We start from the raw sequence: 255,145 nt of genomic DNA on the forward strand, positions 1-255,145 counted from the left end.
CTTAATGTATACTAAAACCTCTGCCGGGCGCGGTGGCTCAAGCCTGTAATCCCAGCACTTTGGGAGGCCGAGGCGGGTGGATCACGAGGTCGAGAGATCGAGACCATCCTAGTCAACATGGTGAAACCCCGTCTCTACTAAAAACACAAAAAAGTAGCTGGGCATGGTGGCGCTTGCCTGTAATCCCAGCTACTCAGGAGGCTGAGGCAGGAGAATTGCTTGAACCCAGGAGGCGGAGGTTGCGGTGAGCCAAGAACGCGCCATTGCACTCCAGCCTGGGTAACAAGAGCGAAACTCCGTCTCAAAAAAAAAAAAAAAAAAAAAAAAACAACCTCCAAGGCTGGGTGTGGTGGCTCATGCCTGTAATCTCAACACTTTGGGAGGCCGAGGTGGGCGGATCACAAGGTCAGGAGTTCGAGAACAGCCTGGCCAACATAGTGAAACCCCGTCTCTACTAAAATTACAAAAATTAGCAGGGTGTGGTGGCATACACCTGTAGTCTCAGCTACTCGGGAGGCTGAGGCAGGAGAATTGCTTGAACCTGTGAGGTGGAGCTTGCAGTGAGCTAAGACCATGCCATTGCACACCAGCCTGGGTGACAGAGTGAGACTTCATCCCCAAAAAAACCAAAAACCTCCCAAATTTCTTTTCTGTTTATATATTAAATGGTGGTAGGTTCTAGGTTCAGATCATTATACAGATTTTTCACATAGAGCCATATCTGGGAGGACATTGAATGGTATGCAGGTTGCAGGACAATTCTTTGTTGAGTCTAATTGGTATATGGAGTCTGATTTAAGACACTCCAATAGTCATGACCCCTCACCATAATACTGTTTCCCATCTAGAGCTCCTAGCTTTTTCTCAAAGACCCTGTGTCACTTACTGAGACAACTGTGCACTGGGGAAGGAGAAATAACTTTCAGGGATTAGTGGACACTGGCAGCTCTGGGCTGCCATGAATCCCTGAGATCCCAGAACATTACTATTAGTAGTTGAATTTAACTTACAGAGGTCAGATAATAAATAGAGTTGATCTTAAGTTCATCTCACAAGAGGTCTTGACACTTACAAACCCCACCTATGGTTACCCTCCTTATTCCAGAGTGCAGAATTGAGACAGTATACTCAGCAGCTGGCAGAATTCTAGCATTGACACCCTAATTTAAGTAGTAATTGTTTTTTTTTTTTTTTTTTTTTTTTTTGAGACAGAGTTTCGCTCTTGCTACCCAGGCTGGAGTGCAATGGTGCGATCTCGGCTCACCGCAACCTCCGCCTCCTGGGTTCAGGCAATTCTCCTGCCTCAGCCTCCTGAGTAGCTGGGATTACAGGCATGCACCACCATGCCCAGCTAATTTTTTTGTATTTTTAGTAGAGACGGGGTTTCACCGTGTTGACCAGGATGGTCTCGATCTCCTGACCTCGTGATCCACCCGCCTCAGCCTCCCAAAGTGCTGGGATTACAGGCTTGAGCCACCGCGCCCGGCTGTAGTAATTGTTACTATGGTAGGAAGGGCCAAGTAGAAGGTCCCTCCCAATCAAAACAGCAAATCAAAAGCAATACTGCACTCCTGAAACAATCATAGAAATTGGTGCTTGAAAGAGTTTAAAAGACTTGAAATAAATGAAAGTAATAATCCCCATCTTATTTCCACTGAACTTGACGTTGATTTTTGCTAAAGACAATTAGGTTTTGGCATTACAAGCTTAATCAGGAAGAGTTGACAGTTGTAGCTATAATCACTTCACTGGATCAAATCAATAAAATATCACATATCGTATGTAGCTATTGATCTTATAAATGCACTTTTTCTCTATTTATAAGCTGTGAACACTAGAAATTGCCTATCTTCACTAATGAGGACAGCAGTACACTTTCATTATGTTGGTGGCCAGATGTCATGTGTGCCAAAGAGTGGTAGATAAGTCTCATAAAAGTGCACAGTCCTGTCACCTCAGTAAAGTTTCTGAGATTCTAATTATTTGAGTCATGTCAGGATATTCCCTCCAAAATGAAAGATACCTTGATGTACCCTGCAACTGTACTTTGAAACAGACACAACACTCGATGGAATCATTTTCATTTGGAGCTAGTATGTGCCATAATTGGGTGTACTGCTCTGGCCTCTTACCAAGTAACTGATAATGTCATTCATGTTGAATAAGGCCTAGCAGTAAGAAAAGCTGTCAACTGGTCCCAGCTGCAGTGAAAGTACCTGGTCCTTGAGACCCAGAGGATACAATGGTGATTGAGGTATTCCTGGTGAACTTGGAATGCTATGTAGAAATCTGGGTCAGCCCTAAACAAGACAACCACATCAAAGCCCCTTTGGATTTTATCACAAAGACATTCTCTTCTCAATCTTCACCTGATAAAGACTATTCACATGGCCATAGGACACTAAATGATTAATCAGCCTGGTTACTCATCACAAACAGGGTGCTTCTCATCTAATCCACCATAGTGTAAAGTTGGGCATGACCTGTGCTTCATCATCCAGAGAAAGCAAAAATTGAGAGTTTTGTCCCAAGTAGACCCTTAAAGCACAGTGGCTCACAGCATGCATCAGTTCATGCTGTATACTGGCTCCTCTCTCTTAATCCATGTATATGATTTCATGATCCAGTACCATCGGTTAATTGAGGAGGAAAAATTCAAGCCTGACTTACAGATGATTTTGTAATATATACTGGTGCTGGCAAGAAGTAGGCTGCTATGGAATTAGACCTCCACCCAGAAGTGGCCATGAAAGATAGTTCCCTTCCTGGTAAGAGGAACTTCAAGCAGCAGTGTAGTTGCTTGCTTTGCCTGGAATGATGGAAGACCAAAGGCAAAAATAAACAATTATTTATGGGGCAGGCACAGTAGCTCATGCCTGTAATCCCAGCACTCTGGAAGGCTGAAGTCAGGTGGATAGCTTGAGCCCAGGTATTTAAGACCAGCCTGGACAACATGGTAAAACTGCTTCTCTACAAATAATACAAAAATGTGAGGCTTGGTGGTGCACACCTGTAGTCCAGCTACTCGGGAGGCTGAGGTGGAAGGATCGCTTAGAGCTTGGGAAGTGGAGGCTGCAGGGAGCTGAGATCATGCCACTACACTCTGGCCTGGGTGACAAAGCAAGACTGTGTAAAAAACAAACAAACAAAAAACAAACAGGCCAGGAGAGGTGACTCGCATCTGTAATCCCAGCACTTTGGGAGGCTGAGGTGGGTGGATCACTTGAAGTCAGGAATTCAAGACCAGCCTGACCAACATAGTGAAACCCTGTTTGTACTAAAAATACACAATTAGCCAGGCATGGTGGCACATGCCTGTAATCTCAGCTACTTGGGAGTATGAGGCAGGAGAATCACTTGAGCCCGGGAGGTGGAGGTTGCAGTGAGCCGAGATCGTGCCATTGCACTCCAGCTTGGGCAACAAGAGCGAAACTCCATCTCAAAAAAAACAAACAAAAAATCCCTCCCAAAAAGCAACAACAGAACAACAACAACAATTTATGGGCACTAGCCAATGGTCAGGGACTTGGGAATAATGCTCATTGGAAGAAAAGTAACAAGGAGATTTGAGTAAACTATATATATATGAGCTTCTTAGACTAGCTTCAAAATGTGAGGTCTTTATGTCCCATTTAAATGATCTCCCAATTCTCTACCCTACCGTACAGAGAAATAATTGGGTGAACAAGTGGACCTGCATGATGAATGTCATTCAACTTTTTTCTCCAGCCTTCTAATGTTTAATGGACATAAGTACAAATGAGCTATTATGGTAGTAATGGAGATTACGTATGAGCTCAGCAAATGGACTTCTCCTTGTCAAAGTTGATTTCATGATTGCTACTGCTAAGTACTTGTACAGGATAGGTTACAGATTAGTTTGAAAATACAGTGGCTTAAACAAAGCAAAAGTAATAGGAATGAAGTGTGATTCTCTCTCATATAAAAATGCCATCAGGATAAAGAACTTAACCAGTCAAAGCAAATAACCCAATTAAAAAGTGGACAAAAGACATTAACAGACACTTCTCAAAAAAGCACCCAAAAAACATATAAAAAAATGCTGTATATCACGAATCATCAGAGAAATACACGTCAAAACCACAATGAGATACCATCTCATACCAGTCAGAACAACTATTATGAAAAAGTCAAACAATAACAGATGCTGATGAGGCTGCAGAGAAAAGGGAAGGCTCATACACTGTTGGTGGGAATGTAAAGTAATTCAGCCACTATGGAAAGCAGTTTGAAGATTTCTCAAAGAACTAAGAATTACCATTTGACCCAACAATCCTTTTACTGGGTGTATACCCAAAGGAAAGTAAATCATTCTACCAAAAAAGACACATGCACTCATATGTTCATTGTATCACTAGTCACAGTAGCAAAGACATAGAATCAACCTAGGTGCCCATCAACAGGTGGATTGGATAAAGAAAATGTGGTACATACACACTGTGGAATACCATGCAGCCATAAAGAAGAACAAAATCATGGATGCAGCTGGAGGCCATTATCCCAAGTGAATTAATACAGAAACAAAAAAACAAATACTGCATGTATTTACAAGTGGGAGCTAAACATTGGCTATATGTGGACATAAGGATGGGAAGAATAGACACTGGGGTCTGCTAGAGGTCGGGCAGGGGCTGAAAACTACCTATGGAACTATGTTCATTACCTGGATAATGGGATCATTCATACCCCAAATCTCACCACATGCAATCAAACCACGTAACAAACCTGCACATGTATCCCCTAAATCTAAAATAAAAGTTGAAATTATTCTAAAAATTAAAAATAAATAAAATAAAATTAAAATCCCAGTAGGTAACCTAGGCTTTAGAGTTTGGGGGATCCTGATTCTTTCTGGCTTGCTTTTCTGTCATTTTTAAAATGCGATTTTCATTTTGTGGTTGATGGCAGCTACTATAGCTCCCACAATCAGGTCCATAGTTCAGCTGGCTAAAATCAAGAAAATAGGACAGGGAGCCCACTACTTCCTCTTAAAGGCATGAACTAGAGATTACGCATCCCATTTCCCGGAATTTAATTTGTGAGGTCAAGCTGCAAAGGAGGCTGGGAAATGTAGTTTTTATTTTGGGCAACCAAGTGGGCAGCTAAAAAACTCTATTGTATAACAAAGAAAGAACACAGTGAGAACAACTGCATGCATCAATGCTCAGTGCCACAGAACTCAGCACTGAGACCTTGAAATGCTGCACACTCAGGGACCTAACAACATTTCCCACTATGGTGAAGGGAAAGGTAAACATTTATTCTGAATATGGATTTCTCTTTACTACTTACCATGTTCCTGCCAGCACTACTACCTATTGGGTTACTGAGCATCTTAATCACCAACATAGTATTCCACACAACATTGCTTCTATCCAAATAATTCATTTTACCACAAAAGAAGCAAGAGTGACCTGCTACTACTGAGATATACTTATCTCACCATGTTCTCATTTCCCTAAAGCGCTGAACTTACAGAATCTAGAATGAACTGCTTAAGATTTGATTATCTCCGGCTGGATGCAGTGGTTCACACCTGTAATCCCAGTACTTTGGGAGGCCAAGGCAGGCAAATCACCTAAGCTCAGGAATTTGAGACCAGCCTGGCCAAGATGGTGAAACCCCATCTCTACTAAAAATAAAAAAATTAGCTAGGCATGGTGGGATGCGCCTGTAATCCCACCTACTCGGGAGGCTGACATAGGAGAATTGCTTGAACCCAGAAGGTGGAGGTTACAGTGAGCTGAGATTGCACCATTGCACTCCAGCCTGGGTAACAGAGCAAGACTCTGTTTAAAATAAATAAATAAATAAAAGGAATCCACAGCAATACACATGGGAGCCAGAAAACAAGGAAACAAGGATCTGCCACAGGAGAATCATGCAGGAATGCCCCATTTTAACAGCTATATGCCAGGCCTACAGGGCAGTCAGTTGGGATGGGAGTAAGATTGTGGGTGCTATAATCTGAATGTTTGTATCCTTCAAAATTAATATGTTCAACCTGGGCAATATGGTGAAACCCTGTCTCTACCAAAAATGGAAAAATATTAGCTGGGTATGGTGGTGTGTGCCTGTGGTCCCAGCTACTTGAGGATGCTGAGGTGGGAGGTCACTTGAGCCCCAGAAGCTGAGGTTGCAGTGAGCCAAGATCACGCCACTGCACTCCAGCCTGGGGGACAGAGCCAGACTCTCTCTCTAAACAACAACAATCAAAATTCATATGTTGAAACCTAATCCCCAATGCAATTGTATTAAGAGGTGGGGTCTCTAGGAGGTGATTAAGTCATGGTAGAGCACTCAGGAAGGGGATTAATACTCATAAAAGAGGCTTAAGGGAGCCAGTTTTCCCCTTCTACCATGTAAGGGGGGCAGCAAGTTTATCTATGAAGAATGCACACCCTCACTAAACAATGAATCACTGACACCTTGATCTTAGAATTTCCAGCCTCCAGAACTGTGAGCAATAAATTTATGTTTAAAAATTGCCCAGTCTAGGCCGGGCGCGGTGGCTCAAGCCTGTAATCCCAGCACTTTGGGAGGCTGAGGTGGGTGGATCACGAGGTCGAGAGATCGAGACCATCCTGGTCAACATGGTGAAACCCCGTCTCTACTAAAAATACAAAAAAGTCAGCTGGGCATGGTGGCGTGTGCCTGTAATCCCAGCTACTCAGGAGGCTGAGGCAGGAGAATTGCCTGAACCCAGGAGGCAGAGGTTGCGGTGAGCCGAGATCACGCCATTGCACTCCAGCCTGGGTAACAGGAGCGAAACTCCATCTCAAAAAAAAAAAAAAAAAAAAAAAAAAAATTGCCCAGTCTAAGGTATTTTGTTATAGCAGCCCAAAGACAATGTGCTTTGGAACAATGATGTCTAGGACAGTAAATAATGGAACTCATTATCTGATGTGATTGCACATTTGGAAAAATTATTGCTAGGTAGTTAGCAGATGCATTGGGGCATTTGAGGAAAAAACAAAACAAAACAAAACAAAACAAAACAAAAAAACCCTTAGAGGCCAGGTGAAATGGCTCATACCTGTAGTCCTAGCACTTTGGGAGGCTGGGGAGGGAGAATGGATCACCTGAGGCCAGGAGTTCAAGACCAGCCTGGCCAACATGGCAAAACCTGTCTCTACTAAAAATACAAAAATTAGCCAGGCATAGTGGCACATATCTGTAATCCCAGCTACTCAGGAGGCTGAGACAGGAGAATCTCTCAAACCCAGGAGGTGGAGGTTGCAGTGAGCTGAGATTGCACCACTGCACTTCAGCCTGGGCGACAGAGGGAAACTTTGTCTCAAAACAAATACAAAACCAAAAACAAAACCTTAGAACTAGGTGGAGAGAAAACTTAAACAAATAAAAAACTTTAGCAAATTAATAAAAAAAGAGGCTGGCTGGGCACGGTGGCTCATGCCTGTAATCCTAGCACTTTGGGAGGCCGAGTCAGGCAGATTGCCTGAGCTTAGGAGTTCAAGACCAGCCTGGGCAACACTATGAAATCCTATCTCTACTAAAATACAAAAAAATTAGCCGGGCATGGCAGCATGCACCTGTAGTCCCAGCTACTCAAGAGGCTGAGGCAGAATTGCTTGAACCGGGAGATGGAGGTTGCAGTGAGCCGAGATCGTGCCACTACACTCCAGCCTAGGCGACAGAGCAAGACTCCATCTCCAAAAAAAAAAAAAAAAAAAAAAGGCAATTATTACTTGCAGGAAAACCAGAAAGCTTTAAAAAAAGGATGGATAATTAATATTTGCATCCTCAATACTGAATAATATTTATACCATCAAAACAATATATACATTAGATATTACTTTAACAAAATTTTTTGAGGATGGAAAAAAGGAAGTACATAGGAAATTCTCAACTACTGTAATAGGTAATCTATAGATTCTACCTAAACTGAAAATTAAGATATAGTAATATAAATAAATTTTAGAAAGGAAGAAATGAATAGCAGAAAACACACTAAAAGAATTGGAAATGGCTGCCCCTAGACAGTTACATTTGACGGTAGAAAGAGAAGAGACTGGGTTTCTTGATGTAAACTTCCAATACAATTTGATAATTTATCTATTTGTATACATCACTAATGAAATAGTTTTAAAATTTTTGTGAGAGAAAATACAGGAATTAAACCTTCCACTGAAGAAGTTAGAGGAAAATATGATAAAATATATCCAAATAAGTAAAAAGAAAGAATAAGTACAGTGAAATTAGTTGATAAAAATAAGAGCCAAACAAAAAATTAAAATGTAACCTTTACCAAATAAACCAAAAGCTGCTTTACTGAAAACACCATTAAAATAAAAAACAGGCCAGGTGCGGAGGTTCATGCTGATAAGTAGTCACTTGAGCCCCAGAGGCGGAGGTTGCAGTGAGCCAAGATCGCGCCACTGCACTCCAGCCTGGGAGACAGAGCCAGACCCTCTCTCAAAATAACAACCACCACCAAAATTCATATGTTGAAACCTAATCCCCAATGCAACTGTATTAAGAGGTGGAGTCTTTAGGAGGTGATTAAGTCTTGAGGGTAGAGCACTCAGGAAGGGGATTAGTACCCTTATAAAAAAGGGATCCTAGCATTTTGGGAGTCTAAAGTTTATTTTTGTTTATTTTTACTTCTTTTCCTTTATTTTTTTTTTGTTTGCCTTCTGTAACTCATTTCTTTAAAAATTACTTTCATCTATATCTCAGGTTTTAAAACCGGAAATAACATTTAAAAACCTTTTTTCTTTCTTTCTTTTTTCTTTTTTTTTTTTTTGAGAGAGCCTCACTCTGTTGCCCCGGCTGGAGTGCAGTGGAGTGATCTTGGCTCACTACAACCTCTGTCTCCCTGGTTCAAGTGCTTCTCCTGCCCCACCCTCCCGAGTAGCTGAGATTACAGGCATGTCACCACACCCAGCTACTTTTTTTTTTTTTTTCTTTCTTTCTTTTTTTTTTTTTTTTTAGTAGAGATGGGTTTTCGCCACTTTAGCCAGGCTGGTTTCAAATTCCTGACCTCAGGTGATCCGCCTGTCTTGGCCTCCCAAAGTACTAGGATTACAGGCATAAGCCACCACGTCCAGCCTAACTTTTTTTCTAATAATTTTAATCAGCCTTCTTGTTCTCTATTATGGGAAAACTGACCAAGATCTAATTTATATGTTTAATTTTTCATAATTTGGTAGTCATTCAGTTGCAGTCTATTTTAACTGGTTTTGTTTGAAATGTTATTTCTCAGGCCGGGCGTGGTAGCTCATGCCTGTAATCCCAGCACTTTGGGAGGCTGAGGCAGGTGGATCACCTGAGGTCAGGAGTTCGAGAGTAGCCTGACCTACATGGTGAAACCCCGTCTCTACTAAATACAAAAAATTAGCCGGGAGTGGTAGTGGTCTGTAATTCCAGCTACTTGGGAGGCTGAGGTAGGAGAATTGCTTGAACCCGGGAGGCAGAGGTTGCAGTGAGCAGAGATTGCACCATTGTACTCCAGCCTGGGCAACAAGAGTAAAAGTCCATCTCAAAAAATAAATAAATAAATAAAAATAAAAAAGAAAAGTATTTTTCTCTCGAATTCTCAGATTGTTTCCTCTGAGCAGCAATGGAGCCCATGGCAGATTTCTGTTTCCCTGGAGCAAGCCTTCGAGCAGTCTTCCTCTTTGTTGAGTGGTTTTGAGAGCAAGGCCAGGCATGCCTTTACCTGGGGGCAGACCTGTGAAGAAGCTTCTTCCAAGGTGGGAGACTAACATTGTGGACCAGCCAGTTCTCTTAGCAAGTAAAGTGATATGAGTCAAAGCCATCCTTCCTACCCCTTCCTATGAAAAATGGGGAAAGGCATATTGGTGACAGGTTAGCCTTTCTTTCTTATGTTAGTTCAGTGAAAAGTCCTTGAGTCTTGAGATATCGAGGTGAGATAGATCTTTATTTTCTAGAGTAATTCAAAACTTAACCATTTTATATTTGCCTAGGCTATGTCTGTAGGGGGCTGGAAAGGGTGGTCATCAAATACCCATGCTTATGTTACCATCTTGGCTTCATCCCAGGAAGAATCTGCCTGTCCTAGGAAGATCACCTGGTGTTAAGTAGAAAAGTGAAAAGAGAGGACGTGCAATTAGAAAAACAGTAACTATACTTTATTTGTACTTTTTTGGTGAATTATTTCATATATACAATAAAGTACACAAAATCTTAAATATATGGTCTGATTAATTTTTTATATAGTGAACACACCTGTGTAACCACCAACCAGGTGAAGAGACCTTTAAGAGTCCTGGCTGTTTCCTCTGTGGCTCTGGGAATCCAGCCATCAGAGTGAAAGAATCTTGGCCTAGACTCCAATGATGACATTCCATGTAGAGAAAGAGGGTGGTACACACAGAGGAGCAGAGAGGAGCCAGACAGTGAGTGAAGCCTTTTTGGAACTTCTAGCTTAGCTTCGAGCTAAATGCAGCTGAGTGAGGGACCCAACCTTTGCTACCTGGAGCACAAAAACTGCTCAGCTGAGTCCTATTTGAATATCTGACCTACAGAATTATAAGAGATGTATTCTTTTTCTTTGTATACATCATTTTATTCTGATATCATATGAAACTCAGAGAAAAGTTGCAAATGCAGTACAAAGATTTTTTTTTTTTTTTTTTTTTTTTTTTGAGACTGAGTCTACCTCTGTCACCCAGGCTAGAATGCAGTGGCACAATCTCGGCTAGCTACAACCTCCGCCTCACAGGTTCAAGCGATTCTTCTGCCTCAGCCTCCCAAGTCGCTGGAACTACAGGCAAGCACCACAATACCCAGCTAATTTTTGTATTTTTAGGAGAGACAGGGTTTCACCATATTGGCAAGGCTGGTCTCAAACTCCTGACCTTGTGTAATCTCCAAAGTGTTGGGATTACAGGCATGAGCCACTGTGCCCAGCCCAAGAAATTTTCTTTATATCATTTGAGAGTCAAGTTGCTAATTTGCTCCATAACTTGGAATATTTTATGAATTCATAACCACAGTACAACCATCAAAATCAGAAAATTAATACTTAAAATCACTTTTACGGACAATGGATTCAGTAAGGAATCACCTGTTAAATTTACTCGTGACATTTCCTTAGACTTCTTCAGTACAGAACAATTCCTCAGTCTTTCCTGACCTCCAAGACCTGGATATTTTTGAGAATTACTGGCTAGTTAATTTGTAGAATTCTCTTCAATTTGGATTTGTCTGAGTTCCAGTGTTGAATCCTTGTCAGGAAGTAATGCTCTGTTCTTCCTGTTTTATCCCATCAGAGGGCAGAGGACTTAGATTTGTTCCATTTAATTCTGATTACTTGATTAAGGTGATGTCTAACAGATTTCTCCATTTTACAGTTACTCTTTTTCCCTGTATAATTAATAAGTATTTTGTAAAGTGGTACTTTGAAACTACATAAAGTTCCACCAAAATTCAGTTTATTAGTTTATATTCCAAGCAATGTTTATTTTCTTGTTAAAATAGTCTGCAGTGGCCAGGCCCAGTGGCTCACACCTGTAATCCCAGCACTTTGGGAGGCTGAAATGGGCAGATCACGAGGTTAGGAGTTTGAGACCAGCCTAACCAACATGGTGAAATGCTATCTCTACTAAAAAATTACAAAAATTAGCTGGACGTGGTGGCAGGTGCCTGTAATCCCAGCTACGCAGGAGGCTGAGGCAGGAGAATCGCTTGAACTGGGAGGTGGAAGTTACAGGGAGTCGAGATCATGCCACTGCCCTCCAGTCTGGGCAACAGAGCGAGACTCCATCTCAAACCTCCTACAAATTGGCTTCTGTGTCCCTTTGACATGTCTCCATCAATTTTTAAGTATTTTCTTTCTCAGTGGCACAATAAAATGTTTCAGGGTCATCTTGTACATTCCCTGTACCACCCTGGAATCAACCATTTTTATAAGGAGTCCTGATGACTTTTAGTGGAGAATGGTATTTAGGAGCCAACTTCTGGACACTTGGTGTACTCATTAGTACTGGGGAATTGCCATTCCAGGCCAGAATTAGGAAATGCATATATGTCATGTCTACGTTTATTTTTATACACACTGAAATTCAGGGATTCACACTTGTATCTCTGACTGCAACACGAAACAAAATGTTGATTCCAATTTCTTCCTTTCTATATCTGTAACTCTTTTCTCTGACAGTGGGGGAACCTGGCACCCATCCATCATCATTAATATATTTTGTTGTTCAATTGATCTTCTGTTATGTAACCTTTCACTGCCTCTGCCACATGTTTAGCTTGTTCAAGAAATAACAATAAGGCCTGTATAGCAGGAGTGAAGGGAACAAGAAGGACGATGGTATAAGATAAAATCAGCATTATATTTTTCAACCTGAGGAAGCTGATTGAAAAAAAAAAAAGATAAAAGATTATATCACTAGTCTCCTAACAGTAAATCTTTGTTCTGATTCCAGAACAAAACAAAATAGGTATCATATAAATGTCAGTTCAATTTAACTTAAATGAAGGATGATTTTATACAAGGACTTTGTCTTCATATATATGAATTTTTTTCCAGTATTTTGCTTTTGAACTACTTTTGTCTTATTCATTTTTGTATGTTTCATAATACACAGCAGGTAATCCATATATTTTTAATTATTAATTCAAATTTAAAACTTTAATTTAAAAACATAATAAATTTAAATTTGTAAAATCAGTTGAATATTTTTATTTTCTAAATAGATATTGTCTGAATTTTTCATAAAGGAAATAACTATTTGCAATATTTAAGAGGAAATGGGATTATTTTTATATATCTTAAGATTTTTAAGCAGTCTATTGTTTTAAATATGTAGCTTAGACTCTTAAAAATAACATTTCCTTCCCCTAAGTACAATGTATTTACTTTTTCCTATTTGGCAAACATTGATCTGAAGCTTCCAAAGTTTACAACAGAACTAAAATCAACCCACACCATTCCCAAGAATTAATATTAACACGGACTTTACTGCATTCATAGTTTTGGGTCTCTTTTCAGAACAATGTAATACCTTTTTCTAGAGTACAACAATAGGGTCTAGTCAGGAAATGGAAACCCTCTAAGGCTTATAAACCAAGAGCCTTAAATATGAGAAACTGGCTCTGTAGGTGAGGGGGGAACTGAGAAGTTTCACTATTCCAGAAGACAGTGAGGCCACCCAGGTATTAGCAGGGGCAATGCAGTGGGGAGCTCTTCCCAGAGTCTAGAGGCCAGGATGCAGGAGGGAACTAGCACCACAGTAGGGACTGCCCAGTGGGTGCCAGGATCTGGGAGGGAAGGAATGTCCTGTAGGAGCTGCAGCCACAAAGGAGGCACAGTGACTGCTCAAGATATCACCTGAAGCACCCTTTCTTCTACCTTCCAGTTTTTTGCCATTGCCTCCCATTTGGATGCACCTAAGCAGTTAGTAAGGAATCCTGGAAAATATTATTCTCTGTGATGCAGAACAGAGCAGGGCAATAGAGAGAAAGGGAGATGAGAACAAACGGCAAATGTGGCACACCAAGTTATTGCGTTCCTTAGCTTTCCATGCCCCCTTAGTATCCCCCCTGGATACTAAGGACAAAAAAGAGAAAAAGCCAAAGGAGGCAACTAAAGAGAGAGGAACGTAAGAAAAAAAAGAGAAAGGAGAAAAAGAAATTTTAAAAGAAATCGAAATAGAATTTCGTCTGTAGGTTCACCATACCGGTTAAAAACAAAGTGAAAAACATACAATGTATACAAATAACCCTGGGGTACTGTAGGAGATAGCAGATGCCATAAAAACCAACCACTCATAGCATTTTTGCCATCCAAGTAACTTTTGCCTATCCAAATTTTCATGTCTGACATGGGGCATCCTCATTGTTTTTGAATCCTCCCATGTACATCAAAATTATGAGGGTGTGGGATGAGGAAGAAAATGCTAACATCTGTTATCTATTTCAAACACCAGTCATGTGACATAGATTAAATGGCCTTGTATCTATAGACAAATTATAAAGTAGGGAGCCCTGGAACAGATGGATAAACCTCGATATTTTTATGTTGGAATGAGGTAGAAGGTAAAGGCCCCTTTTGCAGCCTGCCACTTGAACCAGATTTTTCAAAATGGAGATAATTCATTTTTCACCAGAGAAATACTACACGTGGTAGCAGTCCTTGGATTTAAAACTCACAGTTAGTTCACAGATAAATAAAGCATCAATGTCTTAGGTCATTCTAAGAATTTTATTTAGTTTCATTCAGTCTTTTCTCTGTTCCTAATCCTTAACAGCATTCTCAATATTAAAATTAAAAGTTGTTCTTTCTCTCAAAGTATGGGCAATTCATGAACTATGACTTTCTTTGCAAATAATATTTTATAAAATATGCTATTTTTAGAAAATTTGGAAATAACAAAAAAGCCCAAAGAAAATAAGTAGTAATTCCACCACAGTCAGCCACTATTAACATATTGAAGTGCAACCTTCTAAGTTCTTTTTTTTTTTGACATGGTCCCTCATTTTAATAACAATCCATATACCATAATATCACCATGGAAAGTAAATTCAGGTCAGACAAGAGAATTTCACAAGTGTAATGGCATTCTGTAGTATATAAAAGTTTGTGTATAATGCCTGGTCAAACTAATTTGCTCATAGATCATTAATCAATTCAGTTATAAGTAATTTTTTTAGTTTAATGTTTACAATTTTTATGGAGAAAGCAAATAATAAACACAGTTAAAAAAATATGTGCTTCTATTTTTTTGTTTTATTTTGTTTTTGCTCTTGTTGCCCAGGCTGGAGTGCAATGGTGAGATCTCAGCTCACCACAACCTCTGCCTCCCGTGTTCAAGTAAATCTCCTGCCTCAGCCTCCCAGGTAGCTGAACTATTTTTAAATGAAAAATTCAGTAACATCAAGTACATTTAGATTATTGTGCAACCATCACCACCACCTGTCTCTGGAGTTCTTCATCTTCTCAATTTGAAACTCTTTACCAGTTAAACCATAACTCTCCATCCCCACTCCCTGCTATCCTCTGACAACCACCATTCTTTGTTCTGTCTCCATGAATTTGAATTGGGAATACAAAATGGTGCAGTCACTATGAAAAATAGTATGTAGGCTCCTAAGAAAATTAAACATAGATTTACCATATGATTCAACAATTCCACTTCTGGGTCTATAACCCAAAAGAATTAAACACAGAAGACTCAAAAAGTTATTTATATACCTATTTTCAGAGCGGCATTATTCACATGAACCAAAAGGTGGAAGCCACCTAAATTTTCATTAACAGAAAAAGGGATAAGCAAAATGTCTATACATACAATGGAATATTATTCAGCCACAAGAAAGGAAATTCTGACACATGCTACAACATGGATAAACCTTGAGGACATTATGTTAAATGAAGTAAGCCAGACACGAAAGAGTATATGCTGTGTGCTTCTACTTATATGATGCACCTAGAGTAGTCAAATTCATGCAGTCAGAACAAAAAATGGTGGTTGTAAGGGGATGGGGGACTGGGATAGAGAATTATGGTTTAACTGGTACAGAGTTTCAGATTGAGAAGATGAAAAATTCCAGAGCTAGATGGTGATGATGGTTGCACAATAATGTGAATGTATTATTTTAATGAACATTTTTGTTCTGATACTGATGTCACTGAACTATTAATTTAAAAATCATCCAAATGGCAAATTTTGTTATGTGTATTTTACCGGGTTTTTTTTAGGAAAGTCAACAATGCGTGTTGGAATCTGCAGTGCAACTGCCGGAAGAATAGTAAAAGAATGTATAACCAGCAAGCTATTTGAGGTGAAAGATCAAATAAAAATTCATTTTCACATGTCTATGTACAATGCAATAAAAAGTTTTCAATAGGCCAGGCGCGGTGGCTCAAGCCTGTAATCCCAGCACTTTGGGAGGCCGAGGCGGGTGGATCACGAGATCAAGAGATCGAGACCATACTGGTCAACATAGTGAAACCCCGTCTCTACCAAAAATACAAAAAAATTAGCTGGGCATGGTGGCGTGTGCCTGTAATCCCAGCTACTCAGGAGGCTGAGGCAGGAGAATTGCCTGAACCCAGGAGGCGGAGGTTGCGGTGAGCCGAGATCGCGCCATTGCACTCCAGCCTGGGTAACAAGAGTGAAACTCCGTTTAAAAAAAAAAAAAAAAAGTTTTTAATAAAAATGTGTTCAGGTGAAAAACATACCAAAAATGTTCTCTAAGGGCCGGGCACGGTGGCTCAAGCCTGTAATCCCAGCACTTTGAGAGGCCGAGGCGGGTGGATCACAAGGTCAAGAGATCGAGACCATCCTGGTCAATATGGTGAAACCCCGTCTCTACTAAAAATACAAAAAATCAGCTGGGCATGGTGGCGCGTGCCTGTAATCCCAGCTACTCAGGAGGCTGAGGCAGGAGAATTGCCTGAACCCAGGAGGCGGAGGCTGCAGTGAGCCGAGATCGCGCCATTGCACTCCAGCCTGGGTAACGAGCGAAACTCCATCTCAAAAAAAAAAACAACAACAACAAAAAAATAAAAACAAACAAAAAAAACTTTAGGCCGGGCGCGGTGGCTCAAGCCTGTAATCCCAGCACTTTGGGAGGCCGAGGCGGGTGGATCACGAGGTCGAGAGATCGAGACCATCCTGGTCAACATGGTGAAACCCCGTCTCTACTAAAAATACAAAAAATTAGCTGGGCATGGTGGCTCGTGCCTGTAATCCCAGCTACTCAGGAGGCTGAGGCAGGAGAATTGCCTGAACCCAGGAGGCGGAGGTTGCGGTGAGCCGAGATCGCGCCATTGCACTCCAGCCTGGGTAACAAGAGCGAAACTCCGTCTCAAAAAAACAAACAAACAAACAAACAAAAAAAAAATGTTCTCTAAAATAATAGTAAAAATTGTATTAGGGCATTATGAGTGTATGAGATGCGGGGAAGGAGGGGAAAAAGAGTGTATGAGATTTGTTGGCTTCAGTTTTCTAAATTCTCTATACTATGGCTATTGGCTCATAATATACTGTTTTGTCATAAAATCACCTCTATAATGTAAAAAATTATGCTTAAAAAAGTGATTTGCTATTTCAAGTAGAGATCAGATCTGAGCTGTTTGTAAGACAATTATTTTATTTTGTTTTATTTTGAGAAGGAGTTTCGCTCTTGTTACCCAGGCTGAAGTGCAATGGCACGAACTCGGCTCACCGCAGCCTCCACCTCCTGGGTTCAGGCAATTCTCCTCCTCAGACTCCTGAGTAGCTGGGATTACAGGCACGCGCCACCATGCCCAGCTAATTTTTTGTATTTTTAGTAGAGACGGGGTTTCACCATGTTGACCAGGATGGTCTCCATCTCTTGACCTCGTGATCCACCCCCCTCGGCCTCCCAAAGTGCTGGGATAACAGGCTTGAGCCACTGCGCCTGGCCTGTAAGACACTTATTAAAAGAACCACTAATAGAAGTCATAGGCACTATCAATTTAGAAATCTTTCAAAACAGAGTATCTCTGGTTTTCCTAATCATGGTTTGGCAAATGCTTCACTATAGCAAGTTGTAATTAGGCATTTTAGATAAAAAGTAGGTAACTTTTCTGGATAATTTACTCATAGTATGTTCACTTTCTGCAAAAGCTTAACCAATATCTGATCAGTACTTGGATGAAAATTAAGTCCATGCATAAACACATTAGCCACAAAAGGACAGGTTCTTGTTTGGTCTAATATAAATTCTCCGTTAGTTTTCAGTTGCAGCACAAATAAATGTTCAGTTTGTTCTAGAACAAATTCTTCTCTGTAAAAAAGTAACTGAAAATGGTTGAGGCACAATGGCGCACACCTGTAATGCCAGCACTTTGGGAGGCCGAGGCAGGAGGATCGCTTGAGGTCAGGAGTTTGAGACTAGCCTGGTGAACATGATGAAATCCCATCACTACTAAAAATACAAAAATTAGCTGTATATGATGATGTGTGCCTGTAATTCCAGCTACTTGGGAGGCTGAGGCAGAAGAATCACTTGAACCCAGGGGGTAAAGGTTGCAGTGAAACAAGATCGCATTACTGCACTCCAGCCTGGGTGACCCAGTGAGACTCTGTCTAAAAAAAAAAAGACTGAATGTGATAATGAGCTATTATAGATTATTTAAAGTGTAGCATTTTATGGCCTTTTATTCCTCCCTCAATTTTCTTTTTTTATTTTTAACTTGTGGGCACATAGTACGTGTATATATTTGTGGGACACATGAGATGTTTTGATATAGGCATGCAATGTGAAATAATCACATCGTGGATAATGGGGATTCCACCCCCTCAAGCATTTATCCTTTGTGTTACAAACAATCCAATTACACTCTTTCGTTATTTTCAAATATACAGTTAAATTATCATTGACTATAGTCGCCCTATTGTACAATCAAATAGCATGTCTTTTTCATTCTTTTTACATTTTTGTGTTCATTTCTCTCCTTGATCTAATCCCTTTCTCTTCTAATAATATGTTTTGACAAAGACAAAGTCTTCTTTTACTTGCCCAATCCAACAAAAGGATTGCTTGTAACACAAAGCTGTGTAAATTATTGGGGAAAATAATAACTACTCAATAAGTGATCTTGAGACAATTGGGTAAGTCATATATTTTTTAAAACTACTAGATCTCGGCCGGGCGCGGTGGCTCAAGCCTGTAATCCCAGCACTTTGGGACGCTGAGGCGGGTGGATCATGAGGTCAAGAGATTGAGACCATCCTGGTCAACATGGTGAAACCCCGTCTCTACTAAAAATACTAAAAATTAGCTGGGCATGGTGGTGTGTGCCTGTAATCCCAGCTACTCAGGAGGCTGAGGCAGGAGAATTGCCTGAACCCAGGAGGCGGAGGTTGCGGTGAGCCGAGATCGCGCCATTGCACTCCAGCCTGGGCAACAAGAGCGAAACTCCGTCTCAAAAAAAAAAAAAAAAAAAAACTACTAGATCTCTACTACAAATCTTACACAAAAATCAGTTTCAGATGGATTAAACATTTCAATATGAAAGGTAAAATCTTAAAACATTTAGAAAAAATATGGAAGAAAATTTTTATGACTTTGAAAGGGGCAGGTTTTCTTAAACAAGACATAAACACCATAAATCACAAAAGAAAATACTGATAAATTTGACTGTATAAAAATTAAAGGCAGAGTGCAGTGACTCATGTCTGTAATCTCAGCACTTTAGGAGACTGAGGTGGGCAGATTGCTTGAGCTCAGGAATTGGAGACCAGCTTGGGCAACACGGCAAACCACCCCCTCAACTTTACAAAAAATATAAAAATTAGCAGGGGGTGGTGGCATGTGCTTAACAGTCCCAGCTACTTGGGAAGCTAAGGTGGGAGAATGACTTAAGCCCACGAAGCAGAGGTTACAGTGAGGTGAGATGCTGCCATTGCACTCCAGGCCTAGGCACCAGAGCCAGACCCTGTCTCAAAAAAATAAAAATAAATTTAAAACATCTATATGACAAAAGACATCATAAACAAAGTTAAACTACAAATGACAACCTCGGAGAAGATATATGCAACATACGTGACTAATAAAAAATTAGTCAGAATATTTCTTTTTTTTTTTTTTTTTTTTTTTTTTTTTTTTTTTTTTTTTAGACAGAGTTTCGCTCTTGTTACCCAGGCTGGAGTGCAATGGCCCGATCTTGGCTCACCGCAACCTCCGCCTCCTGGGCTCAGGCAATTCTCCTGCCTCAGCCTCCTGAGTAGCTGGGATTACAGGCACACGCCACCATGCCCAGCTAATTTTTTTGTATTTTTAGTAGAGACGGGGTTTCACCATGTTGACCAGGATGGTCTCGATCTCTCGACCTCGTGATCCACCCACCTCGGCCTCCCAAAGTGCTGGGATTACAGGCTTGAGCCACCGCGCCCGGCCTAGTCAGAATATTTCAAAACAAACCCCCCAATAGAAAATTAGGCAAAATACATGAGCCGCCAACTCATAAAAAAGGAAATTAAATGGTCAATAAAAAAGATGATCAACCTCACTAGTATAGTCATGTGCTCCATAAAAATGTTTTGGCCAGTGATGGACCACATATATGACGGTGGTCTCATAAGATTATAATGGAGCTGAAAAATCCTCACTGCCTATTGACATTGTGGTTATCCTGACATAACCATGGAAATGTTGCAGCACAATGCATCAACATGTGGTGATGCTGGTGGAAACAAACCTACTGTGCTGCCAGTCCTATAAAAGTACAGCAAATGCAATGATGTACAGTACATAATACTTGATAATGATAATAAATGACTATATTACTGGTATATGTATTTATGATGCTTTGGATCATTATTTTACAGTGCATGTCTTCTACCTATTAAAGTAAAAAGTAAACTGTAAAACAGCCTCAGCCTGGTCCTTCAGGAGGTTTTCCAGAAGAAGGCATTAGAAATAACACTTCCATGCATGTTGTTACTTCTTAAGACCTTCCAGGGGACACAATATGAAGGTGGAGGGCAGAGATACTGAGGATCCTGAATCTGTGTAGGCCTGGGCTAACGTGCAAGTTTGCATCTTAGTTTTTCACCAAAAAAGCTCAAAAAATTAAAATTAGAGAGAAGTTTTTAGAATAAGGACATAGGAAAAGAAAATATTTCTGGACAGGCATACAACATGTTTTAAGCTAAGTGTCATTGTAAAGAGTCAAAAGTTTTAAAAATTCATAAAGTAACAAAGTTATAGGAAGCTAAGGTTAGTTTCTTATTAAAGAAAAAAAATTTTAAATAAACTTAATGTAGCCTAAATGTCCAGTGTTGATAAGGTCTACGGTGGTGCACAGTATTGTTGTGGCGTTCACGTTCACTCCCCACTTGCTCCCTGACTCACGCAGAACAACTTCCAGTCCTGCAAGCTCCATTCATAGTAAGTGCCCTATACAGGTGTGCCATTTTTTATATTTTATACTGTACTTTTACTATACCATTTCTGTGTTTAGATATATTTAGATACATAAATATTTATCACTGTGTCACAGTTGCTCACAGTATTCAGTACACTAGCATGCTATACAGGTTTGCAGTCTAGGAGCAGTAGGCTATACCACATAGCCTAGGTGTGCAGTACACTATAACATCTATATTTTTGTAAGTACATTCCATGATGTTCACAGAACTACAAAATTGCCTAAAAATGAGTCTCTCAAAATGTATCCCCATTGTTAATTGATACATGTAATTAAGGAAATGGAAATTAAAGCAATAACAAATCAACACTCTCCAAATTGGATGGTCCAAGGAAACTTTCACTTAATACTCTGTTTTTGATCTACCCTGAAGTCCAAAATTCTCTTGTTTCTTTCCCTTTATCTTTTTTTTTTTTTTTTTTTTTTTTTTTGAGACAGACTCTTGCTCTGTCATCTAGGCCGGAGGGCAATGGCGAGATCTCAGCTCACTGCAACCTCCGCTTCCCAGGTTCAAGCAGTTCTCCTGCCTTGATCTCCCAAGTAGCTGGGATTACAGGCGCTTGCCACCATGCCTGGCTAATTTTTGTATTTTTAGTAGAGACACGGTTTTACCATGTTGGCCAGGCTGGTTTCTAACTCCTGACCTCAAGTGATCTACCTGCTTTAAACGCCCAAAGTGCTGGGATTACAGGCATAAGCCACTGCACTTGACCCTCTTTATATTTTGTATTATACTTGTGGATTTATGACTTTAAAGTTTATATACATATGTACATATTTTCTCTCACTTTAGTTTATTTGGGAAGAAGCAGCTGTAAAAGAACATTTAATCAGCTATTTTAACTAACTATTTAATTAAACTAATTTAGCAAATTATTTATGAATAATTTTTGCCCCCAAATGAAACTCATTTTAAATGTAAAATTTATCTTTAATATGACCACAATATGCCTATCACCTATTAAAACATTCAATAAGTTCTCAATATCATCAGTATCGTAATATCACAATTTAGTATTCAAATTTCCAATCATCTCATACATTTCTTAGAAAATTTTACTAGTTGGTCCAAATCAGAATCTAAATAAGGTTTACATATTGGAAGTGGTTGAGGTATCTTTTAAATCTCTTTGAAACTATTGTTTTCCCCTTCATATCTCATTTTTCTTTTGCTAGTTTGTAGTATTCTTATTGTTGTTTTTGAGAAAATAGAGCTATTTGTCTTTTAGAATTTTCCACAGCCTGGATTTCATAGAATGAATGCATCCTTATGGCATAGGTGGGATTTCCTCCATCCTCTGTATTTTCTATAAACTAGTAGTTGGATCTAGAAGATTGATAGAATTCAGGTTCAGTTTCTTTTGGCTAGACATTACAGTTGTTTTGTGCTCTTCCATCAGGAGGCACACAATGTCTGTTTTTCTCTCTTTTGTGATGTTAGCAGCAATAGATGAGAATTAAACCCATTAATTTAACAAATTGAAAATGATTGTATTTTCTCAGTTCTTCATTTATTATCTGGAATACTATAAAGAGAAACTTCTTTCATGTACTATTTGAATAACCAACAGTAATAGTTTATATTTAAAAAGCAGGATAGCCGGGCGCGGTGGCTCAAGCCTGTAATCCCAGCACTTTGGGAGGCCGAGGCGGGTGGATCACGAGGTCAAGATATCGAGACCATCCTGGTCAACATGGTGAAACCCCGTCTCTACTAAAAATACAAAAAATTAGCTGGGCATGGTGGCACGCGCCTGTAATCCCAGCTACTCAGGAGGCTGAGGCAGGAGAATTGCCTGAACCCAGGAGGTGGAGGTTGCGGTGAGCCGAGATCGCGCCATTGCACTCCAGCCTGGGTAACAAGAGTGAAACTCCGTCTCAAAAAAAAATAAAAATTAAAAAAATAAAAATAAAAAGCAGGATAAGTATATTTGATGCATTTTTCAATCCACTGCAGTAAATATCCCTAATGATAATCAAGCATTTCCATCTTTGCCAGTGGGAATCCCTTCAAGTTAGCTTCTGTGTTCTTTTGACACAGCTCTAGCCGTTCCCCAAAGACAAAATTTTCTAGCTTTGTCTTGTATATTCCCAATCCCAATCTTGAAATCAGCCCTTTTTCAGAGAGCTCTTGCTCCTTTCAGTAAAAAAATGCTATTTGGAGACCACAGGTAGGATGCTAGCAATGCTTATTGTTAACCGAGTTGGTCAATATATTTAGACCTATTCAAGACACAACTCTAGCTATTTTTAGTGAAATATTTTATATACACCAAAATGAATGTGTAATACAGATTGAATTTAATCTTTGAGTTTTCCCATACCCAGGTAACAGCCCTTTTCAGTTTCGCTTATCATTCCCTTATTATATATGTTTAAACAATATGTTTTTAAAATTTTTTTGAATTTTGTATAAATGGAATCATACATACTACAGATATGCTCTGTGACTTTTTTGATTGTTGTGTATTTTTTGTCAATGTACTTGCCCATGTTAAAGCACTCATCCCACACTATAAATATATCATAATTTATTTATCTATTCTATCAAAGTTACAAATTTGGGTCATTTCCAGTTTCTTGCTCCAGTGAACAAAACAATTATGAATGTTTTGTGTATGGTTTTCTTGGTGCACATGTACACAAGTTTCTTATTTGCTATAACTTAGAGGTGGAATTTCTGGGGTAAAGGGTTAACCTAGCTTTTGTCCCTTCAACGCCATGGAAACACCTTTGTCAAGGTTACAAAAGGCCTCTATAGTGCCAGATGAGCAATGTTCTGTTCTCATTATGCTTGGTTCCTCAACAGTACTCAATGAAGCTTTTCCCTCCTTGGTTCACATTCCACTACAGGAGTTCTCAGGCACCATACTTCTGACAGAGCTCCCATTCTAAAGGCAGCCCCTTCTCAATCCATTTTGCCAGCTATCTTAATCCTCTCTATCCTACCTCTTAAAATCAGAGCTCCTTGGAAGTCCTTCCTGAGGGCTTTCTTTTCTCAACTTTGTCCACACTTTCTCTAGGATAACACATAATTTCTATGGCTTTAAATACCATTTGTTTCTTTTAGACCCTAATTCTATTGACCCTCAGCTTTCTTCTCTGACCTCTATTTGTGTAAACAACTGCTCAGATGACTCAGAGTCAATCAAACTTAATATGTTTAAAATGGAATTTTAACATACATCCAGTGCTAACTCTAGTCTCCTATTAAATAGCACTATTATGCTCTCAGCTACTAAAGCCAGTAGCCTTTGACTAACTCTTGATGCCTTCCTTTCCTTCACCACTACCCAGTTACTTCTTCACTGTGTCCTTTTGGCTTTACCTCTAAAATGTATCCTGAATCTGAATGTCTCTCCACTTTGATTGCCACCAACATAGATGTAGCTCAAGCTATTATCTTTAACCTGAGCTTTGACAGTAATACCATAACAGATCCTTCCACTTTTATTTTTGTTAGGCTTCAATCCAAACTTTCTCTAGTGACTAAAATGAAGTTTCCATTTATCAATCAAGCTCTCCCTTCCTTAAAGATTTCTGGCTGGGCACAGTGGTTCACACCTGTAATCCTAGCACTTTGGGAGGCCAAGGTGGGTGGATCACCTGAGGTCAGGAGTTCGAGACCAGCCTGGCCAACATGGCGAAATCCAGTCTCTACTAAAAATGCAAAAATTATCCAGGTGTGGTGGTGGGCGCTTGTAATCCCAACTACTGGGAAGGCTGAGGCAGGAGAATTGCCTGAGCCTGGAGGGGCAGAGGTTGCAGTGAGCCAAGATTATGCCACTTCACTTCAGCCTCAGCAAAAGAGTGAGACTCCTTCTCAAAAAAAAAAAAAAAGCCGGGCGCGGTGGCTCAAGCCTGTAATCCCAGCACTTTGGGAGGCCGAGGCGGGTGGATCACGAGGTCAAGAGATCGAGACCATCCTGGTCAACATGGTGAAACCCCGTCTCTACTAAAAACACAAAAAAGTAGCTGGGCATGGTGGCACTTGCCTGTAATCCCAGCTAGTCAGGAGGCTGAGGCAGGAGAATTGCTTGAACCCAGGAGGCGGAGGTTGCGGTGAGCCGAGATCGCGCCATTGCACTCCAGCCTGGGTAACAAGAGCGAAACTCAGTCTCAAAAAAAAAAAAAAAAAAAAAAAATTCCAATAGTTTCCCAGACTCTTATCCATGCTTTTGCAAAAGTCCATAAGTTGGTGAAAAAATTAATGTAGTGGATATTGATTAGTATTTTTAAATGAATAGAAAATATCATAGGCATTACACATCGTAAAGGTAAGATTTCTATGTAAATATTCTGTTTTACTTGAGTACTGGGTAGACATAAAATATATTTCCAACTATTAGCCATGGTCAAACCTGTTTGAGAAAAGCTACTCTACATTATCTGTCCCCATCTGCCTCTCTAATGTCACCTCGTGCCACCCTTCCCAGGGTCTGACGCCATGGCCGTGTAGGGTTACTGTCAGTCCTTCTATAACATTGCAAGCCCTTTGCCTTGCAAGGCATTTGTGCTTGCACTGACTCTGCCTGGATTGCTCCTCCTGCCAGGTTCCCATGGATGGCTTCTTTTCATTTTCAAGGTCTTAATTAAAAGTTCCCAACCTGGCCGGGCGCGGTGGCTCAAGCCTGTAATCCCAGCACTTTGGGAGGCCGAGGTGGGTGGATCACAAGGTCGAGAGATCGAGACCAACCTGGTCAACATGGTGAAACCCCATCTCTACTAAAAATACAAAAAATTAGCTGGGCATGGTGGCGCGTGCCTGTAATCCCAGCTACTCAGGAGGCTGAGGCAGGAGAATTGCCTGAACCCAGGAGGCGGAGGTTGCGGTGAGCCAAGATCACGCCATTGCACTCCAGCCTGGGTAACAAGAGCGAAACTCCGTCTCAAAAAAAAATAAAATAAAATAAAATAAAAAAAGTTCCCAACCCAGAGAGAACTTCTCTAACCATCCTATTTATTTAGTTCCCCTCTGTTATTTTCTGTCTCAGTAACTTTTCTATTTCCTTCAAAACACTAATCACATTTGTAAAAGTATATTTGAAAAAGATGTTTTAGTCTGCCTCCTTCATTAGAACATAAACACCATGGGAGCAGAAGCCTTGTCAGTCTTTTTGCTGCATTTACCCCAACATCTTGAAAACTAAAACTCAATTCCATTTTGGTTATTTAAAAACTTGACACTTATAAGTAAGACCCACTATCACATTCTGAGAGGTGCCAGAGTCAACAACTGATTATTGTTTGTGAAATATTCATCAGCCTTGGCAGGAGATGTGTTTTGTGGTAATAGAGGTGAATTTCCTTAATAAATTCCCGTCTGGTTCAATTTATCTTGTTACGTTGCTTCCTTAATTGGAGGATGTTTGATGGTAGCTTCCGAAATGACATTAATGCCTTGTTTAAAATTCCATCTAAGTTTTTAGCCTGGCCGCACAGCATTGATCAAAAGTTCAGTCTTGAGGAAATGAAGCAATCCCTTTTTCTTGGCTTGGAGTCCACCTGAACAGCCACTAAGGGTCTCTTTGTTCGGTTGGGTACGTCCAGCTTTATGAATGAATAGCCCCTTCACTAAGAAACAATAGCAGAGATCCGGGCCACTAACTAGTTGAGAAATGTTAATCTCCTTGCAGGTAATTATTTCCAGAAGTGTAGCAATTACTAGAACGTTTAGATGCCTACTGTTCGATAGAAATTTAACAAACAAATTTAAAACGTTTTATAAAACATTTAAAGGTTTTATTTTCTGCTGCAAACTCCTTACTGTCAAAAAATCATGGTTTCATATTGAAATTCTGAGGTTATAAACAGTTTTATGAAATTATTATGAACTTAGTTTAGAATCTAAGAGCCTGATTTTATTCATGAGATTAATTCACTTTCAACCCTTAAATTATGCATGGGGGACTGATTCATTGATCAAATGTGTAGTTTATTGTTAATGCCTTTACCTCACCAACTGAAGTAATGCATAAAATTTACAAGGAGAGACTGCTGTGACCTTCAGATGTTTACTGCAAGAAGTTAAACATTAGACTTTGAGCAGAGGTTGATCAACAGTCTATTTATAACAGCGTACTAAAAAAATGCAACCTTATTCCATGTCTTCCTAAAAACCACCAGCTAGTTACTGTAATTGTAAGCTACCCTGTAACTTTATGGCAAAAAATAAAAAATAAAAAAAATAAGCACGCCTTGCCCCAATGTCCTTAGAAACCACGGAGTCCTTAAAAACCAAAAATAAACTTTAGAATGAGAAAAATAACTTTTAAACTTTTATCTTTTTTCCAAAACTACAGTTTCAAGTTAAGTAAAGTGAGAGTCTTCCTAACACCTTCTTGTGAACTGAAACATTTCACACCGAGTAACAGTGCGCTCGAATGAACCATGACAAATTTTGCCCATATCTGAAAAATACCACAGCCATTCTCCATTGTTTGATCTTATTTACCTTCTTGTTAGAAGGAACTTCCAAGGAGCATTGAGCCGCCCTATCTGTCTTAGGCTCTGCACCTCTGTTTATAGCAGGCGTCCCCAAACTTTTTACACAGGGGGCCAGTTCACTGTCCCTCAGACCGTTGGAGGGCCGCCACATACTGTGCTCCTCCCACTGACCACCAGTGAAAGAGGTGCCCTTTCCTGAAGTGCAGCGGGGGGGCTAGATAAATGGCCTCAGGGGGCCGCATGCGGCCCACAGGCTGTAGTTTGGGGATGCCTGGTTTATAGGCTACTGCTGTGTATGGGAGGACTTAGGTTGAGTTCTGAATGCTAAAAAGGTAAGTGATAGGTTTATCTAAAATAAGCCATTTGAAAATACTTAATTCATATTTTATAATGTCTTAAATTCATCCCAGCCCATTTTAAGGCAAAATTTCTAAGAAGATGGATTTAATGTTTAAAACCCCTAAGACCTCAGATTAAAAAAAAGAACAAAACCCCCCAGCAGCTTCTCATTTTAAATTTAATCTTGCTATCATTTAGCCGAACTCTTATATGGGATGGGCTTCATTCCTCTGCTGTAACTGTCAATTTTCAATTAAAGATCTGAACTGCTTTGGGTTCCTCAGTTTGTCTTCAGTTTCTCTGGTGATAAGCAAAATACATTTGTTGAGCTAACCTGGCTTCCAACATTGTCACAGGACAGCCTTCACTCTCTCATGAGCTATGCAGTGTCTCATATTATATCACAGTGACATTAGGCAGAAGTAGCCTCCAAGAATAGATTTCTGACAGGTAATATTTCAGTTTGACATTTCCACTTGCATTATCTAATTAGAAAATTTAATTTTTAAAATTACATAAGCAAATAAAATATAAGGGAAAGAAAGAAAAATGTTTCTATAAGAACTAACTTGAATGCCTTGGAACCACTTGATTGATTAAAACACTTAAACTTGTTTAGTTTTCAAATTAGATGTGGGTGACACAATATTAAAAATAAATGATATAAAAAAGTCTGAAAACAAATGCCTCAAGCATAATGGAGTAACCACCTCCTGGCTACAACAGTTAATGCTATTGGCATCAGGTAGCTCAGATAGGTAGAGGTTGTTAAGAAAGTATACTTGGCCGGGCGCGGTGGCTCAAGCCTGTAATCCCAGCACTTTGGGAGGCCGAGGCGGGTGGATCACGAGGTCGAGAGATCGAGACCATCCTGGTCAACATGGTGAAACCCCATCTCTACTAAAAAAAATACAAAAAACTAGCTGGGTGTGGTGGCGCGTGCCTGTAATCCCAGCTACTCAGGAGGCTGAGGCAGGAGAATTGCCTGAGCCCAGGAGGCGGAGGTTGCGGTGAGCCGAGATCGCGCCATTGCACTCCAGCCTGGGTAACAAGAGCGAAACTCCGTCTCAAAAAAAAAAAAAAAAAAAAAAGAAAGTATACTTTAGTGTTGACTTTAGCCATTTTTATGATATTCTTATGTAAAAGTATATCATGGGCCTGATGCAGTGGCTCATGCCTGTAATCCCAGCACTTTGGGAGGCCCAGACGGGTGAATCACCTGAGCTCAGGAGTTCAAGACCAGCCTGGCCAACATAGTAAAACCCCGTCTCTACTACAAATACAAAAATTAGCCACGTGTGGTGGTGTGCTACTGTAATTCCAGCTACTCAGGAGGCTGAGGCACAAGAATCGCCTGAGCCTGGGAGGCGGAGGTTGGAGTGAGTCAAGATTGTACCATTGCACTCCAGCCTGGGCGACAGAGCAAGACTCCATCACACACACAAAAAAAAGTATAAAGTATATCATGGGTGTGATAAAGTGTGCCAAAGAAATGCAGTTGAACAAAGTAAGAAAGGTTGATAAATAACTTAACAATAATAATAAAAGCGGCAACAGAACTTCCCAAAGAAAATGCCCTTTCATTTATGATTGTAAACAACTCGATCTGCATTTTTAGTTACAAGCAACAGAAACTGACTCTGGATATTTAAGCAGTTTTTAAAGATAAGTTTATTTAAAAGATATTGAGTTAAAGCAGATGAATTTTAGGATATGTAAATCACTTCTCTTTAATAAAGCTGTTGAAGAAAAGGATACTGGGTAGCTAACAGAAGAGTGGAGGACTGGCTTGAAGCTACATTCCCTGGAATAACACTGAAGGCCATGATACAGAACCAGCTGATGAGGAACTTGCTGCTGCTGGCTCTATCCTCCCCACTACTGGGGGGCACACCATTGGCCTTGCTGCCTAGGACTGGCTTTACAGTGCTTTGTACTGCTGTCCAGAACCAAAGTTATTTCCTGGGTGAGAACCTTTCTGAAATAAAATCTCACTTGCTTATGCTGTAGCTACAAAGGACCCCAGGGAACTGAGTTTTCTGGGCTTGTATCTTGGGAAAGCAGAATTCCTAAGACCAGAGATTTCCTAAAAAAAGCAAGAGTGATCAAAAGATGCTAGGCAGCCTAAAAACATACGAAATAGCTATATCAACGCTTACAATTTGCAGTGGACGTTATCTATGATCAGTCAAATTATCCTAATCCAGGACTTATTATCATAAGCTCTAGAATTTCACAACCAGTGTGTGTCACATCAAATCTCTGATTTCTCCAAAACAATACAGTAAGATCTGTGGTGACTGTATATACAGTCAGCCCTCTGTGTCCACAAAAGATTCATTAGAGTATGGAGTACGTCAGGAATATACTACACAATTTTATATAAGGGGCTTGGGCATCCAGTTTTCGGTATCTGCAGGGGTCCTAGAACAAATCCCTCCACAAATATGGAAGGCCTGCTGTGTTTCTTCTAGTGGTTAAGGGAATGATCTCTGGAAGCAGATCTTCTGGATTCAAATCCCAGTTTTGGTCCTTAATTGCTGTGTTACTTTGGGCATATTTACGTAATCTGTTTCTTCAACTGTAAACTGGGAATAATAATGGTAACCGGCATTGCGTGTTTTAAATGAGTCAATGTATGCACAGCTTTTGAAACAGTAATTGACTGAATCAGAGTGAGCTATTATCATGGGTAATGAGTAAGTACTACAAGCAAACCAGAACGCAGGAAACCTCTGAGCTATATAATACGTGCAAAACACATAGATGGAGGCTCAGAGGTGAACGAGATGTGACCCTTGCACTCCATACATTGGAAAGAAAATGTGGAAGATAAACACATAAGTTGTGATACAAGATGGATGGCAATAAGTGTACAATATTGGTATACACAAAATGTTATGTAACTATTAAAAATGAATCTAAGTTACATTAAATATTATGCAACTGTATTAAATATTAAATATTATGTAACTATTAAGGTGAGATTCTTTTCTGCAACACCTTGTGAAACACTTTGGAGTCTGTCAGGTTTTAACTATGTCTTAAATAAAGAGTGAAAATTTGATGGGCAGATATTGCAGGGAGGAAGGGAAAGAGGGCAATCCAAACAGGAATAGAGCACTTTGATAAAAAAGCTCAGAGGCAAGAAATTATATCAAAGGAGTCACAGATGTTCACATGGGATAAAGAAAGGTTAGTACGGCACAAGGCTAGAAAAGGAACATGGACCAAATTGTGGAGTGCTTTAAATGCTAGTTGGGGGAGAGGCACCTGATAATGAATGTAATGAAATCTTTTTTTTTTTTTTTTGAGATGGAGTCTCGCTCTGTCACCAGGCCAGAGTGCAGTGGCACAGTCTCAGCTCACTGAAATTTCCACCTCCCGAGTTCAAGCGATTCTCCTTCCTTAGCCTCCCACGTAACTGGCTTATATATGCACACCACCACACCCAGCTAATTATGTTTGTTTTTTTTTTTAGTAGAGACGGGGTTTCACCATGTTGGCCAGGATGGTCTCGATCTCCTAACCTTGTGATCCGACTGCCTCGGCCTCCCAAAGTGCTGGGATTACAGGCGTGAGCCACTGCACCCGGCCATGTAATAAAGTCTTTTTTTTTTGTTTGTTTGTTTTGTGAGATGGAGTTTTGCTCGTTACCCAGGCTGGAGTGTAATGGAGTGATCTTGGCTCACAGCAACCTCCGCCTCCTGGGTTCAGGCAATTCTCCTGCCTCAGCCTCCTGAGTAGCTGGGATTACAGGCATGCGCCACCATGCCCAGCTGGTTTTTTGTATTTTTAGTGGAGATGGGGTTTCACCATGTTGACCAAGATGGTCTCCATCTCGACCTCGTGATCCACCTGCCTCGGCCTCCCAAAGTGCTGCGATTACAGGCTTGAGCAAAAAAGTCTTAATCGTTTTGTGGCTGGCGAGTGTCAACCCATCCCAAATTATTCTGTCCCAAACCATTCCATTTTTTTCTAGTCCATAGTTACCCTCCATTTCTAAGCTTTTTGGAAAGATTAATTTTTCAAGCTGGCAAGATGAAATGAATTACATTTATAAGACAAATTGGAACCTACTTTGAACTGGCCTTGAGTGGAGGCCAATTCAACTATATTCTTCCCTGAGCTGCCTAAAGGTGATTTCTATTATCTCAACAGGCAAAAGCTAGCCGAAACTATTCAGTGATTCAAGTTTTTCAGCATTTATGAGGCAAAGATATGACCACTTTTCTCATTCACCTCTCTACAAGCACATTTTTTCCCTCTTACTCATCCTCTTTAAGATCAAAGAGAATGGTATGGAGAAATCATGTTTAAGTCATGCAGTTCCTTATCTAAAATAAAGCTAGTTTCCCCTTTTCTTAGTATTAGGTATGTTCCCCGCAGGAACAAATCCACAGAAAAAAGCTGGGTGAGTGACTCCCTTGAACAGCACTTGTCACTTATGTTCCCCTGGGCCTTAAGTCCCTGGTACAGCCCAGGGCTGGCCAGAGTCCCTGGTCAGTCAGGGCTCCAGCATCTCTCATCCAGCAGTAATTCCTTCATTTGACAGGCCTTCCAAACCTGCAACCCATGAGTTGACCTATGAAACATGTTCACCAACAATACATATTTATGGCTTAGACTTTTAAAACATATAAAATGAAAGTAAGCTAAAGAGTACTCCAAAAGAAATAGGATTTGAAATTCTTAGTGATAGGGAACATACTCTTGTTAAAGCCTCAGCATGATTATGCATAAAAGTCCATGCTTTGTAAATTTGGGTCTATGACTCAAAACCAAATAGGGGCCGGCACAGCAGCTCACACCTGAAATCCCAGCACAAAAAAACAAAAAACAAACAAAAACCAAAATAGGATACTCAGTTGTTCTACCAAATACCTGATTGCTTTACTAGTACATACAACATAAACTATTCGTTTTTTTTGTTTGTTTTTGAGACAGAATCTCACTCTGTCACCCAGGCTGGAGTGCAGTGGCACGATCTCAGCTCACTGCAACATTTGCCTCCTGGGTTCAAGCGATTCTCCTGCCTCAGCCTCCTGAGTAGCTGAGATTACAGATGTGCGCCACCAGGCCCGGCTAATTTTTGTATTTTTAGTAGAGTTTGGGTTTCTCTATGTTGGTCAGGCTGGTCTCCAACTCTCAACCTCAGGTGATCTGCCCACCTCAGCCTCCCAGAGTGCTGGGATGATTAAGCGTGAGCCACCGAACCTGGCCTAATGTCTGCTTTTATTTATTTATTTTTTTTAGACGATTCACATTTAAAGTTATTTTGACATAATTAACATCTATCATATTGTAAATGATTTCTATTAATACAGAGGTTGCACTTATTCTTTGTTTCCTTTTTCCCTCTATTTTCTTTCTCTTCTAGTGTTTTATTTTTTTCTCTCTTTTTCAGACAGTCTTATTCGGTCACCCAGGCTGGAGTGCACTGGCATGATCTCAGCTCACTGAAACCTCTGCCTCGTGGGTTCAAGTGATGCTCATGCCTCAGCCTCCTGAATAGCTGGGATTACAGGCATGCACTGCCACACCTGGCTAATTTTTGTATTTTTACAAATTTTTGCAAATTGTGGGAGGCCAAGGTGGGTGGATCACTTGAGGTCAGGAATTTAAGACCAGCCTGGCCAACATAGTCAAACTCCATCTCTATTAAAAATACAAAAATTAGCCAGGTGTGGTGGCTGGCACCTGCAATCCCAGCTACTCGGGAGGCTGAGGCAGGAGAATCACTTGAACCCAGGAGGCAAATGTTGCAGTGAGCCGAGGTAATGCCACTGTACTCCAGCCTGGGTGAAAAAGCAAAAAAAAAAAAAAAAAAAAAAAAAAAAGCCTGGGTATTTATTGTCCCATATAACTGAGGAGTCCAGAGGTTGTTCCAAGCTTCAGGGATAGTTGGATCAGAAGTATGGCTTTTCTTCTTTCTGCTCTTATTTATGCTGTCTGCTCTTTTTGTACCCAGGTTGGCTTCCATCATGGTTACAAGAGGGCTCTCAGCAATAGGACTACTTGTTGGAAAATAATCTTATGATTTCATTGTAGGTTTAATAAATTATTTTACTTTCCTCCAAAATCTAGCATACACTACATTACACAAAGGCAAGGTCTTTGGCAATGGTTCTTCAAAGTATCAAAGTGCTGAAGTGTCAATTTTCTGTTAATGGGCAAGAGGTAAGGGTTAAGACGTCATGGGTGCTGTGGATGTCCACATTGTCCAAGCCTATATGGTCTCTTCAAGCTGGATAGCTCTGCTCATCATTTGTCAGGGCAGTGCCCAGACCTTAGCTCAACTGGGAGCCCTGCACAAAGGGCTAAGCCTTCTTTTGTTGCCAGAGTTCCTCCATTATTGGTTTTTTTTGTTTGTTTTTTTTTTTGAGACGGAGTTTCGCTCTTCTTACCCAAGCTGGAGTGCAATGGCGCGATCTTGGCTCACCGCAACCTCCGCCTCCTGGATTCAGGCAATTCTCCTGCCTCAGCCTCCCGAGTAGCTGGGATTACAGGCACGCCCCACCATGCCCAGCTAATTTTTTGTATTTTTAGTAGAGACGGGGTTTCACCATGTTGACCAGGATGGTCTCTATCTCTTGACCTTGTGATCCGCCCACCTCGGCCTCCCAAAGTGCTGGGATTACAGGCTTGAGCCACTGCGCCCAGCCCCATTATTGGTTATTTTTAAGGAATTTGGAAAATGAAGCCAAGGATACAGTAAAATATTGAGACTGATTTCTGTGGACATTGAGGAAGCCTAAAACACATGGTGAAAAGAAAAACATTTTAGTGTATCATTTTCTATTTACTATATTTTAATATGCAGGATTGTTCTATTTTTAGTCCAATTGCTAGGTAGATGAGTTAATTTGTGTAATTGCTGAAACAGCACTGAAGACATTTTCTCTAAGGTATAGCCTGTATTTCTTTGGTGTCAGGGTGCATATCCATGTGCAGACTGTATGTGTGGTGGGTAAATGGGTATCAAGGAAGTGAGATTTTGATTCTGCTTCTGAGCTAAGTGGCAGGTAACATAAACTAAGCACAATTATGTGCCAACCACAGTTTTAAGATCTTTACATACATTATCTTGCTTAATTCTATTATTCCCATTTACAGAGGGAGAAACTGAAGTTCAAAAAGGCAAACAAATTTCTTGAGGTTGCAGAGCTAGAGAGGGATTGAGCTGGGCTCTGCATCCATACGGTCTGTCACCAAAGCCTGAGGACTAAACTCTTTGCCGGGAGTGCCTTCCATAGTTCTTTCCTGTGAAGTGTACTGTCTGATGTCCCTTAGTAATATGACAAAAGATGTCTCACAGCTCCAGAAGTGCCCTCTGAAAAGCCTTTTCTCTGGGAATTCCATAGACTTATGGTTCAGCATCAAGAATAGAAGCGCTTGTCTAAGCCTATTCTTTGCAGGAAAACGTTTCCTTTCCTCTGGTATAATGATTCTCTTTGCTTTTCATATAGTTCAACACGTTTTAAAACTTACACAAAGAGCACTAGTTGATTCTTTAAAATATACTTTTCTCATTATGAAGGAAATACATGCCAATTGAAAACTTCTTAAAGAAAGGAAATATAGAAATATATAAAGAACCACATAAAAATCGCCTAAAACTCCAGAAATAACGGTTAACATTTTTGTGCATTTTCATTTAGGACATATAGCTTCATAATGTGTTTTTTCATATGTGGTTATGTGATGAACATCTTCCCATAATTTTTGAGGGCAACATCTCTGTATATCTTGAGCAACATTATATTTCCAAGGCCTAACACAGTACCTGGCATATAACAATTAGCAACTAATTGGTAATATCTAATTATTTTATTTAATAAATCTTTGTTGAATGAATGAGTGACATATGTTCTTCCAAAACATTTTAGAAGGCCACATAACAATGAATTTATGAAAAAAAGTAACTGTCAAAACACATCAAGATAGTGCATAACTCTTTTCAGAAGTTTCTCCAGAGTGAAAGGCAAAGTAGTAACACAGAAAGAGCTCTGGGGCAGGAGTCAGGCGGGCAGCCTCTAGCTTGGAGCTGCCATTGTTGGTGTAACAATGCAGGCTTCATTTTACTTCCTAACGCTGTGGTTTCTTCATTAGTACTATCAAGGAGTTGCCTGAACTTTGCTAAGATTCCCTTTGATTTTTATACCATGTTTTTTTTTGTTTGGAGATGGGGTCTCACTCTGTCACCTAGGCTAGAGTGCAGTAGTGCAGTCATAGCTTACTGCTGCCTCGACCTCCAGGGCTCAAGCTATCCTCCCACATCCGCCTCCCTAGCAGCCATGCCCAGCTAATTTTTTTGTATCAGTAGAGATGGAGTTTCGCCATGTTGCCTACACTGGTCTCAAACTCTCGAGCTCAAGCGATCTGTCCACTTTGGCCTCCCAAAGTGCTGGGACTACCTTGCCCAGTCCAAGTATGTCCTTTTTCAGTCTCTGAAAGAGTAGCCCCATTTTTTTAAAAGATGTAGAAGTAGTATATAAATATATTTTATTTTAAAACTTTTAAGTAACACAGAATTACATAGGGTAAAACAAGAAATTCCTCTTTTACAACCACCCCCTTCTCAATACCACTCTCCTCAAAGACTACAACTGGTACAGTCTGGTATCTGTATGTTCTTCCCACCTTTTTCTATGCTTGAATGTACATCCAAATACAAAGGTATAATTGAAAAGCAACACAGCCGGGCGCGGTGGCTCAAGCCTGTAATCCCAGCACTTTGGGAGGCCGAGGCAGGTGGATCACGAGGTCAAGATATCGAGACCATCCTGGTCAACATGGTGAAACCCCGTCTCTACTAAAAATACAAAAAATTACCTGGGCATGGTGGCACGTGCCTGTAATCCCAGCTACTCAGGAGGCTGAGGCAGGAGAATTGCCTGAACCCAGGAGGCGGAGGTTGTGGTGAGCCGAGATCGCGCCATTGCACTCCAGCCTGGGCAACAAGAGCAAAACTCCGTCTAAAAAAAAAAAAAAAAAAAAAAGAAAAGCAACACAAATGGAATTATATAAATGGAATTATATGTATTATTCTGAGAATTGCTTCTCTCCATCCCCTTTTCTACAATATGCTTTTGGGGTCCTTTCTGTGTCAGGGCACCTAGATTGACTTCATTTTGACAATATGAATTTATCATTGGTTATTTAATGATTCCACTAGTGCTAGGCATGAGTGTTTCCAGTTTTACACCATTATAAGCAATTCTACAACAAATACCCTTGTATTGCATAGCATAGTGGTTAAGAGCCAGGGCGTTGGTATCAGACTCCCTGCATTCAAATCCTGGCTCCACCTCTTCACAGCTGTTACTTAACCTGTCCCTGCCTCAGCTTCCTCATCAATAAAATGGGGATTGCCAGGCTGTTTTTAGAGATAAACTAGCCAGAGTATGTGAAGTTCTTGAACTGCGCCGAGCCCATAGTAAGTGCTAAATGCTATTATCATTATTATTATATCTATTATACATAAAATTTTTTGTGTGCATGTGCAGCATTTCTGGGGAACTTATATCTAGAGATGAAATTGCTGGGTTGAAGTTATGCACATTTAAAATTTTGAAAGGTTTTCTTTTTAAAATCACGTTTCCTTCCTATAAGACTTTATTTCTATCAACAGTGGTTGAGAGTGTCTGTTGTCTTCTACTCTTGATACCCGAGTTATTATAAATTTTAAGCGCCTGCTCCATTATTAGATATCTATGCACTTTTCAAATTGTAGGCTAATTAGCTGATGTTATCCTTAGTGTCTTTTCCTATCAAAATTGAAACCGAAGACTTCTGATAGTTAAGACAAGTTTGGGCCATTGGCTTTTCAATGGGGTAGTTTTAGTCAGAAGTTTTAGGTTGTGTCTTGTCCATATCCACTACTGCCTCTCCTCAGTGGAGCTTATGTGCCCTTAAACATGTATGGTGATTCTTTCTTTTCTGTGTGGTTTATGTAAAATTAAATTAAAATCATTACTTAACTCCCAAAGAGCTGAAAACACAAGTAGAACACAAAACAAGTATCAGGGGTTAGTACACATTATGAAATGTTCAAGATTGAGCAGAACATCACATCTGAGGCCAAAGAAGCGTTAGATGTTGTGGAAATGTGTCTGAGCTTGCCCTTTAGCAAAGTGCTGTGCTGTTGGCTTCTGAGTCAGGACTTGAGCTAAGCCTGGCTAAAGGAATGCTTCAGGCTCCACCCAGCCCTTTGGGATTGGGAGCCCTTCAACAGCCCAAAAGCTATCTAGTGCTCTCCTCTGGCCAAAATAAGGAGGTACAGCCTTCAAAGAGCTGTTCTATTTCTTACTGTCATTCATATTATTTGTTTATAAAGTTTTTTGTTTATTTTAGTTTAGTTTTGTTTTTTTTTTGGTTTACAAAGTTAATGTCAAAGAGTTGAGGAGGGAAAAAATTCATGTTCTAAAAGGAAAAAGTTATTTGTGAATAAATTGCTGACTGGAATGTTCGTTAATACTTATTTTTTCAATTGAGGAGAACAAAAGGAAAAAGAAATACAACTACATTACACAGCATCCTGGTGCACACCTCCAAAATAATGTAAACCAAATCTCCACCATACAAAACTTCCAAAATTCCTAATTCCCCAGTGTACTCATTTATTGTTTTCTGACCAATGTGGGCCTTAAATTCTTACATAGAGAAATACGAAAATAATGTTAGTATTAAAGACTTCCTAAAATTGTGTTATTAACAATCTATGTTCTTTATATCTGAACTGTACTCTGGGAATGACTTGGTGATGGAAAAAACTTTCCTTATTTTGCAGCTGTGAAAGTCCAAGATTTTCCTTTTGACCTCCTTCAGGGCTGTACTCAAATGTTATCTTATGAGTGAGACCCTCCCTCCATGCTCAATACAGAAATTGTATCCCAGCCCTACTCTCCAAAATTTCCTCATCCCTGCTCTGCCCTACCTATCTCTATATTTTTTAATCATTCTCCATAGCACCTATTATATAATGTACCATACATTTTACTTTTAAAAAGTGAGATATAGGCCAGGCGCGGTAGCTCACATGTGTAATCCCAGCACTTTGGGAAGCCGAGGTGGGTGGATCACGAGGTCAGGAGATCGAGACCATCCTGGCTAATATGGTGAAACCCCATCTGTACTAAAAATACAAAAAATTAGCTGGGCTTGGTGGCATGCACCTGTAGTCCCAGCTACTCGGGAGGCTGAGGCAGGAGAAACATTTAAACCTGGGAGGCGGAGGTTGCAGTGAGCAAAGATTGTGCCACTGCAAGCCAGCCTGGGTGACAGAGCAAGACTCCATCTAAAAAAAAACTGAGATATAATTCACATACCATACAATTTACCCATTTAAGCATACAATTCAATGGTTTCAGTTCTCAGAGTTGAGTAGTCACCATCACAATCAATTATAATACATTGTCATTGCCCCAGGAAGAAATCCTGGGCCCATTAGCAGTCAGCTCCCATTTCTTTTCAAACTCTCCCCTCTTCCCCGGCACCTCCACACCCCTAGCCCTAGGCAGCTACTCATGTACTTTCTGTCTCTATTGATTTGCCTATTCTGGACATTTTATATAAATGGAAACATGCTATGTGGGTTTTTGTGACCATCTTCTGTCATTTAGCATGTTTGCAAGGTCCATCCATGTTGTATCATGTATAAGCAGTACTTTATTCCTTTTTAAATAGCCAAATAGTATTCTATTTTATGGCCATACCACATTTTATTGCTCTGTTTATCAGTTTATTGACATTTAAGTTCTTTCCACTTTTTGGCTATTATAAATAATTCTACTATGGACACAAATGTACAAGTTTTGGGGTAGATATGTGTTTTTATTTTCTTGACAATTTCACTTTAAAAATCACGTTCACTGTCTGTCTCCAGCCCCAGCACCAAATACCATGCCAGCACAAAATAGGTGCTCAATACATATCTGTAAAATAAATGAGCTATTCTCTCTCCTCCACAGAAGCTTGAGCCTGTTGCCAATGGGATCCTTCAATTCCTCTTAATTTTGGTCCCAATTTTTTACCTAAAATGACTTTAAAAGTCTTTACTAGAATAAAGGGAAGGTGAGTCCTCCAGGTGACTACTCTCTCTTCAATACACCCCTCCACCCATTCCAGAGCTGTTTACATTACACATAACCCCTATTATGCCTCTGCTCTTATTTCAAGTAGATCTGCTTTGCTCTCAACCCCAAGTCCCTACTCTAGATAATAATGAAATATAAAGGAAATTCTGAGTCTGGGCGGATCTCTGAAATGTCAGTGACTCTTATCTACTTTGTTTTATTGAGAGCCAGCTGTTATTACTTATTAGTGCTTAGCTCTTTTCTTTCTAAAAGAAAAAAAGATCTCAAAGAGTTATATGTCCAGGGACTGCAGGGTTGCAGAATTTACAAGCCTACTTTCTGCTTCATGGTGAACCAGGAAGAGAATAAGTTTTGGTAAGAATTGTTTGGGGGTAGAAAATAGTGACTTCTAATTTTAAAATATGCATTTGTAACTCAGATCATTCCTATGTGGAAACAGCCTGTGGATTTAACCCAGAGCTCTCCCAGACAGCCCAACCCATAGATAATAACAGCATACAAATATTCACATTGATTTATAGAATTTTATACACATATGTGGAGAACCTGTGGTGTGACTGCCCTGTGCTAAGTAAACTCTCCGGCGGACATAAAGATAAACAGAACCTGATCCAGGCTTCGAGAAGATTACAACCTTGGGGTTAGAGAATAAGGATGGATATACATTTCAGCCCAAATGTTGGGGAAAAAAAATTTGTACCCCTATAGTTATACAGTTCTTAAAACTTTCACTAGTTAGATGTCAAGCATTGTGTTAAGTACTGGGGAAGAAAAAATATGAATGTCATTGGCCCAGCACATGAAGTGTTTCCAGTGTATAATATGGGGCAGAAGTACTCTGAGAACATGAAGGAGGGAAGGGTTGGTTTTGACTAGGGCCACATACCAGAATCTGACCTAGAAACATTTTGGTAGGTGGAGAGGAGTAGAAACGGCATTCCAGGTGAAGAAAACAGCATGAGCAAGCCAGGACAATGGCTACTGGTCAGATCCTTGGGAAGAAGAGATAAAGAAAGATGCCCAGAACCTTAGAATTCTGAAATTCAATTCTGTCATAGCCACGTATCCCATTCAAGACCTTTGGGAGAACAAGACAAGACCAGGAGTTTTTGGTCTCAAAAACCTAATGCGGAAACTAGCCCTTGTACGCAGCAACCAAAGACCCTCCTGCTGCTCTATAGTAGGGCTGATTCCCTAGTGCCCACCCAAGCCCTGTAGCACTCTCTCCTTTCTACCCAGGCCCCCACTCGACCATCAGGCTCACGTACTACACTGCTTCAAAGGCATGGAAGAGCCAACTCAAGGAAAAGCCTTCAAGAAAAGAAGGGAAAATGAGTTTTTTCCCCAAGATTATAGAGCACAGCTGGCATCATTTAGCACACAAAGCATTGCTAGAGTCACCAATCAAATATGAGAATTGCTTTTAACTGCTATGAGAAAGCACAGACTGATTTGACATTGATAGGGTGCTTAGCATGTGTCAGGCACTGTCCTATATATTGAGTATACATAATCTGATTACCACAACACTGCTATTATGTAACTCCTATTTTACAGGCAAGGAAATCAAGGCCTTAGAAAGGAGAAACTTTCAGTTATATCAAGCCAAGCCATTGAATTCAGGCAGGTTGGCCAGAGTTCATGCTCTTGATTATTTATTTTACAATCTAACTTCAACAAAGGTGGCCCTGCTCCTAGGCCAATAGCTCAGATAAGCCATCACCAAGTCCACTTTTGTAGAGTTCTGTGCTGCCTTATATCCCAAGTGTGATAACTGAATGTAGTGGATGCTGTGGGATGCTGCCCCCATCTACGTTTTAAGATCACAACATTCACTCTCCCAGCTGCTGGGAGTGTTGGCTGCCGAAAACTCACAGCTCAGCCCCTCTCTGGGTGTTAACTTCAGCCAAAGGGAGCTCCCACAACAATCTAACCTCAACAAAGTTAGATTGTGTATAGAGAGAGCACAGGAGGGAAAGGGAGTTCAGTCACGAGTCCAATGAGACCCATTAAGTTCTTTGCATATCTTCATTCTCAAGTCATTTGAGTCCCAATCTAAGGAACAGGTTGACTACACTGTGCCGTCTAGCACAGTTGCCTCATTATCCAACAATACCCAGAGCTAAGATGGACTAACTTTCAGACAATGGTCTCAAAAGCTTCGACTAGCCCTGCTCCTAGGCCAATAGCTCAGATAAGCCATCACCAAGTCCACTTTTGTAGAGTTCTGTGCTGCCTTATATCCCAGGTGTGATAACTGAATGTAGTGGATGCTGTGGGATGCTGCCCCCATCTACGTTTTAAGATCACAACATTCACTCTCCCAGCTGCTGGGAGTGTTGGCTGCCGAAAACTCACAGCTGAGTCCATCTCTGGGTGTTAACTTCAGCCAAAGAGAGCACCCACCACCAAAATTATGCCTCCTCTCTACAGGCAGACCATATCTAACAACTGGCAGATGTAAAGATACAAAGCCCACTCCCTTGCCTTAATGTAGGACAGTTTTGAAGGGCCATCCCAGTTCAGAGCTTCCAGTAGGAATCACTGAGGGCTCTGTTACAAATGCTTTGCAGTTCAGTAACTCTGGCCATTCCTGCTTCCCTCATTCCCTTACAGGTGCCATTCTCAAAAGCATTTCCCTATACGTATGCCCTTTCTGCAAATCATTGCTTCAGAGTCTGCTTTCCAGGAAACCCAATTTAAGAGTTAGTGTAATAGGCTGGGCATGGGGCTCACGCCTGTAATCCCAGCACTTTGGGAGGCCATGGCAGGCAGATAACAAAGTCAAGAGATCAAGACCATCCTGGCCAATATGGTGAAATCCCGTCTCTATTAAAAAATACGAAAATCAACTAGGGTACTCTATTAGTCCAAAGTAGCAGCCATAATAAGTTGCCAGCAAAAGCATCTTATTTTTAAATGTTTTAAAAAATAATTTCCTATCTGTATACATTATTTGAAATTTCATGAATTCAAAAATATTATTAAATGCCAACTATGTTTTCAAAAAAAAGTAACTGAACATGCTGGCATATGCCTGTAGTCCCAGCTACTCGGAAGGCTGAGGCAGGAGAATCGCTTGAACCCAGGAGCTCGAGGTTGCAGTGACTGCACCATTGCACTCCAGCCTGGCGACAGAGCAAGACACCATCTCAAAAAAAGAGTTAGTGGAAGACAGACTATAAGAAGATATTTTGGTGCTGGCCCACCTGCTAGTCAGCTGCCAATAAGGACGCTGTCTTTGATAGGTTGAATATTGATAGCTCCGAATGTGCTATGCAGGTGCAATTGTCAAATTCTTTATTGTCAGCAAAAGGGAAGGGAGTGTACTGCTGTGTGCTGTTTTTACAAGGGAAATAGAATTCTAGAGAAGGTTGAATTCTTAGCCTGAACAGGAAAGCTACACCAAAATCAGGTTCTGATTGAGAAGGAGTGAGATGCTGAGATGTTACAGGAAAATCTTGGTTGATGCACTTGAAAATATTGAATCCCCAGATTCCCCGTAACCTCTGAGCTCTCATTTTCTCATAAAAGGGTAGAGTCCCCTGTGCTTGAAGATGATGTAGAGGCTTCTGCTTCTGAAGATAACAGGCACCACTTTGAGGATCTACTCATGGGCACTAACCCAATAAATAGGGTTAAGAGGCAACATAAGCAGCTGGGAAATTGCTGAAGTGGATAAGGAAATAACCATACTCTGAAGGAGCTAATCAATGTGTACTGGCAGGAGCTGGGATGGTTTATATGGCAATGAATGCTGAGGATGCTGGAGCAGGGGTGGGACACAAAGTTGAGTAAGTATGAGTTTATCAGTATGGCTAGAATTCAACTTCTTAACATAATATACGTGACTCTTTGTGATATGGCTTATGCATATCTCTCCAACCAAAGTTCTTTTACCTCTAGATAAAACCACTAAACTACTTTCTCTGCTTGGAATATTTACCTTACACCATCCCTGCATTCTGCCCTGCTTTAGGTGCCCATAGTTTCCTTCTTTTTCATAACTCGGCCAACCTGGGAATTTTATCTGCTAACAGAAGTAGAAATTAATTACATTCTTTTTGGGAAACAGCTTGGCAATACTGAGAGACTTAAAATGTTTATACATTTTGACCCAGTAATCCCACTTTCCCCTAGAGGAAATGTCTAAAATATAAGCAAAAGCTTATGCACAAAGATATTCAAAATGGCATATTTGATGCTATAGAAATTAATGTAGCCCAAATGCTTGAAAATACAAGGTTATGCAAATTTAAATTCATACCAAGAAATTGCATGCAGTTCTTGAAAATTATGTTTAAGTAATTTTTAATGATATGAAAATGCTTATGCTAAATAAAAAACAAAATATACAATTTAATATGATCTAAACTTTGTAATAATGTGATAGAAAAAAAATACTGAAAGAAAATACAGCAAAATCTAGTAGCAAGTTATTGCTGAGCATTGGAATCACAGCTCATTTAAGTTTTCTTCTTTCTTATGCTTTTCTGTATTGTCCAAATTGGCTCAGGGCAGAGGCATTGCTTTCATAATAAGTAAAAAGCAATAAAAGTTATTTTAGCTCTCTTGCTCCTGCTTCAGCCATGTAAGAAGTGCCTGATTTCTCTTTTCCTTCTGTCATGATTGAAAGTTTCCTGAGGCCTCCCCAGAAGCTGAGCAGATGCTAGCATTGTGCCTCCTATACAGCCTGTAGAACTAGCGGTTCTAGACAAGATGTTATAGGCAAATGAGAATGATGCCATCCCTCAAAATGTTGTAAGAACATTTGGATAGGGACTACCTAGACAAGCAGAATGGATGGATACTGGCTGGATGGAAGAAGGACATTCTGAATTTGGAGCTAAGAGTTGAAGGCATACAAAAAAGAGACTTGGTACTTGAAGCCTCATCCTCCCTGGCATCTTATCCTGCCACCTTCAGGAAGTTGACTACACTATGACAGTCAAGCCAAATTTGGGAAGTGAGAAAGTGATAAGGCTTTTTCTGTCAAGAGGGGGGACAGTGGCTATGCATGCTTCACTTTTCAGGACTACTTGGCAGAGTGCGAAAACCTCTTCCACCCCTTTCGTCTCAGCACAGAGTAGTTTGACAGTGAAGAAAGAGAGGGATCAGGCTGGGCACTGTGGCTCATGCCTGTAATCCCAGCACTTTGAGAGGCTGAGGTGGGCATATTACTTGAGCTCAGGAGTTTGAGACCAGCCTGTGCAACATGGTGAAACCCCGTATCTACTAAAAATACAGTAATTACCCAGACATGGTGGTGCATGCCTATGGTCCCAGTTACTTGGGAGGCTGAGGCACGAGAATCGCTTGAACCCAGTAGGTGAGGGTTGCAGTGGGCCCAGATCGCACCACTGTACTCCAGACTGGGTGACAAAGTGAGATTCCGTCTCAGAAAAAAAAGAAAAAAGAGAGAGATCCCTCTTTACAATTGCGCTTTTATCACTCGCATTATTGCTATTGTTATTCATCTTCCAAGGGTATACACGAAATCTACTTCTCACTCAGTCCACCCTTTTGTACCTGCAAGGAGAATCTCTAGTGTTGCTCACTGTTTTGAATTGGCACATTTGTTTGCCATCCCCTGTATCCATCAGGATACATTCCAAGGCCCCAATGGATGCCGGAAACCATACATAGTACCATACCCTATATATATAATTTACCAATTTCTCTTTTCTTCTTAACAATTTCACAGATAGAACACTTGTTCTTACCGTAGATCTTAACAACCTTAGTATAGATATTTTTTCTTTTTTTTTTATTCAGTGGAGAGTTAGTTACTTACTTAGAAATGTTTCTTTTCTTACTAAGTTCTTTAAGTGGAAAACTCTTCTTTTCACTTTTACTTTATTGAAACATTATAACAAATCTTTGAAGAAGATAATGTTATCATTCCATTATGATGAAACCAACTAACTTATCCAAGCAAGTGCATGCTGCTCACAGAAGAGCCAAGGTTAAAAAATCCCTATTTTCACTTTTTCTTAAGATTCAGCAGATACATGTACAAGTTTCTTATATGAGTATATTGCATAATGCCAAGAAGGTTCAAGCAGTTAAAGATGTGAATTTAAATGCCTTACACTTTTGCTCAGCAAGTAAGTTATGGATCACAACAAAATGGGTAGATATAACAGGTTTCAGTACAAAGGAGTCCACTAATGAAGCCAGGAAAATGGAAATAACCATCTGGTAGTAACAGGAGAGAAGATTCTGCTGCATACAGCACAGATATAGGAAGGTCCAGGCAGAGATCCCCACGGACCCTGTGATCACAGACCGCAGAGGGACATATCAATGTTTCGGCTCCTAAAACAACCATGCATGGTCTTTCCCCAGTGAACCAGTGAAGCTCCTGGTCACAGGCAACATTGAGAACACCGGCTTTTCACCTGCAGACCCCACCTCTTCTGACTCTTGAGACATTTACCTTTTGACCACAGAGACAGGACTCCAGAAAGACTGTGCCCTCTGGAACCACACTTACCAGAATCTCCTTCGGATGGGCCTACCTTTCCTGGTTTTGGTGACTCCTGGTTGAAGACTGGCTCATCAGGAAGAGGACTCAGAGACAGCCAACAGAGCTTCCACTTCGTAATGCAGGAGAAGGCTGAGAATACAAAGACCCCTTGAAGAATGACCAAGAGACGCAGTGGCCATGGGTGGAATTGAAAGCCGATCTTGAGCCTGGATGGTGGGAGCTCTGTGTTGGACCCAGGGAGGAGGGAGTCATTGCAGGAAAAAGGGACAGTGACATTCCATTTGTCAAAGCATCCTGGAGGAGGCAAGAGGTGGGAGAAACAAGCTAAATTTCTTTTGGATGCAAAAAAAAAAAGTTATTTAAAAAACTCAGCTTAAGTAGCACTTCAGAGAAGTAAGGTCCCTTTCTCCTACAATGTGGAATATATGTATACACACATAATTTGTATTTATTTATGCATATATAAATTAATGAAAAGCATGGTCTGCTGGGCATGGTGTGTCACACCTGTAATCCGATCACTTTGGGAGGCGGATCACAAGGTCAGGAGATAGAGACCATCTTGGCCAACATGGTGAAACCCCATCCCTACTAAAAGAAAAAAAAAAGCTGGGTGTGGTGGCACACACCTGTAGTCCCAGCTACTCAGTAGGCTGAGGCAGGGGAATAGCTTGATCCGGGAGGCCGACGTTGCAGAGATCACAGCCACTGCACTCCAGCCTGGCAAAAGGGCAAGACTCCATCTAAAAACAAACAAACAAACAAAACCATGATCTTACCAAAGACAATCATCTACTGACCTATCTGTATCTTTCTCTTGGAAAAGTGAGAGCCCCTAGGATTATGAGGGCAGGGATTTGGCCTTTTACCTCTATAACTTTGGCATCTATGCATTGCAAGGTATGTAGCAGATTTCTTTTTTTTTTTTGAGACGGAGTTTCGCTCTTGTTACCCAGGCTGGAGTGCAATGGCACGATCTCGGCTCACCAAAACCTCCGCCTCCTGGGTTCAGGCAATTCTCCTGCCTCAGCCTCCTGAGTAGCTGGGATTACAGGCACGCACCACCATGCCCAGCTAATTTTTTGTATTTTTAGTAGAGACGGGGTTTCACCATGTTGACCAGGATGGTCTCCATCTCTTGACCTCGTGATCCACCCGCCTCGGCCTCCCAAAGTGCTGGGATTACAGGCTTGAGCCATCGCGCCCGGCAGATTTCTAACAAATATTTGCTTTTTGGAGGAAAAGGAAGCTGTGCTGTTTTTAAACTTTGGACCAGGACAGGTGGTCTTCATTATTCAAGCTAAGAATTAAAAAACCCATACTTTATCAAAAACAAACTTTTTTGAAAAAAACACTAGAGTAAAACTTTTTTTTGTGTGTGTGTGAGTCAAATATTCAGAGTTAGGTATTGTTTTCAATAAAGTCCAGGACGATGAACAGAATAAAGATGCATGCTGTAATTATTCCCTGAACTACAATAACATGATATTAACACTAATGTTTTTCTCAAAACATTAAACTCAAAATTTAACACAGTGTTCTTCCAGATGAGCGTGAAGGAAGGCAGGTGTTTTCCCAATGCTGTTCTTCTCCTTGGGAACTGTCAGCTTCAGTGCAATATTTCACAGCTAGGCTGTAAACAAACGTTCATTCCAGTTGGCTCAACATACATTAAACAAAATACCAGAAGTGAGTGGTCTCTTGCTCTCCAAAATGTATGATCTCGAGCAGACTTCTACTGTGAAGATGTTCCTAGTTTGCCTGCATCACTCTCAGCTGGAAGTTGTTGTCCCGTTTTAACAGTTAGGTAACATCATGTTTTATGTGAGAATTCTGAATAGCACCAGAGACAAGAAAACAGACTAACTGGTCTGATACTACCACATCTTGGCGAAAAGCGAGACCCCTGTTTAGAACGTTAAAGAAATCTTATTTGGCCGGGCGCGGTGGCTCAAGCCTGTAATCCCAGCACTTTGGGAGGCCGAGGCGGGTGGATCACGAGGTCAAGAGATCGAGACCATCCTGGTCAACATGGTGAAACCCTGTCTCTACTAAAAATACAAAAAATTAGCTGGGCATGGTGGCACGTGCCTGTAATCCCAGCTACTCGGGAGGCTGAGGCAGGAGAATTGCCTGAACCCAGGAGGCGGAGGTTGCGGTGAGCCGAGATCGCGCCATTGCACTCCAGCCTGGGTAACAAGAGCGAAACTCCGTCTCAAAAAAAAAAAAAAAAAAAAAAAAAAAGAAATCTTATTTGGGGAACCCCGTAATAGGCGGGGGCTGGGCGGGAAACCCACGTTGCTGGATTTGTCAGCAGAGTTTCCTCTAGTAGGAACCAGAGGGTTCCAGTGAGTGTCACCTCCCAGTATGACAATAAATTTTCTTTCAGGCTTTGTTTGTGCCATTATACGTGTGTGGAGTGGTCGGTGGAGCAGTTTTAGGTCCTGATGATCTGGAGGGTGACTCGTCATCACCCCGAAACGTATGAGGACCCTAAGGAAACCTCCCCTGGGGCAGTGGGAGGGCTGGGCTTAGAGCCTGTGCGTCGGGGCAGCCCCCGGCGGGGGTTCCCCCGGCCCCCCACCCCTGTCCTGGGCCCAGGCGCCCCGCCCCGTCCCACGTCGCTCTGAGCCGCGCCCCTCTGCACCCCGACCGCCTCCACAGCACCCCGCGCCCCGCCGTCAGGCCCCACCCCCCAGCCCTGGGCCGCGCCCCACATTCCTACCCGAGCCGCAGCACCCCGCCAGGAGGAACCCCCTCGAGCCGCCGCTCGTTGGGCTTGAAGCGCAGCGCGCCTATTGGCCAGTGCGGCCGGGAGCGGGAAAAGCGGCCAACGGCCGCGCCGGCGCTCCGGCTGCTGAGGAGATGGCGTCCGGCTCCGGTGCCTCGGCGCCGGCGGACTCAGTCGACACCATCAGCCCCGGAAGGCGAGGCGGCGGGGCTGCTTCCGCCGTCCCCGCGGACACGGCGGCCGAGACCACACTGAAGAGCACCGCGGTCACGGTGCGGTCGGTGGTGGCCTCGCCTCGCCCGGTGAAGGGGAAAGCGGGCCGGGAGGCGGCCAGGTGGCGGCTCCAGCGCCTGCCGGCGGCGCAGGCCGCGGACCCGGGAGAGGCGGCCGAGGAGGAGGAGGAGGCCCTGCTGTCGGTGCCCGAGGACGAGGAGGAGGCGCAGCCCCTGCCCCCCATCTGCGTGTCCCGCGTGAGGAGGATGTGGCGGAAAGAGAAGGTGGCGCTGTACTGCGACCAAGTGCTGCAGGACTGTAAGGTGAGGAGGTCCGGGACGCGGCGCACGGACGGTCCGGGGCCACCCTCCCGGGGGGGCGGGCCCGCGGGCGCGACGGGAGCCTGCGTTTCAGAAACTCTAATGGCGTCACCGTGCGTAGAGACTCACCTTGTTCGAGGTGCCGTAGAGGGTTTAAGGTTGGAGTTTCCGACAGAATTCGTCCGTTAACGGGACGGCCCGAGAGGGTTTTCTAAGAGCTCCTAAAAAACGAACAGACGCGGACCTTATGATGGTGCAGGCGTGAGTCTTTGCAGCTTTCTTTAACACTTGGTGTCCAAACGTGAGTCAGATCACCCAGCCTTGCCTTTTACGCTAGAATACTAGAAATTACTTTTAAGGACGGGCGCGGTGGCTCAAGCCTGTAATGCCAGCACTTTGGGAGGCCGAGGCGGGCGGATCACAAGGTGAAGAGTTCGAGACCATCCTGGCCAACATGGTGAAACCCCCTCTCTACTAAAAATAGAAAAATTAGCTGGGCATGGTGGTGCGTGCCTGTAATCGCAGCTACTCGGGAGGCTGAGGCAGGAGAATCTCTTGAACCTGGGAGCAGAGATTGCAGTGAGCCGAGATCGCGCCACTGCATCCAGCCTGGGCCACAGAACCAGACTCCATCTCCAAAAAAAAAAAAAAAAAAGAAAAAGAAAAAGGAAAAGAGTAGTTCCCACGCAGCAGTCCACGATGCGGCATGTTATTTTGAATAGAAAATACATACCTGTTAAAACGGAATAGAGCAAATATTTAGTGTTTCTAAGCTGGTTTTTTAAGTTGCAGCAGAATTTGTGTACATGCATCTTGATTATGGGGATATTTATAAAAAGTTAAAAATTACTTTAAGACACGGTAACTAGCTGTCTTATCTATGAATTACTCGAGTGAATAGATCTTTTAAGTTTAATTTTTTGTTGATGATGTTTTCCACTAGATGTGTTTCCGTTAAAATTTGTAATTTTCTAGGTCATTCATTATTTAAGGCTACATTGTTTCCATTTTAAAATAGGAATTAGTTTTAAAAAAGTTGAAAATCTATAACTGTATATATTTATACATAGATATGTATTTTTTTCTCTTGTTAGGCAGAAGATGCTGATGAGGTGATGGGCAAATACCTATCAGAAAAATTAAAGCTGAAAGACAAATGGCTTGGAGTGTGGAAGACTAATCCCGATGTATTTTTTGTGAAATATGAAGAAGCTTCTATCCCTTTTGTTGGAATACTGGTTGAGGTAAATAAATTTTATTTGATCTTTGTTCTTTTTGAATCAGTTCTTTTAAAGGCTAAAATGTGACTTTGTAGACTTATCCACAAAAGTTGACACATTTCAGGTGCTGCTCCTGAAAAAAAAAAGTTGACACATATTACTTCCGTTTTAAGTTTCTGAGAAAATAGTGTAAAAAGGTAAAGAGAACATTAGTGCTTGTAAACCATTATCATTAAATGGGATCCAGTAGTATCAGACAATACTCATTAGCCTAGTTTTTGCTCAAATAATGTAAAAATAACAAAAATGCATTTCTTATAAAATTAGCAATTTAGTCTTTAACAAATTTGAGCCTTCTTTTTCTCTTTTTTTTTTAAATCTTCATTTATCTGAATTATGAAGCTTAGTTCAGATGAGGAAAGAAAAAGAAATGGATCAGAAAACTATTGGCAAAACATGAATTTTTTTTGTTTTGAAAAGTACCTTTCTAGTATAATATCTTCCAAGCCTTTTGTCTGATAAGATTTTTCTTTGTTAGACTGTAGGCTAAACACTGTGGCATGTTTGGTTCCATTACACGTCAATTATCCTTGTATAGAAATTAACATTTATAATCACAAGTGATACCCTTGCCCCAGATAGGTAATTTAAATCTGTATTTTTGGTCACAAGAAAATCTTATGTTTGTAACTCATTATGTTATATACTACTTGAAAACAATTAAAAAATATGTCTTCTACAGAAAAGTTAGTGCCAGTTTTACAGATAAAGCGTGGTGCCCAGGTGCAGTGGCTCATGACCAGCCTGAGCACCATGGCAAAACCCTGTCTCTAAAAAAAAAAAAAACAGGCACACAACCTGTGGTCCCAGGTACTCAGGAGGCTGAGGTGGGAGGATCGCTTGAGCCTGGGAGGTAGAGGTTGCAGTGAGCCTGGGCAACACTGTGAGACCCCATCTTAAAAAAAAAAAAAAAAAAAAAAAAAGAATATCATATTTGCAGTCATAGAGATTACAAAAGGAATGTAAAAGATTCTTGGGATTAGCTAATTTTTCAATAATCTATTTTTCAATAAGACTTTATTCGTCTTTGTGCATTTCTTATAAAACTAGCAATTTAGTCTTTAACAAACTTGGGCCTTCTTTTTCCCTTTTTCCTTTAATCTTCGTTTATCTGAATTATGAAGCTCAGTTTAGATGAGGAAAGAAAAGAAATGTAATTTTTTTTTTCAGTAATATTCTGTTTTCCTTTCTTTTTTCTTTTTTTCTTTTCTTTTTTTTTTTTTTTTGACAAGGTCTCACTCTGTTGCCCAGGCTGGAGTGCAGTGGTACAATCTCAGCTCACTGCAACCTCTGCCTCCTGGTTTCAAGCAATCTTCCAACCTCAGCCTCCTAAGTAGCTGGGTCCTCAGGTGCACACCACCACACCTGGCTAATTTTTCTATTCTTAGTAAAAATGGGATTTTACTATGTTGGCCAGGCTGGTCTCGAACTCCTGATCTCAAGTGTTCCACCCACCTCAGCCTCCCAAAGTCCTGGGACTACATACAGGTGGAGCCACCATACCTGACCAGTAGTACTCTGTTTCTTAGAGGTTTGCTCATCTTCAGACTTTGAGTAGCTTTGCCTAGATCTTTCACAACTTCTCTGGATTTTTTTTTCATCTGGTTAAAAGTGATTTTCATCTGGCTGTATTTTTTTTTTTTTTTTTAGCAATATAAGTTTGTGGGGTTTTCTTCAATCAAGTTTTATGTGGAAGCTTAACATTAAAGCAAAACATTTCTGATTGAAATGAATGATGGTGTCTTAGCATCTCTCTCAATACCCCATAGCCCCGATACTCCATAAAACTTTTCAAGAGCTCTAAACTTTCATGGAAACTCAGTGGATTAGATTACCTAAAAGTTCTATCAATTTTTAAGGTTTTACTTGCAGTACATAGATTATTTAATCTCTCCCCGCTACTTTAGAATTCTATAGGGGCTAGTAATCTCCTTTAAATGTTAGAAAGACAGGATGAAACATGAGAACAGAGGAAAAAGCAGAGTAGTATATTGGCAGATTATAATTATTTTGTGACAGATAAACAAGTGAGAGTAGCTCTTGGGACCTCTAAAGATAGTGTTCCACAATCATATTGTTGTTTTCTCTGACTCTGCTTCTTTTTTTTTTTTTCCTCTTTGAGACGGAGTTTCGCTCTTGTTACCCAGGCTGGAGTGCAATGGCACGATCTCGGCTCACCGCAACCTCCGCCTCCTGGGTTCAGGCAATTCTCCTGCCTCAGCCTCCTGAGTAGCTGGGATTACAGGCACGCACCACCATGCCCAGCTAATTTTTTGTATTTTTAGTAGAGACGGGGTTTCACCATGTTGACCAGGATGGTCTCGATCTCTTGACCTCGTGATCTACCCGCCTTGGCCTCCCAAAGTGCTGGGATTACAGGGACTCTGCTTCTTTAGTCTCACTTCAACTGAAGTATTAAAAATGCTATATAATGCTCTTTGTTCTGTAGTCACAATTTATTCCAATGAACCCCCAATCTCTTTTTCTTTAGATGCTGTATTAGTTTTCTATTAATACCACAGCAAATTACCACATTTGGTGGCTCAAACAATACACATTTATTATCTTACAACTCTGTAGATCAGAAGTCTGCTATGGGCCTAACTGAGCTAAAATTAAAGTGTATGCAAGACTGCATACCTTTGTGGAGGCTGTAGGTGAGAATCTGATTCCTTGCCTTTTTTAGCCTCTAGAAGCAGCCTGAATTCTGTATCTTGTGGCCCTCTTCCTCTGTCTTCAGTGTACTTCTCACATTGCATCTTTCTGGTTCATAACAGGCTAAAAAGGTGACCCCCTTTTAATTGAATCACGATTAGAATGGGCCCAACTGGGTAATCCAAGATAACCTCCACATTTCAGTCTTTAATTGTAATCACGTCTATGAGGTCCATTTTGCCACGTAAGGTAACATTCACAGATTCCAAGGATTAGGGCATGGACATCTTTGGAGGCCATTATTCTTCCTAGCATGAATTCATACAATAACCAACCAACAAACAAAAAACTTAGAAACACAATGCAGTTGACTCTTGAAAAATGCAGGGCCCTGCACAGTCAAAAATCCATGTCTAACTTTTGACTTCCCAGATACTTAACTAATAGCCAACTGTTAACTGGAAGTCTTACTGATAACATGTACGGTTGATTAACACATATTTTGTATGTCATAAATATTATAAACATTGTATTCTTACTATAAAATAAACTAGAGAAAAGGAAATGTTATTAAGAAAATTGTAAAGGCAGGGCACAGGGGTTCATACCTGTAGTCCCATCACTTTGGGAACCCTAGGCAGGAGAATTGCTTGAAGTCAGGACTTTGAGACCAGCCTGGGCAAATAGCAAGGCCTTATCTCTACTAAAAATTTTTAAATGAGCTGGGTGGTGGTGCACACCTATAATCCTATCTACATGGAGGGGAGAGGATCATTTGAGCCCAGAAATTTGAGAGCAAGACCCTGTCTCATAAAAGAAAAATCGTAAGAAAGAGAAAAATATATTTACTATTCATTATATAGAAGTAGATCATCATAAAGATCTTCATTTTTGTTGTCTTCATGCCGAATGGGCTGAGGAGGAAGAGTTTGTCCTATTGTCTCTAGGGTGGCAAAGGCAGAAGAAAATACGCATATGAATGGACCCATCCAGTTGGAATCTGTGTTGTTCAAGGGTCAACTATACTTGATTGGAAGGAAATCTAGCATACCTTTAATTCTGGTTACAAAACAGTCCAAAAATTAAGAAAACTTTGTTATAACTTCTGTACAAAGCGGTTTGGCAACGTATAGCAAGAACTTTAACCTAGAACTTTATTTCTGGAAATTTCTTCTATGAAAATCAGAAATGTAGAAGAACATTGCTTCTTGGCCTTTTGCCTAAGATCCAAGTGTAGAAATGCAGAACAAGATGGAGGTTGCAGTGAGCCGAGATTGTGCCATTGCACTCCAGCCTAGGTGACAGGGTGAGACGCTGTTTCAAAAAAAAATTGAGAATATCATAAAAGTTTAGTAATTGGTTGCTGGTCATATAAAAGATTATCCACAAGATAGAATATTATGTAGATATAAAACCAATATTTAAGAAATCTGGTAATGACTCAGAAAATGCTTATTATATAATATAAAATGAAATGTAAGATACAAACTAGATATGCAGTATGATCTAACTACTATGTGAATTATGTAAATAGGACTGAAACTGGAAGATAAAAAGCAAAAGGTTAACAGTGGTGATATTAATTTTTTTTACAAACAGTGTGTAATAGTCACCATCAGCAGGCTTTTTTGTAAGTACCTATTACCCTTCCCCCAATTTTTTGTCTACATGCTTTGGAATTTTGTTTATATTTCTTGATGAGGCTTAGAGAGTCTTTGATTTGGAGAGGTTTAAGAAACTCTTAGTGGATTCCAGAATCTGGCTATTTTCCTCATTCTACTGTATCATATTTCTGAAGAGGCAAATAGTCACTTTGAGCTGCTCTCAACACATCTTGCATCATGGTTATTTCCACGATGGTTCTTTCCATTTTCGCAGTTTCATTAGTAGACTCCTTTGTACTGAAGCCTGTTCTACCTACTCATTTTGTTATGATCCATAACTTACTTGCTGAGCAAAAGTGTAAGGCATTTAAATTCACATCTTTAACTGCTTGAACCCTTACCTTATCTTAAGCTACAACCTGTTTCTCTTCTTTATTTCCTTATAAGGCCCCCCAAAATATATTAAATGTCTCAACTTTCTAACCTTCTGTCTACCCATTTGTGGTTAAATATTTTCTAAGTTTTATAAAAAACGCACATAGTTTATAGAATCAAATAGAGTTATTTTTGTTATGAAAAGCTGCAGTGACCCAAACCTTATCCACCTTCTGCTGACATTTCTATTTTCCAGGTGCAGCCAATTTCAGCAAGTTAAATTAATTATAGTAGTATTAATTCCTTATGTCCAAGTAATATGCTTATATTAGTACTTTTTGATTTCTCCATTTTAAGTTTTACATATAGGTTCCCACTGTGGAAAATGGGAATTTACCTCTTTCATATACACCGTCACTATTACCATTTCCTGTTCTACCTTGTAACTGTATTTTCCACATACTTCCATCTTCCCAAAATACTTATATAGGAATTTTCATTTGACTGAATACTCACAGTTTACCTTATTATGAATATGTAGACACTTCATGGATGGATAACCATGTAGTATATTATGATTAATTTTCATTTTCTGGATATTAAAAAAAATCCCAGAGTTATTAATAACCTTATTTTTCATTGTGTTGAGTTATCTATGTATTTATCAATAGATTATCTCAAAAATCTCCCCCAGTTATGCAAATCTTCTTAATATGTTCAAATATATCAGTTTGTCTTCTTAAAGAGGTAGTTATCTCTTGCATCCTTATGATCTACAATCTGGATTGGTGATCGCTAGACCTGCTAGATGGCCGTTGCTATGGTTTGAATGTTTTTCCCTTTCAAAACTCATGTTGAAACTTAATCCCCAGTGTAACAGTAGTAAGAGGTAGGTCCTTTAAGAGGTGATTGGAACATGAGGGCTCTGCTCTTATGAATGGTGTATTATTCCATTTTCACACTGCTGATAAAGGTATACCTGAGACTGGGCAATTTACAAAAGAAAGACGTTTAATGGACTCACAGTTCCATATGTCTGGGGAAGCCTCACAATCATGGCAGAAGGTGAAAGGCACATCTCACATGGCAGCAGACAAGTGAAGACAGAAAACTTGGATAGGGAAACTCCCCTTTATAAAACCATCAGATCTCATGAGACTTATTCAGTATCACAAGAATAGCACTGGAAAGACCTGTCCCCACGTTTCTATTATCTTCCACCAGATCCCTCCCAGAACATGTGGTAATTATGGGAGCTACAATTCAAGATGAAATTTGACAGGGGACACAGCCAAACCATATAAAATGGATTAATCCATTTATGGATTAATAGGTTAATGGTTTAAAGGGTTATCATGTGAGTGGGTTTGTTGTCACAAGAGTAGAGTGAGTCTGTTATAAAAGCCAATTTGGCATGGAGTTCCTGCCTCAGGACTCAGCACAGACTCCCCACCAGCAGAAAGGCCCTGAAAGAAGTAAATTTCTTTTTTTATGAATTACCAAATCTTAAGTCTTCAGTCATAGCAACAGAAAACAGACTAAGACAGCTGTTCTCCTAGGATCTCTCATCATCATCATCCTAAGAATTCTTTTCTTCATTCTCCTGTGCAAATAATGAATTTTCCAAATTCCCTGCCTTCCTTTTTCCTTGTTGGTTTATTCTCTCGTTTTGGCCAAGGAACTTATTCTAACAGCTTTATAAGAATAGCCACAAAGAAGATAAAATTATTGGGATCTTATATGTCTTAAAATGCCTGTACACAGGAGGCTGAGGCAGGAGAATTGCCTGAGCCCAGGAGGCGGAGGTTGCGGTGAGCGGAGATCGCGCCATTGCACTCCAGCCTGGGTAACAAGAGCAAAACTCCGTCTCAAAAAAAAAAAAAAAAGCGCCGGGCGCGGTGGCTCAAGCCTGTAATCCCAGCACTTTGGGAGGCCGAGGCGGGTGGATCACGAGGTCGAGAGATCGAGACCATCCTAGTCAACATGGTGAAACCCCGTCTCTACTAAAAATACAAAAAATTAGCTGGGCATGGTGGCTCCTGCCTGTAATTCCAGCTACTCAGGAGGCTGAGGCAGGAGAATTGCCTGAACCCAGGAGGCGGAGGTTGCGGTGAGCCAAGATCGCCCCATTGCACTCCAGCCTGGGTAACAAAAGTGAAACTCCGTCTCAAAAAAAAAAAAAAAAAAAAATGCCTGTACAGTACATGAATATTTATTTGATAGGTTGGTTATATGAATTCTAGATTTCGTTTCATGCTCAGAATTTGGAAACTATTATTTCATTGTCTTCATGCTTCCAGAATTGCTGGTTGAGAAGACAATATCATCAATCCTTTGATAATACCTATATATTTTTTTCCTCTTTGAAAACTTGTAGGATCTTCTTTTTGTTCCCAGAGTTCTCCACCAAAATGAAAGCAAAGGAATTTTTAAAAAGGTAACCAGGCCGGGCGCGGTGGCTCACGCCTGTAATCCCAGCACTTTGGGAGGCTGAGGCGGGTGGATCACGAGGTCAAGGGATTGAGACCATCCTGGTCAACATAGTGAAACCCCGTCTCTACTAAAAATACAAAAAAATAGCTGGGCATGGTGGCTCCTGCCTGTAATCCCAGCTACTCAGGAGGCTGAGGCAGGAGAATTGCCTGAACCCAGGAGGCGGAGGTTGTGGTGAGCCGAGATCGTGCCATTGCACTCCAGCCTGGGTAACAAGAGCGAAACTCTGTCTCTTAAAAAAAAAAAAAAAAAAAAGTAACCAGGGACAAAGAAAAATAGGAAAGGAGAAAATAGCAACAAAATTTAGAAGATGTAAATCAGATAAATAAGTGGCAACTGATTCTGTAGCACTAAGAAAGTTGAATCCTAAGGTGGCAGGCAGTAGGGAAATCCCAAAACAAACAAATAAAAACAACTCTGATTTATACTGTATAACCTTAAGTACTCAGGAATTGACTGTACTCAGAACTCTGGAAATGAGGTTGAAAGTGGAGCTAAGAAAGAAGAACTGCTCAAAAGGACAGGCACTTCTAGGAAGATGGGGTAGGCATACTTTCCCCCCGACTCCTCCCATTAAGTACAACTAAAATCCCTGGATTGCATCTATAAAACAAGTATACAGCTCTGAAAAGTGGAGAGAAGGCAGATTGGCTAGGGAGGCAGATTGGCTAGGGACCTCATGACCCAAGGAACAATAAGGTAGTAAGTTTTCTGGGCTTTTCTTTTCTTTCTTTCTTTCTTTTTTTTTTTTTTTTTTTTGAGACAGAATTTTGCTCTTGTCACCCACGCTGGAGTGCAATCGTGCGATCTTGGCTCGCTACAACCTCTGCCTCCTGGGTTCAAGTGATTTTTCTGCTTCAGTCTTTCAGTTAGGTGGGATTACAGGTACCCACCACCAAGCCTAGCTAATTTTTGTATTTTTTTTAGAGATGGGGTTTCACCATGTTGGCCAGGCTGGTCTCGAACTCCTGACCTCAGGTGATCCACCCACCTCAGCCTCCCAAAGTGCTGGGATTACAGATATAAGCCACTGTGCTCAGCCACCTGGCCTTTTCTTTGCACCATATATTCTAGGTGGGGTACTAGAAGAGCTAACAACCTGGAAACAGCAACATGTGTAGAAGAGTAACAACAAAACAATAGAATGAAGACATGAAAATTATTTTACTTGAAGATAGAAAAATAGAAATTATCAAATCATAACACCATAAAGAAAATAGACTTAAAAAGACAGACCCTCATGAACATGCTGGACTATAACAAAAGACCTCATATTCATGTCTTCAGAGTTCCAGAAAGAGAGAAGAAAGAAGGAGGGCTGAAAAATATTCAAATAATTGCAAAAAATTTACCAAATTTTTCAAAAGATATAAGTCTACAGATTTAAGAAGCCAACTTAAGAAGGGTGGCTAAGGGTGGGAGTACTCCAATTGGGAAGATGGGAATTACATGGAAATTTACTGATACTGAATGTTGGGATCCTGTATCTTACCCCCCATCTGTGCTTCTAGAACACAGGCAGCTAAGGCATATCCCTCCAGGAATGAGATTTGAAAGATTTTTGTATGATCATATGTAAAAAAAAAAAAAGACCTAATGATACTGACTTACAACAGAAAGAGCCTGGGCAGATCAACCAGTGAAGAGGAGATGAGGAGGAGAGAAAAGGAAGGGAGAAGAGAGAGTGGGGTAGAGGTTGGTGCCAAGAACGGAAGAAAGCAAGTTGTCAAATTGTGAAAGTTTCTCAGGCCCAAAGGACATAAATTTCTAGAGTGAAAGGGGCCACTTCGTGTCCAGCACATAGTGAAATTTGGGAACACTGGGGCCAAAGAGAAGGTTCAATAATATTCCAGAGAGGAAAAAAAAGATAGTTTATATAAAGAATCAAGAGGCAGAATGGCATTATACATCAGACTTTTCTTTTTTTAGACATAGTCTTGCTATGTTACCCAGGCTGGAGTGCAGTGGTGCAATCTTGGCTTACTGCAGCCTTTGCTTCCCAGCCTTAAGCAATTCTTGTGCCTCATCATCCCGAGTAGCTGGGACCACAGGCATGCGCTGCCACATCCAGCTAATTTATTTTTTTGAGATGGAGTTTCGCTCTTGTTACCCAGGCTGGAGTGCAATGGCGCAATCTTGGCTCACCGCAACCTCCGCCTCCTGGGTTCAGGCAATTCTCCTGCCTCAGCCTCCCAAGTAGCTGGGATTACAGGCACGTGCCACCATGCCCAGCTAATTTTTTGTATTTTTAGTGGAGATAGGGTTTCACCATGTTTACCAGGATGGTCTCGATCTCTCGACCTCGTGATCCACCCGCCTCGGCCTCCCAAAGTGCTGGGATTACAGGCTTGAGCCACCGCGCCCGGCCTAATTTTTGCATTTTTAGTAGAGATGGGTTTCACTATGTTTGCCAGGCTGGTCTGGAACTCCTGGCCTCAAGAGATTCTCCCACCTCAGCCTCCTAAAGTGCTGGGATTACAGGTATAAGCCACCATACCCAGCCCAGACTTTTCAGTAGTAATTCCTAGTTTTAAAAGCTATGAAAATATATTTTTAAAAATTTTAGGGAAAGTGATATTCTATTGTACAATTTTATACCTAGTAACCCTATACGTTAAGAGTAGAAAAAGACATTTTCAAGTGTGTGAGGTCTCAAAAGTTATGTGCAATGTACCCTTTCTTAGGAAGTTAATGGATGTCATCTACAGTCAAAGGAATAAATCAAGAAGTATGAAGACATTAGATTCAAAATGCAGAGAAACCACAACATACAAGAAAAACAAAGGGAATTCCTGAGATAATGGCAAAGTGATAACAGCATGTTGGCCAGGATGGTCTCGATTTCCTGACCTCATGATCCACCTGCCTCGGCCTCCCAAAGTGCTGGGATTACAGGCGTGAGCCACTGTGCCCGGCATGGGCCAACATTTTAAAATTTGCATTAATATGTAATATAATTTATTAAAAAATGTAAAAACTATTATCAACTTTGGTTCTCATACACTGATTTTCAGACAAGTGCAGGGAAGTATCACCATACTATGGTGAAATAAGAAGAGTAAACACAATATAGCATGTTGTTCATGAAGCTCAATCAACTTGAGAAATTTACTCTTTATGTCCTTTCTGCTTTTTTGTTTTTGTAATGTTTGAATAGTCATTCTTTTACCAGTGATGCCAATGATGTAATACAGATAGCAGGGCTTTTTTTTTTTTTAAACATGCTTTTATGGCAAAATTTGTCCAAGAATTTTTTTTATAATATTAGCTGGGCACAGTGGCATGTGCCTGTAGTCCCAGGTCCTCAGGAGGCTGAGGTAAGAGGACACTTGAGCCCAGGAATTCGAGGATGAGTGTGCAGTGATTACTAAACCTGTGAATAACCACTGCACACTAGCTTGACCAACACAATAAGACCCTGGCTTAAATACGTATATATAAACATATATACACACACTGTTTTATGAAATCTCAAAGTCTGGCAACTCAATCTTAGAAACAAATAATGTAGGAGATACAGAATTCCTTCCATGAAACTAAAAAAATGTGTTTAAAAAGTAGGGTTTGAAAAACTATTCATAGTATATTTAATATTGATCTATAATTGTTGTGACTGAGCGAGTTATGGAAGAAGCGTCACACTCTGGGTTCAAATTGCAAGTCCTTTATTAGCCAGTGACTGAGAGTCAGCTCATGCTCAAAATCTCTCTCTTATCAGTAAACTTCTGTGGTTTACTGATATTTATAACTGCATCTCTTATGATATTTATCTTAGGTAACTTGTGAACCGTACCAAGACTCATCAGCTCGTTTCAAAGTTACTGTTTCTGTCGCTGAGCCCCTTTCTTCTAACATTGCAAATATTCCAAGGTATTTGGTTGATGAGATTTTGGAGGAACTGGAACACAGTGTGCCTCTTTTGGAAGTGTATCCTGTTGAGGGACAAGATACTGACATACATGATATTGCTTTGGCCTTGGAAGTTGTCAGGTATTAGGGCCTTTACTTTTGGAAGTTAAATTATCGTATTCAAAAGTCGATGTGAAAGTTTTGTTCATATAATCACTTTATAAGTATTTACTGATTTAATTTTTACTCACTACTGGATTAAATTTGTCAATTTTAAATTAATATATCGTATTTGTAACTTTTAGTAAAAACATTTCCTTACAGAAACATATATGGGTAATGAAAAGTTTGCAATTTTTTGATCTTGCATTTTACAAAAATCAAATTTGAAAGAATTCTTCAAATAAGTAACATTAACTTGTATTCATATTTAACCATATTAATGAATACATTAGCATTTCTCACATCTAACAGCATTATAAATACTACATATCATCATTCACATTATGATTACTTTTTATAAGTTGATACAATTTGAGGGAAGCTTTCCACAAACAAAATACAGAATGTTTTCTGGCATGTTTTTGTTTTTCTAATGTTTTCCTCCCATACAAATTTGATAGTATTGTACATATTATTTATTTGTTGAGCAAGTAGTAGCCAAAATCTATGAAATTTAGAAACTGAATTTTACAATCTCACTTCCAGAAACATTATCTCATTTATAGTAACCTGAAACAGAATGCAAATCATCTAATTTTTAAAGTTTTACCTTTTATTTTAGTTCACTCAAAGGTCATTTTAAAATATTTTTCTTAAGATTAAAGATTGACGTAGAGAATTCTGACATCAGAATATCTTTTTAACTCTAAATCAGTAGTGTCTGTTTTTGATTACTGTCATCTTACTTTGGTTTATCATAGGTTTTTTTATGACTTTCTTTGGAGAGACTGGGATGATGAAGAAAGTTGTGAGAATTATACTGCACTTATTGAAGAAAGAATTAATTTGTAAGTATAGTTTAGAAATTTACACCACACATTAGAAAAAATAAACGTTATAATTACATTGATACTTTTCAGGTGGTGTGATATGCAGGATGGAACAATACCTGGTCCTGTTGCACAACGTTTTAAAAAAACTTTGGAGAAGTATAAAAACAAACGTGTCGAGCTCATTGAGTATCAAAGCAATATTAAAGAAGATCCATCTGCAGCAGAGGCTGTTGAATGCTGGAAAAAATACTATGAGATAGCCATGCTCTGTGGATTATTGAAAATGTGGGAAGATTTACGCCTCCGGTAATAATTTGCTCTATTTTAAATAGAAGCAAAAGTTTACATGGCTATTACTTTATCATAGCACTTAATTTGTGATATATGTTCTGATTAAAGTGAAGTATAAAATTAGATGTCTAATTTATGAGGTAAGCACAGGGTAAAACTATCAGTATTGGGAAATTATGTTTATATTAACTGAATTCACTGATGATTTTTTTTCACCAAAAGAATTCAGTAATCCAATTCTTTCCTTATCTTTCATTTTAACTCTTAATGATTTTGGCTACAGCATAAGAAAGGAACAGGTAGACCTCCACTATATAGAATATGTGAAGTAAATAAGCTGACTGGATTATAGCTAAAAAGTAGCAAGACACAGACAGAGTCTGTCTACAGAACAGGTTTTAAAAGAAGCACAAAGACAGGCCATATAAGTATATATATGGTTATATAGTTAGGCCATGTAAGTATATTTATAGTTATAACTATATAACTATATATATACTTGCATGGCCTAACTATATATGTATATATATATATATAATATATATATAGTATATATATAAAAAAATATATATATAATATATATATAAAAAATATATATAGTATATATATATATATAAAATATATATAGTATATATATAGTATAACCTATATACTATATATATATAGTATAACCTGGTGTATATATATTTCTACTGTATATATATAGTATATATGCTATATATATATACTAAATATATATAAATATATTTATTATATATATATACACTAAATATATATAAATATATATATTATATATATAGTGTGTGTGTATATATACACACACACTAAAGCCACATCCTCTTTGCATAAAGCAATAAAAGTGCTTCAGAGAATGCAAAAGATTATACCTAGGTTAATTGGCAAAATATTATACTAAAGAGATTACTGGTAAATCCATATCTACTGGAAAAAGAGTATCCCTTTTGACTGACAGTAATGATAAAAGATGACAATTATACTGACATTTTTATTCTGACTTTCTGTTGGAAACATTTAAATGATAGAGACAGGAAACAGGAAACACAAAAGCAGGAAGAAGAGAAAGAACTAATTAGAAGAGCTGAATAGCAAACAATATAAAAACAACTAGGAGAGAAGCTGAAATTGTTCTGCTGGGAGGCCAGTAGCCAACTATTTTATGGAGATCACATCCTTTGAAACAAAATAATGTTGCTTATAACAGAATATCATTAAATGGGGTAAAAAAGCAAAAAGAAAACAAAAATGAAACAAAATAATGTGTTAATTGAGCATAGTATCTAAAATTAGGCATATTCGAAAACGTTCTTTTGCCATACTATCACAGACATAACCCATCTTTGTGTGAGTCTACAACTCAATGGATTATGAAAGTACCACCAGGTAGTTTTTTTTACTGTATTGGAAGGTTAAAATGGCTGAGGTAATGGTTATAGTGGGTTGCTTGCAGATTTCCAGGTACTGTTCATTAAAATGAAAATATTTTAGAGTTTTAAGGGTTTAAACACGCAGTTGTCGAAAAGAGCTGAATCATTACATTGCTTTCAAGTTGCTTATTGCTCTCAAGACACTTATAATTAATGAAAACTATTTCTCAAAGATGCTTAGTACCAAGTTTTTATTTACTGAGTAAGGACAGGGTCAGGCTTTTTCATGTTAATTTAATTACAACTAAATCTTTTCAACTATAGAGTTCATGGACCTTTCTTTCCAAGAATTCTGAGGCGTAGGAAAGGAAAAAGAGAATTTGGAAAGACTATAACACATATCGTAGTGAAAGTGATGACTACTGAAATGGTAAGAAATAAACTGTATTCTTATTTGTTATTTAAGTATTAGCTGTGTGTAATCAGAAAAGAAGCTCCCTGAGGGTAGAGTCCTTGTCTAATCATTAATGCCTTATTTTCTCAACTACTTCCAGCTCAGTTATTGCCATATAATAGATACTAAATAAATAAATGATGACAGCTATTTACTGAGTACTAACCTTGTTGCCAGGTACTATGTTAGTTGGTATGATGATGATACGACATAAATGTGAGAAAGGCTACATTTAGGGGACATAAAATGTTGATGCAGATCCACAGTCTTCCTTCTTCACACACTTGAAAATTTCAGTGTTTTTCTTTATCCTTTTTTACCAGTCTTTTAAAATTGGTAATCTTTTTTTTTTTTTTTTTTTTTTTTTTTTGAGATGGAGTTTCGCTCTTGTTACCCAGGCTGGAGTGCAATGGCGCGATCTCGGCTCACCGCAACCTCCACCTCCTGGGTTCAGGCAATTCTCCTGCCTCAGCCTCCTGAGTAGCTGGGATTACAGGCACACGCCACGATGCCCAGCTAATTTTTTGTATTTTTAGTAGAGACGGGGTTTCACCATGTTGACCAGGATGGTCTCGATCTCTCGACCTCGTGATCCACCCGCCTCGGCCTCCCAAAGTGCTGGGATTACAGGCTTGAGCCACCGCGCCCAGCCTAAAATTGGTAATCTTAATCCATTTACATTTAAGGTGGTTACTGATAAGGAAGGACTTCTGCCATTGGCTACTTTTTTTCCTACAGGTGATATTTGTTTTATGTTATGCAGTGTTTTCAGTACCCTCCTTTTGTGTTTGATGATTGTTTTTCAGTGTATCATTTTAATTTACTCTACATTTCCTTTTGTGCATATTTTTTAGTTATATTCTTGGTGATTATCAAGGGAACTATAGTTCATATTCTATTTTCTTTTTTTTTGAGATGGAGCCTTGCTCTGTCACCCAGTCTAGAGTGCAGTAATGCAAGCTCTGCTCACTGCAAACTCTGCCTCCCGGGTTCAAGCGATTCTCCTGCCTCAGCCTTCCAAGTAGCTGGGATTACAGGTGCCTGCTACCATGCCCAGCAATTTTTGTATTTTTAGAAGAGACGGTGTTTCACCATCTTGGCCAGGCTGGTCTCTAACTCCTGACCTTGTGATCCACCTGCCTTGGCCTTCCAAAGTGCTGGGATTACAGGCATGAGCAACCTTGCCCAGCCTCACATCCTACATTTATAATAATTGAGTTTGAATTGATACCAACTTTTCTTTAATAACATACAGCTCCATCCCTCCTTTATGTTGTTTTTGTTACAAATTACATCTTTATACATTGTTTCCCTATTAGCATGGATTTATAATTATTGTTTTAGGCATTGGTATCTTAAATTAGGTAGGAAAGAAAAAAAGGAGTCACAATCCAAAAATACAGTAATACTTCCTTTATATTTACCCTTGTTTTTAACTATAAGGTCCTATATTCTAGACCCTATATCCCTAGTCTACTGGATACCTCTACCTAGTGACTCGATGGGCACTTCAAATTTATTGGCACCTAAACTAAACTCATTGTCTTTCTCTATCACACTATTTCTCTCTCTCCTGTGTTTCTTGTTTCAGTGAATAAGAAAACTGTAAGTGTGGAGAGTTTCAGAGTTCTTAAAAATTATTTATTTACAGCGGTAATCCTTGTAATATCCTTCTGCCACCAATGTATGTAATACCTGCACAAATGAATTTGTAGGTGCTGATCTAGTAAGGTTTATAGGAATTTTCCATATATCTAGAAAAAGTGTTCACTCTCGTTTACCAAATAAATGGAAATGTAAGTGAGGTGGAAAGGAGTTTTGTCTATTAAAGTGGCAAACATTGTACAAATTTTTTTTGATCCCATATTGGTTTGTTTATAACAAAACCAGCATTCCTAACCCAAGTTTTAATTGATTAAGCTTTACTGGAGAGGAATTTTGCAAAGAGACTTAAAATGTCTGTACCTTTGATTTCCTGTCTATTAATGTTTCCTAAATACATAACTAGAGATGTACATAAAGATTTGTTATAGTATTTTCATGATGTTGAAAACTCATAAAGCATCTAAATAAAACTGAGGAATTCGTAATACAAGTTGTAATATATCTGATACATGAGTTTTTAGTCTTTGTTCAACCTGAGGAAGCAAAAAAATAGAAAAAAAGAAAAAGTAGTCTTTGACGTGCTATTTACAATAGCAAAGACAGGGATATAATGACAAAATCAGAATTCAAAAGTATATACAATGTATGGTATGCTCAGTTGACATTTGAATAAATGAATATACGCATGGGAAATACACTAAAGGGAAATATCTATATAAATGAAGGTTTTCTTTTTTTTTTTTTTTTTTTTGAGACGGAGTTTCGCTCTTGTTACCCAGGCTGGAGTGCAGTGGCGCTCAGGCAACTCTCCTGTCTCAGCCTCCTAAGTAGCTGGGATTACAGGCATGCGCCACCACGCCCAGCTAGTTTTTTTGTATTTTTAGTAGAGATGGGGTTTCACCATGTTGACCAGGATGGTCTCGATCTTTCGACCTCGTGATCCACCCGCCTTGGGCTCCCAAAGTGCTGGGATTACAGGCTTCAGCCACTGCGCCCGGCGAAGGTTTTCTTTAGTTAAGAATTTACAAGTTAATTTTTCCATTTTTGTTACGCTTTCTTTTTTCATGTTTTTAATAACAAGTGCCATTTTTTTTTTGTTTTTTTGTTTTTTAATATAGGGTTTTGCTCTTGTTGCCCAGGCTGAAGTGCAGTGGTGCAATCTCAGCTCACCGAAACCTCCGCTTCCTGGGTTCAAGCAATTCTCCTGTCTCGGCCTCCTGAGCAGCTAGGATTACAGGCATGGGCCACCACACCTAGCTAATTTTGTATTTTTAATAGGGATGGGGTTTCTCCATGTTGGTGAGCCTGGTCTTGAATTCCTGACCTCAAGTGATTGGCCTGCCTCAGCCTCCCAAAATGCTGGGATTACAGGGATTAGCCACCACACCCAGCCTTATTTTCTTATTAAAAAGTGGTACAGCCAAGCACAGTGGCTCACGCCTGTAATCCCAACACTTTGGGAGGCCGAGGCGGGTGGATCACCTGAGGTCAGGAGTTTGAGACCAGCTTCCTGGCCAACATGGTAAAACCCCGTCTCTGCTAAAAATACAAAAGTTAGCTGTGTGTGGTGGCCTACGCCTGTGGTCCCAGCTACTTGGGAGGCTGAGGCAGAAGAATCATTTGAACCTAGGAGGTTGCAGTGAGCCATGATTGTGCCATTGTACTCCAGCCTAGGTGACAGAGCAAGACTCCATCTCAAAATAATAATAATATAATAAGAAGAAAGATAAGTGCATGATAATGCCATTCTCATTGGAATGAAAGAATAATAGGCATTTTTCAGAATATATTTCCGAATTTTATATGTGGATTTATATTTTAAAAGTCCTTCACACTGCTGGGCATGGTGGCTACCACCTGAAATTCCAGCACTTCGGAAGGCCAAGGTGGGCAATCGCTTGAGCTCACGAGTTTGAGATCAGCCTGTACAATATAGCAAAACCCTACCCTACAAAAAATACAAAAATTATCCAGGCAGGGCAATGTGTGCCTATAGTCCCAGCTACTCAGGAGGCTGAGGTGGGAGGATCGCTTGATCCTGGGAGGTGGAGGCTGCAGTGAGCCATAATCATGCCACTGCACTCCTGCCTGGGTGACAGAATTAGACTCTGTCTCAAAATAAATAAATAAAAGCCCTTTAGCCTTTATGACACTAATAATGAAGTTATCTCCTCCTTTCTACTCCCAATGCATATTCTAGAATCTTTGATATATAGAATTTTGTTGATTTGGGGGCCATGTGCGGTGGCTCATACCTGTAATCCCAGCACTTTGGGAGGCCGCGGCAGGTGGATCACCTGAGGTCAGGAGTTTGAGACCAGCCTGGCTAACATGGCGGAACCCCGTTTCTACTAAAAATACAAAAATTAGCCAGGCATGGTTGCGGGTGCCTGTAATCCCAACTACTCAGGAGGCTGAGGCAAGAGAATCGCTTGAACCTGGGAGGGAGAGGTGCAGTGAACTGAGATCGAGCACCAGCCTGGGCGCCAAGACAAGAGTGAAACTCTGCCTTAAAAAAGAACAGAATTTTGTTGGTTAACTAAAATTGGAGAGTCATTTTGAGTTAAAGAAAACAAAGGGATACATAGGGCAGAGCATCAGGTCTGGTATTATATTGACCTGGATCTAAAGCTTGGCTTCACTACTAATTTTGACAATTCCTTTAATCTTGTCAAGCTTCAATTTCCTTAACCTTACAGCAGGGATAATACTACTTATGTCAAGGAACTATTGCAAGGCTTAAGGAGGTAATATGTAAAGTTCAAAATATGACACATAGCTAATACCCCATATTTAATAGTTATAAAATTATGAACAACTGTAAAGAAAAATTGTATTCCAACATTAATCGAGGAACTGATACTTTGAGCATTTAATAAGTGCTAGTCTTTAATAAATGATAAGTCTTTTGTGAGGAGCACTTGTCCGGTAAGTAACTGACTAAATGGCATGTTTCAGTTTAACCTGTTATTGAAAGTGCAAGTGTTTTATTTCTTTTCAGGTAAAGGATTTATCTTCGGACACACTTCTCCAACAGCATGATGATTTGGATTTGGCTTTGGATAATTGTTATAGTGGAGATACAGTAATAATTTTTCCAGGAGTCTATCAAGCTGCAAATCTTGCTTTGTTGACAGATGACATCATTATAAAGGGTTAGCCAGGACATCCTTTGTAGTTTTTTTATAACAATGTATACTGCACAAATTGGGTATTCTAAACATCCTTCATGGAATTATTAGAAATTACAATAGAATTTATGTTTTACAAAAATACTTTATGTTCCTTTTATAATTAAGACATGTTCATCATATTTCCTATTAGCTCCATTTATATTTTTACCAAAACCACTTTTTTCTTATCTATCTTTACTGCTTTTCATATCACTTTACTAAGAAAACCCAGATGTAAAGCTGTATTAAAATATGCTCATCATTTTCTCAAAAAGGCTAACAGAAGTAGAAACTCAGAATTTACTAAATTTCTTTTAGGTCTTGAACATATTTAGAAACTTTCCGGCTTTTTTACTTTGAAGTAAGAGTATTCTCATGGTCTAACCAACAACAACAAAGGCTAGACATGGTGCCTATAGCCTATAATCCCAGCACTTTGGGACGCTGAGGCAGGTGGATTGCTTAGAGCCCACGAGTTTGAGACCAGCCTGGACAACATAGTGAAACCCTATCTCTGCAAAAAATTCAAAAATTAGCTGGATGTGGTGGCACACACTTTTAGCCCCAGTTAATTGTAAGGCTGAGGTAGGACAATCACTTGAGGTCAGGTTTCAATGGGCCGTGATCGAGTCACAGCACTCCAGCCTGGGTGACAGTGCAAGATCATCTTGAAAAAAGAAAAAAAAAAAGAAAAAGATTACACTATAGTTATGTATCTACTTTATATTATTTGTTAAAAATATGTGAAACTGGGCACTGCGCTATGTACCTGTAGTCCCAACTTACTCAGGAGGCTGGGGCAGGAGGATCACTTGAGCCCAAGAGTTTGAGACTAGCCTGAGCAATATAGCAAGACCCATCTCTAAAAATGCACACACACTGGCCGGGCGTGGTGGCTCACTCCTGTAATCCCAGCACTTTGGGAGGCTGAGGTGGGCAGATCACCTGAGGTTGGGAGTTACAGACCAGCCTCTCCAACATGGAGAAACCCCATCTCTACTAAAAATACAAAATTAGCTGAGTGTGGTGGCACATGCGTGGAATCCCAGCTCCTCGGGAGGCTGAGGCAGAATTGCTTGAACCCGGGAGGCAGAGGTTGCAGTAAGCCAAGATGGCACCATTGTACTTCAGTCTGGGCAACAAGAGTGAATCTGCATTTCAAAAAAAAAAAAAAATGCACACACACACACACACACACACAAAAGAAAAAGCTTTAGTAATAGCAAGTATTGTTGAATGACTAAAAGGGCTTTAAAATGGGAGATTACTGATATAATGTATTTTTATCCCTATGAATCAGGAGTTGGAAAGAGAGAGGAAATTATGATTACTTCTGAACCTTCTCATGACAGTTTTGTGGTGTCCAAAGCTGACAATGTGAAACTAATGCATCTATCTTTGATACAACAAGGGACGGTTGATGGTATCGTGGTGGTGGAGTCTGGTCACATGACTCTAGAAAACTGCATATTAAAATGTGAAGGAACAGGAGTGTGTGTTCTTACAGGGGCTGCTTTGACAATTACAGACAGTGAAATAACTGGTGCCCAGGTATTTCATTCTTTAAAAAGTATTCTTTATATGACTGTAGATAACAACTTCGAGTGATCTTAATATACAAATAAAGGGTAGCAATTTGTTCATCTTTTAGTGGAATTCTAATTAAACTTAGTACCTGATAGACATCAACAAAATGAGTACAAGAGTGTCATAGTACCTTAGGAAAAATGAAATGCTAGGTCCAAAGTAAGGAATATTTAGCTTTGTTTTATAAGCATGATTTTTTTTAAATCTGGAAAACAGTGGCTATACCACAAATCATGAGTGAGTTATTTGATACTTTATTTTTAAAGAAATAAGACATATAAGTTATGAGACATTGATGTTAGGTATTATGATTAGTTCTGACAGCTTCTGAATAATCAGGACATAAAAAACTTGAAGCCAAGCACAGTGGCTCATTTCTGTAATCCCAGCAGTTTGGGAGCTGAGGTGGGAGGATCGCCTGAGCCTAGGAGTTTGAGAGCAGCCTGGGCAACCCAGCAAGACCTTGTCTTTTACAATAAATAAATAAAAATTAAAAGCTTGAGTCTTTAGATAACAATCACACAGATTATTAAAGGACTGGAGAATTGGATGAGAAAAAAGATTAAAGGAAATAGAAAAACAGGAGCACCTTTTAAAAGAATTTTTAAAATTTCCACTAAAATGAGGAAATATACTCTAGTGGCATTACATGGGATTTATAGGAGATGTAAATTTTTACATTTGCTTAAAGAGGTTTTGGACTCCCTTGTAGAAAATCATTTGGGTGGCAGATTAAGGTAATGGATTATATGACCTCAACCTTCTAAGTTTAATGATGCTCTAACAGATATTTACGTTTTCAATATTTTTAAGTATCATGTTTACAATTAACAGTTGCCTGCATTATCATGTGTTTTCATGTAATGTTTACATTGCTAATACATAATTACAATTTTCAAGTCTAAAGAAGATTTTGGAGAGGGGTTTTTGTATCTGTTTTGTAGATAGTTTAATTTGCTTTTAATTTACAGGGTGCTGGTGTTGAACTGTATCCTGGAAGCATAGCCGTTTTGGAAAGAAATGAAATTCATCACTGTAATAACCTCAGAACCAGTGACAGTTCAAAAAGCACCTTAGGTGGAGTTAATATGAAGGTATTCTCTTATTTCTTGATGTAGAATTGTTATATGAATTGTAACTAATTATAAGTACTAAAATACTAGTTTTAGTCTTGAAAGCTATTCTAAATATCATCATTGATTTTGAAAAGAATAGTACAAGTAATAAAATATGGTCAAATGATGGCTGATGGGAAATAAGTTTAGCCTTATAATTTAATAATTGGTACTTAAATTCTTTGCAAATAACCTTGAATGTGATAAATTGCATAGATTTTTCTCTTAAAGACATTTTAGAGTTTTCATTGATCAGATCTGTAATACATTTTGGTATTACAAATTACTTTAACAAGTAAAACAAATTAAGAATAATATATTAAGGAGCATTTGAAGTCTTACTTTCAAAGTTGTGTTAAATGATTTAAGCTAACCAATTAAAACATTAATAGCAATAATATCTAGGTGAAATGTCTTTTAATTCCTTTCTGCTTTTATAAATCCTATCTTTCTAAGTCCCTTTCTAGACTTGTGTAGTTAATGAACTTTCATGTTAATGAAGTTTTTTTCTAGAACATTCTAATTCTCTGTTTTGTGAATGTACGTTTTGTCTCCTCAAATAGATTATAAATTACCTAAGGGCAGGAATTGTATTATATATTATTAGTAGCCTCCCACTCCCTGTATTATTCTAGACACTAAGTCAGATAATTGAAAATAAGGTACAAATGGTGAATGGGAGCAGTTTTAAAATCTTTGATTTATCTTAAAACATTTTTTCCTGTTCTTAAATATTTTTCAATTTTTCAGTGGTCCTCGAATGTTAGCATGCGTCAGAATCATTGTTACAGAGGCCCACTGTGCTTTCTGATTCAGTGGGTCGGAGGGTAAAGCCTGAGAATTTGTTTTGTAAGTTCCTAGGTGATGCTGATACTGCCGGTTGAACTCACACTTTAAGAATCATATTCCTGCTGGGTGCGGTGGCTCACGCCTGTCATCCCAGCACTTTGGGAGGCTGAGGCGGGTGGATCATGAGGTCAGGAGCGTGAGACTAGCCTGGCCAATATGATGAAACCCCCTCTCTACTAAAAATACAAAAAATAGCCAAGCATGGTGGCACACACCTGTAGTCCCAGCTACTTGGGCAGCTGAGGCAGAAGAATCACTTGAACCCGGGAGGTGGAGGTTGCAGTGAGTCAAGATTGTGTCACTGTACTCCAGCCTGGGTGACAGAGTGAGATGCCATCTCAAAAAAAAAAAAAAAAAAAAAAGTCATATTCCTGCTACTCAAAGTGTGAGCCATGGACCAGCAGCATTGGCATCACCTGGTAGTTTGCTAGAACTGCCTGACACCAGACCTCTTGAACAAACTGTGGTCTTTAATAAGCTCCCCAGATGATTGATACTTAAATTAAAATTTGATAAACATGGTTTATAAAATCTAACAAGATCTGGGCCCTGCTTTCTCCAATTTCATTTCCTTCCAGTTTTCTTCTTCTACAATGTCAAGCCACAGTGGCTTTCTTTGTGTTCCCAGAAATTATTAACCTTGTTTTGGCTGTTACCTTCACCTGAAGCACTCTTTCTATAGATATTCTTATTACTATCTGAATGTGATTGTCCCTCTTCAAAGAAGCCTTTAAAAAGCACACTCTAGTTCAACATCTCCCCACCCAGTCATGCTATCACATTACCTTATTTTCTCCACATCACATATTATCTGAAATTATTTATTTTCATGTTTATTATGTTATATGAGGTCAGCCTCATGGGCTGTGTCCCCATACAGAATTAGTTGCTTTTATCAATAACTGATAAAAGTTAATTGAAAACTTCATTTAATATTTTCTTATTAACTACTTTTGTAGTTATTAATACATTAGATGGTGTCCTGAAAATAGCACTTAACACTTGTTCAAAATTGAGAGTCTCGGCTGTTTGAAGAAATCTGTTAATCTAAGAATAAAGTCAAAGCTATTTTTTGTATGTTCATTACTTCATTTTTTAAATAAAATTATTGAAAAACTAATTTCCTCAAATAATTTAACAGGTTCTTCCAGCACCCAAATTGAAGATGACTAGTAATCATATTTATAGCAACAAAGGCTATGGAGTAAGCATTCTTCAGCCAACAGAACAGTTTTTTATTATAGCAGAAGAAGCTCTCAACAAAAGGGCTGCTTCAGGAGATAAAAAAGATGATAAAATGCTCTTCAAAGTAATGCAAAACCTGAATCTGGAAATGAATAATAATAAGATAGAAGCAAATGTAAAGGGGGATATCAGAATAGGCACAAGTTAAAGCATCTGGATTGACACTAAAAGTTTTATATTTCAGAAATATGTTTAATAAATGATTCTCATATCCCATTGAAATGGTAGTTTCAATTCAATTTAAAGCTTAATTAAAAATATTTAAATATCTCAGTTTATTTGAATTATTCATTTTAACATATTTTTAAAATAACAGCTTCATTGAAATATGACTCACATACCATAAAATTAACACATTACAAAGTATACAATTAGTATATTTTTAGTATACGGTACATTCATCACTAATCCAGAAACAAATATGGTTTTAAATATTGTTTTCTAATACTCCTCCAATAAAAAGCATTAGGTGGGCCGGGCACAGTGGCTAATGCCTGTAATCTCAGCATTTTGGGAAGCCAAGGCAGATGGATCACCTGAGGTCAGGAGTTCAAGACCAGCCTGACCAGCATGGAGAAACCCCGTCTCTATTAAAAATACAAAATTGGCCAGGCGCGGTGGCTCACGCCTGTAATCCCAGCACTTTGGGAGGCCGAGGCGGGTGGATCACGAGGTCAAGAGATCAAGACCATCCTGGTCAACATGGTGAAACCCCGTCTCTACTAAAAATACAAAAATTAGCTGGGCATAATGGCGCGTGCCTGTAGTCCCAGCTACTAGGGAGGCGGAGGCAATTGCTTGAACCCAGGCGGCGGAGGTTGCGGTGAGCTGAGATCGCGCCATTGCACTCCAGCCTGGGTAACAAGAGTGAAACTCCGTCTCAAAAACAAACAAACAAACGAAAAATCCAAAGTTAACCAGATGTGGTTACGTATGCCTGTAATCTTAGCTACTCAAGAGGCTGAGGCAGGAGAATCGCTTGAACCTGGGACGCTAAGGTTGCGGTGAGCTGAGGTGACGCTTCTAGCTAGAATCTAATCACACAGCTATATTTAGCCGCAAATGAGAAATACAATACAAATAGTGTTTTTCCGCAAAGCAGAGCTTATGTTGACTTAAGAATATAAAAAGACTTAAGAATATAAAAAGAAATAAGCACCCTGGCTTAAATACTTAAACCTTTGACTTGTACTTCATTGTATCTATAACCTAACAAAGGTTATGCTGAATTGCTGTAAACAATCTCTTGAAGCTGAGAGTTGACCATTTTTATTTATTTATTTATTTTTGAGCCCAAGTCTAACTATGTTGCCAGGCTGTAGTGCAGTGGTGTGATCTCTGCTCACTGCAACCTCTGCTTCCCAGGTTCAAGCGTTCAAGCAATTCTGCCTCAGCCCCCCCCCCCCCCCCGCCCCGAGTAGCTGGGACTACAGGCACACGCCACCACGCCCAACTAATTTTTGTATTTTTAGTAGAGATGGAGTTTCACCATGTTGAGCAGGATGGTATCAATCTCCTGACCTAGTGATCTGCCCACCTCGGTCCCCCAAAGTGCTGGGGTTACAGGTGTGAGCCACCGCACCCAACTGATCATTTATTTTTAAAGGCATGATTGTCCTTCAGTGTTTCATTAAACAGCCCTTTTTTAAAATAAGAAAATCTATTGGCAGTTCCATAGGTTTTGTTTATACAAAATGTTGTGTACACAGAGACTTGTTAAAATAATTCCAGGATTGTCCTTGGGGGCCTTAACAAGAACAATCTTTCTATAATGAATGTAATGAGTGTTAAGAGGGGGGATTTTCCTTTTTCCATCCTCTTCCCTCAGCTTTCTCAGTTTTTGGCTTCAGAAAGAGCAGGTGATGGGCAAAGTAGTATCTTTGAAGGTGTACAAAAAAAATAATAGCCTGTGTGAGCAAACTTCTTACTCATTGACCATCTACCTCCTTTCTGTTGCTGCCACTGGTTTCTAACCAATTTGTCTTTTCCCAGGCTAACTACAGAATATGGTGATACTGTTTTTTCCTTTCATGATTCTAAAACATATACAAAACATTTAAAAGATTTTCTGAGAATTCTGTTATTTCATAATTTTTTTCCTCTTCTACCTTCCCACCCTTACTTTTCCCCCTATAGCTTATAAATGAAAGACTGAATTAATATATTGTATTAGTTTTCCATTGCAGTCATGGTAAGTTACCACAACCTTAGTTGCTTAGCATGGATTTATAATCTTACAGTTCTGTAGGTCAAAAAATCTGACGTGCGTTTCACTGGGCCAAAATCAAGATGTTAACAGGAGGTCTGCATTTCTTTCTGCATGCTCTAGGGAAGGATCTGTTTCCTTGTTCATTTGGGTTATTGACAGAATTCAGTTCCTTGTAGTTATAGGATTCAGAGCCCTGTTACCTTAATGGTTGACAGCTGAGTTTCTGGTGGCTGATTGCATTCCTTGGCTCATGGCCTCTGTCTGTTTTCAAAACCAGCAGCAGTGGATCACATGTCTCTCCTCTGAGTCTCCTGTCTCTTCTTTCATCTCATCTCCCTGACTCCTACTTTAAGCCTCCCTCTTCCACTTTTAAGGACTTATGTGATTAGGTTGACCCTGCCTGGATGATCCAAGATAATTTCATATCTCAAGATTCTTAACTTTTAATAAATATAAATATATATTTAAATATATAAAATATATTTAAAAATATATATATAAAGTTAAGAATCAAATAAAAGATTATTAAATATATTTATATATTAAGAATCATAAGACATATATACAATGATAGATAATATAATCCCTAAAGTATATAGTTAAATATATAATATATATTATTATTATTATTATTTTTTTTTTTTTGAGACGGAGTTCCGCTCTTGTTACCCAGGCTGGAGTGCAATGGCGCGATCTCGGCTCACTGCAACCTCCGCCTCCTGGGCTCAGGCAATTCTCCTGCCTCAGCCTCCTGAGTAGCTGGGATTACAGGCACGCGCCACCATGCCCAGCTAATTTTTTGTATTTTTAGTAGAGACGGGGTTTCACCGTGTTGACCAGGATGGTCTCGATCTCTCGACCTCGTGATCCACCCGCCTCGGCCTCCTAAAGTGCTGAGATTACAGGCTTGAGCCACCGCGCCCGGCCTATATTATTAAACAATAATAAATATATATTTTATGTTATCTATATTGTATATTTTATATATTATATATTTAACTATTTTTATTATAGTTATTAATAGATAATTTAATATATTTAATATTTTAAATAATTTAATATATTTAAATATATTCTTATTCTTAAATATTCAAATATGTATATATTTAATATATATTTATATATTATATAATTTATATACTTAACTATTTTATAGATTATATTATCTATTATAATCTTTACATTTACATTACTATATATTATATATTTTATAGATATTAACTATATACTTTATAGATTATATTATATAATGTTATATATTTATAGATTACATTATCTATTATAATCTTTACATTTATATTACTATATATTTTATATTATATTAACTTAATATATATATTTAATTCTTTTTAAATATATATTTAAAAATTTTTAATATTAATGCGTTTAATTTTTACGTATTTATATATTTAAAAAGAATCAAAATATTAATCATAGAAAAGTTAAGAATCATATATTAAATATATTTATATATTAAAAGTTAATCTTGTATAAGAATTATGTATGATTAAGAATAGATAATATCTATAAAATACATTGTTATATATTATTTAAATATGTACATATCTTCTTAAATATTTAAATACGTTTTCATTCTTATATATTCTTATATATATTTAAATATATATATTTAAAAAGTTAATCTTGAGATGTGAGATTATATCACAGAGATATATTATAATGTATATATAACATATTAATACAAAAATGTAAAAGTGTAAAATAATGTGTTTAGTGGTTTTTACTTTTAGCATGAAAAACGTTTTGTTTATGCCTGTTAAGATGAGAAATATTAAACATTGGATTAAGTAGTTACCTTAATCTTAAATTTATTTCTAGATATGAAAGAAATATGGAATTTCAAAGTCTGAAAATTCCTAAAATTGCTTCCATTTAAGATAAATCCTAGGTGACCAATTCATCCCAGTTTGCTCAGGACTTTCCCTGTTTTAGGACTTGTTCTGTCTTAGGAAATCACATAGCCCGGGCCAACTGAGACATTTGGCATCTCTAGTCAGTTTCCAGGAAGTAAAAATTCTTTGCATATATTTTTTTTTATGTCTTAAAATTTATTTGTTTAATCTTTAATTTTGTGGATACATAGTAGGTGTATGTATTTATGAGGTACATGAGATATTTTGATATAGGCATGCAATGAGTAATAACCACATCAAAATAAATGGGGCACCCATCACCTCAAGCATTTATCCTTTCTTTTTGTTACAAACAATCCAATTATACACTTCTAGCTATCTTTTTAAAAAATTTTATTTCAGTCGTTTTTGGGGAACAGGTGGTGTGTTTGGTTGCATAAGTTCTTTAGTTGTGATTTCTGAGATTTTAGTGCACCCATCAGCTGAGCAGTGTACAGTGTACTCAATGTCAGTTCCAAATTAGAAATTCCGTTTTTGATTTTCTTCACTATACTCTTGTCCCAATTCTGCTTCCAGATTCAGAGGGAGGGAAGTTGGTATTCAAATACATGCTTGGCTACAGTTGATGTCTTCTTTCCTGTTGTCTGGGCTGAACCCTAAATTGGCACAATGATTCATATTCTGATCTGTTTCTATGGCATAGGTGATGTTCAGAGGGTCTAGAGTGTAGCTTCACAGTCTGAAAGATCCCATCAAGTTGTAGCTGCTTGCTTGAGGACACCATACCTACACATTCTGTTACAGAAAGCTCTGCAGCATGGCTTCTTGAAACTGGCAATCAGCTTTTTCTTCCACTTAAACTTTCAAGCTGCCAAGCACAGACCTACCAGCTGCAAATCAGGCCACTCTCTGCCCTGTCTGAACTAGAATTGTTGGACTAGATCTAGACTCAATTGTCACTGCCAACTCTATCACCCCAAACCCCAGTTGGTGTGTTGAGAAGAGATGGTAAGCAAAAACCTTTCCACATATTTTTTCCTCAAATTCTCTACCTACTTCCAGCTCCTTCATTTCCTGAATGGGAACGGTGTGGTGTGTATTCAGGCTCATTTTGGAAGAACTTTCAGTCATTGCACACCTGCTATGACACCCTTTAAACTAATTGTCTTTGCTCTAAGGCCCAGGCGTCCCCAAACTACGGCCTGTGGGCCGCATGCGGTCCCCTGAGGCCACTTATCCAGCCCCCCACCGCACTTCAGGAAGGGGCACCTCCTTCATTGGTGGTCAGTGAGAGGAGCACAGTATGTGGCAGCCCTCCAACGGTCTGAGGGACAGTGAACTGGCCCCGTGTAAAAAGTTTGGGGACACCTGCTCTAAGCAGAATGTAGGGATGGCTAAGGAAATGCAGGCTGGGTGTGGTGGCTCATGCCTATAATCCCAGCAGTTTGGGAAGCCAAAGTGGGTGGACTGCCTGAGCTCAGGAGTTTGAGACCAGCCTGGGCAACATGGTGAAACCCCATTTCTACAAAAAATAAAAAAATCAGTTGGGTGTGGTGGTGGCGGCAGGTGCCTGTGGTCCCAGCTACCCACCCACGGCTCAGGAGGCTGAGGTGGGAAGATTGCTTGAGCCTGGGGGTAGAGGTTGCAAGTGACCTGAGATTGTGCCACTGCACTCCAGCCTACGTGACCCTGTCCCAAAAAGGAAATGCAACAGTAGTTTTTATCTCAAGGTTTATGCCACAAAACACTCTATGTAACCTGCTCTGTTAAGTCTCATCATCTAAGAAAAGGAGTGACTTCTGGACCTTATAATGGACAACTGAAGTGGATTCCCACTTATAGCTAAGACAAGTGTAAATGGCACTTCACTTTTCCTCCCACGTAAGCAAATAGTGAAACAACTGCTTTCAGATATTGGGCAATGCAGAACGGTGATCCCCCAGTAAGTAAAAAAAGTGAGACAAATCTGTAACTGTGGAAGCACGAGAGAGGGAGAAAATACCAAGCAGAGCACTTCAGTTAAGAGTCAAACTGGAGTTTGGGGAGGACAGCTAGAATGTGTGGGGCATAATACAGGAGAGAGCTACTTATGGAGCTCCTTGGGCCTTTAGCAGAGTATGAAAAGATTCTAAGTATGCCTTAATGCTTCTTTCGACCTTTATAGAGAACGCACCTTGACAACTTTTCGCCACTTTTCAACTTCTCTTTTTTTTTTTTTTTTGAGACGGAGTTTCGCTCTTGTTACCCAGGCTGGAGTGCAATGGCGCGATCTCGGCTCACCGCAACCTCCGCCTCCTGGGTTCAGGCAATTCTCCTGCCTCAGCCTCCCGAGTAGCTGGGATTACAGGCACGTGCCACCATGCCCAGCTAATTTTTTGTGTTTTTAGTAGAGACGGCGTTTCACCATGTTGACCAGGATGGTCTCGATCTCTTGACCTCGTGATCCACCCGCCTTGGCCTCCCAAAGTGCTGGGATTACAGGCTTGAGCCACTGCGCCCGGCCAACTTCTCATTTCTAATTAAATTTGTTGGAGGGATGAGTACCATCCAAGTGAACTATTGGTGATTTTATATGTTTTATGGGAGTTTTCACAACATGCAAAGGTAAAGAGAAAGCATAATCCATTGATGGGTTCAATATGGCTGGCTATAGCCTGTACAGCAGAAATGAGGGTGGGAGCGAGGGTAAGATACTAGATTTGTTCGGGAATGTTTACTCTAGCTGTAGTATGGAGATCACACTGAGGCAGGATCAGTTAAGAGGTTGCTATGGCACTGTATGTACAAACTAAGCTTGATTAAAACAGAGACGAGTCTATAAAAGTATATTTAAAGATGTTTTGCCTGGCTGTGGTGGCTGACACCTATGATCCCAGCACTTTGGAAGGCTGAGGCAGGCACATCACAAGGTCAAGAGTTCAGGAACAGCCTAGCTCATATGGTGAAACCCCATCTCTACTAAAAATACAACTTGATGGCGGGCCCCTGTAATCTCAGCTACTTGGGAGACTGAGGCAGGAGAATCACTTGAACCCAGGAGATGCAGGCAGCAATGACCCAAGATTGTACCACTGCACTCCAGCCTGGGCAAGAGCGCGAGACTCTGTCTCAAACAAACAAACAAACAAACAAACAACACACACACACAAAAAAACAAAAAACAAACTTGACTAGAGGTGGTAAACCTACATGGCTTAAGCAATTAAGCAGTGAAACTCCTGTGATAAGATGAAACAAGAGAACACAGTACAGGACATAGGGTAAGCTGAGAAAGGCAGTTCAGTTTGGAAAGCACTGAGATTTTCTTCCGTGAGGTAATTAAAATCAGAGATGCATGTTCAGTATAGTTGTTTACATGGCTTAGAAAGGAAATCTTAGTTTGGAGAGACTTGTGAGTCTTTGATAGGTGCCATCAGCCTAAGAATAGTTGCTGAAAGTGATCTAAAACATGTATGTAGGATAAAGGGACTTTGAAAAAGAAACCAACACAGATAACTTGCCCAAGATCACCCACATGGCGGATAGCAGAATTCACACGAAAACTCAGTCTAATCCAATATCTTTTGCCTTCTCCACTGTATCTTGCACAAATGAGAAATCTGAAAATTCACTGGAAACTGTAAAATGTTATGAACATATAAACATCTCCATTAAAACAAAGTAGCTTAACAAATACCTTTTGCAACATAAGGTAGATAAATGTGTCACCTGCTCCCAAACTCTAGAATGTGTACATCAGTGAAGCTTCACTTACCTTTAATTCGTTAATTAATGGATTATATAATTATGGATCGATTATATTACCTTTGTCATAGCAGAAACTGACTTAGAAAATGCTGACTGTCGGAGGAAGCCAGAAGTGTTCAGCCCTAGGTCCAAAGTTTTTTTCAGAAGCATAGGTTTATGTGGCTTGTGCACTTCCTAGCATTTACTTCAAAAGGTAACAATTCAATTCCAAGGTTATTTATTCTATTACACGTAGTATCACCTAGTAGACTTTTGAAACAGGGTACAACTTCTCTGACATTTAAAATGAACAAATCTAACTGGCATTGTAAAATTATTCTAATACGTAAGGTCAACAAACTACACAGCAAGTATTCGGTGTAGTACTTTATTTTCTATTGTATTAAACGAAAGCCAGGAAAATACCAAGTTATTTTTAAAGGCAAATCTTTACTCCTTAAAGAAAAAATACAAACTGTGGTATTTTTAAGATAGATCGTTATATTTTACATAATATAAACAAAATCACTAATGCATCTCTATGTTTGGTTTTCTTAAACTACAATGAACCACAGAATGGGTGGAAAAATGCATTTACTTTTTGGTGGCAAATAAACACAGGAAAAAACACGTAACACATAGCATGCCTTTTTTTTTTTTCTTCTTACTGTCTACACACAGGAACGGACATAATCAAGCCTTAATAGCCACCACCTCCTCTTCCCGGTCCAAAGTAGCCGGTTCCATAGGCCCCCCTAGGACCTCCTCGCTGGAATCCCCCAGATCCTCTGAAGCCTCCAATAGGCCCTCTGTAGTCTCCTCCAGAGTTGCCTCTATAGCCACCTCGGGAAACTCCTCTAAAGCCTCCACCAACACCGGCACCATATCCTGCCCGAAAGGAGTTGGCGCTGCCACCATAGCCTCCGGTACCATAGCCTCCGGTACCATAGCCTCCACTGCTATAGCCACCGCCATAGCCTCCACCACCGTAACTAGAACCTCCCCTTCTATATCCGCTTCCATTGTCATAGCGGGCCATCTTGGGAGGACGTGGACCATCTCCATACCTAGAAAAAGCACAAAACCATCACTTTAGCAAAGTGTAATTTCTCAACCACGCACCAAATGTCATATTTGAAATTTTAATACATAAAAGGAATTAAGCCAAATGTACAAACAGAAACTGAAATAAAATTGATCTGCTATTCTACATCTTTCTGGTTCAATCTCTAAGGTTTTCAATTTTGGCAGCATGTCATTTCAAGTTTAGGATAGTCCTCTTTTACTCAGCTAAACAATATAATGTTCCAAGAGGGTTCCTGCAGCTGCCAATAAACTGCTTTGGTCTTTATCACCAAACATTTTCCTGCATTAATTCTGAAGTATGATTTTGAAAAATGTCCTTGGTAATTATCTGTTTTCTGTGACAAATCAGGAAAATGAAGGCTAATGAAAAATAGCAGAAATCAAGATGGACCATCAACAACTCCAATTAAACGTATTCCCAATCTGCTTATTACTCCTGTGCAGCTTTTCTTCAAGACCAACACTACCAATTCATCAGTTAAGTGAGAAATATGGCTGTGTGGCCAGGCGCAGTGGTTCATGTCCGTAATCCCAGTACTTTGGAAGACCAAGGTGGGTGATCACCTGAGGCCGGTGATCACCTGAGGCCAGAAGCTCAAGAATAGTCTGGGCAACATGGTGAAACCCTGTCTCTTTAACTAAGAATACAAAAATTAGCCGAGGGTGGTAGTGTGCACCTGTAATCCCCACTACTCAGGGCTGAGGCAGAGGGATTGTTTGAACCTGGGAGGCAGAGGTTGCAGTGAACCAAGATGACGCAACTGCACTCCAGCCTGGACCACAGAGCAAGACTGCCTCTCAATAAAGAAAGATGGCTGGTATCTGTCTTCCTTCTTTCATTGCACTATTCCATTTTAGTCCATCACCAATTCCTATTGATTCTACCACAAATCTGTCTAATCCAGTCACATCTCCCCACTACAATTCTATCTACCACTGTAATTCATGCCACCATCACATTTATACATCCCAAACTCTCTACAGATTATGTATACAAAGGCTCCTTGCTTACCAGCTGTCCTACCAAAATTATAATCTCTTTTTTTTTTTTTTGAGAGAGTGAGTCACTTTCTTGCCCAGGCTGGAGTGCGGCAGCTCGATCTCAGCTCACCGCAACCTCCGCCTTCCAGATTCAAGCAATTCTCCTGCCTCCGCTTCTTAGAGAGTAGCTGGGATTACAGGCGCGCGCCACCACACCTGGCTGATGTTTCTATTTTCAGTAGAGATGGGGTTTCACCGTGTTGATCAGGCTGGTCTCAAACTCCTGACTTCACGATCCACCCACCTAAGCCTCCCAAAGTGCTAGGATTACAGGCATGAGCCACCACACCTGGCCAATAATCTCTCTTCTAAACACCCATGAGTACTTCATTTGCATCTGCCTATGATGCTTACTGAACTATACATTTAATCACTGAGAAGGGCCACAGGATAGCATAGTAAGAGCAGTGTTTCAGGAGCCATGTTATCTGGGTTTGAATTTGGTTTTATCAGTTACTAGCTGTATGATCTTGGGTCTTAACTCATCTGTGCAGTTTCCTTAAAGAGGATGAGGATAACAATCTCCTTATTTCATAGATGTATCAAATCCAATAAATCATTTTTGATCAGGAATCAGAGAACATTTTTGGATAACCTCAAGAATTTTAATACATTAGTATTTTATAGCATTACTAAAACACTTAACCTTTTGGGGTGTGACTGGTATTGTGGCCATGTTCTTAAAAGATATGAAATGTACTGATGTAAAAATGTGATAATGCCTGCTACTTCAGCACAAATCATTAACCAAATGTCCAAAACACTGAAAATTAGTGAACCTAAATAAAGACTATATGGCTATACATCGTATCACTCTTCTGCCTTTTTGGTATGTATTAAGTATTTGTAAATAAAAACTTGTGGGCAAAGAATCATTTAAAAAACCTAAAGCAAATACAAATTTTAAGAATTAAGATAAATTTCTTTTTTTTTTTGAGACGGAGTTTCACTCCTTACCCAGGCTGGAGTGCAATGGCGCGATCTTGGCTCACCGCAACCTCCGCCTCCTGGGTTCAGGCAGTTCTCCTGCCTCAGCCTCCTGAGTAGCTGGGATTACAGGCACGCGCCACCATGCCCAGCTAATTTTTTGTATTTTTAGTAGAGACGGGGTTTCATCATGTTGACCAGGATGGTCTCGATCTCTCGACCTCGTGATCCACCCGCCTCGGCCTCCCAAAGTGCTGGGATTACAGGCTTGAGCCACCGTGCCCGGCCAGATAAATTTCTTAAATATCCATGCTCTAGTTGTTTAAATGATGAAAGCAATTTAACATCTCATAAATATTTATTCTTTAGTGATGCCAAAACCATACTACGGAAGGAGGACTATGTGGGCTGTGTCACTTCCCCGTCATGTCACCCACTCTGGACTATATATGTACTTGTAAGATCCTTTTCTAGCACTACCAACATGCACTCACTGACGCAATGGACCAATTACTAACAAGGGACTGACAAAAATAAATAACACTCTAAGCATGTTAGCCGGAACTAAACTCCCTATATATGGCGTTTGTCTAGAATTTTAACTTAAGTAATAAGACTTCTATCACTACTCTAGGATTCTAAGCCTACATAAAGTCTCTCTCTTCTACTTAGTTCAAAAATAAGTTAATATGGTACTCACCGTGTACTGCCAATCATAAGGTTGATACCAGCAGCTGAGGGTCTAGATATTTGACGGATCATGTTCAGCATACGTTCATTTATGGGGTCCAACTGGCTGATGATAGCAGGTTGTTTGGTTACTTCAACAACCAGGGCCTCCATGGCTGCCCGGAGACCAGTAATGCAGGCAGCAGCTTCATGAGATATCTGTAGTTTAATCCTAAAATGGTGAAAAACTACTGATTAAAAACTACTGATAATGACTCCCAACTTGGGAAAACACAGATATGAACAGTAATAATATAATCAGCACTAGCCTCTTAAAATTCACTGCCAGCTATTAAGCAGGAGTCTTAAGCCATAAAGTCTATCAAGCCAAATAAAATATAATAAAATATACGTAATATATGCAGTATATATAAAAAACAAAGCCTGGCAACATGGATCATTCAGACTTTATTTTTGAGACAGTCTCATACTGTCGCCCAGGCTGGAGGGCAGTGATGTGATCTCCGTTTACTGCTACCTCTACCTCTGAGTTCAAGTGGTTCTCCTGCCTCAGCCTCCCAAGCAGCTGGGATCACACACACCCGGCTAATTTTTTGTATATTTGGTAGAGATGGGGTTTCATTCTGTTGGACAGGCTGGTTCCGAACTCTTGAGCTCGTGATCCACCTCAGCCTCCCGAAGTAATGAGATTATAGGCATGAGCCACTGTACCTGGGGGATATGGGTGTGTGTGTGTGTGTGTGTGTGTGTGTGTGTTTTTCCCCCGGTCAGTCTTTGTTACCCAGGCTGGAGTGCAAGTGCCGTTATCTTGGCTCACTGCAACCTCCTTCTCCCAGGTTAAAAGTGATTCTACCGAGTCAGCCTCTGGAGTAGCTGGAACTATAGGTGTGCACAGCCACACCTGACTATTGTTATATTTTTGGTAGAGCCAGGGTTTCACCATATTGCCCAGGCTGATCCTGAACTTCCTGAGCTCAAGTGATCTGCTGCCTTGGCCTCCCAAAGTGTTGGGATTAGTGGTGTGAGCCACCGCACATGGTCAGATCATTCTTACTTTAAAAGAAATGAATTAAGAGACCCAGAATGCTGGCATTTTCTAGGTGTTCAAGAATATAGTTGAGCCTATTGGCTGTCCGTTAAATTCTGTTCCATTTTTGCCCAGGGCTTACCACTAATTTTGAATCAATATATAAAGTATGTGAAAAGGGTACTGAAGCTTTACTTAGACTGATTCCATAATGTTGGTGTGCATGGTGGTAGACATGGCTCAAATTCCTAATGCATTGGCTTCTACTGCTATCAACTGAAGAACTTAAGTTAGATTAGCAGCTAAATTCCGTACCAGTCATCTACAAGCACGATTTGCCCATCAGACTGGACTTTCTTGGAGGCAAACAGAAGCAACTGCAAGGGAGTGACCAAAGTCATGCCTTTAGCAGAGATCGCTCGAGTTCGAATCTGCAAATGGATAAAAGACAAGAAGAAATGGTTGACATTTCCAACTTCCAAATATCTCCATATACTGTGCTTTGAAAAATCAAAATTCATGTTCCAACTGATTTTAAAGACAATTTCAATTTTCAATGTAAACTTTTTTAGCCCTTTCTTACCTTTTCACCAAACACAAAGAAGGGAGATGGGTACTTCATGTCCTGGCTACTGAAAGGACAATTAACCGATGATTTGTGGATGAGTGCATTACGCCCTTCAGTGGTGAGAATCTTTCTCTTTTCCTTATGATAGCAAACATTGGGGTACACACCAAAGGCCAGGAGGGAGATAACAACATCCAAATTATTATCTGGTCCAGTGTTAGTAAACACTTGTGTCAGTAAACAATCTGTTAAAAGGAACAGAGTGAAAAAAAAATTCAGATAACTGGCTGATCTTCACACTACACCCAAACTATTCAAGAAAATTCAGAGAACTGACTCTTCCTCTCACTGTATTCACGTAACTTGTCTGTGAAACTTTCTCTCTTCTCAGAATCCGAACACCCAGATTAAGTTCAAGGAGAAATGTTGCCACGTCTCCACAGGAAGAAAACTAAAACATCTATTCTCTTACAGACTTACCCATAAATAAGCTTAGCATGATTACTTTTATAAGTCCCCCAATCAATCATCTACTCTCAGAGTAAGAGTCGGACTGACAGCATAGTCAAAGTATTTATCTGCTATTCTTAAATAACTTAGTTGTGGAGAAGATGGAGTGGCAATCTAAGAGGACACTCACTGGAATGAAGGCTGATGTTTTTACTCAGTTTACACTTTGAGTACTTAGCTGCTGACTGGAAAGTATGACAGTCAACTGCTGAAAGCACAGGCATATTTTGTTCTAGACAAATGACTTCGTCTTGTAACCTCCTAATTGGATGAATTTAAACAAGTAATTTATACATTGGTGTCTGTTTCATTATCTATTAAACGCATCTCAAGATTCTAAAGATTCTTGCACATAAAAGCTTTCTCTTTCCTATAATTCTGAGGAAAAAATAAAATTTCAGCTGTCTTATGACAGTAGATAACCACTCACTACTTTTAGTTATTCACAGCATTTAAAAATTTACCATCTTGCTGGGCACGGTGGCTCACACCTATAATCCCAGCACTTTGGGAGGCCAAGGCAGGTGTATCACGAGGTCAACAGATTGAGACTATCCTGGTCAACACAGTGAAACCCCATCTCTATTAAAAATACAAAAATTAGCTGGGCATAGTGGCCCACGCCTGTAGTCCCAGCTACTTGGGAGGCTGAGGCAGGAGAATTGCTTGAACCCAGGAGGCGGAGGTTGTGGTGAGCCGAGATCGCTCCATTGCACTCCAGCCTGGGTAACAAGAGTGACACTCTGTCTCAGAAAGAAAAAAAAAAAAAAACGATTTCAGCTCATTGCAACCTCTGCCTCCAGGGTTGCAGTGATTCTCCTGCCTCAGCCTCCTGAGTAGCTGGGATTACGGGCATGCGCCACCATGCCCGTCTAATTTTGTATTTTTAGTAGAAATGAAGTTTCTCCATGTCGGTCAGGCTGCTCTTGAACTCCTGATCTCAGGTGATCCACCCACTTTGGCCTCCCAAAGTTTTGGGATTTCAGGTGTGAGCAACTGTGCCTGGCCAAGAGTTGTTTTTTTTCTGTATTAGATGTCATAAGGTACACCAAAAGTATAAATTAAAGCCATTTAAAATTTAATGTGGTAGAATTTACTTCAAGTCTAAATGCTAATAAATCACTTCTCAAACCAGTATGTTAATTCAGCAAAGTACTCATTCTGCGAGCTCGACCAGTGTTCATGAGAACTAAGAAAGAGCTGGGAGCATATAAAGATTATAGGGCCTAAAATTTGAAGTTAAAATATACTTTGCTGCCAACTTGCACGTACTGTATAAATGTCACTTTAAATATATCTTAAGAATGGGAGAAGTCTTACCTTCTGGAAACCCAGAATTAATCAAAATCTCTTTGAGCTGAACTTTGGCTTCCCAAGTCATTCTTAATGTAGCCATATTAAGTCTTTTATGCTCACAAAAACGTATCTCTGCTTCTTCTCCACCCATTCTAGCATCATCCCAGGCTTGGAATACTGATAAAAGAGCTACATGATCAGAAAATCTGTTTCCAGCAAAATTTCGATGGATATAGCCCAGCCGTTTTCCTTCATTGATAAAAGGCTCCGGGAAGCAGGTAGCAGCAGCAATGGTACAGATAGCATCTCCCACACTGAAATACACAAAGACAGTTAAATTCAGACTAGATCACCATCTTATTGCCAGCAGCTCAGGTAGTACTGTCGACTGTGGGTTGCAGTATTTATGTCTATGATTCCCTTATTTGCAATGAAACTGGCTTGACGTAAAACTTTACAGCTGCTCTCCTCAGAATCGAAAAAAAAAAAAAGGTGCTCGGATGCTCTAATGGCCACATTACCATAAATTATGACCAAGTATATTTTTCCTTTTATATTCTGTTTTCCATCATACCAAATCTCTTAAACCTTCAACATTGTCTGATAAAATAAAACTCTTCCTGATGCTGCTCTTTCAAGGGACAACTATTAATAAATTAACTTGGGAGGTGCAGCCTCCCCCCACCTTGAGAAGACAGGGTCTCACTCTGGTTGACTATGCTGGTGTGCAGTGGCATGATCCACTGCATCCTCCCAAGTAGCTGAGACTGAAGGTGTACGCCACTAAGCCTGGCTAATTCTTTTGTAGAGACAGAGTTCCACCACGTTGCCCAGGCTGGTATCAAACTCTTGGATTCAAGTGACCCTACCACCCTGGCCCTCCCAAAGTGCTAAGATTACAGGTGTGAGCCACAATGCCTGACCGGCTGCTCTAAGAAACTAGTGCCCCTTCCCCCAAGTTGGGCCCAGATACCCATTTATTGGAACTGAATTATTTTCATATTATACTTCTCTCAGTATCTAGATATGTCATTTCCCTTAAGAACATTTAGGCTTTTTTCCCTTCTGAGCCAATGCTGCTACAAAGGAGAAGATTCTGAAATTACTCTACCACTTAACGAAGAGGAATAAAACAAAGTACTTACTAGAAAATACACCCCATTATCATCATTTTGCCGAAACGAGGCTCAATGGGGAGTTTAGCCAGGATTCGTCCCAAAGGAGTCAACTCATCATTGGCATCTAATGCATCAAGCTCTGTGGGGAGACAGATCTTTGTGAGTACAAACAAATGAACACTAATTTTAGGCATATAAAACATTTCTTTGTAAATTAAGGTTAGTTCACTTTAGAGTTCCTCTTTGTCAAACCAATTGCTAGTACCATGTCTATAGTCAACAATTCTCTTTACTCAAAAATAAATAAATAAATAATAAAAAAATAAATCAAAATCTGGAGCACACAACATTAAGGTACTAGAACTATATCCTGCAGGTTATAAAAACAAATACAATTCATGTGAAGTCTATTAATAACTAAAATAGCAACATAAGTTTCTATATGCCATAAGAAGTCTGACACCCAAGTGTTAACGTTTAAAAACAAAATTAGGAGAAAATTCTGAAGTCACATAGCAGATAAATGCTAGATTTAAAATTCAAATTCAGATCTAGCTCCAATGCCCTCAACTTTCAGCACACTATACTATACTGCTTCTCTAACAAGTTTAGCAAGAAAACACAAATGTTCTAGGCTGGACATGGTGGCTCATGCCTGTAATTCCAGCACTTTGGGAGGCTGAGGTGGGTGGATCCCTTGAGGTCAGGAGTTTCAGATCAGCCTGGCCAATGTGGTGAAAACACCTTCTCCACTATAAATACAAAAATGAGCCAGGTTTGGTGCTGTGTGCCTGTTGTCTCAGCTACTCAGGAGGCTGAGGCAGAATGGCTCGAACCTAGGAGGCGAAGACTGCAGTGAGCCGAATCGCACCATTGCACTCTGGCCTGGGTGACAAGAGCGAGATTCCGTCTTAAAAAAAAAAAAAGAGAGAGAAAGGCCGGGCATGGTGGCTCACACCTGTAATCTCAGCGTTTTGGGAGACCAAGGCAGGAAGATCACCTGAGGTCAGGAGTTTGAGACTAGCCTGGCCAACATGATGACACCCCATCCCTACTAAAAATACAAAAAATTAGCTGGACGTGGTGGCATATGCCTGTGATCCCAGCTACTTAGGAGGCTAAACACTTGAACCTGGGAGGTGGAGGTTGCAGTGAGCTGAGATTGTGCCACAGCACTCCAGCCTGGGTGACAGAGACTCCATCTCAATTTAAAAAAAAAAGGTGAGTAAGTCATGTTCTGATCTTTAGTACATAGTTAAGAGATGGTATCATGCCTTAAAAAAACTTTTTTTTTTTTTTTAAGTAAGACTCACATTGTCCCTTTCCCCCCTGCCTCATTGCTTATTAGAATAGTGACTACACTAAGAACCTAAGGTAAGACTGGAAGCTTTATTATTATTATCATAGCCCTGCTGACTATACTACATATTAATCCTGAATCATTTCTTAAGTGTTACCTGCCAGGATAAGACAGACAGTATAATTAATATTTGCATTAAGTAGATTTGTATTTCTAAGTACCTCTAAGAGTATGTTCTGCTTCGATCACAGCATCCAAAGGGGGAGGTTCAATTGCTTTGGCCAGAAACTGGCCAATTCCTCCTAGACGCAGAAGTTTTATGCTAAGAGCAATTTCATGTAATGGTGTTCGGAACATCTCTGGCGTCATGTGGGTTTCCAGTCTAAGAGAAAATAAGCATATAATAACCATCCTCCTTGTGTATACACAGATGTTAGTTTAATAAACTCTTTGCAGCAAGGTCACCAGGGATATAGAGCTGCCCTTTCCTCATTCTTTTATTTTACAATTACCACTGAACCTTTTATCATTCACTAACACACTGTTGACAAAATTTAACCTGGCTGCATAATGGTTTCCGACTTGTGATCATAGACAGATGGCCTTTTCAGCAGAAAAATGAAAAAATTATACAAAATCTCTAATGTTATCAGCCCTACCCATGGTCTCCACAGGCCTTGCTTGTTGACAAACATGGGTTAAAAAACGACAGCAAGACTTTTCGCAGCATAATTCATACTAACGTTTCTCTACAACCTCCCCATCTTACTAGTTCAATTTTAGTGCCGCTAGAAAGGCTCTTATGATCTATCTAAATCTAAAACTTTCTAAGTGCTGACATGACACTTAAAAGAAATGCTGATTAAAGCATTTTGGATTTCCTATTTTGACATTTGGAATGCCCAACTGGTAAATTCAATGCAAATATTAAAAAAAAAAAAAAGTATCAAAAATCTTAAAACCACTTCTGGTCCCAAGCATTTCAGAAAACAGATACGACCTGTGTAAATTAACAATAGGAAATATTTATTGGGAGATCGTGATGTCCCAATGTTCAAAGTATTCTACACTACTAACTCACTTAATTCTTTGATACCAATCATATGAGTTAGGCATTCTTTACCATATTCCTTTTACATCTGAGGTAATAAGAGAGTCTAAGTAACCTAGTATTTTATAGAATGAGGGAAACGCAGGCCTAAGGAGTAACTACTTAGTGTTATGCAATGTATCAGGCACAAATAATATTAAAAACAAGGTCTATTTCTAATTCAGGCTTATTCTCTATAAATGACTGAAGATTTTTAAGAAACATCTATACCTGATCCCAACATGATTGGAAAGATATACATCAATCAGCTTAAACTAGCAGGTTTCCCTAAGAGAACAGAACATAAATTCCTTACTAAATGCCAAGAATTGGTTTTACCTCTCAAAACGAGCTCGGCTGCAGAGATGAAAGCAGAATCCAGGCCGTACTCGGCCAGCTCGCCCTTTCCGCTGCTCAAGGTTTGTTTTTGATGCCCATACTGTAGCATAGTTAGTCATGTTGTTGTGAGCAGTGAAGAGTTTCACTTTCTGCCTACATGGGAAAAAGTGGTTAACTCTAAGACTCATATGTATTACCAATAACTATTATATATCCACTAAATAGTGAATGCTTTCCACTACATAGTGAAAGCCATACATACTTGTGGTATCTATTCATGAATGGCACAAGTAAGAATCAGCAATTTGCACACTTCTAGTTATCAACCTACTGAAAGACAATGTAACATCCACATGCCACTTACCAGCTGAACTGCCTTGGCTCAACTTTCCATGCCTCATCTGATAATGAGCATACTATTACCTACCTTATAGAATTTGTATTTGTAAACATTAACAAGTGCAAAGCATTTCAATATGGCACATATCAAAAGAGATAATTATTCAGGCCATCTCTACTTCAAAGTTAAGTGTGACTTTTAGGATATCTGTATTTAGTGATGCCTCTGTGGTCCTTTTGAACCCCCAAGCAGCCTTGGATTCCTTCAGTATTACATCAAGAGACTGCTGTCACTAAACTACTGAGATTGGCACAGAATGCTATTCATCATTTCCTAAAATGGATGTTGGCAGCAAATTGTTTTAATTGTCAGGACAGGCTAACGATTTATATAGAGAAGACATGGGGCACAAGTTGGCCAAATATAACTAAGTTTCAACTTTTTTGTCCAAAGTATCAATTACCACGTAATTCCTTTATCTATACATAATGTCTCCTGGTATATTATCCAGGCTCATCTCATACCAAAATGAGAACTTTAATCCTTAAAGGAGTGTCCTTCAAGGTGGGATATTTGTCATGTGCTGAACACTGGTCATTATTCACCAAACACATGCTACAGTACAGCAGTGATCAATGGAAACACCCAATAGGAAATGAGCGAAACACCAGCAGACAGACAAGAGCAATGAGATGCAATCAGTTTCCAGCTTTGTTGCTTTCTACCATAACTGATTTGCAGTAATCAACAGAAATACTCAATTATCAATTATCTATAACCCTACATACAGGCATAGTAATTCTGGAGATACAAGAACACAGGAGTTTACATAAGGTGTTTTCGATTCTGTTAACAGGTAAGACATTTCCAGTTGATAACACTGGAACAGGCAAATAGATTTCTTGGTAACTTACTTGCAGGAGTCAATGACATAGACAACATCATTTATGGTAATGCTTGTTTCAGCAATATTTGTGGACAAAATAACCTGTAAAAAAAGAGAAATTACACTCCAGGAAATATTCTTACGTATTGACAGGACTGATTTGCTTATGTATGTATGTATGTAACAAATGACAAGTAAATTACAGAAGCCCTAAAAATAATCACTTGCGCACTGACTGATAAATGAACAATCTACTAAGCTCAACAAGTGAAGACTTCTTTATTATTCCTCAATTTAGATGGCTTACAATTTTTTGGGTAGCTTTTTTAAGGCCTGTAATATTTGTTTAATATCTACATCACTTCCAATCCCTCCACTGTAAAGTTTAATATTTACCTTGGTTACTCCAACTGGTACTGGATCAAACACTTTGCGCTGTTCCTCTCGAGGAATCTGAGAATGCAGTGGTAAAATCTGATACCGATGGCTTCCTGTAACAACAATACAGAACAGTTAGGGACTAAAAATAGGAGCTGGTTTAAAACATCTGTCTATTATACGAATTCTCATTCAAAAGTAGAGACAATACAAAATTTTCTGTTCCTTTTTCACATACTGGCTAAGGCACTAGAAAAACATTCATTTTCAGTCTAAAATATGTGAGAATTCAAAGACTCATACCAAAATGTGGATTCATTTCCAAATGCTTCTGCATAGTATAAATCAAATTCCAGCCAGGCAAAAACACCAACACAGCTCCAGGAACATTAAGGGTTTCAATGTACTTAAGTAGAGATTCAATTAGTTCAAAAGGAGTTTCCTTTTCATTCAATTGAGACATGCTCAACCTTGTTTCTGGACCATATTCATCACCACAGATCAAGTTGCAATTTGCCTGTAAAAAATAGAAAAACATATTTTGGATTCTCTCAGTTACTACAGTTCATGAGGTAAGTCTTCTAGATTTGTTCTTAATATTTAAATGACTCATGTCATTTTAGTTGATTAGTCACACACTATAGTATACAGAAAAAATTTAATTTCCAAAAAATGTAGCACTTGACTAAAGCTCATGCACGAACTTTTAAATTTGACTCTGAAACCTCTCATGAAGCCTTCTACTGACTATATTTCTCTTCCTGAAGTAATGTGGCAGTTTCCAGAAAGTTTACATTAGAATCAATGATCAAGTTGAGAAACAGTTGTTATAACTGGTCTTTATCCTGCTAAATTTTCTAATTCACTGTTTATTTACATCTTCAGATCTTTTGATTAAAAAGATACAATCTTAGGTTTTCTAGCAAATTCTGCATTGCTATCAGTCTGTATTTCCAGATAAACAATCCTTTTTTATACTATCATGTGTCCAACTCTCAAGCACTAGAAGTCAGTCTTTTCTTACCTATTTCTCCTAGGAAATCCCTCATTGCTATCTCATTTATACTGTCTACCTGATAATGTCATCTCCAAAGTCTCTTACAGTTAAAGCTATAGCTGCTGTTTCTTTTTTAGGGACGAAGTCTTACTCTGCAGCCCAGGCTGCAGCGCAGTGGCGTAGTCTCAGCTCACTACAACCTCCAACTCCTGGATTCAAGCAATTCTCCTGCCTCGGCCTCCCGAGTAGCTGGGATTACAGTAAACTAAACATCGTCCAACTAATTTCTGTATATATTTAGTAGAGATGGAGTTTCACCATCTTGGCCAGGCTGGTCTTGAACTCCTGATCACATGATCCACCTACCTTGGTCTCCCAAAGTGTTGGGATTACAGGTGGAAGCCATGCCTGGCTTAGCTGCTGTTTCTTAAACTTTATTGTACGTAAGGATCACCTGGGGATTTTGTTAAAATGTAGATTCTGATTCAGCAGATCTAGGGTGGGGCACAGGATTCTGCCTTTCTACCAGTTTCCCAGGTGCTAGTGCCTACTGAAAACACTTTGTAGCAAAACCTTACACAACTGCTTTGTCTGTAACCATACCTGGCCTTTAAACATCTTACTCTTTCCTTGTTTTCTTTTGACCTTCATATGCCAGAAACAATTTAACTCATGACAGGAAACAGCCTGTCACTGAACCTGGAATTTTTTGCAGTGACATACATCCGTTAATCCAATTGCAGACATTATAGTCAGTTGGTAAAAAAGCTTTCTGTAATGCTATTTATATACATTGCATGTTATATTAACTTTTTTCTCTGCATTGACAATTTGCCCACAGTGGAAATTCTTCATGAAATTCACTTACATCATCATCCTCACCACCATCTTCATCCTTATCCTTCTTCTTCTTGTCTTTTGGTGGAGGAACAAAGTGGGTCATCTGAATGCAGTCTTCCAGGAAATATTCTGCCAGGGACAATCCAGTCGGGTAAGTATTATCAACTTTCACAACAGATTCAAGTTCATTTGCTAATTCACAGTTCAAAACAATACCCCTCCAGTCTGATTCTTCACAAATGTAAAAAAAATCCTAGTAGCAACAGCCTTATTTTCCTAATCAGACTCAGTGTTTCCCTTTCTCAGACCTTGCAGAAGGGTGAGGTATCGTTTATACATGTTTCCACAGAGCCAGTTGGGGTATCCTCTGTGTGTATTATTTACAGAATGCCCACTGTGCACAAGAACTATACTATGTATAACATAGTGTGGGAGTTATATATGGAAAAAATAACTTCAATACAACAATACACCACAGTTCATCCTTCCTCTATCAGTATGCACACACAAAGTGGTTTCTTTCCAGTGAATCTGAAGAAGGATCTCAATGCAAGGACTGTAAGATCTACTGAGCAATTATGCCTGAGATTCTCAGATGGTTCTAGAATGTCTTTATAATCGAAACATCCTCTATATCCAGACTCCTAGAGTGCCATTCTCATCATATCGTATTAAGGCTATATCCTCTCAGTGACTTACTCCTCATGAAGTTAGAACTTGATCTCCTGTGGTAGTGCCTGCCAAGTTTCTTCATTATAAAGTTACTCCTTTCCCCCACTTCCCATGCCGTACTCTTAAGAAGTTACTACATACAGCCGACTAAGGGGTTAGGAAGTTCAGGCTCACTTGTTTGAAAAATGGGGCGAACATTTACATAAATTATTTGAAATTCTTTTCTAAGAGAGGCTTGTGACTATTCTTTTTATTAAACCACGTATTTATATATCGGTATAGAGACAAAACATTTTACATTTTGGTAATCCAATACCATGTTAATTTTTTCCTCAAACTATTCCAGCTTTGACAATTGGGAGCTCTTTCAGGCTAGCTCCTGTGTCCCTCTACCCCATTATCATGGGCTTCTTTAAGCACTCCCTTACTTTAAAACACACTGATGTTCAGGGTCATTTGTGTGTGTTTGGTTTCATCCTAGAAGCAGCCCCTTCTCCAGGAATAACTGGTTCCTTTAATTAAAGAATTGCATTAAAAACAAAATCTGGATGTGGGGCATATCCCTTTCTACTGGGTGTCACTGCTTCTACTCCTGTTCAGCACAGCTAGAAAAAAATGTTTAACTATGCTAACACATGTACCCACACCTATCTATAATTACTTCTATACCTATCCATTTGTATCTCCCTTTAGCTAACCACAAGTTTACACCAATCTTTGATTCTAATCCACTACCATATGGTTTGTTCCAGCAATCCCACTTATCCTTAACTTCTCTTTCTAGTACTAAGAAACTGAGCTCCCACCACTTGCATCCATTTACTTGTTATGTCAATCCCAGTACACACGTACAGCAGTTTTATAATTAACCTGTACCCCTGTGAAATACACCTGGCTTAGCATGTTGGCATAGCTATAAGATTGTTTCATATCTATCTATACTGTTTATCTCTTAATTTTCATGCCCTCAATTAGAATGTGGCCATAATTCTTTTTTTCGGTTTTTACTCCCCAAACAAAGCTACCAGATGACTGTCCTAGAAAACTGTGAGAACAACTCCTAAAGATAGTAAAGAAGGCTGAATGCAGTGGCTCTCGCCTGTAATCCCAGAACTTTTGGGAGGCCGAGGCAGGCTGACCGCTTGAGTTCAGGAGTTTGAGACCAGCTTGGGCGACAGGGTGAGACATTGTCTCTGCAAAAGATACAAAAATTAGCCAGGTTTGGTGGTGTGCACCTGTGATCCCAGCTACTTAGGAAGCTGAGATGGGAGGACTAGTTGAGCCTGGGAGGCAGAGATTGCAGTCAGCCAAGATTGCACCACTTCACTCTAGCCTGGGTGACATAGAGTAAGACCCTGTCTCAGGAAAACAAAAAGATACTGATAGACTTCCCTAAATCTTAATTCAAAATCTAGTTGCTCAGGCTCTAAAAAAAGATTCTGAATTTGATCCTGGCTATTTAAACTTTTAATACTTTTTCCTATAATTACCTATATACCACAGTGATTTCCCTTTGACCATACATTATAATCTTTATAAGTTTGGCTGTTAAGTAACGGTCTTTTCGGAAACTTACTGGATACGCACACTACTCAAATAGCAAATGAAACCTGGTCTCACGTCTCAGACTGTATAAAATCACAGACAAGAAATTCCTCAAAAATGCTGATACATTTGACACTGTAATTTGGTCTATATTTTAAATATCCTTTAATTTTAACTCCAATCTCCACGATTAAGAAAACCCAAACTCTACTGCACAGAAGATGTTCCTATCCCACCCCAACAGTATTACCTTGAACTGGGTAAGTCCTCCCATAAACTTCTATGATGGGGCAATTGAAGAAATATTCACAGAACATGCTGGTATCAATAGTAGCAGACATAAGAACAATGCGAACCTCAGGATAAGCCTGAACCACATCACGCAGTACTACCAAAAGGAAGTCAGTCTATTAAAACACAAACAAAAAAATTTTTCAATTACATTAAGTTTATACAACAAGTTATGCCTGAAACCAGTTATACAGCCTCAAGACATCAGTTTAATTCAGTTTCTTACATGGCTTACAGAAGTGCAAGAAAAAGGACCACAGTGGTATACAATTTTTTTTTTCTTTGAGGCGGAGTTTCGCTCGTTACCCAGGCTGGAGTGCAATGGCGCGATCTCGGCTCACCGCAACCTCCGCCTCCTGGGTTCAGGCAATTCTCCTGCCTCAGCCTCCCGAGTAGCTGGGATTACAGGCATGCGCCACCATGCCCAGCTAATTTTTTGTATTTTTAGTAGAGACGGGGTTTCACCATGTTGACCAGGATGGTCTCGATCTCTTGACCTTCTGATCCACCGTGCCTGGCCACAATAATAATTTTTAAGAACACTTGTAGCCTAATAGTTGTGGAGATTAGAAATGAGTGCTATTTAGGTAGGGGGAAAGGAGGAAGGAAAAAAAAAATCACTAATGAGAGCAAAGATTTCATCTCAAAATGTTCAATGAAATTTAAATTTGCAGAAGCATAACTTCAGCAAAAATAGAAAACCCCTAAGTTAAAATTCAGCTATCCGACCATCTGTAAAGCTCATTTCTGAAACAGTGAAAAAGTCGTATTTGGTTCAAACAAAAGAATGAAATGTAAATCATTTATCAACCTAACAACATGAAAGCTAAAACTGATAAAACTTTTTTCTGGCTATATGGTTCTCTCTACCCCTTTCTATCTCTACCAACTACCACCATCCTGATTCTTATGTTTATTATTCCTGTACAGTCTCATCTATATGAATATCCAAAAACACACAAATATGTATATGTATTTTAGAGACAGGGGTCTCTGTGGCTATTCCTAAATGTGATCATAGCACAAAGCAGCCTCAAACTCCTGGGCTCAAGTGATTCACCTCAGCCTCCTGAGTAGCTGGGACTATAGGCGCAGGCCATTGCACCAACTATATGTTTATTTTTTTATCTTTTAGAACAGTCTCACTCTGCGACCCAGGCTGGAGTGCAGTCGTGTAATCTTGGCTTACTGCAACCTCCATCTCCAGAGTTCAAGCGATTCTCATGCCTCAGGCTCCTTAGGAGCTGGCATAATGGACACTCGCCACCGTGGCCTGCTAGTTTTGTTATCTTTATTAGAGATGGGGTTTCACCATGTTGGCCAAGCTGGTCTCAAACTCCTGGCCTCAAGTGATCCACCCACCTCAGCTGACTATATTTTTAAATTTTACTTACTTTATGGAAATGCGTATTTTATGTTTTCTTGGTATTTCCATTTTTACATACAACAGCACTGCTAAGATTCATCCACATATTACTATACTTATCCTTTCTGATGACTATTTACTGTCCCAGTATCAGTTAATTCACTTTCTCTTGCACATATCTGGCTTGTTTTCAGAATTTACTAATGTGAACATTCTTGTTTAAGTCTAAACAGGAGTGCTAAACATATCCACGTTTCTGTAGGTTAAGTATGGGTATGGAATTGCCAAACTACAGGGTATGCAATTGCTGAACTTCAGGAGATACTGCCAAATGACTTTCCTAAGTAATTCCATTATTTATGTATCTCCATGAGCCGTGGAGAGATCCTGCTGATCTGCATACTCTCTAACACTTTAGAGTGTCTTTTTTTTTTTTTTTTGAGACTGAGTTTCACTCTGTCACCCAGGCTAGAGTGCAGTGGTGCAATACTGGTTCACTGCAACCTTTGCCTGCTGGGTTTAAGCAATACTCCTGCCTCAGCCTCCCAAGTAGCTAGGACTACAGGCATGCGCCACCAAGCCCGGCTGTGTATATATATATATTTTTTTAAGTAGAGACGGAGTTTCACCATGCTGGTCTTGAACTCCTGACCTCATGATCTGCCTGCCTCAACCTCCCAAAGTGCTGGTATTATAGGCGTAAGCCACCATGCCCAGCCAAGTGCTACTTTTTTTTTTTTATTAAATAAATAGATATAAAGCAGTCTCTTGTTGTGGTCTAGATCTATACTTTCCTGTTAGTCCCAATAAGATTGAATAATATCTCCGTGTTTATTAACCAAATATTTCCTCTTCTATAAAATGGCTGTATTTTTGCTCATTCTTCTTCTAAGTTGTATGAACGTCTCTGATTTGTAGAAGTTGCTTATATATTCCTATGACATAGTGAAATCTTACAGATTGTGGTTATCCTGCAAGTAAGTATCTTTTGAATTAACGAATGACCTTAATATAGAATATACTGATCTTTTATTTCAAGATTAGTGCATTTCATGTTTTCAGAAATCCTTTCTGAAGAAAAGCATGTTGTAAACATTTTAGATATTCCGGATTAAGTATGTTTAATTTCACCTTTTTAAATGTATTAGAGAAATTTAAATTATCTATGTGGCTTACATATTTCTATTGGACAGCACTGTCTAGATGCTTATTTGTATCTTCTACTTCAGTGTTTGAAAAACTCATGTGTCAACACATTCAAACTTCTCCATCTATACGGAGTTGATTTTTGTATTTAGTTATGAGGTAGGGAACTGATTTCAACTACTCTGAAATAACCACGTTTCTAATTCCATTCATAGCTCATTCCTTTTCACGGATCTGACATGCCACCACTGTCTCATAACAATGTTGCACGTAACATACATATACAATCTGCTTCTGTACCCTGTCTTATTCCACCTGTCAACTCACGTACTAACTGTCTCGATTATTTTAGCTTCAAAACAAGCTTGTTTTCTGTAAGGGAAGATTCTCCGTTCTGGCTCTTCTTCAGAAGTACTAGTTATTTGGGGCCATAAAGCTATTTTAGTAAGTATTTACAGTCACCTCATCAAATTATATAGAAGACCTTGCTGGGATTTTAATTAGAGTTGCATTCAAACTGTGGATCAACTTGAGAACAATTGATATGATATTAAATCCTTCTATACAGGAACACAGTCTATACTGTTTAAGCGTTTTGTAACAGAACTTATCTTTCTTGTAGAGACCTTATATGTATTTTTGTTCCTAGGTACTGATATTTTTGACTACTATAATGGTATCTTTTTTCTTTTCAGTTTTTTCCCCTAGCTGTGTGTATAAGAATATAAAGAATGCAGGGAAAAAAAGAAAAAAAATCTAAAGAATGCAACTGACTTTGGTATATTTATATTAACTTTTCATCCAGCCATACTGCTAAACTCTTCTATTATTTGTAATAATTGGACTAAAACTGCTCTTGGGTTTTCCATGTAAGATGACAAAACCAGGTGAGATTTATCTTTAAAGAGAACATGAAAAGTTTCTGCAGGCCAGGCACGGTGGCTCATGCCTATAATCCCAACACTTTGGGAGGCCGAGGTTGGGCGGGTCACCTGAGGTCAGGAGTTTGAGACCAGCCTGGCCAACATGGCGAAACGCAGTCTGGATTAAAAATACGAAAAACTAGCCAGGTGTGGTGGCACGTGCCTGTAATCCCAGCTACTGGGGAAGCTGAGGCAGGAGAATGGCTTCAACTCAGGGGCGGAGGTTGCAGTGAGCAGAAATTGCGCTACTTCATTCCAGCCTGGGAAGAGTAAAACTCTGAATTTAAGAAGAAGAAGAAAAAAAGAGCAAAGATACCGCAAAAGTTTTTTCCCATTTTTCGCTGTGAATGGTACACAAACTTAAGTCTTAAGCTGACAAAAACCACTTAGTTTTAGAAAAAGACCAATGATAATGCAGCGTTTGGAGTTATTTAAACTCTAAGAACATTGCTAAGTTGACAAGCAAGTCAAGATAATACTGAAACATCTGTCAATTAAGAAAAAACTGTTTCCAAGAGATTATGAAGGACAAAAGAGCAAAAATTTCGTCCTACTGAAAATTTACATAATTTATAGCCATGATAAACCATCCAAACCAGTCTCATTTGCTTTAGCTTAGTTTTGCCAAAACTCAAGATTAACAAAAAGCAGATATAAAAGTAATTTCTAAAGAGGAGAAACTCTGAGGCCAGGCACAGTGTCACACGTCTGTAATCCCAGCAGTTTGGGAGGCTGAGATGGGTGGATCACCTGAGGTTAGGAGTTTGAGACCAGCCTGGCAAAGATGGTGAAACCCTGTCTCTATCAGCTGGGTGTGGTAGCGGATGCCTGTAGTCTCAGCTACTTGGGAGGCTGAGGCAGGAGAATTGCTTGAACCCCACAGGCAGAGGTTGCAGTGAGCCGAGATCACACCACTGTACTCCAGCCTGGGTGACAAAGCGAAACTTGATCTCAAAACAAAAACAAAAACCCATTATAAAATCTATCATAAACTTCTAATTCAAAGAAATACAAGTCATAAAAATTCCATCAGCTATTTAGTCATAAGTCGTTAGTTCAACTGCTGAATTATTCCAGCTATTAGTGATGACTGCAGTTATCTTTACTTTCAAAATGCTTTCTGTAAGTTTAATAATAAGGTTATTCAATCTTGCTAAAAAAGAATTTCAACATCTTAGTGATTGAAGTTCATGATTTTTATGATGAAAGCAGGAGGGAAAGGAAAAACAAAGACATTCTACACGATTTCTCTTAACTTAGAAACAGTAGCATTAGTACCTTACTGCATCTTTCCAGTTACTTACATTAATGTCTCTTTCATGTATTTCATCTACAATTACATGACTGATTCCTCGAATGCCCGCTTCTAATTTTCTTAGGAGCACACCTTGAAAAGAAAAACAATCAACAAACTATAGAGGAGTTCAAAGAAGCAAATCTCTGGACAATGATTTATATTTCAAATAAGATACCCCAGGGACATCATTTTAGGAAATAATCACATATACATTTGTGATAGTGTTCTATGAGATATCTTCCCCACCCCCCAACTGATTTTATGATCTCATTTTCTCTAAGCTACAACATCTAATGGGTATATCATATGCTCCATGAAGGAAAAATCTACCAAAAGTTTTATTTAAATAAGAAATCTGAGACTGGTTCATTACTTCTTTCCAGCCATTCTGTTCTGCTACCAAATATTCTTCATAAACCCCAAATAAAAGATCAAAATACATTACTAACCTACAGTACAAAACATTATACTGGCGTGAGGACGAGGAAGTATAGACTCAAATCGAACACTGTAGCCACAGCTTTTTCCAGGTTCTTCTCCTCTCTCAAATGCAACTCGCTCTGCCACAGAAACCGCACTGATTCTCCTGGGCTGAGGCAGAAAAAAATAAAAGTGACTTTACAACTACGAAATTAGATACATTTGTTCATTAGGGTTTTTTGAATATCATACCAAATCTGTCCTACTGCCAACTGAATGATTAACAAACAAAAAAAACAATAAATGTACAAAAATACTATTTGTTTCTACAGCATTTTAAAAAATGTTTTCAATTTGTATATAAAATGGTCCTATAACTTGTCATTGCCCCCAACTATTAAATAGTATACAAAGGTGATTTACCAGTAGGGAACAGGGCACAGCATATGCACGGGTTTGTTTTTCTAACTAAACGCCACACTAAAAACACACTTTTAGGAAATTATTTAACTGAGACTTATGGGAACTAGGAAGGTGAACAATGAATTGCATTCTTTGCCATAAGTACTGTGACCACCTTTTGCTCACTTGTTAACTCAGTAATCAAACATTCACTGCAGTTTTGCATCAGGAGTCAGAGAAGGTGCTAGAGATAGGTGGGAAACGGAAATCATTGTTTTTGATAAGCTCACAACAGCAGGAAAAACTGAGTGTGTATTGCTATTTCCAACAATAAGTGTGCAAAACTCTAAGGGGAATGCTATAGGCTAATGTTTAAGTGTTGGACTTCTTTATGAAAACTCTTCTGAAGTGTTTCCATGTCTTCTAAGTACACAAAACAACCTTTACTTGGTGGATATTATGGCTATTAGGACATGCCTAAATACAGAGGTACACCAAGATTTATGTACTGCACGCTTTTAAATTGCCTTGGATTTGATCCTGTCTAAAAGTTCCTGACAACAGGCTGAATTTCAGCTCCTTGCTAAGAAAACATTTTCTGAGTTCACATTTACTCTAAGTACCTATTTGATATCACATATTAGGAACATGACTAGGAAGCCAGAGTATAATATAAGATTTAATATAAAACATGGTTTTAATTTCTATTTCCCTAATATAAGAGAGAATTAGGGTGTGAGGCTATATACTATCACCTAGCTCATATTTATCCTGACAATAAAGATAAAGAGATTGAAAGCTGCCTTATTGAACACACTGTATAAAATTTTGCTAGCTTTTACTGATCACTATCTCCTTTATACTATCAATCTTTTCAATAATCTTACTTAGCAATGGATAAAGATTTTTCCAGCTGTCACCATTTTCTTAAATTTCTCTGTAACTTCAGCTTTTAAGTAGAATTTCATAGAAATCAACTTCTCAAGGTTCAACTACTCTAAGTCAGATTAGCTGTTTAAGTATCAACACATCACACACATATATATATACACACACACACACACACACACACACACACATACACACCTTCATCCAGAGATTTAATTAGTGAGAACAAAATGAGATACAGACAGTACTCTGCACCTCAGTTACCCTGTAAAAGTGTTACATGAAAGTATGAGCTCTGTATCTGTCCATCAAAAGATTTCTATGTACCTGAGTCAAGGAATGTGAAAATGTTATTTCACTAATGGTACAAAATGTAACCACCAAGTTTTCTGCGTCCTTTCAAAAAGTTGCTTGCATTCTACAACCAACAGGTAAATGCTTGATAACTACTATAATCCTTCATTTCTACTACTGTCTTTCCTATGGTTTTTCTTCCTTTTTTTTTTTTTTTTTTTTTTTTACATTTCTACTAACAGCTGGCTTCTATAAACACTTAGAATCTCTTAGGGTAGCCGGGCGCGGTGGCTCAAGCCTGTAATCCCAGCACTTTGGGAGGCCGAGGCGGGTGGATCACGAGGTCAAGACATCGAGACCATCCTGGTCAACATGGTGAAACCCCGTCTCTACTAAAAACACAAAAAAGTAGCTGGGCATGGTGGCGCGTGCCTGTAATCCCAGCTACTCAGGAGGCTGAGGCAGGAGAATTGCTTGAACCCAGGAGGCGGAGGTTGCGGTGAGCCGAGATCGCGCCATTGCAATCCAGCCTGGGTAACAAGAGCGAAACTCCGTCTCAAAAAAAAAAAAAAGAAAAAAAAAAAGAAAAAAAAAAGAAATGTTAAACAGTAAGTTCTTTTTATGTGTGTGTTTTTTTAAATTTAATATCAAGGGTACAATGCTCTCTCAGAAATTTATATAATTACAAGAAGTAGTTAATCAAACAAAGAATCAGAAATAGTCTGGCCTCTAGGTATTTCATGGTTGGTTTACTACTTACCTGAGTTACTACAATGTTACACTCTGCGGCTCGGTCATTCTGGATAAAGTCATCTAGAATGAACTGAGGAACCTGTGTGGTTTTACCACATCCAGTAGCCCCTCTAATAATGACAACTGAATTTTGACTGATTGCTTCCAGAATCTCACTTTCAAATTTCTTCACAGGCAGTAACTCTCTCTCCTGCAAGATCTGCATTAAAAAAGTCAGTCACATTTTAGTTAAATTTCTACCAACACATTAGAAGCAAGTATCTTAATCTTTTAAAAAACTTCCATCTCTAGAGGCCAGGTGCAGTGGCTCACACCAGGAATCCCAGCACTTTGGGAGGCTGAGGATCACAAGGTCAGGAGTTTGAGACCAGCCTGGCCAACATGATAAACTCTGCCTCTATTAAAAATACAAAAATTAGCCAATGGGGCTGGGCGTGGTGGCTCAAGCCTGTAATCCCAGCACTTTGGGAGGCCGAGGCGGGTGGATCACGAGGTCGAGAGATCGAGATCATCCTGGTCAACATGGTGAAACCCCGTCTCTACTAAAAGTACAAAAAATTAGCTGGGCATGGTGGCATGTGCCTGTAATCCCAGCTACTCAGGAGGCTGAGGCAGGAGAATTGCCTGAACCCAGGAAGCGGAGGTTGCGGTGAGCCGAGATCGCGCCATTGCACTCCAGCCTGGGTAACAAGAGCGAAACTCCGTCTCAAAAAAAGAAAAAAAAAAAAAATTAGCCAAGTGTGGCGCATGCCTGTAATCCCAGCTACTCAGGAGGCTGAAGCAAAAGAACTGCTTGAACTTGGGAGGTGAAGGTTGCAGTGGGTTGAGACTGCACCACTGTACTCCAGTCTGGGCAACAAAGCAAGACTTTGTCTCAGAACAAACTTCCCTACTTCCATCTTTTTAAAAACTTACTCACTCATTTCCCTTGGCTCAGTGATCAAAATATTTTTTTCCAAAAAGGAAAGTGTATATTTATATCTCTAATAGAACTGCTTCTTTTCACTAAATTTCTAAGGAATATATCTTTTGATGTTGTCCAAAAACTAAATTTCCTCATTCTCCCTAAACATTACACGTGCATCAACATTTTAATATATCTTTTTAAATTTAAAAAACACTAAAATAAAAACAAAATCCCAACAACAAAAGGAGTTATGGCCTTAAATCTCTCCACTTTTTAAATTACATTAAGTGAAAATCTCGCCGGGTGCGTTGGCACACGCCTGTGATCCCAGCACTTTAGGAGGCTGAGGCTGGCGGATCACAAGATTAGGAGCTCAAGGCCAACCTGGTGAAACCCCATGTCTACTAAAAATGGAAAAATTAGCTGGACGTGGTGGCAGGTGCCTGTAATCCCAGCTACTCGGTAGGCTGAGTCAGGGGAATTGCTTGAACCTGGGAGGTGGAGATTGTGGTGAGCTAAGATCACACCACTGTACTCCAGCCTGGGCGACAGAGACTCAAAAAAAAAAAAAAAAAAAAGGTGAAATTCTCTCCCAGTCCCTCAACTCATAGCTATTAACTTTAAGGGTAACTAGGATTAGCAGTTTGGTACATATCTTTGATTTGTCCTCCTAAAAAGGGCAAAATGTTTCATTCACTGACTTTTTACCCATACCTAGAACATTTTGAAGCTCTGGGCAACACATGTCTAAATAATTCAGACTTACTCCTTGCAAATCATGATCCTGTTCCAACTGGTACATCAATTCATTCTTGAGGTCCATGCTTATTTGCTCTGGAGTAGCCTGTAAAACAAAAAGCCCACATGGTTAAACAAAAGCACGTAATTCAGCTTCAAAATAAATCCATTTTTTTTTTTTTTTACCTAGACACACTAATCAAACATACTCAAGAGTAAAATAAGAGCCTGATCTCAAAAATAATACTGTACTCACAAAAGCCAGAGGCCCCTCATCAATGTTGCTACTAGTCCAAGGATTCCAGTTGGATTGTGGAGGTGACCAAGGAACCACACCCACTTGGTTCTGTCGCTGAGATGGTTCAAAGTGGGCCAATTTGCCAATGTTGAGTGCAACTGGCATAGAAGGATCTTCAGGCTATAAAAAAATAAGAAAAACAACAACAAAATGATTTGCTTGTCTACTGAAGAGTTCTACATACATGTGAACTAAATAGCTGTAATGCTTACCGGGGGCAGAATCTCAAGATTTAGCTCTTGAATGATGTTTTGCAGCTGATGCTCTAAATCTTGAGAGATGTTTACTTTGTAAGGCTCCACCTACAAAAAAGGTTCACACATATAAATACTACTCAAATCTACTATAGTGGGGCTAAGAATATACAGTCAACACTTAGTTTACAGTATTCCTAAGCCAACAGTCAGTTCCCTTTAATGAGAGAATTACTTCAATGATTATTATTTACTCATTGCCTATTACGGACATCATGCCAGACATAGATAATTAGCAAGGCCATTTCATTTCTTGAGGTAAGATTCCTTGAAATTAAACTTGATTAGCCAAATACTAAAGAAGAGCTAACTTATATCTCACAAGTCTATTATAAATCTAAAAACTCACTGTCTCTCCTTCCTTCTTCTTCGTCAGTCCAGAGTAAGCTTCAACCACTCCAAGATGGTAGAGTTGTCTGACAAGTGACAGGGCACAGGACTGTGCTGCCAATTTCTTATTTGATCCATGCTCTCGTGCAAAAATTCCTGTAACGTAAGATCAGGTTTATCAGATAGAAGGATCAATCACTTAAGTAAAGAAACATCTTATCACCAGGAACCATGGGCTTAGGTACAAAAGAACTCCTTAAATACAGTGTATGCCATGGGTTCTAGTTTCTTTTTATTCTATTAATATACGCTAAACAAAAGAAATTGCCAAACAATTTATCAACTAAATAACCAACTGTTTTGATTACAGGTTGATCGTAGGACTCATACAAATCAATATTATGAAAGCAAAAACCTATTTTAAAAGTTGTCAGTGTTGAAATCATCTGGCATTAAAATAGGGGAAGAAAACATAGTCTGACTTTTGAAAAGCCAAAGAGTAAAAAATAAACCAATAAATGCAATCAGGTCCAGAGTGACTACCTAGACCAGGATTTGGAAAACTTTTTCCATAAAGGGTTAATAAATATTTTAGGATTTGCAGGCCATAGCCGCTGTCACAAGTACTCAACTCTGCCTCTAATGTATGAAAGCGGCCACAGACAATAGAGTTTGACAAACCATAGGACTGGGAATGGTTGTATGTTTTTCAAGAGTTGTAAAAATAAAACAAATAACAATGTGTGACCTGTGAAGTCTAAAATATTATCATCTATTCCTTTATAGAAAGAGTTTGCTGGGCCGGGCGCGGTGGCTCAAGCCTGTAATCCCAGCACTTTGGGAGGCCGAGGCGGGTAGATCACGAGGTCGAGAGATCGAGACCATCCTGGTCAACATGGTGAAACCCCGTCTCTACTAAAAATACAAAAAAATTAGCTGGGCATGGTGGCACGTGCCTGTAATCCCAGCTACTCAGGAGGCTGAGGCGGGAGAATTGCCTGAACCCAGGAGGCGGAGGTTGCAGTGAGCCAAGATCGCGCCATTGCACTCCAGCCTGGGTAGCAAGAGCGAAACTGCGTCTCGAGGAAAAAAAAAAAAAAAAAAAAAAAAAAAAAAAAAGAGTTTGCTGTCCTCTGACAAAGGAATAATTGTAGTTATGAGTGTAGCTATATTCAAATAAAACACTTATAAAAACAGGCAGTACATTGGATTTGGCCAGATGGCTACAGTTTGCTGACCTCAGCATTAAACTAAAGCTAACGGCTACTCATATCCTTAAAGAAAATACTAATAGAAAGTTTCCTCTCCCCCAGTATCATTCAGTTTTAGGAGAAATGAATATAATGCAAAGGGGTACAAAGGTATCTTTCTGTCTAAATAGCCAAATTAACCCCAATCAAATTAGTGAGGTGACAGAAGTTAGCCTGCCTTTATCCCTTAATATTTCCCATCCACTCAAAATAACTCATTTTACATATAAAAAAGTTTTAAACTTCTTTGACATTGGCAGACTCCTAATCATCCTGCTTTATCTTACCTTTCAAACATTACACTAATATAGTCTGCTTCATACGTAAACTGGAAGACTTTGCCTCTAATATATATAATTACTAATATTCTAAAATATACCCTAGATGCTATCTTACATTATGTGCTCTTTCAATAATACAGCTTCTCTATACAAAGTGTTGTAATATCGGGGAAACAGTAACACTTACTTCTGCCCAGCTGCTTGATATAAATGGTCATTTCTGCAATAAAGCTCCTGTAACAACATATACAAGCAAGGTTAGAAATTTCACTGTTAGAAATTGGCAAATCCAGGTCTCCCACGTCAGGCAGGCTTTCCAACTGCTTAGGCAAATCACAGAAAAAAAAAATTACCAGCATTTGTTTCTGCCCAACCCTAGAACAAATGAAGTATTTAAACTTCAAATATACAACATGGCATAAAACAACTATAATCAAAGTCGATGAGCCAATTGTTCATGAAAGGAAAACGTTAGGGTTTTAGATTTTATATTTACTTACTCTTATTCCAAAGGCTGGAGTCTGAACAGCAAGAACACATTCAATGAAAAGGAATTTTCCACTTAGCTTGGAGCCAAGAAATAAAGGAGGCCCAAAATGCTTTACATTACACATTACTGTTAGAATTATTTTAAGATGCTTCTGCACAGGCCACCCATTAATGACTGCAAACTGTTAAGATTAAGCTAATATATGCAAACTCACACATGCACATACACTTTGTGCACATCAATGGCTCCTAAGGCAGAGAGTTCTCACATCTGCCTGCAGTTGGAAGCGGCCCTGGATGATAAAAAACTTAGCCTACTTATATCACATTTATTTAAATCAGGTCCTGGAGAACAAAACACATGCTGTAACATTGTATCTAAAACTGCTTGTGGAGTCTAGAAAATGAATTTAGGTTTTCACAAGGGAAAAACTGCCCTTTGAAATCTATGCATTCTGGTCCTTTCACTGCTCAGATACATTCTAAACCTAGACTTTGTGCTGTGAATAAAAGGCTGGGTGAGGCTTAAGGAAAAAATTAATGTTAGACTCCTTCCTATACCTCTTGTGAACTGACCTTCAGGCACAGCGGCTTCAGGGGTCAAAGGCCACTGGCTTTCAGGGGAACAACATCCACCCTTTCATTAAGGACATCGATGCCAGTATGTTTCTCAGCCAGGCTTAAAGTCAGCACTCAATCTCATTCTCCTCCACCTAGGGGGAACAGCGACACCAGAAATCAGTTTACAATAGTTTCCCATGTGATTGCTTAGTTCAGCCTAAGCAGCAGCACATGTGTATTATGAACACAGACCTCTGGTGTTGCTGTCTGTTATGCCTTTAAATAAAAGGCCATACAGGAATGCTGTCCTGGCTCCCCCAATTGTCTCTGCCTCTCACATTGTCTTTTCCTGAATTCTTCATTGCTTTGTATCAGAAATCTTTAAGATACTGATAACAAAAAATGTCTGCAACGATGAGCTTCAGGCACACTTAGGTATCTTACTGTTCTTAAAGTCACCAAGTGCTACCAAGCCCAAACCGTTCAGAAAGACAAAATATGAAAGAAAACAATCAACAAATGTATCACTCCTTTACAACCTGAAGGTTTTAAAAGGCTGACACCAGAAATATTTGAGAATTCAGGATTGAACAAAACAGTGGGAGGAAGGAGGAACCATGCTCTAAGTATCATTTTGATCAGTGATAAAATTTTGTATTAATAATTAGTATTTTAGGGTCGCTATATGCAGCCAAGACAGAACACTTTGATTTTCAAGAAAAATATTTTTAATGTATTTTGGATAATTTATTTTAATAAGGACAGCAAATGAATCATTCAGAAGGTTTCCATTACAACCTCCCCTCCCTTCTAATAAAAATACACCGCTCCCCAGAAAAGTCTAATCCGTATGAGCCTTCCTGGGAGTAATAATTACTACACCCTGGAATGCTCTCAGGAAGAACAGCAAGCAGGCTGAGAAACATACTGTTCAAACGACCTCCCTTTATATTCAGTTTTATGAATTTAACAGGAAAATAGTACACCCCCACATACAAAGACAGGCTGTTCCTTTTTGACCTTATGATGAGCCCTTAAATTTCAACAGGACTCCTAGGAAAGCTGGCAATTTTTAAGGCTTAAGTGAAATGTGGATGTAGATGCAATACAATCTACTTCTGGGACTCAAAACTAAGTACCTAACCTATTTCTTTAATAAGAAATAGTAACTGCCTCTAAGAATACCAAGGTGAACAAAATCACCACCATTGGCTGGTTTTAAAATCAACTAGACAAACCAGCACTTGTGGTTATGACTTTTGCCTCTCAGATTCAAATAAGCAGCTTAAAGTCTAGCCTGACAAAAAGCAGATTTACACTGAACTTCTTACACAGCTAAAATTCACACTCATGTGAAAGCCATGGAAATTGCACATTACAAATCAATAATTATTCTTGTGCAAATTAATGTATGTTTTCACAGTTCACTTCTAATCCACACAACCAGAAAACACATACAAAAATATACTCAGTAGGGAATATCTAAAATCATCTTAACTTACTACAGAAGGAAAAGAACGAAACAAGCAAACCTGTTGTGATCAGGACCCACTTGGGTGTACTTATATTCTCCTTGGATCTTTTCTTTCTGAAAATATTGGTTTAGACGAGCTTTAGCGTTTTCCAAGGTCCAGTTCCCATGAAGTCCAGCATTTAAATCCACTTCCTCTGACTCTAGAGTCTGTAGAATCAATGACAATTGGGCTGCATTAAGTTTAGTTACACAAACTTAAGGCACAGAAACTTTTAATACCTTCTTTGTACTATCCTTTATAATGCAAAAGCTGTTTTTGATAGTTTATAATCCTAGTCAAAAACTGAACCAGAATTAGTTTTTACTGCATCTAAAGGCCCTATTACGTAAACAAGCTATTAGCTAATATACTGCACTTAAATTCTTCCTAAAGAAAAAAAGGCAACTTCTGGCTGGGAGCGGTGGCTCAAGCCTGTAATCCCAGCACTTTGGGAGGCCGAGGGTGGATCACGAGGTCAAGAGATCGAGACCATCCTGGTCAACATGGTGAAACCCCATCTCTGCTAAAAATACAAAAAATTAGCTGGGCATGGTGGTGCGTACCTATAATCCCAGCTACTCAGGAGGCTGAGGCAGGAGAATTGCCTGAACCCAGGAGGCGGAGGCTGCGGTGAGCTGAGATCGTGCCATTGCACTACAGCTTAGGTAACAAGAGCAAAACTCTGTCTCAAAAAAAAAAAAAAAAAAGAAAAAAAAAAAGAAAAAAACCGGCAACTTCTTTGTGTTTAACACTGAATACATAAAGTGGAAAAATAAGCTATACTATTAAAGACACTTTTTTACTGTAAGTGCTCATAAAGTCAGGTTTCCTGAGATAATTATATTTCCTATAAAGCAGAAGAGGAAACTTTTTCAAAATCAAGAAAAAGTACTGTTCTTTCCCCATAGGCAATGTGAGTAACAATAGTAAATGGGTAGTTATGATGACTTGTGCTAATAAGTAGTCTCAAATAACCTCTTAAAAGATGCACCCAATTATTAACTTGTAAATATCCTAAACCTTGAAGTTGTTAACTAAGTCCCCAATCATATTCTCAGAGATGTAAGGTGCTACCTTACCGCTTGCACTTCTTGTTCTTCCTTTCTTGAGTAGTAATCCTTCAAGTTAGCTCCTCGGTCCCAGTTGGGCTCAGGAACACCATAGCCAGAGGACCCTCCCTCAGAATTATTTTCTGTTTAAAAAAAAAAAAAAGTTTTTAGTGAATTGTCACCTTAGACAAATCCTAAATACTTTTAAAAATTATCCTAATTTATGGCTCGGTATGGTGGCTCACACCTGTAATCCCAGCATTTCAGGAGGCCATGGTGGGTGGATCACCTGAGATCAGAGGTTTGAAACCAGCCTGGTCAACATGGCGAAATCCCAACTCTATTAAAAAAACAAAAATGAGCCTGGCATGGTGGTGCATGCCTGTAATCCTAGCTACTTGGGAGGCTGAGGTGACAACTGCTTGAATCTGGGAAGTGGAGGGGCCTGAAACGTCCATGACTTACTTGAAAAAAGTGTTACATCGCTGAAGAATTCCAACTGCAAATTCTGAAGCTAATATGCAGAGGGAAGCTATCTTAGCAGTGAATGACAGGAATTGAATAACTCAGCATATATTATCAATATAGCTTTGTTTTAAACTTGTTACATATGTAACAACAGATTAAATGATGAAACTATTTATTTGATAATATGACTCTGAAAAGATAGCAACCTGCTAGAAGTAGTAATGGAAATAAGTTAACTATTGACGAAACTGGCAAGTAAGTAAAACTAGCAGCTAGCAATGACTATTAACTCTAAGTTTATTACATGCATTAAAAAAACTATATCCCTCAAAGTAATCATAGGCAGTAGACACTACTGTTCTTTAAAAAATAGTACAGACTTAAGCAATTTGACCAAAACCCTAGTTAATCTACCCTATGGTAGACATCCCAATAAAAGCTGTGACTATATAGTAAGTCCTCACTTAATGTTGTTGTTAGGTTCTTGAAAACTAAGACTTGTAAGTTATTCTGCTTAAGGTCTTAGCAGTTTTCAAGAACTTACTGAGGACTTACTGCATACAGATTTTCCCAATGGTTCAGATCCAGAGGGTAAACAAGTCAACAATAGATTTGGTAAGAATAAGGAACAAGAAAAGGCAATTCCTAAAATCCTTTAACCAAATTTTATAGCCCATGCAAAACCTAATTATTCAGAGAAAAATTTAGTAAAAGCTAATGATGCCAAAACTTTCTAAGTTGATAACCACACTTTCTAAAAAAAGAAAAAATAAATGATCTGGTGGTATGTGCAAATTTATGAAGGCCTTGGGTTGTCTCTCTTAACATCAACAGTTTACTGCAGTTCTTTTTACCCAAAATGAGAAACAGAGATGGTGATCAGGATTGTGTGTCTCTTATTCTTCATCATGTGCATGCATTCAAGTCTCTTACCTGCTTTGAGAGCCAGATGTGGAGGAAGAGGTCCTCCCATGGTTGTTGGTAAACCTCCTTCAGCATTTGCTGTAGTGTCAGGAGTATCAGTAAGTGGGGGTGGAGATGTTACCTGCAAGAGAAAAAGTCAAGGCAGGGTCAGTGCTTTCGCTTTCACAGAGATTAGTAAATTCTTTTAATATTTAAAAAAGACCCATGTGTCACACCACCTTTCTTTGTAATATTACCATCTTTGTTTAGAGGTTAAGTCTCTAGAGCAGTATTTCAATCTGAAATGAAGAACTGGCTGAGTGTTTCCCCTAATCCACTGGGAACAACATTTCTCTAGTGTCAGCCCAATTAACCAAGGCCTGGGAAAAATTCAGTGGGCAGTACTGGCACCACAATGCTAACTTGTCCTCTTCTTTCTACCTACCATCTTGCCACTCCAGGGCCTTAAATACCTCTCTACCTCCCTCTCTACTTACATCAACCTAAAAGAAAATTCCTAACCTATGAGAACTGAGGTGTCTGAGTGATACAACTTCTATTTTCCAGTGATGAGGAAGCTTTTTTTTTTAACATTTCAAAATCAATTAAAACAGGTGAGATATAAGAGTATTAAAAGTGTCATAGTGCATAATCTTGACTCTGCCTAAGGAAGAGTCAGCAATGAGAAAATTTTTTCAAATAATTTACATAAGTATTTTATCACATTATAATAAACATTTACATAGCTAAAGAAAAATAGATTTTTAGTAACATTGGCAATGTTATTGTCCATTTACTAATTTTTCTGTCCTCACAGTATGTTTCTATTTAAAAAAAAAATTCTTTTTTTTTTCTTGAGACAGTGTCTCACTCCATCACCAGGCCTGGAGTACAATGGTGCAATCACAGATCACTGCAGCTGTTGGGCTCAAGTAAGCCTCCTGCCTCTACCTCCTTAAGTGTTGGTATTACAAGTGTGAGCCACCATGCCATTTTTCTTTTCTTTTTTTTTTTTTTTGAGACAGGGTCTGGCTCTGTCACCCATGCTGGATGATTTAGCCTTGGGAATAGACAAGTACTGATATATTCATTACAAAAAGAAACAAGTATCTGACAGAATACCCAAGCTTGGAATAGTATTAGGTATAAATACTTAATACTTAAGGATATGGTTTCAAACTGCATCCAAGATGAGGATAAAACAAAAACTAAGGAGCAGTCAGAGACAGAAAGATAAGAGAAACCAGTGCCAGAGAAGACAGAAAAATGTGTTGGTTTGAAGGATGTGATCAATAAAGCTGAATGCTGATGAAGTAAAAAAAAAAAAAAAAAAAAAAAAAAGGTGTGTGTCTATTTTACATTGGAAAAAAATTTTTGATATGGCAAAAAACACAAGTAAAAATAAAGTTATAATGGGCAAACTGAGAGAAATGTTTCTGACACATCACAGGTAAACAGTTAATGTTGCTAACATATAAACAAACACAGGAAAAGACCAAGAATTCAATTAAAAAAAAAAAAAGGGAAGTATATGTATAGGCAGTACACAAAACTATATAAGCAAATGATCCGTAAAGGCCAAAAGATGTTTGAATTCGCTCATAATTTTAAGAAGCAAATTAAAATAATACTAAGATATTTATCATAGACTGACACAAAAAATACACCAGTGATGAGGTTATAGACCAAGGTTTCTCAACATCTGCACCACTGACATTTCGGTCAGATAATTATTTGTTGAAGAAAGCTGTCCTGAATACCACGGTTTTTAACATCCTTGGCCTCTACTGACTGAACACCATCGGCACACCTCCTTCAAGTTAAAACATTTCTAGACATTACCAAACATCTCACGAGGGGATAAAGTTTGTGAAACAATCAGAAAAATCTAAACATTAACTGGATATCTGATTATATGAAGACCCTTCTCAGATTTTTCTTTTAGGCTTCATTATCATGTTTTTTAAAAAAGGATATTTTAATTTAAATAATAATAAGATGTCTGGGATGCTCCCAAATAATCTAAGAAAGGGGAGTAGTTAGGGTAGAGATGAGTCAAATCGAAAGTGTTACAGCCAGATGATGGAACATGGAGTTTCACTATACTATTCTTTTATACACATCTACAATTGTCCACAGCAAAAAATTTTCTAAATATCCTCTACACAGGTCACTTTTGGCAAATCCAATTTATGGCATGAAATAAAGTGATACATGATAAAGCTACCATCTTTATCTTACCTCCTCATTCCAGGCAAATCCTTTTTCATATCACTTATTTCCAGATGAAGTTAAGTGGAAATAAGTGATATGAAAAAGGATTTGCCTGGAATGAGGAGATAAGAAAAAGATGGGAGCTAGCTAACAGTTTGGTTATGTGTCCCTGCCCAAACCTAATCATGATTTTTTTTTTTTTTGAGATGAGTCTTGTTTTATTGCCCAGGCTGGAGTGCAATGGCTTGATCTCAGTTCACTGCAACCTCCACCTCCTAGGTTCAAGCAATTCTCCTGTCTCAGCCTCCCGAGTAACTGCGGTTACAGGCGCATGCCACCATGTTGGCCAGGCTGGTCTCGAACTCCTGACTTCAGATGATCTGCCCACGTTGGCCTCCCAAAGATCTGGCGTTACAGGCAAGAGCCACCATGCCTGGCCCTCGTGTGCAATTTTAAACCTCAATGTTGAATGTAGAGCTCGGTGAGAAGTAAACGGATGACAGGGTAGGTTTCTCATGCATTGTTTAGCACCACATTCTTGCTATCCTAGCAAAAGCAAGTGTGTTCTCCTGAGATCTGGTCATTTAAAAGTATGTGGCACCCTCCCCTTTATTTTCTTTTGCTCCTGCTACGTAGATATGCCTGCTTCCCCGTCACCTTCCGTACCCTCATTCTAAGTTTCCTGAGGCCTCTTCAGAAGCCAAGCAGATTCCAGTACCACGCTTCCTATACAGCCGGCAGAACTGTGAGCCAATTAAACCTCTTTTCTTTTTAAATTATGCAGTCTCAGGTATTTCTTCATAGCAACCCAAGAATGGACTAATACAATGGTTACAAGTAAAAATGGGCTGTTATAATTTTCTCAAATTAATCCATTCACTTATTCAGTGAACCAAAAAACATTTAAGCGTCTGCTGTAGACCAGAACCATTTTAAATGTTTGGGACACAAGCAATGAACTAAAAACAAAAAAATCCATGCCCTCATGAACTTACATTCTAATACAAGTAAACAAAAATAAATTAGGTTGGAACAGGGCTTCTCACCTTGGTGACATTTTAGGCTGGATAATTCTTTCTCATATGGGCTGTCAATCGCACTGTACCTTACTAGCAGCATTCCTGGCCTTCACCTACTAGATGCCAGTGGCCACCTCCAGGTACAACAACAACAAAAAATCTCCATACATTGCCAAACGTCCTTTAGGAGGGGCAAAATGGTCTCCAGTTGAGAAGCACTGAGTTAAAAGTAAGTGTTATCGAGAAAAATAATAAAGTGAAAAGGTTTAAGAAGTAACCTAAGGGTGACAGCGAATTGATAATGTTAAACAGGACAGTCGTAGAAGAGTACTTCAGAGAGAAGAAACAGGTATAAAAGTTTTGAGGCAGAAAGAGGGCATATTTGAGGAACTATGAGAAGTACAGTGTAGCTGGAACAGAGGAATGAGAAAGTAGAAAATCCAGAGCCACTTAACAGAAAACATCTAAGCCATTTTAAAACACTAATAAAAAAAATGACATAAGGGATTACTCCTGATTATAGCCAAGTAAGCTCCTGTAAGACTGACTCTCCTGCAGGTAAGATAATCTTTAGGAAAAGAAAAAAATACACACACACACCGCCCCAGAACTATGTTCAGGCAATAAAAAGTGAACCAAAAATAAACCAGATAGGTTCTTGAGAGAAGTTAAAATGGGGAAGCACAGAGTATTAAGGGTCTAATTCCAGTTTATTGTAGCTTTTAGCCTGAGGGAAGCCATCTCAAGCAGCTAAAACTCCAATGAAACCACCTTTTTGGCCTGAAAAATCAGAGAGTTCAGGGAAACCAAAGCTGCTAGAAAGTGAGGGAATGCTGGAAAGGAAAATGCCAGAGAGGAGTAGAATTCCCAAATTCTGCATATGAAATCTCTGGCTAAACCCCTGAAAACCACACATCTCGTACAGGGCAGATTCCAAGCTGCCCAGCAAAGTAGACCTGAAGGAGTCTTCCTTGGCTGTCCTATTTAAACAATCAGAAAACTGAGGAGCTGTTTGAGTTAACACCCAAAACACACAGTATGCATTTTGAGTCCAATCAAATGAAATGGCTGATAAAAAACAAAACAAAAAACCAAAGCAATGCTCTCTGGAGAAGTATAACATTATTCAGAATCTCCACAGCGTAATATTCCAATGCCCAGGATGCAATCCAAAATTCTGTGATACACAAAGAGGAAAATGTTTTCTCATAAAAATCAATGTAAGTAGACAATGTCATATCATCTTTAAAGTATTATCTGGTCTTCAACTTCATTTCCCTAGCATAAAACTCCCAAATCCTTATAATCTCCCACGTGGAGACTTTTTGTATGCTATGTGTTGATTGCTGGCTGGCAGCCCCTAGATAGCTTCAGTGTAGGGAATGGTCACCAGAAAGACCAAGGAAAGATTAGAGGGCTGGAACTTCCAGTCCCACCCCCCAACCTCCGGGAAGGGGAGAAAGGCTGAATGTCCAAGGCACAAATGGCCAACGATTTAATCAAAACTGAATAATGAAGTTTCCATAAAACCAAAGGACAGGGTTTGGAGGGCTTCAGAACAGCAGAACACGTGGAGGTTCCTGAAGAACGGTATTGAAGGCAGTACATGGAAGCTCCCTGTCCCTTCCCCTGTATCTTGCCCTGCATATCACTTCAACTGTATTTTGTAGTATACTTTATAATGAACTGGTAATTCTGAGTTCTGTGAGCCACTCTAGCAAATTAACTGAACCAAAAAAGGCAGTCATGAGAACCATAACTTGAAGCTCATTAGTCAGAAGTTGTAAAAGCCCTGATTTGCAGGTGGTGTCTGAGGGGGGCTGGGGAGTCTTGTGGGACTGAGCCCTCACCCTGTGGGATCTGACACTGTCCAGGTAGTGTCAGAATTGAACTGGAGGACACCCAGCTAGTGTCTGCTGCAGAGCTAATTGCTTGCTTGGTGTGTGTAGAAAAAGTTTCTCCCCCACTGCCCCTTTTGGTCACAGAAATCTTCTGTGTTGATTGTGTGGTATGAGAGAAGAGGAAAATTTTTTTTTTCACTTACAGACTGAAAGGGGAAAAAACAACTTTGGCATTCCACAACTTTATTTCCAGTAAAAATATTCTTAAAGAAGGTAAAATAAAAATATCTTCAGAAAGAAAATAGGAGAATTTATCATCAGAAGATCTACAAGATTAGAAAAGAACCTAAAAGATACAGAATGAATAGATGCAGACTTCAAAGACTTCCAACATGTAAAAGATATCTGCAAAACTGTTTTCACAACCAGAAGGAATTTGCAAAATCATCTTGCCCAATCCCTTCATCTTACAGATAGGCAAACTAACGAGATTAAAGACTGTTAAGATCCTCTAATTATCTAGAAGTTAATCTACCAGAAAGTAAGTCTATTGAGTTCTTAGTCAAAGGAATGGAAAGAAGTAAGATTTCCCTCATAACGAGTTAGAATACTATCATAAACAAGTCAGAATACAAAAATTCAGTCAATAAAAGATCATGTTAAAACTGGCATGGACAGGCCAGGTGCAGTGGGTCATCTGTAATCCCAGCACTTTGAGAGGTCGAGGCAGGAGGATTACTTGAGATCAGGAGTCCAAGATCAGCCTGCCCAACATGGTAGAACCCTATCTCTAGTAAAAATATAAAAATTAGGTGGGTGTGGTGGCTCCTGCCTATGTAATTCCAGCTACTCAGGAGGCTGAGGCAGAAGAATTGCTTGAACACAGGAGGCGTAGGTTGCAGTGAGCGCAGATCATGCCACTGCAATCCACCACTCCACCCTAGGCGACAAAGCAATACACTGTCTTAAAAAAAAATAAAAAAAGAAAAGAAAGCAAGCTTATTTCTTAAAAACTACTAGAGCCCAGTGTAGTGGCACACCCACGGTCCCAGCTGCTGGGGAAAAGCTGAGGTAGGAGGATGGCTTGAGGCCAAGAGTTTGATGGAGCCTATGAATAGTCACAGCACTCCAGTAGCAAAAACCAAAAAAGCAGAAAAACGAAACAAAAACAAACCCCCAAAAACAACCTACTAGAGAGAGGTATTAATTGTTACATACTTACAAAATTAAGATAACCATGATAGAAAAAAACACAAAAATGCTCCATTGCATAAAATACTATTTTGTTACATAAGGACATGTCAGCCAGGTGCAGTGACTTATGCCTGTGTTCCCAACACTTTGGCTGAGGTGGGTGGATGGATCACTTGAGGTCAGCAGTTCGAGACCAGCCTGGCCAACGTGGTGAAACCCTGTCTCTACTAAAACTATAAAAAATAGCCGCGCATCACGGTGTGTGTTGGTAATCCCGGATACTCAGAAGGCTGAGGCAGGAGAATTGCTTGAACCCAGGAGGCAGAGGTTGGCATGAACCGAGATTGTGTCACTGCACTCCAGCTTAGGTGATAGAGAAAGATCTCGTGCCTCAAAAACCAAACAACTTCTCCGAAGTGGTGGCATGCACTTGTAATCCAGCTACTGGGGTTGGGGGGTGGGGAGGGTAAGGCTGAAGGATTGCTTGAGCCCAAGAGTTTGGGGCTGCAGCGAGCTAACACTGTGTCACTGCATTCTAGCCTGGGTGATAGAGCAAGACCCCATTGCTTACTGGGGGACAAAAAGTGTCAGTGGGAACAAATGTGACTAAAATATTACTACTTTTTATATTTTATTTAAAATATTAGCCTTGGAAATGAGTGGAACACAACAGACTCTGAAATCTCCAGTGTATAAATTCACGGAATAAATAAAACCATAAGACACAAAGATTAATGGAATTTCTCAAGCCCCTAAGACAGATAAATAGTAAGGATGCAATCCACATCTTCAGAAACTTTGTCCAGTGCTCAGAGAAAACAAGATGCCAAATTTCATTAAGAAACATGATATATCTGAAAATAGTGAAAAATTATTACCCTGAATCTCTAACACATACTGAGTTTGTCCAACTTTACAAACATACATCTCAAGTGCTTGGCCATAGGTACTTACCCCAAAAGCTGGAACTTCTTCACTCTTTATTTCATTTATTCGAACCAAATAGTTAACAAAGTCTCTGGCGGCATTGCTCTGTGCATCTTTTTTATTGGTGGAATTTCCCATGCCAGTGTAATTATACCCTTCCACCTGAACCTTTAAACAAAACAAAACAAAACAAAACAAAACAAAACAAAAAAAAGGTAGTAAAAGACTGACCTGGGTAATTCTATTTTAACAATCTATAATTCAGTAGTCTATTAAGAAACAACAAACAGCTAACTTTAGGAAACAAACTCTATAAACATACTGAAAATAATACATCTAGAAGAATTCATGAGCTACTGAAAGAAAAGGCTTGAATTGTGTTGTCTAGTGATAAGCTAATCCAAAAATAATGTAAGTGGTTCAGATATTTTCTTCTCATCTAACAGAAGGTTCACATTAAAATCTGATTTTGTAATATCCATGAACAAGCTCTCCATTTGTATTTAAGCACTTTGCTTTGAAGCAATGAAGAATTGCTCTGCTTTCTGAAAGTGTTTGCAAAGCTGTAAACAGTTGATCCAACTTTTCAGATCCCCACTACTGGTACTGAGGAAGCTGGGGGAGACATGTGCTCTAATTAGAACAATTTACCTGTCAGATTGTTTTATAAATAATGCTGACTTGAAAATGATTTAGAATAGCAGTCAAGTCACAATAAACAACTGTTGTTTCCAAATGTGCAACACATTAACATCTCCAAACAGAAAACATTTTACTTTTAACCCCCAAAGGAACCCCACGAATCACATAAATGTAAACTGTATTCTTCAGTACCTCACACATGAATTTCTGCCGGTTTTTGTTCCCCACTGCTCTAATTTCATAGGATGGGGTCATCTTCCTTTTGCCACACCAGGCATACAGAAAATTTTTAACATCACCCATGATTCAAGTGTCTTCTTCAGACCTAAGGAAACAAAAATCAGTTAAAAACAGCATTTATAATAGCAAAAATTGAAGAACCAATTATCTAGATTACTGAATCTAGGTTAAACATAGGATATTCTATCATGTTGCTATTAAGACTGCCTATAAAGAAATTTTAATGACATAGATTGTTTGTATGTTTTTTAAAAAAAGATACAAAACGGTATTATTTGAACTACATGAAAAGTATATATACATGATCAAGACTGGAAAGAATAGCCCCTAAAATGGATATTGTTGGGGACTATGAGTGATTTTTATTTTTTCTTACGAAGCATTTTACATAAGGCCCCACATTCCGCAACGGGCAGCTTATGTATTTAACTCACTTCACCCTCACAACAATGGCAAGCAGATACGGTGGATACTATCACTATCTTTTCAGGGAGGAAGAAACTAAGACTTAGAAAATTAAATAACTTCCAAGTCACCCACAGTGGAGTTCTAAATTCAAATCCAAACTACCATATTAAGAAACAGGTATCAGGCCGGGCGCGGTGGCTCAAGCCTGTAATCCCAGCACTTTGGGAGGCCGAGGCGGGTGGATCACGAGGTCGAGAGATCGAGACCATCCTGGTCAACATGGTGAAACCCCGTCTCTACTAAAAGTGCAAAAAATTAGCTGGGCATGGTGGCACGTGCCTGTAATCCCAGCTACTCAGGAGGCTGAGGCAGGAGAATTCCCTGAGCCCAGGAGGCGGAGGTTGCGGTGAGCCGAGATCGCGCCATTGCACTCCAGCCTGGGTAACAAGGGCGAAACTCCGTCTCAAAAAAAAAAAAAAAAAAAAAAAAAAAGAAACAGGTATCATTTGTGTATAAATTCAATAGTTTATTCTCACTGATTATGACCACTAGGACATTGTCCTCAAACTTGTAGGCTGCATGTATTAAGTTCAAATACAGGGAAGGGGCGGGGTTAAAAAAAAGTTCAAATACATTAAGCACTCAGTACTGAAGGCAGTAACCTATTAAATGTTGTATACCAAATCTCTCCTTTAAACATTATTATTCATTAAAATTTGAGGATATTAAAGGTTTTCTTGAAGTGCAACAATCAGTCTTGGTACTCCTTCTCTACCTCAGTATAAATACAAGATATGAAGTCTATGAGTCTAAATGCTGAGTCTGAACTGTAAGCAAGGTATCTGAGACCACATTTACAATCAGAGTAAATAAAATATGCTATGAATTTAGTTTGCTGTGAAAGTATTAAACCGTCTGCTTCATGTTTCACATTTGATGCGTTTTGTTAGCACCTAAATCTAATCTCAAAACTGCACCGGAGCATAAGTTATGTTTATTTAGTCGCCACAGTTTAACTCCGGTCAGCCATTTGGACAAGGCAATGTTCTGTTAACAAAAAGAGCCGTGGAAAGCTGAAAATGTCTGTGGAAATTCCACCTCATGAATAATTAAACAACAAGCGCTCATGGTGAATGAATAAGAAGTATGAAGGACTATACCAGGCGTCCCCAAACTGCAGCCCCCTAAAGCCATTTATCCGGCCCCCCGCAGCACTTCAGGGAGGGGCACCTCTTTCATTGGTGGTCAGTGAGAGGAGCACAGTATGTGGCGGTCCTCCAACGGTCTGAGGGACCGTTGTGTAAAAGGCCAGTGAACTGGTCCCCTGTGTAAAAAGTCTGGGGACGCCTGGACTATATTATCAAAGCCCTGTCTCCGTAGTCTCGTACAACGCCATAACGTCCAATACCAACTACATGCTACTGATGCCCAAATATACATGGAAAGTTAGGCCAAGCTCGGTGGCTCACGCCTGTAATCCCATCACTTTGGGAAGCCGAGGCGGGGGGATCACCTGAGGTCAAAAGTTCAAGACCAGCCTGACCAAAATGGAGAAACCCCGTCTTTACTAAAAACACAAAAGTTATCCGGGCGTGGTGGCACGTGCCTGTAACCCCAGCTACTGGGGATGCTGAGGCAGGAGAGTTGCTTGAACTTGTGAGGCCACGGCTGCGGTGAGCCGAGATCGCACCATTGCATTCCAGCCTGAGCAACAAGAGCAAACCTCCGTCTCAAAAAAAAGAAAGTTTTTCTTTCTTTTTTTTTTTTTTTTTGAGACAGACTCCTGTTCTGTCGCCCAGGCTGGAGTGCAGTGGCGTAATTTCGGCTCGCTGCAACCTCCGCCTCCTGGGTTCAAGCGATTTTCCTGCCTCAGCCTCCACGAGTAGCTGGGATTACAGGCACCCGCCACGACGCCCAGCTTATTTTTTGTACTTTTAGTCGAGACTGGGTTTCACCATTTTGGCCAGGATGGTCTCGATTTCCTGACCTCGTGATCCGCCCACCTCGGCCTCCCACAGTGCTGGGATTACAGGCGTGAGCCACCGCGCCCAGCCAGTCTTTTCTCTTAAAGGTCCAAAATCAAGTTCATTCATCTGTGGCACGGACTCGCCCATGTGCCATGCCTACCCTCCATCTCAGTCAAATCCGCATTTTAAATTTCCCCTCAAACGTGTTTCAACACCCTACCACTACATTTTGGTCTCCAAAAACGGTACAATATCCACAGTTACTCCTAGCACAAGCTTAGAGTGGTCTACTCCGTCAACATTCTCCATAGCTACCCCTTTCAGAACCCTTAACGTGTGCCAGACAACATCCACAGCAGATCATCCAAATGCAACTATTTTACTTAATCCTCAGTAATCTTGTAAAGGTAAGATTACTATCCCTTTAGAGAAGGGAAAACGGAGACAAAGAGTATCTTGCCCCAGGAAGACAGAGCTCCTAATCAGAAGAGCAAAAATTCCGGAAAACACAGCCTGACTCCAGATACACTACCTTCCACCACTACGTAATTCTGCTTCAAAATATGTCCCCTATCAGCCGGGCGCGGTGGCTCAAGCCTGTAATCCCAGCACTTTGGGAGGCCGAGGCGGGTGGATCACGAGGTGAAGAGATCGAGACCATCCTGGTCAACATGGTGAAACCCCGTCTCTACTAAAAATACAAAAAATTAGCTGGGCATGGTGGCGCGTGCCTGTAATCCCAGCTACTCAGGAGGCTGAGGCAGGAGAATCGCCTGAACCCACGAGGCGGAGGTTGCGGTGAGCCGAGATCGCGCCATTGCACTCCGGCCAGAGTAACAAGAGGGAAACTCCGTCTTAAAAAAAAAAAAAAAAAAAATGTCCCCTATCCATTCGTTTCTCCCCATCTCTCCCGCCACCACTACGGTACCCCCGGACTAGCGCAGCAATGTCCTCCACGGTGTCGGTCCACTCTAGCCACCCTAAAACCCGTTCTCTGAAGTCCTCCTCACCACACTCCAGGCACGTGGCCTGCTTTCAGCTCCCGCCCAGTCTCTGCCCTTAGGCGGCAACTAATCCCTTCCGCTTCTGCAGGCTCTGCTTTTCCCTCGCAGCGGCTCAAAGCCTCCCTCCTCCGAGACGCCTCACCTCGCTGTATTAGCCAAAGTAGCTCTCGCTTTTTTCTTTTTTTTTTTTTTTAGACGGAGTTTCGCTCTTGTTACCCAGGCTGGAGTGCAATGGCGCGATCTCGGCTCACCGCAACCTCCGCCTCCTGGGTTCAGGCAATTCTCCTGCCTCAGCCTCCTGAGTAGCTGGGATTACAGGCACGCGCCACCATGCCCAGCTAGTTTTTTTTTGTATTTTTAGTAGAGACGGGGTTTCACCTTGTTGACCGGGATGGTCTCGATCTCCTGACCTTGTGATCCACCCGCCTCGGCCTCCCAGAGTGCTGGGATTACAGGCTTGAGCCACCGCGCCCGGCCCTCGCTTTTCATTTTTAACCTTTCTATCTTTTGGTCTCTCCACAAGGCCCACACGACGGCGCCAGTTATTTCTGGCTTGAATGACTGAAGGGCCCTGGGCGAGTGGCGTCCCGGCCGCAACCGCCTCAGGCGACGCGCCCCTTCCCTCAGCCGCCGCGGCGCCCGGGCGCACGCCGGCCGGAGCGGGAAGCAGGCCGCGGCTGCTAGAGGCGGCAGCGGGAAACGCCGGGCTGAGGGGAGAAGGGGGCCCACAGGCGGCGCGAACAGCGCAGGCGCACCGAGGCGAGGCGCGCACGCAACCCGCAATCCGGGGACCCGCGGCCGGCTCTGCCCTTCCCCCACCCCCAGCCGCCGCCACCGCCCGCGCTTCGCAACAAAGCCGGCTGCTGAACCACGGCCCACGCCGCCTTTCCGCGACCCCGCCGCCCCACACGGTGCCCAGGATGTCTCCCTACCTTACCAGCTTCCGTTTCCTAGTGTTCAGCTGTTAGAACCGTGCGTGGCTCTGGCCTTCCACGGAGACAACAGAGAAGCGCACTGCAACTTGCATGAAGGAATCGGCGAAATGGCTCCGACCAAGGCGCGAGGGGGCGGAGCTAGCGAGTGTACGCATGCGCAGAACGCGCGCCGGGATGGGGGATGGTGAGGGCGCGCCAATGGAGGGGGCGGGGCTCAGCCGCCTCGCGGCGCGGAAGGGTTTCGTTGCCAGGGAGATGCGCTGCGCCCGGCAGGCCGCGCGCCAGGCCTGCTACCCCGGGTCATCCGCCACCAGCTTTGGCGCCTGTTAGGGAGTTGAGGGCCTGTAGCATTCTGATGCAGCAAAATGTTTCGCAGGATCCGTCATAGGGCTCTCTGGTGACTGGAGGTGCCCGTCGAAGGCAGAACTGGAAACCTTACTGCTAACTTGGTAGGACTGAGATAATTACATGAGATGGCATATGAAGGGGGCTTAGCTCGGTTCCTGGCACGTGGTAGGCGTTCAGTAGGCGTGGTTACCGGGGTGATTCAGACATTCTGAACGCCAACGTCTCTTGAAAGAAAGAAACTGGCCGGGCGCGGTGGCTCACGCCTGTAATCCCAGCACTTTGGGAGACCGAGGCGGGTGAATCACTTAAGGTCTGGAGTTGGCGACCAGCCTGGCCAACGTGGTGAAACCCCGTCTCTACTAAAAGAACACAAAAATTAGCCGGGCGTGCGGGCCTGCAATCCTAGCTCCTCCGGAGGCAGAGGCAAGAGAATCACTTAGGCGGGGGAGGGGCAGAGGCTGCAGTGGGCCGAGAGTGTGCCATTGCACTCCACCCTGGGCGAGAGGCCGAGACTGCCTCAAAAACAGCCCGCCAGCCAGCCATGAAAGAAAAGTCTCAGAGAAGGCGGGCATTCCGCCTGACTGACGCCGGCCACGACGCCTTGCCGTGCCTGGAACACTGTAAGTGCTCAGCCAGCTAGTTTAAGGAAGGAATAAAATCTTCAAGATTGCTTTTGTTTAAATTGAGTAACCTTTGGTGGTCCACGTCTTTGGAATAATTTGTATCCTTAATTATTATACTAGTCACTTAAATTTTGAACTACAGTGCTTCCCGTGAAGGCAACGATACGAAACACAGTTGGGACTGTTGCTGGAAATCCAGACTCATCAATTATCTGGGCCCAGTATATCTATGCATCTTTATTTTTCACCTCTTCTCTTAGGCTTTTCTTAATCCTTCCAGCTCATATTGACCACTCCTTTGAAAACTGTCATCCTTAAAATCAGAACATAGTTTAGCATTTACTCATTCTTTTATTTTCTTCAGGTGATTGTTCTATTTAAGAATAAAATACTTGAAGGAAAGACCTTAATTTTTTAACATAATCATTGAAGGAAATATCTTAATTTTTTTTTTTTTTTTTGTATCCTTCACGGTGTTGAAAGCAGCAGAGGCCTAGAAGACATTAAACTGATACCACAGAAATACAAAAGATCATTAGAGGCTATTATGAACAACTATATGCAAACAAACTGGCAACCAAATGGAAATGACTAAATTCCTGAACAGATACAACTTACCAAAATTGAACCAAGAAGAAACAGAAAATGTGAAAAGTCCAACTGAGTAATGAGATTGAATCAGTAATATAAAGTCTTCCATCAAAGAAAAGCCCAGGCCCTGACAGCTTCACTGCTGAATTCTACCAAACATTTAAAGGAGAACTAATATCAGTTCTTCTCAAACTTGTCCTGTGAGGCTAGCATTTCCCTGATACCCAAACTGGATATGGACACAAGAAAAAAAATCTATAGGCCAGTATCCCTGATGTACATAGATGCAAGAATCCTCAACAAGGCCAGGCACGGTGGCTCATGCCTGTAATCCCAGCACTTTGGTAGGCCAAGGCAGGCAGATCACCTGACGTCAGGAGTTTGAGACCAGCCTGGCCAACATGGCAAAACCCCGTCTGTACTCAAAATAGAAAATTAGCCAGGAAAGGTGGCTGGTGCCTGTAATCCCAGCTGCTCAGGAGGCTGAGGCAGAATTGTTTGAACCTGGCAGGATGGAGGTTGCAGTGAGCGCAGATCGTCCCACTGCACTCCAGCCTGGGTGACAGAGACTCCATCTCAAAACAAAACAAAAAAAAGGTGGGGAGACTCAACTAGCATAAATGAATTGCAAGTGTTTTATCATATATAATGAGCACAACAAAAGTATCAATATATTATATGTAAACACATGTTTAAAGCTGGATCTTTAGCTTCCAAGGATTAAGGAGAATATTATTGAATTGGTTCTTTGTTGTTGTTGTTGTTGGTAGGGAGATCCAAGATGGCCAAATAGGAACAGGTGAATTGGTTCTTAATTTAGGCTTTGCATCTGAGATCTAGAGTCCCTGGGATTTGGGTCCCAGGACTGGCATTACCTTTGTAGGTGGCCCTTGGCAACTAACACTCTCTAAGAACTTAACATTTGCAGGTGAGGCCTTAAAACATGTGCCAGAAGTTTGAAAAGTGGACCGATTTCAGCACAATGATTACCTGTTCCCAGTAGCTGACCAACTAGGAGATTTCAGAGGTTAGCCAAGTGGGACAGAGCAGAGTAGGGAATTTTATTTTTCAGTTTATTATAAAACAGGTAACTTTGTCCCTATCTTAAGAATTTGGAACTGGGGCTATAGTTCACTCATAATGATCAAATAATGTAAGGTCTGCTTCAACTGGACTACTTAACATTTACCTTTTTTACTAGAAATAACCGATGAAAGTTCACTTAGTTTGGTGGGAAATAAGAGATATAAGGTATCTTCTCTTCCAGGATGAGACTCCCAAAGGCAAATGTTCTCTGAGTACCAGTGTTGCTCAAATTTAGGACCTTCGGAGTTCCTTTGAGCATTGTTCTGCTCTCCTATTTCTGATGACTCCATCTAGACTCCTACTCTACTTCTCTTCCTCTATGTGCATTCCAACTGCAAGTCACGCCCAGGTTCTTAGCACTCTATATACCCTCTACCCGGACAGTTTTATTCTCCCATGTTCCAACCACCATCCATAGCTGATATGGACTGAATATTTGTATCTCCCTCAAATTCATATGCTGAAGTCCTAATCTCTAATGTGCTGGTATTTGGAGATGGGGCTTTAGGATATAATTGGGTTTAGATATGGTCATGAGAGTAGAGCTCCCATGATGGGATTAGTGCCCTTGTAAGAAGAGGATAAAGACCAGAGCCTTCTCTCCTTTGACGCAATTACCCACATAAACCTTCACATATTGGCTGGGCGTGGTGGCTCACCCCTGTAATTCCAGCACTTTGGGAGGCCGAGGCGGGTGGATCACTTGACATCAGGAGTTTGAGACCAGCCTGGCCCCCAAAGTGAAACCCTATTTACTAAAAATACAAAAAAATTAGCCAGGCGTGGTGGTGTGTGCCTGAAGTCCCAGCGACACGGAAGGCTGAGGCAGGAGAATCGCTTGAACCTGGGAGTTGCAGTCAGCTCAGATCTCACTACTGCACTCCAGCCTGGGAGACAGAGCAGGACTCCATCTCAAAAACGACAACAACAAAAAACCACCACCACCACCAACAAAAATCTTCACTTATTGAAGAGTTGATTGATCTTTTAAGGAAGACGTCTCCAACCCCTGGGCTGGAGACCAGTACTGGTCCATGGCCTGTCAGGAACTGGGCGCAAAGCAGGAAGTGAGCAAAGGGCGAGCGAGCATTACCACCTGAGCTCCACCTCCTGTCACATCAGCAGCAGCATTAGAGTCTTATAGGAGTGTGAACTTTATTGTGAATTGCAAATGCAAGGTATCTAGGTTGCATGCTCCTTATGAGAATCTAATGCCTGATGATCTGAGGTGAAATGGTTTCATCTTGACACCATCCCTCCTATACCCTGGTCTGTGGAAAAATTGTCTTCCACAAAACCTGTCCCTGGTGCCAAACAGGTTGGGGACCACTGGTTTAAAGGACTGATTGACTCTTTTAATGCAATGAGTGACACAGATGTAGTAATCTGAATTCTAGCAGAAATGGTAGTCTAGATTTTGAGAATGAAGAATTTGGTATCTTTAAAATTATTTTCTTGTCACATAGTTATGGTCATTCAAAAGCCAATTGTATTAGATTTCTTTTTTATTTCTTGTTATGCATATGTATGAGAATATTTGTCTTTTTTAAAAGCAATTCTAACATTGGAAGTCATTTTTCTATCTCCATTGCACCAGTTTTTCTTGAACCATTTGTTAATCTGCAAGTTCTATGGCTACATAGAAATCTATTCACATTCAAAGGATTTTGCAACTTGCTTTGTTCCACTTTTACTGCTATATTTGCTTTATCTGTATTGATTCTATAGGAATTAGTTTATTCTACAGTTTGGCTTGCTTCTTAGTTACATAGTCTTGAAATGCCATATTCACATTTGCTTTTATGGTTCCCATATTAAGGTTCAGGGATTTACCTAAGCATTTGTATAGTTGAGCATTTTGTTGCTTCTATATACAAGCTTTAACTGAAGACTAATACATGTATTTTTTCTTTTCTTTTCTTTTTGTAGAGACAGGGTCTTGCTATGTTGCCCAGGCTATTCTCAAACTCCTGATCTCAACTGATTTTCCCACCTGAGCTTCCAAAGTGCTGGGATTACAGGCATGAGTCACCATAGGAACACCACATTTCTATAAGGTTATGGGGTTTTACTTTTTTCCAGTGTTAGTTTCACATATCTAGAATTTGTAATTTCCTATTGGATACTAGTATAGAATAATTGTACTTATTTACATGAACAAATTAATGTTTTCCTCTACAAACTACTTTAGAAAGATTTTCAATAAAGGTAAATGGGATATAATCATCTATTAAGGGAAAATGGCTCAGCATAGAACATGTACCAAAATATAAATCTGCTGTATTTAAAAGAGGAATTGAAAGCAAAAGATTGCAAAAGCTTGAAAAAAATGGAGATGCCCTAAATAAACTTACCATTGAAAAATAACAGAAAATGTTGAATGCAATTAAAAAAATGCATTGCTGTGCTGGCAAGAAAGAAAATGCTTTAGAGGTAAACATAAATGAAGTGAATGAATGAATCCAGAGAGGCAAGAGAGCCCTGGCATAAGTGCCTGCCGTGAAAGGGTCTGCTGATTCTTAATGAACTTGAGCTTCCTTTTAATAAAAGCTGCATTGGGGCTTAGGAGAAAGGAGACAAAAGAGACTGTCCAGCATGTAGAGGCTGAGAGCAGACCTACACATGAGCCAGAATGCCTTACATCCTCAGTGAAAAGTGAACAACAATAACAACAATGAAAAACCAAACCAATCAGAAGAGTGGTATAATAAGGAAACCTGTCTATGAAAAACTACATGCTAGCTAGAAAAAAAGACTCACTTCCTCTGATATCCATGAAAACCTCAAGCCAATTATTTAAAGTGGTTACTCGTCAGCAGAGATAAATCCCTTAGAAGAATTAAAATTTTATTTTTTTTTTGGTGGAATGTTCTATCCAGACCTCAAATAATTCCTCTAAAATTCCACTGAACATAAGCTCAAGTTAAAAAAATCATAAAACCGGTGACGATCTTAAGTACCTCTGATGAGTGGCAGGGTATGGTATCTCACGTGGGTGATCCCAACACTTTGGGAGGCTGAAGTGTGGGGATTACTTGAAGCCAGGAGTTCAAAACCAGCCTGGCCAATGCAGTCAGATCCTATCTCTGTTTTTAAAATACAAAGTCCAATGAGTTGAGTGCCAGCAGAAAAAGAAAACTGACAGCAGAATTATATCTATAAATGGTTTAGGTACTACAATTATCTGCTACTAAATAGAAATATACCTATTCCTTGTTATTATGTTTAATTCACTCCTAAAAACCCTACCGCTAAGTGAAAAGCCACTAAATGAAAAAATATTTTAAGTAGAAAATCATGATGCATTCTGTGTAAACCCAAGAAAACTAAATACTTTCAGCCAAAAGTATATCAATGTTTCCACAGACAAGGTTATATAAACAATTTGAAATAATAAATACATTTACAAACTATAATGTAATGAAGGCTTATTGTAAACTTTCTTGCTTCTGTACTAATTTTTCAGTCTTGGTGGGGGGGCTATAGTTATTTTACACTCTAAAGTTATAGCACTTAAAGTTGCAGCACAGAAAAACACTGAGTTTAATGTTCCTGTGACTTACAACATCTTACAGGAGTTGGCTCCTTTGCAGTCCCTTTAAATCCATTATTTCCTACTCTTTCTCCTTGATGCCTGAACTCTGATTCATTGGCTTCTGTTCAGTTCTTCACACTCCCAACTATTCTATGGCTCCAGACTGTCAAATCTGTGGGTCCTACCACCTTGAATGCACCCTCTGCTATTCTTCACCTGACTGGTTTCTTTCCAACATTCTAATTTCAGACTAAGTCTAATGGACTCAGAGAAGTCCTCTCTTACTATTTTGTGGAAATTGGTCCCTCTTCTGCACCTCCATCCTCCAGCACTTGCCTCTGGCCATACTGAAGGATCTTGAAAGATATAGTTACATACAGATAGGTATATAGGCAAATCAAAGAGCAAAAGGCAGAATATACTTAGTGTTTTAATTGAATGATTCTAGAGGTCTGCTTAAATTGGAAAGTCAAACCTGACTGAGGTTATTACCTTAGGAAAAGGAAAACACTAATTGGTCAATGTTCAGGGGAGTTCAGATAGTAACCGCAGTCTAAAAAGCATCTAGGCCTGTGACATGGTTTGGCTGTATCCCCACCCAAATCTCATCTTGCAGTTTCCATAATCCCCATGTGCATAAGAGGGACGTGATGGGAGATAACTGAATCATGAGGGTGGTTACTTCCATGTTGCTGTTTTCGTGGTAGTGAGTTCTCACAAGATCTGATGGTTTTGTAAGGGGCTTTCCTCGCTTTTGCTCAGCACTGCTGCTTGCTGCCGCCATGTGAAGGATGTGTTTGCTTCCCCTTCTGCTATGATTGTTAAGTTTCCTGAGGCCTCCCCAGTCATGTGGAACTGTAAACTTCTTTCCTTTATAAATTGCCCAGTCTCAGGTATGTCTTTATTAGCAGCATGAGAACGAACTAATATAGCCCGTGAACATTATTTGCCACTCTCACTTACAGATGCTTTAAATATGCCCACTTGTTCAAGCTCTGAGGGTGGATCACTTTGTTTCACCCTAGTGTGAGGATTCTCAAGAATGTCGTATGTGGTTTTTATTCCATCTCCTTCCACCTGAGGTAGCATAACCATAAAATGGTGCAAACTGGACTTGGATTGTAGACCATACTGAGATGCTGATGCACTTGCCCGCTTGTGAAAACCCACTTCTCCATGACCTCAAAGATAACTTTGTTATGTGTGCTTGCTGATCAAAGAGGTTTGCCTCTCACACCAAAGGCTGGCATTTGCAGGAGTTTCTATGCCTACAGGACCTAACCCCATATCTGGCTCAAACATGGGACCCTGATTTTCATGAAGGGCATTCTAGCTGCTGTGTAGAAAATATATTGGAGGTGACCATGTGATTGCGGTACAATCTCCTTAGGTGGTCCTTCTGGAATAGAACTTGAACGCTCTCTTTAACTGGTCTCCAGATACAGGTAACACATCCTGCTGGATATAGTTCTTTATGTATTTTGTTGAATCCATTCCATTATATTTATTGTGTGATTAAGACTTAAGAAAATGCTTTAAGGTTTTTCTTCTGGTTGTGTAACTTAAAATGCTAAAATGTTTTATGTATCAAATAATTTCCTAAGAGTCACCAAGGGGTTCACAGAGAAACCACGATTTGGATCAGTTATTTTGTTCACCCAGGTAGCCATTTAACAGTCCCAGAAACCCAAAGTGTGAGGTAGTACTCTGCCTCTACCTGGGACTTACCTCTGCTATTTGCATAATTTTGGTTCCAGGTTTCCCTCTCTCACTGGAGGAAATTGAGGGTTGAGTCAGCATGTGATAAGGGAATGCTTAAATGGTTTGGATGTGTTGTTTCCTCTACTTGATTTGATGTGTTTATAGATTCCACTCCACTTCCCCTGTATGAAAAGCCTTAGTGAGCCCAGGTGAGTACCTAAGCCTGGGTTGCAGTCACTCTGCAAAGTCCCTCAACCCAGGCTTCTCTTAGATTTTAGCCTCCTAAGAGTTTGGATTTTCCATGCCCTTTAGGTGATTACAAAGAAGAAATTTATCTCAAGTTGTGGCAAATAGCCTTTCTAGGAAAGAATATATATTGCTCCTGCTGCTGCCCAACCCCAATTCCACCTCATCTCCATGGCATTTTTCTGTATCTTTGAATAAACCCATGAGAGATCCTAAGTAAAACCAATTCCTAAAATCACTCCTGTCCCTCCAACCATCCCAATGGACTGATCTCAGATTTCTATCTTGAAACAAAGAGGTTAGAAATCAGCTTTTAGTACTATGTTGAATGAAATATTTCACATGCCATTACTTTAGTTTTAATGTTAAAAACAATTTAAGAATAGATTATAACAAAACAATAAGTTCATAGTATTCCAAAGTTTTACTTGTTAAATGCACTATTAATAGCCTACTGCTATATAATATTCATTTCTAAGCTACTAGATATCAACAGAGCTAAACTCAGACCTGGTCATGTTAAAAATATATTTCTCTTTATGTTCACAAAAGCTCATTAATCATCTTAAAAATCCTCCAAGCATTGATTTCACAAAAACAAAAATAGAAAGATAGTTCTTTGTTTATTGGATACCCAAGAATTTAAAAAATTAAATTTGTCTTTAGTATCATTAAGTAAGGATGCCACATCCTCAGAACCAAAAACTAACAAAAAACTCATTTTCTTCTTCTTAACAGCTACAAAGGTAAAAAAGAGGGTCAAGGATATATAAATACAACAACTTTTAATTAAAGAGAGGATTAGCAAAGATAATTGAAGTCCACTTATAATTTCAAATTTGCTTTTCGAAAAAGTTTTATTTTTAATTCAAAGAGATTAAAATAAGGAGCAAAACTGAGATGAATTTCAAATACTCTCTCTCTCTGCCAATGATCAAAACAATTAGAGATGAAATGAAAACAAAATCTTAGGTAATTAACGGACTGGATAGTCAAGTTTAAAATCAGTAAGGATTAACTGTTAATACACTTTGGTATCAGAAAGCTTACACCAAAGTTTGTTAGAAGGGAAATTAAACAGGTGTTGATATATTACACAGAAAGGAAAGAGTAAAAAAGGAGGTGTGGTGAGAAAGCTGAGTCCTTTGGGTCCTCTCCAAATCTTCTATCACTAAAGAAAAGTAACTGCTTGAAAGTGTGGCAGGATAGTAACAGTAGCCTTTGGGCTCACCGCAGAAAGGAAGTTGGCCTTCAACTGCAATAATTCAGAGTCCTGTGGGAGAGACAGTCTTCTCAGTGGAGGAAGGGGAAATTGGTGGTACCCTAGAGGAACAGCCCTTTGGTTCGTTGAAGCTTTGAGTTTTGAGTTTTCTGTGTAGCAAAAAGTGGAGACTTAAATTCATCTTTGGGGAAGACTTCTTCCTTTATTATGAGAAAGCCACCCTTTCTTTAGTTACAGGAATTGAAACAAGTCCTCACCTGACCCAGTGTTTTTGAAAAGGGGAAAGTGGTGACTTCGAAATGAATTCAGAAGCATCCATTCTAGAGTTAAACAGAGCAGCCAAATGAGCTAGTGTACTTGTAGCTGTATATAGTTGAGATATGCTAGAGTTTGGTATTAAAGTGCCTGCCTAAATGCAGTAGCTCAGTTTTCCTAGATTGCAAATGAGTATTCAAATGAAGACATATTACACTGGTTTAAAATTAGACAACTTTAAAATAGGATTAGGAACCAGAAATTGAGATGATGAGAGTGCCTAAAGACAGATGGCATTAATCAATTACAATTTTTCTCTTGATTCCATTTCATCCATATAAACAGAAATTTCTCCACAAAAAAATTTGTGAAATGAATAAGAGTTGTGATTCTGAGTTTTTGCCCCTTCAAAAAAAAAACAAAAAACAAAAAACACAAAACCACAACTTTTTAATGCTCATATTAGGTACCTAAATGCTTTTTGATTGATGTGAGATTTCACTTGCTAGGAGAGTTGAAGTTCATCTAAAATTCCCTGAGAAAAGAATGCACTATTTAAGGTAGATTATGTCTCAAGGTACACACCCTGATTTGATAGAGAGGTACTAGCTACCAGCTTCCAAGTCTCCATCCTTTAGATCAGTGAAAGAAAGGAAATCCAGGCTCTTCAGTTTAGCTTCAACACTATCAGTAAACTCCCTGGAGGCTTTCTGCAGTGGAAGCCGGGGTGGGCCCATTGGAATCCCAGAGACCAGAGTCATGATGGCTTTGGTCTGTGACACTCCAAAACCTGGATGGGAAAAATAAATGAGGAAACATGACTGACTGTTCATCCCTCTACAAACATCCCAAAGAAGGAGACCATATGCTAATAGCAACGACAACAACAGGATAAGATTAAAACAAAAGATGAGAACATTTCTAGTCGGTATGAAACATAAGCAGTCATTTGAAATCCCTCTTCCTGCTTCAAACACATAGAAATGCTGGAAAATTTTAACAAGCTGATCACAGTAAAAGAAAATGAAGACTCAAGGTAAATCTTAAACCCAAGAAGGAGGAGCCAAAGGTGTCAGGAATCAAGAGGTCAGAAAGAGGAGAGGCTGATTCAGTAACACACTATTGCTGATCAAAGGAGGTAGGAATTTATTGCCAAGACAAAATTTAGTTTAGTTTATGTAGGAAGTCCCTGAGAAATGCAGTACTTAAGGTGGCTTGTGACTCAATGCTGCTGTTTTCATGCTGGTGTTATACGGCTGGTATGGGAATGAAAAATGAAGTCTTGGATCTGTGCACGGTGAGAAGCTGGAATTAAACTCCCTGTGTAAAACTGGTAGTCAGCCTTCCATGAAAAGCAATAGAAAAAAAACCCGGCCCACTGGTCTGGAGATAGAGAAGAAAACCTGACTTCTACCAGGGTTGTAGATGGAAACAGATCTCATGAAAGAAATCTCGAGCCTGAGCCAAAGGTGAATGCTAGATCCCAATATGCATTACAAACTTAGTATAGGTACTACACTAAGAAATTAACCCCAAAACTGGTTAGAACTGGTGGAACTACAGTGTCCTAGCAGAGGGAAATGTAAACTCACTTGATAGGGCACCTTACAACCTAATGTTCAATGGGTTATGTGGAAAACAACAGTCTCTGAAGATGAGCTCAAAGCTAAAAATTACAAAGCCCATGAGGAAAAGCAGCAGCATGAGAACTAGCAAGTTCCAAAATGATAAAACTCACATCCTGAGAGTAGATGACAGATTATTCTGAAAGAGACTTCTCAGAGATAAAAGGAGGAATAGAAGCCGTAGGCTAAGAGAAGTAAAGAACACTAGAGGGCGCGGTGGCTCAAGCCTGTAATCCCAGCACTTTGGGAGGCCGAGGCGAGCAGATCATGAAGTCAAGACCATCCTGGCCAACATGGTGAACCCCGTCTCTACTAAAAATACAAAAAAAAAAAAAAAAAAAAAAAAAAAAAAAAAAAAATTAGCTGGGCGTGGTGGCCTGCGCCTGTAGTCCCAGCTACTCGGGAGGCTGAGGCAGGAGAATTGCTTGAACTCAGGAGGCGGAGGTTGCTGTGAGCCGAGATGGCGACTCTGTCTCAAAAAAAAAAAAAAAAAGTGATGAAAAGAGAAAGAATTCCTTTGGCTGGGCGCAGTGGCTCATGCCTGTAATCCCAGCACTTTGGGAGGCCCAGGCGGGCAGATCAGGAGGTCAAGAGATCGAGACCATCCTGGCCAACATGGTGAAACCCCGTCTCTACTAAAAATACAAAAAATTAGCTGGGCATGGTGGCGCGTGCCTGTAATCCCAGCTACTCAGGAGGCTGAGGCAGGAGAATTGCCTGAACCCAGGAGGCGGAGGTTGCAGTGAGCCGAGATTGCGCCATTGCACTCCAGCCTGGGTAACAAGAGCGAAACTCCATCTCAAAAAAAAAAAAAAAAAAAAAAAAAAAAAAAAAAAAAAAAAAAAAAAAAAAAAGTCATCATTTGCCGGGCGCGGTGGCTCAAGCCTGTAATCCCAGCACTTTGGGAGGCCGAGGCGGGTGGATCACGAGGTCAAGAGATCGAGACCATCCTGGTCAACATAGTGAAACCCCGTCTCTACTAAAAATACAAAAAAACCTAGCTGGGCGTGGTGGTGCGTGCCTGTAATCCCAGCTACTTAGGAGGCTGAGGCAGGAGAATTGCCTGAGCCCAGGAGGCGGAAGTTGCAGTGAGCCAAGATAGCGCCATTGCACTCCAGCCTGGGTAACAAGAGCGAAACTCTGTCTCAAAAAAAAAAAACAAAAAAAAAAAAAAAAAAAAAAAAACGCTAGAGTACAAAACAATCGACAAGAATTACTGAAAAAAAAAATATATATATATATTTAGGGAAATCAAACACTAAAAACATAAGTAAAGAAAGGATTAGTGATTTTAAAGGTAGAGCCAAGGAAATAATAGCATAGAAGGTTATGTTAAATATTTTAATTGTGATACAGATTGAGAAAATCCAAAATACATCTAATAGGCTTTCAGAAGGAGAGATTTGAGTAAATGCAGTCAAAACAATCTTTACAGATGACAGTAGAGAATTTTTTCAGAACTAAAGGAAGACAGCCTTCAGATTGAAGAAGCAGATCGAAGATCAGGTACACTGTTAGTAAATATGTAAAAAGTTTAACTAGTAATTATCAATCATAATCTCCAATCCCTATCTTCTAAAATGTCTGTAATTTGTTTCCTTAGCTGGCTACTGCTTTCAGATTCAAGATCTAAGAACGAACTTTCTTTTGCTAGGTTAGCTTAGGTACAGTAAACACTGAGCTTTGGGAAGGAAAATATTCGCAGGATTGAATATCCAGTAGGCCTCCCCTGTCTGCAGTTCCACTTCCATGGCTTCAGTTATCTGTGGTCAACCGCAGCCCAAAAATAATAAGATATTTTGAGAGAGAGACAGAGAGACTGACCACAGTCATATAACTTTTATTGCAGTATATTGTTATAATTGTTCTATTTTATTAGTTTATCTCTTACTGTGCCTAATTTATAAATTAAACTTTACTGTAGTATGTACAGGAAAAAAATATAGTGTATATATAGGGTTTTGTACTATCTGCAATTTCAGGCATCCACTGGTCTTCTTGGAACATACCCCCCTGAGATAAGGGGGACTACTGCACACAGGCAATCTTTTAGTTCATCTAACATTTTAATAGTTCAATACCTATTTTAATGTACTTTAGGAACATATGATTATCACACCAAACCCACAATTTTGTGAAAACTTGCTTAGAAAAAGGGAACAATAATAGGTAGTTCATAGCACTGGTGGCACACAAATGTGCACAAATCATGAAGGTGGAAACACAAATGGCAACATCCTGAAAGGAGGAGCGGGCTGAGAGCCCTGCAACAATGAGGGGCAAAGCACATAGGATGTGCTTGAGGGAGAGGGAAGAGTTGCCAGGATTATGCAGAAGGGCTCTGACAGAGAGCAAGGTGGTTTGCCAAAAATAAACTTAAAGCCCTTCCTGCATTAATGTGGGTTCAATTGGCCCAAGGGCCAATCTCTTACAGAAGAGGAGCGGATGGTGGCATTTGTCATTTGTTATAGAATAAGATTTAAGACACTCTGGAGAGGTTCCTCTGCTCCGATTCACTGTATTTCTCCCCACTACTGCTCCTCAATTTTACTTTGGCATATTATCCAAACCTCCATCCATTTAAGCTTACCTGTGTTAATAAACTCTGTTTAAATTGTAAATACTCTTGGGAGAGCTGTCAGTCATTCACAATTTAGTAAGATCTGTGTTTAGACTGCCTTCCTCCTAGCACTTAGGCTGAAATCAGCCACAATGCAGTAGCAGCATTTTAATGAGCAGAGGCAAGTAAAGGGAGGGAGTGCGGACGGATTAGGGAGAAAAAATGGAAAATGGGGTAGGTGTGTACTAAAGTGCAGAAGGCTGCCAAGATCTTCCAACGAGGTTTACTTCACGGTTTTATGTGGTTGGCCCCGAGGGTTAATAAGGGAAACAGAACTCTGCTTGCAACAGACCATTAAAAGGTGTGCTTGTTGAACCCTCAGAGAAAATGATGGTATTGCATTTTCCTTAAAGTCTCCAGCAGCAGGCAAAGCAGAAAACAGATGCAGCACTTACCTAGTTTGACCACAAAATTGATAAATCTCTGGATACAAAACTAGAAAAGAACAAACAAATCTATAGTTAATATTCCTGAACTGTGTAAACAATGTAAAGAAATTAGAAGTCAGATTACAGAAACCCTAAAAAGCCTGCACACCTTCGTTTACTGAAGATCTGTCAGAGTAGAGAAAAATAGCCCAGCGAAGATGACTGGGATCCATCCAGGCTAAGGTAAGATCTTTTCATACATGTAGGCTTTACAGAATGGGCCCGTGCAGAAAAGCAGCTTCAATGATGGAACTGTACAAGAGAGTGAAGACGGGAAGTCACACCCCTTATCTGTCTGGCTTACATAGGTAAACCTGTCAGCTAGTGCAGTGGTTTTCAAACTCAGGTATAGATAGCTCTGGGGTTCCTTCCAGGATGCCTAAGGAGAACATGAGCAAGGCTAAGATTTATGGGAATTAATTTCTAGATCCTCAGCTTCTGTAAGTGCTGTGTTCTAAAACTCATCAGCATAAGAATTTGCATGCAGTGGAGGTGCAGTTTGTTCTCTTGTTTCCCCATTCACAGTCTTTCCTTTTCTCCTTTTGAAAAAAATAAAGGCATGCCTCCTTACCCATTGCCTTGGGATACCTCTGGAATACCACATAAAAGAGCAAATCAAAGTGTTAGCATTAGTATTGACAAAGAGAGGGACAGTGATTCCTCTAATTAACAGATAGTAAGTCCTCTCAAAAATCGGAGGTTTTTCAATTAATTGCTTTCTACACTGCTAGCTACTCAGGTTTCAGCTAAAAATCATTACAGCATTCTGTGATTTTGGCATATGACTCAAACAATGTGCAAAGAATTGAGTGATACTGCTATAACAAAATGTCCATTCTTACCTACTAACTTACATGAACACAGTTTTGAAGCACTTATTTCTCCAAAAACAAAAACAGCATTGATGTTGAACCTCAGCTCATCCTAGCATTAAGTAATATTCATCCATGGATTCATAGAAAAATTGGTTTAAGAAAAACAGCCTCATCCATCTTATTAAGAGATATATTTTCAATAACATTTAACTTTTATATTTATCAAAATGCTTAACATTTGTTTTGACTGTATGCTATAAATAAAATTCAATGTACAATAATACTGTAATACCGAGAGACTTACGTATGTGTTCTACCCCATGAACAATACAGTACATTACATTTACTCTCTTGTACTTTGCTGCTTTTTTCCATTTAACATACCATATAGATCTTTCCAGGTCAGAATACATAAAGTTATCTCATTTTTAAGAGCTATATATTATTCAGTTGCATAAAATATTTAATCATTGCCTTATGGATGAATATTTGGGCTGTTTTTATCTTTTGCTGTTATAAACAAAGCTGCAAGGAATATCTTTGTACATGTGTCATTTCACTCATGTAAACATAACAGAGGGCATTTAAGTACATTAAGGTGAATGAGGTAAATTTAACCCTAACATCTTGTCTGCTTCTTCACGTGACTCAGAGCTCTTCAAGAGCAGAAACCAGCTTTACTGAAAGTACTGAGCACAGCCCCTGGCATATCAATAAATGAGTAAATAAGACTCACTCATACATGCCTTTTTAAGAAGAAACACAGAATGTGGTAAACTAAGTTCCTAACCAACATTGTTTTGAATGGGATGATTTATTTAGCGTGGGACTAAGGGGGGAAAAAGATGGAGACTGGATTGGCCAATAAGAGAAGCCACTGAATGAAAGGGTTAGCATTACAGATACTTCAGTCTACTCCATCCATGATTTCCCTGTTCTGTTCAGAACAGGCTAGAATTTTCAGGGATAACTTTTCTAGGAAACTAGGCAGGGTGGGGGAAACCATCAATGCAAGGAAATGGCAGTCTGCACAATTCATTCTTCTTACCCTTATTTAAACCAAAATCTTGTCAATGTCTAGCTTATGTGGCATAGCTTCCTAGATCCCTACCCAGTTCCTATTCTTAGCTTCACCTGGTCTGAGGATGGACAAAGGTGAATGTTACATAAGGTATTTAAACTTTAAGGGGGAAGTAGATTTATGATGGCTCAACTTTGAGGCCTAAGGGTAGGAAATAATTAATCACTTCTGGATTCTGCTTCTTCATGTTCTCTCTGGGTTGGGGCTGCAGGTCACTCCCTCTAGCCCCCACAGGGTGCTTTGTACTTCTGCTCTTTGATCTCCGATTACACTGATGGCAGCCTGTCCTGTTCAAAAAGATCCCACAGCCAAGCTTCATTAGGACCAACCACTTGCTCCAATCTTACTCTGTCCTTCCATTCCCATTTATTTTCTTGGGATACTTCTCTTAACCACATATACTATCCTGAAGATCCCCATGCCTCTCAGACCCCAAAAGCGTTGCTTTTATGTCTACCCTATTTTCTTCCAATTCATTCCATTTACTTTTAGATGATAAATACTTCCATTTACTTTAGAACTATATATTAGAACCAGATGTTAGCTGGGTGAAGTGGCACATGCCTGTAGTCCCAGCTACTCAAGAGGCTGAGGTGGGAGGACTGCTTGAGCCCAGGAGGTCAAGGCTGCAGTGAGCTATGATCATACCACTGCACTCCAGCCTGGACAACAGAGCAAGACCCTGTCTCTAAATAAAAGAGAACCAGCTGTTGAGACTGTTCCACCCTTCACTGAGGTTCTTCTTTCCCTGGATGGCTAGACTGTCCTCCATGGAACATTGACAGCAGTCACTATGGCCTCTGGGATCTTCCCTGCAACGCATCAGTTTCTGCTGGTTTTTTCTTCCTGTCTCAAATCCTGTATCTACTTTTGGATCACCCACTAGGCTCTTATTTCCTTCCTGGTGGATGTTTCTAGTTCTCAGCACATTTCCAGGGTGAACGAGACTGACCTGCCCTGCCTTTGAAGGAAGGCTTCCCCATTTTATGTTACCATCTTCATAGCTTCCTCATGTTCTGTGATAACTCTGGTGTGATGTCCTCAACGGGACAGCATGTGGTCATTTTCCCAGAAATCTATGACCATTATATTATAGTCACAAAAGCACTTTGAAGATAGAGTAAAAATAAGATCCTTTCTAGGAGGAAGAGAAGAGCCATATCCATACGGGGCCTGTCCTGATTAGACATGTAGGGAACACAGACAATGGGGACAGCTTTGGTTTTAAACAAGGAAAAGAAAGAAACAGAAGAAAGGTAAAGAAAGAAGCGGATGGACAATTTTAATGAGAGCAGGTATGGTAGGAATGCTGGTGAGAGAGAAGAAAAAGAATCCTCAATTGGAAAAGAAAAAAGGCTGTGGGAAGGGAAGAAAACGTTTACCTGATAGTTCAGGGCTAAAGAGAAGTCCTTTCTTTCGAAAGCCTCCAACATCTGGCTTGTCTTTCTTCCCAGGTAGTTATAGGTACTGGAAAGACAACAGCAAATACTGCAGCTTCAATAACTCAACAGGAAAGGTCCAGATCTTCAAATCCCTCTGCTGTTTAAAAGGGGAAAAACACACCCAGTCCTCCTAAAGTCTGTTTTTGGGTCTTAATCTATTAGGGGATCAGACTGCCCTCAGTTCTGAGTTTTCTAGCAATACTAAGCAGTACTGCAGAGAAGGAAGAGTGACAAAAGGGGATAAAGGAAGAAAAGTGGAAAAAAGGTAAAATAGAAAAAAAAAAAAAAAAGCTGGAGGCGTATTTGCTAGGAAGTGATTGAGGCCAGCTCCTGCCCTAGGGTACGTACAGGTGCAATGCTAGACAAGAAATGTGGAAAAAATGTAGCATCTGAGGTGAATCCTAAAAGGCTTATGCTGAAAAACTGGGTGGATGGAGCACCATGGTAAAAGGGGCAAGTCCCAACAAATTACCTACATTCCTTGCCAACGTGTATTACTTAAAGACCAGTTTCCAGACAGTAACATTAATAATGATGATAATAAAATGAGGGACCATGTACTAAGTGCCTATTACATTACAGGTGCTTGACATAGATCATGTCTAATCCTTGTAAAACCATGGAAGGGTAGGCCTGGTTTTTGTTTTGAACAAAGACGGGCTGCAGAGTTGCCACAAAAGCTTTTCCATTGTGTCATGCTATCTTCAATAATAATTCGATAAAAATGAAGGTGAGAATAGTTATTGGACCTGACAATACATTTTTGTGGACTTAAACTCTCTAACTCTACCTATAAAGACAAATGTCTTAAATGAATCACTGAATTATCTGAGGCCTAGTTGTACATTCTCCTCTTGGTTTCTGTGTGATTTCTCAGTATTTTATAATAACTTATCTTCTTTTACATAAGCTAGTTTAAATGGGCTTCTGTTATCTGTAACCAAGTAATTTCTGAAACCAGCAAGGTAGAAGGTTATAGAAACTCATAATAAGGACATTTCCCCAAGTTCTTTAAATTCAAATGGCTTCTCACATAGTGAGTTGGTATCAGAAAATGTATTTATCTTGATATACCAAGAACAGAAATGTTGTTGGACTTTTATATATAGGCCCTGGGTCAACAGTAAAGGATTCCAGGAATGTGAAGCTCATGTTATCTTCTGGCAATAGACTAAGGAAGAACAATGTCTGAAGAGTTTCAGACACTAAAATTTGAATCCCAGTGGTCTTAGGTGTATCCTTGGTTAGAAAGAAAGGTGATTATAACTAGGGAGAAATGAAGTCTAACCCAATGTATTTTGCTTATAGATTATGTTGACAGAATGAAAATGCCTAGGATGGAGACCAAAAAGGAAGAGTTAAAAAAGTAAGAATTTCCGGGGGGAAAAGGTATAATGGTGATATGATTTGGATCTGTGTCCCTGCCCAAGTCTCATGCTGAAATATAATCCCCAGTGCTGGAGGTGGGGCCTGGTGGGAGTTGACTGGATCCTGGGGGCAGTTTCCCATGGTTTAACTCATCTCCCTTTGTGCTGTTGTCGTGATAGTTCTCATGAAATATGGTTATTTAAAAGTGTGTGGCACCTCACCTCCTCTTCCTCCTGCTCTGGCCATGTAAGATGTACCTCCTTAGCCTTCCTCCATGATTGAAAGTTTTGTTCAGAAGCCAAGCACATGCTGCCAAGCTTCCTGAACTGCTGAATCGTAAGCCAATCAAACCTCTTTTCTTATAAATTACTCAGGTATTTCTTTCTTTTCATTTTCCTTTGAGACAAAGTCTTGTTCTGTCGTCCAGGCTGGAGTACAGTGGTGCAGTCTTGGCTCACTGCAACCTCCGCCTCCCAGGTTCAAGTGTTTCTCCTGCCTCAGCCTCCTGAGTAGCTGGGACTACAGGCGTGCACCACCACGCCCAGCTAATTTTTGTAATTTTAGTAGAGACAAGGTTTCCCATGTTGGCCAGGCTGGTCTTGAATGCCTGACCTTGTGATGTGCCTGCCTCGACCTCCCAAAGTGTTAGGATTACAGGTGTCAGCCACCAGGCCCAGCCACTCAGGTATTGCTTTACAGCAATGTGAGAATGAACTAATACACATGTTCAGCAAATACAGCATTCAGATTTACTCAGTAGAAATACCCCTGTAGTTATGATGGCTGTCATGGGCCATCTTGGCTTGGTGAACAAGCCATTTACATTATTCAACTCAGTCACTCTTTCTCAAAGCCAGGCTCACCAAAATATGCTATAAATGTTATTTCGCTCCCTTGGTACCTTTCAGTGAATGCAAACATTTCATTCAATTTGCTTACAAGCATATTCTAATGAATTAGGTTAACATGTGCAGTGGACATGCTAATTGAATTGCCTGTCTTTTCTAAGTAGGCACTGGGGCACATGATTCCGGTGAGACCTGACATGGACACTTGCCTAGGTATTGCTACCTAATGATGTCCCGAGATGCCACACTTGGGCAGCCATGATTGGGCATGTGCATATTGAAGCAGAGAAAGCCCATCTGGATACAGAGATAAGAGAAATGAAGGCATGTGCAGAAAGATGCAGTGGTGAGTCTCTTCAAAAAAAACCACACATAGAAGATGATATGCCTTGGCTGTTCAGCTTCTGCAGTTCTTGGCTTTCATTTTCTCTTAGGCCTGGTCGTACATCCTCCTCTTGGGTTCTATGTGATTTCCTAGTATTTCATAATAACTTACCTTCTTTTACATAAGCAAGTTTAAGTGGGTTTCTGTTACTTGTAACCAAATAATGTCTGACAAAGATAGAAACTCACGAAGTGTGAGTCCATCCTTGAGACACTTGTCACCAGGGTCTATAGCACTAAGGGTCAGTTCCCGCTAAGGTGCAGGAACTTAGGGCATGTGCTCAAGTCATGTGTCCATGTGTCTCACCTTCTAACTGCAACAGGTGCTTTTAAAAAAAGAAACTGAATTTCCTTCTTTTTTTCTTTTTGAGATTGTGTCTCACTCTGTCACCCAGGCTGGAGTGCAGTGGCATGACCCTGGCTCACTGTAACCTCTGCTTCCCGGGTACAAGCGATTCTCATGCCTCAGCCTCCCGAGTAGCTGGCATTACAGGCACATGCCACCAAACCAGGCTAATTTTTTTATTTTTAGTAGAGATGGGGTTTCACCATGTTGGCCAGGCTGGTCTCAAACTCCTGACCTCAAGTGATATGCCCACCTTGGCCTCCCAAATTGCTGGGATTACAGGTGTGAGCCACCATGCCCGGCCCAGTGACTGAATTTGTTACAAACAGCTAAGCACTATTTCATTCCCTTTCACTGGAAGAATGTGGAAAAGAAAGGAAACTTCTATTAGAAGGGATGTACATGCAAGAAATACAGCTACTTTGGTGATGAATGCCTCGATGGGGGACATAATCACCGGGAAAAATGAGACATGCTTACCTGCCCACTGCTCCAGTTGCTCCCATCACCAGAGCACTCAACAGTTGCTAATCAGAAACAAAGAATATTCGCTTTTGTAAAAAAAGAAAGAGAAGAGATGCTACTATATAAATAGCTACACAAATTGTTTTGGAGGGAACTGACCTGCTGTAACGTGCTAGGGGTGTCTTACCTCATCCACTCCAAAAAGGAAAGCAAATTGTTGCTGGCGATTCTGATCAACACATTGCCCGAAGTCTAAGAGATCTGTATCACTGAATTTCAGCCCTTGGAAGGTGGGGATCTTATCCTGAATCCCGTCCAACAACTCCTCAGCACGAACTGTTCAAAACAGTAAGTGCCTCATTAATCTGCATATCTCTAGGAAATAACATCTCATACAGTGCCACACATCTGCAGTGAGCTGCCACATGCTGCTGTCAGCCAGAACTGACTGCAGACCGGGCATAATCACTTGTGCCTGACTAGCAGCTCCTATGTACTTGTCCAATTATAATCCTAAACTTTCCATTCCTTGTGAAGTGTAAATATCTATTTATACTAAATATCTTAGTCCCCGGTTCCTGAGACAAAGTACCTAAAACCCTTATAGACAGGAATGCTAGGAGAATATTTATTCTAACATTTGGTCTTCAACCCTGATTCCTGACACTCTCAAGACCTTTGTAATTTCCTGAGTGATAGAAGCACCTGACACAGAGCTCTTATATCCCTTGTAATCTACAAAATGATACGTATATTTCTGTACCCTATTAAGTTGACTGATGGCTGGACCTCCTAGATAGCCTCAAGATGAGGGCTAGTTGCCAGGGAAACCAACCATGTGCTTAGAGGGTTGGAACTTTCGGTCACACCCTTGGTCTCTGGGGAGAAGAGGGGGACTAAAGATTGAGTTGATCATCGATGGCCAGTGATGTACTCAATAATGCCTACATAATGAAGCCTCCATCAAACCCCAAAAGAACAGTGCTTCTGGGTTGCTGAACACATGAAGGTGCCTGGTGGATGGCTTGTTCAGAGAGGGCACAAAATCTCCATGCCCCTTCTCACATATCTTACTCTATGCATCTCTTCCTCTGGTTGTTTATCTGTATCCTTTGTAATAAATTGGCAGTAGTTAGTATAAGTGCTTCCCTGAGTTCTGTGAACTACTGTAGCACATTAATTGAACCCAAGGAGGAGGTAAGTGGAACCCTGATTTATAGCTGATCAGAAGTACAGGCCACAGCCTGGGACTTGAGACTGGCATCGAAGTGGGGGCAGTCCTGTGGGACTAAGCCCTTAACCTCTGGGATCCAATGCTAACTCCAGTAGACAGTGTCAGAACTGAATCCAATTAGAGGACACCCAGTTCGTCTCTGATGAAGAACTGGTTGTTGAGGGGAGAAATGCCCACACACATTTTGGTGGCCAGAGGTAAGATGTTTTGCGTTGAGTGGTAAGCATAAGTGTAGAGAACAGGAAAAGCAGGGTTTTTTTTTCCCCCTCAGAATGTTTATAAAGTACAGTTGAGTGGTAAGTATGAGAGTAGAGAATAGGAAAAGCAGGGTTTTTTTTCCCTCAGAATGTTTATAAAGTACAGCCTCTATTTTTCCTCTTATGGAATTTAGAAAAGAGTGCGATTTTAAAATTAATCTAAGACATTTCATCTAATTGTAAAACTCTTCTCTCTGAAGAAATACAGTAATAATAAAAGAAAAGCTAGAAGAGAAGTCAAAAGAGATCAGAGGACTTTCGTGTGTGCTACAGGCACTACGAATACAACAGGTTCAAGGCAGACACACTCCTGTCCTAGTGAGGGATACGGACTCACGTCTTCTCAGTAAGAAGAAGGGGCGTGTGTGATAGAGACAAAAGGCGTATGCTACAAGTGCCCAGAGATCAAATTTCCTTTCATACCTAACGACTTCCATTATACGGCAGTGTGAATGATTGATAAGGCGTGGGTCTTTAGAGTGAAATTTAGGAGCAATTCGAACTGCCCAGTTAATGGTGGTGGGCTTTTGTGGCATGGGGTAGGGTGGGATGGAGGGGTTTCTTAGCATAATAGCGTAAGATGTGAGAGTTGGGAGGAAAGAAATATCAAAAGAAGCAGTACTTACTCTTTACCCCTGTCAAGGCAGGAATGTGATAGTAATAAAATGGCAGAGCAGGGGCAGCAGCAGCCACTTCCTTTAGGAAATTAATCAGGACATCTGAAAGAACAGCAGGAACAGTCATGGTGTGAACAGGTATAAAACAGTGGCTTTCCTTGGTTAAAAAAAAAGAATCACCTGATGAAACAACCACATTTCTCAGAAGCCTCAAATTCTCAACCACTCTTACCATCCCTGCTATTGCAATGTTTTTGCAACTCACTTCCTTCAGTTTTATTTCCCTTTCTGTAGAAAGCCCAAAATAAGATGGTTATTCTCCTATCATAGTAAACTCTATTTAAAAAAATTGATGAAAACCTTCCCACATATTAAGAGATGATCATGAAATACATTTGTAAAAACAGAAGTCCATCACATAAGACTCTTGTCTTCTTACTCCAAAAAGCCCAAGTGTGGACAGTAAACAGAGACTACTATAGAAAACAGATCAGAACAATAAGGTTGTAATTAAGAAAATTCTGTAACAAAAAGATAAACAATATCTGCTTCAAGATATAAGTTATAGGAGTAGGGGCACATTTCACAAGAATTCCAGCAAAATTTGGTACTTTTCCCTTTGGGGAGAAATCCAGACACCTGGTTTGCTGAGGAAGTGGGGTTTCCTGTATCATCTCATGGGAGCTTTGCCTGTAGCACTACTGCAGATGATAGGTCTAGCAGCACTCCTCATGTTTTAGATGCCACAAGGTAATGGGAGAATTTTATGTATGTCATCTGAATACTGTTACGATGTGTATTCAGTCTAGGATAATATTTCTGACAAATTATTATGCATAGATTCATTGTTTTTCCTTTTAGGAAAAATACTCATTTAAACATTTGTAAAGCCATGTGAAGAAATTTTTAAATGTTGGGCTGAACACAGTGGCTCATGCCTGTAATCCCAGCACTTTGGGAGGCTGAGGCAGGAGGATCAGCTGAGACCAAGAATTCAAGGTCATCCTGGGAAAGATCATACCAACATCTCATCCCTACAAAAAAACTTAAAAAAAAATTAGCTGGGCATGGTGGCACATGCCTGTAAGTCCCAGCTACTTGGGAGGCCAAGAGAGGAGGGCTGTTTGAGCCCAGTAGTTCAAGGCTGCAGAGAGCTATGATCATGCCACTATTCTTCAGCCTGCGTGACAAAGCAAGACCCCATCTCTAAAAAACAAACAATTAAAAAAATTTTTAACTTTAAAAATGTTCATTTTAAACTCCCTATTTATAAATATTAAATTACTTATCTACATGAGCTATTTTCTATGCAACAATAATAGGTGCTATTTCCTGATGATTTAGACCTATTATACATTTAATTATGGATTTACTGTATCATGTAGGCAAATAATGTCTGTTTTTATCCTTCTAAAATTTGTATTTCTTTTTTGGCTAATCAAAAAGGATTAAGAAGACTTAGTATAATTAGTTACCATAAATAGTTTCCACAGAGAAAGCAGTGGAGAAAGAGAAAGCGATACTTTGGTATTTCGGAAGGCAATGAATATTTCTGTGAAATCTCTTAGATTCATTTGCTCAACCTTGAACAAGATTCGTAGTCTCAAAATGCCCATCACTTATATTCTTCTAAGTAAAATGGTCCCATGCTTTGCCATGTGACTGATGCCTTGTGTAACTCACTGGTCCAGGAGCAGACATTTGACCCAAAGATAGGCATCTACAGATCAACCAGGGGCTCAGTGGATAACTCAATCAGATTACTGGGCAAAAGAACTGAAGTACTTTTAAGGCAGTCTCTTTTATGGATCCAGAGAGAGCAAATATTTCAGAGTACCACTGTAGCACTGCAAATTCAAGCCTCCAATCTACAGTACTTTACTTTCACAAATTAAATATAACCATTTTGAATGCAGGCAGGAAGAAGTGGACCATGTGAGGTGCCATGCATTCAGACCTATCCACTTACCTTTGGACCATGGCTTGAGGAAGAATGGTGCAATGACAGCAATGCCATCGGCTCCTATTTCTGCTGCATGTTGGGCCTTTAAAGGAAAAAAGACGACCATATTGGAACAAGTGATTTATTATAGTCACCTACAGCTTAGATACTAAGGTCTGTAACTAAGGTCTGCTTGTTGATTGTTTCAAAATTTGCCCCACTATGTAAAAAGGGACAAGGGCTTCCTTCTGAGACTCTTCAAATTTGCCTACTGATGCACCACTGGAGAGGGGGAAAATTAGCCAAATTTAATGTATGTCATTGCCAGGAAAATCCCAGGTTGCAAAGTAAAGCTCCTTGATGAAAGTGAGCTGTGCACTTAATCTTACACTTCTTCCTATTTGGGCAGTACAAAAAACCTTGCTCGGGAGACATAAATGGTTCGTTTTGATGAGTTGTAACTGTTAATTGAGATATCTGCTGATGTAATTTCTCTTCTGTTCAGTCCACTGATGATACTGTCTTTGCTGTCCAATGACATGACAGTTGTATTTTAAATTTTATATTACAGATTGGGAATGCAGTTGAGACAGGTTGAAAATGAAAAGCTTATTATATACATCACAGAAGATACTTTATACCATGTTTCTGATATTTTCTCAGATTCCTCCAGAAAAAAGTATTTCCTCTTGCTGGGCCCTTGTAACACGTTTTATCTATTTCAAATAAAGTACCTAAACCTACCCGGTGGTAAGGCAGTTGTGTATGGTGACTGTCCTCCAACCAGAGTCTAAGTCCCTCAGGGCAGGGCTCAGATCTTGCTCACCCTTGAGTCCAGGTCAATCATGGTGCTGGGCACATAGCAAGGAACCAGCAGATGCTTGTTGATTGTTTCAAAATATGCCCCACTATGTAAAAAGGGACAAGGGCTTCCTTCTGAGATTTTGACTTATACTACCTATATCTAATAGACATGATTATCTTTCTGCAGAAATAAACTAGCACAGTTACAAGGAGAAGACTGGGATATACCCCAGTGAAGGCACTGGGATTAATTTCATTAACACAGGATCAGAATGTGATATATTTAAATCATTTGCTTAGTACTCTGTTTAGAAAAAGAGTAGAAAAGTAACCTTAGCTGAAATTAAGAAAAGAGGAAACACCTAAGAGAGTCAATGGCAGTGTCCATTTGAGCATCATCCAATAAAGAGTTATGGCTAAGCAGATGCTAATGTTATTGTCTCTTTGACAAGACTACCCCTATACCAGGAGATTATCCCTATACCAAAGAATTATTCATTCCAAGTTTACCTCTGTACCATTCTGGTGCTCAGCCCAATAGATGATACTGTCATTCATATCATTACATGATAATATTTTAAAATTTATATTATACATTGGAAAAGAAGCAATTGAAAAGAGAGAAAAAAGAAAAATATGCCCTACACCATACTGCCTTAGTTGAAAAACCTTTTGTAAGAATAGCAAATCAAATGTAAGAATAATAAATTGTCTCTAAATTCTGATTCCACATTTATTAAGGCTAATAATGATAGATCTTCCTTTGCAGTTTGCCTAAAGCACTAAATTGCAACTTTTTTGGCAAATATAAATTATACATCCCATTTCTAAATCCAAATAATAGCCAAAACAAACCAAACCCATTAAGAAGAAGCTGGGCCAGAAAAAGTCATTATAACCTTTGGAGTTAAAATATCTAAGTTCTGAAAACATGGTTAATTTGTAGTAGTCCAGGCACAGGGCCTTCTGATGAACAATTTTAAATATCTTTATGCTTTCTTTTCTTAACCAATTCACCCAGGCCTCAGAATCACCACACCACCTGCTTTTCTGCCACCTAACCTGCTAATCCCTAAACCTGGAGCAATCCAATTGTCTGTATTCTTTTTTTTTTTTTTTTTTTTTTGAGATGGAGTTTCGCTCTCGTTACCCAGGCTGGAGTGCAATGGCGCGATCTCAGCTCACTGCAACCTCTGCCTCCTGGGTTCAGGCAATTCTCCTGCCTCAGCCTCCTGAGTAGCTGGGATTACAGGCACGCGCCACCACACCCAGCTAGTTTTTTGTATTTTTAGTAGAGACGGGGTTTCACTATGTTGACCAGGATGGTCTCGATCTCTCGACCTCGTGATCCACCCGCCTCGGCCTCCCAAAGTGCTGGGATTACAGGCTGAGCCACCGCGCCCGGCCCTTGTATTCTTGTTCCTATGTTCTGTGAACCAGGAAAAGAATTCCATAACTGTGATGAAGAATGGTATGACAAATTTATGACTTACAACTTAAGTTAGTTTCCAGCATCACTGAGCAATCCCTTTTGTGTTTTAGCTCCCTCTCCCTTTCTCCAATGCAGAATTCACATTTGCCATTCTTTAAGCCTTTATCCTTTGCCCTTTAGTGCCCTGCAGATGGCACTGCCTTCTACTTCCCAGAGAAAATGGAAATTGGCTCAAGTTCTGCTCCTTACCTACAAACTCAGCTACAGCTGCATTCATCCTTACTGTCCTTGGAAGAAGGTGCCTCCATCTCCTATCCTATAGTCATCATCATCTGGAGCTACAACCCTTTCTTTGTGGCTCAGTGCCTGCTTCTGCAGTGAGCCCCTGAGATCCTACACCTTATCTTTTCAGGCACAGCATCCACCACATAGCAAATATAGTATTGATTTTAACTGCAGCACAAAAATAGATGCCCCTTGAGTGGTCTCTCCCGGATGGAGCTGCATACATACCAGCTCTTGTGACTCCTTCAAGCTCAGTGCTCCTACGTGAATTACCACCTGATCCAGCCTGCAAAAGAGAAAACACTGCTGCATCGCATAGAGTTTAGAGGAATGGAGAAGGGCTGCACTATCCTGGTTTGCACTGGTTTTAGCAGTTAACTGATGCCTTCTTGTCTCACTTATTAAGTTCTATAGCAACATATTTAAAATTAATCTACCTAAAGAGGCTTATGGTGATCTTTTTAGCATAGGTCATTGATATCAAAGTCTAGTCATGTTACTGAGAGGTTGGCTGTGATTTGACCGTGCCTAGGATGATTTTGATATCACAGCAGAATAGATGCAACCTCAAAGGAGGTAATTAAAGGCAAGATTAAAATGGTATTCCATTTCTTCCTTTCTGTAGGAATACAGCCATTCCTGCAATGACTTCATTCAGAGCCAGTGGGAAGGTGGTATGTTTATACAGTATCATGGAGATTTCATGTTGCCAACAGCAAAAGTATATGCTGAAAACCATTAAACATGTACAGACATGGGATTCATTGCTCATTAAGTTAGAGGCAGAGGATCACAGAGATAATTTAGTCCATTATCTTAAAGGTAAGTAAATTGGAGTCTGTAGAAATTAGTTTTATATCCATGCTTACATAAAAAAAACACTTCTAAGTTGTGATAAAAGACACAAAACTTAAAAATCAATTCTAGGTTGGGTACACAGTGGCTCATACCTATAATCCCAACACTTTGAGAGGCCAACTTGGGCAGATTGCATGAGCTCAAGAGTTCAAGACCAGCCTGACAAACATGGAGAAATCCCATCTCTACTAAAAATACAAAAAAAAGTAGCCGGGCATGGTGGCACGTGCTTATAATCCCAGCTACTCAGGAGGATGAGGCAGGAGAATTGCTCGAATCTGGGAGGCGGAGGTTGCAGTTTGCCGAGATCATGCCACTGCACTCCAGCCAGGGCAAAAAGAGCAAAACTACATCTCAAAAAAAAAAAATAAATAAATAAATGAAAACAAACAAACAAATTCTAATGGAAATAAAGGATCTAGTTTAATCATGTTAGAGTCAATAATTTATGTGTCAGGTGTCAGGTATTACATATGATTTTTGCAGCCGGGCACGGTGGCTCAAGCCTGTAATCCCAGCACTTTGGGAGGCTGAGGCGGGTGGATCACGAGGTCAAGAGATCGAGACCATCCTGGTCAACATGGTGAAACCCCGTCTCTACTAAAAATACAAAAAAAATTAGCTGGGCATGGTGGTGTGTGCCTGTAATCCCAGCTACTCAGGAGGCTGAGGCAGGAGAATTGCCTGAACCCAGGAGGCGGAGGTTGCGGTGAGCTGAGATCGCGCCATTGCACTCCAGCCTGGGTAACAAGAGCGAAACTCCGTCTCAAAAAAAAAAAACAAAAACAAAAACAAAAAAACCCCAAAAAAACCCATATGATTTTTGCAAATAAATGATATTGCATCTATTTATATAACAGTGCTTTGCATATATCTGGCACTGGCTAATACTTGTTGACTTAGATCAAACGTAAATTGAAAAAAAAAATCAAGATGCCAATCGTGAATCAAGCACTAGGGAAGAAATCTAATTGGGAGGTGGTACAACATAACTGTTAAGAACTTATATCCTGGGTGAGGTGGCTCACAGTAAATGCGTAATAAATATTACCAGTTATTACTGTTAAGCCTTAAGAATAGAGCCTTAGGCCGGGCGTGGTGGCTCAAGCCTGTAATCTCAGCACTTTGGGAGGCCGAGGCGGGTGGATCACAAGGTCAAGAGATCAAGACCACCCTGGTCAACATGGTGAAACCCCGTCTCTACTAAAAATACAAAAAATTAGCTGGGCATGGTGGTGCGTGCCTGTAATCCCAGCTACTCGGGAGGCTGAGGCAGAAGAATTGCCTGAACCCAGGAGGCGGAGGTTGCGGTGAGCCGAGATCACGCCATTGCACTCCAGCCTGGGTAACAAGAGAGAAACTCCGTCTCAAAAAAAAAAAAAAAAAAAGAATAGAGCCTTAAAGAAAAAAAATGGGGCAACAAAAAAGAACAAAAAAGAACAGAGCCTTTTAATGCCGTAAAAAATAAAGAAAACAGGAAAGATAAGGAATCATTAGGGATTTAAAAAAACGTCTAGGGAATGGAATTTAAGGTTCAGCTAAGCAGAATTTGAAAAACAATAATTGATTAATCAATACATGAGTACTTAATTTGGTTAAGCATTGTTTTAGATGCTGTATTTGGTGGTGTCATGTGCATGAAGATAGGTATGATACTGAGATATTTTTGGTTGGAGATAAAAATAGTTTCCTCAAAGAGTCCAACCAGGAACTAGTCCTGTGGGCATTGAATTCACTTTAAAAAGCAATTTCCTATCTTGCAAATCTCCTCAGAATTTGGCCAAAACAGGATAGTTGCTCTCATACCCCAATGGTCATTTTTGGGGGTACTCCATGTTCCATCTGGGGAGAGGCTACAGTGAGACTGATCTTCTGAAAGTGGGATTAATAATGTTTAGCCATGAATGCAGTCATCCCAGTGAGTCTTCTGAAGGACCCTGAATAACACATACCCTCATGAGACAGAGACACAACATTCCTGTTTAGGCCCAATCACGGAGTCCTCCAGGGGTTCCTGTTAGCTCTGTCTTAGGTAAAACAGGACCTAGCTGGGAAGTGACATGATCAGGTTTGTATTTTTAAAGAATAGAAGACTTCTGAATGGAAAAAGGAGGGCTGACTGACCTGTTGGACTCTCACCAGCAGTTTTATTGCATGACCCCTTCCTTCACTACCCCTTTCTTTGGCTTAGGTGAAGTCAATCATCCATTTGCTCTTCCTCTTTCTCCTGAGCTGCTAGATACAGCTACCACTGTTGGAAATTCAAAATACAAATTTCCTAGTAATCTCCCAATCCAGGAGACGGCTCCAACGTGCCTTCTGGCTGTTATGACACATTTATCTGGAGTGGCTACTCCAAATCTTGACTATTCCTGTCAAGCTCTAAATTCTCTTTTTTTTTTTTTTTTTTTTGAGACGGAGTTTCGCTCTTGTTACCCAGGCTGGAGTGCAATGGCACGATCTCGGCTCACCGCAACCTCCGCCTCCCGGGTTCAGGCAATTCTCCTGCCTCAACCTCCTGAGTAGCTGGGATTACAGGCATGTGCCACCATGCCCAGCTAATTTTTTTTTGTATTTTTAGTAGAGACGGGGTTTCGCCATGTTGACCAGGATGGTCTCGATCTCTTGACCTCGTGATCCACCCGCCTCGGCCTCCCAAAGTGCTGGGATTACAGGCTTGAGCCACCGCGCCTGGCTCAAGCTCTAAATTCTTACTTGTTCTGGGCAGATGTCCGAGTCCCAGAGACCAAAGATGAAGCAGCTTTCAAATACAGACTCCCTTACTCTTCCTTCTCTCCACCTGTGTGTGGGGCTACATCACCATTTCCTCTCCTCCTAGCTTCTCAGCTGTTTTTTTTTTTTTTTTTTCCTTGAGACGGAGTTTTGTTCTGTTGCCCAGGCTGGGGTGCAGTGGAGTGATCTTGGCTCACTGCAACCTCCGTCTCCCAGGTTCAAGCAATTCTCTTGCCTCAGCCTCCTGATTAGCTGGGATTACAGGTGCTTGCCACCATGCCCAGCTAATTTTTGTATTTTTAGTAGAGACAGGGTTTCACCATGCTGGCCAGGCCGGTGTCGAACTCCTGACCTCGTGGTCTGCCTGCCTCAGCCTCCCAAAGTGCTGGGATTATAGGTGTGAGCCACTGTGCCCAGCCAGTGTTATATCTTTAAAACCCAATGTAAATTGTGAGTTGAATCAATTTCTGATCAATTCATCAGGATGTAATCCTATCATCAGTAGAGAAACATCTGTATTTCAAACTCCTAGCCAACCCCCATCCAAGACCTTTCATCAGTTATCAATTTACCACTTTTTTTTTTTTTTTTTTTTTTTTAAAGACAGGGCCTTGCTCTGTCACCCAGGCTGGAGTGTAGTGGTATGATTTTGGCTCACTGCAACCTCTATCCCCCCAGGCTCAAGTGATCCTCCTGTCTCAGCTTCCCAAGTGGCTGGGACTACAGGGACATACCACTATGCCCGGCTAATTTTTTTTTTTTTTGTAGAAATGGGGTCTTTGTATATTGCCCAGGCTGGTCCTGATCTCCTGGGCTCAAGCAATCTGCCTGTCTAGGCCTCCCAAAGTGCTGGGATGACAAGTGTGAACCACTGTACCCTGCCAAGATTTAATGGTCTTTTACGTATCTTTAATCTCGTCTCCCCTGGCAGTTTTTCAGCATAGAAACATACTCAACGTTTTTCCACTTAACGAAACTGTCCTCCTTTCAGTCTTGCCTGTTCCTTCCCAATCTACTACTCCGTCTCTCCTCTCCTTACCTTTGCCAGAAATCTCTCTGTGAGGATCGGCTGCACTCAGTGCCCCCACGTGCAGGTGTCTGCTGCATTCTACAGCCCACTGCAGTCTGGCTTCTCTACAATAACCTGACTGGCCCCACTCTCTCAGAGGTTATCAGTGACTTCCTGTGATGTGTCAAACCTAGTGGTTTTCTCAGTCTTTCATATGCTGACTTTCATGGCATCTAATAGTTATTATAACAAATGTTATAATGAACACAGCACCTACTGCATCTACTGCAAATAGTTACAATGAATTCTTACGTTAGTGTGAATGTCTTATGTGAATTATGCTTGCCAGGCACTGTTCTAATCCTCACTACAACCTCCTAAGTAAGGTACTATTATTATTTCTACTTTAGGAGTGAAGCACACAGAAGTTGGGTGATGTGCCTGAGTCCCCAAAGCTAATAAAAAGCAGAGCTGGGCCTCAAACAGACACTGGCGCTCTCTGAAATCATTCTTCTCCCTGGCTGCAGTGATGGGACCCACTCCCAACCGCCCTCCTACCCCCGAGGGCTTTCTGTCTCTGCCTACTTCCTTGTCCCTCATTTCTGGTACTGTTCTTAATGTGTACCCTTAGCCTTCCTGTTTTCACACTCTGCCCATGGTCCTTAATCTTTTTGGACCCTAGATCTCACAAAATTAACTGAAAGCTGATGGTTCACCAGAAAATGCTTCCATGAATATGCACTCAAACTTGACACATAATTTCAGAGTACTGGAGGTGCCCTGAAGCCATGAAGGCTTCCCAAGGACATCATGAGCTTCACACTGACCACCTCTGCTCACTTACCTCTGGTCTTTTACCTCCACCTAAGGCAACATTGATTATTCCTTTCTTGTTTATGCATTCATCAGAAGGGCTGGGGTGTTACTTTTCATGATCTAACATCCCTACTGGATGATCAGCAACCTGAAGGCAGAGCCCCCACTTTATACTGCTGGTGCCTAGCACAGTACATGACATATAATAATGTAACAGACAATCAATAAAACTTAGTTAACTGGCAGTGCTTATGGAACCGATAGTATCCTGTTTGTTCAACCATAGTAGGAATTGGGTGTTACAAAATATATCACTGCATGGAAGTTTAGGAGCTACAGAAAGTCCTCAAACAGCCCAAGAGGAAGTACCATAAAAGAGCATGTTGAGTTGGATGCACAGAGACCTATAAGGAGAAATGGGCCAATACAAGCATCAGGTGCTCATCCCAAGAAGGGAAGGAGTGTGAGTTGCTCAGTGGAAGGGCCAGGTGACCAGCAGAGTCTGTCACCACCCTCCCCTCTTATCCTTCAGCCCAAGGATGGGTAACTGTGAGGGGATTGGCCTTATAGACAGATAAGAGGCAGTTTCTAAACGGAGCCTCTGGGAGGCAGGTGTGCCTAGCAGTTTGGCTGCCCTTCTGCACAGAAATGGAGGGGGCTCTTTTCCAAGGAGCCAGGATTCCTGGGGCCTTGCTCATCTTCCCACCAGCTGACCTTGAGCCCAGGCTCTAACCAGAAAGCAGAGAGCTGTACCCTCTGGGGAAGAGGCTCACTGAATACAGCTGTTGCCAAAAAGCATTTTTATCTTGGGCAACCACTCACTTGTCCTTCCCTTTTGTCACCCACTCCTCTGCGACCCGGCGACGCTCTGAGACGCTCAGGGACAGGCCTTCTCCCGTTGTGCCATTCACTGTTCCAAATAAAGAGAACGTCAGTGGGACCAAGGCATACCTCTGCTCCTCCCACCCAGAGTCTGAAAAGTGCAGGGTCAGAAATTCTGCACTGAGGATGGTCAGGAGGGGAAAATGCCACATTTCCATTTTCACTTTAAACTCCATCTTTTTCCTACCTTCACCTTGTGAAAAGCAGTGGGAAGGTTAACTGTGACTCGTAATTATAAATCTGACCTTGATATCAGGGAAAGACAGCAAATATTTTAAATGAAGACAGAGATGACTGCCGACATTTTACATCAATCTCCAGACACACCACCCAGTTTTATATCTGGGCTTGAATGGCAGGAAAATCAACACCATCCAGTACCAGCATGTCAAATAAGTGGGAGTTACTCATGTGGGTGCTTTTGTATACTACAGATCTCAAACTATCTCCATTTACAGTTTGACATGATGGTAGTGCTCTAGGACAACTCACTTTTTAAATATTTCATAAATAAGTACAAAGGATGTTAATATTTCTTACACCAAGTGCTCTTACATATTCACTTACTCTCACAATGACCTAGCAAAGTGGAAATTATTTTTCTCATTTGTAGATGAAAACATAAGGTCTGAAACAGTAAATAGGTTTGAATCCAGAGCTGTGTGATTCCAAAACTTATCCTCTTTCTTCTTTTCCTTCTGCTATAATCATTTCTTAGTGGGTCACAGAAAGATGCCTATGGCAGTAGGATGCATTACTGACATCTCATGCATATGGTGGCACTGTGAATCTCTAAGCACTCAGCACTGGGTTGGAAGAGGGGAGATTTGGGGAGGCTAGGGAGGGAGGTCAGAAAGTATTTTTAACCACTCCTTTGGGGTCTTGACTTCAAGTATGCTCCAGTCATAGAGATGTTCCTGCTTTTTCCTCATACCCAGGGGAGACCTGCTGCCCTTTGTGGAGTCAACATCTGCCTTCCCCACTATGGCTTAGTGCTGTAGAGGGACATTGAGTGGTTTTGTAATCAGGTTTTGGTTTTGACATGTGGTCCAGGACACTTCTTCACACGAGTTTTAATCTTCTCTGATTATTATTACCAGGTACCTCCAGCTCTGGAGGGGCTCCGTTGGTAGAGCAGTAGCTCAGAGCCAAGGTGTAGCATCCTCAGAATAAAAATGCATCTAAGGGTCTGAGAGCCCAGAACACCACACAAGGGACAGCTCAACCACAGGTAAGTATGCTAAAATGCTCAAGATCCAATTTTTTAAAACTTTCACTTTCTAGGAAATAAATGGGGATAAGTACTAATCCTGTGATTTCTTTGTGTGCTACATTTAGAGTTTTCCTTTCATTCACAATTTGAAAAGCCAGGTAAAGACAGAATAAAGCCCGTTCTTAAGAGAGAGGAGAGGCTGGGCGGGGTTGCTCACTCCTATAATCCCAGCACTTTGGGAGGCTGAAGCGGGTGGGTTACCTGAGGTCAGGAGTTTGAGACCAGCCTGGTCAACATGGCAAAATCCCATCTCTACTAAAAGTACAAAAATAAGCTGGGTGTGGTGGTGTGCGCCTATAGTCTAGCTACTTGGAAAGCTGGGACAGGAGAACTGTTTGAACCCGAGAAGCGGAAGTTGCAGTGAGCCAAGATCGTGCCATTGCATTCCAACCTGGGGGGAGATAGAGCAAGACTCCATCTCAAAAAAGAGGCTGAGGCAGGCAGACCACAAGGTCAGAAGTTTGAGACCAGCCTGGCCAACAGGGTGAAGCCCTCTCTACTAAAAATACAAAAATTAGCCAGGCATGGTGGTGGGCACCTGTAATCCCAGCTACTAGGGAGGCCAAGGCAGGAGAATCGCTTGAACTCGGGAGGCAGAGGTTGCAGTGAGTCAAGATTGCGCCATTACACTCCAGCCTGGGCAACAAGAGCAAACTCTGTCTCAAAAAAAAAAAGGGGAGAGAAGGTGGTTTAGTTGTTACTTAAGAGGGTTTAGTTGTTATTCTACCACTTCTTGGCTGAATGGCCTGGAGCAACCTAGAGTATATCTGAGTCATATATTTTCATCTCTAAATGGGGATAAAAATAATACCTTAAGTGTTGGCACGCCATCAAATGAGGTAATCTCTTGAGGTGCTTTGTAGGTCCAACACTGGTGGGTCTACAAATTCACAAAGTTCAGTTAGCTTAGCCAGGCTCCATCATAACTTATGACAGCATGACTCTGTGACCTCTTGGCTGGTAACCAGGTGAGATACACCTTCTAAAGACTGACCTGGAGACATGTAGAGACATTACCAAGGTTGACTTACCAAAGATGTTCTTCACTCCCTGCTCTTTCACAAGATAATCCACATACTGACCAATTACTGAAAAGTTGATTTCTCTAGAAGACACGGGAAAAATGGGAAAAAATTGCATATTTAGTCTTTTTCAGATTATTCAACAAATCCTCAGGTATATAAACTGCTTCCTCCTGCTTATATTATTAAAAATCCACTCAATTTGTGAAATTCTTAGCCTGCTCGAAATAATGCCTGGGCTTTTTACCCCCTGAATCTGATGATTTCTCCACTCAGCTATATATGCCTCACTTCTATAAGCAAAACACTATTAGTTATCAACAGTCTTTATATTTACACCTCATCACAAGAAGAAAAGTAGTTATCTAATTATCCTTCTTTTTAGAGCCCATATGGCCATGTAACTTTTGCCCTTTTTGGGGAAGAGTGGTGGTCAGGGACATGGTTAAATGAGAACTTAACATTTGCCATTTAATCCCAAGTGCTGGGATTACAAGTATGAGCCATCATGTCTGGCCTGTCCCTTCTTGTGTTTTCCCACTCTACTCTCAGGGTACCTAGGTCTATTTTCATTGCTGGAGGCCATTATCCATGATCAATTATTAGGAAGTCATTCAAGAGGATGTAAACATTCATTTCTTAGGCTTACAAGACAGGAAGATTCAATCTTAGTAAGAATTTTAGCACTTAATATTTGTGACAGCACATGAAATCTTAAACCCGTCTGTATTTGCTGGTTTTATATTGAAGAAAGTTAGCAGTTAGAAAGGAACTTCATCATCACTTTGCCTCTCAAAGGCGGAACAGCAGCATCAGCATCTTGGGGACTTTGTTACATATGAAGTATCCCAAGCCCCACACAGTCCTGCTCAGTTAGAATCTGAATTTTAACAAGATCCCCATGTGACCTGCATGCCCTTGGCAATTTGAGGCACATACCCTTGTAAGGATCTGATGCTTACGGTTAAGGGCTCTTTTCTTAAAATCATATTGATTTCAAAATCTAGAAACTGACTCAAGCAAATTGTATTAGGCGATCTGTCCTCAATCAAAATGCAGGAGGGGAATGATGGGCAATGAAGAGTGAAATCCAAAAAAATGGTGCAGCAAGTCTGGATTAAATGGTTACACTGTAGCCATGGTTACACCGCCAAGAACACAGCGTGCTAGCTGGCTGCCACTACACTTTTGTCTGTGGGGCCAGAGATCCTACTTTAAGTTCGGCCTTATTAACATTCTTTTCACCTTTACCTACTGTATTCCTTAAACAACAAAAATAAAACAAAAAAAATCTGATGTATCTAGGAAACAAAGACATCAAATGGTACTCGTCAAAAGGAATAAGAACAAAAAGACATATGATAGAAAACAACTGACTCTGAGACTAAAAGCAAAGCTACTAATTGCAAAGAATGCACAGGCAATCATGCCTATAACAAGTACAGAGAAAGGACAGCAGGCCTGAGCCTGTCAGTTGGGAAAAGGTGTGTTAATGCAATTATAAAGCCTGTAAGGGAAGCGAACTGCCTAATTATGGCACATGCCCCCATATCCTAACACTGCTCCCTCCTGGCCTCAGTCTGCACCTGAACAGCCCAGGTGTTCAGCAAAGGCTGGGCAAAGGAGTGGTGATGTGGGAAGTGACAATGATGAAATCACCACGAGCTCTACCTTTACAAGCTGCTTAGTACCACACATGGTATTTTGAAATTTCTCTATTAATTGAGTAAAGAAGAGAGTATACATGATTAAAATAGCAAAACATAATGAAGGTTATGACTGAGTCAAAAATTAAGTGTATGGGGGCTCAGAAGAGAGACTGATAAATGACAGCTAGGGAGGCTGGAGAGAAGACATTCAAGGGCTGGATCTGGATGAATAGGACAAAACCCAATGATTCTCCAACATTTTTTTTTTTTGAGACAAAGTCTCACTCTGTCTCCCAGGCTGAAGTGCAGTGGTGTAATTATGGCTCACTGCAGCCTTGACCTCCCGGGCTCAAGTGATTCTCTCGCCTCAGCCTCCAAAGTAGCTGGAACCACAGGTGCAGCTAACTTTAAATTTTTCGGTAGAAATGAAGTCACACTATGTTGCCCAGACTAGTCTCAAACTCCTGGGGTCAAGCGATCCTCCTGCCTCAGCCTCCCAAAGTATTGGGATTACAAGTGTGAGCCACCACATCCCACCCCTCCAACATTCTCGAGAGATACTGTTTGGCCCTATTCTAGAATCATTTTCTTTTTAGGGAGTTGGCTGCACCCTTAGGCAGATCTAGGCCAGTATGTGAAACTGGAAGCTCCTTCTCTTTCCTCCATGAACTTTGCAGTTTGTTGGCCTCAGTGGATAGTGCTTCCACCTACAGTCACCTCCCTCCCTCAGGCCTTGCTGGGAGACAGGCTGTCCAGCTGACAATTTCACTCAGGGTTGGAGGTCTAATGGGTTATTCATTATCTGTCCCTTCAAGAAAGGAGATAGCGGTTTGCTGCTTCTTATATAATGCCCTAACCTACAAGAATGATACTAACGGCAGAATTTTGGGGGCAAAATTTTGGGGGCAGTGGCCATCACTCAGAAAATGTTCTTGAATTCAAGTCCTTTTGTAACTACCAGATCTCTTTAGCGAGATCTAGGTTGAAAAGGGGCTAACTCTAAATGTGTTTGACTCTGACAATATATTTTTTTCCTTAAAGAGTATTTGAAAAGTCAGAAAAATCTAACAATGTCAGGGCTGCTGGGTGTGGTGGCTCACGCCTGTAATCCCAGCACTTTGGGAAGCTGAGGTGGGTGAATCACTTAAGGTCAAGAATTCGAGACTAGCCTAGCCAACATGGTGAAATCCTCTCTCTGCTAAAAATGCAAAAATGAGCTGGGCATATTGGTGGGCACATGTAATAGGGAGGCTGAGGCAGGAGGATTGCTTTTAACCAGGAGGTAGAGGTTGCAGTAAGCCAAGATGGCACCACAGCTGGAAACTGGAAAGAGTAGCAGCAGGCCCCACTTTAGAGGACTGGATGCCCCCAGGTCCCTCAGGCATTTCAGATCCCTGCCTGACTCTGCAGGTACGAGTTTGCAGCCTTGGGCTGAGATACTCAGCAGCTCCAAGCACAAATGGAGGTGAAGTCATCCAGTGCTGTTACCACGTGTTACATAGGTGCCCAAAACACAGGGTGAGGGTGACAGTAATTCTCCTTGAGGACTTTGTCCATTTTATTTTTTTTGAGACAAGGCCTCGCTCTGTCTCCTAGGCTGGAGTATAGTGGCATAATCACACTCACTGCAGCCTCAATTTCCCAGACTCAAGTGATCCTCTGGTCTCTGACTCCCCAGTAGCTAGGACTACAGCTGTGTGCCACAACACCCAGCTAATTTTTGTATTTTTTGTAGAGATGGGGTTTTGCCATCTTCCCCAGGCTGGTTTTGAACTCCTGGGCTCAAGCAATCTGCCTGCCTAGGCCTCCCATAGTGCTGGAATTACAGGTGTTAGCCATCCTGTTTGGCCTGTCCCTTCACTTGTTTTCCCACCCTACTCTCTGGGTACCTAGGTCTATTTTCATCACCATAGGCCATTATCCATGATCAATTACCAGAAGTCACTAGAGAGACTGGAAACAATGAGACTGGATGATTATTCTGCCTACCCACTGGGCATTCAGAGCTCAGTGCTCATAGAAGTGAGTTGAAACAAGTCAATCCACTTGAGTAGGTTGCACTGTACCTTCTCTTCTTTCATGAGCCCCAAGAACACATCTAACAACTGTGCATATCAGGGGAGAGTGATCCAGAACCAAATTCCATGCTTGCTGTAGTCACTCTTATATTTAAACCCAGTTTAATGTCTAAATTTCAATTACTGGGGATTCAGATTCTTTGCCTTGGGTTTAGATTCATGCCTTGAAGCCATGAATTTTTGTTGTTGTTGTTTTGAGACAGGGTCTTGCTATGTTGTCTAGGCTGGCCTCAAACTCCTGAATTCAAGTAATCCTCCCACTTCAGCCTCCCAAGTAGCTGGGACTACAGATGTGTGCCACTGTGCCCCATCAATTTTATTTAACTTTTTTTTTTTTTTTTAATTACAGAACCTATATAGTTTAGTTTAGAAAGTACATACAATAAAAAAAGAAAACCCACTCTGGATATCTCTGGAGACGATTCCTCTTAGTTTGATATTTTTCTATTCACAAATATACATATTATTTTCTTATATAAATATGGCCATATTAGATACAGTTTTATAACATTTTTCACTCAGCATTCTAATTTTAACATCTTCCCACATTTTTAGATGGTCCATTACTATACTGGCTAAACAACATTCTATTTTATGGATGAATATAATGACTTTTTCTAATTGTCTGTTCTTAGACATTTACTTTGCCCAAACTACACACGCAGAAGAAAGTCTTCTGTCCTTTTTGCCACAAATCGAGGTCTAGAGTGGGTAGACTGTGAAACTGCAGGTTTCATCTCTTAGAGTAAAAGGGTTAACAGAATTTTTCTGAAGGGGCTTTTCAGGGAGAAATCCCTATTGTTGTTTGTTTCCTCTCCTGGTGCACAAAATAGCATGGAAGACTTTCGCTTTAACTGAGAAGGTAGAATCCACAAGACGGGCAGTTTTCATACCTCACGTGATGTGGCATGCATATTAGAAAATCTGATTTTCCATTTTCTTTTGCCTTTTATACATATCTCTCAGCATTCAATCAGATAGGAGTTAAATGTACTCTTGGCAAAATAGCCACCTTGTTACTTCAAAATTCTTTCAGCAGGGAGGCAGGCAGGGACTAACCTGCCCATCCCGTTGGAGCTGGAAAATGTTCTGTTCTGGGAGTCTGGGTCCCCTCGTCTCCCAAACACTGTTAAAAAGACAATAATCTATGCCAGTCTGACTCCAGCAGGCCAGGCCTTTTCTCACTGGGGTAACAAGATTTGTTTTTACCAGAGAGTGTTGTGAAGATTCTCAGGGTGATGACAAGAACATTTGAGGCAAAAAACCACAACTTTGTTCTTGAAACTTTAGATCTGAAACGGACTTTCTGTTCTAATGACTGTGTGCCTGCCTAAAGAAAAAAAGTGAGTTATCAGAACAACTGAAGAGAGCAAGTCTTGGCCGGGTGCGGTGGCTCATGCCTGTAATCCCAACACATTGGGAGGGCGAGACGGGCAAATCAGATCATTTCACTAAGATCTACTTACGCTATTCTTTTTGGCAGCTGCTCTACTCCAGGACATCAACTTACATGCAGAAAGCTGAATTGTTATTGAGCATTCACTGAAATTAAGGAGAAAAAAGGATCCAGGGAAATAGTCCTTGTTCAGCCACTCAGAATTATGGTGGACATGTATACTGTACATGCCAGGTTAGGAGAGGTCCCACAAGGGCAGGTCATCTGGCAGTATTTCCAGGTATTAGATTCCATGTGCCCTTTCCTTCCATCTTGGGTCTTGGAAACATGCCAGAAATGCAGATTCCCTTGTGGGTAAGTAGGTTAATTCCTACATGTTCTTGGTGGGTGTTCCAAAACTGCTTTGTAGCTATAGGAATGTCTGATGGAGCAGGTGGTGGGAGAAAAGGGAACTAACATGGCTCCCATGCCTAATTCCGTGCTATACACTGACCTACACTATTTATTTCTTAAATACTATATACATAATGAATTCTTTTTTTTTTTTTTTTTGATTTCACACCTCAGGAAAGTAAGGTAACTAGAAGAAAAAAGCAGAATTGATGAGAAAATAGTAAAATGGAAGCAGCAGGACCACAGGTTTTTGGGAAATGAGAAAGATCCAGAAAAACAGAGTCATTTTAGTTCTCTCTAATCAAGGGATCTGGCCTTCCGGGAAAACAGCAGAATAGGGAGGAAGAACACACTCACACTCTGAGTGCGTCCCTGATGAACAAACAAGACTGTTTTAAGAAGCCACTTCCAGGATAAGAGGGGTCTTATTAAAAGGTTAAAGTAGCATGGACCAGATGCAGTTAGGGGATTACAAGCAGGATCTCACTCTGTAACAGGAAGTAAATCACAATTCATGCAATCACATGTCTTCTGTTTGGTCTGTGAACCAGTGACTGATGCATTGAGAAACAGCTGATGTCAGTCTTTCTTAAAACTTGTGGAAAGGGGAAGTAACAGAAAAAAAATTATTATTAACCAGCTGAGTAATCTGAATGCCAAATCAGCAAGAATCTTATTTAGACCTAGTAAGGATATGATTTTTCATGGATCTAAGAAGCCAGGAAGTCTTGGACTCATTGGAGAGTCTCTAAGGGACAATTGTGAAATGGCCAACTTCGAAGGCGAATACAAAAAGACATTAGAAATTTCATCTCCTTTAAAGGGGTAAGATGAAGGTTTACAAATCCACCCACAGAAGACTGAAAAAAAAGCCCCTTTAAAAAGGTGTATTACACACATCTTCCTTTTGCCCCGTCTTAGGCCATAAAGGCAGTTCAAACTTTTTGACTTAAGTGTGTATTGACCCTGTCCTGAGCACTGTTGTATGAATTATCTCATTTAATGCTCACTATTATGTAGGTATAATTATTATTATAATATTACACAGAAAGAAAGGAAAAGCTTAAATAAGCCAGTATTCTAACTGTTTTGGTAGCCTGACCCTTCTGACGGGTCAAAAACATAGATTTGGATGAACTCTCTTTTGTCAGGGGGCGATGTTCAAGGAGAAGTTATACACAGTGCATGGCTCCCTATGCCACAGGACCTTTTTGTTATCTGATTTCTGAGCAGAAGGACTGCCACTGTATTCCTCTGGAGGCCAAAATACTTTCTTGGGGTAATGATTACTCAACAATCGTCTGTCGTTACTTCCCCCTCACCTCCCGCCCGCCCAACATCTAGTCAATGTTGAAATGAGGCTGTAAACATGAATCAAGAGTCCATCGTGCAGATACTCTCCCACTTTCCTCAGGGTAGGACATTTTCATCAAGTCTATGAACAGCCTGAAGTGGAATCATGCTGATGTCTAGAGACAGGATCCCGAGAGGGGCTAGGACAGTGCTTGATATCAAATTATGCTAAAATGGGATTCTCATCCAATGCTACTGGCCCTGTTTAGAAAGGCCAGGTCTGTGGTGAAATCCAAGGAGAATTTGCTCTGTGGAGCTACAGACACTGGGAGAAAGGCAAGCTGCCATTTCTCACCTTCTCCCTTTCTGCAAGGTGATATAGTGCTTCTCTAACTTTACCTCCTCAGACTCGGCGGTCAGAGACAGTGCAGACGGGTGACAGAAGCTGCCTTCTGGCAATAGTTCCACAGAGGTGCAGGGTCTCAAGTAACTGTTACTACAAAGAGCTTCTGTCCTTTTTGGTTGAATGAGAACCGATCCCCTGAAGACCCCAAATGATAGTTACCCATTCTCAGTCATTGGTGTGATGGTTGCAGCCACAAGACCCTGAAGTTTCTTCTTTGGGGAGGCCATTGAGCTGCTGGTAGGCCTGGAAAACATACAATGTAATTTCTCTCTTTCTTCAAGGAATGTCAATGATAGAACTCCCAGTCAAAGTCCATTTCTAGTTTAGAACTCTAAATTGTGCTTACAAGTACACAAACACACAGAGCAAGTATAAGATGGAGCTTAATTCTATTGAGGAGGAAACTTTAAGACAGGAGAGGGTAGACCTGAGAAAATACTATGTTGACAGGCTCCCATTTTATCTACACAGATGATGGAAGCAATCTAAGACCTCGAAGGATAAAGGTAAACAGCAGCAGGCCCAGGAAAGAGCTTGAACCTAACTCAGGTAAGTAAAACATACAATGAATTATAGCCATGCCTCAGTATACACAGAGGATCGGTTTCAGGACCTCCACATTATATGAAAATCCACGCCTGCTCAAGTCACGCAGCCCCAGCCTGGCATATGAGAATTCTGAATCCTGCAAATACTGATTTTCTATCCGCCTTTAGTTGAAAAAAATCCATGTAAATGGACCTACACACTTCAAACCCATGTAATTCAAGAGTCAACTGTACTATTACTTAAACTGAAATACGGTCATAAAAGGGGGCATTTTCTCTTTGCATTGTCTTCATTCTTAAGCTAGAATCTCACCTAAAACAAGCCTGTCTTAAGGTATCAGCATGATTTACATAACTACCTTCAGATTTACCTGACTTTTCACATCCTAATTTTGCCCAGTTCTGTCCAGTTTTCCTAGTTCTAGTTAACCATGTAAACTGCATATTCACCTCCCTCTTCCCCACTAGAGCAGGATCCCAGGACAGGGATGTTTCATTTGCCTTTGCTCTCTGCAGTAAGCCCTCTGCTTGACACCAGGTGTTCAATTCAAGAGAGAAGAACCCATGGGTGACTGAATGAAGTGATCAGAACTGTGGCTGGATAATGGCTTCCACAGACAGGGAGTTCACCACTGAAAGAGTTAAACTCACACCACTCATTGGGGGCCAAAGGATCTCTCACCATCTGACAGATTGTACCTGCCCATAATCAGTGTAAAAGACTAGTAAAAGACTCCAGATGGGCCACAAGAAGCAACAGAGCAGACTGGTTAACAGCCTGGGTCCCACAGGCAGAACACCTGGTTCAACTCACAGCTCTGACATTTGACCACATGGTTCAACTTGCAACTCTGACATTTGCTGGTTGTAGAAGCATTATTGTTTTTTGAGCTATAAGACATAAAAAGCCACAAATGCAACATCTAACAATTGAAAATAATAAAATATAATCAGATAGTATTTGATGACAATTCTACAAAAGACAGGGGCCCTTGTGGCAAATAAAGTGACGTCTATAGGTGATCAACAAAGGTTATGCTATAGTTCTGACATTACTGGCACATTCAAAAACCCAATGCCCACTATACTTAAATCTAACCTACATAATGTAGTACTTAGTTATGTAAGTTTGTTTGCTCTAATTGTTCATCTTATATTCCCAAATAGGAGAATAAACTTCGGAAGTATACAGACCAGATCTATTTTTCTTCCCCAAGAGTCTTGGCTCAGGTAAGCCATTGAGAAATACTGACTGCTTTCAGTAGAAAGACAACATGATACTTTCCTTGCAAACAGGCATGTTCCCAGAAAGACTTGCTCCTAAAATCAAGAGCAAGTCCTGCATGTAGCTTTGCTCTGTACTTCTTAATTCAAACATGAGACTAAAATCAGGCTGGAAGTGTAGAAAGATGAATCTAATAATCTGGACCATGGGAAAACACAAGATAAGAAATCATAAGATGTGGCCCTAATTACCTTCAGTACAATCAGCAGGCCACTTAGCCTCTGAGCCTTAAAGGCCAATAACCTAGGCTATCTCCCCCATGGAGGGATGTTTAAGCATCAAAGGAGATTGATGCCATGCCTACTGTACATCTTCACCTAGCACTCCTATAAGCATCTCAACTTAACATGCCCAGATGGAACCTGCCATCTCCTTTGTTCCTTACTGCAGAGGGGTGAGAGGGCCAGCTCTGGAGTCAGGCCTCATGGATCTGCATCCTGGCTCTACCACTTACCAGCTAGGTGACCTTGAGCCCATTAAGTAACCTCTTTCTGCTTCAGTTTCCCCTACTGTAAAGGAGGATAATAGTAATTGTTTTTCACAGGGTTGTTGAGAGAATTAAATGAAGTAATTCATGTAAAGTGATTAACAACAATGCTAGGCACATACTATGTGTTCAGTGCCCTCCATGAAGTCTTGCCTGATGTGTATAGGACAGTAGAAGATACTGTCATGCTCTTACCAGCATCATCTTCCCAGTCATCTTTGCTCTGCTGGTGCCTCCTTTCCAACCCTCGCTACTCTTGTCTATTTAGGGACTAGTTCATACCAATTCTGTTATCTTCTTCCCCTGCAATTCCCCTTTTCCTCCTTACGCCTTTATAATTTGCCCCTTTGTTACCTCTTATCTAGACCAATAGGCAAAACCTCAGGTCCAAGGGGCCCAAGAAGGTTCAAGTGATAGAGAGTCCTGAGAGCCTGAGTCAGCATTAAACACCTCCTAAATCCAACACTACTAGGCTGTTCAGGCTAAATAAAATGCCATATTCTTATGTTTTTGCCTGCATTTATTTCATACTAAGGACAGTAACACAGATGTTCTTAGAATCATCAGAAGCTCAAACTGGCAATTTTATATGTGCCTTTGATGGAAAGAAATAAAACTACCACAAACGTAGTTTGATTAGTTCGACAATTCAAAACAAGGGGCCTGTGGGAGTGTAGGATAGTGGTTGGCCATCACTGTCCTAATCCCTATTCTCTTCAATTCACACCAGCTGTCAGATTAATCTTCCAGTAACACCAGCATTTCTGGTCTTGTCTTTGTCCTGTTTAGAAAATGCCAGTAGGCTAAAGACCCAGCTCCCTGGGTCTGGGTCTCTATTCAAATCTTCCTGCTTGCACTGTACTTGCCCAGCTGAACCAACTGTTTCCTGTTCCTCCTACCTACCTTTCACCGTCTGTCTGCTTGCCTTTGCTCCTGTGGTTCTCTCACTTCAGTTTCTTCAGTCTGACCAACTTTTAAAATTCGCTTTATCCATTTCAGCAGGTATGGCTTGAAAAAATAAATAAAAACATCTCATTTTAAAAGCCAGGGGATTTCCTGATACCCCAGCCAAAATTTCTTAAACCTCAGAATTCCCCCAAACACTTGCTTTTCATTAAAAACCTTACATCAGAGTTAAAAGCAGGATGGTTTTTGGCTCCTCTCCTAGACTGTCTGCCATCTGGGGACAGTGACAGCTTCGAAAATTTCTTTGCACAGAGCAGTACACTTAAATAAGTAAAAGTTTACTGCCTTTGCAAACTGTGAAACGCCTACAGGAAGAGATGGGATTAAAAAACAACAACTTTAACAGAGAATGATCAATGTTTCTAAGATTCAAGTTTTAGATAAACTTGGAAACGTTATGCTTTGAAGTCTTCAGAGCTACTATCTAAAGCAAATGGTTCAAATGTTCTCCAGCCTAAGGCTTAATGTGAATTTAGAATATTATAATTGAAACATTGGGGAGGGGGTATTAGGATTGAAATCTTATACCTTCATTCACAGATAAGAACACTTAATGCAAACAATCAAAGCTGCCTAAATCAAATTCTTTTTAAAATGGCAAAGTTTTTTTTTTTGTTGTTGTTGTTGTTGTTTTAAGACAAAATGGGGATAGAATGTAGCTCTGGACAGAGACTATCTTGAGGAAATACAAATAGGGGTTCTTTAAAAAGCAGAAAACAATCAATTTCTCCTAACGTGAAGGGGGGATGTATCAAATTTAACATTAAGCTCCCTTCTGCTCAATTGCTAAGTCTGTTTTGAGGAAAGGGTCTTCGGAGGCTCCGCAGCTATGCTGTCTGCAAACAATCCGCGGGAGTGGGTCCCTCTACCCCGGTCTGTCCCGACACTTTTCGCATTCACACCCTCTGCAGCTCCGTTTCCCAGCGTATCTGGCCTCCCCCTTTGCTCCGTCCTGGTCTCACCCGTCCCCAGTCAGGCCCCAGCGTCCCTCCGCCCGAACGCCCAGGTCCTCCGGCCGCCCGCGTCGGTCAGGCCGCGCTCACCCAGGCCTCCGCTCGGTCGGTGCCGCCGCTCGGCTCGGCAGCCCCCGCCGCGCTTTATAGCCGGGGCCGCCCGGCCCGGGCCCACGTGCTGCCACGCCGGGGAGCCTGGGGGTTGTAGTTCTGCGCCGTCGCCGGCGAGGCGCGCCTGGAACCGCCGGCCCCGAAACCCCGAGACGTTTTGCACACCCGGAATTTGCCCTTTTGTCACCGGAACGACGTGGGCCGAAGTGACTCCGGCGCCGCGCCGCGGCCTCCCGAGGATCCGGAGCATCCCAGCTAGCGGCCGGGTGCCCGAGAGCGCGCCGCTCACCCGCGCCACGCCGAGTCCAGACCGCCCCCTGCCTCCTGTGCACGCCGGTCCTCCCCGCGTGCTGTTCGCCTCCTCGGCCCCCCTCCGTCTGAATTGTCCTTCTCTTGCGCGGGGCTCTGCAGTCCCCGCTATCTCGTGGTTCTGCGTTGTGAGGTTTGGGCTGCTGTTTCCGAGGCGTGCGGAGAACCCCAAGCAGTAGTTTTTAGTATGTTCACAGAACTGTGCAACCCGTGTCACAATTTTAGGACATTTTCATCACTTCCTCCAAAAAAAAAAAAAAACCCCTAGCTATTAGTAGTCACTCATTTTTCTGACCCCCCCCACCCCCAGTCGTAAGCAGCCACTAAGCTATAGATTTGCCTATTCTGCACATTTCATATAAATGGAATTATATGCTATGTGGTTGGTTTGTTTTTGAGACAGGCTCTCACTCTGTCACCTAGGCTGGAGTGCAGTGGCATGACCACAGCTCACTGCACCTTTGACCTACCAGGCTTAAACGATCCTCCCACCTCAACCTCCTAAGTAGCTGGGACTACAGGCGTGTGCTACTGCACTGGGCCAATTTTCTGTTTATATTTTGATAAACGAATACCTTGGTAAATAGCTCACTATGTTACCCAGGCTGGTCTCGGCCTCCTGAGCCCAAGCGATCTGCCTGCCTTGAGCTCCCAAAGGGTGGGACTGTGGGATTACAGGCATGAGCCGCTTCACCCAGCCATGCTATGTGGTCTTTTGTGTCTGGCTTCTTTCATTTAGCATAACATTTTCAAGTATTTTATTCATTTTTATAGCCATCCTATGGCTATACCACATTTTATTTATATTTCCATTGTATGACTGTATTACATTTTGTTTACCCATCAGTTGATGGACATTTGAATTGTTTCTACTCTTTGGCTGTTATGAATAATGCTGCTATTGTAACTGCAGGTTTTAAGCCTCCTAGAATTTTGTGGTGTTCTTTATTTCTGTGGAGTTAGTTTATGGCACCCGACCTCTGTTCAGTTCCTCAGAAGCCCCAAGTCCTTACCAAGATCAGGGCTTTGGCATGTGACCAGGATGCTTTTCCAACCTTTTGCTGATAAGTGACAGATGCAACCTTCCTAAGAGGGACCGCACTCAGATCTTCCCAATGTAGGTGACAACCCTTCCTTGTAACACCCAGTGCTTTCCCTTCTGATCACAACTTCTTGGTGTGGATGTGGTCTGTCTGTTCTGTTTCATGTGACACATATAATGCCTATACTGCAGAAATGGTTGAAATAGCATGGCATGCTGAATGGATGTTGGTAACTGAGAGCTGTGTGCTGGCTCTGTTGTCTGAACATAGATTTTACCACTGAGAGCAGGGTGGCTCCTCCTCCTATGCAGTTTTCACCCTCCTTTGGAAATATTCTCCTTCAATCTCTGCCTCTCTCTCATTTGTATTAAAATGATGGAAATATAGACATGAGACATGGAAAATTAACACTCCTGCCTTCTGCTCCGTACTGTCCTCCCCCATAGGTTCTGCCCCATACTGGTTCTTTGGATTTTTAAAATAAACATGCATGCAAGAAGAATATACCTGGTGTTCTCAACTTTTCAATATGTAGAATATACTTTACAATCTGGTTCAAGTTTAGTTTACAAGCATGTTCTCTCTCATGAATAAGGCAACAGCAGGAACCCTCCTGTCCATGAGGGCTGGTGTGACACGGAGAGTAAGGACTGGACAAAGAGGACTGTAATGCCTCTTTGTGACCAAGCGGGATGGATTCCTGGCATAGATTAAATCTGGGGAACATTGTCTTGCTGAGTTTGTGACTTCCTTGTCCTGAATCGTATCTCTAGACCTATGTGGCCAGTGGGTTACATACACTCTTTTGTCATCACCTAAAAATGGAGAAAACCTTTGAAAATATGGGCCTACTTTGACTAGCAGCAAGGAGAACACTGAGAGTTCCATGAGTTGTAAATAGAAGGGAGCGTTACTGTTACTAAGTTTGCCTATCAGGTCTTCTTTGACAATACTCAAATAATTACAGAGGCAAAACTTCCTTTTGAAGGATGTGCAGCCTGTTTTAGCTATTGCCTGCAAGGACATTAGACCTCTGGGAGGCACAAACGTGAGTTATGTTCTGCTTGTGACAGTATGGTCAAAGGTTTCCCCTAATCTTTTTTTTAAAGCCTACAGCACCCAGTATTCTCAGGCAGTCTCCCATCCAAGCACTAACCAGGCCTGACCCTGCTTAGCTTCCGAGATCAGACAAGATTGGGCACATTCAGGGTGGTATAACCATAGACCCCCACCCCTAGATCTTAAAGGGCAATAAGCATATTTTCTAAAAACATTCCGAAGCTCACTGGCTACTCCTGTTATAAATAAGGTAAAAACCCACCACTAGATGGCAGTCTATCAGCAGAAATTGCTCCTTTATGACTCTAGCCTGGACGTTTCTGGGGACATCAGGGAACAGCAAGAGTATTAGATAATAGTTTTCTGCTTCCATTTCCTGTCCTCCACCTATGCAGTTTACAGCCTTCATTTTAATTGTTCTCCTTCAGTCTCTGCCTCTCTCTCATTTATATTAAAATAATGAAAATATACTGTATAGAAACTTAGAAATGGGACATGGAAAATGAACACTCCTGCCTTCTGCCCCATACTGGTTCTTCGGGTTTTTAAAATAAACATACCTGTAAGCAGAGTACACCTGGTGCCCTTGACTTTTCGATATGTAGAATATACTTTAAAAGCTTGTTCAAGCTTAGTTTATAAATATTTTCTCTCTCATGAATAAAACTCTTATGTTTCCTTCAGCATTTAAGGTAAAAATGGGACAATTAGGAGAAATACATTTTAGCTCTTTTATGAAGAACTTCATTTTATGTCTCTTTTGAATGAAGGAAAAATTCCCTGGAAAAAGTTCAGAGTGTGAAATTTGAAATTTAACTTGCTGCCACCCGGGGCAGGTTTGATTCTAGGTAGCTGCTCAATTTAGGTACTAGGAATTGGGGCTTCAGGAAGCTTGGATCCCTGCTGGGCAAATGTGACTGGTCTTGAGCCTCCTTTTCCCTCTGCCTAAGCCTTCAGGACGCTGTTAGCCTGGAGTAGTGCACTCAGACTCCAGCTTTCAGAGCGGTTTCCCCACTCGCCATCAGCCTGGTTCACTGGTGCCTAAGGAAAAGCTCCCAGAGGTTATTCTAAAGCCTCTCTTGTTACTCCTGTGCTTCACTTCTCAGCTTTAGGTCTTCTGTTGTCTCTGTACCTAAATTCTGTTATTTCCGAAAGAAAAACATACAATGTATATTCGTGCATTTAAAGACCAAGTAGGCACAAAAAAAGTAAAATGTGGAACGCTATTTATTTCGTTCTTCCATTCTTATGAAAAGGAAGAAAGAAGTGTGTGTAGGGATATACTTGTATATACGCACATATTTCCAGAAGCATACCAGTGATGCTCAGAATATTTAACAACTGGTTCGGCACTGACACGCAGAGATGGATGCTGGTCTTGTGCTCAAGGGATCCTGGAGGTCCCCTAACATCTATGCTTTCACCCTGTAATGATGGATCAAGACTCGGGGGGGCAGCACTCCGAGGTCATGCCAGGCAGCTACCAACTGCTTCTCTGGGGAAGGGGGTTGAGGGCAGGAGGGACTTATTTTTTAATGTGCCCTTTAGTGATGTTTGAAAGGTTTTGTTTGAATTTTATTTAACTATGTGCACATAGGTAGAATTTCATTTTGTTTAGTTTAGGAGATAAGTCTTATTTTTAGATTTTGTTTGTAGACCTTTCTGTCTAGTTATTTGCCTCCAGGCCATTTCTTTTAGTTTCATGTTGCTGAATCCTCCGCTGAGAGCTCTCCTTAAGCTTCTTAAGCCCCTCTGTTTGTGGGGAAGGGAGGGGTCAGGCTGAACTCCCTCTCACCAGTTCTCAGTTCCCCCCAATCCCAACACTGGTGTCGGAGTCTCCTGGTGTTACTTATCTTGGCCCTCTTGTCTCTCCACCTACCAGACCTCAGTTCCATTATTAACCAGTATAGGCATCACTCTGCTTAATCTCGTGATCAGAACGTAAGTGCTTTTTTTTTTTGGTGTTCCCACAACTTTTGTGCACATAGACTTAGATTTCCTATACACAGCAGCCCTAACAAGAATAGTTATTACATTAGTGGTAATACTCACATGGCATTGGCTTGAGCCTCCACCTGCCTAATGCAGACACACTGCTGCCTTCCACCTTCCCATTATTACTGGGAGGCACGATATGGTGGTCTCTGCAATGTACTTCCTCTCTTGCCTGTTCTTCCACTTTTGAGTTTCTTGTTGACCCCACGCCCCAACCCCTGCCATGAGGCCACTGGAGGGCAGTGTCTCGTCCCAAAGTTGCTTTCTCCCTGTGCCCCAAGGCCGTCAAGCACACTGATCCTACATTGTGGAGAGAAGCCTCTTCTCTCACTTTGCCTCACATTTTTTCACCTGTTTCCCCAAACAGCATGGCAGGTGTTCATTGTCTCATTTAAGCCCCTTCCCTCTCTACCTGCAGGTGCTCTCTCTGTAGAGATCAGGCATGAGTCTATGGAGCAAGTACAGGAACCAAAGTTCGTGACAAATACCTTTTCCTTTCTGTCACCCCACACCCGTCCCAAGGCTGTCCTTTCCCACCCTCCTTTCTCCACCCTAGGATACCATGAGACCACCTTCCAGCAGTCCCCTTCCCTTCAGACTAATCAGCACCCACAGCCAGGTCGACTGTTCCCTTAGATTTATCAGACCAAGTGGACTCTTTGTGGTGGGTGATACTGGGCTCAAGCTGATAGGCTAGCCATGCATATTCTGTTAATGCTCACAGTGTGGCAATTGTCTGCGGACATGTCTGCTTCCCCTGTTAGACTGTGGCTTCCTTGACTGTGAGCTCCTAACTGTGTGGTGTTCATTTTCGTATCTCCAGCATGCAGTCCCCTGCCTGTCACACAGCTGATCTTGATAAATATCTTTGAAAGAATAAATGAACACAGCCCAATTAGCATAGATAGGCAGAAAGAAACAGCCTATCTTTGCCAAAAGGAAATTTAGGCAGCAACATGCAGAGGAAGAGGAGCTAATTTTAAAAACCTCTTTCCTACAGAGCAGCCACTCGCAGCTTTCTAGACTCCTTGGACCCTCAGGGTTAGAGAAGACCCAGGGTTAGGATATCACTTTCAGGGGAGGTTTCAATGACCTTGTTTTGAAAAAATAACATGTTGAACAACCAGGTGACTAGTTACATTTTATTGTGTACCTGCCTGTTGAAAAAACAAGGACAACAATACAAAAAGATAGAACATGGCAAAACATATTGGTTAGACAGGGGAAAGCAGATGACACACAGGGACAGGACATTTTATTTGTATCATTCCAAATCCAAGAAGTATAATTAACCCAATGCTCGGTTCATCTAAGTGTTTATAGCAGAGGTGAAGGTGACAGATTGAGGCACGGATATGTTAATGCTGAATACGGGGCATTTCTTCTCTTATTATTTACTAGAAATAATCTGATGTCATGTAACAGACCACAGTGTGTAAATGACTTCAATCAGGAAAAAAAGATAACTTGTGGAACTCTATCTGACTTTATTCTGTACACATACTGAGAAGCAAACCTGTTAATTACAACCTAAGCAGAAACTCTTCAAGTAGTCTGTGAGACAGAGGTATTAATTGTATTTATTATGGTAATAACAATACTTAACACTTACTTCAAGCCACGATAGTTGCAGAAATTGGGAAAAATAAGTATACTCCAGCAGGCTTACAGACACTCAGTGGCAATGTTGCAAATAATCATAATCACAGTAATTTCAGACATGAGGAAGCAGAGAGAGAGGGGGAGAGGTGTTAAACAGTTTGTTGAACATCACAGAGCTGGTAAGGAGTCTCTTTAATTCCAAAGCATGACTTCTTTCCTCTACACAGCAATGCCTTCCAAATTAGAGAATGTTATAGTGTAAAATCATCAGGAAAAACGTGATTTCTGGTGACTTTTAAAACAGTATTGTCTGGTCTCTTGTTCTGGTTTCCCTGTTCTACGTAACAGTTATGCACCCCATAAGGACGTTTTCATCAGCAACGAGCCACACATATGGTGATGGTCCTGTAAGATTGTAATGAACCTGAAAAATCCCCATTGCCTAGTGACACAGCTGTTGTCACATTGTAGCACAGACCCGTGGGTGTGGTGATGCTGGTGTAAACACACCTACCACACTGCCAGCCTTATGAAAGTATAGCACATACAATTATGTACAGTATGTAGTACTGTAAAATGATAATAAACAAGTGTTCCTTATGTGCTTACTATACTTGTTATTGTTATTTTGAAGGGTACTGCTTCTACTTATATCTTTCAAAAGTTAACTGTGAAAGCACCTCAGGCAGGTCCTTTGGGAGGTCGAGAAGAAGCGTTGTCCTCATAGAAGATGACAGCTACATGTGTGTGACTGCCCCTGAAGGCCTTCCAGTGGGACAAGATGTAGAAGTGGGAGACAGTGATAGTGATGACTGTGATCTGGTGCAGGCCTAGGTTAAGGTGTGTGTTTGTGACTTAGTTTTTAACAAAAATGATTAAAAAGTAAAAAAACAGGCCGGGCGCGGTGGCTCAAGCCTGTAATCCCAGCACTTTGGGAGGCCGAGACGGGTGGATCACGAGGTCGAGAGATCGAGACCATCCTGGTCAACATGGTGAAACCCCGTCTCTACTAAAAATACAAAAAATTAGCTGGGCATGGTGGCACGTGCCTGTAATCTCAGCTACTCAGGAGGCTGAGGCAGGAGAATTGCCTGAACCCAGGAGACGGAGGTTGCGGTGAGCCGAGATCGCGCCATTGCACTCCAGCCTGGGTAACAAGAGCGAAACTCCGTCTCAAAAAAAAAAAAAAAAAGTAAAAAAACAAAAACAAGAAAACCAAAATGCTTATAGAGTAAGGATATAAAGAAAGAAAATATTTTTGTACAACTATACAAAGTTTCTGTTCTAAGTGAAGTGTTATTTCAAAAGAGTCAAAAAGTTTTTAAAAATTTAAAAGTTTATAAAGTAAAGAAGTTATAGTTAGCTAACTTTATCACTAAAGAAATTTTTTTCTAAAATAAATTAAGTATAGCCTGCTTGTACAATGTTGGTAAGGTCTACAGCGGTGCACGGTATCCCGGCCTTCACATTCACCACCCACTCACTCCCTGACTCACCCAGAGCTACCTCTAGTCCTGCAAACTCCATTCCTTGTAAGTGCCCTATGCAAGTGTACTATTTTAAATCTTCTGTATTGCCTTTTTACTATACCTTTTCTATGTTTAGATAAACAAATACCATTGTGTTATAATCAGCCACAGTATTCAGTACAGTAGCATGCTGTACAGGTTTGTAGTCTAGGAGCAACAGGCTATATTCCATATAGCCCATGTATGCAGTAGGCTTTAGTGTCCACATTTGTGTAAGCATTCTATGTGGTCACACAAGAATAAAACTGCCTGAGGACATTTTTTTCAGAATATATCCTTGTTGTAAGTGATGCATGACTATATACAGAAAGATTTAAGTGGAGAGAACCAAATGCCTTGCTAGGCAACAAAGCAAGTTGGACAGATGGACAGTGGCTAGAATGACCATGGTGCCTAAATCTTCCATTACCCAGTACCTTATCGATAAATATTTCCTACTCTATGTTCCAGATAATTCAGCCTACTTAAAGCCCAATGGAAAGTGAGTCAACAAACCTCCCAGCCCGCTCACCCACCATCAACCCAGAAACTCACCAGCATGTATTGAAGGCTTACCTTGTTGTGCCTGGCATAGTGTTTGGTGCCATGTGGAATGGCAAAGCAGGACCAGACAGCGTCCCTGCCATGCTGGTGCTTGTAATCTAGTTGGAGAGATACGATAAAAATAAATGGCACAATTACAGAATCTGACAGAATGTAATAAAGTGCTAAATTGTGTGGTACAGACAATTAGAGAACAAGACAGTGTATAATAAAGTGCTAATTGTGTGGTACAGACAATAAGTATAATAGGAGTTCAGTGAAGGGATGGATGAGTGTGGGCTGCAGTCTTCAGGGAAGGCTTCTCATCATGTCAGTGCTGCCGTGTTTATCCAGTGCATGATGGGAAATGGAATATGAAATAGAAGATGGATTAAGAGCGGAATAATCGTGCTGAACTGTGGTATCTCTCTCTTCTCAGGCTGGATGAACACAGAAAGAGAAAGAGTCCTTTGAAAGGTAGCATTCTGCATTTTAAAAACTCAAATAGAGAAATACCTTGTTTTCCTTTATTAGTTGTGTTATAGAGAATTTCTACAGAGATTTAAAATCATATTTTAAATTGACTAATGTTTTAAATGTACCAGGAAGCTCACTGTTTAAAGGAGCCATGTTGTAAATCCTTTTCACAAATGAAAGATACTTTTGCATTTCTGATGATCACATAGTTTATCTTTATACAAAATTCCTCAAAGCTAATAGTAAATAGGTACTCTCATATACTACTGGTGGGATTGATGAACCTTTTACAAGGTAACTTGGCAATGTGTACACTAAGGTTTTACAATGTGCATATTGTTTAACCAATCAGTTTCACTTCTGAGAATTTATCCCAAGGATATAATAATCATAGCTGACTGCAAGAATGACTTTACTACAATGATAATTATCACAGAGTTAGGAGAAACTGGGAACAATCTAAATGCCCCCAAAGAGAGGACTGATGAAATAAACACATGTTTATAAAATGGAATGTATAGTCACTAAAGTGGTACTGTAGAAAAGTATGAATTGTTGTAGGAAATGTTCAGAATATGTAGATAAGTGAAAAAAGCAAATTTGAAAACTTGTAGAGTATGATTCCATTTTGTTAAAAATGTGTTTTATGTGGAAAAACATGTTTTATTCACAGAAACATATTTGAGTGGTGAGATGCTCTGTAATTTCCACTTCTTTATGTTTTTGTGAAATTTCCAAATGTGTTAAAATTCTAAAATTCTCTGATTTAATTTGCTTTGAAAATTCGGATAGTTATAATTTCGACTGCCATCTCGTGATTTCTTTGAGTGGGGTAGACCTAGAGGGAGTAATCTTAGGAGGTTGCTAGAGCCAAGGGTCTTATAGGACAAGTAAGTTCTGGGACCGGAGACAACCATGAGAGTATTATTCCTTTTTCTTTTGAATTATAAATGATTTCTATTAGCAGAATGTATACCTTCTTTTCTTAAACTCACATTCGTGTGAGAGCTGTTTGGGAGGGACACACATTCTTTAAGGCTTATACAATCTGAATTTTTAGCAGCAGAGCCTGCCAGAGTGGGTGGAAAGCCCAGGGCATGGATTAATTTTTAAGATGTCTAGAATACTAAAAATAAAAATTAAAAAATGTAGAAATAAATGTAGATGTGCTGAAACAGAGTTGCAAAAACTGTGATGATTTTAAGTGTTTATCTTGAACAAATTGATACCTTTAACACACGGTATATAAGAACAGGAAGTAAAACTTCATTGTGACATTATGTCAAAAGCTTGAATTTGAGGTCTTTGGTGCATGTGGGGTCAAGGCCAAATTAGACTCTGCCTGGAAACCATGCAGAGGATGAGGAATTATTGAAAACAATCAGAAAATATGTAGAGAGGATTTTGGAATTTCTGGTCCAGGGGATTTTCCATGTCTAAAGTGAAAACAAAATAGTTTTCTTCTGTTCTAAGAACTTTATTTAGAACTGTTTTGAAAGGGGCCTTTCTCTGAAACATTTCAATACAAAGCCACATTATTTTCTCATCCTGTGACTCTATGTCTTCCATTTCCTAGGTTTCGACTAATTTAAGGTCTTAAAATAGATGTTTCAACCCTTTTTAGTTAATAATTTTCTATTTTAACCTCATCATCTAGCCTTTCATCTTTTACTTGGCCCGGTAAAACGCAGCAAGTCAGAATTTTACTTCCTTCCTGTGCCTAAAAAATACAAAGAAAATCCTTGAATACCCAGGTTTTTGGGAAGTCCAACTTTAGTCAAAACTGGGATCTGTTTTCCTTTCTTTGGAGAACCTGTCCTATAGAGAGAATGAGCTGGGCAGCACTCCTGAAGTGCAATCAGGAGGACTTTTTCCTGGACCTTTCCTTGTCTCCAATTAATTTGGGTAAATTAACCACTCTGTGCTTCGGTTTTTTCATGGCATAGTACAGTGCTCAACTGGAGGATGAGGACAGATGTGTAGTAATTAAAAGATTTCTGACAACATGGCAGACTAGCTGACTTGGAGCAGCCTTCCTCCCACTACTGCCACACAGAAAATCTAGAGAATATGTGGCAGCAATTTAAAATATACAACCAGGGTTTTTTTTTTTTTTTTTTGAGGTGAGGTCTCACTGTGTCACTGAGGCTAGAGTACAGTGGTGCAATCTCAGCTCACTGCAACTTTCGCCTCCTGGGTTCAAGCAATCCTCCCACCTCAGCCTCCCAAATAGCTGGGATCACAGCCGCATGCCACCATGCCTGGCTAATTGTTTGTATTTTTGGTAGAGATGGGGTTTCACCATGTTGCCCAGGCTGGTCTCAAACTCCTGAACTCAAGTGAGCTGCCCATCTGGCTTCCCAAAGTGCTGGGATTACAGGCGTTAGCTACCACACCTATCCATTACAACCAGTATTGAAAATAGTAAGGGAAATCTGCTAGTTTTCAATGTGAAAAGAACACTCAGAGACAGAGTAATAAATGTGGCTGATGTTGCTGGAATGGCACATAGTTCCGAGGATCTGGGGGCTGGGGTGTTGAGGCCCATCTGGAGATAGGATATGGGGCCTTGGGCCAAGTTTAGGCAGGAGACTATGACTAGAATTGTCAGATTTAGCAAATCAAAATGCAAGATGCCCAGTTAAATTTGAATTTTAGATAAACAATGAATCATTTTTTAGGGTATGTCCTACAGGTTGAATGGAACATACTTATGGTAAAAAAAAAAAAAAAAAAAGTTGTTTATCTGGAATTTGAATTTAACTGGGCTTCCTGTGTTTTATGTGGTAATCCCAGTTTTTTCAGTAATCTCTGGAGCCTAGGAGAAGGGGTGCCTTATCCACGCAGAAAGGACTATGGAAAATACTGAAAATTGCTGTGAAGAGGAGGAAGGAAACCTGTAGTTGGTCTGTGGCTGTGGGTGGGAAAAATGTGTTTCCCAGGCATTTACCGTGAGTAGATGTAGGATCTGGGAGAGGTAGAAATCTCATTCTAAGGAATTACCATGAAATCTGATCCAGGACAATTGAATCGTTAGAATTTCACCAGAAACAAAGTGCCATGTTGATTTAGGTACACAGATACACAGTGGGATAGCCAACCCTGCTAGAGATGAGCTCTTAATACGATATTAAGAACCAAATGAGGAATCACCCTGGAGGGAATCCTGAAGATAAAACAAATGGAGAAATCAGCAATCCAAGAACTGGGTTAATTTTAAAATTCTGAATGAGGCTATGAAATAAGTCTTGTCTTAGTATGTTTGGGCTGCTATGACGCAATACCAGAGACTGGGTGGCTTACAAACAACAGACATTTATTTCTCACAGTTATGAAGGCTGGAAGTCCAAGAGCAAGTGGCCCGCAGATTTGGTTTCTGATGAGGGCCTTCTTCGTGGTTCATAGAGGACAGTCTTCTTGCTATGTACTCTCATGGCCAAAAGGGTGAGGAAGCTTGCTGGGCTGTCTTTTATAAAGACCTGAATCTATCCAAGGCTCAACCTCCAATACCATTATGTTGGGGATTAGGGTTTCAACATATGAATTTTGGAGGCAGGGTATAAACATTTGGCCTAATGCAACTATCTCTTAAATGCCAGAGACATAAAGGAAGGAATAAAACAGAAGAATATTTTGTCATTAAAAAAGACCAGGTTTATTTGAAAAAGAACCATGCAGAAAGTATAGAGATTAAGAATATATTTGTTGACATTAACAACTCAAAGGGACGTGTTACATAGGATATTTGACTTCTGAAGAGAGCAAGTGAACTGCAAGAAAGAACGAAGGCAATGACCCAGACTGCAGCATAGAGAAATAATGAGATAGAAAAATATGACATAAAGAGGAGAAATTGAAGTAAGAAGGAGGTCACGTGTACTCATGTATTCACACACGTATTGTTTTGTCCCACCCAACTGGTGGCTGGAGTCACCCCAAAAGTAGTGCAGGGGAGTTCTCACAGAGATGCCCCAAACCGTCCTGAGATGGGGCTGGCTGGGATTCCAAAGAAGGAAGCACTAAATGCCAGGGTGACCAGTCCAAAGCATTTATTGGGGGAACTTGTGTGCTGAGTGGGCTGCAGCAATCCTCCCCATGAACAGTGAGAGGAAAGGGATGTTCTAGTTAGGTGTGTCAGCAGCAAGGGGGTCAGGGTATGGAGTTTATATGAAGGTTTAAGGAATTTGGCTCAGGATCAAGGCCAGTTTCTTCCTAGTATGCCTAGATACCTTTATTAGTACCTGGGAATGTTCAAGGCCCTGGTTAGGGTTCAAATCTGCCAGGAAAAAATACAGCTAGCCAGAGCACGTAGCAGTCAAGGCACTCTGTGGTTTTTGGTTAGGACCCAGAAATAAAAGTGAAGGTAGGGGTTGGGAGTGGGTATCGGGGAGCTTGCACATCTATATTGAGGAAGGCATAAGGAAAGGAGAGAGCAGAGCAAACACGGATACAACTGTTAAGACACGGTAGATGTTGTTGTTGTTTTTTTTTAAAAAGGACAGACTCCAAAATATAGAGGCTTAAAAGAGATAGAAATTTCTTTCTTTCCCATGTGATAGTCCAGATGTCAAGAGCTGGTAGAGTGGCTCTGTCATTCTCAATTTGTGGCTTCTATTTTAGGATCCCACATGGCAACTTCAGCTCTGCCCCTCAGGTCTGCATCCCAGGCAGGCACAGGAGCAGGGAAGTTTGCCGTGAAGCCAAAAGGGGCATACGTGCCAATCTTTTAAAGATACTGTCCAGGTAACACACATCATTCAAGAATGAGGCAAAAATAAAGGCATTTTCTGATAAATAATTTCAAAAATAGACCCTGGCTAAGAGAATTATTAAAAAACATACTTCAGTAAGATGGAAATTGAATACAGAGAGTTGTGGGATGCAAGAAACAATGGTAATCTCTCCTCTGTATGATATTCTTTAACACAAGCGCACTTAAAAATTAGTCTCAAAATACATAAAGCAAAATGTGATAGGATTATGAGGATGAGAGGTGTCATGGAAAGCCCATTAGATTGCATAGCAAAAGATTTGGATTGTGGACTCCACCTGATACTTTATTATTCAGAGCTTTAGGTTAGATTAGATCCTTCTGTAATTTATACTAACTTCTAAACAAAAATCTCAACTACAACTCCTTAGTTTTATGACTGTGGTATACTCTTTTTGCATCAGAATGTGGGCTTGGGATTATGTCAGTCCAGGTAGAAATCTTTGCCTGTCAATGACTGACTTTGTCATCTTGAGCAATTTAACCTTTCAAGACAGCAATTTTCCACATCTGAGAGATAGGACATAACTCTGACTGTGTTAGTCAGAGTTCTTGGTTCCAAACAACAGACACTGATTCTTGTTGAATCAATAGAAAAGCGTTTTATTTAAAAATATTGGGTGGATCACAGGACTGATGAGTGAATTAGAAAACTGGGCTTGAAAATAAGCCTTGAGGAACAATATCCCAAACCAAACAACAGATTTATTGGAAAAATGCTGCTGTTCCACAGCTACTGCTTTTATGTCCGAATTACCCTATTATAATCCGTGGGAAAGAACCACCACACATTCACAAAACAAAAACAAAAACTAAAACAAAAAACAAAAAAACAGATACCTCTGCCTCCCCCTCACCAGCAAATTTGCAAAGACAGAAGGTCTGTGCAGAGCCTTTTTCTTCTTAGAAAAATATGACATAAAGAATCAAAAATTTTTTTTTGGAAAAAATTGGTGTCATTTTATTTTTAATAAATTTTAATTTTAATTTTTGAGTCTCATTCTGTTGCTTAGGCTGGAGTGCAGTGGCACAATCTCAGTTCACTGCAACCTCTACCTCCCAGGTTCAAGCAGTTCTCCTGCCTCAGCCCCCCGAGTAGCTGGGATTACAGTCACCTGCCACCAGGCCTGGCTAATTTTTGAATTTTTAGTGGAGACAGGGTTTTACTGTGTTGGCCAGGCTGGCCTTGAACTCCTGACCTCAAGTCATCTGCCCGCCTTGGCCTCCCAAAGTGCTGGGATTACAGGCGTCAGCCACAGTACCTGACCTTGAATTAAAATCTTATAATGATATAGTGTCTTTGATTGACACCAACTAATTCATGTGCCTGAATCCTAGCTTCAAGGGCAGCTGGAAATTTATACAGTAACTTCTATATAATAACTTGTAATTTGGATATGTCCCCAAATATAGAGAGAAGACTCAAAAGATGACAGGCTGCCATGGGTGGAATAGATGCTCATTATGACAGTAATAATAATATCTACTCTTATGAATTTAAACTTCTCTTGTGTTTGGGAGAATGTACCATTTTGTGAGTCTTGTTAGATGAAGAATTTTCATCTCACAACAGAAGCCCAAAAAAGACAAGGTGCTGGTTCACTTGAAATCTCGCCAGTTAGTGGATGCACATGAGACCTAAGCTCCCTTAAGCAGATGTTCTTGTCCTGAGCTTTGTGACTGTAAGACTGAGGCAAAGAAATAGAGACAATTTGACTGTCATTCTAGTGGCAGCATTATCGGTGGCTGTAGTAGTCAGCATCTAATGTCCAGAAGCAGTAATGACAGCAGGGTCCAGATTCCAGTAGCTCTTCTTATCACGTGAGTGTCTTTCCTTGTCTGAAGATGGGTATGCCTTGCTTTGGAGGGTGTGCATAAGGATTAAATGAGAATTGCACATAAGAAAGGCCTCTGAAAATCATCAATCACCTTACACATGAAAGGCATTATTCTCTTCTCCTATCACTAGTACTGGCCTTGAAAACCTAGCGTAATGTTTCGAGTTCCAGAAGAAAAGGAACAATCCATTTAAACTATAAAGAGAACAAATGAAACATGCATGAGGAAACAATATTACCATAATGTATTGAAAAACTATAAACATTACTTTAGTTCATTGGGATAGAAGGCAACCAAGAATGCATTTTTATTCCATCCGATCACCTATTTGACAAGCTAGTTGTTCCACCATTATATTATCCTCAATATGCAATCAAGATATTTGAATATCTGCTGTAATATGACTTTTGAATATATTCGACACTACAGATAAGACGGATTCAAAATTCTCTGGCATATTACAGTTATTCTTAGTTTAAAAAACAGAAACAAAACCCCCCAAAATCCTCAAGACACTTCATTGCCAGATCCCCATGTGGTAGGAATGTGCAGTTGATATGCTAAGAGCTTTTGGCTTTTTGTTTTTTCTCTCACCTCATGGTGCTGTATCTTTTCAGTGTTTTCCATTTAGTATTTATGTGCGTGGTCAAACTTTCCTTTTTGTGAGGAAAAAGGAATCTTGAGTCCTGTGGACCTGAGTCAAAGGTGTGCTCGTGAGCAAGGTCCTGGAGACAGAAGAAAAAACACCCTGATTTGTAGCATTTGTCAATTACCATAGAGTAAACACTTCTACCAGGGCCAGTTTCAAGGAGTTGGGAAGAGATGTGCGCATTCAGCTCTTGCTGCGTGGGGACAGCAGCTCCGGCAGCGCAGCACTGGCAGTTTGCATCTATAATGTTTGAGCCTAACATAAGAAAGTTCCACAGTAAGTCACAACTGTGTGGTTTAACGTAGTGCCTCCCAAAAGCAGATTTCTAAGCAAATGCCTAGTAAGTTTTGTCTCGTGGAAACCTCCAATCCTGTTGGTCACCCTCACTTCTTAAGAACCTGCTAAGTTAAATGAAAAGGAGGCAAAGACATCCTTTTCAGCCCTCAAGTGGAGAAAACAGAAAGACCGCTGTTCAGGGTGGGAACCCTTTCTGTGAATTCCTGCATGAAGGGGCCTTTCTAACTGCACAAGTTAAATGCTTACATTCATATTGTGCTTCGCAGTTTTCTTTGAGTCTCCATTTTATTTTATTTTATTTTATTTTATTTTTGAGATGAAGTTTCTCTCTTGTTGTCTTGGCTGGAGTATAGTGACGTGATCTTGGCTCACTGCAACCTCCACCTCCCAGGTTCAAGCAATTCTCCTGTCTCAGCCTCCCAAGTAGTTGGGATTATAGGCAAGCGCCACCACAACCAGCTAATTTTGTATTTTTAGTTGAGGCAGGGTTTCTCCACGTTGGTCAGGCTGGTCTCAAATTCCTAACTTCAGGTGATCTGCCCGCCTCAACCTCCTAAAGTGCTGGGATTACAGGTGTGAGCCACTGCACCCAGCTGTCTCCATTTCAAAAAGGAGAAAGTGAGCTAATCAAATGCAAGAACTGAGACTTGATTGTTCAGATTCCAAATCTGGTGGCTTCCCTGCTGCTCCATGCTGCCTTCCCAAGGTGCTGGAGCTTTTCCTGACTCCCCTTTTACAATCTAGCTTAGACAGGATGTTTTCTTTTCACTGCCAGTAAGTGTATTTCATCATCCTTTCTTACTTTCACAAGGGGAAGTTCCCTTGGCCTTCGGTAAACTTGCTATTTTCAGTGTCTCCTTGGATCACTTTTGTGCCAAAGCCGTTCTCTGTTTGCAGATTCACTGTGACTGGCCATTGGGAGATCTCTTCTGGGAGCTGTGACATGTCCCATATCCCAGCAATGCTGGAGGGATGCTTAATTGCTGCCTGAGGAAACTCTAAAAGTCCTCTCTATAGATGACATGTGCTGGGCCAACACATTGCTATCCCAGAAAGGATATTGATCCACTCTGTCAACAGGGCTAAAAATGAATTTTTATGATACCAATGATTATTATACAGTCTCTGAGATATCTCAAAATCTTACCTCATTTGGCTTTAGAAGCAGCCACAGAGGCCAGGTGCCGTGGTTCACACCTGTAATCCCAGCACTTTGGGAGGCTGAGGCCGGCAGATCACAAGGTCAAGAGATTGAGACCATCCTGACCCAACATGGTGAAACCCTGTCTCTACTAAAAATACAAAAATTAGTTGGGCATTGTGGCACACGCCTGTAATCCCAGCTACTTGGGAGGCTGAGGCAGGAGAATCGCTTGATTCCAGGAGGCAGAGGTTGCAGTGAGCTGAGATTGCACCACTGCACTCCAGCCTAACAGATGGAGACTCCATCTCAAAAAAAAAAAAAAAAAAAAAGAGCAGCCACAGAAATAGCCATTACTCAACAGTTTCATACAAGGAGGGGAAAATACTGACTTCATGAGAAGCTTGAAAAGCTTAAATAGCATTTAATTAATGCTTTCATACATTAACCAAATATTTATTGTGCATCTTCCATGTTCACAACTCTGTTGTAAGGCTTGAAGACTCTAAAGATAAAGTGGGCTGGGCGTGGTGGCTCACTCCTGTAATCCAAGCACTGTGGGAGGCTGAGGTGGGCAGATCACCCGAGGTCAGGAGTTCGAGACCAGCCTGGCCAACGTGGTGAAACCCCATCTCTACTAAAAATATATACATTAGTCGAGCATGGTGGCATGTGCCTGTAGTGTCAGCTACTCGGGAGGCTGAGGCTGAACCTATAAGGCAGAGGTTGTAGTGAGTCGAGATCACATAACTGCACTCCAGCCTGGGAACAGGTAAAGTGACTGCCTTTGTATTCCTTATACTTTTGCATAGTGGCAAGGCTGACATACACACTAACCTTTGTAATTGAATGTGATACATATTACAGTAGAGATGAGTACAAGCATGGAGAAGGAGATGCATAACCCTGCCCAGGGGAATGAACAAAACCTTTACAAGGTTCTGTGCAGGTTTCTGTGAAACTGGTGCTAGGACTTGAAGGACAATAATGACACAGATTATGTAATGCTAACTGTGTGCCAGAACTGCCCTATTCTATGCGTTTTCCAAATATTAAGCTATTTAATTTTTCCAGAGCCCCACAAGGTTGGTGTAATCATCATCCCTATAGGAAGCTGAGTAACAGAGTAACTTTGCCCAATGTCATTCAGTCTGTGAAATATGGAGCTGGGATTTGAATCCAACTACTAATCTCTGCACTGTACAACTGTGACTTGCTGGGATTAAGGGGCTGGGTAAAATGGGAGGTGTGGAGGACCTTCCATGCTCAGGGAACGGTATGGGCAAAGACCCAAAGATTTGAGAAAATACGGCACGTTTGTGACTTTTGTTCTGAATTTCATTGGAAAGGCAACATAAGGGGACTGATGATACATACATGCAGAATTTTTCTTTCATCCTAGGAGTTTTTCTAGAGAATATTTGGAAAGTGATTTATCAACACAATTTCTTGACATTGGAGCATTTTCAAATGGCTGCTGTCCAGCTGGTCATCCTGTTGAGTTGTTGGCTCAGGGTTATTTTAAATATATCTGCAGAAGAAAGACAACAAATTTTTGCTTACTCGTGATTCCCAGAATTGACTTATTCTAATACTACCTGAGGCCAAAAGTGAAAGATTGAGTGCCACAGAAGATAGCATTTCCGGAATAAATTTTTTGGCATAACCACAGTATATATTCCTCATCATGGTCAAAGTTTTTGCTAATGTTGACTATTGGTCACCAATTGGGACAGCAGGCATGACTCCATGTAGCACCTTGCTAATGCCTCAGGGTATGTGAGAAGTATCTGAATGTATGTGTCTTTTTTTTTTTTTTTTTCTGAGATGGAGTGTCTCTCTGTTGCCCAGGCTCATGTGTGATCTTGGCTCACTGCAACCTCCACCTCCCGGGTTCAAGCGATTCTCCTGCCTCCGCCTTCTGAGTAGGTGGGATTACAGACATGGGCCACTATGCCTGGCTAATTTTTGTACTTTTTAGTAGAGATGGTGTTTTGCCATATTGGCCAGGCTGGTTGGTCTTGAACTCCTGACCTCAGGTGATCTGCCCACCTTGGTCTCCCAAAGTGCTGGGATTACAGGTGTGAGCCACTGCGCCTCGCCTGAATGTATGTGTCTTAATAGCAACAAGGTTTGGCAGAATTTGGTTCAGAGCAGCACCTAAATAGAGAATAATCTGGTCAATTTCTTGTATAATTTTCTGCTCTTGATGGGCCAGAGGGTAAGTCATTCATTCATTCATTCAGCATTTTCTAACTGCCTACTCTAATAAAATCCAGTAATAACAGTTAACATTTAATAGAAAGCCTACAATGTGACAGGCACTGTGCTAAGCACCTTAAAATGAACACAATTACTCCTCACTAACCCCATGAAGTAAGAATAACATAAGATAAGACAAGAAAACAGAGGGATTATTATTTCCAGATAAGAAAACAGAGGGATTAGCAAACTTGCTCCATATCACATAACTGGCAGAGCCTGGTTTCCATCCCAGACAGTCTTAACTAAGAACCTATGCTCTCAACCACTGTACCATGTCATTTCCTTATGTCCAAGATTCGGAAGTAGGCCTGGTTAGGAATGCAAATAACAAACTGTAATTAAGTCAAAATGAAAGAGGCATAAATAACTGTTTATTTTTCTTAGGCATTTGCCCACTGAAACATGTGCTAGCTGATATGCTTGTGTGAGATGCATTCTCTGGGACAGCCCTGGCGTTGTCATTGCTGCACTCTTTGCCCTCCACTTTTTTCCCTGGGAAAGCATACTGGAATGCATGCAATACATGTGAGTAAGAGTGACGGTATCATAGGAATGACATCGAATCTGTACTCATTTACGAAATTGATGCATCCTTTGTACATTTTTGTATAAGATGACAGTGGGTGTAAGTCTTAGGACGCAAAGGAAGGTATTCAAGGACTCTAACTTTAAAAAGTTTTTATAAAACAACTTAATTTTCGTTCTGGACACCCAGCCTTTTAAGCTGACAGGAAGTTTAGTCTGTGCCGTTCTGGGCTGATCTTCCTCATGCCCTGTGAACCTGTGCCAAGGTCTGGGTCTTATGCAGGGCCAACGTATTGTACTGGACAGTCATCTACATTGGTTCCACTGAGACTGCTGTGGTCTTTCACTTTCCCTTTGGTCCTTGGAGCCCTGAAATATGAGCCTTGGAGCCCTTGGCCCAGAATCCACCTGCCCAGCTTCCCAGGACTGCACGTGACTTTTCTTCCAAGGCACCTTAGATCTCTCTTTCCCCGAACCTAAGGCCTTTTCTTTTTCTAGAAGGAAATCCCTTCCTCACCTTCCATTTGAGGCACTTTCCTGTCAGCGAACCCTATTCTCCTCAATGGGTTTTGCTCTTTGAAAAAGAAAAGAAAAGAAAAGCAAGCCATGGGGTAAAAAGCATCTTTTTTTGTTCTCTTTCTTGCTACAAGCCTTTTGCAAGACAAGTAAAAATCTGCTTGAATTGGGAGAGGGAAATAGTAACAAAAATAATAACTGGTCTTTAGATTTTACCTGAAAACACATGTTTTTCTTTTCTTCTTATTAGCTTTCTCTTCTTCTCCTTCTTTACAAAATGTAAGTAACTTTTGTCTTAATTTTAAAAGGTGCCATTGAGCGAGTTAACAGTAAACATAACTGCGGTTTGGTATTTGTTTTTTCACACGTTTCTCCCTCTGTGTATATATTTAACAATATTCAAGAAACATTTGTAGACTGTTTACTGTGCCTTGTGAACTTCAATAAGGAGGTTGGATTGTACTTGAGGTAGCAGCCCTGTGGAGAGTTTGCAGGGCAATAACCAGATCATCTTTACACATTTGAAAGATCACAATGGTCTCATGAAGAACAGACTGTAAGGACAAGAGGCTCTTACAGTGTCCAGAGAAGAGATGCTGGTGCTGGGGATAGGGTGAGAGTCATGAAGGTGGAGAGAGAAGCAGGGATTCTGGATCTGGTTGGAAGGGCAAGCAGGCAGGATTGGCTGGAAACTGGATACAGAGGTAACGGGCAGTGAGGAACTGAAGATGATTTCCAGGTCTGGGGCTTGAGCAGCTTTGTGGATCTTGGTGCCATCTACAAGGATAGGGGAAAGGCTAGTGGGAGGGCAATGTCTTTAACTTCTTAAAATGCTCCTCTGGAAGGGCACTACCTAATTTCCAGGACCTCTTGCAGTCTAGAGTAGTGAATCTAGGGGGTGAATCCTGACCATGGGAGGCACAGATGGCCCAATGAGCTGCAGGAAAAACAAAACTTCTATTTAATCTTGTTTTTCTTCTCATTGTTTTAAATTTATATTTCTGTATATGCCTTATAATATGCATATTAGTACATATATATATACACACACACACATATACCATTTACAAATAAATAAGAATGACTAAATAAAGGTATGAATAAACTGAGAATGTGGCAGACAGATAGCCATTCGCCAAAATCTGTCCTCCATTCCAGAATATAGTTTTAGCTGGCAGGCTGCTGCCTAGCCGGAGACAACTTTTCCCACATCCCTTGCATGTGGGTGTGACCAGTTCTCCAGTTCTTCCCAATGGGAGGTGAGTGGAAGTGATAAATGTCAGTTTTGGACCAAGGCTTTTGAGAAGCAGGCATGCTTCTTTTGCACTCTTTCCCTTTCTGCTGGCTTGCATGCAGAAAATGAAAAGGTTCTGGGAATGTCAGAGGACTGAGATAGAAGGAGGCCTCATCCCTGAAATATTGCTGTGAGAGGATTGCCCACTTACCAGGAGCATTCACTTCATGCAATTTTATGAGCAAGAGATAAACTTCTGGGTATTTCAGTCATTATACACGTTCGGGTCTCTGTTACTACAGCCTAGCATATAGGGAGCATGATTAACATATTTCTATTAGCTTGGGGCATGTGCAAAATATTTGGAGGCCACTGGTCTAAGCACTTGCCAAATGCCAATGAAATAGGATTGCCTTGTTTTGTCAGATCCAGGGGACAGAAGCTCATCATTTCAAAGCCATCCCCTCATGTAATCAAAAGCTGTAAGGATCATAGATGGTGTTTAAGACAGCTGAGTTTTATTTTTGCAAAACTGAAAAATAGCCAAATTTTTAGGAAGATACACAAATTTAGATTACCATTAATTGGAAGAAATGACTAGCCTCATTGGTAAAACAAGGGTTTTCTTACAAAATGTGGAAGTATTTGATGAATGTTATTGGAGAACAATGAAATCCAGCAATTGTTTGGCACAGAGTTTGCTCAAGTTTGCAACTACTTGAATGTCCCCAGACTTTAGTTTAAATTGTCTTTTTCTCAAAGCTCAAGGACTTTTAAGATCCAAGTGTTTTCCAGTTACCTTTGCAAATGAAATGAGTCATTCCTCTGACCCTCTTCCTTGGGGTTTAGATGGTGAAACTCAGAAAGCCTTTCTCCATGGATTCAGCTTAGAGAAGGAATAGAGTGATACATCAAGGCAATATTTCTGAAAGCTGAGATCAACAGACTATGATTAAAGTCAGCTTGCAGTTATATTGGCTGAGAATGTCACGCCAGCTGCTCGTAAACCCAAGATGATGGATGTCTTACTGTTATCCTTACTGCTCTCCAGAATTTATTAGCAGAAAAGAAAAATGGGGAAAGGTTATAACTCTCAGAGGTCCAAAATTCTCTTTGCAACAGTGAATAGTGAAGGCTTTGGTGTCAGTTATAAATGAATCACTGGGCATTTGTGTGGTGCGCCAAGGAGTGTCAGAACCTCAGCACTCTAATCAAGAGTGGTAGGGGCACCTGCAGGGAGTGGGTCGCGTGAAGTGTTAAGAGGGCTCGCATTGCAAGTGCATTCCTCATTCTACCCTGAGAATTTAGCTAGTTGCTGTTGAGAAAAACTCTTTGTTAACATTAGGGAAACAAAATTCTATGGCCCTCATTCACTGTGGGGGAATTAATGGTTACAAGGAAGAGAAATCCTGCTTGGGTTCAGGAGTTCTAGCATCACTGAACTGGTGAAGGACTGTGTGGCTGGGGATCTGGGAGCAGCTGCTTTAGGAGGCGGAAATATTTGAATCCCTCATCTAGGGTCTAAGTACTAATTTTCTTCCTTTCTCCTGACTTCTCCTTTCTCCTAGTGAGCTAAGAATAAAAACTCTGGGACCTGCTGTTTTATTTTTTCACTCAAGAAACTGATTAATGAAGGCTGCTGGGTTTAATAAATGGTTGTCTATTTCAGCTTAGAAAACACTATTTTGGGGAGTGAAAAAATATTGGCAATCATTCACCTTGTGGGGAGCTGCATTAGTCTGCCAGTTGTTAAAGGAACAGATTTTGATATTAAAAAAGCTTAGGTTAGGATACCCGTTCCTCCTCCTGGGATAGGACATTTAACAGCTGTGTGACCTGGAGTGGTTACTTCACCTTGTATGAGCCTCAGTCCTCTCATCCAGGAAATGGGGATTTTTTTTTTCCTGTGCAGAAGACAGACAGGAAATGGTGATTAATGGTACATGCCTCTGAAGTTTGCTATGGAAATTGAGGAAGAGACTTGTCATAGTAAATATTGGATAAGTGTGAACACTCTCCAAGACCTATTTATTTTCTACTTTGATCTTTTCAGAAGATAGAGAATGCATTTGCTTATGGGTGCTTTGGTTTTGAGCTCTTGCTCATGGTGAAATTTCCTGCTGCGTATTTTCTGAACTCCAGCTCATCATTATTGAATCTGTACCGTTAACATCACCCCTATTCATTTCTGTCTGGAGCACTCCCCTCTCTTTCTTGCCTTAGGAAGTTAAAAATGAACTGATGTGGCTAGAAAGATTCCAAAGCGGGAAAATGAACTGATAATGTGGGGAAGTTTGCTTTAATTTCCTGAAGAGAAGCTGTGGAATGATCCTTTGAATACTTATTATTTGTTGAACCTGGTCAATGTTGGGCATCCTAGGCGGCTTGTGTAAAGGTGCCATCTTTGTCTTACGACTATGTGATCAGAATGAGCCAGGTAATCCCAGATACACGGGTCAGCTTTGTGTCCATGGATGAGGTGCACCAAGAGCCGAGATAATGTATTTGATTACATGAGAACCTCATTCAAGCGCTGTACTTCTTTAACCTCTTGCAGCCTGACTACTCTCTGTATCTGGAAAATGGAAAAATAAGCCAGAGTTTAATACAGAAAACAAACTACTCTAGGTATTTTAGATAAAAGGGAGAATTATCTGGAGATTAGATTCTTAGGAAATTGTTGCGAGGGTTAAAACGAATGGGCTCTAGGTTGGCTAGAGCTAAGAACGACTCCTAGAATATGACAGAACTGAATTACAAAGGAAATAACTACCCGAACCCCAGTTAGGAAGGGCAAAGGATGGAAGCATTGACTTTAAGGACAGAAAGACACAGCTGTGATTGAGAGATCAGAAAAACGGCATCAGAGGCTGCTACTCTTTCTCCCCCTACAAACTGTGGACAGTGGAACATGGAGTCTGGTGATTTCCATAACCCCTCAACACTCCTGAAGACAAAGGGTGGCTGCTGAAACATGAAAATCTTCTTGGAGGCTGGGAGTGGTGGCTCACGCCTGTAATCCAGGCACTTTGGTAGCTGAGACAGGCGGATCACTTGAGGTCAGGGGTTTGAGATTAGCCTGGCCAACATGGTGAAACCTTGTCTCTACTAAAAATACAAAAATTAGCTGGGCATGGTAGCATGCACTTGTAATCCCAGATACTTGGGAGGCTGAGACAGAAGAATTGCTTTAACCTGGGAAGGGGAGGTTGCAGTGAAATGAGATTGTGCCACTGCACTCCAGCCTGGGCAACAGAGTGAGACTCTGTCTCAAAAAAAAAAAAAAGAAAAAAAGAAAGAAAAGAAAAGAAAATCTTCCCTGCCAGCAGAAAACAGCAAACACAGCAGAAAGACTGCTTCTGCCCCACTTCTATCTTTTACATTTCTGATGAGTGCATCTAATTGACAGAATCTAAGTCATATTCAGTCTCCTAACTAGATTCCAGAAAATGTAGTGGTTTTTTTTTTTTTTTTTTTTTTTTTTTTTTTTTTTTTCCTGCGGCATTGGAAAGCACCCTGGAAACATAACCACAGGACCAGCTCAAACTGATTAACCATTGCTTAAGTAAGTTGTTACAGGGGACAAAGAGCCAAAATTGCCTGCATATGTACAACAGAAAGGGCTTCGGCCTTCTAATTTACTACCACCAGCCCGATGGAGCAGCTGGATTGGCATCACCTGGGACTAGTTAGAAAGACCATAAAAGCTGGAGCTGCTCCTAGATTGGAGAGACAGATATGAGTGTTGCCTCTTGTCTCCTTGTCAGTTGACTTGAAATAAAGTGTTTTCTTTTCTCCAAAGCTGGTGCCAGAGCATTGGCTTCTTTGTGTATTGGGCGGTGAGCCCATTGCTCGGTAACAATAGGTGAGAATGGATATTGAGCCACAATCAACCAATTACTGCACACTGTTCTGCCTGAGTCCCGTTATTGTGTGTTCATCTATCTTTAATTCAACCACATAAATTCAGCAGAACTAAACCAGTTTACCAAGGTAGACAGAGAGATTTAAACATGGGGGCAATTTTACCAAACGTTCAACTCAAGCCATGAGTATCAGATCTGAAGTGAGTATGAGATGGAAGACATGAATTTCTTGTTTCCTCAGGTGCTCTCAGTACTGAGGTACCTCTCACAATATGTGTATATATTCTGAATAAGTGAATAGAGCGATTACAAAGCCATATGTGGGGTTTCCACTCCAGAGAGGGGTAATGAGAGAGGAGAAAGGACAAAACCAGACAGGCAGGCAGTTAGGGTGGGTCCATGGTTGAATTATTTCAAACGAAAGAACAACCTGCAGGCATACATAAGGGAACTTCCAATTCAGGTCTTGCCTAAGACATGCTCCCAGCCACACAGGTAAGACAGGCTACACAGGTGACTTACCCAGATATGCTTGCAATGGGATATCGCATCCCCTGACACATGTACAGTAAAGGGAAGAAAGCGATATGAAGTAACTTCAGCTAAGGGTTTACATATGCACTAGGAGGACAGGGTGGAGTACCAGAAATTCACACCTTATGCAAATGAGATACTCAGTCCTCCTTGGTTTCTTATAGAAGCCTTTGCATTCAACTGTAAAAATGGCAACCCTCTTCCAGGTACCCTCTCTGCAGCAGAGAGCTTTCTTCTTTCACTTATTATTATTTTTTATTTTTTTATTTTTTTATTTTTTTTATTTTTATTTTTTATAAGAAAAAGAATAAAGAAGAGGAAGAAAAAGAAAGAGGAAGAGGGAGAGAGAATGGGGGTATTGCTTTGCTGCCCGGGCTAGAATGCAGTCTAAGTATGGGTATGCCTATAATTGTCCTTAATAATGGAGACATGAAAGAAAATGAGGGAAGAGAGTAACAAACAAGGAGCCAACCAACATTTCGTTTAAACTTCTAAGTTGATATGATGTGGTACTGATAAGAGTGTATATTTTGTGTAAAGTGGAGAGTTCTATAAATGTTAATTACGTTTACTTGTTCCAAATCTGAGTTCAAGTCCTGGATATCGTTATTAATTTTCTGTCTCATCGATCTGTCTAATATTAATGTTGAAGTCTCCCACTATTATTGTGTAGGAGTCTAAGTCTCTTTATTAGTCTTGTATGTCTGGGTATTCCTGTATTGGGTGCGTGTATATTTAGGACCTTTAACTGTTCTTGTTGTTGCATTAATTCTTTTATCATTATATAATGTCCTTCTTTGCTTCTTTTGATCTTTGTTGCTTTAAATACTATTTTATCAGAGGCAAAAATTGTAACTTCTGCTTTTTATTTATTTATTTTCGCTCTCTGGTTGGTTGGTAAGTCTCTCTCCATCCTTTGTTTTGAGTCTTTGTGTATCCTTGAATGTGAGATGGGTCTGGATGCAGCATACAGTTTTGGTTTTTTGTCCAAATTGCCTGTCTTTGAATTGAGGAATTTTGTCAATTTAAATTTAGAATTGATGATGATATATGTGAGTTTAATACTGTCATTTAATATTAGCTGGCTATTTTGCCCATTAGTTGATGTAAATTCTTCATTATATTGATGCTCTTTACTTTTTGGTATTTTTTAGAAAGGCTGATACTGTTTGTTCCTTTCTATGTGTAGTGGTTCTTTCAGAAGCTCTTGTAAAGCAGGCCTGGTGGTGATGAATTCTCTGAGTACTTGCTTGTTCACAAAAAACTTTATTTTTCCTTCACTTATGAAGCTTAGTTTGGCTGGATGTGAAATTCTTGGTTGAAAGTTCTTTTCTTTAAGGATGTTGAATATTGGTCCCCACTCTCTTCTGGCTTGTAGGGTTTCTGCTGAGAGATCTGCTGTGAGTCTGATAGGCTTCCCTTTGTGGGTAACCCGACCTTTCTCTCTGGCTGCCCTTAGTATTTTCTTCTTCATTTCAACCCTGGTGAATCTGACGATTATGTGCCTTGGAGTTGCTCTTCTTGAGGAATATCTTTGTGGTGTTCTCTGTATTACCTGGAGCTGAATATTATCCTGCCTTACTAAGTTAGGAAAATTTTCCTGAATAATATCCTGAAGCATATTTTCCAGCTTGGATTCGTTCTCTTCGTCACATTCAGGTACACCTATCAAGCGTAGATTAGGTCTTTTCACATAGTCCCATATTTCTTGGAGACTTTGCTCATTCCTTTTTATCCTTTTTTCTCTAATCTTGTCTTCTTGTTTTATTTCATTGAGTTGGTCTTCGACCTCTGATTGATCAATTCGGCTGTTAAAACTTGTGCATACTTCACGTAGTTCTCGTATTGTGTTTTTCAGTTCCATCAATTCACTTATTTTCCTCTCTAAATTTTGTATTCTTGTTGACATTTCGTCAAACCTTTTTTCAAAGTTCTTAGTTTCTTTAGATTGTGTTAGCATAAGTTCTTTTAATTCACAGGAGTTTCTTATTATCCACGTTTTGAAGCCTGCTTCTGTAATTGGAACACACTCGTTCTCCATCAAGCCTTGTTTCATTGCTGGTGAGGAACTGGGATCCCCTGCTGAGGGAGAGGCGTTCTGATCTTGGGTATTCTCAGCCTTTTTTGGCTGTTTTCTTCCCTTCGTTGTAGATTTATCCATCTGTGGTCTTTATAATTACCGTCTTTGTAATTGGGTTTCTGAGAGGACGACCAACTTATTGATTCTCAGCGCCGAAATCTGAGCAACCCACTGCGCTGACCAAATCAGCGGCGTTAAGATGGGTGGTGCCTTTCTGACTCTGCACCAAGAACCGACGCTCCGAGGCACCGGCAAAACCGCCTCGCCGGTCACAAGAGTCGCGCTGGCGACCCGTGGGGCTCCTCCGCTGGGAATCTCCTGGTGCGTGAGCAACAAGAATTCATGTGAAGGTGTGGCGTCCTCTCGTTCTTTGCGTTTTCAGTGGGTGCTACAATCCCGAGCTGCTAGTGATCAGCCATCTTGGATCTCTCTCTCTTATTATTTTTTAAATTAATTCCTTTTTTTTTTTTTTGAGACAGAGTCTCACTCTGTCACCCAGGCTGGAGTGCAGTGGCATGATCTTGGCTCACTGCAATCTCCGCCTCCACAGTTCAAGTTCTTGTGCCTCAGCCTCCTGAGTAGCTGAGACTACAGGCGTGTGCCACCACTCCCGTCTAATTTTTTTGTAGTTTTTAGTAAAGATGAGGTTTCACCATATTTGCCAGCCTGGTCTCAAACTCCTGACCTCGTGATCTGCCTGCTTAGCTTCCCAAAGTGCTGGGATTACAGGTGTGAGCCATCGAGCCAGGCCTCTCCTTTCACTTCTTAAACTTTTGCCCCAACCACTGCCCCACCACTCCCCACCAAAAAAAGAAAAAGCCATATCTTAGTCAAAATCTGGCTCCTAACAGAAGGCCAAATCCCTTTGTATTTCTAAGATAAAATGGTCAACACAAAGAAGTAACTTAAAAAATCCTGTTTATAAATTTTTGCCTTCCTGGCTAAAATTTGAGGCCCTTCCTCCTCACTTTCCCATAAGACCTAGCCTTGTTGTATTTCAGTCAGAATTCAGTGATAATCAATTCAAATGAGCAGTCATGTGAAAGGCTGTTGTCAACTGTAAAGTCCTGTATATGTCAGGTGTTATTATCACACGTGGTGCTTTACATATAATGGCTACTTTAAACATTTTGCCCATTTTTCTTTATTATTTACCCTCTCTCTTCAGGCAATATATACATATGTATTATGTATATATAAATTTTTTTCTGAGCTATTTGAGAAGTTTTAGAAATCATGCCCCTTTGTCCTTAAATACTTCTGTATACATTTTCTAAGAAGAATGTTCACTCAGAATATTGACCACTGATATACTATGATTTAGTCTACAGACCTTATTCACATTTTGCTAATATTCTCCATAAGTTTTTTTTTATATCAATGTTTTTTTTCCATCCAGGATTCAATCCAGAATTATGCATATCATTGGGTTTTCTGCACTTTCTTTGATTTTCAGGACTTTGACATTTTTGAAGAAATCAGGCCAATTCTTTTTATAAAGTCACTGAAATTGGGTTTTGTCTGATGTTTTCTCATAATGAGAGGCAGATTATGTGATTTTGGCAGGAATAGTAAATAAAACAGTTTGAGCCTACCTTCTTAGCCCTCACTTTCAAGGGATAAGAAAGAGTTGGCAGGATCAAATACAACATAGTGATTTGGGTGCGGTAGGAATGGGATTGCACCTGTTCATAGCAGAGGGCCTAGGGCAGAGCAACCCACGGTAGATTCACTAGGCAGTAGTTTAAAAGCCACTGGACAGAGTCAGCCAGTGTGAAAGCCAAAAGCCTAGACCAAGTTCTGCTGTTAACCAGGCGATACTGAGTTACAATAATAAAAAAGATGGTAAGGCCAGATGTGGTGGCTCATGCCTGTAATCCCAGTACTTTGGGAGGCTGAGGCGGGCAGATCACCAGGTCAGGAGATCAAGACCGTCTTGACTAACACCGTGAAACCCTGTCGCTACTAAAAATACAAAAAAGTATCCAGGCATGGTGGCATGTGCCTGTAGTCCCAGCTACTCTGGAGGCTGAGGCAGGAGAATTGCTTGAACCCAGGAGGCAGAGGTTGCAGCGAGCCGAGATTGCGCCACTGCACTCCAACCTGGTCTACAGAGCAAGACTCCGTCTCAAAAATAAATAAATAAATAAATAAATAAATAAATAAATAAATAACAAATAAAAAGGATGGTGGTCATCATAACAATAATGACTTTATTTAGCAACATGTGAAGTGCTTTGATATGCATTATCTTATATAATCTTTCAATTGTCTCATGAGGTAGAAATGATTCTTACTTTATGGATGAGGAAACTGAGGCTGGGGTGGATCAAGTGGCTTGCCCAAGGTCACCCAGGTGGAAGGTGGCAGAGCCAGAGGCCAGACCCAGCTCTCTAAATCAGACTCTGAAGTTTGTCTTTCTAAACCAACACGCTAGAAAGGAAGTCACAGTACCTTTTTGGGAATTCATCTCTAAAAGGAGTGAAGCGAATAAACAAACGTATAAGGCAGCACTTTTCAGTATTTTGGACTTCACAAAGCAATAAAAATAATTTTAAAAACTGGAAAACAGACACAGGACTTTTAATACGTGCTATTGCTAAGTAAGGATATTAAAATACAAAAATAAAATTTTATCTAGCATCAGTACTGTTTCATAAAAGAAAGGACATTTTAATATAAAAATAGGGGAAAGCAATAATCTCAAAAAAAGAACATTCTTTGAAATTTGATGTATTAGTTTTGTAACATACTTGGTACCTTGTCATTAATTTTCCCACGTCACTGGGGCCTTGTGAAAGTTCTGACCTTAGCAGCCCTGATCCATGGCCTGGCATTGGGGGAACACTGTTTTATGGTGTTTTCCTGCTCTAGCGTCCAGCGGCTTTATTCTAAATGATGAAAGTATGTGAGCAGGGAGAGGAGTGGTGAACAGTGACCCTTCCCAGGGTCTCTTTTCTTGCTTCTCTGCTTCTTAGTCCTCACTTTCAAGGGATAAGAAAGAGTTGGCAGGAGATCAAATACAACATAGTGATTTGGGTACGGTAGGAATGGGATAGCCCCCCTGTTCGTGGCTGAGGGCCTAGGATAGAAGTTTCCAGAAAGCAGCTTCTGTCAAGTTAGGCACTCATTCTGGCACAGTGTTTGTTTGTTTGTTTGTTTGTTTTTAAATTATTTTTGGTGACTATTTCTTTTTATTTATTTATTTAGTTTTTGAGACTGAGTCTCGCTCTGTTGCCCAAGCTGGAGTGTGGTGGTGCGATCTTGGCTCACTGCACCCTCCACCTCCCGGGTTCAAGTGATTCTCCTGCCTTAGCCTCCCCAGTAGCTGGTATTACAGATGCACACCACCGTGCCCAGCCGAATTTTGTGTTTTTAGTAGAGACGGGGTTTCGCCATGTTGGCCAGCCTGGTCTCAAACTCCTGACCTCAAGTGATCCACCTGCCTTTGCCTCTCAAAGTGCTGGGATTACAGGTGTGAGCCACTGTGCCCGGCCAGGTGATTTCTATTAATGCATTAAATAACCAGGGTCTTGAAGTGGTTCTAATAACTCCCATGATTTCAAAGTAGTGATGATTATAAACAAAATTTTGCAATATTAGCTGTACTGTGATGTTAAAATACCTGTGATTATTATAGGTAATAAAGTCACAGGTACTATTACCACTGCTGAAGTGTGATGCCTACAGTCATGAAGGAAAGGCACAATTTCAGTTAGAGGTCAGTGAAATCGAGATGCAATTTCTTTTCCCATCTGAGTTCATAGATTCCCTGACTTCTTCTATCCGTGGGTCCATTGGTGGGTTGGTGAGGAGTGGAGGATGGGATGTAGGAGGAATCTGAGGACCCAGATTAAAACCCCTATTTTAAAAAATGTATTTTTATAAATTTAGAGAGTACAAGCCAGCTTTGTTACATAGGTATATTGCATAGTGATAAAATCTGGCCTTTTAGTGTACCCATCCCCTAAATAGTTTACATTGTATACAATATGTAATTTTTCATTCCGCATCCTTCTCCCAGCCCTGGCATCTTTTGGAGTCTCTGTGTCTGTATGTTTTCCACTGATAACTATAATAATCATCATCAATAGCATAGCCTCAGACTTAGGTATGTTTTCTTCTCCCACTGAGTTTTAAAGCACAGCTCTCATTTAATCTTTTCTTAGCTGTATTTCCAACTTTAAAAATAAAAATAAAACCATTTCAAAAACGTCCACCTCCTTCAACAAGGAGATGTATATATTAATGAGGAAATGTCTGCAAAATGCTTGCAATGTCTGGAATCGAATGAATTTTGTAAGAATAAAAATAATTCCTTTTTTTTGGTGGGGGGGTGCAGGGTTTCACTGTCACCCAGGCTAGAGTACAGTGGTGTGATCACAGCTCACCACAGCCTCGACTTCCCAGGCTCAGGTGATCATCCTACCTCAGCCTCCCAGGATTGCAGATGGCATGCCACCATATCCAGCTAATTTTTGTACTTTTTGTACAGAAACTTTCACCATTTTGCCAAGGCTGGTCTTGAACTTCTGGACTGAAAGAATCCACCCTTCTTGGCCTCCCAAAGTGCTAGGACTCCAGGCAGGAGCCACTGTGTCTGGCCAATAATGTCTTTATTTTGGAAGCAAACAGGAAGTAGACAGAGGTAGATTATAAATTCTAGGGATCTTTTGTAAACTGCTAATGTATGGCCAATGATGAGCAATGTTAGTCTATGTATGAGGATGTGAGACAAGCAGGAAGTGAGCGTTTGCAGGTGTAAGTTTATAGCTAGGGGATATAGGTAGCAGAGCATTGTCATAGAATCTTAAAGAAACATTGACTCAAAGCTGCAAGGAATCTGAGGGTTCTCCATCTTCATTCTTTATTCCTGTGATCACATCTAGTCAGGGCCACGTTATGACTTTCTTGGACCCCTGGCACTCGCTTTTGCTCTGTAAAAGTATCTAAAATTATATTTTATGACTGCATTCGCATAAAATCACTTGTAATCCAGGCTGGATTTATTATTACATAATCATTATTACATTTATGTTTCCTTTGGTAAAAAAAAATTAAAATTAAAACATTTTTATGGATTCCTAAAAGCATCATGAGCCCCAGGCACGTGCCTCTTATATCTAATGGAGGAGTCGGCCCTGCCCGAGGGAGGGAATGCACTGTTATGAAACCACCCATGTATTTCCATTTAAAAACCATTTGAATTGGTAGAAAGTTTATAATATATATATGCACTTCTGTCATGTTCTTTTCCCTAGAGACAGTCTATTCCCTCTGTCTCATGTTCTGTGTACTAGATCCTGGCTACACAAAGTGTGGGCCGTGGACCGGAAATACTGATAGCACTCGGAGGCTAGTTCGATGTGCAGAATCTCAGGTCTCATCCTGTACCTACAGAATCAGAATCTGCTTTTTAACAAAATCCCTAAGTAATTCATATTCACACAAAATTTGGAGAAGCACTGTACTGGAGAGAATAATAACAGCAAAGGTTTATTGACTACTACTCTGCCAGACATCATTTTAAGTGCTTTATGTGGACTGTCTAATTAATCCTTTTAACAACTTTATTTATTTTTCCCATCTTACAGATGAGTAAACTGAAACACAGAAAAGCCAAGCGAGTGTCTTTATCCAGTGAAGAAGTGTGTGCGAGAATTCGGACCAGGTAGTGTGACTCCAGGATCTATGCTCTTTCCCTCCATGCCAGTCTGCCCGTTCTCTTGTGCCCTTTTCATTTGAGAAGTTGCTGCTTGTCTCCCGGTTTACAGTTCAGGTTGCCAGGGTGGGAGCCATTTTTTTCACAGCACTTAGTCCAACTCTCTTGTTACAGCTGACTGGGTAACAGGTAGGTCCCCGATCAGTGGCAATCTATGGCTAGTCTGCAGTCTGTCACTCAGGTCGGCTCTCACTCCATGGCATTTAAATGAAGCAACTTGGAAAGAATTTGCTAGTTCTTAAGGAACAGAAAAAAGTGGATGGGTGGCCTGTAGATGAGTCATGTTTAAAGTGACTTATCTATAATAAAAGTATTAGAGCTTCTGCTGCTTGAGAGGCTAGAGCACCTTCAATTCAGATCCCCTCTCCCACTCATTTCTCTGGGATTCCCAAGCCTATTATGACTCCGTGTTTTGAATTTCCCTGGGAGTCCTTTTACTGTACCACAGGAAGCCCTACAACAATCTTGCTTTACTTGAGCTAGCTCAAGTGGGTTTCTGTTTGTTATCCTAAAAGCCAAACTACAAGAACACACCTTCACATATTTAGAAGCATTTGTGCATCTCCCTGAGCCGCCCCTTCTCCAGGGAAAGCACCCCCAGTTCTTTCTGTCAATTCTCATGCCGTGTGTTCACTCCCTCTCTTGTTCCTTCCCCTCTGGACCGTGCAGTTGTAGCCTTTGAAAATGGACCAATATGGAGGCTAGAATTGGAAGCCACTTTCATGAAACAATTTTATGTTTAAAGAATGAGCCTGCCAGCCTCAAAATTTCTTTCTTAGCACTTGGCAAGACTCTTCCCTGGAGCCCTAAAATTGGTTCTGTTTACAAGAGGGCACACTATAACTGGAGCTATGACTAACAGCTGAGCACAAGCCCCCTGCCTTCCGCCCTCCACCCGGCCCGCAAATGGGTAAGAGGCCCCTTGAAGAAAAGCATTAGAAATTGGGGCGGGGAGTTTTTCCCAAGCCTGTCCTAGCTTGAAGGCATTTCACAGGAGGAACCCTGATAGACTGTGTCTCCCCAGCTCTGGGGAAGAAACTGCAAACTGGCAGGCAACCAGCTTGCAGCAGCAGAGAGGAACTCCAGCCCATTCCCCCTTGTGGTTGTTGTGTTCAGGTCAGTACTAACTTTAGCCCTGCAGTCCTTAAACGGGGACAGTCCACTAGTGGATTAAATCCTCCTTAAATGACTTAGAAGCTTTTAGCCAGAGATCAGAGGAAAGGAAATGATTTCATTTATTCTCTGCTGGTTCACGATGACTTCCAGGGAAGCCATTCTCCAGTGTTTTGCAGAATAATAACACTTTCTATTCATGTATCATTGATCTCCCAGGAGCTCAAAGTTTTCCACAAGCATATCAGCTAATTTCACCTGGGGTGCTTGGGAAGAAAGGAGGAAGCAAGGACAACATTTGCTTTCTTTTCTTTTCTTTTTAACTTTTAAGTTCAGGGGTACATGTGCAGGTTTGTTGCATAGGTAAACTTGTGTCCTGGGGGTGTGTTGTAGATTATTCCCTCATCCAAGTATTAAGCGTAGTACCCATTAGTTATTTTTCCTGATCCTGTCCTTCCTTCCACCCTCCACCTTCTGACAAGCCCCAGTGTGTGTTGTTCCTGTCTATGTGTCCGTGTGTTCTCCTTATTTAGCTCCCACTTATAAGTGAGAACATGCACCCAAAGGAATATAGTCATTCTATTATAAAGACACATGTACAGGTATGTTCATTGTAGCACTATTCACAATAGCAAAGACACAGAATCAACCTAAATATCAATCAATAACAGACTAAATAAAGAAAATGTGGTACATATATACTATGGAATTCTATGCAGCCATGAAAAAACAATGAGATCATGTTCTTTGCAGAGACTTGGATGGAGATGGAGGCCATTATTCTTAGCAAACTAACATAGGAACAGAAAACCAAATACTGCATGTTCTCACTTGTAAGTGGTTGCTTTATTTTCTTCCTTGCAGTTACTCTTTCAGCTGAGACCACTGTCCCTCAAAAAGAGAGGTGGGGGTAAGCAGTGCTGAGAAACTTCTCATCATGTAAGTTGGCTTACGGTATTATCCCTGTACTGGCTTCATGCTGGGTGTCCAGCTACCCACCAGTAGGTCATTATCCTCTTTCTGTAATTTACTTGCCTCATTTCAATGTGGAGTAAATACCCTCATGTTGGGTTGGAGAAATTGGGGCTGGGAGAAGCTGTGCAGGCTGACTGAGTTCTCATGCCAGATTATGGGTGAGTCTGGAGCCAATGTTATCACATGTTCAGCTACTGACATGTCCCTCTACGTTCTTCCTGCCTGCAGTGCGCAGGGAGTGGTTTCAGAGCTGAGGCTGGCCATAACTCTCTGAATCTGAAAAGATGTGTCCTGAAGCATGTTTGAGGATAAAAGAGGGACACACACTTGAGCCGGAAGGCCTGACCCCAAGTTGGCTGGCCGGCATTCTGAAGTGGTTTTTTTCAGACCCACATCCTGTGCAGTGCTCTGCCGATCAGTCTGCCTCTCTGGGACTTGAATGTTTCAAAAAGGATCTAAAGGGCCTTTCAAATGGTACCAGGACATAAATAGCTTTCACAGAAGAATGTTGCCTCAGTGATGTGATGACTGAATCAGCACCACATTGAATTAGCAGCAATCTGGTGCTCTGGGTAATGGAGTGATGGTAAATGAACATTATTACATTTTTACCCAATGAATGAGTCCTTAATAAAAAAGACAAATAGCTTCCAGGTGTCTTGCCACAAAATTTCAACAACTGAGTCACTCAAGCTGGATGGCAGAACAAGAGGCAGTATAGAATCTGCTCGTGATTCAGTGGCCGCCAGCTTGGAACATCCCCAGTTCCAACTTTAGCATCTTTCTTTAGTCACTCTACCGCACAGTCAGTTCCCCTTGTGTAGATGCACAACAGGAGGAAATTCTAATGAAAGGACAAAGCTGTCACTGTCCCATCTGACCAAGCATCCCCAGAGAGAACAGGCTCCCCATACCAGGAAATACTCTTCCTGAGAGGAAACACCTGTGGCTCGTCTGTGGCGGGGTCTGGAATTACTGGCCATGCCAGAGCAGGACCGATTGATGTGCTGACTTCTGTAGTTGCTAGGATATAAGGTAATTCCTCAGGAATGTTCTGTCAGCTGGCTCAGCACAGCCTCTGCTGTCATGCCAGGAGGTGGGATGGCTTGGAAGTCTCGCCTCTGTCATAAACTAACACTGACATGAGGTGGCTTGGGATCTCTCTGGGTCTTAGTTTTCTCAACTGTGGGGTTCATGGCCAAGAAAGGAGTTGGGAAAGGATCAGGTGACAAACACAAATGCCTCTGAGGGCCAGATAGGTGATAGGAGTGAATGGATTGTCTGGGTGTAAGACAATAGGAATGGTGGCGCCTATGAGGAAGTGGAGAATAAATGCCTTGCCTAAAGATGTTCAAATTCAAATAAAACAACCACCTCCACCAGAACCCATATTGTAGGCCAAATAAAATGCCAAGTTGATCTGATGACTGGATTTTCCAACCTGTTCTGGAAGGTTGCTTCTAGTTTTAATGATCCAGCCTTTATCTGGAAGTATGTATTGTTACATATTAGAATTCCTAATTCAATTATGTATATATCTTTTTGAATGTGAGAAAGTATATGTATCTAATGCTGGGAATAAAATTCAGGGGAAATGCAGATCAATATAGGATAGGATAGGATAACCATAGGAAAAATCATTGGTCTGAAGTTGTTGGTTAGAAAAAAATATTAAATATATGTGGTAGGATGTGACTCAGAGGTCATTTAAGTTCCTCTGAGCCACACATCTGGGAAGACAGGGAAAATGAACCCCTTCTAAATCACACACTCTTCCTGTTCAGAACCGAATAATTTTTCATCTGATTTGTATGTAGGCACGTGTGCAGGGACTGTGCATGTCTTATTAAACACTGTACATGACCCTGGTACCTGACACCTAATAGGGGCTCAATACATATATGATAAATAAATGAATGAGTTTGTGAAAATCGTAGTAGGCCTAGGTTTTAGTCTTTTCTCTTTTAAATGATCTAATATACTTTGATTGCATAATTTATTTTAAAAGCATACATGTAATCATGCCAATTCTTGGCTCAAAGCCTTCTAAACATGCCACATTGCCTACACAACAAATCTCGAACTTCTTGGCATGATCTTTATTTCCATGTTCTCATTTCTTCTTTCTGTTTAGTTCTATCTTCAAGTGATGTTCCTTCCCCTGCCCCATATCATAGCCTAGCTTAACTACTTGTTCCCTAAACAAATTCTTTCATTTTTATGACATTCCCTCTGTAATGCCCAGCTCTCCTTTTTCCCCATCAACGTGTTATCCATCCTTCAAGATGCAAATGACCCCTCTCCAAGAAACCTTGCTTTATTTAAAAGCCAAATCAGAAATAATTTCTTTCTTCTGTGCTTTCTGCGTATCTCACATATGGTGAGTATTACATTCTGCCTAAAGTTGTAGCTATTTATTTACATACCCATGTCCTCTATACCCATGTATAGAATCTAGAAGTCTAGATTCTATAGAATCTAGGTAGTGTCTAGTCCAGTATCTAGAATCTAGATAGTAAATTTCTTAAAAGCATGGACTATAAGTTGTTCTTCTTTGCCTACTTCGTAAACATGAAGGTATTCAATGAATTAATGTTGAATGATCAAACTGAAAAGTCTACCTTTATTAGTTGTTTTTGATTGATGGAGAAATTTGGGGGGGCTATCAGTTTACAGATAGAGGAGTCCTCAACAAGCAAGTTTAGTGAGAAAACAAGATAATCCAAGGAAAAAGTGTAACCTTTTGTGACAGAATTGTATAAAAATATATGGAAAAATACAAAAGCAATTCAACCTAAGACATAGGGTACAGTTTGCCAAAGGGTTTAAGTAGCTTCCTGTTGATTATAGAGAAAGAAAAATCATCTGTAAAGTCAGGGATCTGAACTATTGTTGATGTAAAGATGGATAGTATTACAAAGACAAGTTCCGAAAAAGAGCGTTGGTCTGCACAGAGCCTGGAAATAAAAAGTTTAGACATGGGAACTCTCACCATATCTTTACTGTTGTTCAGAAAAGAGGGGAGTCCATTTTCCCTGACTAGTTCCAGTTTTTTAGAGTGAAAAGAGAAAATTTATTAGGCTTCCATAGCCCAAAAGAAAGAGCCATTAAACATATCTCACACTGTGTGTTCTAATTCTGCATTCACGAAATAATTTTCTATTCTATAATTTGTTTATTAGTTTTACTAATGAGCACCTATATGCTGGTTCTGTTGAGAACTTTTATGTATAGTATCTTATTTAACTTTCATAACAACCTTCTGAGGTACGTATTAAAAGCCCCATTTTTAGATGAAGAAACAGAGGTTAAGTACAATGAGAACACATGGACACAGGGAGGGAAACAACACACACTGGGGCCTGTTGGTAGGAGTCAGGGAATGGAGAGCATCAGGACAAATAACAAATCATGTGGGGCTTACTACATAGGTGATGGGTTGATAGGTGCAGCAAATCACTATGGCACACATTTACCTGTGTAACAAACCTGCATGTTCTACACGTGTATCCTGGAACTTAAAATTTTAAAAGGAAGAGAGGTTAAGTAATTTCCTTAGTTACCCATCAGAACATGGTAGAGCTGAAGATTTAATGCAATCTCTTTGAAAATACCAATGACATTCTTAACAGAAATAGAAAAAAAAATCTGAAAATTCATATGGAATCACAAAAGACCCTGAATAGTGAAAGTAATCTTGAATAAAATGAGCAAAGCTGGAGGTGTCACATTACCTGATTTCAAAGTATACTACAAAGTCATAGTAATCAAAACAGCATGGTAGTAGTATATAAACAGACACATAGACCAAAGGAACAGAAAAGAGAGCCTAGAACTAAATCCATGCATTAATAGCCAACTCATTATGGAAAAAGTTGCCAAATACGTAATGGGGAAAGGAAAACCTCTTCCAGAGACAAATGGGATTACATCAAACTAAAAAGCTTCTGCACAGCAGAAGAAAGAATCAGCAGATAGAAGAGACAACCTACACAGTGGGAGAATATATTTGCAAACTATATATCTCACAAAGGGTTAACATTCAAAATATATAAGGAGCACAAACAACCAAAGAAAAAAAAAGATCAAATAACCTGATTAAAAAATAGGCAAAATGGCCCAGTGTGGTGGCTCGTGCCTGTAATCCCAGCACTTTGGGAGGCCAAGGAGGGCGGATCATGAAGTCAGGAGTTCGAGACCATCCTGGCCATGGTGAAACCCCGTCTCTACTAAAATACAAAAAATTAGCCGGGTGTGGTGGTGTGCACCTGTAGTCCTAGCTACTTAGGAGGCTGAGGCAGGGGAATAGCTTGAATCTGGGAGATGGAGGTTGCAGTGAGCCGAGATCGTGCCACTGTACTACAGCCTGGAGAAACAGCAAGACACTGTCTCAAAAAAAAAAAAAAAAAAAAAAAAAAAAAGGCAAAAGACCTGAATAAACATTTCCCAAAAGAAGACATGCAATGGCCAACAGATATGTGAAAATATGCTCAACATCACTGATTGTCAGGGAAAGGCAAAATAAATCCCAATGAGATATCATTTCACCCAGTTAGAATGAACATTATAAAAAAGACAAAAGAGAACAAGTACTGGGGAGGAGGTGGAGAAAAGGGAACCCTTATATACTATTGGTGGGGATGTAAGTTAGTACGGCCCTTATGAAAAACAGCATGGAGGTTCCTCAAAAAGTTTTAAATAGAACTACCATAAGATCCTGCAAGTCCACTATGGGGCATATATCCAAAGGAATTGAAATCAGTATGTCAGAGATACCTACACTCTCATATTAATTGCAGCACTGTTCACAATAGCCAACATATGGAATCAACCTAAGTGTCCATTAGCGGATGAATGGATCAGAAAATGGGGTGTATATACACAATGGGATACTGTTCAGCCACAAAAAGAATGAAATCCTGCCATTTGCAACAATGAACCTGGAGGATGTTATGTTAAGTGAAATAAGCTGGGTACAGAAAGACAGATACTGCATGCTCTCACTTATGTGTGGAATCTTTACAAAGTTGATCACATAGAAGTAGAGAATAGAATGGTGGTTGCCATAGGCAGGATAGTTAGGAGAGGGGGAAATGGGAAGATGTGGTCAAAGGATATATAATTACGGTTAGACAGGAAGAATAAATTTCGAGAGATCTATTGTACAGCAAGACAACTACAGATGATGAAATATTGTACCTTTGAAAAATGTAAACAGAGTGGATATTTGCTCTTATCACAAAAATGATAACTAGGGTGAGGTAATGTATTTGTTAATTACCTAGATCCAGTCATTCTACAATATGTATGTACTTCAAAACAGCATGCTCCACACAATGCTGTCAATTAAAAAAAATAAACTTAAAAAAATAAAACATATTCAAAAATAAAGAGTCAGAAAAAGATGCAAGAAACAGACAAAACAAAAAAGAAAATGATGGAGCTCTAATTTAAACACTGCCTGGACTTTCTTTTTCATTTGTTTTTTTTGTTGTTGTTGCTGTTGTTGTTGTTGTTTTGTATTTTCAGTAGAGACAGGGTTGTGCCATGTTGGCCAGGTAGGTCTTGAACTCAGATGATCCTCCCACCTCGTCCTCCCAAAGTTCTGGGATTGCAGGCATCAGCCACTGCACCTGGTCAACCCTGGACTAACTGTCAATGGTTGCTTTCTTTTCTGCAGGCTGTTGCCTGTTGGGAGGGAATTGCTTGATGCTTCTTGCTTGTTCCACTTCTGGGTCAGAGATATTTCCCTGGGTGGAAATTAAGTAGTGGCCACAGTTGGTAGGGTCCAATCCCCCACAGCTGGCTCATTTCTCAGTGAAGTGGTTATTGTGTTTGCAAATACAGATCAGACCTAGAACAGCAATATACCCATTAAGATAATGTCTCTGACAGCAATAGGCTTCCAGTTCTATTCCTTATATTACAGCACTCATTAACCACTGGAAAGACTTGTGAAAACACAAAACATTCTCTGCATGGCATCTTCAAATGGGAAGCACACTGAAATTTACTTTTTCTCTTTGACAAAGCTCCAAATTAAATGGATAAAAGTAGCTTCATATTACTGCTTTTGTTTTCACAGCTGCCAAAATAACTCTGGATCTCCTGGTTAAATTCATAATAACCTCATTTGAAATTACATGTGTCTAAACATAGAAGATGCAGGGCCAGGGATAGTGGCTCAGGCCTGTAATCCCACTGCTTTGTGAAGCTGAGGGAGGAGGAGTGCTTGAGCCAGGAGTTTGAACCAGCCTGGGCAATATAACGAGATCTTCATCTCTCAAAAAAAAAAAAAAAGAAAGAAAGAAAAAGATTAGTAATCAGTAATGTGACAGGTGCTTGTAGTCCCAGCTACTTGGGAGGTTGAAACAGGAGGATCTAGTGAGCTGTGATGATGCCATTGCACTCCAGCCTGGCCGACGTAGCAAGAACCTGTCTCAAAAGCAAAAAAAAAAAAAAAAAAAAAACAAAAGCAAAAGATAGGAGATGCAGGTCGGAGCATCTGATGCCTTTCCTATCTTTAAAGAAGACATTGTCTTTTGTTTAAATGGGATCTGTTCATTTTAACTCAAAGCAGTGCTTGAGGACAAATGAAATGTGAAAAGCCTACAAAAGTCCTAAGTTGGGAAGCTTGCTTTCTCTCTCTTTTTCTTTCTTTCTTTTCCTTCTCTTTTCTTCCTTTCTTCCTTTTTCTTCTCTTTCTTTCTTCCATTCTCTCTCTCCCTCCCTCTCTCTTTCTTTTTCTTTCTTTCTTTCTTTCCTTCCTTCCTTCTTTCTTTCTTTCTTCCTTCCTTCCTTTCTTTCTTTCTTTTCTTCTCTTTCTCTTTTTTTGAGACAGAGTCTCACTCTGTTGCTCAGGCTAGAGTGCAGTGGTGTGATCTTGACTCACTGCAACCTCTGCCTCCTGAGTGTAAGTGATTCATGTAGCTGAGATTACAGGCATGAGCCACCATACCTGGCTAATTTTTGTATTGTTAGTAGAGACAGGGTTTTGTCATTTTGGCCACGCTGGTCTTGAACTCCTGGACTTAAGTGATCTGCCTACCTTGGCCTCCCAAAGTGTTGGGATTACAGTCATGAACTACCATGCCCAACTGGAAGTTTTCATTAAGATACTCTCAACATCATCATATATATTGTGTTTGCATCTTAGAAGTTATTTCAACAATTAATTTTATCCTTATATGGTCTCTTTTTTATTGGAAATGCATTAGAAAAGTCATTAGTTAAATGCCCATTTTGCAGATTTGTTTTGAGGGATAGCAGCAGATTGGTGCATGATCAGAAAGGTGGTACCTGGGATGGCAGTATTTTGGAGAGGGGGTCTGCAAACCAAGTTGTAAGGTGGCCTGGGGGCTGTTTAGCCCAGGGAAGAATTTTTAGGCAGACATGGGATCTTCAAATATTTGAGGGACTCACTTGCCCCGGACAGGAATAAATAGGTATCCTCTTCTTTACACTAGAGGGCGAAACTTGTACTAAAAGATCAGTATAGGGAGAAAGCGATGTACATGTGGGAAAAATCTTTAGGATACTTGAGTTTATTAGAAGGATGAACATTTGAACATTAAAGTTGTTGGGAATGATGGTGGGGACCATCTCAAGTAATGATGTTCTTCCTAGCACCGGGATAGTTCAAGCTAGGGAAGTTGTGGCAGGGATTTCAGCTTATGCTCAGTGCCTTGAAGTTCCATTCCAATTCTAAGAACTTAGTTCATGGTTTAACTTATACGCTTCGTATCAGTTGCTGTTACGTGAATCGAATGTGACAAATGGTTTAACAATGATTGCTGGAGAAAAGTCTATGTAGTAGAAGCTCACTGATTTAAAATAATTGAAAGGGAGAGCCAGTTTGGTTGGTGAAGTCAATTATGAAATGATTATAAATCGTAAAAGGCCATTTTGTTATTTTCAAGTCCTTAGATGCGTGGAATTACAGCTACCAAAGTTGCCTGGTCAAGGTTCTGCTTCAAAGAATAGAGAATGATTTGTAATCAACATATTAGAGTACCAGGCTTGCTGGCCTTTGCTTAGAGTAGAAGAATTAAATCATTTCCAATTCAGAATGTTTGAAAACAGTTGGTTCTCATGAGTAAATAAATATGCCCTTCAGAATTTCATTTTAAGTGTTTATTCTGTCAACTCTTTTTGTTTTTCTGTTGATAGGGCAAAGGGAAGCTTCTGTTCAACTTCTGTCAAAATGTCACAACTAAAAAATAAAGTACAATATAAATGAGATTTTTGTTTTATTTTGGTAAGACCAATTCTCTGTCTTGAAGATTGAATGTTAGATTGCTCAAAACTCATGGAAGGAAACTTTCTGAAGGGCTATTTACATCTAGAAGGTGTGGCAAAGAATTGGATTTAATAATTGGTTCATTCACCAAAATTTAATTTCAAAAAGACCATATATTATATAATTTCATTTATATAAAATGTCCAGAATAGGCAAATCTATAGAGACAGAAAGTAGACTAATAGCTGCCTAAGGCAAGGGTGGGGATGGTATGGTGGCTTAAGGGGAAATGGGGAGTAGCACTCACAGGTATGGGTTTCTTTCTGGGGTGATGAAAATGTTCTAAAGTTGTGGTGATGGTTGGGCAACTCGTAAATGCAGTCATAGTTTAATGACAGCAATATATTCTGAGAAGTGCATTGGTAAGTAATTTTGTTCTTGTGTAAAACAACAAAAAGTTGTGTACTTACCCAAATTTAGTATAGCCAACTACACACCTAGGCAACAAATCTGTAGCATGTTACTGTACGGAATACTGAAGGCAATTGTCACACAGTGGTATTTTTGTCTCTAAACAGATTTAAACACAGAAAAGGTAATATATTACTACAACATTACAATGGCTATGTCACTAGGCAATAGGGATTTTTCTACTCCATTATAAATTTATGGGACCACCATCTTATATACAGTTTTAATGTTGACTGAAACTTTATTATGTGGCACATGACTGTGTATTAAAAAACAATAAATTGGGCTGGGTATGGTGGCTTGCGCCTGTAATCCCAACACTTTGGAAGACCCTGTCTCAAAAAACAAACAGACATTGGATTTTACACTTTAAATAGGTGAGCTGTATGGTATATGAATTATTTCTCAGTAATATTATATACATTATGACTCAAGATATGTTGTGGGTCAAGTTAAGAACATGACTCAAGTCACTGCCCTCAAAGAGCTTACAGTGGGGAGTCAAATAACAAACATGTAAACAAGTGTGTAAACACATGGTTTCAGGAAGAGGTAGTACTCTGAAAAAAAAGTAAAGCAGGATAAGAAACTAGTATGTGCATACGTACGTGCACATATGTCTGTGTGTATATGTGTGTACACATGTGTCATGGTATGTATATGTGGCATGTCTATATGCATGTGTGTACACATGTCTCTGTGTGTATATGTGTGTACACATGTGTCATGGTGTGTGTATGTGGCATGTCTATATGCGTGTGTGTACATATGTCTGTATGTGTGTGTACACATGTGTCATGGTGTGTGTGTGGCATGTCTATATGCATGTGTGTACATATGTCTGTGTATATGTGTGTATACATGCGTCATGGTGTATGTGGCATGTCTATATGCATATGTGTTGTGTGCATGTATATATGCATGTGTGTGTGCATAGTGTGTATGTATACAAATGTTTTCTATGTTAGATATGGTGAACAGAGAGGCCCTCTATGAGGAATATAACACTTGAGTAAAAATGTGAATAAAATGAAAGAATTAACCATGCAGATAACTGGGGTAAACACATTTCAGGCAATGCAAAGACCCTGAGACAGGAATATTTTGGTCTGTTCAAGAAGGACAGAGAGCTAGTGGGAAATGACAGTGGAGAGGTCGGTAGGGATCGTATCACATGGGTGGCAACCATGATAGTATCTATGAGTTATTATGAGTTCAGTCTTAGCATTAATAATTACCACTAACTTTGCATGACATACAGTCCCTGAGCCCTTTTCACAACCTTTGTCTTGTTTGATGCTCACAACCCTGAGAAGTTGCTATTAGTTTGGTCAGTCTATATATAAGGAAAATGTAGGAAACTGTCTATTCTCCATGCTCCGTGAGTCAATGACCCACTTCAGGACATGTCCTAAGTCTGGTGATCTTATTTCCTCAAATCCTAGGTCAGTACTTTCTGCAAGACATAGGTCCAATACATGTTCATTCGACTTCTTTGAGGTCACAAAGTGAGTGGACACCGAAGCCAGGACTGAAGTTCGGGTCTTCTCATTCCAAATCCCATGCTATTTGCACTGACTCATATGGCCATATTGCTTTTCCCTTTGAATCACAGAATGATGAGGATTACAGGGTCTTCAGGGGTCATCTTCCCAGTAGATTGACACTGACATCCTCCAAGGCCTGTGGGTGTTTACACAGTTTTCCAGGATTCTGCTGAAAGAGGCTGATCAGTCTCTCTTATTGCACAATCTCACTTTAAATGAGAAATAAATTTTCCTTAGCGTATTCCACTAAGTGACTTTATGTAATTCATTTGTATCCTCTGATTTTTACAGTTTGGTAATTTTCATCTCTGTCTTACCATCCAGGTTCCCTCTTAGCAAATCCTACCATCGTTCACCTTTTAACTACATAAAAAAGTAGTTAAGAACATGAGTTCAAATTCTGAAACGAGTTCAAATTCTGGTCCTGCTCTTAGCAAATGTACCACCTTTGATAGTTAGTGACCCTGAGCCTCAGTTTTGCACATCTGTAAAATGGAGATAGTAATATTATTTATCTCATATGGGTGTTTCAAAAGTTAGATGTGTTTGTATAGTGCTCAGCACAGAGCCTAGAACAGATTGAGCATCAGTAAATATCAGCTATTACTGATTGGTATGCATATCTCCACTCTCTGGTAGCATTTACTGTAGAATTGTGGCCAGGGAGGCAAGAAGTAAGATAATAGCTTCTCAGTGTTTCTGAGTACACAGCATTTAGGACTCTATTATAGCAGGCCAGTTGGGTGGTCAAGTACATCCTTAGACTGGAACACAACATGTGCACAGATGGAAACTAGGGTGGATTAACTCCTGAGCATTCTACATTGGAATTAGGAGGATGAGTATTGGGACTCCCTAAGTATACTATTCTACATGAATCTCTGTGGCTGTTACTAAACTCTCGAATGGAGGCTAGTTTCACCCAGGTGATGACCGAAACTGGGGCTTGGGAGTTGGGAGCTGGAGCACAGAATGTGTGATTCAGGAAAACAGAATGGGTGGAAACGAAAAGCTCTTGATAAAAGGAACCATTTGCCCCCCTTCCCTTTCCTGCTTAGATTCTGGAAGAGTCAGCTCTCTCTGGTCTCTGTTGCTGCCTGGTAGCGTGATTGTCGCTGTTGCCAGGTAACTGCCGGCGCCGGGGCTTCTGGGTGGGCTGCCCGCTGGCTGGATGGGTGGGAGGAGGTGTGAAGAGGCAGAGGCCAGGAGGAATGGAAACAGCAGTGTCTACACACGCAGATCAGGGCCACGGAGATACCCTCGGGGCTACGGGACAGGGGGAGGCCTGAAAACATGGAGATAACAAGGCAGTCCTCAATACAAAGCCAATGTACAATACTTTAGAAAAGGAATGAACAATTTGGTTTCTTCTTTTTTTCCTCCTAAGAGAAACCCCAATTCCTCATAAATGCCAGAAACTGTGTATGTCTGTGACTGCTGGTGTGCCTTTAAAAACCTCGTTGAAAGAACATCAGTTCCTCCACGTCAGTACTCAAGGTCAGGGGCCCCAGTGACACTGTCAACGTTGGGGAGAACACACATTGTCTTTTCAGGCTGTGCAAAGCCCCTCAGAAAGCCATCTTCTGGGGTTTCTCTCACACATTAAGCACCCGTTCTCTTTCCAAATGAGAATTAAGTACTGACACTAGAGAAAGAGCAGAAAGTGAAGCCAAGTAGCAGCTGACAGTACCCAGCATATTTCATTGTTCATCTGAAAGCCGAGACTCTCCCAGCACACTTGGGGAATAATCTACTTTTAAACAGACAGAGCCGTAAATGTCAGCTTGGAGACACCTGGGAGAGGATCCAGCAAGATTCTGTATTTCAGGGATGAGGAGAGACCAGAAGTTAAGTGCTTACCAAGTTCAGAGATACAACTGCAGATGGAACCTGCTGTGAAAGAGAGATTGTCTCCTTAGTTCTCCAGCTTATACGTCTTTCGATGTCCTTACCATCGACCTTCATCCTCTTGCCTGGCGAGACGTTTGTGAAACTGCCTCCGGGGCTGTCCACGTGATTCAGCCTCCTCACTCTGCCCTCAGCCCTAAATGGACCTGCCCGTCAGTCTCTGGACTGTTTCTCAGACGCATACTTGGTTTCAAGATCCTTTATTGGTTTACTCTTGTTCAGTGATTGCATCCCCTCTCTATGTCAATAAATGTTTCACTGACGGTAGCTAAAATAATTTTGTTTTACCTTTTTTATTCTCTCATGTTCTGACTCCATACTTTATATGAATTACAGGATTGGCCATAAAAGGGTACCCAGAGTATAAAGATGAAAGAGTTCATTGTTATATTATTTTCATTTGTTTAAAATAACACCAAATAAACTGACCTAAGGTCAACTATAATTTCATTAAAAAATCTAAGATGATAAACCTAAAATATATTTAGTGCTATTTTAAAATATATATTTTCTTGAGGTATGTCAAAATTACAGAGGCTACTATTTGTTGATCATTTGATGTCAGATACTGAACTAGGTGCTTTATATATGTCATAAAGTATTATCAGTAATACACCTGGAAAAGTATGATTATCTCTGTCTAGCACGTGGAAAAAAGGCTCAGAGAAGTTAAACACTGTTCAAGGTTGCTTTTTCTAAATCAATAGCTTGTGCTGTTGTTATAATATCAAGTTGCCTCCATCCATTAATACAGTAGTTTTAGCTTTAATTGTTATCTTAGATGTGAATACAACATAATTAATATATAATGAATCAGCATTTTATGAGCCTTGAGCAAAACAACTGTTATCTGTTGTTGTGTAACAAATTATCACAATAGTTGCTTTAAAAAGCATTTTAAAAAAATAGTTTCTGTGGGCCAAGAATCTGGGCATGGCTTAACTGGATTCTCTGGCTCAAGGTTTCTCACAAGGCTGCAATCAGGGCTTCGGTTGGTCTACAGTCATCTCAAGGCTGGACTGGAGAAGAACTGCTTCCAAGCTCTCTCATGTGGTTGTTGGCAGACCTCAGTTTCTCACATGCTGGTGAACTGAGGTCCTTAGAGCCTCGATAGGAGCTGCCTGTAGGGGGCTAAATGATCATCCCCAGAGATAGCAGGGCCTATTCTCTGGACCTGTGAATGTTATCTTATATAGTTTATATCTTTATGCTGCTAATAAAGCCATACCTGAGACTGGGTAATCTATAAAGGAAAGAGAGGTTTAATGGACTCACAGTTCCACATGTCAGGGGAGACCTCATAATCATAGTGAAAGGTGAAGGAGGAGCGATGCATACCTTACATGGCAGGGGGCAAGAGAGCGTGTGCAGGGGAACTGCCCTTTATAAAAGCATCACATCTCGTGAGACTTATTCTCTGTCATGATAACAGCATGGGAAAAACCTGCCCCCATGATTCAACTACCTCCCACTGGGTCCCTCCCACCAGGTCCCTCCCATGACACGTGGGGTAATGGGAGCTACAGTTCAAGATGAGATTTGGGTGGGGACACAGCCAAACCACATCATATGGTAAAGTTAAAAAGCATTTATTTAATTGTGGTCAAACACACATAAAATTTACCATATAGTAAAGTTTTCTTTTTGTTTTTTACCTATGAGATTAAGTTAAGGCTTTGGAGATGAAATTATTCTGGATTATCTGGGTGGTCCCTTTAATGTCATCAGAAGTCTTCTTAAGAGAGGCAGAGAGAGATTAAACACCAAGGAGGAATGCAATGCTACCACAGAGGCAGAGCCTGGAGTGATGTAGCCACAAGCCAAAGGAAGCTGGTAGCCACCCGGAGCTGGAAGAGGCAAGAACAGATTCTCCCTAGAGCTGCCAAGGGAAGCAAAGCCCTGCCAGTGGCTTGATTTGGGGCCTAATGAAATTGGTTTCTCACTTCTGGCCTCCAGAACTGAGAGAATAAATTTTTGTTGTTTTGAGCCACCAACTTTGTGGTAATTTGTGATAGCAGCTGCAGGGAATAATATATTACCTTTAATCCCCTGCCACACGGGCTTCTCTGTATGGGCATGTCACAGCAGGGCAGCTGGCTCATCCAAGTGAGCGAGCAAGAAGAGCAGAGCGGGAGAGTGTGGGTAAGGTGGAGGTCAGTTTTAGAATCTATTTTCTGATGCAACATCCTGTCACTTCTTCTGTACTCTGTCTATCTAAAGCAAGTTGCTAGGTTCAGTGCACACTGCAGGGGAGGGGATTACTCAAGGGCATGCCCTTCCCTCTCCTCTGTGTGGGACTTCTGCTGCTATCCCTGGGCTGATATCCATGACATAGGTTTCCATATCTTGTACTGGCTTGTGGTTTTGTGTCTGAGGGTTTCTTGAAGTGGGCTTTGCTGACCCACTAAATCCTAGTCGCCCAAAAAGCTTGATAAAAATGCAGATATCCAGGCCTAACCCAATTCTAGTAAATCTACTAAATCTAGTGTGGGACCCAGAAACCTATATTTTAAATAAGCTTCCCAGGTGATTCCTATGTACAATAAAGAGAAAAAAATCTGACCTAAACGCTATTCCCTACTCACGCAAAGCTCATAGCTAACTAGTATTTGTGAATGCTACACGTCTGCTCTCTGACAGTCATGTTTCAGCAGTTGCTTTTTGGGGACAGTTCCTTAATCCAGTATTTCCTAATTAGCGATAATTGTACAACTAGTGGGAGGCAGAATGGTTTCAGGTGGTACAAGTGTCCACTGAATATTTTAATAGTGGTGTTATCTTCAGGGTGACTTTCTATTTATGGCAAGTCACATTGGTTTTACTGCTTGGTAATGCTACAGAGGTTCTTTAATAAATGTATTTTTGTAAAAAAGAAAAAGGAGTTGATTTGAAAAAAGAAGCAAGCAATGGTATAGGTGGTACACAGACATGGCAAAAACAATGACAGACATTATCAAATGGTTGAAGTTTGAGAAACACTGTCCTAACCCAAAGGAAGGCACTCTGTGGCCTTTGGGCATCATGGTAGAAAGTGGAGGAGTTGTTTGGGGGCAGAAAGACCCTGCTCAGGTTAGTGAGGTTATTGCCTGTGCTGCTGTGAGGGGATGACCCTGCTGATCAGGATCAATCATGAAGCTGATCAGACTGAGCAAATGAGCCACATCTTTGGGTACATCTCTTGTGAAATAGAAAAGACAGGGCCAGAGCAAAGTATAATTGCAAACTGGGGCAATCAGACTGTGCAAAGGCACAGACTTATTCAACATCTGGACTGGTTTTTGGCAAAAACGAAATGAAGGTGAAGCCCTGGGTTCCTCCTGCTTCCACCAAGGCCCTCTCTTTGTTACTGGCGTAGAGCCCTGCTGCTCTTCCCTTCTCCCTCCAGCTCTTTCCTGCTTCCTTCTCTCCCACCCTGACCTCTTCAGATTTAGCTCTCAGGGCTTTTATGGTTTTTTTTGAGCTGTAAATGCCCATGTTATTCAAAGCATTGCTCTTCAAATTCCTGTTGGACACAGCATTCTACCTCAAAAGTTAACTAATGGATATCTTTAACCCGTTTTTCCTTTATTTTTAGTTTTCAGTTTTCCTAATGTTAAATTTTCTTTTAAAAAGTATGGTAGTGAGTTTAGTTACAGATGATTATAATACCCTATAAACAATTTAATAAGAGATATTAAAATTTTTTGATGTTCTTGAAAATTTGATTCATCATACAATATACTAAATAAATGCTTTTAAAAAAATTTCACTACCCACTTGAGCTCTTTGGACTGTACTGCCCAGCATAACAGCCATGAGGCTCCAGGCACTGCTGAGCACTTAAAATGGGGCTACTCTGAATAAGATGTGTTGTCAGTGTAAAATACACATTCAATTTAAAAAATGTAGTATTAAAAAAGAGAATGCAAAATATATTATTAATACTTCCAAGTACTGATTGTATGTTGAAATAATAATATCTTGGCTATATTGTGTTAAAATACATGATATAAATTAATTTCACCTGTTTCTTTTTACCTGTTTTAATGTGGATACTAGAAAATTAAAATTATATATGTGACCCACATTATATTTCTTTTTTTTTTTTTTTTTTTTTTTTTTTTTTTTTTGAGACGGAGTTTCGCTCCTGTTACCCAGGCTGGAGTGCAATGGCGCGATCTCGGCTCACCGCAACCTCCGCCCCCTGGGTTCAGGCAATTCTCCTGCCTCAGCCTCCTGAGTAGCTGGGATTACAGGCACGTGCCACCATGCCCAGCTAATTTTTTGTATTTTTAGTAGAGACGGGGTTTCACTATGTTGACCAGGATGGTCTCGATCTCTTGACCTCGTGATCCGCCCGCCTCGGCCTCCCAAAGTGCTGGGATTACAGGCTTGAGCCACCGCGCCCAGCCGACCCACATTATATTTCTATGAGCAGCATGGCCTTAGAAAATACTGAGTTCAACTTTCAGTAATTGCTGACCTTCTGTTGACTGGACACTAAGTGATTATAGGCTCTGAACCTCCTGGCGTGCTCCCAGTGCTAACAACACAAAATCATAACTCCTTGGTTCCTAACTTGGGTATTTAGGTCAATTCCCTCACCTCCTTTGTTAATATTAGTAGATTCTATTACAGGAAGATTGTCTTGGTCAAGCCTTATTTTTACAAAACCATATCTTATAATGAGACAACATAAAAAATGCATGAAAAACTATTGGGATCAACTACAAAGTCAAAGAAGGACATAGAAGCATCAGGATCTTGAAAAGATGTTTACAGCAGTCTCGATTCTTTTGCTTATTTTTTCTGTAGTTTATTGATGAGCATCTTCCGATCTTTTTTAACTTGGCAAGTATTACTGTCTTTTCTGGTGGGATGTTTTCTTGTAAAGCTACCTTCTGCTGCACTATACATTCAGAATCGTAACTATCATCCTTAGTATGCATTCTTTAGTTTCCAATCAATTAAAACCCACTTATGAACATAGGGAATCAGATCACATTGTGACTTGCTTCTTGTTTAATAAAATCTGAAATCAAAAAAAATAACTAGGCATCTAGGGCTGTGTGTTTTCTTCTGACTATGCCATTAAACAGAATAGTATTGGCTTCGGGGGCCTCTGTTTGTCAGTGTTGTGCCTGCTCATATTCCTAATTTTACTGGACAATGTAGATGAACACTGGGTGGAGGTGGATCCACCTGTGTCTCCTTTCATTACTCTCCTCCTTTCTTTGGACCTTGGCTGGTCCTTGATGTCATTCTTAGCTCTCTCTGCTTTGCTTCCTCAATCCCCAGGCTGTTCCCACCCCCTCGTGTTCCAGTGTGGCAGCAGATTTGAGATATGACTGAGAGTTACTCCAATGCATTATTCCAGCCCTGTCCTGGCCCAAGCTTGTGCCTAGTCCCATGTTCCTGCCCTAGCTTAGCTTCTACCTGCAGGCTGTATTTGTCCTATTCTGTCAAAATTTCTTAAGTCATTTGATACCTGATGCTCCTTGTCAGCTATGTTCTAGCAGTCAACAAAACCAGTCAACATATAGCAAATGGACACAAAATGTAGCATTATAATCTCTCTAATCCTTCATGAATTCTCCCAGATAATTAACTTCCTGGAATATTGAGCTTGGCATATCATTTCTTATTTAACACACTCAAATATTGACAACACAGGACAAATAATCTTGCTGCAAATTTGTGTTAAGATTTAATTAAGAGAAAAAAACAATAAACACATTTACCAGACACTATGAGTTACTGCCTATGAATACAGCATTTGAATATCTGAGTATCCTCTGTTGTGAAATCCATTCACTTCACTCACAGCCTCTGCCATTTAAATCCTTTTTCAGAGCAGACTGTGAAACCATGAGGTGCACTTTCTTCTGTGTTTCGGTTTTCTATATGTTCCTTACATTAGAAACAATATACAGTCTTTTAAGTTTCTACAGTGAGCATTCAACTTGATTGCATAAAGCTGTGATGGCTTTGCTTTGTGATTTCTGGAAAGCCATAATAGCATTTGGCTGTCTAGCCAGGACTCTACCTGAGGCATGTGTCACAAGAAATCATCTTCAGAGTTTCCAGGGTGAAGGACTCTTGATTGTTTTTCACTGTGGCTGTCATCTTGCTTTTGTCTTCAAAGAATCCTCCAGGAGCTTCTACTCAATTAGCTTTTCATTGTCCTTCTATATAGCATGCCCTTATTTGTCAATCAGTACCAACATAATATCTAACATTCAGTTTCTGATAATAAAATTATTTCTGGCCAGATGTGGTGGCTCACACCTGTAATCCAAACACTTTGGGAGGCTGAGGTGGGCGGATTACCTGGGGTCAGGAGTTTGAGACCAGCCTGACCAAAATGGTGAAACCCCATCTCTACTAAAAATATAAAATTAGCTGTATGTGGCGGCACATGCCTGTAATCCCAGCTCCTTGGGAGGCAGAGGCAGGAGAATTGCTTGAACCTGGGGGCAGAGGTTGCAGTGAGCCGAGAACGTGTCATTGTATTCAAGCCTGGGCAACAGAATAAAACTCCATCTCCAATAAATAAATAAATAAATAAATAAATAAATAAAATTATTTCTAACTCAGATGCTTCGCAGTGATCACTATTACTCTTAAGTTTTCTGCCACTCAAGTAAGTCTGAGAACCCCTTTCCTGAAGCCGTATTCTCTTGTGAGACATTGTGGCCAAAGGATTTAAATTCTATTGATGAAATGTTAACATTGGCCAGCAGGAGAAATAATTTAGAATGGATGGTATGAGTCTTTCTCAAGCTCTTAAAATTCTACCATCTAGTTGTTTCCTTCTTTGTTCCTTGCTCATTTATTCGTTCAACAAATATTTATTAGTGCTTACTGTTGGACAAGTTCTATTTGAGGAACTGGAAATGTAGCAGCCTAGAAAAGGATTTAGAGCATTAAAAGCAGCCTAGTACTGCTACAGTGGGGTGTGTGTGTGAGAGAGACAGATGGGGGGGCAAGGGGAGAGAGAGAGAAAAAGTGAGTGAGAGAGAGAGAGAGAGAGAGAGAGAGAGAGATTGCTCTGTTGAAATTATAGCAAAATTTCCCAAATTTTTTGAAGATGAAATTAATAGTTTTCATAGTACACCAGTTAACATCCTGGAAGTGTAGTCTGGGAAAACACCCAGTCAGTCACTAATGCTGGTTCTTTCTAAAGTCTTCAGTATCTATCCCTTCTTACTCCCACTGCTAATAACCTAGTCCCAACACTTCCTGGCTCATACCCGGGCCATTGCAATAATTTTCCCACTGGTCTTCCAGCCTCAGTCTCTCCCACTGTGATCTATCCTTCATACTGTACTAATACTGGCAGCCTTTTGTTGAGCAACCTGCTTTAGTTGGAACCAAGCCTTGGAGAGATTAGCTGCCTCTAACAAGGTCACCTAGGTAATAAGTGGCAGTGATGAGAATTCTATGATGCTGGTGTTTTTCAAACTGGGATCTATAGAACCCTGAGGTCCAAGCACATTCTCAAGTACTCTGAGGATTTCTAAATTTTGTGTTTTTATTTAAATCATAGTGCATTAATGAAGAGCGTATTCTAAACCACCTAAATGGCCTCTCATTGTTGAGAATTGGCATGCAGTTTCTGTGTGTGTGTTTGTGCTTATTGTAACATTGAGACCAAGTTGGACTTTTGAGAAAGACCATTGGACTTCTGAGAAAAAAGTAGATTGAGGATTTTTTCAGCAGTGATTTCAATAATCTTGATCTAGAAGAAGACTTTTCCGTCTTTAGCTCTAAGGAAACGTTTTCATTACAATTGGTGGGATTACCCTGTTTCCTTGGGGTAGGATGGGCATAGATGGGTGATAAAAGTCTTGGGAACAGGTAAAGGAGAATTGTTTTACTGTGTCAGGTAAGCAAGAAATAGGATATAATCCAACTGCCAATTGCAGTCAACCAACAAGTAGCACATTCGAGAAATTAGAAGTAACAGCATGAAGCCAAGTCACTTTGCATAGCTAAATTTGTGAGGGCTAAAGGTATATTAGATTATTGGACTAAATTTCTATCTAGATTCTCCAGTTGACTGCAGATGCTTTTCTGCGCATTGAAAAGAGTTGCCAGGTGGAAAGCCAATTAGTGCCTATGCTTGGGAATAAAACGGCTATTGAAGATCCTGAGAGTTTTTAGCAACAAGTTACGGGTGAAAACAGGAGGATAGAATGCAGGTCAGATAAACTCTTTTCTTCAGAAAATCTGCCATTGGTGGATCTCTCTGCAGCTGGAAGAAGTGAAGATTTCTCTAACCCTTTAGTCTTTCAGTGCCATGCAGTGATTCTGGGTCAGGAGATGGGTTATATCAGCATTGTTTACAGTGCTGGTTAAAAATATAGTGTTCTGGTGCTGAATCAGAATCTCATAATTTCCAGGAATGGGACTGGTCAGTTGTAGGGTTCCATAAAATTCTTAAGCATGTCAAATTTGAGATCTGCTGGTCTAGGGACTTTTTCTGCAAGGTAGGGTGCAGATTGCTGCAAGGACTCTATTTTTTTTTTTTTTTTTAAGATGGAGTTTTGCTCTTGTCACCCAGGCTGGAGTGCAGTGGCAGGATCTCGGCTCACGGCAAACTCTGCCTCCTGGATTCAAGCGATTTTCCCACCTCAGCCTCCTGAGTAGCTGGGATTAGAGGTGCCTGCCACCACACTGGCTATTTTTTTTGTATTTTTAGTAGAGATGGGGTTTCGCCATGTTAGCTAGGCTAGTCTTGAACCCCTGATCTGAGGTGATCCACCCTCTTCGGCCTCTCAAGGTGCTGGGATTACAGGAGTGAGCCGCTGCACCAGGCCAAAAAAAAATTTTTTTAAGACCCTGCCTAACTCTGCCAGTAAAGGTAATTGCCTGTTAGTGCGATAGTAAATTAGTAAAATTTACTAATGTATCACATGGGCTAAAGTGTTGTTATACTCAACTGATCCTTCTTGGAAATATAAATCTCCCTAGGGGAGGTAATGTACTAAGTATCTACAAGTTAGAGTGAATGAGTTTCTTACGGATAGCAGAATGGAGTCAGGGCTCCTTTGTGGAGTCAGGGTTGAAGATATTGGAAGACTGCTCAAATTAAGAAAAAGATGTTAAAAGGAAGGTTAGGGAAATGAATTTCAAACTTCTTGGACTTGTCATTTGCTCCAACTTCTAAGGCCCTTTGCCAAACCTGACCCTTTTATGCCTGAAGTTGGGAAACTTTTTTCTTCAACAGCCCTTTTTAGATGTGTTTGGAATTTTGCCTAAACATGGTCTGCCAAGCATGGCCTATGTTATTTTTAGTTATCTCCTTTGCATATGTGCCCTGAGGAAGTGGGATCCTCTGTTCGTTCTTTCTTCTGATGAATATTTGATTGGCAACCTTAAAATTTTTCTTTGTGTTTAAATTATAAACTCACTGCAAGCACAAGGCACCTTTCACAGTCTTTTAAACTACATGTCAATATGTGTTCTTGTAGAGCTATAATTACCTATTATTTCGTAGCTTTCTGAATTAAATATTCATTAAACAAAAGCTGAAAATGGTATTAAATCTATATAGGATTTTTAATATGCAAAAATTACTAATCAGTATATTAATACACTTTCATCAGGGTTCACTTAGAAAGGAAGGACCCTATACTTTTTAATAATGCTTTGTTTTTTAAAAGTCATTCACATTTACAGAACAATGCACATTTTCATAGAATTATGACTTATTATGTGACTAAGGGAGTTACTAAATGTAAATGAGAAACAATGTCACTGTACTGTCTTTGGAGAAAGGATAATTTTTAGATAAAAATAGAAGTTTTTCACTTTTTCCAGTAATCAGAGTTAGCATCACTAGTGGAAGGGATATCTATATTGGATAGATATGGGCAGAAGAGCTGCCCTCTGATTCTAGGAGGATGAAAGGCATCTGTCAGAATTCACCAGTCCAGACCAAGCCCATTCATCCCAAGGTATTCTGGGCTGAAGAGTTGAAGTTACTCACAAGCCATCATTTTTATCATCCATTCAGACGTACATATCCTAAGAAAAGAATATCTCTAATACAATCAGCCATTTCATTAAAATTTTTTAAATCCAGCTAATACATGAAACTTGAATTTTAAAAAGAAGTATGCAGAAAGCCTTGTAAAAGAAGCAAGTTGTCTTGCCTTATCCCATTTCCACTTGCCAGAGGCAACCATCTTTTTATTGTATTGTATTTTTGAAGTTTCAGGGTACATGTACAGAATGCGCAGGTTCATTACATAAGTAACTGTGTGCCATGGTGGTTTGCTGCACCTATCAACCCATCACCTAGGTATTAAGCCCTGCATGCATTAGCAGAGACAACCATCTTTAAGTGGCAATGTTTTTAGGGTTTTGATAGTTACCTTTCTATTTCTAAATAGTACACTTGTCCTGCTAATTTTTGACTGATGACTTTAGGATCTTATCTGTTGATTCTCTGTTATCAAATATGAGTATTACACTACTCTCTTCACTTCCCTTTCTAATTTTTAATACAATTATTGTTAGTTCTTCTGTTGACTTCCTTTGTTGCATCTTTTTTTTCTTTTATAAGAAAAAGAATAAAGAAGAGGAAGAAAGAGAAAGAGGAAGAGGGAGAGAGAATGGGGGTATTGCTTTGTTGCCCGGGCTAGAATGCAGTCTAAATATGGGTATGCCTATAATTGTCCTTAATAATGGAGACATGAAAGAAAATGAGGGAAGAGAGTAACAAACAAGGAGCCAACCAACATTTTGTTTAAACTTCTAAGTTGATATGATGTGGTACTGATAAGAGTGTATGTTTTGTGTAAAGTGGAGAGTTCTATAAATGTTAATTACGTTTACTTGTTCCAGATCTGAGTTCAAGTCCTGGATATCGTTGATTTTCTGTCTCATTGATCTGTCTAATATTAATGTTAAAGTCTCCCACTATTATTGTGTGGGAGTCTAAGTCTCTTTATAAGTCTTGTATGTCTGGGTATTCCTGTATTAGGTGCGTGTATATTTAGGACCTTTAACTCTTCTTGTTGTTGCATTGATTCTTTTATCATTATATAATGTCCTTCTTTGCTTCTTTTGATCTTTGTTGCTTTAAATACTATTTTATCAGAGGCAAAAATTGTAACTTCTGCTTTTTATTTATTTATTTTTGCTCTCTGGTTGGTTGGTAAGTCTCTCTCCATCCTTTGTTTTGAGTCTTTGTGTATCCTTGAATGTGAGATGGGTCTGGATGCAGCATACAGTTTTAGTTTTTGTCCAAATTGCCTGTCTTTGAGTTGAGGAATTTAGTCAATTTAAATTTAGAATTAATAATGATATATGTGAGTTTAATACTGTCATTTAATATTAGCTGGCTATTTTGCCCATTAGTTGATGTAAATTCTTCATTATATTAATGTTCTTTACTTTTTGGTATTTTTTAGAAAGGCTGATACTGTTTGTTCCTTTCTATGTGTAGTGGTTCTTTCAGAAGCTCTTGTAAAGCAGGCTTGGTGGTGATGAATTCTCTGAGTGCTTGCTTGTTCACAAAAAACTTTATTTTTCCTTCACTTATGAAGCTTAGTTTGCTGGATGTGAAATTCTTGGTTGAAAGTTCTTTTCTTTAAGGATGTTGAATATTGGTCCCCATTCTCTTCTGGCTTGTAGGGTTTCTGCTGAGAGATCTGCTGTAAGTCTGATAGGCTTCCCTTTGTGGGTAACCTGACCTTTCTCTCTGGCTGCCCTTAGTATTTTCTCCTTCATTTCAACCCTGGTGAATCTGACGATTATGTGCCTTGGAGTTGCTCTTCTTGAGGAATATCTTTGTGGTGTTCTCTGTATTACCTGGAGTTGGATATTATCCTGCCTTACTAAGTTGGGAAAATTTTTCTGAATAATATCCTGAAGCATATTTTCCAGCTTGGATTCGTTCTCTTCGTCACATTCAGGTACACCTATCAAGCCTAGATTAGGTCTTTTCACATAGTCCCATATTTCTTGGAGACTTTGCTCATTCCTTTATAACCTTTTTTTCTCTAATCTTGTCTTCTTGTTTTATTTCATTGAGTTGGTCTTCGACCTCTGATATCCTTTCTTCTGCTTGATCAATTCGGCTGTTAAAACTTGTGCATACTTCACGTAGTTCTCGTATTGTGTTTTTCAGTTCCATCAATTCACTTATTTTCCTCTCTAAATTTTGTATTCTTGTTGACATTTCGTCAAACCTTTTTTCAAAGTTCTTAGTTTCTTTAGATTGGGTTAGAACAGGTTCTTTTAATTCACAGAAGTTTCTTATTATCCACGTTTTGAAGCCTGCTTCTGTAATTGGAACACACTCGTTCTCCATCAAGCCTTGTTTCGTTGCTGATGAGGAACTGGGATCCCCTGCTGAGGGAGAGGCGTTCTGATCTTTGGTATTCTCAGCCTTTTTTGACTGTCTTCTTCCCTTCATTGTAGATTTATCCATCTGTGGTCTTTATAATTACCGTCTTTGTAATTGGGTTTCTGAGTGGACGTCCAATTTACTGATTCTCAGCGCCGAAATCTGAGCAACCCACTGCGCCGACCAAATCAGCGGCGTTAAGATTGATGGTGCTTTTCTGACTCTGCACCAAGAACCAACGCTCCAAGGCGCCGGCAAAACCGCCTCGCCGGTCACAAGAGTCGCGCTGGCGACCCGTGGGGCTCCTCCGCTGGGAATCTCCTGGTGCGTGAGCAACAAGAATTCATGTGAAGGTGTGGCGTCCTCTCGTTCTTTGCGTTTTCACTGGGCGCTACAATCCCGAGCTGCTAGTGATCAGCCATCTTGGATCTCTCTCCCCTTTGTTGAATCTTTAAAGAATATTATGACATTTTCTTTTTGTTGTTGTTCCATCAAATTTGGGTCTTGCCTCTTAATTCCTATCATTTAGGTGAGGATTTTTTTTTAGCACACTTACTCTTCCTCTACTTTTTCTTCCTCCTTTTCAGCTCCATGAAGTTTCTGCTCTTGGATTTCATTGACATTACCGATACCGCTCAATGTTTATCATTATGCTAAACTTCTCGTCTGTTTACTTGTGCTAGCCACACTGGGTCTCTGCTCTTCAGAATCTAAAGGTTCATACTGAAATGATTTGAATCATATTTATGTAATTAAATATCTTGTCTTCTCATGTACTCCGATGCTATCATGGGCTTTCTTCAGTGTCCTGATTTTTTAGACCACATCCTTCATGGTTGCATATTGTTCTAATTGTCTTAGGAAGGCACTGAAGATTGGCTTTGGCTTTTCCATTTAGCCAGAATATGCTATTCAGCTTTGGTTTAGATTTTGTCTCTGGAAGCTCAGATAGATTAATGCCTGCTTCAGTATCCTTTCTGACATTTTGAATGTTGGTGTGAGCAGTGGTTGTATAATTATTTAGTTTACTATTGCCAAGTATCAGTGTAGCAATTTCTGTAAAAAGAACTTATCGTGGTATTTGGATTTGTTGTAGATATTGGAGTATCAGAATATTAGGCTATTCAAATACAGGTAAGTTTTATTCTAGATGTAACGTGGAATTAAAAGCAGTCCCTTTGTGTGTTCAGTTGAATGTCTTAGTCAAATGAAGTGCAAATGTATATTTGTTAGTGTAAAATTATGCAATAATTAACATGATTGTGAAATTTTTCATTATGTATATAAAATCACTATGAACTTTTGGATAATGAATAGGGAAAGAATGTAGATTAATAGGCATAATGAGAGACTACATTAGCTAGATTACTTTAGAAAAAAACTGTATGCTTTAGAACCTAAAATATTTGTAACATTAAATTAATTATAATAAAAAGTAGAAAAATTAGAATGGGTGATATAATTCTAATCCTTATGGAATTATTTGGTGTTCTAAAATGTATAACATTAAGCAAAGTAGATTTTAGGATCTACTTTTAGTTATCTAATTCCATTTAGGTTATGAGTTGTTCAAGAAAAGGTTCTATTTTTCCAAAATCTTCACATTTTATGCAAATGATTAAAGAGCAGAATGTCAATTTTACTCCCTTGAAACATCACGAGAGAAAAACTCCAAATCATAAAAAACAAAATTCATCATAATCTGTCTTCATTCAGACATATTATTAGCCAATACTTAAATTACACTTATTATGTGCCAGGCACTGTTCCACATGTTTTTTCTATATTAACTCATTTAATTCTCCCAACATTCCCATGAGGTCTGGCTATTATTAGCTCACTCTATAGATGAAGAGCTAAGGTACAGAGAAGTTCTTTGTTCAAGGTCACACAGCTGGTAAGTGGTAGTGCAGGAATTGAAGCCAGGTGGTGTGACTTGAGTCCATAATCTTAACTGTGGTATTTCTTACATGAGATATACCTAGAAAATGCTTAGATGGAGTTCCTGACTTGTGGTAAGCATTCATTAAAAGCTCTTATCATCAGTTACTGGAATGGGATGGGGAATGTTGGAATGAGAGAGGGATGGGGTAAAGTATTTTGCCACATACTTCCTCCGAATTTCCTGTGAGACAAGAATTAGTATGTTCATTATACCGTGGAGGAAGTTGAGATTGGACAGGTGAAAAGATTTGGCTTAGTTACATAGCACTAAGCCTGATTTTCTGCCTGATCCCAAAGTGCACTCACTTTCCACTAAATTGTGATTATTCTTAAGGTGAATCTAGGTGGTGGCATTTGTATTTGACCTTGGATGATGATCTGAAGCACAGAAAAGCGGCAGGGTCAGAATTCAAACTCAGGTCCCCAGATTGCATCATAGCTAATAGTTTGGTCTGTGAGAATTACACAGATCATGATTTAAACCCAGGCTACAGAACTTACTAGCAGTGTGACTATGGGCAATTTCTGTAGCCTTTCTGATTCATTATTTTCTGATCTGTAAATGGGCATAATAGATACTTGCCTCAAAAGAATCCTTTGAAAGATTTAAAAATGTATACACTTGGCCTTCCATGTCTGGGGGTTCCCATATTTGCAGATTCAACCAATTATGGATGAAAAATATTCAGAAAAAAATAGAAAATAGCAAAAATAATAGAAATAAAATATAGTATAACTACTATTTTCATTTCATTTACATTATATTAGGTGTTATAAGCAATCTAGAGATGATTTAAAGTACAGGGGAGGGTGTGTGTAGGTTATATGCAAATACAATGCCGTTTTATAAAAGGGAGTTGAGTATCCATGGATTTTGGTACTGTGGGCACCTATCCCCCTTGGATATCAAGGATGACTATATTGTGTTTTTAGAGCAATGTTTGGTGTATACGAAGCTCTCAATACAGTCCAGCTATTATTATTCTGTTTCACTGTGGCAGATCCTAATCTTACTAGCCAGCCTGCTGTTCCTTGCTGAGAAAACCACAATTCTGTATAGCTCTTGGGCAACCAAGACACCTGGCAGGCTTGGCCCCCTCCCCATGGCTGGCAGGTGGGTCATGACTGGTTTAAGTCAGATATTCCGAAAATGTGATCTCAAGATGAGCAGCATCAATATTATCTGGGAACTTATTCTAAATGCAAATTTTCAGGCCCCACTTGAATAAAAAACTCTGGGGATAGAGCCCAGCAATCTGGGTGTTGCTGGGCCACTTCTAGGTGACACTGATATGGGCTAAATTTTGGAAACTGCTAATCTAAACCAATACTGATCATCTTATCCCCCTCTTCAATAACTGGGTGAAGCATAGACACAGGACCCAATCTTGGCCTATAGGATCTGAGAAGTCAGATGGGGAGGGGGAGCCTGCTCAGGTTTTTTTGCGCTAATTTAAAGGGGTACGTGAGAATAACTGCCTTCTTTGCAGGATGCTATTTGTTGTGTATGTGACATCTGGACTACTTCCGTCACATTGAAACTGAGAGAAAGATGTTTTCTAAGAAAGACAGGGTATAAAGTTAGAAAATACCCAGGTCTTTGTTGATGCCGCTGAGCTGCTGAATAAGCCAACCTCCAGACTTCCTCTTATATGTTATAATAAATATTATTGATGGGTAAGCCACTTTCAGTGGGTTTTCTTCTTTGTAGCTAAAAGCAAATTCACGGATGTTCCCATACAACAGTTGTCTCTTATGTAAATCAGTGCTCTTTGGAATGTGTTATAGAAAGATTATGGCGCATTGAAAATGTGGTTAATCACACTAATTATTTATTTTCATTTTCTCTCTGTATTGATGGTGGAGGGGTAAAGCATCCATTTCTTTCTTCCTTTGGACTCTGAATGAGCCAAGAAAATGCCAAACATTTGGATGAAGAGATGCTCAGTTTTTCATATGGATCCAAATGATCTGGATGGTTGGCTTCTGAAAATGAAACATCTGGAGCACAAAGCAATGCTTTTTCTTTTCAGTTATATTCTGGTGTTATATGGAAACTATTATTAAAACCAGGAAGAAAAGATTTATGTAAGAAGCAGGATCACTTGAGAGCATCACTAGCAAGCTGTCCTGCCCATACAGCAATTCATTCATTCAATTTTTCTCATTCTGAAGAATTGAATGTCTACCATGGGCAAGACATTGTGCTATTGGGATGTAATTATGATTTCATATATAAGTATGACTTCATAGATGTAAAGACACTTTTTGTCTTCCAGGACCATATGGTTTAATGGTGAGCAATTGTTATAATAAAACAAGTGGACATGGTAGAGAGTGGTAAAGTGTTAGTGGGAGCTTGAAAAAGGGTGCTTTCATTCATTTAGTTATTGAACACATATTCATTGTGTGTTTAATGAACCAAATGCTATTTCAGGCTTTGGGGCTACAGTGATAAGCATGGCCAGCAATTGTTTCTACTTTCATGAATCTTACAGCCTAATGGAAAAGAAAGATATGAATGTGTAAAAACACAAATAAATATATTTACAATGACAAATTCAGATAATTTTATGAAATAAAGAACAGTGTGCTATCAAAGAGAGTAACTGGGGTGATGTCATTTACTATGGGGGTCAGGAAAAAACTGTCTGAGGATGTGACATTTAAGCTGAAACCTACAGGGTAAAGTGGGAGTGAGTGAGATTAAGTGTGGGGGCCTGAGAGGGAGGAAAGGTTAGAAAAGTCTTCTTATAGGAAGTGGCATTTGAGATGAGTCTCAAAAGTCCAATTGGCATGGTAGAAAATGTCTATATATGTGCACATGAAGGGACTGTGAGGAATACATCAAAATGCAAACAATTTTATCTCTGGTATCATGATAATGTGTACTTCTACTTTTCTTGTTTCTATTTTATTTACTGTATTTTCTGTGTACTCCTTTTGCAATAAAAAGTTACTTTAAAAAGAAATCATAAAAGGGCCAGGTGTGGTGGCTCACACCTGTAATCCCAGAATTTTGGGAGGTCAAGGTGAGTGGATCACAAGGTCAGGAGTAGCCTCGCCAACATAGTAAAACCCCGTCTCTACTAAAAATACAACAAATTAGCGGGGGCATGGTGGCGGGCGCCTATAATCCCAGCTACTCAGGAGGCCTTGGCAGGAGAATCGCTTGAACCCAGGAGGCAAAAGTTGCAGTGAGCCGAGTTTGCGCCAATGCACTCCAGCCTGGGCGGCAGTGAGAGACTCTGCTACAAACAAACAACAAAAAAGTAATCATAAAAGTAAAGAGAGCTAAATTGGTGTTTTTCAAACAGTCAGTGATGGGGTCAGGGCTGGGGTGTATGTGTATCTGTGAGAGACATAGAATTTCAGGCAAAGTAAATGGCTTTGGCAACAGCTTGAGTATTTAAATAATTGCTAGTTACTAATAGCATCTCACGACTGCAGCACGGCAGTGGGGACAGGAGAGAAGTGAAACAGGAAAGTGTTCCAGAGGTCAGATTAAGGCCCTTGTGTCATCAGGAAGGTCCTCAGGTTCATCCTGTGGTCAGTGGGGTTAAGGTGACTGGATCTGTATTTTAGAGGCATCAAAATACCAGTGCAATCTATGGGACAACTGCAGTCATTAAAGAGAGGCCAGGTGCAGTGACTCACGCCTGTAATCCTAGCACTTTGGGAGGCTGAGGCAGGCAGATCACTTGAGGCCAGGAGTTCTAGACCAGTCTGGTCAACATGGTGAAACCCCGTCTCTACTAAAAATACAAAAATCAGTTGGTTGTGGTGGCACGCACCTGTACTCCCAGCTACTCAGTAGGCTGAGGCAGGAGAATTGCTTGAACCTGGAAGCCGGAGGTTGCAGTGAGCCGAGATCATGCCGCTGCTCTCCAGCCTGAGCAGCAGAGCGAGACTCTGTCTCAAAGAAAAAGAAAAAATAAAATAAAGAGAGCAACGTCATTAACAGCAGGGAAATGTTTCTATACGTATCTTCACGTGAGTGACCCAAGATTTATTCTTAGTTGGTCACCATGGCTCAATTTGGGACAATGGCCACTTGCCAGTTCTTACCTGTGTTGACCACTGTGGCTGACCTGACTGAATGAAAGATACAATTCAAATGAAGAATTTGACCAGTCTGATGCCAAACAACCGGGTGGGTGAAATTCTTTCGTTTCAGCCATATAATTCAGTGTGCTACAGCCTCAGTCTCCCCTGCACCTGGTCGTTACCACGAGTCCTACGTGGATCTTAAGAGGAAGGCAGCACTGTCCTTTACCCACCTAAGAGGTCAGAATGAGGTCATGCTGTAGGACCACCGATTTCCTCAGACAAAGATACCACTGAAATATAAACTGGCAATACTGTTTGCTCTGACACCAACTTTCTGTGCAGGTTTTAATTTTGTCTGTTTATTTCAACCAAATCTGAGGTCTCCATGACTACAATAGAAGAACAGAAGGAGTAGAATACTTCTGTGTTAGAACATCCTAAATGGTATTGTTTATAATAAAATGTGGATATTTTGAAGGATGCCCATATTTTTAAAAGGTGTAAATACTGTTCATATGGTGTTCAAAGCCAGAGACAGTTTTATGTTCTGGCCGTGGGTGACATATGAGCACATTGGGAAGGATATATCAATAGGGGCTCTAGAAACAGACTAAAAAGATAGCTGGATTTTATAGTCAAATTCAGATGGAACAAGATGTGTTTATTAGCCTCTAGGACAGGGTCTGGGCTCTGTATGACAAATGAGCCCATGGATTGACATCCAGGTAGTTGCATGAGTTTACATTCTGAATGCCTGAGAAGTTTTACTTTAGGAAAAACTCACATTTTCATGGGTCCTTCATGGATGTGTGTCTGACCTGTTTGGCAGGATTGGCACATGACGATAAGTCTAGCATCATTTTCCAACAGCCAGTGAGTGTGTCTGAGGCTTGAGAGTTAGATTTGAATCCCAGCTCTTCCCCCTACTCTCTGCGTGACTTTGATTTCCTCACTTGTTAAATGTGAGTAACAAAGTTCGCTTTGCAGGGTTATTGTAGGGGAGCAAATAAGATATTGATAAAGTTCCTGGCATTTAATAAGCTCTCAAAAATTGTTGCCTCTACTGTTGTTTCCATTCATACTCTGAAACAGCACAGAGCGATGCAAGAAACTGGTCAAGAATTTTGATTTCTAAATTCCGCAGATTAGAAGCTCTAGGATGGTGGAAACAAAGGAGGAAAACAGAGATTAACAAGGTGGGAAGATCAGGTTAGGGTTTCCCAGTGTTCGAAGAGGTAAGGTCTCAGGCCCTGTGTAGCACTGGAAGATTTTTGGAACTTAGCCAGTATCTGGGGCCAACATATTCCTGGTTGTCAGTGCAGATGCCAAGGCCTTGAGCTCCCGGTAGACAAGATTAGGGTGAGGCCGGGGTGCTACCATATCACTTTGCTGAATGGTTCCACGGTTCAAGTCTGGGGTAATGCTGGCTGACCGCAGCCCACTGAGTGTCTGTCTCAGTATTTGTCACTGATGTGTGTTCCCAGCCACTTCTCAGTCCTCCTTTCCTCCCTCCTGGGTCTTGTCCTAGTCAGGTGCTCTGCTTCCAGTCAGGTACCCAGCCTGTGTCCTATTTTGCTTCCCAGCTTAAGGAGAGCAAGTATTGCAGGTAAAGTATTTGCTAACAAGGTGGGGCCTGTGTCATTCTGAAAAGGACTGTTGGAAATCAGAAGAATGGCATTTTAATGGCAGAATGAAAGACAATGGGTGGTATTTGCGGTCAGGAGGCTCTGTCTGGCACTTGTGATTGGGATACATCATGCTGCAGCGGCCACACTGTTTACTCTGAAGGCAAATCCTTGCCAGAAATAGTATTTTCAAGTGTTCCTGAAAAAGGCAAATGATCAGGGGAGTGGTTCACTACAGAGGTACTGGCTCATCGCCTGTTCGCTTCCGGCCTGATGCATTTTTGGCTGACAGTGACTTCATTTTCAAAGCAAGGTCCTGTGTGATCCACTCCTTGGGTCTCACTCACCTGCCCAACTCAGGAATCCCATGCAGAGGGGTGTCCTCTGCCGACATCTCTGTGTTTCTTGCGCTGGGACTCACACCTGTGGTTGCCTTAAAGATGCCTTTGGTTTCTTGGTGCTTGCTGCCCTGCGTGGTTGTGCAGCTGCTGGGGAAAGGTTGCAGGGGGCGGGGACAAAAAGTACTCCAAGAAGGTGAAAAATGCTGCAATGAGAGGTTTCTTTTTGGAGACTTGGTTGAATTCCGTAATAATGTGGACATATTGTTACTACTACCTACATTTTCGGGTCACTTTCTGTTTCTCGGGTACTGTGTTAAGCACTTTTCACGGTATTTGAATGCCTCTTGTTTTTGCTTGTCCTGCTTCCCGCCTCCTCTTCTGGTAACAGCACCTTGATTTTCCTTTTGGGGCCCACCTATTCCCCATTGCGTGTCATCTTTGGGGGCCTTCTGTTTTGTTTGCCTTTTCTTCTCCCCATTGGTGGGGGAGGGATCTTTGCTGTAGGATTACAGGGATGGCTGCACACACAGGACACCTGACCCTGGACAGATGACTCTGCCAGCATTTTATCAGTCACTTATACTCACAGTCTTGGGTAGGAGGATACCACAGGCCACACGGAGCCACGGGGTTGAGCTGGGGAGTAGAGTCAACAAGCAGGGGCTGTGGGAGACAGACTTGGTAGTATCAAGCGGGTAGGGGTGTCCCCTGCTCCCTTATGAAGATGTGATTGGGTCATTTGAGTCATTCCACAGGCCAGCAGGGAACTGAAACCCACTACTCAGGGATAAGCAGGAATTGCACTTTGCTCGTTTGATAAGGAGAGATGTTTGGCAAGGGACCTTATTTGTAGGAGGAGAGGAAGAAAGAGGTTTGCAGTTAGATCATTTGAGGCCTTCCTAATTTTCCCCAGATGTGAAGGCTCATATAGTATTTGTCCATAACTTTAGGTCTCTTACCACACTTGTGAATCAAAGTCCTGTGCCTTTCTCTGGTAAAGAGGGTGAATATGTGGCTTATACTAGACCAATCAGGCTCTGTCTCTTGGAAATATGAAAACTTAGTGAAACAAGGATGGAAAAATGATGGGAGCTGACTAATTCTGACAGGGCTGTCCTAAAGAAATTATTCACTCCTATAACCCAGAATCCAGAGTTGAATTCTGTTGCTTGCAGCCAAGAACTATAACTGTTTCACATGTATTTGACGTAACGACCCTAAGGGGTAGGTAATTTTTATTATCCCCATTTTATAGATGAAGAAACTGATGCAAAGAGATGCTAAGATTGTTTGCATTCATGAAACAAGTCAGGGACGGAGGGGAGAGTTGAAAAAATATCAGGTTGGCAGAAGTTTGCAACTCTGCACCTTTTTCTTAAAGACAGGGAATAGAAATAGTGCGTCAGAGCTTTAAATGCCACCTAGGCAGGGGAGTGCTGGTAAGATATGGTATCAGCCAGTGGCAACATCTGGTACACTCCTTGGTAGGTGCTTATCCAGTATTTGGTCTTATGGGGTCACTTACATTTCACCAAGAGCTAAATAAACTCAGTCCCTGAGTTCTAAAGACAAGGCGTCACATTGATGGGGAGACCATAACCAGAGAGAGAAAGGTTATCGTTTTCAACTGGCTCTGACGAGGTCGAGCCAAGAGTACTCTGGTTTGAGTGGGAATAGAAAGGATGTGTGTGTGTGTGTGTGTGTGTGTGTGTGTGAGAGAGAGAGAGAGAGAGCGAGAGAGAGTGTGTGTGTGTGTGTGAGAGAGAGAGCGAGAGAGAGTGTGTGTGTGTGTGTGTGTGTGCACATGTACTTCATAGCTCAGATTCTTGAATCTTTTCTGTCAATAAGCACGTATGCCTAGACTTTAGTGAGCAAAGATGGGAGGGCTGAAAAGAGTAAAACTGGTAAAAGTAGAAACTGTGAGGCCCAGTGTTTTCCCATTAAGGACCCGCAACACTGGAAAAGTGAGAAAAAGGTGGACAGTGCTCTAAAGGGGATAAAACAAAAACAAAACCCCCACACGTATATGAAAGCACATCTACTGCAGTAGAAAGAAAGTCAGGAAAAGGAAGAAAGAACCACTGTAACCAAAGAGAGAAATGGAGAGAAGGTGTGTGGAAAATGGGAAAGGCTCTTTGCCTTTTGGGGAGGCTGCTGTTCCACATGGAAGGTTGTTCCCATCTCGGAAGGTTGCACAGGTGATCCTTTCTCCGCCCCTCGCTTCCTGGAAGGTCATTTTCATCTCGGAAGGTTGCACGGGTGATCCTTTCCCTGCCCCTCACTTCCTGGAAGGTTGTTCCCATCTCGGAAGGTTGCACAGGTGATCCTTTCCCTGCCCCTCACTTCCTGGAAGGTTGTTCCCATCTCGGAAGGTTGCACAGGTGATCCTTTCCCTGCCCCTCGCTTCCGCCTGCCCAGAGCTGCTCGGGGAGCAGTGCATCCGCCAGCAGATGTTAGGAGCAGCAGCGTCTCCTGGGACATTCAGAGGTCTCACCGCCTCATGGCTGTGTTCAAAGAGAAAGTGGCTTCCTGCTGACACAACAGTTTCAGGCGTGGGGCATTAGCCTTGAGCTCTGATCCCCTTGAGGCCCAAACTTACTTCACAAACTTTGAAGTCTGTGGTTCTTGACCGGGTCTGAGGGCCTCAGTGCAGAAAGACACAAGTGGCCTCTGTCTGGGAGCCAGCCTGGCGGCAGGAGAGATGGAGCCGTGCTAAGGCACGCAGAGCTAAAATTACCTGCCCTTATTTCTTCCGCTTAAAGATACGTTCTGTGAAAGTCATGGGTATTACAATGTTAGTCCATAGATGGCTTCGAACCTTTTGTCTGAGCCATTATTTCATCTCCGGGGTGTGGGGAGCCCACGTGCACTCTGTAGAGAGGCTGCTTCTCAGCTCAGGGGCCTGCAGCAGCTGTGAACCAGGTCCGCCTCACCTTCACGGATGTCCTTCAAGGACACTGCAGAGCCCACACAGGTCTTCCTTTCCACGGTTTCCTGGGAGGCAGTATGGGGAAAATTCTTTTCCAGGTCACATTGTGAAGGGATGAGACTCCAGTGGAAGACACACAGAGGGAAGCAGATCTTTTCTGGTGGATTCCTTGAGGGACTAGTACTTCCTCCCAAGGGTGCTGCTGCTTAGCCTATTGATTAGGAGTTTGGGGTCAGACTGCCTTGGCTGAATTCCGTCTGCACTGCTGCCAAACCACGTGACTGTGGCCTGTTACTTCACCTTTCTAAGCTTTAGTTTTGTCATCTATACGATGACAGACTTACCGCGTGGGGTTTTGTGATGATCGAAAGAAAATAATCCCCATAAAAAGCTTAGCACCTTGCTGACATGTAGAAAATACCTGATGTTATTTTTTGATTGTGATGATGACTACACAGTTGTCTTAGGTGCCTCCGCCCGTGGACTTTTCTTGGTCAAACCGTAGAGATCATCTAGCACCACGTTAGGGAGTTATTGGAATGATTCTTCTAGTGCTGGTGGTAGTAGAGGTGGGGGCAGAAAAGGAGCAGAATGGTTAGACAAATATTAAAATCAAATCTCGATGCCTTTGCCACACCCTCCCTTGCTTCATACTTGAATTTGGACTTCTAGGTTCAAAGCCAAACTCAAATAACCAATGTCCTTAGAAAGCTGGCTCAAACCACTGTTGGCTGCAGTGTTCTTAGTGGGCAGAAGGCCATGTTCCTCAGCTGGACCAGCTCTGAGCACAGCAAAGTACGAAAGGTTGTCTTTGCCGCTCCTCTCCAGCCTCCTTCCATCATGCTACTACTACAGTAGTAGGGTCCTCTCAGGCACAATCTTTTTTTTGTTCCTATCGATACCTAGTGTTTCATTTGTTTGTTTTTTTTGAGACAGTTTGGCTCTCGTCACCCAGGCTAGAGGGCAGTGGTGCGATCTCAGGTCACTGCAACCTCCGCCTCCCGGGTTCAAGCGATTCTCCTGCCTCAGCCTCCGGAGTATCTGGGATTACAGGCACCTGCCTCGGCCTCCCAAGATACCTAGTTTATGAAAAGAATCTGGAATAAATTTATACTGAGATAAAAACGACTGACAGCCTAAACTGTTACCTCTTCAGGGGAATTTAGAGTTTGGTATGAAATAATGTACTCCCACATTGATTTTAAGAGTTAGCCCAGGGATGGCCGGGCGTGGTGGCTCACGCCTGTCATCCCAATGCTTTGGGAGACCGAGGTGGGTGGATCATCTGAGATTAAGGGTTTGAGGCCGGGCGCGGTGGCTCAAGCCTGTAATCCCAGCACTTTGGGAGGCCGAGGCGGGTGGATCACGAGGTCGAGAGATCGAGACCATCCTTGTCAACATAGTGAAACCCCGTCTCTACTAAAAATACAAAAAATTAGCTGGGCATGGTGGCACGTGCCTGTAATCCCAGCTACTCAGGAGGCTGAGGCAGGAGAATTGCCTGAACCCAGGAGGTGGAGGTTGCGCTGAGCCGAGATTGCGCCATTGCACTCCAGCCTGGGTAACAAGAGCGAAACTCCGTCTCAAAAAAAAAAAAAAAGAGTTTGAGACCAGCCTGGCCAACATGGCAAAACACTGTCTCTAATAAAAATACAAAAATTAGCTGGGTGTGGTGGTGCATACCTGTAGTCCCAGCCACTTGGGAGGCTGAGGTGGGAGGATTGTTTGAGCCAGGAGGCAGAGGTCGCAGGGAGCTGAGATCATGACCATGCACTTCAGCCCGAGTGACAGAGTGAGAAGCTGTCTCAAAAAAAAAAAAAAAAAAAAAATGTGTCTCCAAAACATTTCTCAGGAATACTGGGGGACAGAATCTGGAACTGAGGAGAGAGCCTGTTGCTCCGATGTCCTCTGCCCCACACCACCTGCCCCTAAAACTCTTCATTTATAGAAGAAGCTGTTGAACAGGGCTGCTGCTAATTCCCTTGCTGAGTCAGCAGCATGAATGCCGTTTCTGGGAATGTAAAATCCATGATAAGAATTGGAAGAAACTGGCAACTCTCGACACAGTCTTGTTTAAAATGGAACTTCATTCACCCTGTATTTTCCTTGTCTTTTTATTTCTGTTGCCATTTGCTTGCAGATGATGCAGGTATTTACTGTTATCTTAGTACTGATTCAATGAGTATTATGGGATCATTCCTATGGCCTCTTCTTCATGCTCAGCTGTTGGGAACCCAGGCTAAGCTGATGCTATTGGAACAAAAGGTTGCATCAGCCCTCCCCGCCAAAAGCATGCCCCGGGCGTGGTGGCGGGCCACCAATGGAGGACCTGATCACGGGCAAGACATGCCTCAGGGCCACCAATGGAGGACCTGATCACGGGCAAGACATGCCTCAGGGCCACCAATGGAGGACCTGATCACGCACAGAACATGCATGGCTGCACCAATGGGGTAGCTGATCATGAGCTAAACACTCGTCTCCCAGCCTATCAGAACTACTTCCCCTTTCCCCTCTCTACCCTCTCCCCTCCCTATATAAGGAACCCATTTTGAAATAAACTTTGCAGCTTGATCAGAACTTTTGTCTTGCTGCCATTCTTCGCGCCTCTTGTCCCATCCCTTTCTCATCCACGACAGGCTTGCTCGGGTTCCTGTTTGTTGCTCTGCGGGACAGAGCAAGTGGCGCCCAGACGTGGGGCTCGATGCCGGCCTCCGTGGACCGCCGTCCCCTGTAACCGGTTCCCTGCACGGCCGTCCCGATTAACCGATTCCCCGCACGGAGCACCGCGGACCACCCGACCGCGAGCCGACTCCTGGAGTTCGTTCCTCATTTCGACGGCGGCATTACTCAGGTAAGACCCAATCATGGGACAAGCATCTTCACACAGTGAAAATGATCTCTTTATAAGTCAGTTAAAGGAATCTCTCAAGGTGCGTAGAATTCGGGTTCGCAAGAAAGACCTTGTCTCCTTTTTTAGTTTCATTTTTAAAACATGTCCATGGTTCCCCCAGGAAGGGTCTATTGACTCCCGTGTTTGGGGACGTGTTGGTGATTGTCTGAACGACTATTACCGTGTTTTTGGTCCTGAGACTATTCCGATCACCACTTTTAATTATTATAATTTAATAAGGGACGTCCTTACTAATCAGGGCGACTCCCCTGACATTCAACGCCTCTGCAAGGAGGGTCACAAAATTCTTATTAGCCACTCCCGACCTCCATCTAGACAAGCCCCTGTAACAATTACCACCTCTGAAAAGGCCTCCTCTCGCCCTCCCTCTAGGGCCCCTTCTACCTGCCCCTCGGTTGCAATTGACATTGGTTCAGATGATACAGGGCAGTCTTCACTGTACCCCAACCTTGCAACCCTTACGGACCCCCCCATTCAAAGTCCTCATTCTCGGGCGCATACTCCGCCCCAACATTTGCCCTTGCTTGCTAATTCTAAAACCTTGCATAACTCGGGTAGTCAGGATGATCAACTAGATCCCGCCGATCAAGCAGATCTGGAAGAGGCAGCTGCCCAATATAACAACCCTGATTGGCCCCAATTAACTAACACCCCGGCATTGCCACCTTTCCGGCCACCGCCCTATGTTTCTACAGCAGTGCCCCCAGTGGCAGTTGCGGCTCCTGTTTTGCATGCCCCTACTTCAGGCGTTCCTGGTTCCCCCACGGCCCCAAACTTGCCCGGTGTAGCCCTAGCCAAACCCTCCGGTCCCATTGATGAGACTGTTTCTCTTCTTGATGGGGTTAAAACCTTAGTCACAAAACTGTCCGATTTGGCCCTTCTACCTCCCGCGGGAGTTATGGCTTTTCCCGTTACCAGAAGTCAGGGACAGGTTAGCTCCAATACCACGGGCCGAGCGTCTCCTCACCCTGACACACACACCATCCCTGAGGAGGAGGAAGCAGATTCCGGAGAATCTGACTCAGAGGATGAGGAGGAGGAAAGCTCAGAGCCCACTGAGCCTACCTACACCCATTCCTATAAGCGGCTAAATCTAAAGACCATAGAAAAAATTAAAACTGCTGTTGCTAACTATGGTCCTACTGCCCCCTTTACCGTGGCCCTTGTAGAGAGTCTTAGTGAAAGATGGCTTACCCCTAGTGATTGGTTTTTCTTGTCTCGTGCTGCGCTGAGCGGAGGGGACAATATCCTTTGGAAGTCTGAGTATGAGGATATTTCCAAACAGTTTGCAGAGCGCAACGCGCGTAAGGCCTCCTCCAAAGGATGGACCCTTAAAAAATTCCTGGGCGCCAGCCCTTATCAGAACAATGACAAACAGGCCCAATTCCCCCCAGGGCTTTTAACCCAGATTCAGTCCGCAGGCCTAAAAGCCTGGAAGCGACTCCCTCAAAAGGGAGCGGCTACTACTTCCCTTGCAAAGATTAGACAAGGCCCCGATGAGTCATACAGTGATTTTGTAAGCCGCCTCCAGGAGACGGCAGATCGCCTTTTTGGCTCCGGGGAAAGTGAGAGCTCCTTTGTAAAACACCTAGCCTATGAAAACGCTAACCCCGCTTGCCAAAGTGCAATTCGGCCTTTTAGGCAGAAGGAGCTTTGCGACTATGTTCGCCTCTGCTCTGGTATTGGCTCTGCCCATGCTGTTGGCCTAGCCATAGGAGCTGCCCTCCAAAATCTTGCCCCCGCGCAACTGCCTGGAGCCCAGGCCCGCCTTTGCTATAATTGTCACCAACCCGGCCATCTTTCAAGAAACTGCCCCCAAAAAATACAACCACCTACTCAACTCCCAACTCAACCTAATGCCCCACAGGCTAGCCTTATAAAAAATTTAGGTCCCACAACAAAATGTCCTCGCTGCAAAAAAGGATTTCACTGGGCTTCAGAATGCCGTTCTCGATTAGACATTAATGGACAACCCATTCTCAGGCAGGGAAACTTGAACAGGGGCCAGCCCCAGGGCCCCACTACCGGGATGAACTCCGGGGCTTCACAGTTCACCCCCCAATACCGCCAGCCAACCCCTGCCCTCCCAGTAATCAACCACGCCGCTACGTCACAGACCTCTGGCGAGCAACAGCGGGCAGTGCAGGACTGGACCTCTGTACCACCACCGACACAATACTAACCACCCAAAATAGCCCTCTGATACTTCCAGTTGGAATATATGGACCCTTACCACCCCAGACATTCGGCCTCATATTAGGCAGAGCCAGCTCTACCCTCCAAGGGATCCAAGTTCTGCCCGGCATATTAGACAATGATTTTGAGGGAGAAATCCATATCATTCTCTCTACAACTAAAGATTTAGTCACCATCCCAAAGGGCACCAGACTAGCTCAAATAGTCATTCTCCCCCTCCAACAAATTAACTCCAATTTCCATAAGCCCTACCGCGGGGCTAGTGCCCCTGGGTCTTCTGATGTCTACTGGGTTCAACAAATTTCTCAACAGCGGCCTACCCTGAAACTTAAATTAAATGGTAAGCTCTTTTCTGGCATTCTTGATACAGGGGCCGATGCCACCGTTATATCTTACACTCACTGGCCGAAGAACTGGCCGTTAACAACCGTTGCTACTCACCTGCGCGGTATTGGCCAGGCCACCAACCCCCAACAAAGTGCTCAAATGCTTAAGTGGGAGGACTCTGAAGGCAATAATGGTCACATTACCCCTTATGTCCTCCCCAATCTGCCAGTCAATCTCTGGGGAAGGGACATCCTCTCTCAAATGAAACTCGTTATGTGCAGTCCTAACAATACTGTTATGACCCAAATGCTAAGCCAGGGGTATCTCCCCGGCCAAGGGTTAGGAAAAAATAATCAAAGAATCACCCAGCCCATTACTATTACCCCCAAAAAAGACAAAACAGGCCTAGAATTCCACCAAAATTTACCGTAGCGGCCATTGACATTCCTGTACCCCACGCTGACAAAATTTCCTGAAAAATTACAGACCCTGTGTGGGTTGATCAGTGGCCACTTACATATGAAAAAACCCTCGCTGCCATTGCGTTAGTACAGGAACAGCTCGCAGCAGGACATGTTGAACCTACAAATTCTCCATGGAACACTCCTATATTTATCATTAAGAAAAAATCAGGTAGCTGGCGTCTTTTACAGGATCTAAGAGCCGTTAATAAGGTAATGGTCCCCATGGGAGCCCTTCAGCCTGGTCTTCCTTCTCCTGTAGCCATTCCCCTAAACTATCACAAAATTGTTATTGACCTTAAGGATTGTTTCTTTACCATCCCCTTACACCCTGAAGACAGACCTTACTTTGCCTTTAGCGTCCCTCAAATCAACTTCCAAAGTCCTATGCCTCGTTATCAGTGGAAGGTTCTGCCACAGGGCATGGCCAACAGTCCCACACTGTGCCAAAAATTTGTTGCTGCCGCTATTGCCCCGGCAAGATCCCAGTGGCCAGAGGCCTATATCCTCCATTATATGGATGACATCCTTCTTGCTTGTGACAGCGCCGAGGCAGCCAAGGCCTGCTATGCTCACATTATATCCTGTCTTACCTCATATGGACTAAAAATTGCTCCAGACAAGGTACAAGTGTCTAAGCCATTTTCTTATTTAGGATTTGAGTTACACCATCAGCAAGTATTTACTCCCCGAGTCTGCTTAAAAACTGATCACTTAAAAACCCTTAACGATTTCCAAAAATTACTCGGGGACATTCAGTGGCTTCGACCCTATTTAAAATTGCCCACCAGTGCCCTTGTTCCCCTTAACAATATTCTAAAAGGCGATCCAAATCCTTTATCGGTTCGAGCACTGACCCCAGAGGCAAAGCAATCTCTAGCCCTCATCAACAAGGCTATCCAAAATCAAAGTGTTCACCAAATTTCGTATAACCTTCCCCTAGTACTCCTCTTGCTCCCAACTCCCCATACACCCACCGCGGTGTTTTGGCAACCAAACGGTACAGACCCTACTAAATACGGAAGCCCCCTCCTTTGGCTCCATCTACCTGCCTCCCCATCAAAAGTCTTACTCACCTACCCCTCGCTCCTCGCCATGTTAATTATTAAGGGTCGGTACACTGGCCGCCAACTGTTTGGCAGGGACCCCCACTCTATAATCATTCCATACACCCAGGACCAATTAACCTGGCTCCTGCAAACCTCTGACGAATGGGCCATTGCATTATCCTCCTTCACAGGAGACATAGACAATCATTACCCCAGTGACCCTGTTATCCAATTTGCCAAGCTTCACCAGTTCATATTCCCCAAGATCACAAAATCTGCCCCAATTCCTCAAGCCACGCTAGTTTTCACTGATGGATCCTCAAACGGAATTGCTGCATACGTTATTGATAATCAACCCGTCTCAATAAAATCCCCCTACCTGTCAGCTCAACTTGTTGAACTCTATGCTATTCTCCAGGTGTTCACAGTTCTAGCCCACCAACCGTTTAACTTGTACACTGACAGTGCGTATATTGCTCAATCAGTCCCTCTTTTAGAGACAGTTCCCTTTATCAAATCTTCAACCAATGCTACCCCCTTATTTTCTAAACTGCAACAGCTAATTTTAAACAGACAACACCCTTTCTTTATCGGACATCTTCGGGCCCACCTAAATCTTCCAGGACCCCTGGCTGAAGGCAATGCCTTAGCTGATGCTGCCACACAGATTTTCCCCATTATAAGTGACCCAATACATGAGGCTACTCAAGCTCACACCCTACATCACCTCAATGCACACACCCTACGATTACTCTATAAAATTACTAGAGAACAAGCCAGAGATATTGTAAAAGCTTG

The 255,145-nt window shown here is 40.7% G+C and overlaps 3 protein-coding genes, 1 long non-coding RNA gene and 1 pseudogene across 12 annotated transcripts; 2 read left to right on the forward strand and 3 right to left on the reverse strand.

The window, feature by feature from the left end:
* Positions 1 to 49,126: 49,126 nt before the first annotated feature.
* On the forward strand, positions 49,127 to 74,783 carry SHCBP1L (SHC binding and spindle associated 1 like). Its single transcript, XM_010336055.3, has 10 exons — positions 49,127 to 49,561; positions 50,653 to 50,802; positions 61,741 to 61,955; positions 62,738 to 62,824; positions 62,897 to 63,115; positions 64,810 to 64,915; positions 69,546 to 69,699; positions 71,018 to 71,268; positions 72,276 to 72,398; positions 74,410 to 74,783. Exons 1-10 carry the CDS (start codon positions 49,160 to 49,162, stop codon positions 74,659 to 74,661), a joined length of 1,959 nt encoding a protein of 652 aa, XP_010334357.2. The 5' UTR covers positions 49,127 to 49,159; the 3' UTR covers positions 74,662 to 74,783.
* Positions 74,784 to 82,694: 7,911 nt separating this feature from the next.
* On the reverse strand, positions 82,695 to 128,306 carry DHX9 (DExH-box helicase 9). 2 transcript variants are annotated; one of them, XM_039480633.2, is made up of 27 exons: positions 128,188 to 128,306; positions 123,824 to 123,956; positions 123,017 to 123,157; positions 115,825 to 115,936; positions 114,454 to 114,566; positions 113,393 to 113,541; positions 110,998 to 111,044; positions 109,299 to 109,435; positions 108,908 to 108,997; positions 108,654 to 108,815; positions 108,426 to 108,503; positions 106,760 to 106,951; positions 104,445 to 104,586; positions 104,003 to 104,085; positions 99,223 to 99,379; positions 96,784 to 96,884; positions 95,222 to 95,435; positions 94,937 to 95,031; positions 94,569 to 94,642; positions 93,315 to 93,467; positions 92,107 to 92,267; positions 90,613 to 90,724; positions 89,492 to 89,781; positions 87,677 to 87,906; positions 87,409 to 87,524; positions 86,077 to 86,277; positions 82,695 to 83,389 (listed from the first exon to the last, which is right to left on the reverse strand). In XM_039480633.2, exons 2-27 carry the CDS (start codon positions 123,932 to 123,934, stop codon positions 83,023 to 83,025), a joined length of 3,828 nt encoding a protein of 1,275 aa, XP_039336567.1. In that variant the 5' UTR covers positions 123,935 to 123,956; positions 128,188 to 128,306; the 3' UTR covers positions 82,695 to 83,022. The 2 variants fall into 2 exon arrangements, with proteins under 2 accessions (XP_039336567.1, XP_074246017.1); XM_074389916.1 differs by lacking the exons at positions 113,393 to 113,541; positions 114,454 to 114,566; positions 115,825 to 115,936; ... (1 more) ...; positions 123,824 to 123,956; positions 128,188 to 128,306 and adding an exon at positions 111,876 to 111,973.
* A 91-nt stretch (positions 128,307 to 128,397) lies between these two features.
* On the reverse strand, positions 128,398 to 176,291 carry NPL (N-acetylneuraminate pyruvate lyase). 8 transcript variants are annotated; one of them, XM_010336059.3, is made up of 14 exons: positions 175,923 to 176,139; positions 174,817 to 174,921; positions 171,753 to 171,836; positions 164,388 to 164,461; positions 162,024 to 162,111; positions 156,014 to 156,071; positions 153,292 to 153,367; positions 151,332 to 151,424; positions 149,402 to 149,550; positions 149,230 to 149,276; positions 145,744 to 145,828; positions 142,433 to 142,472; positions 138,378 to 138,582; positions 128,398 to 137,588 (listed from the first exon to the last, which is right to left on the reverse strand). In XM_010336059.3, exons 3-13 carry the CDS (start codon positions 171,818 to 171,820, stop codon positions 138,398 to 138,400), a joined length of 963 nt encoding a protein of 320 aa, XP_010334361.1. In that variant the 5' UTR covers positions 171,821 to 171,836; positions 174,817 to 174,921; positions 175,923 to 176,139; the 3' UTR covers positions 128,398 to 137,588; positions 138,378 to 138,397. The 8 variants fall into 8 exon arrangements, 6 of the variants coding, with proteins under 6 accessions (XP_010334361.1, XP_074246169.1, XP_074246170.1 ...); XM_074390068.1 differs by lacking the exon at positions 128,398 to 137,588 and adding an exon at positions 175,041 to 175,184 and having other exon boundaries at positions 138,226 to 138,582; positions 175,923 to 175,958; XM_074390069.1 differs by lacking the exons at positions 128,398 to 137,588; positions 175,923 to 176,139 and adding an exon at positions 176,233 to 176,291 and having other exon boundaries at positions 138,226 to 138,582.
* Positions 162,971 to 211,980, forward strand: LOC141582268 (uncharacterized). The gene is made up of 5 exons (XR_012515093.1): positions 162,971 to 163,314; positions 172,065 to 172,142; positions 173,309 to 173,371; positions 209,791 to 209,867; positions 211,896 to 211,980. It is a non-coding gene; the product is annotated as an uncharacterized LOC141582268 (long non-coding RNA).
* LOC120360284 (5S ribosomal RNA) lies at positions 178,403 to 178,521 on the reverse strand (annotated as a pseudogene).
* Positions 211,981 to 255,145: the final 43,165 nt, after the last annotated feature.

Source organism: Saimiri boliviensis, chromosome 19 (assembly GCF_048565385.1).
Source record: "Saimiri boliviensis isolate mSaiBol1 chromosome 19, mSaiBol1.pri, whole genome shotgun sequence".
In the NCBI taxonomy this organism is placed as follows: domain Eukaryota; kingdom Metazoa; phylum Chordata; class Mammalia; order Primates; family Cebidae; genus Saimiri; species Saimiri boliviensis.

What these genes read in the sequence shown, in the direction of transcription:
- SHCBP1L (XM_010336055.3), top strand. Translation starts at nt 49,160, where the DNA reads ATGGCGTCCGGCTCCGGTGCCTCGGCGCCGGCGGACTCAGTCGACACC. An exon ending in AAGTGCTGCAGGACTGTAAG is followed by an intron (nt 49,562 to 50,652) that starts GTGAGGAGGTCC and finishes TTCTCTTGTTAG; the next exon opens with GCAGAAGATGCTGATGAGGT. An exon ending in GTGAAATAACTGGTGCCCAG is followed by an intron (nt 71,269 to 72,275) that starts GTATTTCATTCT and finishes TTTAATTTACAG; the next exon opens with GGTGCTGGTGTTGAACTGTA.
- NPL (XM_010336059.3), bottom strand. Translation starts at nt 171,820, where the DNA reads ATGGCCTCCCCAAAGAAGAAACTTCAGGGTCTTGTGGCTGCAACCATC. An exon ending in GGGAGTGAAGAACATCTTTG is followed by an intron (nt 162,112 to 164,387) that starts GTAAGTCAACCT and finishes TATTTGGAACAG; the next exon opens with TGAATGGCACAACGGGAGAA. An exon ending in CTTTAGCCCTGAACTATCAG is followed by an intron (nt 142,473 to 145,743) that starts GTAAACGTTTTC and finishes GTTCTTTTCTAG; the next exon opens with TTTTGTATCCAGAGATTTAT.
- DHX9 (XM_039480633.2), bottom strand. Translation starts at nt 123,934, where the DNA reads ATGGGTGATGTTAAAAATTTTCTGTATGCCTGGTGTGGCAAAAGGAAG. An exon ending in AGAAGAAGGAAGGAGAGACA is followed by an intron (nt 108,998 to 109,298) that starts GTGAGTTTTTAG and finishes CCTTTTTTGTAG; the next exon opens with GTGGAGCCTTACAAAGTAAA. An exon ending in GTAACATTGTAGTAACTCAG is followed by an intron (nt 104,587 to 106,759) that starts GTAAGTAGTAAA and finishes TTTCTGCCTCAG; the next exon opens with CCCAGGAGAATCAGTGCGGT.